This window comes from Lissotriton vulgaris, chromosome 5, assembly GCF_964263255.1.
Source record: "Lissotriton vulgaris chromosome 5, aLisVul1.2, whole genome shotgun sequence".
Classification (NCBI taxonomy): Eukaryota; Metazoa; Chordata; class Amphibia; order Caudata; family Salamandridae; genus Lissotriton; species Lissotriton vulgaris.
The window spans coordinates 721,879,402-722,167,759 of record NC_141693.1 but is presented as its reverse complement, the minus strand read 5'-3'; the positions used below and the strand labels follow the sequence as shown (position 1 = coordinate 722,167,759).

The 288,358-nt window shown below is 46.5% G+C and overlaps 1 protein-coding gene and 1 long non-coding RNA gene across 3 annotated transcripts; one reads left to right on the top strand and one right to left on the bottom strand.

Annotated features, from left to right (window-relative positions):
* The first annotated feature begins 131,839 nt into the window (after positions 1 to 131,839).
* On the top strand, positions 131,840 to 279,499 carry HNRNPH3 (heterogeneous nuclear ribonucleoprotein H3). 2 transcript variants are annotated; one of them, XM_086922157.1, is made up of 12 exons: positions 131,842 to 131,961; positions 133,373 to 133,459; positions 133,967 to 134,122; positions 140,426 to 140,572; positions 141,096 to 141,234; positions 141,705 to 141,886; positions 142,481 to 142,567; positions 146,824 to 146,939; positions 172,399 to 172,534; positions 209,258 to 209,344; positions 241,575 to 241,655; positions 279,239 to 279,499. In XM_086922157.1, exons 2-12 carry the CDS (start codon positions 133,381 to 133,383, stop codon positions 279,313 to 279,315), a joined length of 1,287 nt encoding a protein of 428 aa, XP_086778283.1. In that variant the 5' UTR covers positions 131,842 to 131,961; positions 133,373 to 133,380; the 3' UTR covers positions 279,316 to 279,499. The 2 variants fall into 2 exon arrangements, with proteins under 2 accessions (XP_086778284.1, XP_086778283.1); XM_086922158.1 differs by lacking the exons at positions 133,373 to 133,459; positions 133,967 to 134,122 and having other exon boundaries at positions 131,840 to 131,961.
* Positions 133,964 to 137,823, bottom strand: LOC147711439 (uncharacterized). The gene is made up of 2 exons (XR_015295924.1): positions 136,307 to 137,823; positions 133,964 to 135,584 (listed from the first exon to the last, which is right to left on the bottom strand). It is a non-coding gene; the product is annotated as an uncharacterized LOC147711439 (long non-coding RNA).
* Positions 279,500 to 288,358: the final 8,859 nt, after the last annotated feature.

Here is a 288,358-nt window from a genome sequence, read left to right as displayed (position 1 = left end):
TGTGGACCAAAAAAATACAACATTCTTTCAATTAAAAGTGGCAATAATGAATTAAAATGCACCAGCACTTTCCCCTATTTAGGGTTATTATTCTCCAATACTGGTTCATGGCAGCATCACACTGCCCACGCAAGAAATAAGATTGGTAAATCCATTAATTCAATCTTGTCCCTTCATCAACCAAGAACGGCTGATGTGAGTACGCCCCTGTTAAACATCTACCGCACCCAATGTCAGCCAACTGGGACATATGGAGCAGAAGTGTGGGGCTACTGTAACAGTCTGCCTTTGCAGCTGGAGGAAAATAGATTCTGCAGGAAGGTGTTGGGTGGCACTTCATGCGCGCCAACTTTCATTTGTCACCAAGAACTTATGTTGCCATATATAGCTGATTTCATTAGGTCAAGGCCCTCGCTTTTTTGGATAAAATTATGGACAAATCCAGCGGCTTCCCTGACCCGCAGTATAATCACAGATTGTCTACTACATGAACGATCCCATCTCATACCCTGGCTAAATGCAGTCAATACCAGCCTGTTGAGCGTGGGACTCGGCTCTATGTTTAGCTCCCCAAATACCATTGTCCCTGCTCATAAGAATATTGTTAAACGGGCACTGTTTGAAATATATAAAGAGGAACGTATGAGAACTGTGCTAATGAAACCTGCTATTATTAAATATCTTCCACTAATTGAGACAGGTAGCGATAATTTAAATAAACCTCACAAACCCTGTAGATATTTGTCAAAACCAATAGGAAGGTGGAACCGGAGCCTTCTATTTAGGTTCCGAGACGGTAGTATTGTAAATTTATTGAGTTTTCCACTTGGCTATAATAAGAATCTAGAAGAACTTGACTGTCCATGTTCTGCCGGAGGGAAACAAAGTTTATTGCATAACTTTATTTTCTGTGGCCATTATAAACTGTATATTCATCACTATTTAATGCCGATTTTTAAAAAATACAATTTGAGAGATTTTAAATTGGCATTTAAATTTTTGCAAATGTTACCAACTGATGATATTATATACACTATAAGCTGCTTCATTAAAGCCTGCGTGAAATCTAGGGCAAGTATGGAACATGCATAATGGTCTATGTACGCATAATGCACTTTAAATCTAAATTCAACCAGGATAGATGACTAATTATATGTACGGAATCAATAACTATTGGTATTGGCCAAACAGATACTCATGAATGCATTTTCTGACTGTATAACGTTTTGTATTTTTTGTAACATGCTGCTCATGCCCAAGTGGGTTGTTTTTAACGATTTTAACTTTTATATAATGTTTTTAATGTATTTTTAAATGTTTCATTCTGTATGTACTTTTATGGATTTATCATAATCCGAATAAAGATCATTTCAATTCAATTCAATTGATACCATGTACTTTAGGTACATACCAGATTGGTTACTGGGTTATCCTTGTGAGTCCCTATATATAGCACCTTAGGTACTAAGGGCATAGGTACCCCAGAGGCCTACCAGGGGCTAAAGCATGTAGTATGCCGCCCCTGGGAAGCCTTCCAAAATGGCACCACAGGTCAGCACTAGCAGCCTGGGTAAGGTGGTGTAAGCATCCCTTACTTAGATATATATACCTATATCTACCTTTACATATAGACACATAGTAACCTATAAGTCACTCCTATGGCAGGCCTTGACAATCCTGAACAGCAAAACAAACAAGAAGATGGACGAAATGTTGCAAAATGGCAAAACATTCACCCCCAGTCACAGATCTGGGTTTAATCCATTGTTATTTTTCTCACCAAGCCACCCCAGTTCAGACATGGCCATATGCAAATCAGTCTTGACCCTGTGCCTTATGGGAACAGTCCAGCCCGAACTGCCAAGCCATGTCTTCCCTGGACCGGAATCAAGCATCCTAGGACCGGTTTCTGGCTATCAGACGTCTTCAGCCAGGATAGCTTTACTCCAGTGGTGTAGTGAGCAAGGGACCCACGTCTGGGCATACCTTTGCCACATAGGGTGAACAGCAAAACAAACAAGATGATGGACGGAATGTTGCACAATGGCAAAACATTCACCCCCAGTCACAGATCTGGGTTTAATCCATCGTTATTTTGCTCACCAAGCCACCCCAGTTCAGACATGGCCATATGCAAATCAGTCTTGACCCTGTGCCTCATGGGTGCCTCATGGGAACAGTCCAGCCCGAACTGCCAAGCCATGTCTTCCCTGGACTGGAATCAAGCATCCTAGGACCGGTTATTGGCTATCAGCCGTCTTCAGCCAGGACAGCTTGACTCCAGTGGCGTAGTGAGCAATGGACCCACGTCTGGGCATACCCTTCCCACATAGGTTGAACAGCAAAACAAACAAGATGATGGTCGGAATGTTGCACAATGGCAAAACATTCACCCCCAGTCACAGATCTGAGTTTAATTCATCGTTATTTTGCTCACCAAGCCACCCCAGTTCAGACATGGCCATATGCAAATCAGTCTTGACCCTGTGCCTTATGGGAACAGTCCAGCCCGAACTGCTGAGCCATGTCTTCCCTGGACCGGAATCAAGCATCCTAGGACTGGTTTCTGGCTATCAGCCGTCTTCAGCAAGGATAGCTTGACTCCAGGGGCGTAGTGAGCAAGGGACCTACATCTGGGCATACTAAGCATGGGCGGAAAATCCGTTTCGCTCGCGGATTTTGCGGATTTTCGGGAAATTCGCAATCCGCGAGATTCGCGAATCTCCCGCAAAATCCGCAAATCCGCGAGCAGCGGATTTTGCTCGCACTGCTCGCACTGTTCGCGTGAGTTCGCGGCTTCCCAGTACAACTTAGCGCCCCGCGAATAGGTGCTAAATTGCAGAAATACGATCTTAGCAAAACTGAAACTACTTACCAGGTTCAAAAGTTCAGGCTCATCATTAGTAGCCATTTCCTGTAGTGCTTCCTGAGGGGCCCCTCCAGAGTTCAGTTGCCAGTTGCAACTATTATGTGACCCTGCTCTGAACCTCAGAATAGTTACACATATGCCACAAAGGTCCTGAATTACAGCTAAGGGAGACAAGCAGGAGCCAGGCTGGAAGTTAAAATCCATTAATCAGCCCCTAATTCATTATTGTCAGTTGGGGCAGGGCAGGTGTTGTAACTAATTTTGCAACAATGAAAGCACTTAGCAAGTGCAAAAGATCACTAATCAGGGCGCACTAAGGAAGCAGGTGCCAGCTAAAAAAATATTCTGTGACACATTAATCAGCCCCAAATTAATTCAGGTCACTTGAGGCAGGGAAGGTGTGCTTTGCTTTGCCGAAAATAATGTACACTGGACAACCAGAGGGTGTGGTGATGAAACAGAGGGTGGCATGGGTGGGCCAGAGGGTGGCATGAGTAGTCAGAGAGTGGCAGTGGTGACAGAGAGTGGCAGTGATGAAGAAGAGTGTCCCAAACAGGCTGGACACGTAGAAACAACAAGTTCGCAAAACTTGCGACCCGACAGGTAAGTTCGCAAATTGCGAAATTGTAAAAACCCTCGCGAACTGGCAGAAACACGGGCGAACACAAAAAAAAAAAAATCCGCAAATTCGCGGGAATTCGCAGATTTTGCGGATTGCGAGTTCGCAAATCCGCAAAATTCGCGAACGCGAGATTCGCAAAATTCGCCCATGCTTAGGGCATACCCTTCTTACATAGGATGCACAGCTAAACAAACAAGATGATGGACGGAATGTTGCACAATGGCAAAACATTCACCCCAGTCACAGATCTGGGTTTAATCCATCGTTATTTTGCTCACCAAGCCACCCCAGTTCAGACATGGCCATATGCAAATCAGTCTTGATTCTGTGCCTTATGGGAACAGTCGAGCCCGAACTGCCAAGCTATGTCTTCCCTGGACCGGAATCAAGCATCCTAGGACCGGTTTCTGGCTATCAGACGTCTTCAGCCAGGATAGCTTTACTCCAGTGGCGTAGTGAGCAAGGGACCCACGTCTGGGCATACCTTTGCCACATAGGGTGAACAGCAAAACAAACAAGATGATGGACGGAATGTTGCACAATGGCAAAACATTCACCCCCAGTCACAGATCTGGGTTTAATCCATCGTTATTTTGCTCACCAAGCCACCCCAGTTCAGACATGGCCATATCCAAATCAGTCTTGACCCTGTGCCTCATGGGTGCCTCATGGGAACAGTCCAGCCCGAACTGCCAAGACATGTCTTCCCTGGACTGGAATCAAGCATCCTAGGACCGGTTATTGGCTATCAGCCGTCTTCAGCCAGGACAGCTTGACTCCAGTGGCGTAGTGAGCAATGGACCCACGTCTGGGCATACCCTTCCCACATAGGGTGAACAGCAAAACAAACAAGATGATGGTCGGAATGTTGCACAATGGCAAAACATTCCCCCCCCGTCACAGATCTGAGTTTAATCCATCGTTATTTTGCTCACCAAGCCACCCCAGTTCAGACATGGCCATATGCAAATCAGTCTTGACCCTGTGCCTTATGGGAACAGTCGAGCCCGAACTGCCAAGCTATGTCTTCCCTGGACCGGAATCAAGCATCCTAGGACCGGTTTCTGGCTATCAGACGTCTTCAGCCAGGATAGCTTTACTCCAGTGGCGTAGTGAGCAAGGGACCCACGTCTGGGCATACCTTTGCCACATAGGGTGAACAGCAAAACAAACAAGATGATGGACGGAATGTTGCACAATGGCAAAACATTCACCCCCAGTCACAGATCTGGGTTTAATCCATCGTTATTTTGCTCACCAAGCCACCCCAGTTCAGACATGGCCATATCCAAATCAGTCTTGACCCTGTGCCTCATGGGTGCCTCATGGGAACAGTCCAGCCCGAACTGCCAAGACATGTCTTCCCTGGACTGGAATCAAGCATCCTAGGACCGGTTATTGGCTATCAGCCGTCTTCAGCCAGGACAGCTTGACTCCAGTGGCGTAGTGAGCAATGGACCCACGTCTGGGCATACCCTTCCCACATAGGGTGAACAGCAAAACAAACAAGATGATGGTCGGAATGTTGCACAATGGCAAAACATTCCCCCCCGTCACAGATCTGAGTTTAATCCATCGTTATTTTGCTCACCAAGCCACCCCAGTTCAGACATGGCCATATGCAAATCAGTCTTGACCCTGTGCCTTATGGGAACAGTCCAGCCCGAACTGCCGAGCCATGTCTTCCCTGGACCGGATTCAAGCATCCCAGGACTGGTTTCTGGCTATCAGCCGTCTTCAGCCAGGATAGCTTGACTCCAGTGGTGTAGTGAGCAAGGACCCACATCAGGGCAAACCCTTCCCACATAGGATGAACAGCAAAACAAACAAGATGATGGACGAAATGTTGCACAATGGCAAAATATTCACCCCCAGTCACAGATCTGGGTTTAATCCATCGTTATTTTGCTCACGAAGCCACCCCAGTTCAGACATGGCCATATGCAAATCAGTCATGACCCTGTGCCTCATGGGAACAGTCCAGCCCGAACTGCCAAGCCATATCTTCCCTGGACCGGAATCAAGCATCCTTGGACCGGTTTCTGGCCATCAGCCGTCTTCAGCAAGGATAGCTTGACTCGAGTGGGAACCCACGTCTGGGCATACCCTTCCCACATAGGGTGAACAGCAAAACAAACAAGATGACTGTTGTTTTTACATTTGTCACCCCGAGTGGGACGGGTATACTCAGACGTGAGTCTCGTGCTCTCCATGCCACTGGAATCAAGCTATCCTGGCTAATGAGGGCCGAAAGCCTGAAACCGATCCTAGGATTCTTGTTTCCAGTCCGGGGAGGACCTGGCTTGGCAGTTCGGACTGGACTGTTCCCATGAGACACAGGGTCAAGACTGATTTGCATATGGCTGAGTTCAAACTGGAATGTCATGGTGAGCAAAAAAACGATGGATTTAGGCCCAGATCTCTGTACTGGGGTGAATGTATGACATTGTCCTGCTTTCTGTCAATCAACTGTTGTTTTTGCATTAGACAATCCTGAAGGCAGAGTGCTTGGTTTTGTGTGAGAGGGAGCCCTAGCAAGAGCTGAGCCCCTCTGCAGCTTTCGGAAATACCTCCTTATAGCTGTTCTTTGATATAGCCATACCACATACTCTTAAGTGTATTATAATCCTTGCGAGTAATGCTAACTTTGGTTTGGCTTTATCAAAACATGTCGTGTAAGGTGTCAAACACGTTGGAATACTACCCCCTGCCAGTTCCGGCAGCGGGAGTAGCATTCCACCCTTCTAGAGGGAGAAGACATGTACACACTGGTATACCCGGTTAAAGTTTAAAAGAACCTCAGCATCACAAAATGGATGCTGCTACCACAGACATGAGTCTGACCTCCTGCTGCTGGATGAAACTCCAGCAGGGGAGGCCTGGACAATAGGTTTCCTGTCCAGGGAGGTGCCAGCACCTCGCCAGACAGGCTTTAGTGTATTGGGGCAAGGTGGGTTGCATTCAGTGAATGCTTTTCAAACACTGCCTGGGGCACATAAAGTTCTCCATGCATTTCCCAGATCAAATCGGTTGCTGGGGTGCTCAGCCCCAGCTCTGGCGCAAAACTGGACAAATGTGAAGGGGTGTAACCACCCCCTCTCCAGGCCCTCCCATAGGTGGGACCCTAGAGTTATTCCAACCCCTAAACTTGGTATAAGTATAGGAACCCAGTCACTAGGACTTTAGATTACCTTGGACGAAACTCTGATGCATAAATCTTGGACCTTCGACGCTCCATTTCGACTGGAAGACGGAAGAAATCTCCCTTAAGGTCAAGGAGTGACCTCTCTGTTCAAACAGGCACCAAGAAGCATCTTTGCCGGTCTGCATTTTCAAGGCTCCCGCCGGATCCTGATGAATCTGTGACACAGGACATTGACTTTCAGACATCACTGAGGCTGACACGAGTTCCCAGAAAAGCTAAAACCTGTAGCTGACACGAGAGACGTTAGACCAGAACTCCTGGACATCCTGCATTTTTGCAACTGCACCTACTTCCCGAAGTTTCCCAAAGTTGTGCTTTAGAGTATTTGAAGCCCCTGCCCCGAGCACCTTTTGCACTGAAGCTCAGAGGCCTACACTCCATGAGGTTCCGTGGGCCCACTTTGTGCATTTCCACTCAAGGATCCTTTGCGATCTCTAATCTGTTGGCTAGTGGGTCCCTATGAAGGACAATCCTTTGTTTCTTGGGCTTCCCTGGTTGCTCCAGATGTGCTCTGACTCCTCTCCAAAAGGTGAGTCCCTCAGACCTTGCTGGTCTGCACTGAAGCCAATCTTGTCATCTTGCATGGGTTGCAGTTGCCAAGGCTTGTCGGGCCCAATTCGGATACCGATGCTGCAGCACTCGACATCCTTCATGGCACAGCTCGAATCCAGCTCCTGGTTGTTGGCGACACCTCCTGGATGTTGTCGACACCTCCTGGATCTTGTGGTTGTAGAGTCAAGCTTCACTTCTTTCACCTGAAATTACCCGACATCGGTTGGCATCTTCTCCTCACCACCCTGATCACTGGCAAGTGACCCAGACTCTGTCCCCTCTGCTTCCAGGTTCTTCACAGCTCCGATCCACCCTTGGATCCACCCAGACACTTTTCCTCTGGTCGCTTGCAGCATTTCTTTGCAGCTCTCCATTGGAATCGACGACGAAACCCGACACCAAAATACACCTATGCACCCAGCTTCCCTGGGTGAGGTAACACAAGTACTCCGGTGCTCCAGTGGATCTTGACTCTCAAAGTGCCCAAGTCTAAAAGGATTCCATCGTAGTGCACCCCTAAGTGTCCTTAATATTTAAAATTGTAACTTGTTCGTTCTCAATTAGTAGTCAAAGGTGATTTGCGGTTGTGTTTAGACACTGCATGCGTCCCCCGTGGGACTCCTGCGTCCCTACCTTGGGTGGTTCCTGGTTGCCCCAGCGGTTCTACAGGCCCTAGGCCTAGCTTTTATCCCTCACGTGGTTCTAATACCACTAATTTAGTATATGGTTTGTGAGGCCCCTAGGGCAAAATGTATATTGTGCAACTTATCCTATGCTAATTAAGTTCCTTGTAATGTACTTGTACCTCTAGCCTCATAAAAAGACCAGAGGGGATGTGTGTAGAATAAATACATATATATTTGATATATACCTTGTGTGGTGTACTTTCATTTGATCAATGCCTTGTGTGGTGTACTTTCATTTGATCATTCAAGAGATTATATACTGGTAAAACAACTTGCCTAACTTACCTACAAGTCTTAGCCTGAAGGCTGCTCTCCACAGCTACCACTAGGATAGCTTTCTATAAGGTTGACTTTAAACCTACCATTAATAAGGGTCGTTTGGACTGGTGCAAGGTGCCCACTAGAATAGTGGACATCATATACCAGACCAACTTTTCACACTTTCTACACCACTGTTGCTTCTTTCAGCAATTCTCTTGCTTCTTTGAGAACTTCTCTTGCCTGTTCAGCACTTCTCTTGCCTCTTTCTGCACCACTGATTCTTCATTCTGCACTTTCCATGCTTCTTTCTGCACCTGTCTTTCTTCTTTCTGCACCCCTGTTGTCTCTTTATTTACCTCTATTGCCTCTTTCTGCATTTTTGTTGGCTTTTTCTGCACCTCTCTTTCCTCTTTCTGCACGCCTATTGCCTCTTTCTGCACCTCATTTGCTTCTTTCTGCACCCGTGTTGTCTCTTTCTGCACTTGTCTTCCCTCTTTATGTACCTTTCCTGCCTGTTTTTGCATCTCACTTGCCTCTTTCTAACCTTTTCTTGCTTCTTTCTACACCTCTGTTGCTTCTTTCAGAAATTCTCTTGCCTCTTTGTGCACTTCTGTTGGCTCTTTCTGCACCTCAACTGCTCCTTTCTACATTTCTCTTGCCTCTTTCTGCACCCCTGTTGCTTCATTATGCACTTTCCATGATTATTTCTGCACCCGTCTTGCTTCTTTCCGCACTCCAGTTGTCTCTTTATGTCCTTCTCTTGCATCTCACTTGCATCTTTTGGCACTTTTCTTGCTTCTTTCTACATATCTGTTGCTTCATTCTGCACATTCCATGCTTCTTTCTGTACCTATCTTGCTTCTTTCTGCACCCCTGTTGTCTCTTTATGTACCTATTTTGCCTGTTTCTGTACTTTTCTTGCCTTTTTCTGAACCTCCCTGTCTTCTTTCCGCACGTCTGTTGCCTCTTTCTGCACCTCATTTGCTTCTTTCTACACCCCAGTTGCTTCTTTCATAAATTCTTTTGCCTCTTTATGCACTTCTCTTGCCTGTTTCAATACTTCTCTTGCCTCTTTCTGCACACCTGTTGCTTTATTCTGCACTTTCCATGCTTCTTTCTGCACCTGTCTTTCTTCTTTCTGCACCCCTGGTGTCTCTTTATGTACCTCTATTGCCTCTTTCTGCACTTTTCTTCGCTTTTTCTGCACCTCTCTTACCTGTTTCAGCATGTCTGTTGAGTCTTTCTGCACCTCATGTCCTTCTTTCTACCCCCCTGTTGTCTCTTTCTGCACTCGTCTTCCCTCTTTCTATAACTTTCCTGCCTGTTTTTGTATCTCACTTGCATCTTTCTGCACTTTTCTTGCTTCTTTCTACACCTCTGTTGCATCATTCCGCACTTTCCATGCTTCTTTATGAACCTGTCTTGCTTCTTTCTGCACCCCTGTTGTCTCTTTATGTACCTATTTTGCCTATTTCTGCACTTTTCTTGTCTTTTTCTGTATCTTTCTTCCCTCTTTCTGCACGTCTGTTGCCTCTTTCTGCACCTCAATTGCCTTCTTTCTGCATCCCTGTTGTCTCTTTCTGCACACAGCGTAGTGAGATCACAGTCAAAGCTACGACCCTTGTGGTGTCACTAGGCAAGCTCTCAAAAAACTCTCAGGCTCAACCCTATCGCCTCTTCTAGAAGTAATTAGAGGGAAAATTGGCCCCACACTATCATACGGCATAGAGACATTTAGGGGAAAAATGAACACTGCTTTGAATAGGCACACAACTAAAATTTATAAAAAGGCTCTCCAGCTACCAAAGTCCGCATCCGCTGCACAGATAAGACTAGAGATGGGGCTATTAAACTATGATGCCTTCGACACCGGGACATACCTGAACCTCTGTCACAAACTGAGGCAGGCGGACCCTGTCACAATAGAATCCCTAGTCTGGTTAGAAATCTACCAGAAAAATTCAGGCGGAACGTTCGTCGCCTTTTCAAGGACGCAATCCAGCAAATGTCAGCGAGTGACCTATGGGCCCTCAACCCCAGTCAGACAGCTTTTAAAATGGGGATCAAAAAATGTGTGAGAATGAAATCTCTCATTATGGATAAAGCAAATTTTTCAAAACGCAGTCATGCTTGGGCTCTTTTAAATTCGTTCAGTCGGCTAGCCCCAGCGTCCTACTTGGCCTGTACATATTCATTGTACTTAAAACGTAGTCTTACCGCTATCAGAATGGGTGACTGGCGATTTCTGCAAGATCTACCCACATGGCGGCGCATGGCAGAGGATCTAACTTGCAGAGGATATGGCAAAATAGCTGAAACTCTGTTGCATGTGGTCTGTCTCTGCCCAGCCCTTAACTCTGAACGCAGGTCCAAACTCAAAGCTGGATGGAATAGGCTGGGGGTCCGGTCCTGTAGGCAAGCGATTATGGTGGGTTTGAACCCCGAAAATACTGTTTTAAATATAAAACTCACAAAATTCATTCAGCTAGCATACCGTAGTTTTAATCAAAATGGGTCCTGCTAATGCGCCCCCCCTACTACTTTTAATCTTTAATGCACTTTATAACAGATTTTAATTTTAAGGGGGGACAAAATGAAATTTTAATATAGAGGTTTAGGAATGCTGGTTGTCTTTTACACATATGGTACCATCGACAATGGGTATATTATGAAAGGGCTGATGAGAAAAGTTTCTTGCACAATATATGTTTTAAAGCTATCCTTTCTCTTATCACTACCACCCTGTGTTTTTATTTTCCTTTTAAATTGCTATGGAACAAGGAGGCCCAAGAGTGGATAACGTCTACTTTTATTACGGCTGGGTAATTGACTGTTACTTGTTTTCTCTTCGCTTTTTAACAGTTGCTACACAATGTGAACTTTGTAATTCTTTGAAAGATATATGTTTATATCTAAATAAAGATATTTTTGAAATTTGAAATCTTTCTGCACTTGTCTTCCCTCTTTCTGTACCTTTTCTGCCTGTTTTTGCATCTCATATGCCTCTTTCTGCACATTTCTTGCTTCTTTCTACACCCCTGTTGCTTCTTTCAGAAATTCTCTTGCCTCTTTTGTGCACTTGTCTTGCCTGTTTCTGCACCACTCTTGCCTCTTTTTCCACCTCTGTTGGTTCTTTCTGCACCTCACTTGCTCCTTTCTACACTTCTCTTGCCTCTTGCTTCTGCTGCTTCATACTACACTTCCCATGCTTCTTTCTCTACCTGTCTTTCTCCTTTCTGCACCTCTGTTGTTCCTTTAGGTAGCTCTCTTGCCTCTTTCTGTACTTTTTTTGCCTTTCTCTGCACCTCTCTTTCCTCTTTCTGGAAGTCTATTGCCTCTTTCTGCACCTCATTTGCTTCTTTCTGCACCACTGTTGTCTCTTTCTGGACTTGTCTTCCCTCTTTCTGTACCTTTCCTGCCTGTTTTTGCATCTTACCTGCCTCTTTCTAGCCTTTTTTTGCTTCTTTCTACACCTCTGTTGCTTCTTTCAGCAATTCTCTTGCCTCTTTTTGCACTTCTGTTGGCTCTTTCTGCACCTCAATTCCTCCTTTCTACACTTTTCTTGCCTCTTTCTGCACCTCTGTTGCTTCATTATGCACTTTCCATGATTCTTTCTGCACCTGTCATGCTTCTTTATTCACTCCAGTTGTCTCTTTATGTCCTTCTTTTGCCTCCTTTTTGTACTTTTCTTGCCTTTTTCTGCACCTTTCTACCCTCTTTCTGCACGTTTGTTGCCTCTTTCTATACCTCATTTGCTTCTATCTGCAACCCTGTTGTCTCTTTCTGCACTCGTCTTCCCTCTTTCTGTACCTTTCCTGTCTCTTTTTGCATCTCACATGCCTCTTTCTGCACTTTTCTTGCTTTTCACACTTTCTACACCACTGTTGCTTCTTCCAGCAATTCTCCTGCTTCTTTGAGCACTTCTGCCTGTTTCAGTACTTCTCTTGCCCCTTTCTGCACCCCTGTTGCTTCATTATGCACTTTCCATGATTCTTTCTGCACCTGTCTTGCTTCTTTCTGCACTCCAGTTGTCTCTTTATGTCCTTCTCTTGCATCTCACTTGCATCTTTTGGCACTTTTCTTGCTTCTTTCTACATCTCTGTTGCTTCATTCCGCACAATCAATGCTTCTTTCTGTACCTGTCTTGCCTCTTTCTGCACCCCTGTTGTCTCTTTATGTACCTATCTTACCTATTTCTGTTCTTTTCTTGCCTTTTTCTGTACCTCCCTGCCCTCTTTCCGCACGTCTGTTGCCTCTTTCTGCACCTCATTTGCTTCTTTCTACACCCCAGTTGCTTCTATCATAAATTCTCTTGCCTCTTTGTGCACTTCTCTTGCCTGTTTCAGCACTTCTCTTGCCTCTTTCTGCACACCTGTTGCTCCATTCTGGACTTTCCATGCTTCTTTCTGCACCTGTCTTTATTCTTTATGCAACCCTGTTGTCTCTTTATGTACCTCTATTGCCTCTTTTTGCACTTTTCTTAGCCTTTTCTGCACCTCTCTTACCTGTTTCAGCATGTCTGTTGAGTCTTTCTGCACCTCACGTCCTTCTTTCTACCCCTTTTGTCTCTTTCTGCACTCATCTTCCCTTTTTCTATACCTTTCCTGCCTGTTTTTGTATCTCACTTGCATCTTTCTGCACTTTTCTTGCTTCTTTCTACACCTCTGTTGCTTCTTTCAGCAATTCTTCTGCCTCTTTGTGCACTTCTCTTGCCTGTTTCTGTACCTCTCTTGCCTCTTTTTGCACCTCTGTTGGCTCTTTCTGCACCTCACTTGCTCCATTGTACACTTCTCTTGCCTTTTTCTACACCCCGTTGCTTCATTCTGTACTTTCAATGCTTCTTTCTGCACCTGTCTTGCTTCTTTCTGAACCCCGGTTCTCTATTTATGCATGTGTTTTCACTATTTCTGTACCTTTTCCTGCCATGTATCTAATGTGCTTCTTGTTTTGAACTTTTCTTGCTTCTTTCTACACCCCTGTTGCTTCTTTCAGAAATTCTTTTGCCTCTTTGTGCACTTCTCTTGCATGTTTCTGACCCTCTCTTGACTCTTTCTGCATCTCACTTGCTCCTTTCAACACTTTTCTAGCCTCTTTCTGTGCCCCTGTTGCTTCAATACGCACTTTCCATGCTTCTTTCTGCACCTTTCTTGCTTCTTTCTGTACCCCTGTTGTCTCTTTATGTACCTCTTTTGCCTCTTTCTGTACTTTTTTGTCTTTTTCTGCACCTCTCTTCCCTCCTTCTGCATGTCTGTTGCCTCTTCTGCAGCTCATTTGCTTCTTTTTTTACACCCCTGTTGTCTCTTTATGCACGCGTCTTCCCTCTTACTGTACCTTTCCTGCCTGTTTTTGCATCTCACGTGCCTCTTTTTTTAACTTTCTTGCTTCTTTCTACACCCCTGTTGCTTCTTTCAGCAATTCTTTTGCCTCTCTGTGCACTTCTCTTACCTGTTTCTGTACTTCTCTTGCCTCTTTGTGCACCCCTGTTGCTTCTTTCTTCATATTACATGCTTCTTTTTGCTCCTGTCTTTCTTCTTTCTGCACCCCTGTTGTCTCTTTATGTACCTCTTTTGCCTCTTTCTGCAGTTTTCCTACCTTTTTCTGCACCTCTCCACCCTCTTTTTGCACGTCTGTTGCCTCTTTATGCACCTCATTTACTTCTTTATGCACCCCTGTTGTCTCTTTCTGTACTCGGCTTCCCTCTTTCTGTACCTTTCCTGCCTGTTTGTGTATCTCACTTGCCTCTTTCGTCTCTTTTCTTGCTTCTTTCTACACCCCTGTTGCTTCTTTCAGCAATTCTCTTGCCTCTTTGCATACTTCTCTTGCCTGTTTCTGCACCTCTCTTGCCTCTTTTTGCACCTCTATTGGCCCTTTCTGCACCTCACTGTAGGAAGGTGGATATCTGACTATGGTTACCCCCAAACTTTTTGCCTGATGTTTTGCTGGTTTTTGACATAGTTGGCCTGGGATCCTGCTATTCAGGGCCCCAGGCTAATTGCTCTCTCCTTAAAATGGACTCCATGCACTCTAGGTGCATTATGAATTGGAACTGGTTCACCTTATTGGCCCCTGTAACAGTGTACCCTAGGTACCCAGGGCATAGGTGTTTCCAAGGCCTACCAGGGGCTGCAGCATGTATTGTGCCACCCCTGGCCTGGCCTCCATATTTGACACAACTGGCTGATCACTCAGCTGGGGCAAGCTGGCGTAATCACCTCTTGCTTAGGTGTAGTATATCTATACCTAACTTAAACTGGACACATATGTTCCTATCAGCCACTCCTATGGAAGGCCTCATCAATCCTGGAGGCAGAGTGCTTGGAAATATGTGAGATGGTGTTCTAGCACGAGCTGAGCCTGTCTGCAGCTGTCGGGAACAACTCCCTTAGCTGTTCCAGGATATTGCCAAACCATATACTCTAAAGTGCATTATAATCCTCGCGGTTATTTGCTAACTTTGGTTTGGCTTTATCAAAACATGTCGAGTAAGGTGTCATACGATTTGGAATACTATCCCCTCGACAGTTCTGTCGACTGGGATATCATTCCACCCTTCTAGAGGGACACGACATGTACATAGCCTTAACCCCGGTTAAAGTTAACCAGAGCCTCAGCATCACAAAATGGATGCTGCCACCACAGACACAAGTCTGACCTCCTGCTGCTGGGAGTCCTTCCGGCGAGGGAGGCTTGGACAAAGGGTTTCCTGCCTTGGGAGGTGCGAGCACCACCCCAGACAGTATTTTGTGTATTGGGTAGGACAGGGCTGAATAGAATCAGACATGCCCGGGGCACACAAGGTGTCCCCGTGCATAAGCCAGTCCAAACCGGTCCTGGGACTTTCCAGACCCATGCCTGGCGAGGAGCTGGACAAAGGAAAGGGGGTGTAACCGCCCCCCTTCCTGGTCCCACCCAGAGGAGGGACCTAGCAGGTGATCCACCCCTCAGATTGGGAATAAGAGTGGGAACAGTGCCATAGCACCTCAGATCATCCTGAAATCAACTTAAAACTAAGAAGACGCCGGACTTCGACATTCTGCTGCACAGAAGACTGAAGAGCATCTCCCTTGTGGCCTAGGAGTGGCCACCCTGTGAACACAAATATTTACAACAAGGGGTGGTGAGGGACAGAGTCTCTGAATTAAACAGAATACTCTCACCCAGTCAAGAGATCAGGGCTAGATCCAACACCGTTTTTTAGCTCACTGCACCATCCCAGTTTCAGAACCTGGCTGTATGCAAATTAGTCTGTTCCTGTCCCAGTGCATGATGGGAACAGGGCAAACCAAACTACAAAAGCCAATTCTTACACTGGGAAGGAAACAAGCTACCGGGGACCGGTTTCTGGCATTTCAGCCGTCTTCGGCCCGGCTTGCTGGATGGATCAAGCCCTGATCTTTGGACTGGGTAAGAGTGGTCTGCTCAATTCAGACACTCTGTTCATCACCACCCCCTTTTGTAAATCGATTTTGGCCACTATAGGTGTGGCAGGGTATACTCAGACATGAGTCCCTTTCTCACTGCTCCATCAGGATTCAAGCAAGCCGGGCCGAAGAGGCTGAAATGCCAGAAACCGGTCCCCGGTAGCTTGTCTCCTTTCTGGTAAAGAATTGGCTTGGTAGTTTAGTCTGCCCTGTTCCCATGATGCACTGGGCCAGGGACAGACTGATTTGCATATAGCCAGGTTCTGAGCTGGGATGGGGCAGTGAGAAAAATAACGGTGATGGATCAAGCCCTGATCTTTGGACTGGGTAAGAGTGGTCTGCTCAATTCAGACACTCTGTTCATCACCACCCCCTTTTGTAAATCGACCCTGTGAACACAGGCACCGTCCAGCAACTCGACGTCTGCTTTGCCGCCGCCTCCTGCCGGAGCCGGAGCCCAGAGCCTGACGAGACCCAGACTCCCAGACTTCTCACCGCCCGATCCACAGTCCTTGCAAAGAAGGGACCCGTGAAGGCATCGAGAGATGTGGGACCGGACAATTAGCCAAGGCCTGTTTGCTCCGATCAAGTTGCCGACACCGCCATCAGCTAGAGCCTTTGTGGGACAGCTCGTGATCGACTCCTGGACATCCTCGACCTCTTCGTGTCCACGTGGCTGCTGAGAGAAGCTACACCTCATCGCCTGTTTGCACCCAACATCGCCTGGTTCCAATCTGGTTCCACAGCAGTCACTGGCAAGTGACTTTAAACATTGTCCCCTCTGCTTTCAGGTCTTCACCACTTCAGATCCACCCTTGGATCCACCGGAACTCTTCACATCGAGCCGCCTGCAGCATCTTCAGCTCCAAGCACCATCGACCTGCATGACGAAACCCGACACTACTTCGCACCTGTGCACCCGCTTCTTGTGGGTGAGGTAACTCAGCAACGCCGGTGTTCCCACACTGGTACACACCTCTAGTGTGTGTGTCTGAAGTTTCATTCCTCTAGGTCACTCGGAAGGTTCCTTAATAACTAACTTTGTAACTTTTACGCACCATAGACAATGCATTGGTGAATGAGTGCACCCGAGCCCCGCGGGCCTTTCCCGACTTAGTCACTGCTAGTCCCGATCAGCTCCAGCGATTCCCAAGGCCCTAGGCCTACTTCCTTTTCGATTGGTATCACTTATACCACGTTCTTAATATATGGTTTGAGTGGCCACCCGCCCTCATCCATACTGTGCAACTTTTGTGTATTTTAAACTGTGTTTTGTTTTAACGCTTGTGCTTCTGTGCTCATAAAGAGTATAGGGGATATTTGTAGTTAATAAATATATATATTCACTGAAAAAACCATAGGTTATAGACCATATATAGTTAGGAATTAGCATTTACAAAACCATATTTTACTCACACAAAACCATTGACATTTCATATATAGTTAGTTGCCCTAACTATATATCGCGCACCCGCAATCCACTGCTGATGATGTCACATATTACATCATTCATGACATGGTCAGTGACATCACTGATGACATCACTGATGACATCTCAAATGACATCACTGATGACAACATTCAGTGACTGTATGTTTCTGTAAAGTTAAAATATGTCTTACATATTGAAGAATGAGTGGATGTATAAGTGTCTGGATGAAGGATTTAGTAGGTGCATGACTGACTGTATGAGTGAGTGATTAAATGTGTCTCAACGAGTGCATGGGTTAGTGACTAAACTGTCTTAATTTGTGCATCATTATGTCTGTTGTTCTGTAACCTGCTGCATGTGTTGATCAGTAGCTATATGAGTAACTATATGGGTTATTGATTGGTTGCCAAAGTATTTGTATGGGAGACTGAGTGTGTGTGTGGGTGGCTGGGAGGTGTATGACTCTGTGCATAGATGTGTGAGCAGTTGATTCACTAGATGTGTGGGTTCAAAAGTGCATGTGGAATCAGCTGTATGGGCGGTTGACTGTGTGCATGAGTGTATTGGTGAGTGAATGGATATCTCAGTGCTACATGTCAAAGTAAGTACATATGTAAAACACAGTACATGTGAGAGTTGACATATATAAATAACTGTGCATTAGAGCCAGTGAATGTGTGAGTAGCTGTATGGATCATTGTGAACTTTTATTAGGGATTATATAAGAGAGTAAATATGTGTTAGTATATGTTTGAATAAGTAAGGTGTGTATAACTGTATAGTTGAGGAAATGGAGGTGTGATTGATTCTTTGCATGACTGACTAGGTGTGTGAATAACTCCATGGATGAGTGACAGTCTGTGAGTGTCTGTTTACACTGAGTGTATCTAAGGTTATATTAGAGTCTGAAGAGGTTCATCGTATAATCACATGAATGATGTCATCAGTGATGTGATCAGTAATGTCAAATGAGATGTCATCAGTGATGTCATCAGTGATGTCATTTGAGATGTCATCAGTGATGTCATCAGTGATGTCACTGACCATGTCATGAATGATGTAATATGTGACATCATCAGCAGTGGATTGCGGGTGCGCGATATATAGTTAGGGCAACTAACTATATATGAAATTTCAATGGTTTTGTGTGAGTAAAATATGGTTTTGTAAATGCTAATTCCTAACTATATATGGTCTATAACCTATGGTTTTTTCAGTGAATTTCATTGGTTTTTTAAAAGCTAATATCTGTAGCTGTAAAATGTATTTTTCTTTAAATCCCAAAATATATTTTATATGTTTATGATGAATTTTTTTTTAATATTTTTTTTTGTTCGCTCCCGGTTCGCGAACCGGGAAGCTTTCCGTTAGCTCAATTTGATGCCGCGACCCGGTACACTAACCGGTAAACACAACTGCCGCATTAGAAATCAACATCGTGACGCGTCGCGGAAACGCGACATATCACGTTGTCGCGTAATGCGTCTTATGACGCGCCGCGTTAGCGCTCCCGGAAGTGCTCCGGACCTCGAACCGGAAGCGATCCGGGGCGCGGCGCGCAGCGCGTAACGTGAGCGGAACAGGCCATGTGACTTGTTTATAAAACTTTTCATTGGTTCATTTCACTTTTGGTTTCCTAATGACTAGGTCATGTGACCTAAAAATAACACTTTTCATTGGTTTAGAACTATTTTTTTTCCCAAATGATGAAAGCCCCCACCTTTTTTCTCACTCTGACTTTCAACTTTGAGAAAGGAAGACCTATTTTGCTCTGTGAAAAAAATGGCTTCAGTAGTAGCTTCAGCTGGTGCACCCCCACCACCACCACCACCATCTCCTCATAGGAAGAGAGGAACACCTCCACAGTTCCTTGGAAACCCAGAGGAGGAAGAGGATCCAGAAGAGGAAGAGGAAGAAGAGGCACCACAATTTGTGAAAGAGTTACCCCGGGTCTCTCATTACAAAAATAGTTTTATCTGGCAGTTTTTTTCTATTCCACCAGGACAGAAAAAAGTTAATGCACGTTATGCTACGTGCCTTATATGCCAAGATAAATTATCCAGGGGCACTGAAAAAAAGTACAGTTATGGAAACCACACGATGCACCGACATATGCAGAGGTGGCATCCACTAAATTATAGCCGGGCAGAGATGCGTGACCTGCAAGAGAACCCCCCAACTTCGGTGGCCAGGACATCTGCTGATATTTCTCTGACGGTTGCAGAGGCACACGAAACAGTGCCAAATATTCAAAAAAAATTTGTTCATATGAAGCTTACTTGTTTATATTGTGGCACTTTAATTTCATGCGCTAATATGAGTGTGAAATTAATTAATTTAGCATTTGAGAAACACCGATGCTCTAAACGCCCCAAGCAATAATTTTTTTTTTGCTCCTGTTGAGCCCTTTTCAATGCCTCTTTTTGTTCTTTCCCTTTAAAAAAAAAACAAAAAAAACATAAAACTGTTCAAAAAATACAAAAAAACAAATAATGTTCAAAAAAGAAAAAAAATATATAAAACAACAAAAACATAAAAAAAAAGTTCTTTTCAGAACTACCTCCCCTTTATACAAAAATTGCTAGAAAGTGTATCACTCTGGCAAGCTGTTTTTTTTTAGTTCCCTTTCCGGTTTGCTCGCCGGTACGCGAACCGGGAGCTAACCCCAAATTAAAAAAAAAAAAAAAAAGGAGTAAGTACAAGGGATCCAACAGAGAGTAATGTTAAAAGAAAGACAGCTATAGGGACTAAACCAGAAATTGTGTTTAATAGATTTATTTACCGAAGAAAAGAAGGAAGAGGATATAATTGTGGAAAACAAAACAGATAAGGAAGTGAAAGAATCAAGCATTGAAAATGCAATAGGTTTCACAATAGAAGAGTTTGTCCTTTTGGTTTTGCAAATGGATGAGTGGCGTCGTGTGGATGAGTGGCATTGCGTGGATAATTGGCGTTGTGTGGATCATTGGTGTTGCGTGGATGAGTGGCGTTGCGTGTATGAGTGGCATTGCGTGGATGAATTGCGTGTGTGAATGGCGTAGTGTGTGTGAGTGACGTTGTGTGTGTGAGTGGCGTTGTGTGTGTGAGTGGCGTTGCGTGTGTGAATGGCGTTGCGTGTGTGAGTGGCGTTGCGTGTGTGAGTGCCGTTACTGTGAGGGGGGGGGGAGAGGAGAAATGCACACGGCAGACAGGGGAGGGGACGGAGCGGGGACAGCAGAATGAGGATGTAAAGCAGCCGGGGCGTTTATAGTGAAGCTAAACTTCACTTCAAAGGTGTGGGAGGAGTACGCCTGAGGAAACAGACGGCGATTTGGTAATGTGCACACACATTTTAGGTCAATGCACTTGTGTATTGAACTAAAAGCCACGGGCACAGCTCCAAATTTGCACATTTAGTTAATCTTTGTTTAAAGCTCTATAGTCTGAAGCCCTATAGTAGGTGAATGTGATAGAAATGTAACGAAAAGAGTAGAAAACATTTACCTTATAATTCTTGTTAACTTTTTCAATTTTTTTTCATACTTTCAATCTGTGAAAGAGAGAACAAACATTTCAAAAATATTAAAACATGTATTTAAAAATTAGAAAAGACAAGGGAAAAGGTTCAAGAACAAACAGTTTTTCAACAACTTTGACATTTACAGAAGCCTCTGCTTCTCTACGTCCCCTACACAGTCCTAAAGATATATATTTTAAACTAACAGTATCTTGATGCTGATGAAGTGAGGCCTATTTTGGAACATGGTGCATCTTTTGCACTGCTGATGTCTCACAACAGTGATGCAATGGTAGCGCAAAAGAGATGTAAAGCCATCATAAAATTGTCTCTAACATTTTAAATGATTGTTTCAGGATGCAAATAAGATGTGTCCTTTCCAGAGGTTTGTTTGAGGTGAGGCCTATTCAGGTTTAAAAAAAAACAGTACCCAGAAGTGCAGCACTGTATGCATTAACTTTGACACTTACAGAAGCCTCAGTTTCTCCATATCTACCTCACATTTCTAAATGTATATCATAAATACAAAAAGTAGAGAATTAATTATACATGTTAAATGGTTTATTTTTGCTGTACTCAGAATGTATCAAATTTCACTAAAATCAGTGACTTGAAGGTATTCATCATGTAACAGCGGGGAAAAAAAAACACAATCAAAATGATTGTGTTTAAAAAACCCATACAACATAAGAAATCTGAATTCAAAACTCCTTAAAATTAACTTACTTTCCATGACGTCGAAGGATGTCCTATGAACAGCTTACACTCTGTTGTGCTAATAATATTTTCAGCCCGCCACTTTCTGAAAGAAAACCTCCATCGTTTTGAAAAATATGTTACATACGATTAAAGACTTCTCACATTCTACCACATGTTTCCACATGGGCAAATCATGTTAGAGCAATTTACAACTCTTGGAATTCTTGTAAGCAAATCCCGTCATTTTACTATTTTCGCAACTTTCAGAAAGAAAACATTTAAGATTACTTTCACAATCCTGGACTACTAATATCTTACCCTTCTTGCTCACTCATGGTCTACTTTTCCTATGACACTGATACTGCTTACTATGAAGCAGACTTACTTGCATCAGGTTTATATAGTTGGATTTTTAAAATGACATTATAATCAAAAGTTTTGACCAATAATCTAGACAGCATTGCAGACTTACATTCCCTCTACTCCATGAACCTCTTGAAATTCCTCAGAGCACATCCCGAGATTCTTTCCTTAAAATTTTGGTTTTAAAAACACCAGGTAAGAATTTTTATGGTCATACGGCAATTTTTTTTTGAAAGTTATAACAGAATCGTTGCAGAATGACCAGCCGTTTCTAGACTTTAAATAAGCTGTGTAATGTCCTGATGTTGTTGAAGGACCGTCATGATAGATAATTGCTGCAGTTACAAAAGTCCTTCCTGATATTGACAACTGCGAAGCAACAACATTTTTTATTAAAGTTGTCAATTTTGTTCCATCAGGCCTACATCGTTGGAACATTAAAATGACATACTGGCCATATCTTCGTATAAATAATGTTGACATCATTTCAGATTTACATTGGCTACACTCCATGTTGTGATCAGCTGCTTTTACTAGCTTATTAAAGGACACTGATTTACTGTCTGGCAAAGTTAAATATATAAATCTTTCAGAGTCTACACTAGTAGTACTTGATACCCTACAGTTCTCGCAGTCATGCTGCCATTGATAAGAAAGCCCAAACAGGTGATCTACATCTACACCCTCATCTTGCCATACATCAAGCATATACATTAAAAACTCCTGACAATCCTGCTGAATATTTTCAGAGAATTCTGTTTGACCTGAACATTCGTCTAACAGATAACGAACTTCAGACACACTTTCTACTTTTGTTCTATCAGTGCTACATTTCTCTAACACAGAATTCAACAAACAGCATAAACTTTGTTCCGAATTGATCACAATCTGTTCTTTTAAAGTCTCTAGTGAAAAGACAACATTAACAACTACATTAGCATAGCAGTTGACACCAGTACTGTTTTCAAATTGAAAACCGACAACATCTTCAACAGAATCCATTTTCTTTCTGCTTACAATTTTCGCTTCATCGACTTTTGGGCTTTTTGCTACAACCTCCCTACTATTACTGATATTTCTTCGTTTCCGGCCTACCACACGTTTCTCAAACAAAGGATATTGAGGCAAATGTGGCGCATACTCTCTTCTTAACCTATTGTATTCCTTAACACAATCTAGATCCGCACAAATGTTTGTGACATCACAGTCAATCAAGTACAATCCCGATAAAGTTCTAGCTCGTGACAATGCCACATATGCCATACCCTCCTTGAACACAGAACTGCCAATATTCACCAATGCACTATCTACACTTAAACCTTGCGATTTATGGATTTTCACCGCATATGCCAAGCATACAGGAAACTGCTTACGGCGAACATATAAGTCTTTAACAAGCAAAAACCTAGCAGAACAACGACCAATTAGCTGTACTTCCTCAATGCCATCAAATTTAATTTTTAAAAATTCAATTCCATCTCTACTTCTGTATTTCTCAAAATCAACAACATTACCCATTGATCCATTTACCAGACCTCTTTCAACATGTAAATTCCTTCTCAAAATGATTCGGCAATTTAAACACACATTCAAAGTCTTTTCAAAACCCGCAGTTTTAGATATAGTCTTCTCTAATGAATCCAATTTTGATTTCAAATTCTCAGACAAAATAATTGTTGATCCCATATGCTCTATTCTGTCAATAGCTTCCAGTTTCACAATCTCTTGCTTTTCTAAATGCAACATTTTGTTGTTGAAGATGGCACATTCTGCAAGAGTTGGCATCAAACATATTCCGGATTTCTTCTCAGTAATTTTCTGAAAAATATTCTCAGGCACAACGTCTTGTTCTGGATATAAATTTGACAGTAATCGTGCATGTAAAGCTTCTTTCCCATGCTCAGTCACTTTTCCAATTCTAACATCTTGTAGAATATTCTTGTAATCTTCATCCTTCGCCTGACGCATATTTTCATGCAGTTCAGCATAATTGAAGTTTAACCATATATTGACGTTGCCAATGCTCCCTAGGCACTTCCTGGTATCTTCATGCGTGAGCATTTTGAACACAGGTTGTCCTTTCACTGGTGTCAGCTGCAGAAGATCGCCAAAAACAATGATGTGTTTACCACCAAATAATACATCATACTCAGTTTTAAGAACTTCTTGCATTCTCAAATGCACAAAGGCAAGCATGACATTGGAAACCATGCTTACTTCGTCAATGATAAGAAGTTTCATTTTCCTCAAGACTCTTGAAACTTCACAACAAGCATCTCCAGATAACTTGTGGTATTGTAATTTGTTTTCATGCTCCACTGGCAGCATCAGTAGACGATGCAAAGTAATACCTTTAATGTTATGTGCTGCCAGTCCAGTTGGAGCGGTAACAACACAAGACAGCGATGACTCAGTCCTTTCCTGCAAATAACAAGAAATTGCTTTAATGAGGAAACTTTTTCCAGTTCCCGCTTCTCCACTCACGTACAGTCGGACAGGCTTCAACGACGTACACGAGCACTCTTTCTTCTCATGACTTAATCCATGATCAATTTGCTTGGTAACTTCGTCATATATTTTCCTCTGCTCAACATTGAGTTGTTTTTCCAAGTCTTCTAAGTTAACCGCATCCTCCTGAGCATGTGCCATGGCTCTTTCCACTTCATTCATAGCAGTGGCAGCTTCATTTTCGATAACAGGTCCTCCTAGTGGATCCTGACTCAATGAAACAGAACTCTGACTGTCCTGAGAACTGTCTCTGGCAATCTCGGCTGCAATCGTTGCTTCCTGCTCAATTTCCAAAGTCAACATTTCTTGATATTTGGGAAAAGCAGGACATTCTATGGTTTCCTTGGCGGCAGTGAAAGAGTCTTCGTAACAGAGGAAATCTCCAAGCAGTTCCTCTTCTGCACGCCAAGGCTTGAAAAGTTGCAAAAGGGCTAAATAGAAAAATTATTTTTTTTCTGGGATTCGCCACTCAATTTTTGATGGTTTACCAAGTGGCATTTTCTTTGCTTGACCAGACATCCCTCACTTCCAATTACAGCATACACTCCTTTCTCAATATCTTCTTTGATGTTCCTCTTGAATATGTAATTTTGTAGAACCACATACAAACAAACATTCTCAAGGTGACTGCTTCGATTTGGATAATATGTATCCAACATGTTGGTCTTCAAAATGTCGGTACTGTTTGGCTCCTTTTCCGCCAAATACTCAATTTCCCGCACAGGTTTCAGAACTCGATTACGCGTTGCAGCAAGACCAAGACTCGCCCAAACGATACTCCTGGATTTGGCATAAAGACTTGCTGAAGACAACCGGTCAGAACATTCGTAAGCTCCGATTTCTCGATGCGACAACATCTTCAGACTGAAACTGTACAACTTCTTGCTGAGGCTCTTTTCATGGGAAATGTTCTCCCACATATCCTTCAATTCTGTCTTTTCTTTTTTGGTGATGTAAGATGTCACATACCGAGCCACAGCCATACAGTTGTCAGCCACAAACTGTATATCCATGTTAGCATTCCACATGGACAAAATCACTGGGTTGTAGTCGTTGATGTACTTGGACTCTTCGTTCCTTTTCAAATTGTATGTATTTTTGGGTGATTTCCTCGTCACATTATGTCGCAGCGATGACATCAAACTGTTCACTCTTCCTTTAGAAATCACCGGTCGTGGAAAGTTGAAACGACATTTGGTGTAGAACTTGTCCTTGTTTCTGAATTTACGACGACAGTACTTTCCACAACGATGGCTTTGGAAACGTAGAACTTGTTCTCTTAGGCTTTTCTTCTCCGTTGCGTTTGGAACAGCACACGTAGAATACTGTTCTATGAAACTCATCACTAAGTCATCCGGATCTGTTCCAAATTTAGGTGCATCCTTGATCCACAGCAGCATATGTATATGAGGAGCACCTCTTGCTTGGTACTCCTTTCTCCAGAAGAAATCCAACACCTCTCCAAGAGGTGGATTCTTCTTATTCATGATGAAAGACATCATAGCTTCAAATCTATGATTGAAGTACCTGCATACATTCACTGGATCCAAAGAACACAGTTCTCCGGGTGTCTTGAATTCAATGTTTTCAATGTTTCCATTTGCCTCTCGTAGAAATTCAAGTAAGTCTTCCCAGCCATACTCGGCACAGCTCAGAGTGAGGAACCATGTCGGAGTTCCTAAGTTCCTCAGCATACATTTTAAATCACCATGACGACGGTACCAGTACTCATTAGTACCACGCTGACACCCCATGAGATTAATTAGGTGAGAATCCAAAATACTGTCTTGGACATTGACTTTATGCATAAAGTCACTTGCCGAGATGTTTCGCATCTGTATACCACTTTTCAAGATGTGGTTCACTGCATATGACAGTCCAGACAGATCGCTTTCAAACAGGAGATGAAACAAATAGGGAATGCATTGACGAAACCTAGGATCTTCTGCATACAATTGTAAAGTCCGGTATTCAGAAGCAGGAATTTGATGAGGTCGTTCATCATATCTTCCTCCTTGACTTGTTGGAAATAGCTGTGGGAAACACCGAGCTTCCAAACTTTCCTCCCAAACACTAATGGGACTCCCTTTGGCTTGTTTCATTTGAAACAACTCAATAGCATTCCCCACGACTTCCTTGGAATGCAAAGGATGAACACTATAATGTTCATATATTTCTTCACTTTTAGAGGCTTCTACTTTCTCAATTTGGCCAGCACACAAATCGCTATCCTCTTCATCACTTACTTCCTCTTCTGCAACATATACATTCTTATAGTACTTATTATTTTTTTTCAAATACAATGTTGCCTTTTTGACTTTCCTAACATCCACTAAATCTTGCCATATTTTCTTATTCTTTGTTGGAACCCCATTAACTAGGATAACCAGAGGTTCCTCTTCCACTTTTTCTACTCCAATTGTGTTAATGTTTTTTTCAAATCTAGAGGCAAATAAACAACTCTTCCCTTTAATCCTCTCTGTAAATCTGATGGAGGCAACTTCCCTGTCTTTGGCTCCATTCTTACAATAGCCTGAAAGGGATGGATACTTTGAATCAAAATAGATTCATAAGTATTTAAATCCTTCAATTCAGAAGGAATCTCAACCATTTCCAGATTATTATGAACCGCCCTAGCAGGCATCTGGTTTTGGTTTAATTTGTTACAACAATAAGTGCACACACGTTGATCCGATCCCAAATCAAAACAATTTTCTACCATCAAGTATGTTGCGAAATCCTTCCATTCACTATTATTTTCCCTTTCACTTTTTGCATATAAATCCACTAACTTAATCTGATTCTTATAATAAGTGCGTCGACAACACACACAAGTGAAATTAGGCCTCTCACTTGATTTCACCTGAAACGTGGCAATTTCCTTCTGAAAATTATCTGTACTGGAAACCTGTACATTATCTTCAACATTACCCTCTACTTCTGGGTCAATTTGAACATTCTCATTTTTACTTCCAAAGTAACAAAACTCAATTTCTTCACAAATATTCTTCACATCTATTTCAGAACCATGCAAAAGAGCAGCGCATAATTGTTTAAGCATAATTGCTGGACTCTTAGCATAATACAACATTCTCACTAATTTCCTCACTTTATTATGATGCACTGCTAGCATCCTGAAATGATGAAAAACACTCTGGCATACTCTCCTGGAAAGACAAGCCAGTGAATGACCATGCAAACCTGTCACTTCTCTCACTCTGCAAGGATCTAATTCTTGCAACAACTTCATTTTCTGCTTCAAACTTTTCTTATTAAATGTCCGTACAAAATCACAAAGCAAATTGATGGAATCCTGTTGCACACTGCAAATACTACTACACTTCCAAATGTACACAGGACCCTTAGGACGTCTTCCTAAAACCTCATTACCTAACACCTCTTCTGTCTCTGTTGTCACAAGTTTTTCTTTTTCAACTGGACAAGCATCTTTCACTTCATAAGCTCGACCACTGGTGTCAACTGCAAGCACCAAATCATTATCCTGGAAATAACTCTCCTCATTAAAAAATGCCTCACAACTTGAACTATGCATCCATTCTCTGGAAAAAACTTCACAAAAATTACTTCGATTAACTACTCTCTTCCATCTACTATTTGATTTGAAATCAGAAATTACCTTGTTTAGTTTCCTAATTCTATTGATTACCAAAATAAATAACTTTCGCTTAATTTCAAAAGCCTGATCAAAAAATTTCTCTACATTTTTCTTTTTCTTATAAAATGCCACTTTCTGTTGGCCTTTCTTAATATTTTTTAACAAATTAACTATTATCCTGTTGCGGATCATTCGTTTTCGAATGTCCCTAAACTGTTGTTTCCTTCTACTATCATGCACAGAGTTATCTCTTGCTCTAGCAGTAACATTTTTGATTGGTCTTTCCTTTCCGTTTAAATTGCTTCTCTTTTTCTGGACTGAAACATTTTCTGTAGAAATACTTTTTTTACTACAAATATTTCTTATGAATGATTTCGTGGTCTTACCCGGAGCTTTCTTGGTGACTTGACAAGTTTTTTTTTGTAGAGGACTGCTGCAGTAATAGATGAACCTGCTGTCTTTGACGTTTTGTAGCCTTTCTAATTCGATTCTTAGTTGGCATTTTCAAATTTTGAAATGATCTGCAGTTGAATCTGTGGTAAAATATAATAAAAAATGTTATTAACCACTATTACCAAACAGTAAATGAATAACAGTCATCAAAAACTTAACACCCTACTTATTATTTAACATAGCAAATCTTTTGCACCACCACTGCGTCACAAAAGTGACGCACAGTGGTACAAAACAGGCATACACCTATCATAAATCTGTCCCTAACATTTTAAATTATTGATTCAGGATGACAATAAGGTGTGGCCTATCCAGAGGTTTGTTTGAGGTGAGGCCTACTCACGATTGCAGATGAGATTTACGCTTGTTGAAGAATACAGAGGAGATAATACATGTGAAGGCCTACCAATGAAGTAAGTCATGTCCACTTCACTCTTGAACAAAGGCCAGATCTCTTTTGTGTCCGTGGACAGACCTAAACTTCATCTGCACAATATCATTCATAAACTTAGGAAACACTAGTGATGTAATTGAAAAATGTGGAGTTTCTTTTCCTCATTTCACAATCACATCACCTGTGTTTCCTCATTGACTTAAAATGTCCTTAAGACACATGAAAGCGTTTTTTGATTGCCTTTGCACCATTTTTGGGTCATTTTTAACATGGCTATGTAACTCCCAGAATCAAAATCTAAATTTGCCAAGCACAGGTGGGAGCATATTTACAAGAAACTTGCCCCATAGAGAAAGCTCTTCAATATAAATGGGAAAAATAACATCATAGACACTCAAATGCCTTATAAATATGCCCCAAACAACCTATGAAGCTCTAGCAGTACATATCTAGAAATGTAATTGATTTCAAAAAACGTTTTTAAACACAACATATAAATCAATTGTATACCTACATTCAAGAGGAAATGACTTAAAATGTCCTTAAGACACATGAAAGCGTTTTTTGATTGCCCTTGCACCATTTTTGGGTCATTTTTTACATGGCTATGTAACTCCAAGAATCAAAATCTAAATTTGCCAAGCACAGATGGGAGCATATTTACAAGAAACTTGCCCCATGGAGAAAGCTCTTCAATTTAAATGGGAAAAATAACATCATAGACACTCAAATGCCTTATAAATATGCCCCAAACAACCTATGAAGCTCTAGCAGTACATATCTAGAAATGTAATTGATTTCAAAAAACGTTTTTAAACACAACATATAAATCAATTGTATACCTACATTCAAGAGGAAATGACTTAAAATGTCCTTAAGACACATGAAAGCGTTTTTTGATTGCCCTTGCACCATTTTTGGGTCATTTTTTACATGGCTATGTAACTCCAAGAATCAAAATCTAAATTTGCCAAGCACAGATGGGAGCATATTTACCAAAAACTTGCCCCATGGAGAAAGCTCTTCAATTTAAATGGGAAAAATAACATCATAGACACTCAAATGCCTTATAAATATGGCCCAAACAACCTATGAAGCTCTAGCAGTACATATCCAGAAATGTAATTGATTTCAAAAAACGTTTTTAAACACAACATATCTGTTTCAGCTTACATGAGAGACCATGGAATGGGCTCCATGTACAACAATAACTTGCGTTACTGCATGCAAGATATCTACACAGAATGAGCAATTACAATTTCTCAAAGAAACAAAATCTATTTGTATATCACTTGAGACAAAGCAACATTTTAAAAACACAGCTTTCTTCGTAATTTTCTCCGTAAATCATACTATTCTCTATCTAAATTAAATAAATCTTTTCTCACCTTAGCAAATACTTTTTGAGTTTCAAAACAGTCTCAGAAATACACCAAATTGTCTTCAGCAGAACAAAGAGTATGCACTCCAGAGGCTGCAGCTATAGAAAGCACAGAAATGCTGATATTCATTACACATATCTCTCATGTTAGCCAATCAAAACTCTTCCCTCACTTTTTTCAAATCAAAACCCTTCCCCCCTCTGCCCTCTCTGCCTTTTTTGCATAGCAACCACCTCCTGAAAGACCTCTGATGTTTGCAAGTTCACACAACAATGTTTCAATTGAACTCTGAACTCTTAGTGCACCTGCGTATCCAGTGCAATCTTTCATTAAATGTTTTTTCCTTGACCATTCAAATTACATCTTTCAAAGAACACATCCATGCACCCTAACTTTCTGTTTTCAGAAATGGAAATCCACCAATCACTGCTAGTGAATCATTAGCACTGAAACTCCACAGTTTTATTTTCTTTACAAACTCCTACTGTTTCATCTGCCATTTCATTACCACACTTCATCTGACTGCAGCAGAAACTTCTCTCACCATGTTTACTGTCTGGATTGTTGGACATAGTTACATCTACTGGGCTCAAAGGTATGCTGAGAACAGAAATTTACCTAACCTCAATTTACAAGATGTGGAAATTAAGTGGTTTGACCACAGAGGATTAAAATGTCAGCAATTGATACCATTGGTGAAAACCTTTATGCATTTGCCAAAACCTGACCTGTTAATTGTGCACTGTGGAGGTAATGATTTGGGCACTTTGACTGGAGTAGGTCTGGAAATGCTTTTAAAGGACACCTTTGAGCAATTAATGGCACTTTTTCCTCAAACTGCCTTGGTATATTCCAATATATGCCAAAGACAGAAATGGAGGTGGTCCAACCAATTTTGTCCACAAATTGAGAAGTCGAGGAAGCATGTAAACAAATCTGTTTCAGCTTACATGAGAGACCATGGAATGGGCTCCATGTACAACAATAACTTGCGTTACTACATGCAAGATATCTACAGAGGAGATGGAGTTCACTTCTCAGATGAAGGCAACAGAATTTTCATTCTGAATTTAAGACTGTGCATTGGTACCTACTTATAAGTACCTAAATGTACCATAATCCCAAAAGCTCTTCTCAGAGCTACCCTACATCTGATCACTCACAATTATTATTTTTTTCTAACTTTTTCACTAATTTTCAACAAAGTACGCTCCCCGGGGCGCTATCCGGTACGCGAACCGAATGCTAACCTCGCGGAATTTCATAAAAAAAATGTTTTTTCGCACATATAAGCCTCCTCAGCCACCCTCAGAAAACCTAGGGGGTCAAGATAAGTCTACCGTGCCCCCTTCTACCCATTCTGAACATTATTTGCCCTCCATCTTGTATCTTAATTCGACCGAAAAACAAAATGGTGGACTCCCGTAACGCTGCTGGTTCGCGAACCGGGACGCTTCCTGGGAAGCGGTCCAATAAAAAAGGTGGGAAAGTAATTTACAGAAAAACGACTGGAGACACTCTCACTAAATATAGATTAGCTCATACTACATACCAATCCCTTTCATTTTCACAAATTTGATTGAAATTCCATTTAGCCATTTAGCCTGTAGACCTCTCTAAATACCGTGAGGTAAATTACTTCACAAAACACATCTGAAGTGTTGGAATTGACAACCAATGAAAATGTTACTTTCATTTTCTACTTTTATTACCTGACATTTGATTGGTTATATACCTGAATATATATAAAGGAAGAGAAGGAAACACAGCCATTTTGACTACTACTTCTTGTTGTACATTTCAATTGGATTTTTACTAATCACTTCAACTTCTTTGTAAAGGTAAGTTGTTATTTTAAAAACTGAAGTATATTGTGCACTATAAGTTAATATGGTAAACTTTTTCTGATAGTTATATACTATCCCTCTGTAGTAGTTATAGATTTAGATAGACTTCTCTGTTATAGTTATGGATGGAGTTAGGCTTCTCTTGTATAATTATGAATTTACTTACGTTAAATCACATACACTTTTTTATATTCCTACTTCCACTCTGATACTATACACTGCCCAAAGATAAATTCACTGATAAAAACTGCCTATCTAAAATTAATCCCAACAGTGCCCTATCTCTACTAATATATATTTTTTTTATCCAAATTTCAGGCAAAATGGAGGGCGAACACAAAGTTGAATTTCAAATTGTCCTGCAAGAGAGCAGCCAAGAAATAATTGATTCAAATTATATAGAATTTATGGATGAAACTTGGGACCAAGAACTACTGCAATGTGTGCAAGCAGTAGATGACCTCCTTCAAAATGAGGACATTTTACACCCTCAGAGATTACAAACTATGTTCAATGAAAATAATGACATTTCAGACAGTGAAATGTTAGAAAGTTTATTAAATTTTGAAACACAATCACAATAATAAATAATTGCTTAAAAAATAAAGAAATTAAAAAATAATCAACAAAACCAACAATCAATTAACATACAGTATTTGAAAAGTCTATCATTCTTTTTTCCTTATAGTACGCTCCCCAGAACGCTTCCCGGTTCGCGAACCGGGCGCTCCCCATGCCAAAAAAAAAAAATATATATTTTTTTTTTTGCCCTGCAGGGCCCTTTTAAAACCTCCACATAAAACCTAGGGGGTCAGGGAGGATCTACCTTATGGTAATTTCCCCCTTTGTTTTGGCCTCCTCTTGTCTCTCGATCCTACCGAGAGACAAGATGGCGGCCGCTCCGGACTGTTTAGAATGTTGACAGACACCGGAGAGCCAATCAGCTTCGCTTCGCGAAGTTCCGCTACGCGTCAAGTACGCGAACCGGAGCGCTGCCCAGAGCGCGCTTACAGATATATATCTTTTTTTGAACGGTAATTTCTCAAAATCCACTGGAGCACATATATTGAGACCTAGCAAAGGCACATCGGGCTAACAGTCCCTACAATTTTGCCAAGTTTCGTGCAAATCCATTTAGCCGTTCGAGCTAAAAGTGAGGCCAACCGCCCTATGGAAATTAACATTGGAAAAACGGGTTTTGGGACCCCCCTTTTTTCTCGGCCCCCCCTTGACGAACCCACCCCAAATTTTCAGGGGCTGCTCAGAAACAAAATGTTCAATTTTCCTGAAATTTCAGCCAATTCCGTCCACAAACGCCAAAGTTATTAGACATAGAATTTTCAAAAATCCCATAGGGAAAAAATCCTAACTATATATACCTACTGGCGACCGCCAGTAGGTAATATTTTCAATATATATCTGTGTTGTTTCCTTTGATTTGGTATTCAAGGGGGTTGTATATGGTAAAACAGCTTGCTTCACATGCCTTTCAGAGTTTAGCCTAAGACTGCTTTGTCCACGCTACCACTAGGATAGCTGGTCTATAAGGTTTACTTACAACCAATCATCATAAGGGTTGCTTGGCATGGTACAAGGTGATCACTAGAACTAGTGAGCATCATATACCAGGCCAACTTCTCACATTGGTGAGCAGCGGATTGGGATTTGAGCTTGCTGTTGTTTTACCATTACAATCTTTGAGTTTATCATTTGAAAGATCATACAGGTACCTGCTAGGTACATATAAAACAAGACTAGTATACTTACGTTCTACTGAACTTAGTTGTTGTATAGGATAGGGAGTAGCACACCCTGACTACAATTACTAGATAGGTTTAGTAGGTAAACACCAGTGTAGGTAGATTGCAACATATCCACCCACACTAGAGCAATGTCTGGAGCAGAGGGTTCCACTGGGAATGTCTCTGTTGAGAGTGACCCTCCAAGGGCACCATCCAAATTTGCTATATTCTCCTTTAAGGAACTAAGGCAGCTTTGTGCCTTAAGAGGTCTTAGGACAGGGCCTACCCCTACTACAGACCACCTTAGAGAGCTCTTAGACCAGTCTGAGACTCTAAAGACCTCTAAGGCAGACCCCACAGGGAATGCTGAAGGAGGCTCTCCCACTGAAGATGACAATACTGATACCTCTGTCCCCATAGTCCAGGTAGATGAGGGTGACCAAGTCACTGGAGATATTCAGCCTAATGAGGAGGAAGATGAATAGGAGACAGAAGGGGGGAGCAGTGACTCTGATGATGGTAGAAATAGTCAGGTGCCAGCCAGCCGGCTTACCCAGGCTAACTTAAGTGTCTTTGGGACTGAAGTAGGGATAACCATACCCAGACACCCAAGTGGACTTAACCAGGAGCATAGGAGGAGAAGGAATCACTCAGGTGAATCCAATACTTCCCAGGCTTCTAGAGGTTCTCATGGTCACTCCAGAAGGGGGATGACTAGCCCTCAGAGAAGGGAACATGAGGCCAAAATGAAAGAGGCTGAGCTTAGGATCCAGAAGCAAGAATTAGAAGTTGCCCTGGCCCAAGAGAAACTTGCTAGAGCAAGACAGCCTAGAGAGAGTGGATTAGGATCCACTGGTGGCAGCACTATCCCTAAGGATAAAGACAGGTCTTTTGATACAAGAAACCTGAGTAAGATTGTGCCCCCCTACAAAGCTAGGGAAGATATCCACAAATGGATGACTGCACTTGAGAGAGCCTGCAAAGTACAGCAGATCCCTCAGGAGCAGTGGGCAGCAATCTTGTGGCTCTCCTTTGAAAGTAAAGGCCGAGACAGACTCCTCACAGTTAGTGATGGGGATTCTAGAAACTACATGGTCCTGAAGAGTGCTCTGATTGATGGGTTAGGCTTAACCACTGAACAGTACAGGTTAATGTTCAGAGACACCCAGAAGACACATACTCAGGACTGGTCTGAATTTGTTGAATGTGCCACTAAGGCTCTGGAGGGCTGGTTGCTGGGAAGTTAGGTTACTGACTATACAGGATTGTATAATTTAATTATGAGAGAGCAAATCTTAAGTAATTGTCAAAATCAGCTTCTACATCAGCACCTGGTTGACTCTGATCTGGCCTCTCCACAAGAATTGGGTAAGAGGGCAGACAAATGGGTCAGGACCAGGATCAGGCCTAAGAACCAGGGTGGTGACCAAAAGAAAGAGACTACCAAGCCTCAAGAGAAAGGTGGGGATAAATCCAAAGAGAAGACTTCCCCAGGGCCCCAAAACTCCAATGAAAAGGGTGGGTCCCCCAACACTTCCTCTACAGAGAAAAAGCCTTACTGCCATGCCTGTAAACAGGTTGGACATTGGAAATCAGAGAGCTGTTGTCCAAGGAATGGTAACAAGGGAAATATACCTCCAGGTAAAGCTCCAACACCTCCTGTCACTGTTAGCAGTAGTATCCCAAGTGGTGGGAGCACCCCCAAGAATTTAGGTGGGTTTACTTTTGGAGCTCAGGTGGATTCTGGCCGTACCAGGTCCCCTACTTCAGATACTCTTGTCTATGAAACTGGCTTGGGGTTTGCCAATTTCACTGCTTGCCCAAACACTTTGAGCAAGTATAGACAGGAGCCCCTCATCAATGGCTTGAAAGTTGAGGCCTTCAGAGACACAGGGGCTAGCATCACCATGGTGGCTGAATGTCTAGTCCCCTCAAGGCAACTTTTAGCTGATGCCACATATCAGGTGACAAACATTGATGGAATAGAAACCAAACATCCCATGGCAGTAGTCAATCTTAGCTGGGGAGGTGTCACTGGCCCAAAGAGAGTGGCAGTGTCAGCAAACTTGCCTGTAGATTGCCTACTTGGTAATGATTTGGAAATCTCAGCCTGGGCTGAGGTTGAAACGCAAACCCATTCTAGAATGGTAAATCTCCATGGAAAGGTTAGTGGGGCAGTAATGGCTACAGCCTCAATCCAAGATGTCCTTCCTGAAAAGGTTGGGAGGGGTGAGCAAACCTCAGCCCCATCTTTAGCTAACTTCCCTACTGAAAAGATTAGCAGAGCTGTTATGATAACAGCTCATACCCAAACTGAGTCTCCTCCTGAAAAGGTTGGTGGGGCTGTGATGGCCACAGCCCAAACTCAAACTGATACATGGGTAGTGAAGCCTGAAATGATGGATCACTCCACCCAAACTGAGAGCATGGAGGGGGAAGAGAACTCTCCCCCTCACCAGACATTAGGAAAGGTTCATCCTCCTCAGAGAAGTGATCTTACCCCTGATGAAGGAACTGTCCCAGAGGTTGTTAGGCCTGGCCTGACAGAGCCTGGGATGGCAGTGGACCCTTCTCAGGTGGGACCCAGTCTGGAGCAGGTAACCTGCCCCTCTCTATCTTGCCTTACTCAGCCCAGGGCTGCAGAGGACAAGAAGGAAAGTGAGCCCAAAAGGGCCCCCTGTCAAATAAAGCACCCCCATCAACAGATTAGGGGCACCAAAACTAGTAGCCCTAGTGAGGTGAAAACTTTAAAAACTCCTGAGGGAGCCCCCTTAAAAGTCGTTAGGGTCCTCCCACAGATGGATTCTGTTGGGTACAGCCAAACCTGGGACCCCAAGGGCCCAAACCTGAACTGTCCCTCCAGTAAGCCAACCAGAGGGACCCAGCCTCCAGCTTTAGGTAGCCAGAGGTTGACCCTGAGAGCACAGTGCAACTCAGTCAAAGAAAGAAAGGCACACATGGTGGAGAGTGATTGGAGGAAGCTGAGTCCTACAGAGGAATCTCACTTCAGTACTCCATCCCAACACCAGCCTTTAACTTTGCAAACACACACCACGGGTAGAGATTCCCTATGGTGGAGACCCTCAGATACCCTTAGGGTGAGGGATTGCTTAGTGGACCATGAGACAGGGGGTAACCAAGCCAGAGCTGGTACTTCCTTATATGGCCAATTAGGCAATATAGGCTTAACTGGTCAAGGATAGCCTTATCTCCTTTCGTTTGGGGGGGGTTGTGTAGGAAGGTATCTGACTATGGTTACCCCCAAACTTTTTGCCTGGTGTTTAGCTGGTTTTTGACATAGTTGGCCTGGGATCCTGCTATTCAGGGCCCCAGGCTAATTGCTCTCTCCTTAAAATGGACTCCATGCACTCTAGGTGCATTACAAATTGAAACTGGTTCACCTTATTGGCCCATGTAACAGTGTACCCTAGGTACCCAGGGCATAGGTGTTTCCAAGGCCTACCAGGGGCTGCAGCATGTATTGTGCTACCCCTGGCCTGGCCTCCATATTTGACACAACTGGCTGATCACTCAGCTGGGGCAAGTTGGCGTAATCACCTCTTGCTTAGTTGTAGTATATCTATACCTAACCTAAACTAGACACATATGTTCCTATCAGCCACTCCTATGGAAGGCCTCATCAATCCTGGAGGCAGAGTGCTTGGAAATATGTGAGATGGTGTTCTAGCACGAGCTGAGCCTGTCTGCAGCTGTCGGGAACAACTCCCTTAGCTGTTCCGGGATATTGCCATACCATATACTCTAAAGTGCATTATAATCCTCGCGGTTATTTGCTAACTTTGGTTTGGCTTTATCAAAACATGTCGAGTAAGGTGTCATACGATTTGGAATACTATCCCCTCGACAGTTCTGTCGACGGGGATAGCATTCCACCCTTCTAGAGGGACACGACATGTACATAGCCTTAACCCCGGTTAAAGTTAACCAGAGCCTCAGCATCACAAAATGGATGCTGCCACCACAGACACAAGTCTGAACTCCTGCTGCTGGGAGTTCTTCCAGTGAGGGAGGCTTGGAAAAAGGGTTTCCTGCCTTGGGAGGTGCGAGCACCACCCCAGACAGGATTTTGTGTATTGGGTAGGACAGGGCTGAATAGAATCAGACGTGCCCGGGGCACACAAGGTGTCCCCGTGCATAAGCCAGTCCAAACCGGTCCTGGGACTTTCCAGACCCAGGCCTGGCGAGGAGCTGGACAAAGGAAAGGGGGTGTAACCGCCCCCCTTCCTGGTCCCACCCAGAGGAGGGACCTAGCAGGTGATCCACCCCTCAGATTGGGAATAAGAGTGGGAGTAGTGCCATAGCACCTCAGATCATCCTGAAATCAACTTAAAACTAAGAAGACGCCGGACTTCGACATTCTGCTGCACAGAAGACTGAAGAGCATCTCCCTTGTGGCCTAGGAGTGGCCACCCTGTGAACACAGGTACCATCCAGCAACTCGACATCTGCTTTGCCACCGCCTCCTGCTGCAGCCCGAGCCCAAAGCCTGACGAGACTCAGACTCTCAGACTTCTCACCGCCCGATCCACAGTCCTTGCAAAGAAGGGACCCGTGGAGGCATCGAGAGACGTGGGACCGGACATCTCGGAAGACCCCCGAAAAGCTGACTGCGCAGCACTCGAGGCACCCTCGATGCTGTGCTTTAGGGATTGAGAATCCCTACAACCAAGCAGCTCTTGCACCGAAGATCAGCCCTCCAGCATCTCCACGATCTGCGTGGGGCCCTTTTGCAACTCAACGCGCCATCCCGGCCACTTGCCACGTGGTCAGCGGCCATCTTGGCAACGAAACCAACAATCTACACTGCGGGTCTGGTTGCTCCAGACTTGCCCTCGCTCCTGTAAAAGGGAGCACCCGCTCTGACCTTGCTGGTCCGAGTGATAAGCCTTTTTCACTTCCTGCGTGGCTTGCATTAGCCAAGGCCTGTTTGTTCCGATCAAGTTGCTGACACCGCCATCAGCTAGAGCCTTTGTGGGACAGTTTGTGATCGACTCCTGGACGTCCTCGACCTCTTCGTGTCCACGTGGCTGCTGAGAGAAGCTACACCTCATCGCCTGTTTGCACCCCACATCGCCTGGTTCCAATCTGGTTCCACGGTAGTCACTGGCAAGTGACTTTGAACATTGTCCCCTCTGCTTTCAGGTCTTCACCACTTCAGATCCACCCTTGGATCCACCAGAACTCTTCACATCGAGCCGCCTGCAGCATCTTCAGCTCCAAGCACCATCGACCTGCTTGACGAAACCCGACACTACTTCGCACCTGTGCACCCGCTTCCTGTGGGTGAGGTAACTCAGCAACGCCGGTGTTCCAACACTGGTACACATCTCTAGTGTCTGTGTCTTAAGTTTCATTCCTCTAGGTCACTCGGAAGGTTCCTTAATAACTAACTTTGTAACTTTTACGCACCATAGACAATGCATTGGTGAATGCGTGCACTTTAAACACTGCACCCGAGTCTCGCGGGCCTTTCCCGACTTAGTCACTGCTAGTCCCGATCAGCTCCAGCGATTCCCAAGGCCCAAGGCCTACTTCCTTTTCGATTGGTATCACTTAAACCACTTTCTTGATATATGGTTTGAGTGGCCACCCGCCCTCATCCATACTGTGCAACTTTTGTGTATTTTAAACTGTGTTTTGTTTTAGTTTTGTTGAAGTATTGTGGTGCTGCCTAGACGTGCTGTTAACGTCTAACGTTTTGTTATAGCTGCTATCTATACACAAACAGATTGAGGTGAATGTTACCATTGAGAAGTGACGTAACTTCTAATACACTTTTGGTCATTAAAATTGCTTCTGATTCTCCTGTGATTTCAACAGACAGAAGAAGTAAAGAGATTGGTGAGTTAAGCGCTAAGGGGGACTTTGGGAAGGGCAACAACAGTAGAGGTACTAAAAGCCTGTTGTTTGTCTTTTCCTCCACTTGCAGTACTGTCAATCCCCAAGCCTACCGTGATAGCTTTGACCTGAGAAAGGTGAGGAACCAAAGAAGTCCTCTTATCATTCACCTCGTGGCCTCCTTCCAGATTCCCTCACACAGTGGTGAATTACCCAGTGTTGAGAGTCATATGGGGAGAGGCTTTGAGGACTATCGTCGTATCGTCTCTGCTGGCCCTGGAAGCAAGGTTAGTGGCGCATGCGTGTTCTTGCGCTGCTTGCAATCCCGACAGTTCACGACAGATTGACAAGCCCAAGAATACTATCCAGCCTAGACGATGGATACGAATGCGGTCCTTACCTCCTTACTGGAAAGTTTTTCAAACCTGCAACAAGAAGTCCAGACCTCTAGAGCAGAGAATCAAGCTCTGTATAAGGAAGTGGCGGATTTGCGTAAAGACATGTCTGATCTTGCACAAAGAGACCCGGTTGTTAAACCATTGTTGCGACCAGCCACTTTGCCCCCACCTGCTTCTTTCCCGTCAGGGGGTTCCTTTGTGGCTCCTTCCACCTCTACCGAGACTCCTCCTACCGTTCACATCATACAGAACCAGGGGATACCTCTAGCTCCACCTGAAAGGTTCTATGGAGACCCCAGAAAATTTGAAACATTCTTGAACCAATGTCGTCTTCATTTTTTATGTAAACCCATGGTTTTCCAGGATGAGGCGTCCAAAACAGCATTCATGATGTCTTATATGGGAGGGAATGCGTCCAGCTGGACGATTCCTTTACTAGAACGGGATGATCCTGTACTTCGGAATTTCTCTGACTTTTGTCTAGAGTTACGAAAGTTGTTTGACAGAAAGTCTCACATGATGTCTTTGGACCGGGAATTAATGACCTTGCGACAAGGGTCGCAAGACCTCTTGTCTTATATCACAACGTTTAATCGCCTTATAGTGGAGACGGATTGGCCTGTTCAAAAAAGGATATCTTTGTTTTATCAGGGACTGAGGAGTGAACTGAAGGACGTATTGGCACAAGTGGTGCAATTACCGTCCACCTGCGAGGAACTTATTGATCTAACGGTCCAACTTGATCACCGATTGTTGGAGCGAAAGGGAGATCGAAGTAGGGGTGACTACAGGTTCTCATACCCCCTGGTTAGAAACCGACAAGGGGGCGAAGAAAAGGCCAAGGTACCTGATAGTCCTGAACCGATGCAGATCGGGGGGATCCGTGGTCCACTTACCAAAGAAGAGAAGGACAGGCGAAGAAGACTCAAACTTTGCCTCTATTGCGGTAAAAGTGGACATTTCGTAAACGATTGCCGAGCTAGAAATTACGTTCCGGGAAAAACCCCTCTTCCCAGAGTACAGGCCACCTCGAGAATGGAAGAGCCGACGGAAAACTAAAGGTCTCGGATCAGTCAGAGACCTCTGATTCGAGACACCCATCTACCACGGTCTCCCCTTATGTAGCGAATACCCTTCATCCGGCGGTCGCCCATATGAATGTCAGTGTCTCCTTATGGATCACAACTAAGGAACCTTTACTAGTAGATGCCCTGTTGGATTCAGGGGCTACAGGGAATTATATCGATCGAGAATACGCCCTTCGAATGGGCATTCCCTGCGAAAAGAAACAAAAACCTGAAACCGTCAAAGCAGTGGACGGAACGGTCCTTTCTTCAGGACCTGTCATATCGCATACCCTTCCATTACGGATGGACTTTGGGAAGGAGCACAGTGAAAACATCCAGTTCGATCTCATTGATGCACCGCAATTTCGTCTGATTCTGGGAATGCCCTGGCTCACCTTACACGATCCTGTGGTGAGTTGGTCTTCTAGAACCGTCAGTATGACGTCTGATTATTGCAGGGAGCATTGTCAGTGTCAGGCTACCTGTAGCTACGCACCCAACCCATCGCCTGCTACGCACTTAGCAAACTCTTGTACGGTTGATCAGTTCTGTTGTGCCACGTCCTTGCCAGAAGAGTACCTAGAGTATAGTGCTCTGTTTGACAAACAAAAGGCCACCCAATTGCCTCCCCACCGGGCATACGACTGCCGTGTAGACCTTGTCCCTGGAGCAGACATTCCTTGCAGTCGAGTGTATGCCTTAACGGAGAAAGAGACACAATATCTGAAGACTTACATTGATGAAAACCTGGCTACTGGTTTTATAAGACATTCTACCTCCCCGGCATCATCACCCATGTTCTTCATTCCGAAGAAGGACTGTGATGAATTGAGACCTTGTATTGACTATAGAGCCATAAATAAAGTGACGATCAAGAATCGATACCCTCTCCCCCTGATACCAGTCTTAATGGACCAGTTGAAAGGTGCTCGATACTTCACCAAACTTGATCTCCGCGGAGCATATCATCTAGTGCGCGTGAAACAGGGGGATGAGTGGAAAACCGCGTTCAGAACCAAATTTGGCCTTTACGAGTATAGGGTGATGCCGTTCGGTCTCTGCAACGCCCCCGCTGCTTTCCAGTACTTTATGGATGAGGTTTTGAGGGGGTGTTTAGAATCCTTTTGCATAGTGTACATCGATGATATTTTGGTGTATTCCTTGTCTTATTCTGAACACATCTCACATGTAAAGACCGTATTGGACAGATTGCAACAGAATTCCCTGTATGCTAAATTGGAGAAATGCTTGTTTCATGTACAAGAGGTGGCTTTTTTGGGATACGTCATTAACGCCCAAGGGTTCAGGATGGACATGAATAAGGTTGAAGCCATTCTATCATGGAAGATGCCCCGAAACATAAAATCAGTGCAGAGCTTCCTTGGCTTTGCCAACTACTACCGGAGATTCGTGCAGGATTTCTCCAAGACCATACAACCTATCACGGTACTCTTGCGAAAGAACGCTCCATTCATCTGGGGAGAAGAAGCAGAAAGTTCCTTTCAGCTTCTTAAAAAGAAGTTCACACAAGCCCCTGTTCTACGGCATCCAGATCCCCAACTGCCGTTCATTCTGGAAACCGACGCTTCGCAGTATGCTCTTGGGGGAGTGCTGTCACAAAGACATCCTTCCACAGGACAGCTTCACCCTGTGGCGTATTACTCGAAGAAACTCACTCCATGTGAAGTGAATTACACCATTACGGACAAAGAACTTCTTGCCATCAAACGAGCATGTGAAGAGTGGAGACATTATCTTCTAGGGGCCTTGCATACAGTAGAAATCATTACGGATCATCGTAATCTATTGTTTCTAAAGACAGCAAAAGCATTGACCCCTCGCCAGTTAAGGTGGACTCTCTTCTTTTCCGACTTTGATTTTGTGATTAAGTTCAGACCCGGAACACGCAACGGGAAAGCAGATGCCCTATCGAGGCTTGAGGATGAGGAGGCAACTGCCCCCACTGATCCACCGACCATCCTTAAGGAGACACACATACGGGAGGAAACAGTAGCCTTAATCACCTCCAAGGATTTTCTGGAGGATTGCAAAGTTGCCCTGTCTGCTTTGGATGTTCCTTCCTGGATACAAGAAGATCCAGCGCATCGCTGTGAGAAAGATCAACTTGCATACCATTACCATGCATTGTACATACCCCAAAGCGTTTTACAACTACAGGTGTTGCAATGGGCTCATGACTCAGTATTAGGCGGACACATGGGCATACACAAAACCATTGCCACAGTGGAACGATCGTTTTGGTGGCCTAGTCTTAGAGCCGACGTGAAAGAATACGTTAAGAATTGCGCTGTTTGCGCCCAAGGGAAGTCTAGTCATGCTAAACCTTCAGGTCTGCTACAACCTTTGCCGATACCACCCAAACCCTGGCATACCGTGTCTATGGACTTTATTGTGGAGATGCCCCCTTGCGAAGGCCATACCGTTATATTGGTGGTGGTTGATCATCTCACGAAAATGGGACATTTTATATCCTTGCCCGGTCTACCCTCCTCATTTGAATTGGCTAAGGTGTTCCTGCAACATGTCGTGCGGTTGCATGGCTTGCCTAGTGTGTTGATCACGGATCGTGGAACACAATTCACTTCACATTTCTGGAAGGCTCTATGTACATTGCTCCAAATCAATGCACGCCTCTCCTCTAGTTACCATCCGCAAACGGATGGAAAAACGGAAAGGCTAAATCAAACACTTGAACAATACCTCAGTTGTTTTACCTTGCAAAGCACCGCTGACTGGACCACCCTTTTGTGGCTGGCGGAGTTCGCCTATAATAACGCTGAGCATTCCACCTTGGGATGCTCTCCATTCTTTTGCTTGAATGGTTTTCATCCTAACGTGCTTCCCTTTGAGTGGCCTGCCACCTCATTGGTGCCAACTGTTCAGGAACATCATGCCCATCTTCGGGCTATCTTGATTGATGCTAGACATTGCTTGGAAAATGCCCAAAAAGCCCAGAAGCGTTATGCAGATACCAATCGCTCCTTAGAGCCTGCGTATAAATTGGGGGACAAGGTGTGGCTATCTACACGGAACCTGCATTTGAAAGGAATCAGTAAACTAAAGCCGAAGTTTATCGGTCCCTATAGTATCAGTAAGGTGATAAATCCAGTGGCCATGAAGCTTTCTCTTCCTGTGTCATGGTCGATACATCCTGTGTTTCACGTGTCACTTCTTCGCCCGTGCCTTCCTGACGTCCGGGTGCCAGACCGCCCTCTACCTCTGGAGATCGAGGGACAGGATGAGTACGAGGTCGCATCTATCTTAGACTCTCGGATGGTGCGAGGTAGAATCCAATACCTGGTTGATTGGAAAGGGTTTGGCCCTGAGGACCGTACCTGGGAACCTGTTACCAATCTACATTGTCCTGACTTATTGGCGCAGTTTCATGACAAGTACCCTGGGAAGCCTGGTCGTCCGCCGGGACGGCGGTCCTCGAGAGGGGGTACTGTAGCGATCACACAAGCCGGCACGAGGAAGAACAAGTGTATTTTCATCACGCTTCCCAAATGGAAGAACTACTGGTACCAGAGGGCAATGCGGCGCCAAGAATCAGAGAAGTGGGCGGACGCTATATAGGTTCCTCCCATTTACCGGACCAGTGCTTGTCAATGTTTATCCAGAGATGCTCCGTTTCCTTTCCCGTGGATGCCTGTGTTTGTTAGCGCCGACGGAGAGAACTGCGAGGTTGGCGTTCATGTGGTTGCCAGCGCCGACGAAGAGCCAGCGCGGTCAGCATCCGAGGGTGTTCCAGCGCCGACGAAGAGCCAGCGTGGTCAGAGTCTGAAAGGTTACCAGCGCCGACGAAGAGCCAGCGTGGTCAGAGTCTTCACACGCGCCTCGTCGGAAAAGAGCCTGCCAGTTTCCTGTCAGCGCGGAGTCGGTGTACAAGCCATAGTCTACACACTGCAAGTATTTAGAGGAGCGCGGGATCGCCTCCTCATTTCTGTTGTTTGCAATTGTTATCCTTTTGAAATTCAGTTCTACCTGAACCTCTGTAGTACAACGTGCGTGGGGGATTGCCTGTTTTCCCTGATACCTCCCGACGCCCGAATTAAGAAGAAAGATTAAACATTTTGTTTCCTGCTATTCCACAAGAAGTATTGTGGTGCTGCCTAGACGTGCTGTTAACGTCTAACGTTTTGTTATAGCTGCTATTTATACACAAACAGATTGAGGTGAATGTTACCATTGAGAAGTGACGTAACTTCTAATACACTTTTGGTCATTAAAATTGCTTCTGATTCTCCTGTGATTTCAACAGACAGAAGAAGTAAAGAGATTGGTGAGTTAAGCGCTAAGGGGGACTTTGGGAAGGGCAACAACAGTAGAGGTACTAAAAGCCTGTTGTTTGTCTTTTCCTCCACTTGCAGTACTGTCAATCCCCAAGCCTACTGTGATAGCTTTGACCTGAGAAAGGTGAGGAACCAAAGAAGTCCTCTTATCATTCACCTCGTGGCCTCCTTCCAGATTCCCTCACACAGTGGTGAATTACCCAGTGTTGAGAGTCATATGGGGAGAGGCTTTGAGGACTATCGTCGTATCGTCTCTGCTGGCCCTGGAAGCAAGGTTAGTGGCGCATGCGTGTTCTTGCGCTGCTTGCAATCCCGACAGTTCACGACATAAGGATGACCTTACCAAGACACCCAAGTGGACTTAACCAGGAGCATAGGAGGAGGAGGAATCACTCAGGTGAATCCAATACCTCCCAGGCTTCTAGAGGTTCTCATGGTCACTCCAGAAGGGGGATGACTAGCCCTCAGAGAAGGGAACATGAGGCCAAAATGAGAGAGGCTGAGCTTAGGATCCAGAAGCAAGAATTAGAAGTTGCCCTGGCCCAAGAGAAACTTGCTAGAGCAAGACAGCCTAGAGAGAGTGGATTAGGATCCACTGGTGGCAGCACTATCCCTAAGGATAAAGACAGGTCTTTTGATACAAGAAACCTGAGTAAGATTGTGCCCCCCTACAAAGCTTGGGATGATATCCACAAATGGATGACTGCACTTGAGAGAGCCTGCAAAGTACAGCAGATCCCTCAGGAGCAGTGGGCAGCAACTTGTGGCTCTCCTTTGAAGGTAGAGGCCGAGACAGACTCATCACAGTTAGTGATGGGGATTCTAGAAACTACATGGTCCTGAAGAGAGCTCTGATTGATGGGTTAGGCTTAACCACTGAACAGTACAGGTTAATGTTCAGAGACACCCAGAAGACACAGACTAAGGACTGGTCTGAATTTGTTGAATGTGCCACTAAGGCTCTGGAGGGCTGGTTGCTGGGAAGTTAGGTTACTGACTATACAGGATTGTATAATTTAATTATGAGAGTGCAAATCTTAAGTAATTGTCAAAATCAGCTTCTACATCAGCACCTGGTTGACTCTGATCTGGCCTCTCCACAAGAATTGGGTAAGAGGGCAGACAAATGGGTCAGGACCAGGATCAGGCCTAAGAACCAGGGTGGTGACCAAAAGAAAGAGACTACCAAGCCTCAAGAGAAAGGTGAGGATAAATCCAAAGAGAAGACTTCCCCAGGGCCCCAAAACTCCAATGGAAAGGGTGGGTCCCCCAACACTTCCTCTACAGAGAAAAAGCGTTACTGCCATGCCTGTAAACAGGTTGGACATTGGAAATCAGACAGCTGTTGTCCAAGGAATGGTAACAAGGAAATTATACCTCCAGGTAAACCTCCAACACCTCCTGTCACTGTTAGCAGTGGTCCCCCAGGTGGTGGGAGCACCCCCAAGATTTTAGGTGGGTTTACTTTTGGAGCTCAGGTGGATTCTGGCCAAACCAGGTCCCCTACTTCAGATACTCTTGTCTATGAAAGTGGCATGGGGTTTGCCAATTTCACTGCTTGCCCAAACACTTTGAGCAAGTATAGACAGGAGCCCCTCATCAATGGCTTGAAAGTTGAGGCCTTCGGAGACACAGGGGCTAGCGTCACCATGGTGGCTGAATGTCTAGTCCCCTCAAGGCAACTTTTACCTGATGCCACATATCAGGTGACAAACATTGATGGAATAGAAACCAAACATCCCATGGCAGTAGTCAATCTTAGCTGGGGAGGTGTCACTGGCCCAAAGAGAGTGGCAGTGTCAGCAAACTTGCCTGTAGATTGCCTACTTGGTAATGATTTGGAAATCTCAGCCTGGGCTGAGGTTGAACAGCAAACCCATTCTAGAATGGTAAATCTCCATGGAAAGGTTAGTGGGGCAGTAATGGCTACAGCTTCAATCCAAGATGTCCTTCCTGAAAAGGTTGGGAGGGCTGAGCAAACCTCAGCCCCATCTTTAGCTAACTTCCCTCCTGAAAAGATTAGCAGAGCTGTTATGATAACAGCTCATACGCAAACTGAGTCTCCTCCTGAAAAGGTTGGTGGGGCTGTGATGGCCACAGCCGAAACTCAAACTGATACATGGGTAGTGAAGCCTGAAATGATGGATCACTCCACCCAAACTGAGAGCATGGAGGGGGAAGAGAACTCTCCCCCTCACCAGACATTAGGAAAGGTTCAGCCTCCTCAGGGAACTGATCTTACCCCTGATGAAGGAACTGTCCCAGAGGTTGTTAGGCCTGGCCTGACAGAGCCTCTGATGGCAGTGGACCCTTCTCAGGTGGGACCCAGTCTGGAGCAGGTAACCTGCCCCTCTCTACCTTGCCTTACTCAGCCCAGGGCTGCAGAAGACAAGAAGGGCAGTGAGCCCAAAAGGGCCCCCTGTCAAATAAAGCACCCCCATCAACAGATTAGGGGCACCAAAACTAGTAGCCCTAGTGAGGTGCAAACTTTAAAAACTCCTGAGGGAGCCCCCTTAAAAGTAGTTAGGGTCCTCCCACAGATGGATTCTGTTGGGCACAGCCAAACCTGGGACCCCAAGGGCCCAAACCTGAACTGTCCCTCCAGTAAGCCAACCAGAGGGACCCAGCCTCCAGCTTTAGGTAGCCAGAGGTTGACCCTGAGAGCACAGTGCAACTCAGTCAAAGAAAAAAAGGCACACACGGTGGAGAGTGATTGGAGGAAGCTGAGTCCTACAGAGGAATCTCACTTCAGTACTTCATCCCAACACCAGCCTTTAACTTTGCAAAGACACACCACAGGTAGAGATTCCCTATGGTGGAGACCCTCAGATACCCTTAGGGTGAGGGATTGCTTAGTGGACCATGAGACAGGGGGTAAGCAAGCCAGAGCTGGTACTTCCTTATATGGCCACTTCGGCAATATAGGCTTACCTGGTCAAGGATAGCCTTATCTCCTTTCGTTTGGGGGGGGGGGGGTTGTGTAGGAAGGTGGATCTATGGTTACCCCCAAACTTTTTGCCTGGTGTTTAGCTGGTTTTTTACATAGTTGGCCTGGGATCCTGCTATTCAGGGCCCCAGGCTAATTGCTCTCTCCTTAAAATGGACTCCATGCACTCTAGGTGCATTACGAATTGAAAATGGTTCACCTTATTGGCCCCTGTAACAGTGTACCCTAGGTACCCAGGGCATAGATGTTTCCAAGGCCTACCAGGGGCTGCAGCATGTATTGTGCTACCCCTGGCCTGGCCTCCATATTTGACACAACTGGCTGATCACTCAGCTGGGGCAAGTTGGCGTAATCACCTCTTGCTTAGTTGTAGGATATCTATACCTAACCTAAACTGGACACATATGTTCCTATCAGCCACTCCTATGGAAGGCCTCATCAATCCTGGAGGCAGAGTGCTTGGAAATATGTGCAATGGTGTTCTAGCACGAGCTGAGCATGTCTGCAGCTGTTGGGAACAACTTCCTTAGCTGTTCCGGGATATTGCCATACCATATACTCTAAAGTGCATTATAATCCTTGTGGTTATTTGCTAACTTTGGTTTGGCTTTATCAAAACATGTCGAGTAAGGTGTCATACAATTTGGAATACTATTCCCTCGACAGTAATCAGTCTTCTGATATGGCCCTTGCTGTGAGTTTGTCTGATTCATGCGAGGTGGATACGCTTGTTGCAAAAGGACTTTAGTTTTTAGATCTTTTGTTTTCTTGTCTGACTTTTCTTTCTCTTCTTTATCTCTATTTTCTTAGTACTGAGCAGTTGCAAGTATTTGCGCAGTCGTAGAGACAGCCCAAGCACTTTAAGAATCTTTTAATTTATTACTAAGCTCTGGTAACAAATTGTGCACAAATTTATCGACAAATAATCTCTGTCCACCCTCTGTGCTCATATCCTGACCACTGTGATCTACGAAAGTTTCTTCAAATCTAGTGAAGAAATCGGAGACGCTTTCATCTTTCTTTTGCTTGCATGCAGACAATTTGTCCCAATTAACACGCAATGCTGGCATTAAGGTTTTCATTAAATCTATTATCCTACCAGGTAAATTAGCAATTAGAGGTTCGGGCTTAGAACCACCAATTTGTTGACCATCTGCCGCTACGATGGCTGGCCAATCACCACCAAGAGCAACTGGATGATTCTCGTGACGAATTTGAGCCCAAATAGGTTGTGGCACAACATTGCCAAATAGCATATCAATGTCTGCTAAGTTCATTACACAAGCTTGAACCGTCTGGGTCAATTCTTTATAATACCCAGCTGGATTCTTACGCGGATCTGGCAAAGCTTGTTTTACTGCTAGAACTTCAGCTCGTTTCCACGCAATGTGTATCCACACTCTCTGGAACTGTGCTGGAGCGGCCGCAATTCCATTAACCGCATCGGCTTGAATGGCTTCGCGCCATATTGGTGGAACTTCCCTCATTGGATATTGACGACCTTGTTTCGTGCTGCGTTTCCCTAGGTCCCTTGGTGAGCTGAGAGAAGGATCAGACCTATAATCTAAAATCAGTTCCAACGCTTCTTTTATATCTTGACCCACTATCATACCTGAAGCAAATTTTTGCTGAACATGGATTAATTCATCTGGAACTGATTCAGAGTCATCCTCCTCTAAATCCTCACGCAAAAGGGAACACATTACGTCAAACACATATCGCTGTGTCGGTTCATTCCATTGCATAAACGTATCCAACACATCTCTCACAGTATACCTTCCAACTTTCGAAATCCACCTAAGGGCTGTAGAATCTAATATTCCACGTTCTTCAACACTAGGGAGCTGACTACGTCTCTGAGTAGAGTCAGAAGAAGGAGTCTTAATCAGAGATTTGTAAAAAGGAGATAGAATATTAGAGACAGATTCAGTTATTCTCCGGCGAACAGAAAGCGGAGTCATATAGCTTACAGAAGTAGTGAGTAAAGTAGTAGTGGGAACAGATGAAGCAGGAACAGTAGGAGTAACAGGTGAAGCAACCTGCGAGACAACAGGTATAAGCGGAGTAGGCAAAAGAGCAGGCAAAGGCAAAGGAGCGGGCTAAGGAGCAGGCAAATGAAAAGGAGCGGGCAAACCCGGAAGAGGGGGTGCCGCAGGAATTATGTTCAAGGGTACAGGAGCAGGTATTCCAGGCTGTCCAGCAGCCGGTAACAGAATATTTTGCACGGGCGGTGCCGTAGCGCCTTGTGCATACGGTGGAGGTGACCTCAACAAATAAGACAACAGGGGATCCTTTTCAGGGTCCTCTATTATCTTAACAGCACTTGATGGCAAAGCAGGGTAGCACTTGTCAATTGCCAAATTACGTTCTCTATTAGCTACCTCTATTGCTTTCTCAGCTTCATTGAGTTGCTGTTGTTCAGCAGCCTGTGCTAAAGTCAATTCTTGTTCTTTCTGTTCTTGTTTTAATCTTTTAATTTCTCTTTGTTTGGATTCTTTCCGCCAACAGCGAAACGAATCAAACATTGCCGGCCGGGCTTTTCTCTTAAACAAATGCATTTCCAAATTATCAAGAATTTCAGGTTCAAAACTACCATGCAGTGGCCAACTAAGGACACCGTCTTTCTTCGTATAACGACCCCACACCTCATTATAAGATATAGGACCCACACCATTTTTGCAGTATAATTCATAAATGGAAGTTCCAATCGGAGGAACCGGACACGAGTCCTCCAACCAGGAGTCCCTGTTGCAACCAAAACATGAAAACATACAATTTTTCCGACTTACCATTTTGACAAACCGGCACAAAAATCAACACGAACAAGGTACACAAAAAACAAATACAAACGGGGATGCGCAATCTAACTGAGAACTAAGAACTTAGGCCTACCAAAACTAATGTATCGATACCCAAACCAAACCAAAAGATTATCGTAACGAGAGCAACCAATGATAATCTACAAAACCAAGAACCAAAAAGGATAAATCCTTATGAAGTAACCAAAACCAACTAGCAACCACTGAATACTTAACTGAGGCACTGAAGACGTCACCAAGGAGAAACCCGTCAATGTTTCGCCGTACTAAGGTCTGCACCTCGGGTCCAAGACAGGGCGACAGTCAAGGCAGCGGACCTCTTCAGCCGTCCGAACGGGAACCCTCGTGGAAGAGAACGTCGGGCCACTTTTGCGATATGCAGGGATCGATGAAGTGGGGCGCCTCCCTCTGGAATCTTCACACGAAGCTTCTCGAACTCTTCAGGCTTTTGGACCGGTACCGAATGACGTCGCCCGACGTTGGGCGCCAATTGGAGTTCTGGACTTTTTGGTACTGTCCAGAGGTGTCAGGGACAACACCCGAAGACCCCTGAGTTCTACCTGTCTCGGTGCACAAATAATCAGAAACACGGGCTTCTCGATGGTGGCGTCAAAGACCAAAGGTTTATTACTGCAGGGATACAGAAGTCACAGAAACTACACACGGGCAGAATCTAGGAGCCTGTTCGAATTGTATTCAGTGGTTGCTCCTTAAATACACAATTTCTAGCTGTAGGCAAAATTCTTCACATGCTCGTACATTTCGTAACATCTGCATCAATAAACAATAAATATTTGGTGTAGGACAGGAACAGTCAAGAAAATTCTGATGGCAAACATTACAAATGAGGGGTTCCCACTTGTTCAATCATAATCCCATGTCATGTTCTTATTCAAAAGCCGGACCGCCTCATCGTAAATTTCGTTACCTCCCCCTAATAAAGGCCCAGAAGGAAAGGAGCAGAGCCAGGTGTAGGAGATAGAAAAACAGGATAAGAGATGTTTGTGGGTCGTAAATGGGCAAGGCTACCAGCTTCGGCCGCTTAATCATGATCAGGCCAACGAACACGAAAACCAGTATAGCAGGACTGGCCTTAGGCAGAGGATGCAGTTTTCGCCGAGTCATGCGGCCACAGCGTTTCTGTCCTAAGGTGTACGTGTCACTAGCAAGGTGAATCGCCGGTTAAGGCATACGTGTCCTTACGTGAAAAGTGCATTGATCAGAGGTCACTGTGTGTCCATTGACTATGTGAGGGCAAGAATACAAAATGGCCGCCATAATCTAAAATGGATGCCATGGGTGAATCAGAAATGTGGTTATAACAAGAGTGCTCTTGCTCGTAGCATAGCGAAAACACCAGGGTATACTAAATGGACCATTTGCGGTTCACTGGTATCAAAATTATGGATTTACGACGATGTCGAAAACACGGGTTCAAATCGTCACGGAACCTCATACCCTCCTCTGTTTTGTTCTCATCAGGAAATGCCTGGCCATGTTCGATACAATCTGTGGCCCAGAAAACAACACAGTACCCCAGAGGAAGATGGAAGGAGATAGGGAAAGACTTGAGTAATAGGGTTGGTTAGAAACCTTCCTGGGGTACTGAGCGAGACACTGGACTGAACACATTGAGAGCCTGGAACATTATGTTCGCCCTGTTCAGAAAGAAAGACGAAAGTTCCTGGAAAAGGGGCCCAGGTTTTGTTTTCTTCAAGAGTTGTGTGAAAATCCAACTCCAACGCGAGGATCTGTTTTGGTTTTCTTTGTGAAGAACGATAGGAGCCTGCCTGTGAGGCTCTAGATGGACACAGGAAAGAAGAACCCTCTGGCAGGTTGGGCTGCATTGCCCGAGTTTAATTTTGGACTTTTAGCTAGCATGTACCCTTTTGCCCGTTTTGTTCCCGAAGAGGAACGCCAACTTGCACCTCGTTATTACTCTACATATATGCCTATTTGTTCTAGTTGGATCATGCGTGTCAAAGTAGCCTCTGTGGTCACAATAGCGATTTTGTTGATAATGTTGATGAGTGTGTTTGTATATTTTGAATGTTGTCATCCTATCCATACTGTCCTGGGAACAACTACCACGCCTCCAGAACATCTATTTTATACTTTAGCCCCGCATAAAGAAAGGCACTGTCAGACTTATACTAAAAATGCATTTGTTGAAATGCTTCATCAAACGCATAGTGTTACGAATACAACAAACTGTTGGGTTTGCCTTCCGTAATGCACAAACATGATCTGTTTATCTCCCTGCCCTTATCATATTTAGGAAGTTGTGAAGCTTGGTTTAAGTTGTTATCTATGATGTACATGCATTATACTGTAGATACTAAACGATATTCAGAAAAAGACTACGAGATGATCCTAGCCTACATAGAAGTACATCAAGGGTTTGACCCGCAGGGAAACGAAGGGGAAGGGTCATTAGATCCAAATGCCTGTATGAATTTACATACCGAGCACAAAAATGTTACCTGGTTGAAAAATGAAATATTCGACTTTAAAGACTTTAATTTTACCCAGTATTTTCAGCAATTTCAGGAAAGAAATGTTACTGATGACAAAGCAATTCCAGTGCCCATATTAGACAGTACCTCCGCATTCTGTGTCCAGGGAGCAGGATATATTTCAGTAGGAGAGAGTCGATGTAATTATACCTATCGGTTGCGCACCTTCAGTAGTCCTCCATTGTTGACCCCCCCTAATGTATATTTCGTCTGTGGAGAAAATGCATATACATGGCTTCCTCGTGGTTGGGCTGGCCGTTGTTATTTGTCCTTTTTGTATCCTCCAGTATATATAGCCCCCTCTAATTATCATAAGGATCATCTATTAGACAAACAGAGCCTGCCACTTGTTAGAGATAAGAGAGAGATCGATACCACCGACATAGATCAGACAGATACTCCTGAGCAACATTTTATTGACATTGCAAAGGGGGTGTTTCCTATTTGGGGTGCCTTCATTACCAGTAAGGAAGTAAGGCGTCTGTCTAGATTAGTCGAAAGGGTGATCAATACCACTACAGGTATATTGACCAATCTAACCCTAGAACTTCAAGCGACGAGACTCGTCTCGCTTCAGAATTGAATGGTTTAAGATGTTATCCTGGCCGACCGAGGAGCAGCATGCCCCGTGATCGGCAGCTCCGGTTGTGTATATATCCCTGACTCCGGCCCCTCTGTTCACCTGGCCATTCAGAAATTGCACCGTTTGCCCCCGGAAGTACATGCAGATACTGGTAACTGGTCCTTGTCTGGTTGGTTTTGGGGTATGTTGTCCACCTGGGGATGGAAAATCTTGATGGTACTAGCTGGTATAGCGGTTATCATATTCACCTGCTGCCTCTGCATACATTGTGGGCCCGCTTGTTGCTTCTACTGTGCTGCTAAGCTTGCCCCTTCTGTGACTAGTCCTTCCCCTATATTAGTAGTATTAGCCATATCTATATATTGTATTAGCATGATGTATCTATTTACTCTTTGTGTTATATACACATAATGCCCCACCTATATCTGTTATAGCTAGTCATTAAGGGTATATGCTGTTTGTGGGTACTGTTTACATCGAGTAGGCAGAGAACTATACAGACGCCATCTTCTCTCTGCCTGTGTCAGACCCGAGCAATGATCACGTGTTACTCTCTTTGGTTGGCAGGCCCCAATGTAGTTGAGTTACTGAGAGCAGCTGAATGCACACTATTCTTTCTCCGTCTCTGGGTCTCAAGGTCGCATCTGGCTTTGGGTGCGATAAGCGCATTCCTGAAGGTGCCGTGCCTGCACTCCCGGGCACCGGGACGAAAGGGAGTTGCTCCTCCTGACCTTCCCAATAATAACCAAGCAGAGCTTTGAACTAATCATGTGTGCCATATATGGTCCTTCCTCGAGGCCCAAGGGCCAAGTAGTGTTTTTCCATATACGGTGACTTCATGTACTGTGTTGAAAGTATAAATGTGCTGTTTTGACTGTAAGCCAGCAGTCTTCTCCGCCCACCTGATGGTGAGGGTTGTAGAGGCTCCTCTATAGAGTATTTTGCATAATAAACTATTGAACTTTCTTCACTGCCAACTTACTGGTTATTTGGTAATTGGTATTTGTTAGACCTGACATCATTGGCTTGAGTCTCTCCTCCATTTTTTCTGTTTGCCTCTACTGTTTCACGATGTTTTGCTGGTATATGCTTTGGGCGCCGTGTCACTGCTGATCAGTGCCATAGCGCAAGTGCTCCCTATGTTAAAATGATGTATCTATTGTATCCATGTTTGGCTTATTTAGTTTACTGTCAGTCCCTAGTCTAGTGCACCAGGAGTGCCGGGGCTTGTAAATACAAATGCCGCTCGTGGGCTTGCAGCACGTGTTGTGCCACCCACAGGAGCGGCCTTGTAAAAGAATGTCTACGGGTCGGTCATTGCGAGACCCACGTGCAGTCCTGTACTGTCACGCCGGCTGCGCAGGTATCCCTACTTGCCAGCCCCTCCAACCTTCCCTTAACTTCATGTTAGTCACCCCTATGGTAGGCCCATGGGCAGGGTGCATTGTAAGTGTAAGGTAGGACACGCCTGACCAAGTTGGCATGTCCTGATAGTGAAGTGCCGCCATCTTCGTGCTTCACTATTGCGAGGTAGCCTGCTCTCCGTTAGATAGAATGGGCCGCCGGGATTGTTAACGCTATAATCCTAGCTGGCTCGGGGAGCATGGTGCAATGTCGAGTTTGGTATCCCTGAACTCGGGGTTTAATTACGCATCCGTTGGTGTGGATGGTTTTTGGACTCTGGGTTCGAAAATAGCACTTTTAGAAAGTGTCTATTTTCTTGCCTAACCATATCTGGTTTCTGCTGGTCTTGCGTGTGTGTGACAGGAGCTGGGTGGCTCCACAGGTCTGGATGAGTCAGTGTGGGATGAGTGGAACATTTACGTTGAGAGTAGGGGGAGAGTAGTTGTTGATAGCCTGCCTTGCCTGATACAATACTGGCTCCACCTCCCGCTAAGCGACTGATGGCTCTGTGCCTGCCATGGACGATCCTAGCCCCACCTCCTGCCAGGAGGGCGATAGCTCTGCTCCTGCCAGTATCAATGCTGGCTCCACCTCCTGCGGGGCGTCTGAGGACTCAGCCCGGCTCAATGAATAGGCCAGGTGCTACTGCCTAGCTCCACCCACCACAGACCCAGGATGTTGGGAAATCCCCGGCATAGACAAAGGGATCAAAGACGAAAAGGGGTATAAGAGAAGGACCCCTGACATAGGAAATCAGATCACTTCTGACAAGGAACCCTGTAACCAAGGACAACAGGCCTGCTGATCTAAAGGACTGCCTACCCCTTCTGCCAGTGTGCTGTTGTTGGGGGAATCCTGCAGTGCTTCTTTATTTTTGCCAAGGAACCAGGAGAGAGGAACTGTGTGTGTACTCTCACGCTTGCTAAGAAAATCTCCAAGGACTGGAAGAGTGCCAGTCTCCTGCTGAAGTCACAGGGCTAAAGGACTTCACCTGCTAAAAGTGCTATTTGCTGGAAGTGTGAATCCAGCCCCTCTGAAAGGACCAGCAATCACGACGATCGGACGCTGGGCCCGACCGACGCCAGCAGCAACGCCAGTGAGTGGGAGTACGGCTCTAACTCCAGAGGACCTCGTGTCTGCCCCGCTGCTGATCGCATCAACCGTGTGCCCTTCGACGCCGTGAGCGCTGCTCACTCTGTGCAACTGCATCATCGACAATGCCTGCTGAGGCCTGATCGACACAGAAGACGCGACGCCGGCTTGCTCGACGCCGCTGATCATCGTGTGCTTCATTTTCCTAAGGTACTGTGTTGTTGGGGGTCCGTGTGACTCCAGGCCCGACGTAGCGCTCCTCGCGGTCGACGCCGAACCTGTGGATTATCTCTGCCCCGGCGTTGTGTAGCTCCCGTGTGAGTTACCCTGTTGCTAAGAACTGTGTTTCCAAGAAGAAGATTTGCTTGATACTAAAAGACTTTTTTGTGCTACAGAAGAAACTACCTTTGAACTATCCTTTTTCCTTCCCGGACGTATTTATTCCGATTGTGTACAGTTTTGCCGTTATTTTGGTCTTGTGCTAAGCCTTATATAAAAATACTTATTTTTATAATACTACGGTGTCGTGTCCATTTGTAGCGTATTCACTGTATTACTGTATGTGGTCATAATTGCTTAACGCACAGCCTCTGAGATAAGCCTGTTCTGCTCTGCCAAGCTACCAAGGGGGTGAGCAGGGGTTATCGAAGGGTGTGATCCCCTTGCCCTGACTAGAAAAGGAGTGTCCCTATTTGTCAGAAGTGCATACCTCTGCCAACTAGAGACAGCCGGTTCTAACATTGGATGCAGCGGTGAGGATTTGGACCTTGCATTTATGACCCATGTACAGTGATTAGTGTGCGCTACGTAGTGAAAGCAGACCATAACGCAGTCACAATCTGATTCGGAAGGATCCTATTTTTGTTCTCCACTTTTCTGAAACTTGATTTTCTGAACACTGCCAGTTTTAACCATGAGTGACAACGGAGTCACTGCCCCTGCTATCGTTGTTGTAGAAGAGTTCGAGAGGAGTAAGCTTAAGAGATACAAGAAAGATGAGCTGAAACACTTTTGCAACCAGTTTGAAGTTCCTACCACCGGCCTCTCGAGAAAAGATGATTTTTATAAAGCATTGCAGGCCTGGTGGGAGTCCAGAAATCCCTCTGATGTGGTGGTGGTACCCACAGAGGAAGGGGATGAGGAGGTGCCAGTGAATGGACCTGTGCCCTCTCCCGGAAGCAGTGTTTCCTCCAAAGGTCTTTCCCCTGAAGAAAGAGAAGAAAGGGCGAAAGAGCGAGCTTACAACATGGAGATGGCAAGGCTAAAAATAAATGGGCAGTTGGAGTTAGAAAATGCAAGAGGTAGAAGGGAAGCTGATTCAGAGATCAAAAAGTTGGAGTTTGAACGAGAGAAGTTAGCTTTGGAGCGTGAAGCCAGGTTGAGGGAACTGGATATCCAAGCTAAAAAGTTAGAGTTGAATCCCTCTGGTGGCAGCATTCCATCCGAGCCTGCAGAAAGTAAGTTTTACTTCCCGAAAGATGTGATCAAAGATTACAATAAGAATGAAGATATTGGTCAATGGTTTAAAGCATATGAGTTAGCATTGTTGGCCCACCAGGTCCCTGAGAAGAATTGGGGAGCGGGGTTGTGGGGTCGCTTTGTGAATGAGGGAAGAGATACCCTGTTAGACATGCCTGTTGCGGATAGGATGTCGTATGCTCATATGAAAGATGCTTTAATGTTGCGATATGGTTTAACCCCCGAGCAGTACAGACAAGCTTTTAGAGAATGTAAGAAGTTGCCTGGTACGACGTGGGTTGAATATGTGTCTTATTTTTGCAGAGCCATGGATGGTTGGGTAAATGGCAGCAAAGTGGAAAGTTATGAAGCTCTTTATGATTTGTTTGCGTGGGAGCACTTGTCTAATAACTGTTTTCCAGAGCTGCGCCAGCACCTGATTGATAGCAAGATATCTAACCCTAGAAAACTTGCTGAGGAGGCGGACCGCTGGGTCAGTACCAGGGTCCACAAGGGTCCAGTGGGAGACTCAGCCAAAGGTGGGCAGGGTCCCCAGCAGAAGAGTGGGGGGGACAAGGGTAAACAGAAGGAGTCTCAGAAAGGGCCCCAAAGTAATCCCCAAGGTAACCAAGGGAAAGGTTCCCAGCCTCCCCCTGAGAAGAAGCCAGGGGCCCCGATGGGTAAACCTGTTCATAGGGGCCCCCTAACCTGCTACGGTTGTGGGCAGGTGGGACACCGGTTTTATGACCCCCAGTGTCCCAAAAAGGATTCGAATGCACCGCCGCGTGCACCCCCTCGTCAGTTGGCAAGTGTAGCCTTGGGAGGGGAGGAGATGGTTGTCCATGGTGGGAGGGGTCCCGCAGAAATGTCCCTGGTCTCGCTAGGAGACATGCAAATGGTCCCTCCACCCCCTCTGCCTAGTAACACTAGTAAATATAGGCAGTGGGTGACCATTAATGGCCATAGAGTGGAAGCTCTCAGAGACACCGGAGCGAGTGTGACAGCTGTCAAGTGTCACTTGGTGTCCAGAGAGCAGGTGGTTCCCCACGCATTCTACCCCGTGATAGCTGCCGATAACTCCCAGAAAGAGTGTGAGGTGGCTCAGGTTTCCTTTGAATGGGGGGGAGTTTCAGGTACTCTTCAGGTTGCTGTGAGGCCCGCCATGCCTGTCGACTGTCTCCTGGGCAATGATTTGGAAGACTCCCCTTGGGCTAAGGTGGAGCGAGGGGTGCACTTGAAAATATTGGGTGTGCCAGAGTGGGTGTGTGCAACCACTCGATCCATGACAGCGAGTAAGGGTGTTGATGGGGTCCCGGAGCCTGAAAGTACGGCCCAGGACCCAGCTGTGAAGAGAAGAGGCAGGAGGCGCGGGAAACCGCCCCCCGTTGTTCCCGTGGTCCAGGAGGAGGTAGACCCTGAGGGGGATGCCCTGGAGCCCACAGGGGAACAAATTGCCGAACTGGGAGATCTGCCCGAGCTGACCCACTGGCAGCAGGATGGTGGTCCCTCCAGGGAGGAATTCTGTGCGGAACAGAAGGTGTGCCCTTCTCTTGTGGGCATGAGGCAGCAGGCCTCAGCCCAATCCTCAGGTGATCAGTCAGGGTCACATTTTGTGTACTGGGAGAACGACCTCCTGTATAGCGAGCCTAAGGCTGCTGAGCCTGGATCAGCCCGTGTGCTGGTGGTACCCCAGCGCTTCAGAGCCTTCCTACTGGGTTTGGCTCATGACGTACCGTTAGCTGGACATCTGGGGCAGGACAAGACCTATGACAGGCTTGTCACCCATTTTTATTGGCCTCAGATGCGTAGGGATGTAGACATCCATTGCAAGACTTGTCGCACTTGCCAGGCAAGTGGGAAAAGCGGAAGGAAGCAGAAGGCTCCCCTCCAACCTTTTCCGGTGGTCAGCACCCCCTTTGACCGGGTGGGTATTGACATTGTTGGGCCCCTGGACCCCAAGACAGCCCTGAGCAACAGGTTCATCCTGGTCTTGGTGGACCATGCCACGAGGTACCCGGAGGCCATCCCTCTCCGAACAGTGACGGCCCCCGTGGTGGGACGAGCACTGATGGGTGTTTTCTCCCGGATGGGGTTCCCCAGAGAGGTGGTGTCCGACCGAGGCACCAACTTCATTTCGAACTATATGAAGTCTCTGTGGAAGGAGTGTGGGGTAACCTACAAGTTCACCACTCCTTACCACCCTCAAGGAAATGGGCTGGTTGAGAGATTCAACCGGACCCTGAAAGGCATGATTATGGGTCTTGAAGAACCAATGAGGTGGAAATGGGACGTCCTCTTGCCATGCCTGTTGTTTGCTTACCGTGAGGTGCCGCAGAAGGCTCTAGGGTTCAGCCCCTTTGAGCTCTTATACGGTCACCCGGTAAGAGGACCTTTGAGTCTGGTCAAGGAAGGCTGGGAGCAATCTCCCAGGAAACCTCCCCAGGATGTATACAGCTACATGCTGGCCTTTCGGAACCAGACTCGGCGCTTCAGAGAACTTGCTCAGGCAAATCTGGAGGCCAGCCAGGAGGAGATGAAGCGATGGTACGACCGGAATGCCACTCTGGTAGAGCTTCAGCCTGGTCAGGAAGTGTGGGTCATGTCCCCTGTGGAACCTTGTGCGCTCAAGGACAGGTGGACTGGACCGTTTAAGGTTGTGGAGAAGAAGAGCGATGTCACCTACTTGGTGGACTTGAAATCTCCCAGGAACCCCTTGCGGGTCCTGCATGTCAACCGTTTGAAGCCCCACTTAGAAAGGTCCGAAGTGGGCATGCTCCTAGCTACAGATGATGGAATGGAGGAGGAGAGTGAGCATCTTCCTGACCTCCTGTATGCTAAAGAGCAAGACGGGTCAGTGGATGGTGAGGTCCTCTCTGACACACTGACCCTTGAGCAGAGACAGGATTGTCACCAACTGTTGGGGCAATTCCCGGATCTGTTTTCCTTGGTTCCGGGTGTCACGCATTGGTGTGTTCATGACGTTGACACCGGAGACAGCCCTCCTGTGAAGCACAAGGCTTACAGGGTGACTGACAAGGTCCGAGCGTACATTAAGGAGGAGGTCTCCAAAATGTTCACGTTAGGGGTGATTGAGTCCTCTAGCAGTCCTTGGGCCAGCCCAGTGATCTTGGTCCCGAAGGCTGCAGCGCCTGGTGCTTCACCGGAACTCCGGTTCTGGTGGACTACCGAGGGCTCAATTCAGTCACGAAGACTGACGCGCACCCCATCCCCAGAGCTGATGAGCTCATCGATCGGTTGGGGGCTGCCCGGTACCTTAGTACGTTCGATTTAACGTCTGGGTACTGGCAGATCGCCTTGACTGATGGGGCAAAAGAGAGGTCAGCATTCTCCACACCAGATGGGCTATACCAGTTCCGGGTGATGCCCTTTGGAATGAAGAATGCCCCTGCCACCTTCCAGAGGTTGGTCAACCAGGTCTTGGCTGGACTGGAGGAATTCAGTGCCGCCTACCTGGACGACATCGCAGTGTTCAGCGCCAGCTGGGAGGAACACTTGCGCCACCTCCAGGAAGTGTTGTTGGCCCTGCGCGGAGCAGGCCTCACAATCAAAGCCAGTAAGTGCCAGATTGGGCAGGGTTCTGTGGTGTACTTGGGGCACCAAGTAGGGAGCGGCAAGGTGGCCCCCCTGCAACCCAAGATTGATACCATCCTGGCTTGGGCACCGCCCAAAACCCAAACGCAGGTGAGAGCCTTCTTAGGACTCACGGGTTATTACAGGAGGTTTGTCAAGGATTACGGCAACATTGTGCACCCCTTGACTTCGCTGACTTCCAGGAAGCAGCCACGCAACGTGATCTGGACTGATGCCTGTCAAACGGCCTTCGACACCCTGAAAACTGCAATGTGCACAGCACCTATACTCCAAGCACCCGATTTTTCGAAAGAATTCATTGTTCAGACGGACGCTTCAGAGCATGGCGTGGGGGCTGTTCTAGCTCAGGTGAATGAAGAGGGCCGAGACTTGCCGGTAGCCTTCATCAGTAGGAGGTTACTTCCCAGAGAAACGAGGTGGAGTGCGATAGAGAGAGAAGCATTTGCTGTGGTCTGGGCGCTGAAGAAGCTAAGACCCTACCTGTTTGGGACTCACTTCCGGGTTCAGACAGACCACAGGCCCCTCAGATGGTTGATGCAAATGAGGGGTGAGAATCCAAAACTGTTGAGGTGGTCCATTGCTCTACAGGGGATGGACTTTACGGTGGAACACCGCCTTGGTACAGATCACGCCAATGCTGATGGTCTGTCCAGATTTTTCCGCCTTAGTGATGAGGACTCCCTAGGTTAAGGGTAGTTCTCCCCACATTTCAGCTGGAGGGGACACGTGTTAGACCTGACATCATTGGCTTGAGTCTCTCCTCCATTTTTTCTGTTTGCCTCTGCTGTTTCACGATGTTTTGCTGGTATATGCTTTGGGCGCCGTGTCACTGCTGATCAGTGCCATAGCGCAAGTGCTCCCTATGTTAAAATGATGTATCTATTGTATCCATGTTTGGCTTATTTGGTTTACTGTCAGTCCCTAGTCTAGTGCACCAGGAGTGCCGGGGCTTGTAAATACAAATGCCGACTCGTGGGCTTGCAGCACGTGTTGTGCCACCCACAGGAGCGGCCTTGTAAAAGAATGTCTACGGGTCGGTCATTGCGAGACCCACGTGCAGTCCTGTACTGTCACGCCGGCTGCGCAGGTATCCCTACTTGCCAGCCCCTCCAACCTTCCCTTAACTTCATGTTAGTCACCCCTATGGTAGGCCCATGGGCAGGGTGCATTGTAAGTGTAAGGTAGGACACGCCTGACCAAGTTGGCATGTCCTGATAGTGAAGTGCCGCCATCTTCGTGCTTCACTATTGCGAGGTAGCCTGCTCTCCGTTAGATAGAATGGGCCGCCGGGATTGTTAACGCTATAATCCTAGCTGGCTCGGGGAGCATGGTGCAATGTCGAGTTTGGTATCCCTGAACTCGGGGTTTAATTACGCATCCGTTGGTGTGGATGGTTTTTGGACTCTGGGTTCGAAAATAGCACTTTTAGAAAGTGTCTATTTTCTTGCCTAACCATATCTGGTTTCTGCTGGTCTTGCGTGTGTGTGACAGGAGCTGGGTGGCTCCACAGGTCTGGATGAGTCAGTGTGGGATGAGTGGGACATTTACGTTGAGAGTAGGGGGAGAGTAGTTGTTGATAGCCTGCCTTGCCTGATACAATACTGGCTCCACCTCCCGCTAAGCGACTGATGGCTCTGTGCCTGCCATGGACGATCCTAGCCCCACCTCCTGCCAGGAGGGCGATAGCTCTGCTCCTGCCAGTATCAATGCTGGCTCCACCTCCTGCGGGGCGTCTGAGGACTCAGCCCGGCTCAATGAATAGGCCAGGTGCTACTGCCTAGCTCCACCCACCACAGACCCAGGATGTTGGGAAATCCCCGGCATAGACAAAGGGATCAAAGACGAAAAGGGGTATAAGAGAAGGACCCCTGACATAGGAAATCAGATCACTTCTGACAAGGAACCCTGTAACCAAGGACAAGAGGCCTGCTGATCTAAAGGACTGCCTACCCCTTCTGCCAGTGTGCTGTTGTTGGGGGAATCCTGCAGTGCTTCTTTATTTTTGCCAAGGAACCAGGAGAGAGGAACTGTGTGTGTACTCTCACGCTTGCTAAGAAAATCTCCAAGGACTGGAAGAGTGCCAGTCTCCTGCTGAAGTCACAGGGCTAAAGGACTTCACCTGCTAAAAGTGCTATTTGCTGGAAGTGTGAATCCAGCCCCTCTGAAAGGACCAGCAATCACGACGATCGGACGCTGGGCCCGACCGACGCCAGCAGCAACGCCAGTGAGTGGGAGTACGGCTCTAACTCCAGAGGACCTCGTGTCTGCCCCGCTGCTGATCGCATCAACCGTGTGCCCTTCGACGCCGTGAGCGCTGCTCACTCTGTGCAACTGCATCATCGACAACGCCTGCTGAGGCCTGATCGACACAGAAGACGCGACGCCGGCTTGCTCGACGCCGCTGATCATCGTGTGCTTCATTTTCCTAAGGTACTGTGTTGTTGGGGGTCCGTGTGACTCCAGGCCCGACGTAGCGCTCCTCGCGGTCGACGCCGACACTGTGGATTATCTCTGCCCCGGCGTTGTGTAGCTCCCGTGTGAGTTACCCTGTTGCTAAGAACTGTGTTTCCAAGAAGAAGATTTGCTTGATACTAAAAGACTTTTTTGTGCTACAGAAGAAACTACCTTTGAACTATCCTTTTTCCTTCCCGAACGTATTTATTCCGATTGTGTACAGTTTTGCCGTTATTTTGGTCTTGTGCTAAGCCTTATATAAAAATACTTATTTTTATAATACTACGGTGTCGTGTCCATTTGTAGCGTATTCACTGTATTACTGTATGTGGTCATAATTGCTTAACGCACAGCCTCTGAGATAAGCCTGTTCTGCTCTGCCAAGCTACCAAGGGGGTGAGCAGGGGTTATCGAAGGGTGTGATCCCCTTGCCCTGACTAGAAAAGGAGTGTCCCTATTTGTCAGAAGTGCATACCTCTGCCAACTAGAGACAGCCGGTTCTAACAGTATTGGGGCTATCGTTAGGTATAGCTCCTTGATTTATTTTTTTATAGTACTACAGTTCAGGCATACTAAACTTCATCTCTCTATCTTAAGCCTATGGGAAGATAGGCTGGAAACATATTACACAGCATCCCCATTCTGTCTTACAGGCAAGATGGCCTTTCAACAGTGAAAAACGAAATAGAGAGTATTTCACTGTCAGGACTTGGTATACACCTCAGTACATGTCCTACCTTTCACATACACTGCACCCGGTCCAGGGGGTACCCTGGACCTACCATAGGGGTGCCTGATGTGCATACAAAGGTAAGGGTAAGGCCTGGCAAGTGGGTGCACTTGTCAGGACAACATGGTAGTTTTACACACTGTGTGCAGACACAGCAGTGGCAGGCCTGAGTTCTCTCTTTAAGGCTAAGGATGTGGGTGTCACAATTAGGGCTGCAGGCCCACTAGTAGCATTTGCATTACCAGCCCTGGCACACATAGTGCACTTTACTAGGGACTTTTACTAGTAAGGCAAACATACCAACCATGGACAAACATTTATCATTACAATTTACACAGGGAGCACTTGCACTTTGACACTGATCAGCAGTGGCAAAGTGCCCAAAGCATCTAAGTTGGCAACACCAGGTCAGAAAAAAGGTCTAGGGGGAAGGCAAAAGGTTTAGGAAACTTTATCCAAAAAGGGACAAGTCCAACCATTCCCAAGCAGACAGGCAGCTGGAAGCTTTGGAGACACCACTACCTGCTACAGGACAGCATCTCCCTCTAATCTAATATCATCATAGCCATGGCATGGTTAGTGGTGCCACTGTGAGCGTAACCAGTGTATCTCTCGCCACAGTGACACTTGCACCTGTATCCCTATCTTAGTCCCATTCACTGAGGGGCACTGCATGTATTTCTTTAAATTAGGGGGCCAGACAGCCAAAGTGGGTAACCCTCCCATCCCTTCAGAGACAAAAACAGCCTCACTATGAACCTTGATTTTCTTTGGGCACCCTATTGATCCCATCTGGAGATTTGTCATACCAGTAGGTACTGGTGGGGGTCTAAGAGCTGTTTGTTGGAACAGGCAGCATCTCCAGCCATACTCCCTGGATTGCTCATTATTTTTATAAAGTGGGGTTCTTTTTCAAAGACCTACACTAACAGTTCTAGATACTCCCCCCCCCTAACTTTAGTGACTTTTATTTTTCTAAAAAAAATAAAAGCTACAGCAACTTAACATAGGGCCCTAACAAGACTTATAAGATTTTGAAAAATTAGTCAATTTAAAAAAAAATATTTGTACTGAAGACAATTTTGGGATTATTGTCATGTGATCAGATGTTGACTAAGTTAGTCCGATAAATGCAAGGCTTTACATCCCACTGCTGATCCACTAATGTAGGGAGCTGACTCTGTGTATACTATATCAAAATGAGGTATAGTGTGCACAGAGTCCATGGAGTCCCCAGAGGTAAAGAAGAGGCTATGTTAGGTAAGTACTTACAGCTCTCTTTGTGGTAATGTGGGTTCGTTTTTAGGCTTACCCTGAGGGTGTTGTATAACACACAAGGTGATGGACGGAATGTTGCACATTGGCAAAACATTCACCCCCATTCACAGATCTCGGTTTAATCCATCGTTATTTTGCTCACCACGCCACCCCAGTTCAGACATGGCCATATGCAAATCAGTCTTGACCCTGTGCCTCATGGAAACAGTCCAGCCCGAACTGCCAAGCCATGTCCTCCCTGGACCGGAATCAAGCATCCTAGGACCGGTTTCTGACTATCAGCCGCCATCAGCCAGGATAGCTTGACTCCAGTGGCGTAGTGAGCACGGTACCCACGTCTGGGCATACCCTTCCCACATAGGGCGAACAGCAAAACACACAAGGTGATGGACGGAATGTTGTACATTGGCAAAACATTCACCCCCAGTCACAGATCTGGGTTTAGTCCATCGTCATGTTGCTCACCACGCCACCACTGTTCAGACATGGCCATATGCAAATCAGTCTTGTCCCTGTGCCTCATGGGAACAGTCCAGCCTAAACTGCCAAGCCATGACCTCCCTGGACTGGAATCAAGCATCCTAGTACCGGTTTCTGACTATCAGCCGTCATCAGCCAGGATAGCTTGACTCCAGTGGCGTAGTGAGCACGGGACCCATGACTGGGCATACCCTTCCCACATAGGGTGAACAGCAAAACACACAAGGTGATGGACGGAATGTTGCACATTGGCAAAACATTCACCCCCATTCACAGATCTTGGTTTAATCCATTGTTATTTTGCTCACCACGCCACCCCAGTTCAGACATGGCCATATGCAAATCAGTCTTGACCCTGTGCCTCATGGAAACAGTCCAGCCCGAACTGCCAAGCCCTGTCCTCCCTGGACCGGAATTAAGCATCCTAGGACCGGTTTCTGGCTATCAGCCGTCATCGGCCAGGATAGCGTGACTCCAGTGGCGTAGTGAGCACGGGGCCCACGTCTGGGCATACCCTTCCCACATAGGGCGAACAGCAAAACACCCAAGGTGATGGACGGAATGTTGTACATTGGCAAAACATTCACCCCCAGTCACAGATCTGGGTTTAATCCATCGTCATGTTGTTCACCACGCCACCCCTGTTTAGACATGGCCATATGCAAATCAGTCTTGACCCTGTGCCTCATGGGAACAGTCCAGCCTAAACTGCCAAGCCGTGACCTCCCTGGACCGGAATCAAGCATCCTAGGACCGGTTTCTGACTATCAGCCGTCATCAGCCAGGATAGCTTGACTACAGTAGCTTAGTGAGCACAGGACCCACGTCTGGGCATACCCTTCCCACATATGGCGAACAGCAAAACACACAAGGTGATGGATGGAATGTTGCACACTGGTAAAACATTCACCCCCAGTCACAGATCTGGGTTTAATCCATTGTTGTTTTGCTCACCACTCCACCCCAGTTCAGACATGGCCATATGCAAATCAGTCTTGACCCTGTGCCTCATGGGAACAGTCCAACCCGAACTGCCAAGCCATGTCCTCCCTGGACCAGATTTAAGCATCCTAGGACCGGTTTCTGGCTATCAGCCGTCATCAGCCAGGATAGCTTGACTCCAGTATTTATTGTATTCACTCAATCAAGGACTGATACACACACTCAGAGACAGAATCCAGACCAATTAGGTAAGTATAGAAAAAGGTATACTTATGTTATATTTTAAAACCAAGTAGGACTTGGCAAATGTAAGTGAGATATACTTTCAAAATGCAAGACTGATCAAGGTAATGCAGTTGTGCTTGAAATTACAATTCCTACAGGTTGGTAAAAGCTTTGGAAACAATTTAACTTAAACAGTAATTACTTTTTGGTACTTTTTTTATTTGATTACTTTGAGTACTGGTGGTGTTACAGGGATTCTGCACAAACACCGAACTATGCGCAGGAATATTGAAACTTGGTGTATAGGGACTGAGTCATCCTACCACCTTAGTACCCACAAACCCAAGATCGGCTAGCTATAGTGCCTCACTTGCTCCCCTACTCTTCCCAGAGAAACAAATTATTAGATACCCCAGAACACAACACTCCCAGATCTCTCAGGAATCACGGTAACAAGAAGCACTGTTATGCTCACACTGTTGTACATGTCCACAATAAGATCTGACAGAGACACAAAACAGTTAAAAATATTTATTTTAACTAACGTGCCCTAACATACAGTATACGTGCCATAAGAAGCAGGAAAATGCATAGTACAAATGTAGTCAGCATAGCAGCTAGTCCATAAATCATGAATGGAGATGTCATCATAAAAAGACAATGTAGTAAAGACTATAGTGCCTAACCTCCGTCTTCTTGCTAAAAGGAAGTAATATTATATAATACAAGATCTCTGGGCATGTCAGCAGACCTCATACCTTGGCCTATAGATGGTAGATCTACATCATAGGTGTTGTCGCTCTTCTCCCTAGAAAGGTCCATCTCCAAGTGTGTGTCACCTATTCCTGTACCTCACTAAAAACAACAACTACGCTGTCCAAACAACAGCTGCATCGGTATGTTTTGTCTAAGAGCTAAGATCTGGCCAGAAAAAAATAACAAGGGCCATTGTTCGACCTTGAACATATTGTTCAGTCAAAATCCCAAGAACATGCAGAGAGCAAACACGTCAATGAGTTCCCATGTGAAAATAGGCATTGAAATATTTCAAAAATAAAAGCAGGTAGTGCTGTGGGCAAAAGCAGCAGGCAAGCTGTGACGTGCTCATGCTAGCTTAATGAAAAACGACAATGTCCCTATGGGACACGTGACACCTTCCCTTGGCCAAGGCTTTAGCCATATGCGAAAACAACAATTAGAGGTAAGCAGAGGCAAAGCATCTTAGTCCTAGTCCAATTGGGACCGACAAGCAGCACAAAAAATACATATATATGTTTTGGGGAAACAAAATTAATTTTGCCAATTGGGCACTCATAAATCTAGCCATTGTTAATTAGTCTTCGGTGAAAAAAAGTTGCGGGAAATTCAAAATGCAATGAACTTCAAAATGTTGTCTGTACCTCCCATTGCAAAAAGATGTGTCATCCAATTGAGTAGATCGAACGAGCTCCTCATATCCAGAGGCAGTTAGGCGCAGATGAGGGCAATCTGCGTCAACTTCGATGAAACTCTGAGGAATGAGGTGCTGCGCACGGGCACAGATACTCAAGTCTGCCATTGGTCCAAGCACAAGGTCGGACAAAAGGCGCCTACCCATGGCACATTCCTGATCATGGGCCTTCAAGAACCCAAAAACAGACCGTAATCCAGGGTAGCACGCATGGTGTTGGAGAGGCAGACATCCAGGGCCCATTGAAAAGGGCACCGGAGGCAGGGGAACACAGATTGCATGCAGGTGAAGTAGGCATAGCAGAAGGTCAGCCAATAGTCAATGGCAAAGGAAGTCACTGGCATAGAACCAAAAATCTGCCACATCGGATCACTATACAGTTGCAACTGGACCGGATTTGGCAGCTCCACAGATAGAGCAGCAATTTCAAAGCAATATTACAAGAACCAGCACCCTGCAAATCAACAGGAGCACAAGGGGAAGTCTTTGAACTCCCCTGTAAAGGAGTTGGGTAATGTTCCCACTGGGTATAATTAAAACAATGAATTGGTCTTATGTAAGAAATGATAGCCATAATGTTGATAACGGAATAAATCAGTATATTTTGACAGAATTCAAATACAAGTCTTCAGTGTCAAAGGCAGCATAATATTTCAAATCACAGAATATTGAATGAACAGCATGAACATCCCAGTCATTAGAGTGCATGTCCGACGAAACCACATCTCCTAAGGAAACACGGAAAACATATTGAATGTTCAAAATTTCAGACGGGCCATGGAGATCGTAAGAACAACCCAAACAATTCCATCAGCAACAGGAAACACTAAAATATTGACTAGTGCCTGGTCTCTTTTCATTGCATGTGATGATGTATGAGGGGCTAGAACTCTGTCAACAAAATTCACAGCAAAGCATTCAGGTAAATAATGGCCATTAATTAAGAAGAAAAACACAGTCACAAACCCAATCCACATGAAAAGGAACACCAATGTCATTACCATCCAGACGTATGTCTATGGGGGGACTAAGTAAATCTTCTTGAACCATGAGCTGAACAGACTGGTACGTGTAGAGGGCTCTCCCACAGAAGATGACTAGGAAGATGTGTTGATCGAAAGCTAGTACGGTCCATATAATAACCACTGGACCCCAGCTGAAACAATTGAGGATGAGCAGCATAGAATGTTTCAGGTATGACACACTCAGGAATGCAAACTATGACTTGAACTGGAGGAGAAGCATACTCAATATCTGCAGATGTGGATGTAGAAGGAAAAACAGGTAATAAATCAATTGAGGTTTCCATCTCCCCTTCGGTTTTCTGGGGATAAATGGAAGAAACAGAAGCCATCTGGTTCAGTAAAAGGTCTCAACATGGGATGCTTGGAGGCATACTATTCAGTATCAGTCATATGGTGTAGCTTGACATGTTCGTTTGAAATATAACTATTCTCCTTACGACCAGGCAAAGGAGGCAGGAGCACGGTACGGGTGCCTTTCAAACCAAGGACTCTGACGGGTGCATGGTAAGATGAACCAAATTATTTTTTGTTCTCCACCTTTTCTCAGAGCAGATCTCCAACTTTAGGAAGCCAGCCATAATCAGGAATCAGCACCGCCAGATCCTCAGAAGAGGGTAACCGGGCTCTTGATTGGGAATCTTGAGCTGTCTGTAGATCCAGTAACACAGCATAATTATTAGCTATGTCAAAGGTTTCGGCAGCCGACACAACGTCTAGGCTGTCAAGGTCTGGCACAAACATTTTAATGCCAAAGAGCACTTCGTTTGGGGTCTGCCCACTCAGACATCTTCGAGGGAGAGTATTTAGAGCACGTTGGACTCCATAAATATGAGCCAGACAACCCCTGCCAGTACCTAGACTCTTGCTGTCAAAGATTGCTTTAAGTCACGGTTTATCTGTTCCACAACTGAATTGCCCTCAGGCCGATATGGAGACGAAAATTGCACAAGCACCCCCAGAGACTTCATCTGATCCTGGTAAGCCTTGGTGACAAACGCCGGACCTAGGTCAGAATGGAAGGTGCTACAAGCAAATGTCCCTACAAAGACATGCAAATCTTGAATGACAGTTTGAGTGTTAGCACTACGTTGTGGCCAAACCCAAAGGAATCTAGTGCACGAATCCACTGCAACCAATATATGTTTAAATGCAGTGTCAGATGTCAAAGGACCGCAGTGATCAAGATAAATGCAGCCAAATGGCTGATTAGAAATATAAAGCTGAGTGTGAGGTGGATGTGCAACAGTAGAGGGCTTAATTTGTTGACAAATGTCACAAGAAAGAACATATTTACAAGTCTGTTGATATAAACAACGCCACCAGAAATGTTGCTGCAAAAGAGAAACTGTCAATGGCACTCCGGCTTGCGCAGAAGCTACACCTTCATGAGTGACAATGATCAAAGAAAGTTTGTGGTACTCGTTGGGAATCAGCCGATCACCAACGGACGGGATAGTTGCAAATGGGACTTGATCAGAAGACAAGTGGTATGAATAACGTGAAGGAAAATCTCAGGGAAACTCTGTTCCCTCCTTCATGGATGCAATAGCTGCTAGAATATCATCATCAATTTTAGTCATAGACCTGGTGACTGCTGCTACTGAACAAGTGGCTACTGCAGATTTGGCTGCCTCATCATCCAATGAATTACCAAAAGCATGTGCTCCCACAGGTTGATGGCCCAAAGTATGGATAACATGAGTGAGTGGCAAGCGCTCCTTAAGAGGGGCCTTTTTTTTGTGTGTGTGTTCCAAGACCTTTATTGCAGTTGTATTACAAAGGTTACACAGCTTAGTGCCCACAACCCTGAATAGGCTGGCAGCGTGTTATCACGTCCAATGAACAATGGATATCCAATACAACCTAAAGCATTTTGAGTACACAGCAAGTCGCCTACAACCACTTCGGGCCGACCGCGTTCACAATATCCTTTGGTCTCAGTGTTTTTTCTATTTTATTTAAATAACAATTTTATAACATAACTGGATCATTCCACTACCGCATTCCTCACCCAAACCATTAGAGTAGTGTGCTGGTGTAGTCAGTACCTCTGCATTGCGATGGTCATGTGATTTTCACTTAATACATCCAGTCATTGTGACTTCTAATCTTCTATTTGTGCGTTTAAATAATTCGTAAAGAATGTCCAATAATCCCTGGTTCTGGATCTAGGGGGGCGTGATTCCTCATACGTCCTGAGTGTGTCCTGGCAATATGCCATATCCGCCAGCCATTGCTTGACTAGGGGTGTGTTTGGGCTGTCCCAGCACATAGAAACTCTACGTTTGGCTAATAATAATGCTATAGCACAGAATTTGCGTTTCGCCGCTTTCACATTACCTAGTAATCCCAAGAGACAGCATTGGATTGTACATACAATTGGCACCCCTACCATGTCTATTATCCTGTGTGTTACCTCCAACCAGTAGTCTTGTATTTTTGCACAGTGCCAAGCCAGATGTATAAAATCCGCTTGGTCGTGTCCACATCGTTTGCATCTTCCCACATCTCTTAAACCATATCTATGTAATTGGGCTGGCGTGTAATATACCTGATGTAGATATTTGAAATGGATTATGCGCAGATTGCCATTTGGCGTTAATAATTTTGTGAGCGTGCAGGTTGTTTCCCATTCTTTTTCTGTTAGAGGGACTTCTAATACTTCATTCCACCTATCTTGTGCTTTGGACGCCCTACGGTCTAGTTCAGTCTGTGCCTGAGTATAGAGTCGTGATACTAGATGTGAGGTGTTTGGGGAGGTGATCAACAATTGCAGGGTATCCATTGTTGGTGGCTCGTCCGGGAAGGTCGGATAATGTTTTTTTAACGCTCCCTCAAGTCTATGGAACGTGAAGCGGAATAGCAGTGTCGGGTTTTGTATAAAGGCCAAATCCTGCTCTGTGATAATGGCACCGTCTTTATAGATGTCTCCCATGGTACATAGTCCCACATGTTTTAGTATGTTCATGCCCACCTCCTCACTTGTTACAGATAAATTCGGGTGGTGGTGAAGGGGTAGCGCCGGGGCATAGAGTGGTAGTTTGTGCATCATTTGGCCCAGACTTCTCCAAGCTGAGTACGTAGCATCTATCGTGTTTATGTCGGAATTATGAAGTGGGGGCCTGATATGTGTGATGACAGCATCTAATGGGACCGGCGCAGCGTCTCCCTCCTCCACCGCTACATACGTTAAATATGGAGTCTTGTGGTACCAGTGTGCGGCATATTGGCCCTGAGCGCATAAGTAATATAACCAGAAGTCTGGCACACCCCATCCTTCTTTGTTAATTGGCAATGTCAGTGTATCTAATTTTATGCGCTCCGTCTTGCCTGCCCATATCAATTTCAGCACCATTGCGGTTATACGTTTAAATACCTCTCTAGGAGGTTGGATTGGAATATTATTGAAAAGATAGAGGATCTTGGGGAGCACAACTATCTTCATGATGGCCATCCTGTCAGCTAGTGACAGCGGCAATTGTATCCATCTTTTGACTCTATCCTCAAGAGCATCTATTGTCCTGCCACAGTTAGTTCTAATCACCACCTCAGGGTCATGGTGAAACCATATTCCCAGATATCTAATGGGGTCTGTCTGCCATTCTAGCGGGTATTCAGTCGTGTGTTGTCGTGTGGATTCTGTTAGCGGGAATATAGATGACTTGTCCCAATTAATTTGTAGTCCCGAATGTCCCCCAAATTTGATGTATGCTCGTAAGAGTGGGTCTAAATTAACAGCTGGGTCTTTAACATACAATAGCATGTCATCTGCATACAATGAGATGTGTAAATGTCTGCTTGGAAATTGAAGAGCTAGGTGGTGATGTTTCTGTCTCACTATGCAGGCTAGAGGCTCTAGTGCCAGCGCGAATAGTAGGGGGGACAGAGGGCAACCTTGCCTCGTCCCTCTCTCTATGCTGATGGACTGACACATAACCATTGATCTTTATCCTAGCTGAAGGTATAGTGTATAGTAACTGTATCCACTGAATAAATACATGAGGGAAACCCATTCTGTGAAGGATCATAATTAAATAAGACCATTCGATAGAATTGAACGCTTTCGCAGCGTCCAGCATAATCGCTGCAGCTTTCGTGTTCGGCGTTAGGTAATGTGCTGTGGCAAAGAGAGTTCTTGTGTTATGTGTGGTATTTCTGGAGGGTATAAATCCCGATTGGTCCGGGAGCACTAGTGAGGGCATAAGTGGTTGCAGGCGTGTGGCAAGGACCTTTAAGAGGGGCCTCTTTAATCCAAAGCGATTTATGCTTAAATTGCGCTACCTTTAGAATCCCGAAAATCATTTTGTGACCAGAAGAATATGTTGTCATTGAAGGATTGCACACAGTAAAATGAATTGCATACTACAAGTGTAGGAACCTCGGGGTTAGCAAATTCGAGAGCTAAAACCAAAGCACATAGCTCTGCCAATTGAGCCATGCAGTCACACTTTGTGTGAACCAAGAAAGATTTAAAATCCTCCATCAACAATCTTCCCAGCTACGATTGCTCAGGCTGCTGAATAAGCATGCTTAGAACCAATGGCCGGCTGCACAGATCCATCAGTATAAATGATGCATTGGTACTGGTCAAGAGGAAGTAACGAGAAAGGAGGAGGAGGAACATGTTTATACTATAAAAACTCCTGCGTCAGTAAAGATGGATTGAAGTTAAAGTTGACATCAGCCGATGTCAAAGAACTAGCCCATTATATCAAACGAGGATGCAAGGCTTTGGAATTTGGACCATAGCCTTTGTAACTGTTTACAAGGCAGGTACAGGTGAGACCATGAAAATGCATTTACCCTGAGCAAGAGAGGGTTCTTTCGGAATCGCGATCTGGACAGCGGTCAAAAATTTTCCTGTAGGAGAGGAACTCATCTCAGCAGAAGTATACAAATGAGATTTATAAGCATAGGGAGAGTGTGCCCCCCCCCCATTGAACGTCAAGTATGTAAAGCCTAATGCACCTGATACAATCCTTATGACCAAATTCGTTGAGTTGTCACGTGTTAACAAGAAGTTGGTTGCAAGCATATCAGACTACAGAGACAGAAGAATCACGGTATGTTCTGGAAGCCAGCAGGAAGCTGAAAGAGAAGATTGTATCAGCTGGGGAATGTATGACCTCCTGAAATTAAAAAAAAACAGCAAAGATTGCATTTGCAAAGTGTAGCTGGAGGTTGCAATTGAGCACATTTCTCCAGAAAGTGGGGGAGCAACCCCCTATCTACATTGTTGAGCTAGTAACGAAAAAAAAGGACTGCCAAACAGGCTATATGTGACTTGGCAAAGTTGAATTTGTATACCAAGTCCGCAAAAGACATTATGATGCGGTCCACACGCACAAGATGTGGTATCAATTCATCATCCGTCAGATAAATATCATCGACGAATGAGAAAGCCTCAGGGTCATTCTCATGTAAAATAGACACTATGCGTGCCGCAAAAGCACCAGGACTATTTTATATCCCATAGGCAAGCGTGCATACCTTTTATGATTGCAAAGGGCGCTGAAGGCTGTCAAGTCACGGATATCAAGAGCCAAATTGTGTTTATAAAAACCATTGGAGATATCAAGAGTCGTTTTAAATTTCTTATGAACAATTGTATCGACTAACGCAGAGCTATGTGTGTTCTGTATTGCAAAGGTACAAACATGACTGTTCAAATTATGGTAATCTAAAACAATACGATGTGAACCATCCGGTTTCAATATTGGGAAATTGGGGTTGGGGTTGGGGCTGTGGCATTAATCGCAACGGAATTTCATGTACCGGCGAATCCTTATCTCAACCCACCTGATTACGATACACAGCAGGAGCAAGGGCTAATGCCCACTCTGACGATTAACCTTGTTTAGCCTCCTCCGAGACATAACGCGATAAACTCGGGAGAATAACCTCCTCCCCTTAAGAGGAATCCAGAACAAACGGGGGAGGCCAATCAACCTCCGCCAATAAAATATCATAGGAAGAAGTAAGGTTGACCCAAAAGACCACATTGATTGTGTGTTTAATATCACCTATAATTTGGAGGCCTATCTCATAAAGCCTATCTGGGGTGCAATTCTTGTGTCAGCTGTTTCCACTGAAATTAATGTGAGAAGTTGGCCTGCTATATGCTGTCCACTAATTAAAGTGGTCACCCTGTACCAGTTCAAATGACCCTTATTGATGATTAGGTCAAAGAGAACCTTTATGAAAGCTATCCTAGTGGTAGCTATGGAGATCAGCCTTCAGGCTAAGTCTTGAAGGAATGTAAAGCAGCTTGTTTTGCCAGATGACCTCCTGAATAACCAAATGAAAGGAGAACCACACAAGAGTTATATAAACTATATGTATTTATTACTAACCACTCTCTACTAGCCTCTATAAGAGATTAGAGCACAAGGCACACAATACTTAATCAATAGAATGAGAGTAAATAGCACAATACACAGTGGGCTCCAGGGAGAGACCGAACCATATACTAAAAAAATGGTATAACAACAACGAATTCACTAGACACTGTGCCTAGAGCATGTACAATCTCAGGGACCCCAAGGAACCACCCAAAGTAGTGACACAGGGGACCCACGGAGGACGGGTGCAGTGTGTGAACACAGTTGCGAGTTCGGTACAACTCCATGGGAAAGTCGGGGTTGGAAAATTACAGTTTAAGGACACTTCGGAGAGGACTTCAAGCAAACCCTTTGGAACATAGAAGGTTCTAAGGCCAGCACCCTTGTGAGTACCGAGGTACCCGTGTTACCTATCCAGAGGAGCCGGGTGCATAGGGGTCAATGGTGTCGGAAACCATTGTTGTTTTCAATGGAGTGACTCAAAGAAGTGCTGCTGCCGAGCAGATGAAAAGTGTTTGGTGGAATCCAAGCCTGGATCTGATGTGAGAAGAACCTGAAAGCAGAGGGGACAGATTTGGGGTCACTTCAGGGTGACCAGAGGCTCAGTAGACGAATACCCATCGATGTCAGGTGCTTCAGGTGAGAAGATTGGATGCTTGACTCTGCAGCCACGGGGACCAGGAGACGTTGACGATGACCAAAGTCCAGAGATGAGCTGTCCCACAAAGGATGTCGAGTGCTGAGGGGTCAGTGTCTGGATTGAACACCAATAAGCCTTGGCAAATGCAACCCACGCGGGCAGAGGAAACAGGTTATGGTGCGGACCAGCAAGGTCCTGGAGACTCTCCAAGTCAGGGCAAATCTGGAGCAACCAGGAAAGCCCAATATAAATCAAAGTTACCTTCACAGGGACCCACAGGCCAACGGACCAAGGATCGCGAAGGGACCTCAAGCTGAAGCACAAAGTACAGGTCCACGGAGCATTCGTAGAGTGGAGGCCGGATAACTTTGGTGAAAAAACTGCTCGGGGTTAAGACTACAAGTAACCCAAAGCACAGCCTCAGGGATCACCAAAAAGCATAGGCTGTTGCAAAAGTACAAAGTGCAGAGGGGATCGGGTTGCACGGTCCCCACAAGGGATACTGGTATCAGAATGGCTGAGCGGTGAGATCAACCTCAGATACCCTCGGGAACCCACCCCCGTGGTGCAGAAATCTTTGGAGTCCTCAGGAGCTCGGGAAATGCAAACCAATCAGATGCGTCAAGGTAACTCCTTTACTTCAAGGGAGATACTTCTGTCATCCAGGGAAATGTAGACCGTTGAAGTACTTGGTTTCTGCTTGCAGAGTTTAGTCCAGGTAAAATCTAAATCCTGTAGTCAGGTTGCCTACTTTATACCCAAGGAAGGGATTGGACAAACTCTGGGGACCCTCCTAGGGGAGGGGCAGGACAGAGGGGTGGTTAAACCCATGTCCTTTGTCCAGTTTCACACCAGAGCAGGAGAAAATGGCTCCTGCAACCGGTTTGAGGTGGACTATGCACAGGGACACCAAATGTGCCCCTAGTGCAGACTTTCAGGCACTCTCAGAGTGCACCCACCCAGCCCCAATACACTGAAGCCTGTCTGGGGGGTGGTCATACCTCCCTGTGACAGGAAACCTATTGTCAAGCCTTCCCCTGCTTGAGCGCAGCTTAGCAGCAGGAGGGTAGACTCGTGTCTGTGGCTGGTAGCATCCATCTTGTGCTGCCCAGGTCGAGAAAGCTGGTACCGGGTAGACCGTGCCCCACATTAGTGGTTCTACAAGGAAGGAATCATACCTCCCACACCAGTTACTGGTGTGGAAGTATGATTCCAAGGTGTTTGACACCAAACACACATGTTTCTAAGCAGCCGTTTTAAAGTTAGCATTTACCATGAGAGTCGGGTGGGAGGAGATGGTGAGGAAGGTACGATAGGTAAGGGTTTGAAGCTTGGCTGCCATCTTAAAGGCAGCTGGGCATGGCTCAAGTTCTACGGTTTTGTTAAACCCAGTTATGACATTTATCCTGGGAGAGCATCTGGGCCCCTTCAGCTGATTGGACATTTTCCCACAACGGTGAGAGTACCTAGGCATGCGATATTTCAGGGTCATGTTCAAGGAGTTCAGATTATCAAGTAGACTGTCGAGCACTTATTGGGAACCAGATTAGGTGCCAGAAGATCCCCAAAGCCCACAAAGGGATCGTATGTGGCTACCATTTCATTCCCCACTCACCGCCTCAGAAGAGTCCGATGTGGTTCTCGGAGGACACCGCAGGCAGCGCATCATCAGCTGATGTAGGGCTCCCGCCAGTCAGCTCCGCTCCATGTCTCAAAGCACTGCAGAGCCCAGCCACTGGTCTAATGACGCAGTGCCCCAGAGCCTAATGCAAACCAAATACCGGTTCCGTTGCTGGATGACTGGGCACAAAGCGGCCCCAGGCGCGACCAGGAATGGTGGGCGTCAGCATGACTAACCACATCCGGTTGCTCCGTTTGTCTCCACAATCATGCCGCTGGCCCAGCAAAAATGCACACACCGGCGAGAACTGCCGCCCAAGACCACAAGGGACAGTGCAGTCTCCAGACTTGGAAGCGCTGCACTCACTAGATGGCTATAAGAGGTCCCATCTATGGTGCAGCGCCGGGACCAGGGCAATCCGCAACAGGTCAGCTCGGGGCAGGTGCCATCTTGCTCACCGGTGCTCGGAACCGAGAACTATATTCCGGTTCTGGAAGCCGCCCTATGTTCGGGAGTGGAGTACTGGAAAGATCACCTCTGTAGCCTGGAGAGCGGGGTCAACACGGAGCTTCAGCTCCAAGCAGCCATGCCGGCCCGAGGTCACACCCATGGAGTGGAGCAATGTCATCCATGATGTTGGTGATTGTCGAATTGTAGGTGTCAGTGAATGACTGCACCTCGGCCAAGTCAGCTTCATTTGGCTCTTGGGTAGTTCGATCTATTTTTACCCAATCTGTTTCTTTTGGAGGTATCTTTCCATTTAAGACCTGAAAAAAATGGTGGTATGATCTTAGGATCATAACCAAAAAAAAGCTGGCAGCACAGAAAAAAGAAGCCAGTGGCACAGGGGGAGGAAGGAACCGGGCACCTGCACTAACAGACCTGGAGCAGCTGGTGGAGTCCACCCTGGAGCCAGAGAGTGTCCATGGGATAGGGGATGCTAACAACTCAGCCAGAGCTGCAAAAAAACAAGGTAAGCTGCATGGACATCACTCCTCACCCCCTTTCATGTCCCCTTTTGTAGGAAGATACCAGGAAGCAGGATGATATTGGTTCAGGGATTTAATGTCACAAGCATCCGGTCACAAGTCCGGTAGAAGTCGTAATGCCCGCATCATTCCAACCTCCCAACAAACCCACATTTCAAAAGATGCAGCATGTGCACCAACCAACACGAGATAGACACGAGTCATAATCTTGTGCTATCTCGTGCTATACAACACACCTCCCTTTCTGTAAACAAAAAAAAACAACAACAAAAAAAATAAGATACACATAGTACAACGATATAACATATATACAAAGAGATGATCTTGAAAATTCTATTTACAACAATCTTTGGTCCATACAATAGGTATCATTCATAGTAATACTAATTCATTACAAAATCCTTGTACTTTTCAGGAAGACGATGAATTCTGGTACACTTTTTTGAAGAAATGATGGGAAGCGTAGGTGTAACATTTCCATGTGCAAGATTTTCTTCATTGCTAGATTCAAAATCCAAAAATACATTACTGTCACCATCAGATCTAACAACTTCCTTACCCTTAAATATAGAAACCCTGTTCAAATTCCAAACGCTACCATCATCAATTCTAACAGCATGCTTAAAAACCTCAATAACTTTCTTAGGATGTGACCAAATTTGACCTCCTTTCAAAACACCTTTTTTCTTAATGCTCACTAGATCACCAACAGAAATCACATGTTTACTCACTGATCCTTGTTGCTTTTCCATTCTTTTCTTCATCTCATCCTTATATGCACTCACTCTATTACGAACCAAATCATAGTCAAACTTTGAAAATTCACAATGATCATTCAGTTTTTTTTTTAACCACCATGGAGTTAGTCGAGTACTGGGTTTCTGACCTCTTAAGAGTTCAAATGGGCTGACCAATGTGACAGAATTTGGTGATGTAAATACACTTATCAACATAACCATAGCGATTTCGCCGGCAAGAAGTGCAGAAGTAATTTGCTCGATGAGTCAAACTCCGAATTTTTTTTTATAAATAAAAAAAAATAAGGTTAAATAAATTTGAAATAAATGAAGAATCCTTCTCTCCAATCCAATTTAAAAAGTTATTTTCCCCTCGTTGCCAGTGTAGGAAGATACCAGGAAGCAGGATGATATTGGTTCAGGGATTTAATGTCACAAGCATCCGGTCACAAGTCCGGTAGAAGTCGCAATGCCCGCATCATTCCAACCTCCCAACAAACCCACATTTCAAAAGATGCAGCATGTGCACCAACCAACACGAGATAGACACGAGTCACAATCTCGTGCTATCTCGTGCTATACAACACCTTTCCCCACTTCAGTACAGGTTTTAGGATTTACCTGCAATGCATCATGGTAGACGTAGTCAGAGTAACATACATCACTACATTCATCACAGAAAACAGCAAGGCATGCCACACACTACATCCAGAAGCAGTTGAGGACTATGCAATTGTGTGACAAGAATGTGATGTAATAATGACACACAGGTGTACATCATCACTGACCCAATGTTCTTATCTCAAGACCTGGCTGTTCGAGCAGTAGCAGACCCCCCCCCCCCCCCTCCCCCCCAAGCGCCTTGAGACCCTCCGGGTGAGTAGCGCGCTATATAAATGCCTTGATTGATTGATTTATTGATATCTGTCCACAGGAGAGTCATTGCGCAGGACAGCGCAGGAAAGGGAAGAGAGGGTAAGGCAAACAGAGAGGAGTGATGACGCAGGCACAAGTGCAGGGCAAAGCACTGAGCCGCCACCCGCACCCACAGCACAGGCAGCAACAGCACCAGAGTGACCCAGCATAGCCTTTGTCGCCTCTGCTGTACGACGCACCACAGCAGGACCCACCAGCACTTTCCCCCACACCAACTACAGTTTCATCAGAACTGGTAAGGCCAAGGAGGCATGATGTGCCCCCTCTCAGAATCTTGGAGACGTCTGATGAGGATGATGGGGAGGGTGACACACAAACGGATCCACTGGAGGCAGACAACCCTGGGCAGCAGTCTGCATCTGAAGGTGTGCATACCGGTGCTAGACGCCGAAGGGTACGGGAGAGAAGCGAGGATGGAGAGGGGGTCTTCTGTGGGCTGGAGTCCACCATGGTCAAAGTGCAGCGCCTGCAAGCAAAGGGAATATTAGCATTGCAGAGACAGGTGCGCCACTTAAATACCAAGATGGGCAACATTGACCGGGGGATTGGCTCTATGGCAGAGAGCATGAAAGACATGGCAGAGGGAATGAGGGACATGTCGCAGTGCATGATGGCTCTCTGTGAGAAACTAGATTCTGACCACACTGAGAGGCGCCGGGATAGGAAGTGTATGTGGCAACACACCAAGGCCATGAACCGGCTTGCTACAGCCACCTCCCTGCTATGTCGGCGCTCTGTCGCCATGCAAGATGGCATTGTGCACAGCTGCACAGATTTGTCTAGGGGGATAGGGAGAGTAACCTCTGCCATGGAACTACTACTGACAAATCAGTCAGCCAACAATGGGGACACAGGTGTGGGGGACAAAGAAGACCCCACCAGCAGGAGCAGCTGTAGCACTCCCATACCAGACATTCGTAGAAGCAGCAGGCACCAATCTGCTGAGCCTGACTCCACTGCCACCGTTGGCACCCAGCCTCTGGCATCACGCTCTGTTGTGCGTGGGCACAAACAATAATGCTACCCACACTCCACAGGACATGTCAGGGTGAAGTAACCTGTGACCGCCCAGTGAGGTATTCAGACATTGAAGTAGCATGGTGTCCTATCAGTACATTGCCGTAGTGCACATTAAACTACGTTATTTACATACAAAGCCTGGCTGTGTCTCCTAACTTACTTAGAAATAGCTGCGTGTGATCTCTGCCCGTCTCAGTCTCCCATCTGTGGCTGGCGCTGCTCCTGCTGCATAGGGCTCTGGCTGTTCAGTTCCATCATCAATGTCCTCATGATATGTCATTTCCACTTCTGTGCCTTTCTTGGTGGCAAGGGTGTGCAGCATGGCACAGGTCGCAATGATCTTACAGCAGATGATAGGAGTGTACTGCCGTGCACCTCCACTCTTGTGGAGGCAGCGGAACCTGCTTTTTAGTAGTCCAAATGTGCATTCAACAACGCTGCATGTTGCTCTGTGTGCTACATTGTGACCCCTCTCGCTCCTGGTAGATGGATTAAGGTAGGGGGTGAGCACAAAGGACCGCACAGCATAAGAGCTATCGCCTAGGTGGAAGAGAGAGTGCCATTACTTACATACTCAAAATACATTCATCTGCTGTAACTATCAGGTTGTGTCACAGTTATTTACCTAGCAGGTATTCTTCCCCAAAATCTCCAGCAGCAAGGCGTGTTTAGATCCCACTGTCCTGAAATATGTGGGAGTCGTGGGTGCTCCCAGGGAATTTGGACACAATGTCTGTTATGATGTTGCCAGCGTTGCATATCACCTGCACATTGATTGAGTGTGTTGACTTCTGGTTCCTGTATATGTATTCTGTGGCTGCAGGTGGACAGATTGGGATGTGGGTGCCATCTATACAGCCTATGAAGTGAGGTAAGTGTGCCAGTTGATAGAACTCAGTTTTGGTCTTCACAAGTTCCGCATGTGTGTCAGGGAAGCTAATGTAATTATGCATTCTCTGCATCATGGCCTCCAGGAACTTCCTGAAGAAACGGGACACGCAGCTCTGGGACACCCCACCTACCGCAGCAATCACACTCTGGTAACTCCCAGATGTAAGCAGGTGTAGGCTACACAGCACCTGTACATGGGGTGGGATGGCGTGCGCCCTTGGTGTTGGGTGCTCCAGGAGTGAGTGCAGGTCCCTGATCAAGTCCAGGAGGGTTTGGGGTTCAAGCCTGTACCTTTACAATATCTTGGGCTCAGTGAGTTGGAAAAGCGTAATCCCCTGCCTGTAGACTTGCTCCTCCCTTCTCCAGACCCTCTTTCCTGCTGCCTGTAGCTGTAGCCGCCTTGCAATGACGTGGAATGCCGCCATTCTGGTCACACTGTTGCATTTTGGGGCCTTTTTATAGCCTGCACCTGGTTACCACCTGCTTTCACTCCATGGTAAATACTGACTCTTAAATACAGAATTTCGTGAAATTCTGTATTTTTGAGGTTTCCTACATCTCAATGGTCATTTTTTACCATTTCCTATTTACCGATTCGGTAAATAAGAATTCAGAAAATAAGAATTTTCGTAATTAAGAATTCGGTAAATAAGAATTCGGTAAATTCAGAGTCAGTAAAATACCGACTCGTAGTTACAGAATCAGTATATTTTTGACTCCTACATCTCAAGAAGCCAATTCCGGTCGATAATGGATGAAATTCAGTATTTTCGGCCGTTACCGACCGGTATTTGGCTACCTACATCTGTCCCTAAATATCCTGTAGACTCCATGGAACACGCACGTATCCACCACCAGGTATCACCCTCATGGGACACAATCTTTCTACTTTCCTTGTTTCTTTCATCAAATATACATTAGATGCTTCCTTAGCCTGTGCTTCTTCCTTTTTCTTTTGCCACCTTACATTCCATTTATCGAGGTCTCCCCATTTCTGCAAGATACACAACAACTCTTTCACTTGCAATTTTCTTCCTCACACATTAATATGTTCCAAATCGTTGTCAGTAGAATCCACTTAATAAGGCTTCTGTAATACCTGTGATCTCCCTATGTCTATTCCCATCTCAGAGGATAGTTCTGTCAATTTCTCATTAAACAATCTCGCATTTCTGGTTCTACTCCTGCATACAAACAATAATTCTTCTTCACCATAAGTGTTCAGGCTATCTATTCCCACATATCCTGCAATCAGTTCTTCCAATTCTACTTTCAATTTGTAAATATCTAATATTTTAAGAGGTGAACTCTGTTTTTCAATCCCTTGTGCCCATGGTGATACTGATGTGGCATTCCTGACCCCGAGGATGTTACTGTCCTTCCTTCCTTTGGGTTTCGCTCACATTGTCTCTTATCAGTAGATCCATTAATGAAATTACTAAATCACACTCACTGGCTTGTTCATCTGTTATTATAATTTCTTTTCTGGGATTATTCAAAAGAATTGTTGCTGTTTGTGGTTTAGGACAATTTACCTTGTCTCCATACAAGGGAACAACAGGACCTATAGTTACGGGTTTTGTCAATGCTTCAGGATTTACATTTAGCTGAGTTATTTTCTGTATTAGTTCACTCTATTTATATTCAATGCTTCTTTTTCTTTATCATATAGTACTCTATTAACTGTCTGTTCATGCATAACCTGTGGAATTAATGGTGGTCCTAACATTGGAACACTTGGGATAACTTTACTTAGGCTTTCTTGATACAGTGGTGGGTTTTTATTCAAAATGTCTTCTAATAATTCATCATCTGATTCTCCATACCTTGTTGCATTCAAGTGTTTCGATTTTTCTTTACACTTACTCCCTGTTTGTTCATCAGCCATTAATATGGGATACAATCCTTCTGATACCATTGCTCTTCTCCACTGTTTCATCTGTTTCGCACACGTCCCTTTCATACCTCTGGTATAAAATCCTGAAAATGTTCCTCTTTGACTCTTTTCTTTCTCAAATGACTTAGTCTCCCATTCCTCTAATGCCTCCTACTGGGTTAATCTAGGTCTTTGTTCTAATTCAGACTTTCGCATCCTCAAATTCTGTAAAATTCTTCCATTAAAGGTACCATGCTCTGGAAAAGCTAAACACCATCATCTTTTGTGTATTCCATCCAATTCTCCATCCATACACTTGTATGATAACCTCTCTCCATCATTATAAATGAAGCAGGTGTTTTAGGTGGCGGAATCGGAATTCCTTCTCTAGTCAAAACGGGTTTATCTTCCTTGAAGACATTTTTAATATTTTTTATAAATGACACCGTTCTCCATACATTTTAGATACTCGATGAATAAAACAATAATCCACAAAACCTCGAATTTTCCTGTCAAGGCGTCTCGCACCAAAAGACAAATGAGAATCGAGCATAGTCATTTTCAATAGCTAATGAAAATTCCGCTCTTATTCGGGTTTCCAATCAGGCTTCAGGTCACGCTTGTAACCTGCCCAATGCTAGCACGGCCTTTCGAGTGACGTCAGTCCTGCTCCTTTCTACTGACCCCTCCTTTACAATCTGCATTTGTCACACACCCGCAGTTTCCTCCAATACCAGCGCGGCTCACTGTGACGTCAGTGCAACTCAGGCAACCGACCCTCCCTTTGCAAGGTAATGCGTAAACTTATTTTCTTTAAAAATAAATCTGTTAACAACAACATATAAACATTCGCTATTCTGTCTGTTCCTCTAAATCAAAGGATAGTTTACTTCTTTTCACTGCAAGTAAAGCCTTCCGCTCATGCTTCTTTTAGTAAGACCTTCCGTTTACTTTTAAAACACTACGAGTAAAACTTTCCGTTTACCCTTCAATCAAGCTTGGAAGAACCTGCTACTTCTTCGGTGTTACCCTTACTAGGTGATATAAGACCAAACGTTCACCAGGGAACTCTCTGCTATCAATCACTCTCACTTTTATACGAAATAGTCCCTAGTTCAACACTGCCAGCCCTACCTAGCTTCTCAGTGTTATTCCAACAGACAAGTAACCTCACTGCAGTGTGGTTTCTATTGCCAACTGCTATTCACTTTTTCCCCGGGAAATTCTGGACAACATAAAACAAAACGTAACAAAACAATAATCAATAATCAATTCTTATCACCAAACTAGTCAATAATAGCCATAACTCTGCTACTAGACAACTGATCCAGCTGGTTAACAGTAACAGGTAAATTATCACCACATACTCACCTGGGCCCATAAATTCATTTCGCAACACACTGGCAATAACCGCTGGGGTCATGTTTTTGAAATTCTCTTGATTAGTTATCTCTATTCCTTAACTAATCTTTTAACTGATCAAAAAGTTTTTTTCCTCTGGTCGATGGACCATTAGTTGAACTAGTTGATGGTGAAATGACGTATGATTTCAATATACTTACAAATTGTAAATTATCACAGAGTAAGGATGGCTTTTAAAGTTTTATCTCAAATGAATTCATGTGAACACAGTACTCACATGCACTCATTTATACTTTGCAATGACACTGCATGAAAAGGAGAGGATAGAGAGGAAAGCACATAAGCGCATACACATATATAGTGAGCAGTTAAAATATCGATTTTTTAATATCGACATACTGTAATATCAAGTTTTTTATATCGTAGGGACAGAATATCGATGTCAAAAATAACGTTGAGCAGAATTTCGACCTGAAGGTAAGAAATATCATTTTTTTTATATTGAAGTAAGTAATATCGAAGTTAATAATATCTAAGTAAGTAATATCGTTAGCAAAAATGTCATTGTTAATAATATTGATATTTATATTAGTGGTATGTATTTTATATGTATGTTTAACATTTTTTGTAATGTAGTTTTATTATTTTAAAATATATGTAATAAATGTTTAGAAATTTGTAATTTTTTTAAAGTAAATTTTGTGTTTTAGTATCAGAGCGGGTTATGGTTTTATAGGGGAATTAGGTGGAAAGTAATTTATTTATAAATATTTAATGAATGTTTTTATTTGGTATTAATTATGAATGTATTGTTAATTAATTATTAATTGGTAATTAATTTTATTAATTGATTAATTCATAATCATATTCATTATAATTAATTTATTATTATTGTATTTATTGTGATTGTTAATAAATGTATTGTTAATTAATTATTAATTGGTAATTAATTTTTATTAATTGGTAAGTAAATTGATTATGTTAATTTTTATGTGTAGCGGGTTGTGGGTTTACAGGGGAATAGGGCGGGCAGTAACTTAATTATAAATTAATCAATATTTTTAAATGTATTGTTATTGATAATTAATTTATTCCTAATCAATTATTAATTGCTAATTACGTTTTTGTAGTTGAATATTTTATAATTATATTAATTATCATTAATGTATTATTATTTTGTATTTGTTTTTGTTGTTAATTAATTTATTGATAATTTATTAATAATTGGTAATTATTTTTTATTAATTGATTAATTGATAATTAAATTAATTATGTGTAGTGGGTTGTCTGTTTATGGGGCAATAGGGTGGGAAGTAATTTTATTTTATTTAAATAAATATTAATTTAATTGTATTGTTATTTATTATTAATTTCTTAGTTAATTTAATTTGTAATATGTTATTTATTTTTCAAGAATTATTTAATTAATAAGTATGTTAATTTAACCCCTACGCTATCCAAATTTTCAACACTGATATATTCACTGGAGTTGGAATATTCATTTTTACCCCTATGCTACCCACCACTTTCCCTACTGTTGCACTCCCTGGAGTGGGAATAGTAATTTGTACCCCTACGCTATCCAACACTTTCCCTACTGTTGCACTCTCTGGATTGGGAATTGTAATTTTTACCCCTACGCTATCCAACACTTTCCCTACTGTTGCACTCCCTGGAGTGGGAATAGTAATTTTAACCCCTACGCTATCCAACACTTTCCCTACTGTTGCACTCACTAGAGTGGGAATAGTAATTTTTACCCTTACGCTATCCAACACTTTCCCTACTGTTGCACTCACTGGAGTGGGAATAGTAATTTTTACTCCTACGCTAACCAACACTTTCCCTACTGTTGCACTCCCTGGAGTGGGAATAGTAATTTTAACCCCTACGCTATCCAAAACTTTCCCTACTGTTGCACTCACTGGAGTGGGAATAGTAATTTTTACCCCTACCCTATCCAACACTTTCCCTACTGATTCTCTGGAGTGGGAATAATAATTTTAACCCCTCTATCCAACACTTTCCCTACTGTTGCACTCACTGGAATGGGAATAGTAATTTTTACCTCTATGCTATCCAACACTTTCCCTACTGTTGCACTGTTTGGAGTTGGAATAGTAATTTTATTACCTCTGCTATGTAAGTTTAAAAAAAATATATTTTAGTTAATGTAGTATACAATTCATATGAAAAAGAGTAAAAAATATGTAAATGTTTTAAAATGTGTAATAGATATGTATTTAATTGTTGTTATATTATTGTTTTATGTGTATAATATATTTATAATTTATATGATATTTTAAAAATATGTAGGTTATTAAAGTAATTATTAAAAATTATTAGTACGTATATATATTATGTTTAATTTATTTTTACATTATATATATATTATTCATAATTTTTAAACATTTTAAAACATTTTCAACTATGTTTAATTTAATTATATATATTTTTATTTATTTTACATTATTTTTTTAACTAAAAAAACTATATTTTTAACGATATTTTTGACATCGATATTTTTGTACTTACCATAATATAGATAGGATGTGGGTATTCTTGATTTCGATATTCTTGCGTTCATATTCCTGTAGGTCGATTTTCTGTCCGTTGATATTCTGTCAGACATTCCACATATATAACTATATTTACCTAGAATGGTGTGAAAACCAGCTCCCAGGCCTATGAAATGGGAAGGGTCCCCCAGGAAAGATCTGGCGAACAAAGGCTTCAGGACAGGAGTTAGGACAGGACTCAGGACAGGACAAACAACCTCTCCATCACTGACACTTGCGTAGCACCCCTCTCTGACACTCTTCCTCCTCGAGATTCTTCTGCGATCTTCTAAATTAATTTGCTTACATAATTGGTTCAGCAATTCAAATCTTCTTCAGCATCACTCGGCACTACGACAGCATCCCAGTCTCAAGCTTCAGCATCTCCGTGTGCAGACTCTGTGCTCTTCGGACAGCATTCCGGCCTCCAGGCTAACTAACCAACTAATGTTACCTCAATTATACCTTTCTGTATACCACCCCTTAATTCTTTATTTAAACTTTATTTCCCACCCACATTCACAATGTAATTGTCACAAATTATAAAACATTCTGCAGGTTCCCATGCATTTCAGTGGTCTGTTGTTCCTTTTCTCAGGAAAGTATCCACTGGAAGCCTTGGACGAAGTTCAAGTTGACATGGCTTCTTCCAGGAAGGTTAAACTACGCATGTGCGGCAGAACGAGAGGGAATAGACTGTGGCTCACGATTCTAGGCCCATAATGAGCACTATTGAAAGAGTCAAAAAGACAAATATTAAAATCAAAAATAAATGGTTTCACTGCATACCACCTATCTCTACTCTAATCCCATTTACTTATTATAACTCCCCCCGCATTAGTATTACTAAAACAGCTGAGTTTAGTTTTCCAGCAAGCAGGTGGCAAGCATGTGAGTTTCAAGTGGCCATTTTGTTAGCTACTGCGCAAGTGCAGAAAGTTCCCTCCAAGCAAAAGATACTTCATACTACGCAGATGCAGTAGAATCATGCGCACTAAAGCATCTCAGTTAGCAGCCATTTTAGAATCACACTCGAGTTACTGGTTAATAAGACACATAGGTAAGCTTTGTTCTTACTAAGAAATGTTGTGTAATGCATGTTATTTCCACAATACAAGTTTAGTACGGGGTTAGAGGTTACACGAGAAGATTGCTTTTTTCCATGAGTCCTTGCTCCATCATATTATACCACCCCTAACAGGGTGGGGCTAGATCAGGTCGGCTCCTACTTTCTGATTTTAGTGAATGAATGAATGAGTAAAAAGAAGGACTTATAACGCCCACAGCTACTATTAGAGTGTCCTGGTGCTAGACCCGAGAGTCAGGCAGACCAATTTAGTATCTGAACATGTGGGTTTTCAGATGTTTACAAAAGGTTTTGATACCCTGAATGCTCCTCAAAGCTAATGGGAGAGCATTCCAGTGTCTAGCTGGTAATGCTGAGCAGTCCGAGCCAACCCCTTTATTCGTCAGGTAGGAGGGATATATAGTACAAGGGATGTTTGAGATCTTAGGGGTCTATTGGGACAGTAGAGGGTCAGTCTAACATGTATGTATTAGGGGCCAGTCCTGTAAAAGGCTGTGTGTGCTACTGTCAGTACTGTAAAGATAATTCTCTTCTTCATTTGCAGCAAATGTAGCTGGCTGTGGTAGTGGGATAATGAGGTGCATTTAGGCAGGTTAAACAGGAGGCATAGGGCCATGTTCTGTACATTTTTAAGTTTTTGTATCAGGTTATCCGGTATACCAAGGTACAAGACATATCAATAGTCAAGTCTCGACAGAATTCTGTCTCGAACCACGGATTCCTGGGCATCCCAGGGCAGGAATCTTAGAAATATTTTAGCATCCTGAGAATCATGAGAGTTTAATTATAGCCAGGATCTGGGGCTTACGGGATAGTTTAGTGTCTATAAGGATTCCCAGGTTCCTGCTGTTTCAGTAGGAGGGGGAGGTGATGTACAGTCAGTCTGTCAAGTGGTGGACCAGTCGGGCAGAAGATTGTTACCAAATCATGGGACTTCTGTTTTGTCGGGGTTGCATTGTAGGTAGGGCGTTAGCTCGCAGCCAACCCATCATAGCCGATACCCATGCAGCAAAGTTAATAGATATTTCAGGCTCATTACTGTCATAAGTAAGTTGCAATTGTGTGTTGTTCGCATGAGACGAGACAAATACCAAAGAAATATATGAGATGTGCTAACGGTGTCATATAAATATTAAAAAGTGTGGGGCCCAGGGCTGAGCCCCGAGGTACTGCATGGTTATGTTTTTTAGCATCAGAAGTTTATGGCTTAAGACAAACTGCCTGCTCCCTGGCTTCCAAGAGGGACCTCAACCAGGACCATGCCTGCCCCGCTACTCCGATTTTGAAGAGACGATGGAGCAGGGTTTCATGTGAGATCGTGTCAAATGCCGCTGAGAAGTCTAATAAAATTAGGGCAGCATTTTGACCTGTGTCCAGTGTGAATTTGATTAAAGCAGACTCTGTGCTGTGACGGGCTCTAAAACCAGATTGAGATGGATGTAGAAGATTGTTGCTATCAAATAATTGAGTCTTGTAGATAGGTGGGATCATCTCATGAGTAAATAACTGAGACCTGGAGTAGAGATAATGTTATGATAAAACTGTTGGCTTCTGGATTGGTGCTCTGTCTTACTAATATTTTTAGTTTTTCTATCAGTGCATCTGGGGTATTGTAGTCACTGGCTGTTTATACCAGTACTTTTATTTGGTTGTTACATGGCTGCTGTTTGAAATAATCCAAATAGGAGAATGAATATTCTTCGCCTCTAATCCTTAAAAGAATTGAAAATTCTAGTTCATGAATGCAATAATCATATCATTTATTTCTGTGGCCGCAACTGATTACTGAAATCAACATTGAGACATTTGCACTGTTCGCATAACTACAGTTTATTAGGTCTCAGCCTGACGTAAGCAGCACATGCGCTGCTCTGGTCTTACGAGCTTATTGGAATCCATATGATTTCAGAAGCCTCGTCCCAGCTCCACCTTCAGTTTTGATTTGTGCACGTCATTTGGCGTCACGAATTATGCCAAAGGCAGTGCAATGATTGCACAGATGGCATGTCAATCGCTGCTTGTTGCCACCCTGTCTCCTTTTAGCCACGCCCAGCGGGATTGGATCTCTTACCGCGGCATGACACAGAAGGTTTAGTATTAGCTTGCCGCACTTTATTTTGTTTGCTTGTTTTTTGTCCTCAAAGCGCGCGCACACCACTCGCTGTCTTAAGTACACGTCCGCTTTAATTTTCACAGTTGCAGGTTTTATTATTTTAATTTGGAGGCCGGGGGCCTTTTAACTAAAGGCCCGCTTTTATTTTAACATTGAGGGTTTCATTATTTAAATTTGGAGAACTACAATCCCGCTTTTATTTTAGCATCGCAGGTTGAATGGCGACAGCTTGTTTTGCTGGTGTTTGAAGTTGCGGAGGCAAATGGCACTGGAGTGTCTGTGACTGCTTCTGTCTGTACCATGCTTGTTCTGTGTGCCTGTGGGACATTTGCACCTCTAGTCTGTGTGTCTGGGAAGCATGCGCTGCTGCTGCTGCCTGCTATGCCTGCTTAGTGTGTTTGGGACGCTTGCACCACTTGGCATGTGCTCTTCTCTGTGTTTGTTGTGGGGTTTGTGATAATGGTGAAGGCCTTTACACTACAGACTATGGGGGAGGGTGGTGTGAGGTGTGTCCGTGTTGATCCCTTCACGTGCTCTCCGGCCTCCATGTCCTGCCCCTGGCCCCCGTCATCAGCTGGCAGATGCCCCCTAGGGCATGCGCCTCGAAGTGGTCATGTACTCGCAACCAAGGGTAATGTGACCTCTTGTACAAATGAAGGTGCTTTGTGGCCTGACAGCCATTCATGCTGTGAAACAGCAGAGCCTTATTACCCAGGCTGACCCTTCAGTTTTCCATTATTAAAATGGGGAGGGAGGGAGCCAGTCCCTGCATGGCCCAGGCCCCAGGGTCAGAGACTGCCCCTTGAGCTTCACCACCCCCCCCAGGTCACACGGCACAGCTCCGTGATGGGGTAGACTTTCGCTGCCACCTATTTCTGCCCCGGGCCCGTAGAAGGTCTGTAGAGAGCTGGAAGCGCTTCGAGGTGGTGCCAGGGGAAATGTGCGCTATACAAACAAGGGCGCTGCTGTAGCATGACGGGGTCAGTGGACAGGCTGCAGCATATTACACGTCATCTCTGTGTGCGGCTGGGGGGGGCAGGACAGAAGGAGCGCCCCCTGCTGCACCCTCCATCCCGAGGAGGGACACCGAACCTCTACATATGACTACATCTCAGCGCCTCTCATGTAGAAGGTCCTCCGAGGCAATATGGGTCCTAAAAACCAATACCTCTGAAATCTTTGTGGCATGTTTGGCCAAATTCTTAGGCTGGGCATGGGCAATAAGGGCCAGAAGGAACTCTCCTTAACTATGTATGACTATATTAATTCTGTAAATTGAAACTTGCAAATTTTAGCTTACTTTAGGTCCAGGTTTATTTCTGTCTTTGTAACTCCTCGAGGTTTAATAATTAGTTTTAGCTGTGATTTAAGTGTAACATAACAATATTGTCAATGTCTTCTTTCTCTATTTATTGTATAGTGGTTAATACGCTTTGTAATGTTTTTTAAACTCTGTCTTTTATGATTTTATCATCAAAATAAAGACATTAAAACCTGACTACATTTCCCTGAACGCACTGGTCGAGTACATTAAAGCATGGGGCGGCAACATAGTGTCAAGGTAAATTCACACTATCCACCTGGAGGGCAGAGGGCACAAAATGGCGAGTGCGCCCCTGCGCTGCACTACAACTTCCAGAATGCACTGGTTCGTTCGATGAAAGGCTGGGGCACTAGCTGCGCACAGAACTCCTGGAAGGCAGCCATTCTACCCCTACGGACATCTCCACCACTGCCTTGGGGATCCCTACAGACCCAAGTCCACCGCCTGTGAGTGTAACATGGAGAGGATTTGGTCTGACGTCCAGAGCTGCCGACCTTGGAGCTGGTGAAACCAAGTGTGAGAAGTTGGCCTGGTACATGATGCTCACTAGTTCTAGTGATCACCTTGTACCATGCCAAGCAACCCTTATGATGATTGGTTGTAAGTCAACCTTATAGACCAGCTATCCTAGAGGTAGCGAGGACAAAGCAGTCTTAGGCTAAACTCTGTAAGGCATGTGAAGCAAGCTGTTTTTTTTTTTTTTAATGGAGAAAGAGGAAATTCCACTTGCAGGTGGAGGTGTGCACATATATACCATGACCTGGATGGTCTTATATCAAACTTTTTGCGATTTCCATTAATAAGCTCATCATAACTTTGTCTTGATTTCAAACAAAATTTATTTGTTATGTTTTCTTTAGTTTTTCAAAGTGAATTGAGTTAATCCATTCTTTTGTGACGGTTTATAACTTTAACATTCAACATCTACCCAATGCATTTCGGGTCAGAGTCGACCCTTCCTCGGGGGTCTGTGTAGGAAAACAAGGAATATAATGAGCTATTCAGCTACTATTTAAACATTATCATAATTATACTGTCATCGTATAGGTGATTCATTATGTTGTGTCTAACCAGATATCCAAGTGAAAAAATACAAATACAAAGAATAATCAAACAATATCATTGCATTCTCGTCCCTTCTCAATGGTAAACATTGCCGGAAAAACTACTCGTGGACCGCTATCTGATTACATCAAAACGAATGAAAACGTGTTTTTCACAAAATAACTGTCTTTGTGGTTAACTAAATTCATATTCGTTACCCAAGTCTGAAACAAAAACTAAACCAAAAGCTTAACATACGAGAAATCAACAAACGTTTGTTGTAGACTTACAGCCAAATTATTCGAGTGGTACCAAAAGCAATTTTTAGAGGAAAGAATGGCAGACTTTAAAAACTGTAACGGAGATGACAGAGATCGCAAAAAGTTTGATATAAGACCATCCAGGTCATGGTATATATGTGCACACCTCCATCTGCAAGTGGAATTTCCCCTTTCTCCATTTTTAAATTTACAATAGAGTGTTCCTTGACAAAACACTTAAAAGGAGTGAGTTGCACAAAATCAATACAGTGAGAAAAAGTAAGAGAAGAAAATAAGATAAAGTAGAGTGCTAGACGGACAATAATAAAGAAGCAAGCTGTTTTACCATACACAATCCCCTTGAATACCAAATGAAAGGACACCACACAGATATATATTGAAAATATATATATATTTATTTACTACAAATATCCCCTATACTCTTTATGAGCACAGAAGCAAATGCGTTAAAACAAAACACAGTTTAAATATACAAAAGTTGCACAATATGGATGAGTCCTAGGGGCCACCTAAACCATATACTAAAATAGTGGTATAAGAGTCACTAATTGGAAAGGAAGTAGGCCTAGGACCTGGGGAATCGCTGGAGCTGTTCGGGACTAACAGTGTAGAAGTCGGGAAAGGCCCGCGGGACTCGGGTGCAGCGCTTAAAGCACACGCATGCACCAATGCAATGTCAATGGTGCGTAAAAGTTATAAAGTTACTGTTTAAGGAACCTTCCGAGTGACCTAGAAGGACAAAACTTTAGACCTAGACACTAGAGGTGTATACCAGTGTAGGAACACCGGCGTTGCTGAGTTATCTCACCCACAGGAAGCGGGTGCACAGGTGCGAAGTAGTGTCGGGTTTCGTCACGCAGGTCGATGGTGCCTGAAGATGAAGATGCTGCAGGCGGTTCGTCGAGGAGAGTTCCGGTGGATCCAAGGGTGGATCTGAAGTGGGGAAGACCTGAAAACAGAGGGGACAATGTTCAAAGTCACTAGCCAGTGACTACCAAGGAACCAGGATGGAACCAGGCGATGTCGGGTGCAAACAGGCGATGAGGTATAGCTTGTCTCCTCAGCCACGTGGACACGAAGAGGTCCAGGATGTCCAGGAGTTGATCACGAGCTGTCCCACAAAGGCTCTAGCTGATGGCGGTGTCGGCAACTTGATTGGAGCAAACAGGCCTTGGCTAATGCAAGCCACACAGGAAGTGAAGAAAGCTTATCACTCGGACCAGCAAGGTCAGAGCGGGTGCTCCTTTTTACAGGAGCGAGGGCAAGTCTAGAGCAACCAGACCCGCAGTGTAAATTGTAGGTTTCGTCGCCAAGATGGCCGCGAGCCACGTGGCAAGTGGCCGGGATGGCGCATCAAGTGGCAAAGTGCAGAAGGGCCCCACGCAGATCGTGGAGTTGCTGGGGGGCTGATCTTTAGTGCAAATGCTGCTCGGTTGTGGGGCTTCTCAAACCCCAAAGCACAGCATCGAGGGTGCCTCAGGTGCTGCGCAGTCAGCTTCTCAGGGGTCTTTTGAGATGTCCGGTCCCATGTCTCTCGGTGCCTCCATGGGTCCCTTCTTTGCAGGGACTGTGGATCGGGCTGTGAGATGTCTGGAAGTCTGGGTCTCGTTGGACTCTGGGCTCGGGCTTTGGCAGGAGGCGGCGGCAAAGCAGACGTCGAGTTGCTGGATGGTGCCTGTGTTCACAGGGTGGCCACTCCTTGGCCACAAGGGAGATGCTCTTCAGTCTTCTGTGCAGCAGAATGTCGAAGTCCAGGCGTCTTCTTAGTTTCAAGTTGATTTCAGGATAATCTGAGGTGCTATGGCACTGCTCCCACTCTTATTCCCAATCTGAGGGGTGGATCACCTGCTAGGTCCCTCCTCTGGGTGGGACCAGGAAGGGGGGCGGTTACACCCCCTTTCCTTTGTCCAGCTCCGCACCAGGACTGGGGCTGGAAAGCCCCAGCACCGGTTTGGACTGGCTTATGCACGAGGACACCTTGTGTGCCCCAGGCATGTCTGATTCTATTCAGCCCTGTCCTACCCAATACACAAAATCCTTTCTGGGGTGGTGCTCGCACCTCCCAAGGCAGGAAACCCTTTGTCCAAGCCTCCCTCACTGGAAGGACTCCCAGCAGCAGGAGGTCAGACTTGTGTCTGTGGTGGCAGCATCCATTTTGTGATGCTGAGGCTCGGGTTAACTTTAACTGGGGGTCAGGTTATGTACATGTCGTGTCCCTCTAGAAGGGTGGAATGCTATCCCCGTTGACAGAACTGTAGAGGGGATAGTATTCCAAAACGTATGACACCTTACTCGACATGTTTTGATAAAGCCAAACCAAAGTTAGCATATAACTGCGAGGATTATAATGCACTTAAGAGTATATGGTATGGCAATATCCCGGAACAGCTAAGGGAGTTGTTTCCGACAGCTGCAGACAGGCTCAGCTCATGCTAGAGCACCATCTCACATGAAACCAAGCACTCTGCCTCCAGGATTGCTGAGGCCTTCCATAGGAGTGGCTTATAGGTTAACATGTGTCCAGTTAGGGTTAGATATAGGGATACTATATCTAAGTAAGAGGTGATTACACCAACTTACCCCAGCTGAGTGATCAGCCAGTGTTGTCAAATATGGAGGCCAGGCCAGGGGTGGCACAATACCTGCTGCAGCCCCTGGTAGGCCTTGGATACACCTATGCCCTGGGTACCTGGAGCACACTGCTACAGGGGCCTATAAGGTGAACCAGTTCCAATTGTGTATGCACCTAAGGTACATGGAGTCCATTTTAAGGAGACAGCAATTAGCCTGTGGCCCTGAATAGCAGGATCCCAGGCCAACTATGTCAAAAACCAGCTAAACACCAGGCAAAAAGTTTGGGGGTAACCATAGTCAGATATCCACCTTCCTACACCAAGGTTCGAGCTTCATCCTGTGATTCTGTGCAAATCATTTAGGGCCAGATATAGGTCACCCAATACCGGTCGGTAACGGCCGAAAATACCGAATTTCGGCCGTTACCGACCGGTATTAGGCTTTTGAGAAGTAGGTGGCCATTTTATGGATTCAGTAATTTACCAAATCGGTATTTTAAGGAATCGGTAAATTACAGATTCCTTAAAATACGGATTCAGTAAATTACCGAATCCTTAATGTAAGGAGCACTCAAATGAGCGCTTTTCCCATTTCAGGATTCGTTATTTATCACCAACTACAAGTTGTTGGTAAATATCGAAAACCCTAAAAAAAGCAAATTTTTGCAAATTATAACAGTGCCATGTGGCAGACATACATGCCCTTAGGGCATGTATGTGTGTCACATGTGCACCCATGCACTATTCAGGGGTGCAACACGGTGTCAAAGTGACACCCTGCCACCCTTGAATGTGTTCCCCATTTTACAGAATCAGTATTTACCGATTCGGTAATTCTCATTCATTCCTATGGGCCTGGAGGCCCATAGGGATGAATGGGAAATACCGAATCGGTAAATACTGATTCGGTATTTACCGAATCTTACGGTTTCGGTAAAATCTACCGAATAATTACCTACATCCCATTTACCGATTCTAAAATACCGAATCGGTAAAATTCTGTATTTTAGAATCGGTAAATCTGGATTACCTACATCTGGCCCTTAATCTCCCTGAGCCTACCAAAAAAAATAAAAAATAATGAATGTGCCCTTGTGTAACGTAATCGGAGCTTATGTAAAGCGCTCCAATACCTTCGGGCCGAGTAGACGCTATATAAATTTGAAGAACACCAGCCAGTCTTCATTTTATCATCGCAGGTTTAATGGCGACAGCTTGTTTAGCTGGTGTTTGAAATTGCGAAGGCAAATGGTGCGGGAGTGTCTCTGTCTGCTTCTGTCTGTACCATGCCTGTCCTTTGTGCCTGTGGGACGTTTGCACCTCTCGTCTGTGTGTCTGGGAACCCTGCTCGCTGCCTGTACTGTGCCTGCCCAGTGTGTCTGGGACGCTTGCTTCACTTGGCATGTGCTCTGCTCTGTGTATTTGGATCACTGAAATATTATCGAGCCCATTAATATCGAGTTACAAAAATATCGATGACAAAATATCGAGGGACAAAATATCGAGTTTCTATCTTCATACAGGTAAGTACAAAAATATCGACTCTAAAATATCGACTGTAAATAAAATAGACTGTCAAAATATTGTTTTTTTATATGTCCTTAAATTAAGTTAAAACTAATATAATAATAAATATATTTAATATAAACTTAGTTAAAATGATTAAATAAATGTAAAATTAATAAATAATTAATGTAAATTACAAAAATATATAACAAAAATAATAAATATATATATATATAAATACATATTATTAACTAAACATATATAATATTTTTACCGTAGCATAGCAAAATGGTTAAAATTTATTGTAACAACTATAGTGAATTCAACAGTAGAAAAACGCCGGATAGCGTAGGGGTAAAAAATAATATTCCCACTCCAGTGGGTGCAACAGTAGGGAAAACGTTGGATAGCGTAGGGGTAAAAATTACTATTCCCACTCCAGTGGGTGCAACAGTAGGGAAAGCGCTGGATAGCGTAGAGGTAAAAATTACTATTCCCACTCCAAAGAGTGCAACAGTAGGGAAAACATTGGATAGCGGAGGGATTAAAATTACTATTCCCACTCCAGTGGGTGCAACAGTAGGGAAAGCATTGGATAGCGTAGGGGTAAAAATTACTATTCCCACTACAGTGGGTGCAACAGTAGGGAAAGCGTTGGATAGCGTAGGGGTAAAAATTACTATTCCCACTCCAGTGGGTGCAACAGTAGGGAAAGCGTTGGATAGTGTAGGGGTAAAAATGACTATTCCCACTCCAGTGGGTGCAACAGTAGGGAAAGCGCTGGATAGCGTAGAGGTAAAAATTACTATTCCCACTCCAAAGAGTGTAACAGTAGGGAAAGCTCTGGATAGCATAGGGGTAAAAATTACTATTCCCACTCCAAAGAGTGCAACAGTAGGGAAAACATTGGATAGCGTAAGGGTTAAAATTACTATTCCCACTCCAGTGGGTGCAACAGTAGGGAAAGCGTTGGATAGCGTAGGGGTAAAAATTACTATTCCCACTCCAGTGGGTGCAACAGTAGGGAAAGCGTCGGATAGCGTAGGGGTTAAAATTACTATTCCCACTCCAGTGGGTGCAACAGTAGGGAAAGCGCTGGATAGCGTAGTGGTTAAAATTACTATTAATTAATTAACAATTAACAATTTTAATTAATTTACATAATTAATTAATTATTATTAAATTACTTCCCACCCTATCCCCCTATAAACTCACAACCCACTACAGAAAATATTTTACTAAATATTAATTATTTATCAATTAAATATTTATAATTAATTACCAATTATATTTTAATTAATTGCCAATTAATAATTAATTAACAATTATTATTAATTTACATAATTAATTAATTATTATTAAATTACTTCCCACCCTATCCCCCTATAAACCCACAACCCGCTACAGAAAATAATTTACTAGATATTATTTATTTATCAATGAAATATTTATAATGAATTACCAATTATATTTTAATTAATTACCAATTAATAATTAATTAACAATTATTATTAATTTACATAATTAATTATATATAATAAAATTACTTCCCACCCTATTCCCCTATAAACCCACAACCCGCTACAGAAATTAATTTACTAAAAATTAATTATTTTAAGTAAGTAATAAGCTTTATTCGATAAAATCATATCATAAAAGCATTTCATACATTTTAAAACATTAAAACAGCAATCATCAGCATAAGAACATTTCATAGCAGCATATTAGATGTGAAGGCTCGGTCACTGGATTAACAGTTTCCTTGCAACCCTAAGACGCCAGGCCCAGCCCAAGAATTTTGCCATGCAGGTAGAAAAGAAGGGTCTAGCATCTGTACGTAAAATGCGCAGTGCTTCTAGATGAGAACGAGTTCCCAAACACCTGCAGAGGGGCTTCAACCACCTACGTCTCGGGGCTGCATAGACACTGCACTCAAACAACATGTGGGACACAGACTCTATCCTTAGGTCACAAAAAGGGCAGTAAGGTACAGTTTGGGCCGGCGGTCTCCAAGTGGACGTAAACTCACATAATGGAAGCACCCCCACCCTAAACTTGATGTACAGTGATCTGTCCCATGAGCTCTGGATAATATCCAAATAAGGTTCCCTTAACGGTAACTCTTTGATCGACAAGAACAGTAATACAGATTTGCAGTGGTTTGTACTGCGAACCCTCTCACTGTCTACCCATGCCCAATAGACCTTCTTGAGCTGTTGTTTCGGGGGTGCAGATTTGTTGGCCCAAGCCTCTCCTAATCCTAGTTTATGCAACAACTTTTTGACTTCTCTGAGCCAGATGATTTTATGCGAGCCCGGTAGTGACATAATGTCATTCAGGGCTTCTGCATAACTTCGAAGCTCCTGCACGTTCCAGATTCTGGACCATAACAGGAGTGGGCGTAGTTTCGCTTGATCGCAGATAGCCCGGGTGCCTGCACCTAGCAGCAGTGGGATGGTTGGTGTGCTGTGGGGCAAACCCATTAGATCTTTGTGGAAGTTATTCTCAAGGTGAGCCAGAGTGTCAACTTTATGAGTGCCCCACAGTTCGGCACCATAAAGTGCCGCGCTCACAACCCTTGCCCTATAGATGTCCAGGGGCGCCCCAATAGGTTTTAATGATGAGGCTCGCTTCTCCTTGAGCAAGGCACCTGCCACCCTTTTATGCGTCAAGAATACTTTATGGTGATGTGCCTTCCAGCTCATGGTGTCACTGATGCGTATTCCCAGGTAATCAAATTCTTTAACGCGATCAAGTGGAACAGAATCTAAGACCGGGGGAAAGACAGACTTTTTGGGCGGATTGAGAACCAAAAACTTGGTTTTCCCTATATTTATGGCCAAACCCCTTTCATCACAAAAGGCCTTAAAGCTGGAGAGCAACGATTGGATGCCCATTGGGGATTTTGAAATAAGGAGGGTATCGTCCGCGAACAGGAGCGTCGGAATTTTCCTTCCAGCCAGGGTGGGTGCGTCAGATGGTTGCTGAAGTAAGTGCTCCACCACTCCGTTGATATAAAGAGAAAACAGAGTGGGGGCAAGCACACACCCTTGCCGAACGCCCCTGTCCACGGGTATACGAGATGTTTTCTCTCCCTGTGTACCCCATCTAATTTGGGCAAAATTCCTGTCGTGAAATTTTACAAGGAGCGAGAGCAGGTAGGGGGGGAGGCCTAACCCATCGAGGACGTTCCATAAAAGTGCTCGTGGTACTAGGTCGAACGCAGTCCACAAGTCAATGAAGACCAAGTACAGACTGCCCCCTCCCAGCACCACCACTTTCCAATAGATCATCAGAAGGCGGAACGTCTGCTCGATTGTGCCTGTTCCTGTTCTGAAACCCGCTTGAAGATCTGACAGGATATTATTTTCATCGGCCCACTGAATAATTCTGCCCAATACCACCTTTCCTGCCACCTTTTGGGAAGAGTCCAGTAAGCTAATTGGCCGGTAGTTCGCTGGGTCGTCCCTAGAACCTTTTTTAAAAATAGGTACAACTTCAGTGCCCCTCCAGGAGTCTGGAAAAGCACCACCCAGTAATACCTCGTTCAAGAGGGAGGCAATTAATCTGCTCCAGGAAGATGGGTAATTCTTGATTAGGTCTCCTGGGATCCCATCAGGACCTGCTGCTTTATTTGGGACGATGCATTGGATTGCTCTTTCAACATCCAAGCTGGTAAATAGCTCGTCCTGGCACATGGGAGCAGAAATAGAATTCGGCAGTAAGACCATGGGTGGGTCCCCCGACTGGAATGCACCTGAAGGGGCAGAATATAATTTCAGAAAATGGTCAAACCATACGCCCCCTGGGATGTTACAAGTGAGCTGCTGGTCAATCGGCTTTTCCCTAGATCTTAATAGGTCCCAGAACCCCTTGGCGTCCTTCCTGGTGCTTGCCTCTACTAGATCTCCCCAAAAATTAGAATCATATTCCTGTTTGGCTTCAGATAATTATTAATCAATTATTATTTTTTACCAATTATATTTTAATTATTTACCAATTAATAATTAATTAACAATTATTATTAATTTACATAATTAATTAATTATAATTAAATTACTTCCCACCCTATCCCCCTATAAACTCACAACCCACTACAGAAAATAATTTACTAAATATTAATTATTTATCAATTAAATATTTATAATTAATTACCAATTATATTTTAATTAATTACCAATTATTAATTAATTAACAATTATTATTAATTTACATAATTAATTAATTAATATTAAATTACTTCCCACCCTATCCCCCTATAAACCCACAACCCGCTACAGAAAATAATTTACTAAATATTATTTATTTATCAATTAAATATTTATAATGAATTACCAATTATATTTTAATTAATTACCAATTAATAATTAATTAACAATTATTATTAATTTACATAATTAATTAATTATAATAAAATTACTTCCCACCCTATTCCCCTATAAACCCACAACCCGCTACAGAAATTAATTTACTAAAAATTAATTATTAATCAATTATTATTTTTTACCAATTATATTTTAATTATTTACCAATTAATAATTAATTAACAATTATTATTAATTTACATAATTAATTAATTATAATTAAATTACTTCCCACCCTATTCCCCTATAAACCCACAACCCGCTACACATTTATATTACACAATTATTAAAAAATATTAAAAACTACCTTATTTTCGATTTGTTTTTGTCTATATTCTATCTAGTCGATATTATGTCTAGTCTATATTTTTGATTCGATATTTTGGCTATTAATATCGATATTACTCGATATTTTTGTAGTCTATATTATGTCTGGTCGATATTTTGGCTAGTCTAGATTTTTTACTCGATATTTTGTCCAAACGATATTTTGGATTCGATATTATGTCTGTTTACCGTGTGTTTTTTGTGGGGTTGGTGATACAGGTGAAGGCCTTTACACTACAGACTATGGGGGGGGTTGTGTGAGGTGTGTCCTTGTCGATCCCTTCACGTGCCACGTGCCCTCCGGCCTCCATGTCCTGCCTATGGCCCCCGTCATCAGCTGGCAGAAGATTATACATACATACACACAAGCTCGCACACATGTACATATGCTTGTTTATGTAGGAGATGTTTAAATACACACACTCCATATATAGAATTTCATATTTGCAGTTCGTGATTATAATTCATTTACAAACAAGCACAGATTACAAAAACTCTGTGTGACAATGCACATGGTAGTAGGAGCTGTAAAAACGAGCTTAAAAAACCATAGCACAACCATAAATAAAACAAATAAAAAGCATGTATTTTTTTCAAAATGCATAACAAATACACTCAGAAGATACATTAGTGTAAATGGGGTCACTGATCCAGCTACGCTTTCCAACATACCCTCAAACCTGTCCCGCTTAACTCAGGAGCAATAATTCATTCTTTACTCATCGGTGGGGCCCATAGCACCGCGGGTCACACATTCACACACCACACCTTCCCTGAATCAGTGACAAAGGGGGTGAGCTTCTGGCTAGCGGGGTACCTTAAATTTACACTTTATGCATTATATACATTTCAAACTATCATCTAACCTGTTATGAGGAAAACTATACATCAAGATACTCCACCATTTGGTCGATGGACCAACTAGTAGAAGTCAGTTGATGACGATTAAGACCAGCTCAATCACAGTATTCCCATAACTTTATCATTAAATTTTGTCATGACTTTTATAAAATCAGAATAAAAACAGACTTGAGTTTATAATTTCAATAGTTTATCTAAGTTTCAATAAAGGAAAGAAAATATAGCATTTTCTATAGACAAGCACAAACTAAGCATTTATTTAGTATATGTTAAGAAAATCAAATTTAGAAAATTATATTACCAATCTATCATAGGCGAATGACAGACACATTCGATTGGTTCCCAAAGCTGTCTGACTCTCTATTCTCCTTAATGCCTCCCTCTGACATAAAATCTCTGCAATCAATCATCTTTTCTGCTCCATCAAAATTAAAGTCTAAAAATATTTCAAAGTCTTTAGCCCCATAAAATTGTTCAATCCGACAGCATGTCGTGGTGCAAAATAAAATCTGCTGAGCTAACTTTTTTCTCTCTTTCGCGCAAGCTCTTTTATACCTTTTTTCTCTAACTATCTAACTTAAATTGAAACTTTTAGGGTCCACAGTCATTTCTGATTGGTCCATTAAAAGGGTGGTGATGGTCACCTCATGTATTCTTTGTTCAAACCAGTTTTAAATTTGCAATGTCATTATTCAGTGCTATCTCAAGGCGTCATCTAGAATTTGTGCCCATTGTTCCTTCCTTGTATCATTTTTACATTCACTTTATTTCCTGCCTTTCTTTTTCCCATGGTTTTAGACACAGGTATCCTTTGGCACCCTTCATGCTCTTAGGCCAATCTGACTTTGACATCTCTCACTCGGAATACAGGCCATTAGTTCACATAAGACAAGCACAGCGCATGTGTGGGGGCCATCTTTTCCAGATAATTTTTCATAGTTTCAACAAACAGCCATTTTTCTTAAATCAGGCCACCCAGGCCTCAATGGGAACTAATACGAAAATAAACACAACAGAAATTAGATTTAGACATTTTTAGCCCTTCTGTTTATCTCCCTCCATTCTAATTTCCCAGTTAGTTGTTACCTAGCAAAAGCGTACATTCATGCGTTATTTTACTCACCATTTATATTTTCGTTTTGCCACAATGGACTTTTTCTATCCAAGCACAAATACACACGTTGTTGTATATGAATCTAGGACCCTAGTGTAATTTTCCCGATTCATGCCCATATATAGGCATAAATCACCCTATCCTTATATAGGCATAGAAATCATAACCATATTTAGACTTAGCCTATGCAGTCCAAATTCGGCATGGCTACTTCCGAATCCACAACGATTTCTTGGAAAAACCCGCCTTCAGCAGTCAGGGACTTCCCCTTGCTTGAATATTGATTTATCCAAGAACTCAAGGAGTTTTCAAAGAACTGAGTCTTTGATGACGTTATTATGTCCAACCTCAATCTCGGCACCTTTAAGGTATAAATATGCCCACACTTGCCCAGGCAAACACACAGTGGTTTGGAGCAGTTCGACTATCTACTTGCTCGACACAGCTCGCCGAAGCAAGTGCCGAAGGAAGCCGACCCTCCAGCAGACGCACTGAAAGATGCTGTCTTTTCTCCTGCCAAGAAATTCAGATCCAGTGTTTCCAAGCTATCCTTGTGGGTTGTTGGGAAATCGAGTCCTGAGAGAGAGATACAAGACCTCCTTCATTCTAAACCAAGGTACGGAGCTGATTAGACCCTTAGAGAATTCTTGGATAGATTCTTGGCAAAGAATACTAAAACTAAACTACACCTCACTTACTTCTTCCCTTGTACTAGACCTAGGTTAGGTACACCGGGGTAGGAATATTTTAGAAGCACCAGTTGAGTACTTTTAGTCTTTATTTATTAATGTATGTATTCTATGTATTTTATGGCTTAAAAACCATATCATGCTTTTACAGTATTATTTTATAATACTCTTCGTACTGTACGCATTGTACTTTGCAACCAGTATTATGATTGTAGCAGTTCATTTCTTATGCATGAGAAAGAAGACTGTTCAATATATACCCTTTTTATTGAAAACGCCCATCTCTCTATTTCTCTGCACCTCTGGTGAAACGAAGCATACACAATTGACTGAGTGAAATAACTATCTATTGTTTCCGCGACTCTAGAGATACATTTCTTATTCTTGGGAAACAAAGTTGTCATGTTTATGCCGTTATCAGAAAATAATCCCTTCTTGTGTATTCGAGAAAGTTTCTAGTGATCTCTGAGCAAGCTGGCACTCACAATTAATTCTAGTATATTCGATAGAGACCTAGTAGACCTCAGTCCGTCAAATCTATAGGATATACTATTCCACTGCGCAGAGCCTATTGGGAATATAGGAACTACACTACATGGCGCCCAACGTTTGGTAGGGCGATAATTTAACGCTAGATACTAGAGTAACTCAGTCGTGCTTTTCACACAGACCCCTTTTTTCCTGTAAAATACTCCAATAGACGCCTGGAGTGGGTAAAAGGAAAATATCCGCCAAAACTAAGTAGGACGGAAAATCCTATGTATTCGTTTTTGGTTTGTTCAACGTTGAAGGATACAGTGTTCCAAAAATATTGTGCACCTTATCTTTGTTTCCTTGAAACTTGCTCTGCAAACTTTTGGACAACAAAATGTCAGATAGTGACGAAGAATTAGCTAGAGCTGCTCAAGTAGTTTTAGACGACACAAGTCTCCAACAAAACGACGATGATGCTATAATCATCCCGGCAAATGTAAGAAAAACTATAACTTACAAACTCATAAATAATGGGGTATCCTCAAGAGGTGGTAAAGTAATCTTTGTTATAGAGGCACATGAATATCGGCAGACAGAGGTATTCTCTTCATGGATTCAGTTTCCTGCAGCAAATGCAGTAACACATGAGTTCCACTACTACAAAGTAGAGGAACCTCCAGTGGAATACATTCCTTACGAGGACATTCAAATTCCTTTAACTTACCAAGAGCATCAGCTCTGGTTTAAAGGCACCCTACAACATCAAAATCCCATTACCAGGCTCGGTCCACTAGGTAGACCAGGAGCAACATGGCCGGTACTAGCCAGCTATACACCACATCCTGACATTGAAGACATGACAGTTCCAGTTCAATTGGTTCAATATGTCATGAGGACCTTAACAGTCCAACCTACTGTATGGATTCCACACCACACCCCTCACCAGGGGAACACAAACAAAATTATACCACAGACTATACAATCAGTCATTGATAAATTGCCCGCAAAGAGGGAAAAAATTCCGTTCAGGTTAGCTCCAAAAATTACTCATATAGAGGCAGTATTCCCTGATAGTACACCTCATGAGAAACACAGAATTCTGACAATCTGTTTACCAATGGGAATAGCACCACATGTGGAGGACACTTGGGGTATAGTCTTTGCTTCAATCCACACAAAAACACATGGTGTTCTGTCTATGGCGGTAATACCAGACGTCCTAAGACAGATTTACAAGCCCCGTGCGCAATGTGGGCTTGTAAATATGCCTCTCTTTTTTGTATTTTGTATCTCAATTTATGCCATTAGTGAAATCCTTTACGCATCTCTCACAGCATTTCATATTCTTGTCTGCGTGCCAATTTTATCACTCTGCATGCATTTACTGCTTGTACCCATGTTAAACATTGTGCAAGGGGCTTGTAAATATGTGTAAACAGACAGATGGTGTAGGCAGAGATTGAGATGACACACACATACAAACAGAGAGATGGTAGAAGGAGAGAGTGAGATGAGGCATACAAAGAGGGAGATGGTGCAGGCAGAGAGTGATATGAGACACACAAAGAGAGATGTGAACTAGTGTTTATATTGTTTAGTTAATGTAATTGCTATGTGCTATGTTAGTAGTGGTCTATAATATGTCATATTTTTTTTTCAACAGATTGTAAATATCTGCAAAGACATAATAGATTATGCCTACCAAGAACCACAAACAAAGAGTTTATATGCAAACTTTATCAATCAAGAGGACTGAATTAGAAGATTCATCCAGAAGACAATCTTCAGTGAAAAGAAAAAATGCTCCTGGTAATGCACCTGTGCTTCCTGTTTTTTTGCAGGATAACTTGAATGGACTCTTGTGCAAAGGTTATTAGTTTCTGGCAACGAATGCATTGCATCATGAAATTCTTAAGTTCAGGTTGGATATTTGCACCCATTGATGCTTGCATTAGTGGTGCTGTTGCTTTAGAAGAAGTGCTGGGAGCAGAGCCCTGCTCCTCTGATGATCTTTTTATTACAGCTTTACTCCAATTGTTTGGGTGTATATTCCGGACATGGCATTCCATGCTATAAGTTCCAAAGCTGTACTGTTTCTGTGGATTCCCTCTTGAAAGTACTGTGTGACAGATTTTACATGTGACAAAAGGCGCATTTACCTTTTTCTCTCTTTCTGTTTTTTTTTTTAATTTCAGTACTATGGACTCTCTCTGTGTTCTAGGGGTTTCAGGAACAAACTCTTCTGAAGATGAAGTAGAAGAATGAACTTTTTACACAAAACAATTGTTGCATCTGTGGTTCCTGTTCTTCTGCAAAATTACAATGGACTGTTGTCCGAAGGCTACTAATTTATTGCAATGTATGCATTGCGCATCATTACATTTTTCAGTTCTGGCTGAATGTTCACCACCATTGAAGATGGCATTGGTGGTATTCCGGTTCTTGCTGTAGATGTACTAGGAGAAGAGTCCTGCTCCTGAGATCTTTGCATCACAGCTCTACTCCAATTGTTGGGGTGTATATTTTTCACATGGCGTTCCATGCTGTGGGTTCTGAATGAATATTTCTTATTAGGATTTCCTCTAGATAACACAGTGTCACAGATCTTGAAGATGACCAGTGGTGCATTTACTTTCTTCTGATGTTCTGGAAAGTTGAAAAAACTTTCAGCCTATGGACTCCTTCTTCTTACTTGGGTGAGGATCCTCTTCAACAAAGTCTTCATTAGAAGAATGGTCAGACTCTGGATGTTCAGCCATTTTGAAGTATTTTTCTGTAGCTAGGAGCAGTAGAAAAAAAGTGTGGCTTCTTTGAAAGCCAAAGACGAATGATGAACATGGGAGGGGTCTTTTAACAATTGGAGTAGGAAGTATTATAAACCAATTAAATCTTTTGTTTTAAGATCACATGGTTGGACGTAAGCTTACGGAGCGCTTACGGAGCGTTTACGGAGTGCTTACGTAAGCTTAAGTTGCGTTTACGTTTTATTTACGGAGTGCTTACGTCATCTTATGATGTGCTTACGTGGTATGCACCCTCGTGAGATTTATAATTGTTTAAATAAAGTTATATATGTTGTTTAAAAGTTTAAAATAAACATGTTCTTTATTATCCCAGTTAATATGTTCCTTTATATTGTACAATGAATATGTAGATAAAATGATTTAGCACCCTTGTGATATTTATAGTTGTTTAAATAAAGTTGTATAAGTTGTTTAAAAGTTTAAAATAAACATGTTCTTTATTATCCCAGGTAATGTGTGCCTTTATATTGTTCAATGAATAGGTAGATATAACGATTTAAAGTATATAAAACTTTCGGAGGTAAATAATGAGTTCCTGTGTACATTTATATCTGTGCATGTACATTTGTGCCATGTGGCACACATACATGCCCTAAAACCATGTATGTGTGTGACATGGCACACAAATCAGAATCAAGGGTGCTACAGGGTATCAAAGTGAGAACCTGTCTCCCTTGACAATTCAGTAATTTTATCGATTCGGTATTTACTGATTCGGTAATTGCCATTGATTCCTATTGGTCTCAAGATTTATAGGAATCAATGGCAATTACCAAATCGGTAAATACCGATTCGGTAAAATGACTGAATTATACAGAATCGGTAATTTCAAAAGAGAAATCACCTACATCCGAATTACCTATTCTTAAATATTGAAGTGGTATGATTTGGTATTTATGAGTAGGTAAATCGAGATGACGTACATCTGGCCTATTGAGTTGTAACATATTTTTTTTTTGTAAATATCTTTTTATTGCAGCAAATCATGTTGTACAAGCAAATCATATATACCATTCCAACCGATGTTCGTTATAAATACGATTCTCCTTTGCATGTGTCACACAGCCTATTAGCTCACAACCCGGAGGTCGAGCGGCGTAATAATGGAGACAGTCATGAGCTGGAGAAGACAGTATGGCTCAGTAACAACCAGGTGTCCGGAAGATAGTAGGGCTGCTTTTCGGTCCTCTCATCCCCCCAATTCTGAAAGTCCTTAACAAATCAGCTAATCCCTCCCCTCCACCCCCGACCAACAACCCCCCGCCCGCCCATCTCTCCCAACCCCCCTCTCTTAGTCCTACCCCCCCGGCCCTCTCCCCGCCCCCCACCCCCCCAGGCGTGCCAGAGTACCACCAGTGCGAGTTTGCAACCATCCCGGCTAATCCAGACCCGAAACAGACCATCCGGAGTAATCAACAGAAACTGCCAGTCAACACGTAGGAATTAGGGAAACAAGGGAGGGAGGCTAGGCCACCGTCTCCCCAGGCGGCTGCTCCGCCGGAGCAGGGCTATGCTCAGGGGTATCATCATCATCCAGGTCCAAAAGTGTGAGGTCTAAGACCAACTTCTCTCACGCCCTGGCCCCCTCCAGAGCTGTGTCGGTGCCTGCTCGAAGCGCAGCCTGCAAACGGAGCTCCCCCTCACACCGGGCCCATTTTTTAAGCTCAGCCTTCCATCTCTCTACAGTTGGGCCCCTACTCGCCTTCCATTGGGATGTTATGGCACGTTTTGCTAAAAGTAGCCCCAGGTCCAGAAACTTGCTAGTAATTTTGTTCTTTGATGTGTGTGGGAACCAATGTAGGATGCAGTGCGCCATGGTGAATTGCAAGTCCCTCTCTGTAACCTCCCTTAGGCTATCTACTACCTCCTGCCAAAAGGAACTTAACTCTGGACAGGACCAGAACATATGCTGGAAATCAGCCAAGTCTGCCGGGCATCGCGGGCAGGCCGCCGGATGAGTCGGGAAATAGTTATGCAGTTTGTCAGGGGTCAGATAGGCCCTATGCAGGACATAGAAGTGCACCAGCTGAAACCTAGCGTTGCGCGTCCCGTTCCGGGCCCGTGCCACTATGGTAGACCACGTCTCCTCAGGGATCTCCGTCATCAGGTCAGCCTCCCATTTCGCCTTCAGGGACAGCAGTGGGGTGACAGCCTCTGAGACCATGCGCCTATATAGGCACGTAACGGCCTTGACCGTCCCCGCCATCATCACTATGTATTGGCAGCCCAGAGACAGTGTCGGTTCCGTCATGCCCGCTTTCCAATGCTTGCGGATCGCCGTCGTCAGTGCCGCATGAAGGAGAAAGTCCTCCCCCGCCAATTCAAAGCGGTCCCACAAGAGGTCAAAAGGCAGCAGCACTCCATTCTCATAAAGGTCTCCCAAGGACGTCAGCCCCTGCAGTTCGCAGCGTTCCAGTCGGTGCCACGAGCCCCCATGCGGGAGCGCTCCGCACAGCCTGAGCGGTCCTCCTTCCGCTCTAGGACGGAGAAGTGTATTGTGTGCCACCCTGCGCCTGCCCGCTCCCCATAGAAAGCCAATCACCATCGACTTCAGTCGCCGGAAGTAGCTCACTGGGATCCAGATCGGGAGTGTCCTGAAAAAATAGAGCAGTCGCGGCAGGGTCACCATCTTAAGGAGCGCCACCCTTCCCATTAGTGATAATGGGAGCGTACCCCAGAAGTCGAAATTCGCCTTAGTGAGCCTGATCGCCGACCCGATATTACCCTCGAGGATGTCTGCCTTATCATGGAAGATCGAGGTGCCTAGGTAGCGAAGACTCCTCTCTTCCCACGTCACCCCGTCCGTGGACTGCGGACACATTCTACGTGGGCGGGCCGGAAACAGGTAGGACTTCGTCCAGTTCACCCGGAGGCCGGACACCCTGCTTAGTGACTGTAGGAGGGATTTAGCCCCCCTCAGAGAGGCAGCCGAGTCCGCCAAGAACATCAGCAGGTCATCAGCATATAGTGCAATGTGGTGTACTTGCCCGTAGACATCCAACCCCCGATACGCCCGTCCCAGCCGGGCCCGTGCCGCAAGGGGTTTGACCGCTATGGCAAACAACAGGGGGGAGAGAGGGCACCCCTGGCGGGTACCCCTACCCACCGCACACACCTCAGAGATGACCCCTCCCGTTCGGACCCTCGCCGTTGCGTTCCGGTATAGCAGTGTCGTCCAATCTACGAAGCCCTCGCCTAGCCCCATTGTGTGCATGACATGGAAAAGGTAAGGCCATTCCAGGCTGTCAAAGGCCTTCTCCATGTCAACTGCGAACACCACCGCCTCATCTCCGTCATAGGTGTCAGCCACCAAGACATGCAGGAGCCGTCGTATATTGAGCGCTGTGTTGCGGGTCGGGATAAAGCCGGATTGGTCCACGTAGATCAACACGGACATATGGGGGAGCAAGCGTGACGCCAAGATTTTACTCAAGATCTTATAGTCTAGATTGAGCATGGACAAGGACGATATGCTGCCCTGTCCCATGGCCGCTTGCCCGGTTTTAATAATGGGACGATAAGTGCTTCGCCAGTGGTCATCGGAAGGTTGCCCAGCCGTCTCGCCTCATTGTAGAGCCATGTCATTCGGGGCGCCAGGAGGTCGATGTAGGTGAGATAGAACTCCATAGGGAGCCCATCAGAGCCAGGTGTCTTGTTCCTCGCCATACTCTTGATGGCGACTCTCACCTCCCTCTCCTCAATTTTGCTCCCGGGCAGCTTCGCGTCTTCCTCCACCAGCTCCGGCAAATATAGTCCCTCCAGGAATCCCTGGAATTCGTCCACTGACGGTAGGACGCAGCTACGGTAAAGCTCCGTATAGTAGTCATAGAATATTTCATTAATCCCCAGCTGGTCAAATCACGCCACTCCCGAGTGATCTCTGAGTTCGAGGATGACTGAGCTCCGACGTGCCGGGTTGGCCAGCCAGGCCAATAGAGCTCCCGATTTATCACGCTCTGAGTGCGCGCGTGTGAGATAGGCTTTGTAGGCAAAGCACCGGAGACGCTCCACCGTCGCCGCCACCAGTTCCCGCGCCTCAAGTAGGGCCTCATGAGTGTCCGGCCGCTCAGGCCTCGCTCTCTCCAGCACCCGTAGTTTCCCGTCCTCCAGTGTAATGTCTTCCAGCAAGGTCTTCCGAACCCCCGACGCCGTCGCAATGCATTGTCCCCGCACTACCGAATTAAAGGCGTCCCATTCAATTGCGGCTGAACCCGCGGTGCCCGCGTTGACCTGAAAGTACGCCTCGATGTTCGAGGCTATTGTGGAACGGAAGAGCTGATCTTCCAGCGCCTCTGGGCGCAGCTTCCAGGCAGGGATTTGCGGGCGCTGCTGCGACCAGCGCAGGTGCACAAGTAGCGGGTTGTGATCGGAGACCGTGCGCCTGAGATACTCACCGTGGCACACCTCTGCGTGCACGTCTTGGGAGCACAGGAAGGCATCAATGCTGATGTGTAGGTCATGAAGGGCGGAAAAAAACGAGTAGTCCCTATCCGACGGATGGTTAGCTCTCCACGAGTCGACCAGATCCCATTGGCATTGCCAGGCAGAACGCGCAAGCGCCAGTTTGCTAGCCGGTGCATTCGGCAGAGGGGGGTGCGATCTGTCCAGTGCAGTGTCAGTCACGCTATTAAAGTCCCCTCCAAGGAGCAAGGGTTCCACTAAAAACGGGGCCAGCTTGTTGGACAGTAAGGAGAAAAAGGCAGGTTGGTCTATATTCGGGGCATACAGACAACCCAGTTTCAGGTCCCTCCCATCCAGTTTGCTTCGCACCACGACATACCTCCCCTCTGGGTCAATTAGTTGCTGAGTGCATTGGAACGGTACCCCCGCCCTTATCCAAATGGCCACCCCCCTAGCATATGCAGAATAACCAGTGTGGTAGACCTGTCCCCGCCATCTTCGTTGCAGCGCCTACGCCTCCTTAGCTAATATGTGTGTTTCCTGGAGGAAGGCGAAGTGAATGCCTCGTCTAACTAGATAGGAGTGGATCTTGTGACGCCTATGCATAGTGTGCATCCCTCTTACATTCCACGTGAGACATTTGTAGCCTAAGTCGGGTCCCATTGCAGATCCCATCGAGCTTCATCCACTCTCTCAGCGACCCCATACAATTGGGTGGTAAATAAGGAATTCTTGTGTACATGCTCATCTGTGCATGTACACCTGTGCCATGTGGCACACATACATGCCCTAAGGGCATGTATGTGTGTCAGATTGCACACAAGCCAAAAACAGGGGTGCTACAGGGTGTCAAAGTGACACCCTGTTCCCCCTGGCAGAATTCGATATTTACTGATTCGGTAATTACTGAATCGATATTTGCCATTTATTCCTATGGGCTTCAAGGTCCATAGGAATCAATGGCAAATACAGATTTGGTAATTATCGAATCGGTAATTACTGAATTTTACCGAATCGGTAATTAATTCGGTAAAAATACCTACATTCCCATTGCCAGTTCTTAAATACCGAATCGGTATGATTCGGTATTTAAGAAGTGGTAATCTGGGATTACCTATATTGGGCCCTCTGTATTTATGAGTAGGTAAATCGAGATTACGTACATCTGGCCCATTGATTTGTAACATATGTATATGCATATGTTACATTTCAGTGCTTTGGAAGTAGTACAGTATAATATAGGTAAACACCTTATAGGTTTATGCTGTACCGCATCCTTATAGTTTTGCAGTTTTATTTTCACTATGACAAAATTTTACATACAAACACAGAAATTTAGTTCTTTCTTTAACCAGTAGAGGTAGTTCTAAAAAGAACTGTTTTTTGGGGGGTTTTGTTTTGCTTGAAAAACGTAGAAAAATGAACTTTTCACACAAAATAATTGTTCAACAGGAACAAACTATGAAATTGAAAGAAAAAAATTATTTGCTGCATCTGTGGTTCCTGTTCTTCTGTAAAATTACTTCAATGGTTGTATGTCAGTAAAATTTACAGCTAACTATAACTGGTGTCAAACCTATGGTTTTTTCAGTGACTTTAATAGGTTTTTTAAATGCTAATTCCTAACTATAGCTGGTGTGAAACCTATGGTTTTTTCAGTGAATTTCATAGGTTTTTTAAATGCTAATTCCTAACTATAACTGGTGTGAAACCTATGGTATTTTCAGTGAATTTCATAGATTTTTTAAATGCTAATTCCTAACTATATATAGGGCCTCAAACCTATGTTTTTTTCAGTGAATTTCAAAGGTTTTTTAATAGCAAATTTCGATAGCTATGAAATGAAATATTTTTTATATTGAATCCTATATTGTATATTTATGTAATACACGTTTTTTATGTATATTGTTCATGTTTTTTTTTTGTGCCCTGGAGCACTCCCGGTGCGCGTCCCGGTGAGCGCACCGGTAAGCGCAGTCTTGCGGCGCGCCCCGGGGCGCGTACGGGTGCACGTCCCGTTAGCGCTATTGCTGCGAACGAAAACATCATCGTGACGTATCGCGTAGCCGCGTCCGCGTGATACGCACGGCGGAAGCGCACCCGGAAGCACCCGAGCGCATACGATCCCGCTACGTAACCATCCGACGCGCTTACGCGACGCGCCCCGGGGCACGTAGCGTAAGCGCGTCGTGTCGTGTGACCTAAAAATAACACTTTTTATTGGTTCAGGACAGTTTTGGTTTCCAAATGATGAAAGCCCAGGTCACGTGACCTGAAAATAACACTTTTTATTGGTTCAGGACAGTTCTTTTTTTCCTAATGATGAAAGCCCCCACCTTTTTTCCTCATTCTCACTTTGTACTTTGAGTGAGGAAGACCTGTTTCCAGAGCTATTACTAATTTGTACTCAGAAATGGCTTCAGTAGCAGCAGCAGCAGGAGCATCTCAGCCACCACCACCACCAAGAGGACCACCACAACACCACAGTGGTGGAGATGAAGAAGAGGAGGAGGAGGAGGAGAGGAGGATGTTCCTGCAAGAAGATAATACCCCATATAGGCCAAAGCAGCACATTATCTGGGAGTTTTTTTCAATCCAAAGGACCTCAAAAAAGTAAATGCGCCAAGGGTTACTTGCCTAATCTGTGGCACTGAACTTTCAAGGGGGAACCCTAACAAAAAGTACTCTTTTGGCAATAACACCATGATTTGCCACATGCAACGCCGGCACCCTAACAACTATGCTGCGGCAGAGGTGAGAGAACTGGCCAGAAACCCTCCCCAATCTTCACCCAGCACCTCCAAAAGTAAGCAACCCACTCCATCGGGTCCAGAGACAAGGGAGATTGTCCCAAACATACAACCCCAGTTTGGACAATACAAAATCAGTTGTATATTTTGTGGTAAAACAATTACCTATGGTGAGCAAAGCATAAAACTCATCAACCGTGCTGGTGACAACCACATTTGCCCCAAAAAACCTTAATTTTTTCCTGATTTTTTTTTGCTCCAGTTGAGCCATTTACAATTCCCTGTTTTTTGTTTCTCCCCCAAAAATAACAAAAAAAATATAAAATTGTTCATAAAAGCCAAAAAAAAAACAAAATGTTCAAAAAAACAATAAAAGAAATATAAAACAACAAAAAAAAGAAAAAAACCTGTTCTTTTTAGAACTACCTCCAATTTATAAAAAAATGCTACATTTTTTTTTAAATCTGTCATTCTTTTTTCCCTATGGTACGCTCTCCGGTTCGCTCCCCGGTGCGCGTACCGGGCGCTTTTTGTTTTGCCCCACGGGGCCCTTTTATGGCCCCCACATCAAACCTAGGGGGCCGGGGGGGGTCTACTCTGGTCTCAAAAGGGGTCATTTCCCCCTTTGTTTTTGCCACCTCTTGTGTCTCGATCCTACCGAGACACAAGATGGCAGCCGCTCCGGACTGTTTGGAATGTTTACAGACACCCGAGAGCCAATCAGCTTTCCACGCGCGAACTCGCGTAGCGCTCTGGTATGCGCCCCGGTGCGCATACCGGGGCGCGCTTATAGATATATATATTTTTTGGAACTTAAATTACTCAAAATCCACTGGAGCACATATCTTGAGACATAGCAAAGGCACATCGGGCTACCAGTCCCTACAATTTTGCCAAGTTTGGTGGAAATCCATTCAGCCGTTCGGGCTAAAAGTGAGTTCAACCGCCCTATGGAAATTAACATGGGAAAACACGTTTTGGGACCCCCCTTTTATCTCGGCCCACGCTTCACGAATCCCCCCCAAACTTTCAGGGAAGGAGCAGAGTGCCGCGACGCAAATTTGAGGAAAATTTCAGGCAGATTCCTCAACCGGCGCCAAAGTTATTCCCAATAGAATGTTGTGAATTCCCTATACAAAATAATCCTAACTACAACTACCTACTGGCGACCGCCAGTAGGTAATTAAATATATCTATTCACTGAAAAAACCATAGGTTTCAAGCCTTACATAGTTAGGTATTAGCATTTAAAAAAACCTTGCAAATTCACTAAAAAAACCATAGGTTTCAGGTCATATATAGTTAGGTATTAGCATTTAAAAAACCTTGCAAATTCACTGAAAAAAATATAGGTTTCAGGTCATATATAGTTAGGAATTAGCATTTAAAAAACCTTGCAAATTCACTGAAAAAACCATAGGTTTCAGGTCATATATAGTTAGGAATTAGCATTTAAAAAACCATTGAAAATGCTCCTATATAGTTAGTTGAACTAACTATATTTCGCGCACCCGCAATCCACTGCTGATGATGTCACATATTACATCATTCATGACATGGTCAGAGACATCACTGATGACATCACTGATGACATCTCAAATGACATCACTGATGACATCATCCAGTGACTGTGTGTTTCTGTAAAGTTTAAATATGTTTTACATATTGAAAAATGAGTGGATATATAAGTGTCTGGATGGAGGATTTAGTAGGTACATGACTGAATGTATGAGTGAGTGATTAAATGTGTCTTACTGAATGCATGGGTTAGTGACTAAACTGTCTGAATGTGTGCATCAGTAAGTCTGTTGTTGTGTAAGCTGCTGCATGTGTTGATCAGTAGCCATATGAGTGGCTATATGTGTTATTGATTGGTTGCCCGAGTATTTGTAAGGGAGACTGAGTGTGTGTGTGGGTAGCTGGCATACATAAATGACTATACATAAGAGCAACTGATTGTGCGAGTGGCTGTATGGATCATTGTGTACTTGTATCATTAATTGTATAACAAAGTAAGTATGTGTTTGTATATGTTTGAATAAGTAAGGTGTTGTGTGCATAACTGTATAGTTGAGGAAATGAAAGGGTGATTGTTTCTTTGCATGACTGACTAGATGTGTGAGTAACTCCATGGATGAGTGGCAGAGTGTGAGTGTCTGTATAGGAGTTTGAGTGCAGATGATAGTGTTGTATTGATGAGTGACTGTATGTATGAGTGATTCTATGGGTAAATGATTGGATGTGTGTATAGACCTAACAATGAGTGTGTGTGTATGTAGTAACTGGTATTGGTGTGTCAATGGTTTCAAGAATGGTAGTCTGTGTTTAACACTGGGTGTATCAAAGGTTATATTAGAGTGTGAAGAGGTGCATCGTATTATCACATGAATGATATCATCAGTGATGTGATCAGTGATATCAATTGAGATCATCAGTGATGTCATCAGTGATGTCATCTGAGATGTCATCAGTGATGTCATCAGTGATGTCACTGACCATGTCATGAATGATGTAATATGTGACATCATCAGCAGTGGATTGCGGGTGCGCAAAATATAGTTAGAACAACTAACTATATAGGAGCAATTTCAATGGTTTTTTAAATGCTAATTCCTAACTATATATGACCTGAAACCTATGTTTTTTTCAGTGAATATATATATATATATATATATATATATATATATATATATATATATATATATATATATATATATATATATATATATATATATGTTACCACTAAGTGCCGGTAGTACAGGGCTCTGACAACGCGGCGGTCCCTTCCAAAAAACCGACGTTTTTTGTAACATGTAGCAGCAAGCTTCCTGCAAACCTCCTGGGTTCAGAAAGGGTCGGGACACTCCGGGATGCTTCAAATCAGTTTATTAGCAACAAAGGTTACAAAAGCCGACGCGTTTCGCCGTAAGGCTTGGTCACGGTGAAGTTTACACTTGATAATCCCCTTTACATACACCCAGTGATAAAAATAAACATAGGACTCGCAAGTTTACACAACCTGAGAATCGTCGCCATCTTGTAGTGGCTATTACATCTCGATAGTTATACACCATTACTTTCCCAGTTACTGTGCAAAAGTGTCGCCCGAGTGGGCTGCAATTACTGTTCATGTTATAAACCGTTGTTGCTGTTGTACTCAAAGTCTCGCCCCAGTGGGCATTAATTATAAGTTATATATGAGTACTATTGAAATCTATTTTTCCAATAATTTGTTACAATTAATGCAAAATCTTGACAGACGGTTGCAATCGATTCATAGCCGTCACACATACTGCATAGTCCTAATAAGAAAATGAAAAAGAGAAAGTGCTCACATACATTGGCAAAAGAATTAAAAACAAGTAAATATATTTTACAATTAAAAACAGTATATTTTCATCAATTATCTGGTGTCAAACCTATGGTTTTTTCAGTGACTTTAATAGGTTTTTTAAATGCTAATTCCTAACTATAACTGGTGTGAAACCTATGGTTTTTTCAGTGAATTTCATAGGTTTTTTAAATGCTAATTCCTAACTATAACTGGTGTGAAACCTATGGTTTTTTCAGTGAATTTCATAGGTTTTTTAAATGCTAATTCCTAACTATATATAGGGCCTCAAACCTATGTTTTTTTCAGTGAATTTCAAAGGTTTTTTAATAGCAAATTTCGATAGCTATGAAATGAAATATTTTTTATATTGAATCCTATATTGTATATTTATGTAATACAAGTTTTTTTATGTATATTGTTCATGTTTTTTTTTTGTGCCCTGGAGCACTCCCGGTGCGCGTCCCGGTGAGCGCACCGGTAAGCGCAGTCTTGCGGCGCGCCCCTGGGCGCGTACGGGTGAACGTCCCGTTAGCGCTATTGCTGCGAACGAAAACATCATCGTGACGTATCGCGTAGCCGCGTCCGCGTGATACGCACGGCGTAAGCGCACCCGGAAGCACCCGAGCGCATACGATCCCGCTACGTAACCATCCGACGCGCTTACGCGACGCGCCCCGGGGCACGTAGCGTAAGCGCGTCGTGTGACCTAAAAATAACACTTTTTATTGGTTCAGGACAGTTTTGGTTTCCAAATGATGAAAGCCCAGGTCACGTGACCTGAAAATAACACTTTTTATTGGTTCAGGACAGTTCTTTTTTTCCTAATGATGAAAGCCCCCACCTTTTTTCCTCATTCTCACTTTGTACTTTGAGTGAGGAAGACCTGTTTCCAGAGCTATTACTAATTTGTACTCAGAAATGGCTTCAGTAGCAGCAGCAGCAGGAGCATCTCAGCCACCACCACCACCACCACCACCAAGAGGACCACCACAACACCACAGTGGTGGAGATGAAGAAGAGGAGGAGGAGGAGGAGAGGAGGATGTTCCTGCAAGAAGATAATACCCCATATAGGCCAAAGCAGCACATTATCTGGGAGTTTTTTTCAATCCAAAGGACCTCAAAAAAGTAAATGCGCCAAGGGTTACTTGCCTAATCTGTGGCACTGAACTTTCAAGGGGGAACCCTAACAAAAAGTACTCTTTTGGCAATAACACCATGATTCGCCACATGCAACGCCGGCACCCTAACAACTATGCTGCGGCAGAGGTGAGAGAACTGGCCAGAAACCCTCCCCAATCTTCACCCAGCACCTCCAAAAGTAAGCAACCCACTCCATCGGGTCCAGAGACAAGGGAGATGGTCCCAAACATACAACCCCAGTTTGGACAATACAAAATCAGTTGTATATTTTGTGGTAAAACAATTACCTATGGTGAGCAAAGCATAAAACTCATCAACCGTGCTGGTGACAACCACATTTGCCCCAAAAAACCTTAATTTTTTCCTGATTTTTTTTTGCTCCAGTTGAGCCGTTTACAATTCCCTGTTTTTTGTTTCTCCCCCCAAAAATAACAAAAAAATATATAAAATTGTTCATAAAAGCCAAAAAAAACCCAAAATGTTCAAAAAAACAATAAAAGAAATATAAAACAACAAAAAAAGAAAAAAACCTGTTCTTTTTAGAACTACCTCCAATTTATAAAAAAATGCTACATTTTTTTTTAAATCTGTCATTCTTTTTTCCCTATGGTACGCTCCCCGGTTCGCTCCCCGGTGCGCGTACCGGGCGCTTTTTGTTTTGCCCCACGGGGCCCTTTTATGGCCCCCACATCAAACCTAGGGGGTCGGGGGGGTCTACTCTGGTCTCAAAAGGGGTCATTTCCCCCTTTGTTTTTGCCACCTCTTGTGTCTCGATCCTACCGAGACACAAGATGGCAGCCGCTCCGGACTGTTTGGAATGTTTACAGACACCCGAGAGCCAATCAGCTTTCCACGCGCGAACTCGCGTAGCGCTCTGGTACGCGCCCCGGTGCGCATACCGGGGCGCGCTTATAGATATATATATTTTTTGGAACCTAAATTACTCAAAATCCACTGGAGCACATATCTTGAGACATAGCAAAGGCACATCGGGCTACCAGTCCCTACAATTTTGCCAAGTTTGGTGGAAATCCATTCAGCCGTTCGGGCTAAAAGTGAGTTCAACCGCCCTATGGAAATTAACATGGGAAAACACATTTTGGGACCCCCCTTTTATCTCGGCCCACGCTTCACGAATCCCCCCCAAACTTTCAGGGAAGGAGCAGAGTGCCGCGACGCAAATTTGAGGAAAATTTCAGGCAGATTCCTCAACCGGCGCCAAAGTTATTCCCAATAGAATGTTGTGAATTCCCTATACAAAATAATCCTAACTACAACTACCTACTGGCGACCGCCAGTAGGTAATTAAATATATCTATTCACTGAAAAAACCATAGGTTTCAAGCCTTACATAGTTAGGTATTAGCATTTAAAAAAACCTTGCAAATTCACTAAAAAAAACATAGGTTTCAGGTCATATATAGTTAGGTATTAGCATTTAAAAACCTTGCAAATTCACTGAAAAAAACATAGGTTTCAGGTCATATATAGTTAGGAATTAGCATTTAAAAAACCTTGCAAATTCACTGAAAAAAACATAGGTTTCAGGTCATATATAGTTAGGAATTAGCATTTAAAAAACCATTGAAAGTGCTCCTATATAGTTAGTTGAACTAACTATATTTCGCGCACCCGCAATCCACTGCTGATGATGTCACATATTACATCATTCATGACATGGTCAGAGACATCACTGATGACATCACTGATGACATCTCAAATGACATCACTGATGACATCATCCAGTGACTGTGTGTTTCTGTAAAGTTTAAATATGTTTTACATATTGAAAAATGAGTGGATATATAAGTGTCTGGATGAAGGATTTAGTAGGTACATGACTGAATGTATGAGTGAGTGATTAAATGTGTCTTACTGAATGCATGGGTTAGTGACTAAACTGTCTAATTGTGTGCATCAGTAAGTCTGTTGTTGTGTAAGCTGCTGCATGTGTTGATCAGTAGCCATATGAGTGGCTATATGTGTTATTGATTGGTTGCCCGAGTATTTGTAAGGGAGACTGAGTGTGTGTGTGGGTAGCTGGCATACATAAATGACTATACATAAGAGCAACTGATTGTGCGAGTGGCTGTATGGATCATTGTGTACTTGTATCATTAATTGTATAACAAAGTAAGTATGTGTTTGTATATGTTTGAATAAGTAAGGTGTTGTGTGCATAACTGTATAGTTGAGGAAATGAAAGGGTGATTGTTTCTTTGCATGACTGACTAGATGTGTGAGTAACTCCATGGATGAGTGGCAGAGTGTGAGTGTCTGTATAGGAGTTTGAGTGCAGATGATAGTGTTGTATTGATGAGTGACTGTATGTATGAGTGATTCTATGGGTAAATGATTGGATGTGTGTATAGACCTAACAATGAGTGTGTGCGTATGTAATAACTGGTATTGGTGTGTCAATGGTTTCAAGAATGGTAGTCTGTGTTTAACACTGGGTGTATCAAAGGTTATATTAGAGTGTGAAGAGGTGCATCGTATTATCACATGAATGATATCATCAGTGATGTGATCAGTGATATCAATTGAGATCATCAGTGATGTCATCAGTGATGTCATCTGAGATGTCATCAGTGATGTCATCAGTGATGTCACTGACCATGTCATGAATGATGTAATATGTGACATCATCAGCAGTGGATTGCGGGTGTGCAAAATATAGTTAGAACAACTAACTATATAGGAGCAATTTCAATGTTTTTTTAAATGCTAATTCCTAACTATATATGACCTGAAACCTATGTTTTTTTCAGTGAATATATATATATATATATATATATATATATATATATATATACATATATATGTTACCACTAAGTGCCGGTAGTACAGGGCTCTGACAACGCGGCGGTCCCTTCCAAAAAACCGACGTTTTTTGTAACATGTAGCAGCAAGCTTCCTGCAAACCTCCTGGGTTCAGAAAGGGTCGGGACACTCCGGGATGCTTCAAATCAGTTTATTAGCAACAAAGGTTACAAAAGCCGACGCGTTTCGCCATAAGGCTTGGTCACGGTGAAGTTTACACTTGATACTCCCCTTTACATACACCCAGTGATAAAAATAAACATAGGACTGGCAAGTTTACACAACCTGAGAATCGTCGCCATCTTGTAGTGGCTATTACATCTCGATAGTTATACACCATTACTTTCCCAGTTACTGTGCAAAAGTGTCGCCCGAGTGGGCTGCAATTACTGTTCATGTTATAAACCGTTGTTGCTGTTGTACTCAAAGTCTTGCCCCAGTGGGCATGAATTATAAGTTATATATGAGTACTATTGAAATCTATTTTTCCAATAATTTGTTACAATTAATGCAAAATCTTGACAGACGGTTGCAATCGATTCATAGCCGTCACACATACTGCATAGTCCTAATAAGAAAATGAAAAAGAGAAAGTGCTCACATACATTGGCAAAAGAATTAAAAACAAGTAAATATATTTTACAATTAAAAACAGTATATTTTCATCAATTATATAAAAGGAGTCTCATATAGTTAGCCACTGATTGTGATGTAATACAGTTATCACAGTTATCCAAGATAGACTGCCAATTCCTCACTGGAGTTCAGGCCTAACGGTATTAGAGTTTCGAAGTCTATGATAAATTTGGACTCTAACACTCTTAACTGATGTTCTCTGTCACCTCCCATTAATTGAGGTTTAATTGAGGTTTGATTGCATCCAAGACAACAAATGCCAGCAATTTATCATTTTGAAACATCTTGAAATGACGAGCTACCGGATATAACTCATTGTTGTTCCTTATTGCTCGTTTATGTTCCAAGACCCTCAGTTTTGCTTTTTTCTTTGTGCTACCAATATACAGTTTATTGCAAGGGCAGATTAAACAATATACACACAGTTCAGTATTGCAGTCATAGTTTCCTCTAATAACAAATTCTCTTTCATTGCTAGGTACCTTGATTTTAGAACAGTTGTTGCTATAAGTGCATGCTTTGCAATGCATACAACATGAAAACCCTGACACTACCTTGCCTCGCTCATTGTTAGACCTTGCTGTCTGGTTGCGACTCAATTCATCTTTTAGTGACAAGCCCCTTCTAAAGGTTATTTGTGGGGTTTCATGTAGGCATTTGTCCAAAATAGGATCCGTTTTTAATATATGGCAGTTTTCTTTTAGAATTTTGCGTACTTGAAAGGCTTGGCTGGAGTATGTTGTGACGAACCTGATTTGATTGTCATTCTTATCATCTTTAATTTTTGGATTTAAGAGCGCAGCTCTATCCAGCTCATCTACCTTGTTTACAGCTCTCCTGATTATCTTTTGTGCATATCCTCTCTGTTTGAATCTCTCACACTTAACAGTCTTTTCTTTTTCAAATTCTTCCTCTGTGCTACTGTTTCTCTTGGCATGAATCAATTCCCCGTAGGGGATGCTTTGGATAAGGCTGTAAGGATGTGAACTTGATGCAAACAATAAGCTGTTTCCAGCCGTCTCCTTTCTGTGGAGTCTGGTTTTTAGATGATTATCCTGCACCTGTACTTCTACATCAAGGAATATTATGGAATCTGTGCTGATTTGATAAGTTAGTTCAATATTCAAATCATTAGTATTTAGCGTTCGAATAAATTCAGTTGCGCTTTTGCGATCCCCACGCCAAATGACGAAAATATCGTCAATAAACCTTGACCATAGGACAATATGTTAGTTGAACTGTTCAAAGCAAATGGACACTTGCTCCTCCCACCACCCCATGAAGAGGTTGGCATAACTTGGGGCGAAGCAAGTGCCCATTGCTGTCCCTTATAACTGTACATACAGTTGCTCATCAAAGAAAAAATAGTTATTAGACAAACAGTAGGCTACCATATCTACCAACATTTCAGTTGAGCCCCTCTTCAGCTTTCGGAACCATCTCCTAATAGCTGTTCTATAATATAGCCATACCATATACTCTTAGGTGCATTATAATCTCGCGGTTAATGCTAACTTTGGTTTGGCTTTATCAAAACATGTCGTGTAAGGTGTTAAACACTTTGGAATACTACCCCCCTGCCAGTTCTGGCGGCGGGGTAGCATTCCACCCTTCTAGAGGGAGAAGACATGTAGTTACTGGTAAACCCGGTTAAAGTTAAACAGAGCCTCAGCTTCACAAAATGGCTGCTGCTGCCACAGACACAAGTCTGCCCTCCTGCTGCTGGATGAAACTCCAGCAGGGGAGGCCTGGACAATAGGTTTCCTGTCCAGGGAGGTGCTGGCACCTCCCCAGACAGGCTTTAGTGTATTGGAGCAGGGTGGGTTGCATTCAGTGAATGCTTTTCAGACACTACCTGCGGCACACAAGGTGCTCCATGCATTTCCCAGTTCAAACCGGTTGCTGGGGCACTCAGCCCCAGCTCTGGTGCGAAACTGAACAAAGGGGAAGGGGTGTAACCACCCCCCCTCTAGGTCCTCCCATAAGTGGGACCCTAGAGTTAGTCCAACCCCTAACCTTGCTATAAGAATAGGATCCCAGTCCCTAGGACTTTAGATTACCGTGGACGAAACTCTGATACATAAATCTTGAACCTTCGACATTCCATATCGACTGGAAGATGGAAGAAATCTCCCTTGTGGTCAAGGAGTGACCACCCTGTTCAAACAGGCACCAACTGCATCTTTGCCGGTCTGCATTTTCAAGGCTCCCGCCGCATCCCGAAGTATCTGCAACACAGGACACAGACTTCCAGACATCTCTGATACTGACCCAAGCTCCCAGTAAAGCTGAGACCCGTAGTGGACACGAGAGAAGTGGGACCAGAACTCCTGGACATCCTGCACTTTTGCAACTGCACCTACTTCCCGAGGTATCCTGAAGTTTTGCATTGGGGTACTTGAAGCCCCTGCCCTGAGCACCTTTTGCACCGAAGCTCAGTGGCCTACACTCCACGAGTGTCCCGTGGGCCCGCTTTGTCCATTTCCACTCGAGGCCCCTTTGCGGTTCCTAGTCCATTGGCTAGCGAGCCCCCGCAAAGGGCCATCTTTGATTTCTTGAGCTTTCCTGGTTGCTCCAGACGAGCTCCCACTCCTCTCCAAAGGAGAAGTCCCTCAGACCTTGCTGGTCTGAACCGAAGTCAATCTTGTCATCTTGCGTGGGTTGCGGCTGCCAAGGCTTGTTGGGTCCAATCCAGATTCCAACACCGCAGTCAGCTAGATCCTTTGTGGGACAGCTTGAATCCAGCTCCTGGTCATCGTCAACATCACCTGGTCCTCGTGGCTGAAGAGTCAAGCTTCACCTCTTTCACCTGAAATCACCCGACATCGGCTGACATCTTCTCCTCACCATCCTGGTCACTGGCTAGTGACCCAGACTCTGTCCCCTCTGCTTTCAGGTTCTTCACAACTCCGATCCACCTCGACACTTCTCCTCTGGTCGCCTGCAGCATTTCTTCGCAGCTCTCCATTGGAATCGACAACGAAACCCGACATCAAAAGACACCTATGCACCCAGCTTCCGTGGGTGAGGTAACTCGAGTACTCCGGGGCTCCCGTGGGTCTTGGCTTTCGAATTGTCTAAGTCTAAAAGGGTTCCATCGTAGTTCACCTAGCAGTGCCCTTAATCTTTAAAACTGTAACTTGTTTGTTCTCCATAGAGTCAATTGTGATCCGTGGCTGTGTTTAGACACTGCACGTGTCCCCCGTTGGCCTCCTGCATCCTAAGCTTTGGTGGTTCCAGGTAGCCCCAGCGGTTCTACAGGCCTTAGGCCTGCTTTCTAACTCTCATGTGGTTCTTATACCACTATTTTAGTATATGGTTCGTGAGGCCCCTAGGGCATAATGTATACTGTGCAACTTATCGTATGCTAATTAAGTTCCTTGTATTGTAGTTTTACCTCTGACCTCATAAAGAGACGGAAGTGGTTGTGTTTAGATTAAATACATATATAGTTGATATATACCTTGTGTGGTGTGCTTTCATTTGATCATTCAAGAGATTGTAATTGGTAAAACAACTTGCTTAACTCACCTCTAAGTCTTAGCCTGAAGGCTGCACTCCACCGCTACCACTAGGATATCTTTCTATAACCTTGACTTTACAACCTACCATTAATAAGGGTCGTTTGGACTGGTGCAAGGTGCCCACTAGAATAGTGGACACCATATACCAGGCCAACTTCTCACAACAAGGACCTGGGCCCTTGAAAATAAGAGGGGTAGCTGCGGGAGGCGCTCTGATCTTATATAGCGCCTCCGGGTGCGAGTGCAGCGTCAGGGCTCATTTGACATGACATACACACAGTTTTTTCGGATTTTTGATTTGATTCGATCGGACGTCGCAGCTGCGTTGCAGCTGACCCGCATCTGCGATTTAGTTCCAGAGGACTTGATTTTGGCCAGTGGATTTGCCGGAGATGAGGATTCCTGAAGATTCCTGCTTGGAGCCGCCCTCATCCTCCTAGACCTGTCAGCTGCCTTCGACATCGTCTGCCACCGCACCCTATCAGCGCGCCTCCATGAAGCCGGAATTCAAGGGAAGGCCCTGGCCTGGACCACATCCTTCTTCTCCCGCAGAACCCAGAGCGTCCGCCTCCCACCCTTCCGCTCAAAAACCACTGAGATCATCTGCCGCGTCCCACAAGGATCCTCCCTCAGCCTGACGCTGTTCAACATCTACATGGCACCTCTCGCCCACGTCGCACGACAGCACAACCTCAACATCATCTCCTACGCCGATGGCACCCAGCTGATCATATCCCTCACCGAAGACCCCCACACCGCCAAAGCCAACCTCCACAGAGGAATGAAGGCCGTCGCCGACTGGATGAAGGACAGCAGACTGAAGCTGAATTCAGACAATACGGAGGTCCTCATCCTCTGACCCACCCCATCAGCCTGGGATGACTCCTGGTGGCCCACATCGCTAGGCACAGCCCAGGAACCCACCAACCATGCACGCAACCTGGGTTTCATCCTCGACTCCACCCTCTCCATGACCAAGCAAGTCAACGCCATCTCCGCGGCCTGATTCAACACCCTCCGAATGCTCCGCAGGATCTTCAAATGGATCCCTCCTGACACGAAAAAAACGTCACCCAGGCCCTCATCACCAGCAGACTCGACTACGGGAACGCCCTCTACTCAGGAACAACAACCAAGCTCCTGAGACGACTACAATTAATCCAGAACGCCTCGGCACGACTGATCCTCAACGTCCCCCGACGCAGCCACATCACATCCTGCCTGGGAGGCCTACACTGGCTCCCCGTCAACAAGAGAATCACCTTCAAACTCCTCACCCACGCACACAAACCGCTGCACAACACCGGACCAACATACCTCAACAACCGACTCAGATTCCACACCCCCACCCGCAACCTCTGCCACCCTCGCCCTCGCCACAGTTCCTTGTATCCGGAAAACCACAGCCGGCGGCAGATCCTTCTCCTATCTCGCCGCCAAGACCTGGAACGCTCTCCCTACCAGCCTACGACAAACCCAGGACCTGCTGGCCTTCAGAAGACTTCTCAAGACCTGGCTCTTCGATCAGTGGCAGCCTCCCCTCTCCCCCCCCTCCCCCCCCCCCCCCCCCCCCCCCCCACCAGCGCATTGAGACCCTCACGGGTATGTAGCGCGCTTTACAAATGCATTGATTGATTATTTGATTGGTTTCCGGATGATTGGATTTCTGCCTCATCTGATTTCTTGGATGGCCGCCATGATGGGGGATTGAATCCTGCAAGCAGCGCCTAGAGAAGAACATGCCTGGTAGGCGCCATTTTCTATCCTTTGTGGTAGATTTGGCCTGCTTCATTGTTTGATTCATTTCTTTTTACTCCGATTTTCGGCTGGAGCTTTTCCGCTCTGCTTTGTTGCTTGTTTAACTTCCAATGCATGACTGGTTTTGTATACTGATTACTTGATTTTGTATTCAGACTGCAATTTGTCATTGCTGCGCTCTGCTTGTTGAGTAAATTCCTCTGCTTGCGCTTTGATACTCAGATTTCATTTTGTCTTGCTGCGCTCTGCTTGCTTAATTCATCTTCCCTTGATTTTGCACTCAGATTACAGTTTAATTTATCATTGCTGCGCTTTGCTTGATTTATCTTGCACTCCGATTTTCGGCTGGAGACTCTCGGTTCGGCCCGCTCTGCCCTCTCTCCCACTCCTTTAAGGTGCTGGGCCTGCGTCTCCCTGGCTTGACGGGGGCGCCAGGCTGCGTGTGGAAGAGGGAAAGGAGAAGGGCCTAAACCCCTTAACCCCCCATCCAGCTGCATCAATTGACCATGGAGGCAGACGCCATGGCTCAATCCAGCACCACCGCCGAAGGCGACATGGAATGGCAGATTAATGAAATGAAATGAATGAAACTTATATAGCGCACGACTTACCCTGGGGCATCTCAGCGCTTGCTTAGGGAACCCGTTCTGGTATTCCCCTGTGAGATAACCCTAGCAGGGTATCCACAAGGTGAAAGCCAGGCATCCCACCGCGAGGGGCCGTTGTGGAGATTAAGCAAGCTATTGCCCAGAGTCGCAGAGTGTGAACCCGTGAGTTGAGAAGGCACCGGAGCGAGAATTAACGAGTCCGTGGAATTTTGAGCCCAAGACGCGCCGAGGCGGGGAATTGAACCCTGGTCCCGGGCCGAACTCAAGCTCCAGGTCTGCCGCCTCTAACCCCTGAGCCACACTTCTCCATTAAGAAGAAGAGAGGACGCGAATCGGGCCCAAACTCACCAGAGAAAGCATCAAAGCTTGCCTGCGCACCCCCGCAAGCGGGGCAATTCCAACCTCAAACTGCTATCTGGCTCTCCAAAATACCCAGGACAGTGACGCCCACCCTCAGGACCACAAGGCATCTGAACCTGCGACCTCTTCTGGTCCCACCAAGCGACTACGGATCCCTCCCATCATCCTGAGGAATTTAGCCACCCACAAGGACCTCGTGGAGCTACTGGAAGAACACTGCACCTCCCCTTTCACCATCAAGCCCTGGCAGAACCACCGGAGGCGCTCTGTGCTTATAGCGCCTCAGGGCGCAAGTGCAACGTCAGGGCGGCGTCGAAGCTGCTGGGTGCTGCCGGGCGATGTAGTTCCCCTTCACGGCATGTGGAGTGAAGATTCAGCCGTTCCCCTCACGGCGCCTGCAGTGAAGAATCAGCCGTTCCTCTCAGGGCGTCTGATTATGTGCCAAGCACCCGTTCCCTTCACGGCATTCAGGTGTCCCATTAAGTAAAGCCATTTGCTTTGCTATACAATAGAATTAGCAAAGCAAATGGCTTTAACTTAATCAAAGGTGAGACCGATTGAATTTTCAATGCTTGTTCAGAACTCTTGTTGAACATGACGCATGTCTCTCATCAAACTAAAGACGTCCGTATTTACGACTTCCATTTTAATATGTATTTCTTGCCGATAGTGCACGGTAAAATGGCATTTGCACTTAAATGTCTGCTAGCTAGTTTTTATCCACAACACCCCCTTGGAAAGTCTCGCGAGGGCAGCTACTTTCTGACGTCATCACGCTGCGTATTTCATTAGAACGCCTACTACCAGGATTCTTGTATCGACGGGGAAGTAGCTGTTCGTTTCTTTCTCAGATCGTTTAAAGAAGTTTGTATTTCGGTATATTCTGCTCCGAGGTAAGATTGGTCGAGGTACATGTATTCTCGGGTGGGTTGTATTGTTTTCGTATGCGTTTCATCACGTTCTTTGCGCTCATGACTGACATCGTACCAGAAGTGATTTGGGAGCCGTTAGTCCCAGACCTTATTACTGCGACATTGTTCAGTGGTGTGCCCGTGCGCGCCATTTTGTCATTCGTTATTTCTCCGTCCTTGCTTTCAGACAGACTTTGCTTTAACGCAGATTATTTTCTTACTGTAGTGGTGTTTATCTCTCGTCAGTATATGGTGATGAAGTGTCTTGGAGGTTAATGTAGTGGCGGGGCTCTGCTTGTTAGTAGTGTTGGCGGGTCCCTCGTCTCTAGAACAAGCCTCGCGTTGTGCAAATTCTGTAACAGAAGAACCACTCACGTGCCAGTTTCTGGCGTATGTAATTTATCGTGTCCGTGTTTTTTGTTGTTGTCAAGGTAGTCATCTGACCAGAATAGTGAGATCCAGTTATACGCAGCTGTTTTGAGAGCACGGGCAATTGGGAAGCTGCCGCCTCAATTTTTATTTATTTTTGTCTTTAGTGATTTATATATGCCCTTTAATTCCACCGTATACATGTAATCTGTGGTGTAATGTAGTGTTTCATGCAAATGGGAACGTGTCGCCCGACACCTGCTTATTACAGAACGTATCCGATGTCTAATGATTTTCTTACTGATGAGATGCAGTTGACCCTCAATGCACCGTCATATTTAAATGGCGTTTTGGAAGGTTGATGCACCCTGATAAAGGAGCGGGTAGCTTCGGCGCGAGTTAATTCCAATGGTATACGGCGCTGTAATATGCCTGTGTGGGTTCCACTGCGTATTTTTTTTACTCGTTATGTTCGTTTGTTAAATATGGAAAGAAAATGTAGTATGTCGCATTACTGAATTGGTCTCAGCATAGGGTCGCCCGCCCCTTATGACGTGTAAATGTGGAGGTTCCTCCACCCTCTTACAAACCCGGAAGTTGATTTAATTTTCATGGACATTTGACTTTCAAAAACTGTTAATATGATGAGGATTTATTGGCCATTGACGGTGAATGAAACGGACAAGTTTTAATTAGTTGAAATTGTCCCAGTTTTCTCCCTTGCTCTGTCATGAATGGATATTTGGCGGGGGGGGGGGGTGTATGTAAACGGGTTTCTGTAGTTTTCATTGATATTTTTCGTTAGGGTAATGTGGTTTAAATCGTGTACATGTTTTTTTTTTGTATGCGGAAGTCTCAATTGTCTACTAGATGTTGCAGTCCGTGCCCGACATCTCTTTTGTGGGGGTTGTCTGCTTATTTCGTCAACTAATTAGCTTCTTAACTTAGGATACATTGAGCGCTAAAGTTTCAACATTAACCTATTTTATATTCACCATAAATTCGTTATCGTTGTGGACGACAGGTTTTACAATGGCAGATGAACATGTAGTAAAAATTCGAGGATTGCCATGGTCCTGCACGCAGGAGGAAGTGCTGGATTTTTTTTCAGGTGCGTATGTTTCAGGAGACCCATGGAAACAAGGTTATGACGAATTATATTTAATTTGGTAGAAATTCACGCTCGTTCAAAGTTGTCTTAATTACCTTTTACAATTGCAATTATTAACGCTAACAATCCTGTTTAATTCTTAAATTGGGGTGGGAGCCAGCATTTAGTCTTAGATGGTTTTTATTGATCCGTCGGTTTATGTAATCGGAAATTGCTTAATGCGTGACATTCCGACCATTGAATGCACGTAAAGTGGGTGTATTGAATTGCATGCGACATTTGATAGAGAACAGCTACTTGGCGCAAGTTTTTAATTTTGGGGGGCAATAGGTCGGTATGCATATCGCATACACATGACTGGCTTACATCGGGGTGGTATGGGAGTAGTTTAATGGCAAAAAATTGTAGATTTGTTCGGCCTATACACATTTGTTAGATGTGTGGATATTGGAATCTGCGTTCTTTATAGGAATCGGGTTAAAGATATTTATTTTTGTATGTTAACAGAATGCAGCATAACTGGTGGTCTCAGTGGAATTCATTTCACCATTTCCAAAGAGGGACGTCCTACTGGAGAGGCTTTTGTTGAGTTCGAGACGGCAGAAGACGTGAAAAAAGCACTGACAAAAGACCGTAAATACATGGGAAATAGATATGTAGAAGGTGGTTCTTCTTTTTTTTTTTTTTTTTATTTTTTTTATTGTAGTTTGGCCTCTCTACTGAACTTAATCAACATAAATTTGTATTCAATGTTTCCAGGCCCTGCGGATGGTTTTCTTATGGATTTTTTTTGTTGTCATCCTAGAACCACATTTGCTGGTACTTTTTTGATATTCGCGATCTTTACTTTTTTCGTATTGATGGTACGGTGAGATGCAATAAGTGAGTCTTTTTAGGTCTTTCCTAGATTTATAGTTGCAATAGGCCTCCCAAGTACTTTGTGGATGTGCCCCCGCTGCTTATAATTGGTTGACTTGGTCACTCGTTTGCCTGCATATTTCAACCCCACCGCTCCTCCTCTTGTCCTTTTTGTTGAATGACTTTTTTTTTTTTTTGCACAGCTGTTTCCATATTGCCGCCCCCTCCAAACGTGCATGTGCTCTCCTCGCCCCAAATCCACCAGCGGGTCTGTCGCTTTCCCTACTCAACAATGCCACCCCCCTCCCCAACACCCTAATCCTTATGTTTGATTAGCTTGACAGCTCCATGTGTCACGGTATGGTTTTGCACAAGTACAGAAAAATAAGTTGAGGATGCCGCGTGGGTCAGGAAATATAATGGCACAGACTTTCTAAAGAGCGCCCTTGCCACCCCTGTGCGAGTAGATTTTTTAACCATTTATTTTACAGAGTTTTATATAGCGCGAACTTGACCCGAATTGGGTATCTGAACGCTTTACATAGCACCAGTTGCATTACATGAGGACACGTTCATCATTAGGTCTTGCCTGGCATTGCAGTGCAAATCGATGATCGATCGTTGCAGCGCAAAGCGATGATCGATGGGCAAGAGATATTGTAAGAGCAGATTTCAGAAGGGGATTTGAAGCCCTTCCTTTCATTTCCATTGGCTGGCATCACCGTTTATGCTAAATGGTGGCATACCATTGGAAATGAGGTATTTTTGTTTCCGGACTGTCTAGTCTGCTTTGCGGCTGTCGCAAAGCAATTTCTTATTTTTATGGGGGCCCTCTGATTGCGCTCAGTCCTATGTTTATTTTTGCATGGCGCTTTCACTTAAAGTGAAAGCGTTGCAAATATAGACAGCTGTTGAGTGAAAACAGATTGAAGTTTCTGCAATGGCTTGAGAAGAATGTGTGTCCAAAGCCAGCTTGCTTGGCCCAGAGCACTCCACAGCTGCACACACGGGTAAATATTCAAGGTTTTAGTTTTGTTTATATAAAGATTGGGCCTGCCATAGCTGTCCTGTGTGTCGGCAGCACTGGCCGCTACACCAAGCCCTCTCTTATGCGTTACATTTGTACTGCGTGGATTCTGTTATGCATGTTACTGCTTACTGTCACTAATGCTAAAACATGGGCTGTCATGCATGAATCGACCTGGGCATGCTGTAGCTAAATGTATTCGGTGCAATACAATAGCTGAATTGCCGCTATTGTCAAATGCTCCTTGTGTCACAGATGGACTGTCACTGCTGTGCACATAGCGCTAGCATACCTCAACAGTTTCCGGTTTGGGGATTCATCCCTGTGCTGTTGCCCCGCCCCTTTGTTAAATGTCACCCCTCTGCTTAAAAAAACCCACTGCTGATGCGAATAACCTTAACAGCTTTCGGCCCATCACTAATCTACCCTTTTTTGCAAAGATCACAGAAAGATATGTAGCGAAACAACTCTCTTGTTATATCAAAGACTATGATCTTCTTGACAATTTTCAGTCCGGCTTCATCCAAAACCGCAGTACTGAAACAGCCCTGCTGCAAGTGATTAATGACGCACTGCAGATACTCGGGAGGGTCTTGTCTTCTAATTCTCCTTGCCCTTTCTGCTGCCTTTGACACTCTACTCAACACTCTTCAACAGAGAATGGGCATGGAGGGCACTGTGCTTAAATGGTTTGCTTCCTTCCTCTCTGATCGATCCCAAATGATCAAAATAGCGATCAGTCATCTCTGGCGGTAGGTCAAGGTGTTCCTCAAGGCTCTATACTTGCACCCACACCATTCAATCTCTATTTAGAACCACTGGGAAATCTCCTAAGTAAATTCGGGATCCACTATCATCTCTATGCAGACGACACTCAAATCTACCTCAAGGTTGCCTCCACTCACGATCTCTCCATCCTAAGCTCTACTCTAGACTCCATTCAAAACTGGATGTCAACTCACCAACTGATTCTGAATCCTTTCAAAACTTAATTCCTCCTCCCTTTCTCCTCCCTCGGTTCAATCATGGATGGACCAGATGAATCTACTGAACAATAAACCCATTGTTGTTGACAGCGCAAAATCCCTTGGTGTCATACTCGACACAACTCCATCTACTCTCCCACATTAATTCAATTGCAAAGTCTGCCCGAAACCAACTGCGCCTTCTTTGGGGGATTCGTCGCATCTTCCCGGAGCATGACCTTAAAACCCTGGTCCAATCGCTGGTTTTCTCCAGACTGGACTTCTGCAATTCTCTTCTTACTGGCCTCCCCAAATCCCACCTGTTCTCCATTCAGCAGCTTGTTTCATTTATGGGGCCAAAAGAAGCGACCACATCACACCCATGTTATCCACCCTCCGCTGGCTTCCCATTGAGGCAAGATCTATTTACAAGACTGCCTTTATCGCCCACAAAGCCTTGCACTCTTCCTCTCCTCAATACCTTTTGAATAAACAAACTCTCTGGAGGCTCTAGACCATCACACATTGCAGAAAATGTACTGCTTGAACCTCCCACTTTCAAGAAGGAACGGTCGATGGCCCAATCCTTTTCAGGCAACACGGTGAGAATCTGGAACTCACTTCTGCCTCCGTTCCGGACCACCACCTCCTCCCAGGCCTTCAAAACTGACCTCAAAGTTCTCCTCCTTCAGAGACCCGTCCAAATTTAATTCACACCCTCTCTATTATCTGAAGGAAGATCTTCCATTATAGAAAATTCTATTCTCCATGACTATGGAAGTGCCTTCCCAGTGTGTTCTTGTGGTGAGTCTGCCATTTATTGCAGTATTATACCTCTATTTGTACTCTGTACCTTTGTTTAACTTGCACACGTCACTTTTTCCTCCTGTAATGTACCTTTGCTACCTCATGTATTTTGTTTGCTCACAGTTGTCACTTTTGCCTCATGTAACTTAACATTTGCTTTTGTAATTTGTTCACTTGTAATTTTCTCATGTATCAGTAGTGTTCCTATTGTGAAGCGCTCTGACACCTTCGGGTAAAGTCCGCGCTATATAAAACCACATTAAATAAAATGGTCTGCTGCTATTGGCCTGTCACAGAGCAACCCCCCCCCCCCGCAGACCATCTTTGGGCTCATCTAGTCGTTGCTGGGGAGGGGCGGTCGGGAGCGCTGCCTGGCAGGCACGCTGCCTAAGCTCCTATTTCGGCATCTCGTGTTCACTGCATGCTTGCTGCCGCAGCCTGTCCCTGGAACTTTATTGCATTACTTGCTTGGCACAGAGCGAGTGCACGGGCCTTCCCCTCACACCCACTTCACCCGTGAAGCCGTGCACACATGGCAGCAGAAACCTAGAAATAACATCATTTGTCACCCTGCCGCAGGAACACCCCACCTGAGTAGATAAACAGACGGGCGCCTGCCTCCTTTGATCCAGTACTAGTAATTGCAGCGTGCAGCTTAATGTCTCATCCTATGCCAACACATTTGTAATAGGGCTACATAATGACCCTCGAGCACCTTGTAAACGTTAAAGTCCATAGGGCAGAAGTGTGTGTGTGTGTGTGTGTGTGTGTGTGTGTGTGATGTGCATCTATTTTTAGGCCGCACCACTGTTCTGTTGACCTCTCGGATGACATTTATGAAGTAAACACAGTTGAGGTTTGAAGTAAGGAAATAGTTCATCCCCCCCCCCCCCCCCCCCCTTAGCACACGTCCACTGTGACGTTGGACGCCCAGGGGCCATCTTGAGCACCCAAGAAAATAATAACCATTTTGTTAGGGAAAAAACCTCCTAACAAGCACTGTCAACGCCAATAGGTCTGGTCATATTGTAGAAGTGAAAGTGCTTGTTAATTGATTCTTAACCGTGAATGATTGTGTAGATGGCACTGAGCACATTTGAGAAGGAGTTATCAGTTGGATGGATGGCGAGTGCTCGATTAGTAAAGTGTGAGTGAATGCAAGGATGTATGTTTGAATAAGGTAAGTTCCTAGATGGCTAGAAACCAGGCTAACTAAACGAATGAGTGTATTTATATGTGGGTGAGTACCTTCATTATGCATAGGATTTCAAACTATGAGGCTTTGTGGCTGCTATACGGAGTCCCAGAATTAAGATTGGTAGACTGGATGGAGATCTATGCAACCGACATACTGAAAAAGACACATAGGAACTGTGCGGCTGAGTGTGTCTGGATCAAAGGACGTTCAACGTCATTGCCAAGACTAACCCAGTTCCCCAGATTCGAGGTCGACCGCTCTAGCTGTTAGGTCAACTCCTCTCCCCAATATCTACAGTTATTAGTATTGCACAGCATCAGTAAAATATTGGCAACCGCTAATGGGTCAAAGAAACCAGTCCGATGGGTTTTGCTAGTTTACTAAACTTTGAAATGCGTATCTGATAAATAACCATGCAGCTGATGTGTTAATACCAAATTTCACGGGCCTTGCTTACTCTGGCCTGTAATGAAATGAAAATGCTACATTTGGATGGCAAGCTGACATCTAAATGAACTGCAGTGCCTGTGTTAAGCTTTTTTTTCTCGTGGCCCTTGCTCGTGGGATCTTCCATTTCTACGATGTGACTAATGCATGCCTATCGGAGTCTTGGCTATTTCTCACCCCACTCAAAAAATAGTTGCTGTTATACCGTTTGGTCAAGACTAGCTGTAAGTATGCAGTTATTAGATTAATTGTGCAAGGAACTGCACACCAGTGTTTCGTAGTACCAGCTGCTGTTGGTTATCCTGCTGGACTAAGGCCACAGCTGTTTTACATGTTATCTTGGAACCAGAAGCTCAAATTATGGGATCAAGAACTTCGACTCCCTCATAAGCACGGGGACTAGACCCCTCGCTGTCATCTGTCAGTGGTGTGGTGAGAGGGTGGTACAGCCACCCTTTTTGGAATTTGAAGTGATTGAGAAGTTCCATGACTGGTTTTTGGGCAGTCTTGGGTCCTGCTATCCTTCAGATTTCCAGGTTGCTTTGATCTGATCACAGGTGCACTGCAACTCCTTATGCAGCCTGGAGGTAGACTGGCAGCAGGCTTGACAGCTTGTCAGGCAGCCTTCCAACGGTATATTGGTGTACCACCTTTCTGTATCTTTGGAGATTTAGGACTAACCAAATGCTAACTGATGTAGTTCTGGGTTTAATCTTTTCTCATTGTCAAATGCAAACTGGATTTGGTTCAAGTTTTGGAGTCCCGAAGTCTCCAGTCCCAATGTCTTGCTGCCTGCCGGTGGCTAAATTTGCCTGCCCTACAGGCCACGTTGACGACTTTGAGCTTGGTGTGATGTGCATTACTCTTCTGGACACTTTTTTTTTGGATATGGTAGGTTGGTCGCAACACATGGTTGGGATGGGTGAAGTTTTAACTCTGCAGGCAAAAACTGCACGAAGTCCACAGCAGACTCAATGTCGAGTGTGGATGTGCCTGCAAAGTACAAAGGAGACTACTTTTGGGAAATCTGCTCAGAGTACAAATTTGCCTTTCTTGGACTGAAAACCCCACCAACAGGCAACCTCCATGCTAATCTTAGACTTACAGAAGGGCCTACTGCCAGTTTTGCGAGATTGAACTTCATAGAATTGAGTTAGACTAGCACTACTACCTCAGTGGTACTGGTAAAAAGCACTGTACGTACCCCTGGCAGTCTTAGTGTTCTGGGATTAGCAGCCCTCATGTGAGGGCATTACAGGTCTGACGATATATTAAGTCCATTATAAGCTGCTTGTATTTTGCATGATTGTTGACTGCACTGGTAGGTGGGTAGGGATGGAATTCTTAATCATTAAAGTGAATTGTCAAGTATAACCCGAGCTTTATTAGGAACTCTTCTCCCCCCCCCCCCCCCCCCCCCCCCGGAGCATTTCCTTAAAATGCTAAAAATAAATTTGGGGTTAACGAAATATTCAGGTCTCCTTGCTCATCTAGCACACATTACTCTGCTTGTCTTGAAATGCTTTGTCTTGTAACAGTCTGCAAACAAGTCTTTGTTGGTCTTGAACACCTCCGATATATTTTTGTTTTTATTCTTTACTAATATGGACCTACTTGATGAAGGCTAGTAGGAGCAGTTTGCAATTAGTTGTTTTATGTTGTAGTGTTCAAGTCCAACCAGACTGAGATGGATTGGCTGTTAAAACCGCATCAAGGCTCAAACGAAATGGACACCTCTAGTGATGGAACTGTTCGACTTCGTGGACTTCCATTTGGTTGCAGCAAGGAGGAAATTGTGCAATTCTTTGCAGGTATCGTTAGTGTTTTGGGATTCCTAAATGCAGGTAGTTTGCTAGTTTTGTTTAATCCAGATTGCAGTGGACTAGTTGTACAGCTTCAAAGGAATAAAGCTTTCCCTGTTGCCATTTAACGTTTTTTATGTCACTCACTGCGATGGTTAAAATTCCAAGGGTGATGGGTGAGACCCCAATTGTACCGAGTTGTGGCTAATTTCCAGGTCTGCTCTTTTTTCTAATTATTAGAGCAGCTGGTAGGGAGGGTTGCTGAGCTTGTGACAGATATGTGGAGAGGAGTCTGCATAATATGACTAAGCACAATGGGACTTTGGGGGAGGAGGGGGGTTATTGGGGTGGTTGTGAATTGTAAATGTCCAAATGCATTGGTTTTAATTAGCTGTTTTTAACTTGCGTAAAGTCATTGTTTATTTAACCTGGGGGTCTGGATTAAAAATCTTTTTTGCTTTAAGTTTTGATGGGAATGTTGCAGCCTTTAACACTGTCCCCCCTGATGGGGTTATTTGTCCTTGGGTTAAAGGGTTGAGAATCGTGCCAAATGGGATAACATTGACGATGGACTACCAGGGGCGAAGCACAGGGGAGGCCTTCGTGCAGTTTGCTTCAAAGGAGATAGCAGAAAAAGCTCTGGGGAAACACAAGGAAAGAATAGGGCACAGGTGGGGATGGACAGATTGGGACGGTTATTTGTTTTGGGAATGTGGGTAATGTTAATGGTTTTTTTGGGGGTGGGGGACTAATTTATAATTAAAGTGGTTTTTTGTTTTTGTTTTTTGTTTTCGTTTTTTCTTCTGGGTATAAATAACTTGATTATAACTTTATAGGGTCTGCAATGATTGGGTGTATACTTTATATTACTCAACAGGAAGTGGTAATTGAATTATATTCCTCTGTATTCCCTACATTTAGTGTTGTAAATATCAGTGTAGATGCATATTGTAAGTACATACTCCTGTTGTGGTATTTGCTACAGTATTTACTAGTTTTTCTACACAGCGTGCAAGTAGAATCAATGTTTTATCTTTTGTCCCTTTGTAACTTGTAGTTCTAGAAATGCATAAACCACTTACCTGTACATTTAGTGACTTAGTGAACTAATGCTCAATCTGTGCCTTAAACCTTTACATAGATACATTGAGATCTTCAAAAGTAGTAGGAGCGAAATCAGAGGAGCCTATGATCCACCAAGGCGGATGATGGGGCAAAGGCCTGGACCCTATGACAGACCTATAGGAGGAAGAGGAGGTATCTATGGTGCAGGGCGTGGAAATGTTTATGACCGGATGCGTGGTGGCGGAGGATATGGTGGTGGTAAGTATGTAATGGATTGGTTTCACAAGTAACATGGTATTTCGGAAAAAAGTGTTATCTTCATGCATTAACACACTTGTGCTTCTGTACAAAAGCAGCACCCATTCCCATATTTTACGGTGAGGTAGATTTGCTGACAATTGGTTTTCTTAGTGCCCATGACATTTAGTTTTCTCCTTCACATATAAGTCTGTCTTAACAGTTTTGAAGCTGTGCCTCACTTTGACTCACTGAGACCCACTTGTGGTTCACTGAATTTGTCAGTGGAGCATAACTTATCTTGTTGCGGAAGTAAAAGCATGGACTATTACTCGATGGTTAGTCTAATGTCCAAGGTATTTGAAATTATCCATTTTGTGATTAGTAAAAATGAAGTATTCAGCATGATTCACGCCCCCCTCCCCCCTCATAATCAAACATTTGAGCTTGTATTCGTAGTTTGTTTGCCTCCAGTAATGCTTAAGTGAATTTTCTTTTGGGCCTACAAATGCTTTCGTTGTAGTTTCCTATGCTGTGATTGTATCTTCATTTTCTTTACATTTTTCAATTTGGCCATCAATGTTCACGTTCTTTAATTGCTTCTTTTATTTCAAGGTTATGGAGGCTTTGAAGAGTATGGTGGATTCAATAACTTTGGTTATGGAAATGATGGATTTGATGACCGAATGCGTGACGGCAGAGGTAGAACTTACTACTTTTTAAATGCATACATAATCTTGTGTTAATGTCCTCATGAAAAGTAGGTGTGTGATGCAAAAAAAATGCAAACGTGCATTTAAGGGAAGCGAATTTGGTGCTAAGAAAGTAACTCTAAGGTTGTCCCTATTTTGTTGCTCTGGGGGAGCCCCACATGCACATTTACCGTATATGTAGTCCAGTTATTTTTTGGAATTTCATGCCGTGGTTTGTAATTGCCGCTCTGTAAGAGCTAATTTACAGCTGAAGCACGCTTATTACAAGTCATCGTTTCCTTCTAGCAAGCCTCTGAGTTTGTAAAATCACGTACTCTTTTTCGAAATATCTTTGTCAGCAATGATATAATATTGCTGTCTGCGCTCCGGAACACTTAAGCTCACCATCTAACTTTAGTAAATGTTCTAACATAAAATGTAGATAACCAAATCATAGACCTGAAGTTATTTTTCCCACTTTGTGCTACACAAAGCAACACTGCAGCACAATCTTCAACTTTGCTGCTCATGAAAATGTAAAGCACATTTAAAAAATGAGATTTGGTGGTTCACCCAATGCTAGGATTAAAACCCCATCTCCCGACACTCTCCACATCCACCTCTTCAGGATAGCATGGTGAAGGAGTCCTCAACTACTAGTCTATAGCAGCTTTCCTGTTGCCGATCGAACCAGTCTTCCTTCGGAGCAGTTTGCACCCTGTGTTGGTGACTAAATGTAAAAGATGGAAAAGTAAGACCTGGAAAGCATTTGGTCTTCACGTTTTAAGGATTAGTCTCTAAATATGGATTTGATAATAGTTGGGGGTCTCTGCACGAACTCAACCCAGTTTGGAAGTGTCTGGCTGATTGCTAACCTACCTAAGCAACTCTGGTGACAAATGGGTAGTAGATATTGTGAGGAATGCTTATGCTAGTCATTGCATGACCCCTTCGTGGTCTGCTCCACCAAAAACTGCACCCAGATTTCGAATGAAACCACTTGGAATTATAACCGCTGTGCAAATGGAGAACCAGGTTAGACCTGGTCCTTTATTTCCATGAGTAAGAAGGGATTTATTCCAGGTACTGTTGAAAGTCTCTAAAGGACTGTTCTGATGACAATTGGGTTTATAATTAGTTAAAAGCTAGATCAAGAGTAAGATTCTACATGCCGGTCTAGAAAAGATATTCCCCTCAACACAGTGGTTAGATTGGTATATACAGTAGGCCCTCGGGCATTTAATTTGCGCTTGTTTAACTGGTGTACGGAAATATGCATACTAAGGTTTATGAATGGGGAGGGAGGCCACTACCAGCGCAGTTTCTTTCGTCCTGAAGTGAGACCTAATCGTAGAAAACTGGGTAATTGTACACAGTCTTGTATCCTACCGCTACCCCCAATGAAGGAAACTGGCTCTCTATATAGTACATTAAAACTAAATGCACTGGGTAGTCTAGGCAACCCTTGCTGGTTTACACAGCCTACAATATTCCCAAATGCTCTTTTTGTGGTAGTGTGGGCAAGCAGTTACAGCTCATGAGTGATGAGCATTTATTGTATACACAAAAACCAGACCATTGTATGTATTTAAACGCTAAGATCATCGTGATCGGGCCAGTGCTTCTTGTTATCACTTAAAGTATATAAAAATGCAATTTAGGAACCAATAGTTCAGCACTCAAGATAAGTTGATATATTGAGTAAAACTCGTTTGAAAATCAGCAAAAGTCTTTTGTGTCCCGTCCATAACTACAATGTTCACAAAGCATTGGCATGCAACAAATCAATATGTCTATTTTTCTTTCTTCAGTCCTTTATTAGTTTTCTTCTCATGAAATACATCAATGAATGAGCGAACTCAGTAGCCAACCATGGCGTCTGCTGTCAGTTTCCTACCTGAAGCAGACGCCATGGTTGTATCGTTGTAGAGGGACCAATGTTTTCGACCGTTTGTACCGAATTAATTAAACTTGGGTGTTTCAAATGTCAGCATATAGCAAGGAACTAGCGATTACTATGCATAATTTAAAGCCCTGAAGAAGTCTGTGGATGAAACTGCTAAGGAGTTTCATCTTTCATTCATTGAAGTTTTTTTCATGAGAAGAAAACTATTAAAGGACTGAAGAAAGAAAATATCAACGCATTCCAATGCATTGTCAACATTGTAGTGATGAACTGGATACAAGACACGTTTTTTTTAATTTAAAATCCATTTTGCTCTATATCTACTATTTTTGAGTGCTGAGCCATTGTTTTGGAAGTCTCTTCCATTTTGAATTGGAGGGGATTGTACTTCAAGGTTCCTTGCGCCATTGAAAACATTCATATTTCACCCTAAATTATTGTTGGCAAGTGCGATCCTCTTTTGCCGTAACCTCTGCCCCATGCATTTATATTAAAATACACTTGTATTTGTAGTTTAGAAGAAGTGTTATCTTATGGTATAAAACGTACTGCATATGGTCACTTGCCCATGACTGAGGACTGTTATGGAATTGGGGTTAGTGTGGAGGGCAAGGGCCAAAGCATCAACACAAACTCACCTTGTTAGGCTCTGGGCATCCAGGTGCGTTATGGCATAGGGTACCACCACAGAGATGGGTCCGCTTCCTATGAAGTTGACAAACAGGAGGATGTGAGGCAGAGTAGGCTCTGCAACAATGCAGCTTGTTTCCATCCTCTCCTCCTTAGCCTGACACTGGGAAGACTCCCTGGGGAGGGGGGGTGTTGCAGGACCCCCAACACACTTTTTGGCCCCTCTTTAGCTACTCCTTCAGCATGATGGCTAGTAAATCAGCGTGTCAAGGCTGAAGGCATCAACGCGTCTGCTTCCTTTGATATGCGACCCTGGCTTCTCATTCAGACCTGGAGGATGCCCCTCCTCCCCACAGGGAGTCTTCTAGGGGGTGTAGTGACCCCAAGGATAAGTAGCCCACAGGCTACTACACTTTACACCCCTTAATGCCTTTAAGTTCAGTATTTAGGTGGCTCATTGTCACCAGGAAATAAGATTTGTCTTCTTGATGAAGGAAAGAGCCCACCGTGCGAGAACCTCACTGCTACTTTGCGCAAAACCAGGTCTTGCTGTTGGACCTCTACAATTGCATGGACCAGTCTTGTCCAGAAAGCGGTGTCTCTTCCCAGAGCTGTGGAGGAGCGACCCACAACTTCATCTTGGAAGCAACATATCCTGTGGAGCAGAGAGCCTCTTCCATGCATCTGGAGGCACTGAAAGAAATCTGCCCGGTCTGCCATGTTGCTGGCCATTGGTCCCACTGAAGGAGCTGCAAGAAACTAGGTTTTCATGCTCAAGGAGGTCAGATCCGCTCACACCAATACCATGGGTACAATGAGGAGATGCAACAACCAAGGCTTGTTTGTGTAATCTGCACAATAGACCTACTGTTTTGGGACGTCTGGATCCACAAGGCCAGCACAGCCTGAGTCCAAGTGAGCCAGCAGGGACCAGCAACCCTCTAGAGCTGACCCTCCCTCCAGCTTGTCCCCAGCCCCTGCTCACAGCCTCCTGCAGTGCGACCCTGCCTAAGTGCCCCCGACCAATGATCTGAGTGCCAGAGACCCCTAAGACCTGTTAACGTTTTTAGCTTCAAAGCTACAAATACATGTGTATTTGTATACTTTAAAGTAATAACTCAAGGTACTTACCAGATTTTGATAATTTTGATAAATTGTCTTTTTTTTATCAAGTGTCTCACTTACTGATTCTGTACATTAAATGCTTAACAATATCCTCAGAAAAGTCTAAAATGCTTCCCACAAGAGCATTTGGCATTAGTATTAAAGCCTCTGTTAACCAGAAAAGTGTGTCTGGACTCTACACATTGTACTTGATTTTGGCTTGCTATATAGAGAGCCGGGTATCTACACTCACACCTTCTCCAAATGCATGGTTGCACTGTCTAAGGAAACAAATGTTGCAGGATTTTCACAACTTCTCTTCCAAACTGATCAGTTCTGTATGTCAGTCTGGCCTAGTCCATAGCAAAAGTGGGTGTAGGAGATACAACACTTTCCTTTAGGCTTTGTTTACAGAGGAGCGTTCTTCATCCTGCAAGTAGTAAATATTCCATTGCCTTACACTGTATCAAATATTGACTTAACTTGCATGCAGCAAGATTTTTGCTTTAAGACTTCAGTGAAGCACCTATGATGCAGAAGCTCGATAAAGTGACCCTTAAATTTTGCTACATTTGATCGAAAGTATTGTAGTAGCGGCCACTGGATTTTATTATGTTTTTTATTAGGTATGGCAGGACCTGGATTTGGTGGCGCAGGAGATGCAAGTTCTGGATTTCATAGTGGGCACTTTGTGCATATGAGGGGATTACCTTTCCGAGCTACAGAAAATGATATAGCCAATGTAAGTATATTTTTCTTTTAAACTTCTCTTGTTAAGGGTTTCGATTGTCACCTTTCGACTGGCTCTAAGCACAGGTTCTTCCTCCCTCAAATCTGACCCAGGTGCTGATTTCAGTATGCTTTTGTAATTTTGTCAATTGATCTAGTCCTGCCCTCTTGCTCGTCAGTCACAGCATGGAGTGGCAACTAATTTCTCCTGTGGTGTTGGCTTGTATACAGTCCTATTTTGTCTGTGATGTGTCTCATATATGCACTTGAACACGTTCATGGCATGCAAGGCTTTAGAGGGAATTGCGTCCCAGACGTGCAAAATCCACTGTCCATAAAATGTGATTATCAGTTTGCACTATTTTTTTATTTAGTATTTACTCGGCTGTCCTGGCGAGTCTACTTGAGCTGAAAGGAACAGATGTTCTCTTCATTCAGAAAGTGAATGAGCAATGAAGACTCCTTTAAATCTTTGTCTTGATACATTTGTTGCCGGTCAAATGTCAGTCTGTCTTTTTACTAATTGTTTCTGTTCCTGGAAAATGATATTGACCTTTCTTTCTCTTATTATAGTAAATGCATTTTATCAAGTGAGTTCTCTGACAAAAGTTGTGAAACAAAAGGTTAAATGCCATTTTTAGTTCTCGCCTACGCAGCGTGCAAGCACTGTGAGAAGTTGGCCTGGTATTAGATGTCCACTATTCTAGTGGGCACCTTGCACCAGTCCAAACAACCCTTATGGTGATGGTTGTAAAGTCAACCTTATAGACCAGCTATCCTAGTGGTAGCATGGACAAAGCAGTCTTAGGCTAAAACTTCAGAGAGCATGTGAAGCCAGCTGTTTTACCAATAATAGTCCCTTGAACATCAAATGAAAGGACACCACACAAGGTATATCTCAAATATATATGCATTTATTACTAACACAACCCCTCTGCACTCTTTATGAGGTCAGAGTTCGAGATACAGCACAAGTTACTCAATAAGCATACTATAAGTTGCACAAATATAATTCTGCCCTAGGGGCCTCACGAACCATATACTAAGTAAGTGGTGTAAGAACCACTTCAAGAAAGGTGAGTAGGCCTAGGGCCTAGGAAATCGCTGGGACTACACTGAGTAACCAAAGGTTAGGAAGCAGGAGTCCCGCAGGATGCATGTGCAGTGTCTAAATACACACGCGGGTTCTCATAGACTTTCAATGGGAAAGTAAAGTTTACAAAGTAGTTGCTTTCGAACACTTCCGGATGGACTACTGGAAACCCCAGTTAAACTAGGACACTTGGATAGTTTATTACCCACGGGAGCACCGGAGTACTCGAGTTACCACACCCAGGGAAGCCGGGTGCGTAGGTGTTCTTGCGTGTCTGGTTTCGTCGATGAATCTTATGGGGAGCTGCAAGAAAGTGCTGCAAGCGACTAGGAGGAAAGTGTCCGGATGGATCCAAGGGTGGATCTGAGCAGTGGAGAACCTGAAAGCAGAGGGGACAGTCTGGGCCGCTAGCCAGTGACCAGGAAGGAACCAGGCGATGTCGAGATGCAATGAGGTGAAGCTTGTCTCCGCAGCCACAAGGTCCAGGAGGCGTCGACGATGACCAGGAGCTGGAGTCGAGCTGTCCCATGACTGATCTAGCTGTTGGTGGTGTCGGTATCCGGACTGGACCCAACAAACCGTGGCAAATGCAATCCACGCAGGATTAGAAGATTGGCTTCTGTTCAAACCAGCAAGATCCGGGGTGCTTCTCCTTTGCAGCGAAGCAGGAGCAATCCCGGAGCAACCAGGCAAGCAGTGTTTCAAACTGTCTTCAGAGGGACCACTAGCCAACTGGCTAGCAACCGCAAAGACGCGTTGAGCTGAAATGCAGGCGCAGGCCCCTCGCGGCACTCGTGGAGGGCTGTACTTCGGTGCAAATGCTGCTCTGGCTTCTCAAATCCCAATGCACAACTTCGAGGGTGCCTCAGAAGCTGCACAGGTAGCAGAATGCAGGTAGTCCAGGATGTCCGGTCCAATGTCTCTCGTGTCCGCCACGGGTCTCCGCTTTGCTATGGATGTGGGTCAGAGTCGGAGAAGTCTGGAAGTCCAGATTCTGCGTCGCTAAGTCTTCTGGTTCCGGCAGGAGCGTCGACAAAGCAAACTGGCAAGTTACTGATGGTGCCTGTTTGCACAGGGTGGTCACTCCGTGACCACAAGGGAGATGTCTTCAGTCTTCCAGTCGAAATGGAACGTCGATGGTCCAAGAGTTCATTTCAGAGTTTCTTTCCAGGATAAACTAATGTCTCTAGGCACAGCTCCTAGCTTTATACCAAACTAAGGGGCTGGATTACCTGCTAGGTCCCTCCTATGGGTGGAACCTGAGAAGGGGGTGGTTACACCCCTTTCTCTTTGTCCAGTTTCGCGCCAGAGCTGGGGCTGGAGTGCCCCAGCAACTGTTTTGAACCGGGCTATGCATGAAGCACCTTGTGTGCCCCAGGCAGTGTCTGGAAACAGCAGTTTCCATTGAACTCACGCTGCCCCAATCCACTACAGGCTGTCTGGGGGAGGTGCCAGCACCTCCCTTGACAGGAAACCTATTGTCCAGGCCTCCCCTGCCGGAGATTCGCCCAGCAGCAGGTCAGACTTGCGTCTGCGGCAGCAGCATCCATTTTGTGATGCTGAGGTTCTGTTTAACTTTAACCGGGTAGAGCAGTAACTACATGTCTTCTCCCTCTAGAAGGGTGGTATGCTACCCCCACAGCCACGACTTGCGGTGGGGGGGGGGGGGGTAGTATTCCAAAGCGTATGACACCTTACACGACATGTTTTGATAAAGCCAAACCAAAGTTAACATTAACCGCAAGGATTATAATGCACTTCATAGTATATGCTATGGCTATATCATAGAACAGCTATAAGGACATGGTTCCGAAAGCTGACCGGCTCAACTCATGCTAGAGAAACATCTCGCATAAAACCAAGCACTCTGCCTTCAGGATTGTCAAGGCCTGCCATAGGAGTGACTAATAGGTATATATGTGTCTATAATATAAGTGTAGATATATGAATACTATATCTAAGCAAGGGGTGATTACACCACCTTGCCCCAGCTGAGTGATCAGCCAGTTGTGTCCGATTGGATGGCCAGCCATGGGTGGCATAATGCATGCTGCAGCCTCTGGTAGGCCTTGGATGCACCTATGCCTTGGGTACCTATGGTACACTATACAGGGGTCACAAAGGTGACCCAATTAGGTATGTACCTAAAGTACATGGTATGAATTTGGGGAGAGAACAGCTAGGCTGTGGGTCTGATTAGCAGGCCCACAGCCACACTAAAGTCGAAAAACCAGTGAATCACAGCAAAAAGTTGGGTGACCATAGGAAGCAGACCCTACTGTCCTACAAGCACTGCTTAGAGGGACCTCCTGGAATCGCTCAGCACTTTTGTGAAAACTTGTGCATGTTTTGCACTGCTCTCTATGGGCACTCGTGCACGTTTTGGCTTTTCCCTTGCAGGAGCGAGCGACGGCACACTTTTGCTACAGCTGGTACATGCGCAGCTCCCTGTATGTTGAGGGGGTCGAGGTAAACAACCAGCCGTGCGGCTCAAAGGGGAAGTGAACTCCACGATCCCTTGCTCTTCTCGGGAAGGGACTGAAGTGATTGAAAGGATGCCTGAGAGAGACAGTCTGACATATGAGTGCATTAAGGATGCTTTGATTAGGCTGTTTGGGTTGAAACCAGCCCAGTACTTGCAGAGGTTCCGTGAGAAGAAGGCAGAGGGGGTTCCTTTTGAGAATTGGGTCCATGACATAGTGAGAGACTGGAATGAGTGGGTGAAAGGGATGGAAGCAAATGATTACCAGTCCCTAAATCAAGTGATGATTGCAGAGCGCCTCCAGGAGGAGTGCTCTATCCCACTCAGACAGTATCTGTCTGACCTTCCTGAGGGGGATCCTGAGAAACTTGCAGTGATGGCAGATAAGTGGCTTGCCAACAGTGAACAGGGGGCAGGGACAACCCCTTTCAAAGCCCAAGGTGAACTCCCAGCAGGCTGGCCCTAAACCAGAGGGATAGGGCCAGAACAGTTCCCAAGGCTCTCAGGCAGGACCAGAGTCTAAGGGGAATGGGACCTTGAGTTGGCACCAGGAGGGGAAAGGAGGTAAGGGTCCTTTCACTCCCATGGTGATCAAATGCCATAAGTGCCACCCAGAGGGACAATTAAAGTCAGACTGCCCAGTAAAGGACGTGGTGCCAGTGGCACTCGTGATAGCAAGTGTGCTTTCAGTGGGGGCAGAAATGAAGGGAGGCCCAAGTGAGTTTAACTTAGTCACCAGGGACATCTGGGAACTCGACCCAGAAGCCCTTAAGTATATTCACCCTAACTCAACTTGGTAGGAGTGTGGCAAGTATCAATGGAAGGAGGGTTCCTGTCATGAGGGATACTGGTGCCCACAGGTCTATGGTTTAACGCAAATATCTCAAACCTGAAGAGAGCATTCTTGGTTCCAAGGGGTATGGACTTGTAGCTAGTGGTGTTGAGTACCCTCTTGCTAGAGTGCGGGTAGGTGTGAATGGCAAGAAGGCAGTTGTCAATGTCTGGGTGCGAGAGAAGCAGGGTGCTGGGTACTTTCTGGGGAATTATTTTGTTGATCCCGGGTTAGTACCAGGCCCTGAGGCCTATATGGCCTGGATTTCATCAGCTGTGCTCACTAGGGCACAGACTGAAACTGCTTTCTAGTGCAGTGGGGACCACTCTAGTGGAAGAGTCTATAGAGGGAAACAGGGCAGATTCTGAGAAGGCACACGTTCACTAAGCACTAATGTGTGGCTATACAAAGAACAAGGAAGCACAAGTAGGACAGAAGGTGCTTCAACATATATTCAACAACCAACGCTCATCTTCCACCCAGCTGCCACAAACATAACAAACCGCTACAAACATAACAAACCGCTACAAAGTCTATGCACAGCATAGTGAATCCAGAAAAATTCACGCTGCAAAACGAATAGTTTCTTACCTGTCTATGTAGTTTTTCAGCTTGAAGATATTTCTGGATTCACTAGCGAACCCACCCACCTCCGCCAGAAAGACGGGGCTGGAGAAGAAGGTGGAAATACGACAATACAGAAACACACCTTGAAGGGAAAATCACTTACTTGGAAAGGAAATAGAGAACATTGCCAAAGGATTCGCAAACAGAACACAAAACAAGAAAGGAATCCGAAGATGGCGCCCAAAGGTGGGAATTTTTAGTTGAATGCAATTAGTTACTTTGTAGATTACTTTTCTAACCACAGGACTGGATCCTAGATTCAGTCCTGGGACATTTCCTACAAACAGTTAAGTAAAAGCGTTTTGGTTATAGTAGTGAGTTTTAACAAATATTGTATTTTAAAAGTTGACACTTAAAAACTTTTTCACATTGAATCACCAATGTTATCCTATGGAAGGAAATTCAATTTGCAGGTACGTACGCATACATTTGTAATCCACTTGTGGGCTCCTAGGTTCAGCACTGTGACATCTATCTAAAACGGGCAAGTAATTGCGTTTTTATCGCTCGCACAGTTTTTAACCCCTTCGGTGCTCATGACGGAACAGTTCCCTCATGAGCGTCGGTTGGCCTGTGCTCATGACGGAACCGTTCCGTCATGAGTCCATAGGTTCTCTTAGAACCTTCAGCACCGCAGCCGAATTTGCGCAGCACTGAAGGGGTTAAAGAATGTTTGGAAGTTTCAAAAATAGACAAACTTTTTCAGCAAAAAGCAGGCAATGATATCCTATGGAAGGAAATTCAAGTTATTGGTAAGTACGGTTAGAATTACTTTTCAGGGTCCGTACTGGGCTAAAAGATGCAGCACTGAGGTCTCCTGTTAAGGGGGATTAAAATCTCAATTCGTTGTTCAGCTGGTTTTAGATGAATATTTTAAAGTTCCAAAACTCCATAATTAGAAGAATTTCCAAGTGAAACCAGTCAATGTTAGCCTAAGTAAGAAAAGTTAAGTTATCGGTTTTCAGGTAAGCACTCTGCTGGCAGAGTTACGGTTCTGGGCATAGACTCTGGCGTCTCCCAGGGTCAGGTAGGTACAGTTGGTACTCCCTCAGCGGCACAGGGGCAGCCGGGTGCAGAGGCAGTTGGGCCCAATGTTATCCAATGAGAGGCAGGGGGCCGTCGGTTGGTGGCTGCTGGCAAGCAGACCACATGGCTGTGGGAGCTGGGCTCCTGGTCACTCTCTCAGGGCAAATGGGGGAGTAGATTAGGACAAAGGTTGCACTGCCAGGGGCACTCGGGCGGCTGGGTGCAGGGTGCTTTTGAGCTATCGGGTGCTCAATGTTATTCAATGGAGATCTTGGAAAGTGAACAAAGGCTGCAGGCTCAGGGACAGTGGATCTTCTGGAGTGACCAACACTTCGAGGGCTAAGTTGGGATCTTGGAGGGTAGGTAGGCACCCCAGAGTTGGGCACAGGGGCCGCTGGATGCCAGGGTGTCTTTTGGCGTCAGAAATCTTACCCTCTGCTGGTCGTGGTTGAAGGGGCCCCTGGTTCTGAGGCTGCAGGCTTTGTCTGGGTTGTCGAGGAGGGTCCTTGGGCATTCTATCAGGTCCGAATCGCCAGGGGGACGTCCTCGGGGTCTTAGTCCACCCAGGCACAGACTGGGCTCGCCTGGTGCAGAGTGGGCTGGATTCGCGGTTCCTTACTGGCAGCAGGGGTATTGCTGTTTGAGCAGAACCTCTGCTCGTGGGAGTCCCAGTCGCTAAGAGGGTCAAGGCAGACAGGTCCTCTGGGGTTCTCGAGGTTGCTGTCCGCAGGAGACGCCGGGATTTAGCAGAAGCAGGTTCAGGGATACACAGGCCTGTAGGTCTGGGGCAAGTCAGTTGGTGTCGTCCTTGTTAGCAGCTGCACGGCAGGTGGTCTTGGTCTTTTTTCTTGCTTCGAAATCTGGATCTGAGGGAGAAAGTTTCAGGGTGCCCCTAAATTCTAAATTTAGGGGTGTTACAGGTAGGGGAAGGGCAGGGACCAATGGGTCCCTGTCCAGGGGGGAGTACACCCCTATCCTGCTCCTCTCCTGTGATGGGCGGAGCCCAGAGTTGTTCTTCACCTCACACACCTGAGGGGTTGAGTTGGCACAGGCTGGCACACCCCCTTTCCTCACTTAGGGTTTCCTGCTAGTCTTCCCGCCAGAGTGGGGGGTCAGAACAGGTGATGGCCAGTTGCTGAGTACAGCAAGTGGCCTGGAGAACCTCACAAAGGCATGCCTTTGAAGCTTCCACCTGCCCATCCTGGGGGTGGAGACCTAGCACCTCGCCCAGGATGTGCATTGTTGCAGGCACAGGAGAGTGGGGGCTCTCCGCCCAGGGGTCCAGCAACATGTCTGCTGTGTGGCAGCCTAGGCAGCTTCTCAGACAAGATGTGGATTGTAGGTTCGGTTTCAGGGAGTTCTCTAAGATGCCCTCTGTCGTGCATTTTACAATAATTCCTGCACTGGTATCGGTCTGGATTTAATGTTCTGAGAAGTTTTATACCAAACTTGTCAGTCTTCAGTGTAGCATTATGGTGCTGTGGAGTTCGTAATGACCAGCTCCCAGCACAATATACTCTTAATGGCAGCACTGCACTTGAAATGTCTAAGAATGGACACTGTAGGGGTACATGGCTCATGCACTTATGCACTCGCACTGGCACAGGGCACCCAGCTAGAGGGCATGGGTTGTAGGCATGGCACACAGGGATGTGTGCCATGTCGATTGATCACTTTGTTCTGCACCAAAACGCGCAGCCTGGAAGGGCAGTGTGTGTAAACGTACAGGCCCTCTAAGGGTGGCACAACCAGGGGAACAATCCGAGGGGAATGCCCTATGGATAAGCTGGTCAAACATTTGCCTACGCCTTGCCAGACAGTTATGGTTAAATGTAAATGTAAATTGATACTTGTAAAGCGCACTACTCACCGCAAGGGTCTCAAGGCGCTTGTATGAATACCGCTGTGAAACCCATCCTGGCTTTCCCTGTGAGGTGCTACGAGAGGCAAGAAGACCTACCACATGAAGGTGCTATGTGGCAAAATGGAAAAAAATGAACACGATGGTGCATCAAGCTAAAGCTACAGAAGATGACCAAGGAATCAACTATGCTAAAATATTTAACACACTTGCTAAAAGCAAACCTAAGTTCTACCTCGCTGTGAGAAGTTGGCCTGATATATGATGTTTCCAATTCTGGAACCACCTTGTATCAGTCCAAACAATCCCTTATGGTGTCTGGTTGTATGTCAACCTTATAGACAAGCTATCCTAATGGTAGCATGGACTAAGCAGCCTTAAAGGCTTAACTCAAGAGGTCGTGTTAAGCAAGCTGTTTTACCAATCACAATCCTGTAATATCAAATGAAAGGACACTACACAAGTATATATTATAAAAATATATGTATTTATTACTAGAATAATCCTCTGTACTCTTTGAGTGCAGAGGCACAAGCGTTTAAACAAAAGCACAGTTAAACATATGAAAGTTGCACAATTAAGGATGAGGGCGGGTGGCCACTCAAACCATATATTAAGAAAGTGGTATAAGATACCAATCGAACAGTGGTTAGGCCTAGGGCCTAGGGAATCGCTGGGAGCAGTCGGGACTAGCAATGCTGAAGTTGGGAAAAGCCCGCGGGATTCGGGTGCAGCGCTTGAAGCACAGGCATGCACCAATGCAAAGTCAATGGTGCGTAAAAGTGCTTAAGTTACTGTTTAAGAATACTTCTGCTCAACCTAGAAGGACAAAACACACTAGAGGTGTGTACCAGTGTGGGAACACTGGCGTTGCTGAGTTACCTCACCCACAGGAAGCGGGTGCACAGGTGCGAAGTAGTGTCGGGTTTTGTCACGCAGGTTGCTGGTGCTTGGAGCTGAAGATGCTGCAGGCGTCGAGACGAGAAGTGTCCGGTGTGATCCAAGGGTGGATCGAAGTTAAAGATAATCTGAAAGCAGAGGGGACAGTCTGGGTCCCTTTGCAGTGACCAGAAGGAACCAGGCAATGTCGGGCGCTTTCAGGTCGCTTCTCTCCGCTGCCACGTGGACTCTGGGGCACTGAGGATGTCCGGGAGTGGATCACGAGCTGTCCCACGCAGGCTCTCGCTGTCGGCGATGTCGGCTTCCGGATTGGAGCCAACAACACTTGGCAAGGGCAACCCACGCAGGATTCGAAGATGGCGTTGCACTCTGACCAGGAGGGTCAGAGCGGGGGCTCCTTTTCAGAGGAGCGGGTGCAAGTCTGGAGCAACCAGAATCACAAGTTAGATTTCGTAGTTCGTCGGCACTGGGGCCACAAGCCAACGGGCAAGTGATCGGGCCAACGCGTTGAGCCAAAAGAAGAAGAAGGGCCCCACGCAGCACCCTGTGTAGAGGGGTGAGCTTCGGTGCAAAAGAGGCTCAGGGCTGGGGCTTCTCAAACCCCGATGTACAGCTTCGAGGGTCACTCGTGGGCTGCACAGTCAGCGTCTCGTGGCTTCAGGTCGCCTCCACGGGTCTCAGCTCTGCAGGGACTGTGGATCGGGCTGTTAGAAGGCAGGCTCGCTTGGTCTTGTCGAACTCTGTTGCTCGAGTTCAGTCAGGAACTGCAACAAAGCAAACGTCTAGGTGCTGGATGGTGCCTATTTGCACAGGTTGGTCACTCCTTGACCACAATGGAGATTCTTCAGTCTTCTATGTAGGATGTCGAAGGGTCCAGAGTTTCTTTTCATAAGTTTCAGTCAGGATAATCGGAGTGCTTTGGCACTGCTCCCATTCTTATACCAATCTAGGGGGCTGGATTACCTGCTAGGTCCCCTCCTATGGGTGGGACCCAGGAAGGGGGTGACCCCTTTCCCTTTGTCCAGGTCGTGCTGGGACTGGGGCTGGTGTGCCCCAGAACCGGTTTGACCAGATTATGCAAGGGGAAGTCTTGTGCTCCCCAGGCAGTGTCTGGTTTCTTTCAAACCTCCCTGCTACAATCCACTATCTCCTGTCTGGGGTGGTGTGACACCTCCCTGTGACAGGAAACCCTTTGTCCAGGCCTCCTTGGCTGAGTTTCGGTCAGCAGCAGGAGGTCAGACCCGTGTCTGTGGCAGAAGCATCCATTTTGTGGTGCTGAGGCTCCTTTTTAAAATCAACTGCGTTTTAGCAAAGTAACATGTTGCCTCCCTCAAGAGGGGTGGAATGCTATCCCTGTCGACAGGACTGTAGAGGGGATAGTATTCCAAATAGTATGACACCTTACACATGTTTTGATAAAGCCAAACCAAAGTAAACATATAACTGCGAGGATTATAATGCACTTAATAGTATATGGTATGGCATTATCCCGGAACAGCTTAGGGAATTGGTCCCGACAGCTGCAGACAGGCTCGGCTCATGCTAGAGCACCATCTCACATAAAACCAAGCACTCTTCCTCCAGGATTGTTAAGGCCTGCCATAGGAGTGACTGATAGGAATCTGTGTCCATTTTAGGGTTAGATATAGGTATACTATATCTAAGCAAGGGGTGATTACACCACCTTGCCCCAGCTGAGTGATCAGTCAGTTTTGTCAATTTTGGATAGCCAGCCAGGGGTGGCAAAAGATATGCTGCAGCCCCTGGTAGGCCTTGGATGTACCTATGCCCTGGGCACCTATAGTGCACTGGACAGGGGCTGATAAGGTGACCCAAGCCAATTTAGTTATGCACCTAGGGTACATGGAATCCATTTTACAGAGAGAGCAGATAGCCTGGGGCCCTGATTAGCAGGGAACCAGGCCAACTAAGTCGAAAACCAGCTAAACACAAGGCAAAAAATCTGGGGTAACCATAGTCGGGTAGCCACCTTCCTACACTCGCTGAGAGTACACCTAGCAGCGATAGTAGCCCACACAAGAGGAGAGACTGGAAAGAGCTTCTTTTCATCACAAGTAGTAAAAAGATTCCTAGAAGGGGCAAAAAGGATTGCACCTTCAAAGAGGATGCCGCCACCGGCATGGAACCTGAATTTAGTCCAAACAGATCTTATGAAACAGCCTTTTGAACCCATCCTTAAGGCCTCACTGTAGGAGAGTAGGGTCTGCAATCCTATGATCACCCAGATTTTTTGCTTTTGTTTCACTGGTTTACGACTTTCTCTGGCTGTGGGCCTGCTAATCAGACCCACAGCCTAGCTGTTGTCTCACTAAATTACAACGTGTACCTTAGGTGCATTTACCAATTGGTACTGGGCCACCTTATCAGACCCTGTAACTCGGGGCATAGGTGTACCCAGGGCCTACCCGGGGCTGCAGCATGTATTATGCCACCCCTGGCTGGCCATCTAAATCTGACACAACTGGCTGCACGACAGCTGGGGCAAGGTGGTGTAATCACCCTTTGCTGTAGATATAGTATACCTATATCTAACCCTAAAATGGACACTGATTCCTATCAGTCACTCCTATGGCAGGCCTTGACAATCCTGAAGGCAGAGTGCTTGGAATCGTGTGAGATGGTGCTCTGGCATGAGCTGAGCCCGTTTGCAGCTTGCGGAACCAAGTCCTAATAGCTGTTCCATGATAACGCATACCATATACTCTTAAGTGCATTATAATCCTCGCAGTTAAATGTTATCTATGGTATCGCTTTATCAAAACATGTCGAGTAAGGTGTCATACGAATTGGAATACTAACCCCTCGCCAATTCTGGCGACGGGGTTAGCATTCCACCCTTCTAGAGGGTCACGACATGTATGTAACTGTGAACCCTGGTTAAAGTTAACTCAAGCCTCAGCATCACAAAATGGATGCTGCCACCACAGACACGAGTCTGACCCCCCTGCAGCTGGGAGTCCTTCCAGCGAGGGGAGCTTGGACAAAGGGTTTCCTGTCAGGGGCGGTGCTAGCACCATCCCAGACAGGGTTTTGTGTGTCCTGGATAGGCAGGGCTTTACAGGAAGGTGACTGCAAGTGGCACCCCGGTGCTCACTACGCATCTGCCGGCTAGAACCAGTTCCAGGGGCACACCAGCCCCTGGCCTGGGGAAAGTCCGGCATGGTGGAGGGGTGTAACCACCCCCCTTCCTGGTCCCACCCCTAGGGCAGGACCTAGTCGCGTACCCACCCCTTTCTTTAGGATAAAGGCAGGAGCGGGGACCCTTCCAAATTAGATCATCTTTGAATCAAGAAACTACTTTCTACGAAAGGAACTCTCGACTTCTTCTCAAGATTTCTCCCTTGTGGCTAAGGAGTAGTCACCCTGCATCCGCAGGCACCATCTAAGAACTCTGCGGTTTGCTGCACGTCCTTCCTCCGGAATCCGACTGCCCAGCTCGACGAGACCCGGCTTCCCTGGCACCTCTGACCTCTACCTACCTCTACAGCTAAGCTGAGAACCGTAGGTGCGACGAGACCTCGAGGGACCGGCCATCATCCGAACTGCACGACTTCTATCCAGCACTACCGCCGAGGGATCCTCTGAGTGCTTTGGGGTCTGAGAAGCCCCGACCCTGAGCAGCTCCTGCACCGAAGTCCAGCCCCCCAGCATCCACGAGATCTGCGTGGGGCCCTTCTGCTTTGTGGCTGCTCACCGCGTTGTCTGGCTACTAGCCCGCTGGCTTGTGGCCTTCCCGACGACGACCGACGACATCACCACGGCTGGTCTGGTTGCTCCAGAATTGCCCTTGCTCCCTTCCAAAAGAGGAGCACCCCGGACCCTCCTGGTCCACTCCAGCGCCATTTAAGGTCCACCGCGTGGGCTTGAATTTGCCAAGACTAGTTGCCCCAATCCTGGGTCCAGCGACGTCGACAGCATCAACCATCGTGGGACCGCTCTCACCTCCATCCTGGTCGCCGACAACGCCTCCTGGTCCGTGAGACTGCAGAGCCCAGCGTCGCCCACTCACCTGGTCGAGGTGACTTTGCCCGGTGCCATCCTGGTGCCCACACAATCACTGGCTAGCAATTAAGAACTTGGTCCCCTCTGCTTTCAGGTGTCATCCATATTCGATCCAGGCTTGGATCACTTCGGACTTAAACACTGGTCGCCTGCCAGCAACTTCTTTCTTCAGGCTCCATAGACTGCAACGAGGATTCCCGACGTCTTTTCAGACCTATGCAGCTGCAGCCCCTGGGCTAGGTAACTTCGGCATTTCGGTGCCCCTATCCAAGGGTCCAGATCCTTTTTCGTTTTCAGCCTAACTAGTCTGATTCGTCCGATATCCTTAACTTTGCTTTTACTAGCCTCCATAGACTTTGTCCCGCATCCCGCGTGAGAGTGCACACTCTGCACCCGAGTCCCCTAGGCTTCCTACTAGTAATCTGAAGGTTCAGTAACGTAGTCCTAGCGATTCCAAAGCCTATTAGTATAGTACTTACCTGCTAGTAATTTTGCATTCCACTTTCATAGTATATGGTTTTTCGTGCCCCTCGGGCATTTTGTGTAAATTGTGCAACTTAAAGTATTTTCGTAAGAGTTTTGTTGTGTGCTTAGTACCCTGTCCTCATAAAGAGTACAGGGCTGTTGTGATTTAAATAAATACACTGTTTATTTTCATAACACTTGTGTGGTGTCCTTTCACTTGGTGTTCAAGGGGTATATGTGATGGTATAACAGCTGGCTTAACACGCCCTCTAGAGTTTAGCCCGAAGACTGCTCGTATCCATGCTACTAGGATAGCTGGTCTATAAGGTTGACTTACAACCAATCACCATAAGGGTTATTTGGACTGATACAAAGTGCTCACTAGAATAGTGAACATTATATATCAGGCCAACTTCTCACATTGGTGAGCAGCGGTTGGGATTTGAGCTTGCTGTTGTTTTACCACACGTATCCTAAGAATATCTTTGTGAAAGATCACATAAGGTAAGGTACATATAACTTAACTTAGAATACTCTGAGTTCTACTGAACCAGCTGTTGTAGTTTAACAAGGCTTAGCACACCTTGACTACAACTCTTAGCAAGGGATCAGTAGGCAAACAAATAGTGTAGATAGGTGCATCACTTACACCACACTAGAAGCATGTCTAACCACGGAGAGTCTGCAGAGACCCCTCTTGTGGTTGTGGACCCTCCACAGGTCACTTCCAGATATGCTGCTCTTAGCTTCCAGAAGATGAGACAAATCTGTACATCCAGGAAGCTAAAAAAGGGTGCAAACCCTACCATTCCTTTTCTGATTGGTCTCTTAGAGACTTATGATGCTAGGAGGGCTGGTAACACAGATCCTTCTCATCCAGATGAGAATATGCCCCCCTTACAGGGTCCCTTTGATAACCATGACCATCCCCTCCAGGAGGCAGATGATGCTGAGGATGAGTTGTCAGGGGAGGAGGCAGACAAAGGTCAGGTAGAAGTCAGTAGACTCACTAGGACCAACTTAAGTAAGCATGAGAATGGATTTGGGGGACCCCCAGGGCCACTCTCAGGCAGACTTCACATTGGGAATGGACGAGATAGATCTCTGTCAAGAGGCTCTAACAGATCCATTCGAACCAATGGCTCTCAGGTCTCTTCTCACAGAGGGATGTCCTCCCCTAAGAGAAGGGAACATGAAGCTAAGATGAGGGAAGCCAATCTGAGGATTGAAAGGGAAGAACTTGCCCTGGCCAAAGAGAGGCTTGCCTTTGCTAGAGAGCAAAAGTTAAGTGGGTTAGATCTCACTGGTGGCAGCATTCTCCCAAGAGAGAAAGACAGGAGTTTAGACACTAGACACCTGAGTAAGATAGTGCCCCCCTTTAAACAAGGGGATGATATCCACAAATGGATGACTGCTTTGGAGTGGGCCTGCACTGTACAGTGTGTCCAGAGTCAGTGGGCAGCTATCTTGTGGCTCTCCTTTGAAGGTAAAGGTAGAGACAAGCTCCTCACTACTAGAGCTGAGGATGCTAATAATTACCAAGTCCTGAAGAATACACTGATTGATGGGTTTGGCCTAACCACTGAGCAGTACAGGTTGCTGTTCAGGGATACCCAGAAAACTTAGTCTCAGGATTGGTCTGACTTTGTTGATTGTGCCACTAAGGCTTTGGAGGGCTGGTTGCTGGGCAGTAAGGTTACTGATTACACAGGATTGTATAATCTGATCATGAGGGAACAGATTTTAAACAATTGTCAGAACCAGTTGTTGCATCAGCACATTGTTGACTCAGATCTGACCTCTCCCCAAGAATTGGGAAAGAAGGCAGACAGATGGGTCAGAACCAGGGTTAAGCAGAACCAGGGCCAGAACCAGGGTGGTCAGAAGAAAGCAGACCAGAAGGGTAAAGATACTAAAGGTGAACAAAATGACCAGAAGTCTTCAACAGGTCCCCAACAACCCAAAGAGGGTGGGGGTCAGGCTTCCCAGAAAAAGAAAAATCAAGAAGGCCAGTCTAAAAGGTGGTGCCAATACTGTAAAAGTAAAACTCGCTGGTTTAGTGAGTGCACCAAGAAAGGAGGGCAAACTCCTGCCACTGCAGCCCCTAAGGCAACTGCACCCCCTAGTACAGTCAGCAGTGGTAGTGCACCTCTCAAGGGATTAGTTGGGTTAACCTTGGGTTCTGAGGGGTATGACAACTTAGTTGGCACACTCACTCAGGCTGTCCTTGTCTGTACAGGGGATATGGATATATCCCCTGATGTCAGTCCCAATACTTTGGGCAAGTACAGACAGACACCTTTGATAAATGGCAAAATGGCTCAGGCCTATAGGGACACTTGTGCCAGTGTCACCATGGTGACACCTAACTTTGTGGACCCTGGACAGATCATGCCAGGTACAGATTTCCTGGTGACCAATGCCAGCAACATCACTACCAGTCATAGTATGGCGATTGTTGCTTTCTCCTGGGGAGGGGTAAATGGCCAAAAGGAAGTTGTAGTTAGTTCAGACCTCCCAGTGGATTGTTTGTTGGGCAATGATTTGGAGTCATCACAATGGTCAGAAGTGGAGCAGGGGACTCACATGGAGATGTTAGGCTTGCCAGCACATGTGCTTGCTGTGACTAGGTCACAGGCCAGAAGATGCCCCACTGAACAGGTGCTGGATCCTGGAACAATGGACCAGACCCATCCAAGAAGAAGAGCAGGAGGGTTAAGGCATTGCCTTCCCCCTTGCCCCAGGTTGAGGATCAAGTCTCAGAGGAGGCTGACCTACAGGAGCTGAGGGAAACGGAGCCTAAAGAATTTGAACTTGATCAAGTTGAATTTCTGGGCTCAGGGGGACCCTCCAGAGCAGACCTGGGGAAGGAACAGTTAGCCTGCCCTTCTCTTGAACCCCTCAGACAGCAGGCTGCTGCTGAGGCTGCAGGGAACGCCACAGGTACCCACAAGGTATACTGGGAAGATGGACTCCTGTTCTCTGAGTCAAGAGACCCCAAGCCTGGTGCAACCAGGAGGCTGGTCATCCCCTTGTCTGAGAGGTTTCCTTCTCACTTTGGCCCATGAGATTCCCCTTGCAGGTCACTTAGGCCAGAACAAGACTTGGGACAGAATTGTCTCGCACTTTCACTGGCCTCACATGAATGAGGATACCAAGGAGTTTTGTCGCTCCTGTGTCACTTGCCAAGCCAGTGGTAAGTCAGGTGGCACTTCAAAGGCCCCCCTTATACCAATGCCTGTGGTGGGGGTGCCCTTTGAAAGGGTGGGGATTGACATTGTTGGACCAATGGAACCCCAGACAGCATCAGGGCACAAGTTTATACTGGTGGTGGTGGTGGACCATGCCACCAGGTATCCTGAAGCTATTCCCCTTAGGACCACTACAGCACCTGTTGTGGCAAGAGCCCTAGTTGGAGTATTCTCCAGATTGGGCTTCCCTAAGGAGGTTGTCTCTCTGACAGAGGTGCAAACTTCATGTCAAGCTACTTAACTGCTATGTGGAAGGAATGTGGTGTCAACTACAAGTTCACTACACCCTATCATCCACAATGCAATGGGCTTGTTGAAAGGTTCAACAGGACCCTAAAAGGGATGATTCATGGACTACCTGAAAAGCTCAGGCGTAGATGGGATGTCCCGATACCCTGCCTTTTATTTGCTTATAGAGAAGTCCCAAAGAAGGGGGTTGGCTACAGCCCTTTTGAACTTTTGTATGGACATCCTGTAAGAGGACCTCTGTGTTTGGTGAAGGAAGGATGGGAGAGACCTCTCAAAAAGCCTGCAACCAGCATAGTGGACGATGTACTTGGTCTCCGCTCCAGGATGGCTGAGTACATGGAAAAGGCATCTGAAAACCTTAAGGCCAGCCAAGAACTCCAAAAAGCTTCGCATGACCAAAAGGCTGTCCTGACTGTGTATCAGCCTGGACAGGTGTGGGTGTTGGAGCCAGTGGCCCCAGCAGCACTCAAAGACAAATGGTCTGGGCCCCACACAATCCTTGAGCAAAAGGGAGAGGTCACCTACCTGGTGGACCGTGGAACTCCCAGGAGCCCCCACAGGGTGCTCCATGTAAACAGGCTCAAAGCATATGTTGACAGGAAGGCCATGAGCAAGCTCATGTCCATAGATGAGGGACAGGAGGAAGAGAGTTACCCTCTCCCAGACCTGCTCACTCAGAATCCTGATGATGGGTCAGTGGATGGTGTTGTCTTTTGTGGCAGCCTCTCTGAACATCACCAAAAGGACTGCAAACAAGTTCTTCAATCCTTTAGACATATGTTCTCTCTGACACCCAGTCAAACCAATTGGTGTACCCATGAGGTTGACACTGGTGACAGCTTGCCAGTTAAGAGTAAAATCTACAGGCAGCCTGATCATGTTAGAGACTGCATCAAGAGTGAAGTGCAGAAAATGTTGGAGTTGGGAGTCATTGAACCCTCAGATAGCCCTTGGGCTAGCCCAGTAGTTCTAGTGCCAAAGCCTCACACCCAGGGTGGTAAGAAAGAGATGAGGTTTTGCGTAGACTACAGAGGTCTCAATGCAGTCACTAAGACTGATGCCCACCCAATACCAAGGGCAGATGAACTTGTAGATAGATTGGCTTCTGCCAACTACTTAAGTACATTTGACCTGACAGCTGGGTATTGGCAAATCAGGTTAGCTGAGGATGCCAAGCCCAAGACAGCATTTTCTACCCCTGGTGGGCATTATCAATTTGTGGTAATGCCCTTTGGTTTGAAAAATGCACCTGCCACCTTCCAAAGGTTGGTGAATCATGTTCTCACTGGGCTGGATGACTTCTGTGCAGCATATCTTGATGATATAGCTGTCTTTAGCTCCACCTGGGAGGATCACCTGGTCCACCTGAGGAAAGTGTTAGAGGCACTGCAAGCCAGATAGGGCAGACACAGGTTGTATACTTGGGCCACCTTGTAGGTGGAGGCCAAGTTCAGCCACTGGAGAGCAAGATACAGTCAATCAGGGACTGGGCTCCTCCAACCACACACTCAGGTTCGAGCTTTCTTGGGCCTGACTGGTTACTATAGAAAGTTTGTCAGAAATTATGGATCAATTGTGACTCCACTTAATGAACTGACAAGTAAGAAAATGCCAAAGAAAGTTCATGTGGACAGCAAGCTGTCAAAAAGCATTTGATGACCTAAAACAGGCCATGTGCACAGCACCTATCCTCAAGAGTCCAGACTACTCCAAACCATTCATTGTCCAAACAGATGCTTCTGAGTTGGGTGTGGGAGCTGTTCTATCTCAACTGAATTTTGATGGTAATGACCAGCCCATTGCTTTTATAAGCAGAAGGCTGACCCCCAGAGAGAGAAATTGGTCAGCTATTGAGAGGGAGGCCTTTGCTGTGGTTTGGGCCCTGAAGAAACTGAGGCCATACTTGTTTGGCACTCATTTCAAGATTCAGACCGACCATAAGCCCCTCTTGTGGCTAAATCAGATGAAGGGTGAAAACCCCAAACTGCTTAGGTGGTCCATTTCCCTACAGGGGATGGATTTTACAGTGGAGCATAGACCTGGCACTGATCATGGCAATGCAGATGGGCTCTCCAGGTATTTCCACTTAGAGCAAGAAGACTCACCTGGTCAAGGTTAGTTTATTGTCCCAAAGTTTGGGGGGGGTGTCATGTAGGAGAGTAGGGTCTGCAATCCTATGATCCAGATTTTTTGCTTTTGTTTCACTGGTTGACTTTCTCTGGCTGTGGGCCTGCTAATCAGACCCACAGCCTAGCTGTTCTCTCACTAAATTACAACGTGTACCTTAGGTGCATTTACCAATTGGTACTGGGCCACCTTATCAGACCCTGTAACTCAGGGCATAGGTGTACCCAGGGCCTACCAGGGGCTGCAGCATGTATTATGCCACCCCTGGCTGGCCATCTAAATCTGACACAACTGGCTGCACGACAGCTGGGGCAAGGTGGTGTAATCACCCTTTGCTGTAGATATAGTATACCTATATCTAACCCTAAAATGGACACTGATTCCTATCAGTCACTCCTATGGCAGGCCTTGACAATCCTGAAGGCAGAGTGCTTGGAATCGTGTGAGATGGTGCTCTGGCATGAGCTGAGCTTGTTTGCAGCTTGTGGAACCAAGTCCTAATAGCTGTTCCATGATAACGCATACCATATACTCTTAAGTGCATTATAATCCTCGCGGTTAAATGCTATCTTTGGTATCGCTTTATCAAAACATGTTGAGTAAGGTGTCATACGAATTGGAATACTAACCCCTCGCCAATTCTGGCGCCGGGGTTAGCATTCCACCCTTCTAGAGGGACACGACATGTATGTAACTGTGAACCCCGGTTAAAGTTAACTCAAGCCTCCGCATCACAAAATGGATGTTGCCACCACAGACACGAGTCTGACCCCCTGCAGCTGGGAGTCCTTCCAGCGAGGGGAGCTTGGACAAAGGGTTTCCTGTCAGGGGCGGTGCTAGCACCATCCTAGACAGGGTTTTTTGTATCCTGGGTAGGCAGGGCTTTACAGGAAGGTGACTGCAAGTGGCACCCCGGTGCTCACTACGCATCTGCCGGCTAGAACCAGTTCCAGGGGCACACCAGCCCCTGGCCTGGGGAAAGTCCGGCATGGGAGAGGGGTGTAACCACCCCCCTACCTGGTCCCACCCCTAGGGCAGGACCTAGTTGCGTACCCACCCCTTTCTTTAGGATAAAGGCAGGAGCAGGGACCCTTCCAAATTAGATCATCTTTGAATCAAGAAACTACTTTCTACGAAAGGAACTCTCGACTTCTCAAGATTTCTCCCTTGTGGCTAAGGAGTAGTCACCCTGCATCCGCAGGCACCATCTAAGAACTCTGCGGTTTGCTGCACGTCCTTACTCCGGAATCCGACTGCCCAGCTCGACGAGGCCCGGCTTCCCTGGCACCTCTGACCTCTACCTACCTCTACAGCTAAGCTGAGAACCGTAGGTGCGACGAGACCTTGAGGGGCCGGCCATCATCAGAACTGCACGACTTCTATCCAGCACGACCGCCGAGGGATCCTCTGGTGAGTGCTTTGGGGTCCGAGAAGCTCCGACCCTGAGCAGCTCCTGCACCGAAGTCCAGCCCCCCAGCATCCACGAGATCTGCGTGGGGCCCTTCTGCTTTGTGGCTGCTCACCGCGTTGTCTGGCTACTAGCCCGCTGGCTTGTGGCCTTCCCGACGACGACCGACATCACCACGGCTGGTCTGGTTGCTCCAGACTGGCCCTTGCTCCTTTCCAAAAGAGGAGCACCCCGGACCCTCCTGGTCCACTCCAGCGCCATTTTAGGTCCACCGCGTGGGCTTGAATTTGCCAAGACTTGTTGCCCCAATCCTGGGTCCAGCGACGTCAACAGCATCAACCATCGTGGGACAGCTCTCACCTCCATCCTGGTCGCCGACAACGCCTCCTGGTCCGTGAGACTGCAGAGCCCAGCGTCGCCCACTCACCTGGTCGAGGTGACTACGCCCGGTGCCATCCTGGTGCCCACACAATCACTGGCTAGTGATTAAGAACTTGGTCCCCTCTGCTTTCAGGTGTCATCCATCTTCGATCCAGGCTTGGATCACTTCGGACTTCAACACTGGTCGCCTGCCAGCAACTTCTTTCTTCAGGCTCCATAGACTGCAACGAGGATTCCCGACGTCTTTTCAGGGTATACACCTGTTACAACGCAACTTTTACAACTACCTACCATTACAACGCATTGCGCTGGGGGGCGCTCTAGGATAGGGAATATGTTTAATTTACTATCCAACACCTTCCCTGGTGTCCACGGGGACTGTAGTTGGAATAGTAAATTATACTTACCACTACCCAGCACCTCTAAGCGCTATGCGTTGTAATGGTTGCGTTGTAATGGTAGGTAGTTGTAATGGTATGCGTTGTAACGTCATACATCCTCCTTTTCAGACCTATGCAGCTGCAGCCCCTGGGCTAGGTAACTTCGGCATTTCGGTGCCCCAGCATAGCCTCACTATCCAAGGGTCCAGATCCTTTTTCGTTTTCAGCCTAACTAGTCTGATTCGTCCGATATCCTTAACTTTGCTTTTACTAGCCTCCATAGACTTTGTCCCGCATCCCGCGTGAGAGTGCACACTCTGCACCCGAGTCCCTTAGGCCTCCTAGTAATCTGAAGGTTCAGTAACGTAGTCCTAGCGATTCCAAAGCCTATTAGTATAGTACTTACCTGCTAGTAATTTTGCATTCCACTTTCATAGTATATGGTTTTTCGTGCCCCTCGGGCATTTTGTGTAAATTGTGCAACTTAAAGTATTTTCGTAAGAGTTTTGTTGTGTGCTTAGTACCCTGTCCTCATAAAGAGTACAGGGCTGTTGTGATTTAAATAAATACACTGTTTATTTTCATAACACTTGTGTGGTGTCCTTTCACTTGGTGTTCAAGGGGTATATGTGATGGTATAACAGCTGGCTTAACACGCCCTCTAGAGTTTAGCCCGAAGACAGCTTGTATCCATGCTACTAGGATAGCTGGTCTATAAGGTTGACTTACAACCAATCACCATAAGGGTTGTTTGGACTGATACAAAGTGCTCACTAGAATAGTGAACATTATATATCAGGCCAACTTCTCACATTCACTACAAATGCTCACAATGGAGACAGCCTTCTTAGTGGCAACCACATCACTACGCAGGGTAAGTGAACTGCAAGCACTAACGCTACAAGAACCTTGCATCCAAATACACAATGACAAGAGTAGTGATGAGAACGGACCCACACTTTATGCCGAAGGTGGTGTCAATGTTTCACATGAACCAGACAATACAGATACCAAGCTTCTTTCAGAAACCATCCACAAGCGCAGAGAGGGCACTGCACACTCTGGACGCTAGAAGGGCAGTAAGTAATGCATTACATGGAAAGAGCTAAAGAGCACAGGAAAACAAAGCAGTTCTATGTGTCCTTCGCAAGCAGTTTCCTGGGTAGACCAGTAACGAAGGGAACCATCGCACAAACTATACAATTCTGCCACAAACCGGCAGGCCAAGCACAGGAAAATAAAGCAGTTATTTGTCCTTCGCAAGCAGTTTCCTGGGTAGGCCAGTAACAAAGGGCACCATTGTACGATGGATCGCACAAACAATACAATTCTGCCACAAACAGGCAGGTCAAGAACTAACCGAGGGGGCACAAGCCCACTCTACCTGGATAAAGGGAGCAACAATCGCCTTCCTGGCTAACACACCCATTCAGGACATATGCCTGGCGGTTACATGGGCTTCAGTGCACACGTTCACTAAGCACTACTGTGTGGATATACAAATGAACAAGGAAGCACAAGTGGGACAAAGTGCTTCAACATGTATTCAACCACCAACGCTCACCTTCCACCCAGCTGCCACAAACCTAACAAACCGCTACAAAGTCTATGCACAGCATAGTGAATCCAGAAAGATTCACACTGCAAAACGATTCGTTTTTTACTTGTCGGTGTAGTTTTGCAGCTTGAAGATCTTTCTGGATTCCCTAGCGAACCCACCCGCCTCCGCCAGAAGGATGAGGCAGGAGAAGGTGGAAATACAAGGACAGTATACAAACAGACACCTTAAAAGACAAGCAAAAAATAATTTACTTTGAGTAAGAACTAGAAAACATTGCCAAAGGATTCACGAACAGAACACAAACGAGAAAAAAAAATCCGAAGATGGTGCCCAAAGGTGGGAGCTTCCGCAGGAAGTGTGCCAACGTCACATGAAGTACACCAGAAGGTGGGACGTCGACGTCCACCTGGGCTAAAAAAAAAACTAAGATTCCGGACCCAACCAATAAAACAGATGCTTAACACTGTCCACTGAAGCCTTACTGCTCGACCACACTACCACAAATGGAGAGTGAGGTGCTATCTAACTTTACCTCTACCTACCTTTGGGGTTCTCTGTGCACACTATACCTCACTTTTCATATAGTATATAGAGAGCCAGCTTCCTACAATCAACCAACTGCATTTGAACCTGCCTTCTACTGTAAATCACTGCATACTATTTTGCACTGTATTTCACTTACCTTTACCAGGCTTGTTCATAGAAATATTGTTTTATGCAAATTGCTTTGATTTGAGTGTGACATTATTTCTTGCCTGAGTGTGTATATCAAATGCTTAACCCTACCCTCTGAAAGCCTTACTGCTCTCCCACACTAGCACAAATGGAGAGTAAGGTGCAATCTACTTTTACCTCTGCCTACCTTATTTTGGTATAGAATATACAGAGCCAGCTTCCTACATGTATCCCTTGCATCAGGGCCTCTAGATAGACATCAATGACAATAAACACTAGGCTGAAGACTGCTGTTGACCATGGTAACTGTTTGAACCTTGCTGGTTCCTTTGACTGGTAAATTCTTTATCTCTGCAAATCTCAGGTGAATCTAGTTTGTTTTAGTGTCCCTACACACATTAAAAAAAATGCATCGTATTTTTATTAATTGGTGTCGAATTCCTGGAGTTGGTTCTTAAATTGCTCAAGTGCTGTTTAAATGCTTCACCTTTGTTCAAGCCTGACTGTTCAAAGCCTCATTTAAGTAAGGGTTTGACAAACTAAGCCTGACTGACCCTAATCGAGTGGGTAGCGTATTGCACGGTGAGGTCTGGAAACTACACCATATAATACATCCCATTTTCTCACAATTACTGACTCTGTTGGCATCCTTGGAATTACTCCAGGATTGAAGCTTTCTCCGGTACATAAAAGCCGAAGATCCCTCAAGGTTTTATTTGAGGAGGTACGACATACCTTACAATCCTTCGCCTGATCCTCTGGATAGAGGCAGTATATGCAGTCTTTATGAGGTCATCTGTGTAGTCTGTTTTTTTTTTTCTATCCTCGTCAGCCATGGTAGAAACATAAGGAACTTCAAATAAGAGGAGACTTCCTAGCGCAACGTGTGGTAGAAAATCTGAGGAGCAAGAGGTTCTCTCAGGAGGGTTCCAGAGGGTGAGGAGCTCTGATTGGTTCAGAGAAAAGTTTGGTTCTTTTTACATAACAAGTGTTATGGGTTGCAAAAGAAAAATGGGCCTAGGCCTCTTTCAGTTTTCTATACTGCTTAGCGTTGCTTTTTCATGTACCGGAGACTCCCGTCTCGACGACTGGGAAGGATTCAGGCATGTGAATCTATGAAAGCGTCCAATACTGGAGAACTACAGTTACAGGTAAGTAACTTGTTTTCTTCTGTCTTCAAAGCAACTGTGGCTGGAGCACTGTGATGCATGATGGTGTTGAGAATCCCAGCAATATTGTGGGTTTTCCTGGTATTTAATGACCAAGCATGAGAATTGCCTAAGAGCTTGGTGAAATGACTATGCTCTTTGGGGATAAAACTGTCATTTTTGTGGCAATAAGCTGGACTTTGTTAATCTCTATTTATCCAAAAAGGAGAGTATGTATGTCCTGTTAATGTCTGTAGTCCACGGGTCGCCAACCTTTTGAGTAACCGCTACTAAATGTTCAATGGAAATCATCCTGAGCTACTAATGCTATTAGTGTTTTTACATATCAAAAAATTTAATTAGTTACCACCCTATGAGAGGTTACCAGCTATGATCACCACAGTTCAGGCTTTTAAATACCTCTACATGGGTAATACATAACCACACCTGCAATGTCCCAGGCACCAAGGTAATATTAGCAACGTAATATTAGTAATAAGTCTCCCAATGGCGCATGCTGTATTTAAATATCATGTAAACACTACTTAAATTTGATACACATATATTAATTCAACCAAGTAAAAGCTGCTAATTTCAGTAGGCTGGCTGCACACAGCTGCTCAATGTGACACTCCTTAGTGATTGCAATAGTTTTTAAAAGTTTTTTTTGTTTCTTGTAAAGGAAATAATTTTGTACCTCCTGTGCTGGGTTGATGAGTGACTACTCCTCATGACACCGAAGTGTTTCTGAACACGGTAGCAGTGTCCCTTTTGCTCTAGTTGTGGTTTTGGAAAAGTTAGGCAGCATGCAGATGTAGTTACGGGGCTACTGTGGTAAAGTAAATGTAATATTCTGTGCTATTGCAGGCAAGTAATATCAATTTTAAATTCTATTTTAAAGGGGTAGTCCGCGTTTTTGTGTGCCTGCAAAATGGGTTGTTAAACTTAAGACTAAAGTAAAACCTTTGCATGTTTTTCCACAGTTTTTCTCCCCACTAAATCCTATAAGAATTCACATTGATATTGGAGCTGATGGAAGGGCAAGTGGCGAAGCTGATGTGGAGTTTGCAACACATGAAGATGCTGTAGCTGCTATGTCTAAGGATAAGAGCAATATGCGTATGTTGCACATTGTTTCATTAAGGTTTCTGTGAAATTGGTGATGGAAACTAGGATATGTTTGGAGTGAACTGATACAAAAAATACTGTCTTTTTCTTGGCATGCAAGCAATGTACACATTTTCCAACATTTTCTGGCTAAGTTTAAATGGTGGAAAGGATTCATGAAATTCCAGTATCTTGAGCGCAAAAAAACACATGTACCAAGAACCAAACACTCACATGAAAATGCTATGTTAGTTCCCACAAGACCCAATGGGTGCTGCTTGTGTTCTGCATATTTTTTACAAGATTTTCCTGTGGCAGTGGTACGCAGTGCAGTCACTCATGTTTTGGATTGATATTTATTTTCAAACTGTACGGCAAATTTACTTCTCTTCCAGAGTGTCCATCTCTGAATTGTCCTACCCAGGGGTTTTTTTTGTTAGTAGTGTAAACCTAGGCAAAAGGCAGCAGAGTGCTGTACATGGTGCATAAAGCCAACAAGGGATCTAGGTAGCTGGTTTGTCGGTGGTTACAGCATTGTGGTGTAGTAGTCTTTAGAGCTGTCTTAATCTTTCTATATTCAAGCAGCATTGGGCAGTCTTGATGAATACAGAGTGTAGGAAGCCAACTGTATATAGTATACCACTTGCAATATTAAGAAATAGACCCCCAATATTGTAGGGGCGTATCTGCTCTTGTAGATCTGCCCAGAGCAGGGATATAGTGCACCCTGTCTTGTTATTTAGTGCTAGCTGGCATGGCACACAGGCAGTGTGCCATGTCGACTTTGTCATTTTGTTTGCGCCATGCATGCTGCAGTAGCAGTTACTAGGGACTTACAGGGACCCTCCCTTTGAGAGAGGTGAAAGGGGAAATTCCTGTTAGACTATTGGGTGTGGAGCGATATGCCCAAATAGTTTCCATTAAGACAGAGTTGACTGATGTCCCCATAACTTCTACTCTCTGAAGGCATTCTTTGACCATACGGTTGATCCGCTCTACAAGCCCATTTGCACGGGGACAATACAGTGCTGTCTTGTGAATGCCAGAACTAGTGTTTTCTGAAGTGAGTTGTACCCCATTGTCAGTGACCAAAGTGTCTTGTATACCCTCATCACAAAAAACCCTTCCAAGAATTGTGTGACTACTTTCGTGTCAATCTGATGTTCACATTTATACACCACCCAACGAGTGTGGTAGTCCAATACTAAAATGAATAGTTAATTTAAACTTCATGTTCAGAGGACCAATTATGTCAAGGGCCAATTCGGTCCAAGGCCTGTTCGGAACCACCACTGGGGACAGTAGTGGTTTGCGAGTTTGAATCTGGTCACTGCGACTAAAATCTAAACTGTTCTTCACAACATTCTCCGTCATATCATCCATGCCTGGCCACCAGTAGTGCAAGCAAATTTTGTTCTTGGTGAGGCCCACATGAGCCAGTTCTACTATTCTCTTAGGTTCTCAGGAGGAACCACCTTCTCTCCAAGGCAAACCATACCGTCTTAAATATTCAACTCAAGCCTTATGTCCCAGTACTTACACAGATTTGCCGGAACAACACTTTTGGTAGCAGGCCAACCATTTCTGATTAACTCTTTGAGCCCATTTCAGTATCAACTTGCACAGCCTTGTCCCATTCTTCCTTGTTCAAACATGTAGTATGACACCACAATCATCTGAAACAGTATTGCATTCACCCATTGGTGGTGAACGGCATAAGAAATCGGCAACAATGTTTTGTGAACCTGGCCCGTATTTAACACTGAAATTGTATCCTTCAAGCCCCAGAATCCATCTGGCTATTCTGGGGGTGGTGCTATTATATTCTTTTATTGTAAACGCAAACATTAGAGGTTTGTGGTCAGTCTTTACAGTAAATGGAATACCCCACAGGAAAAAAACGAAAATGTTTGATTGCCCAATAGCAGGCAAGTGCCTCTCTTTCCACTTCGGAGGTATTACATTCCGCGCCCTTAAGGGCACAGGAGGCAAATGCGACTATCTGTTCTTTACCGTCATCAACCTAGGTGAGGCTAGCTCCTAGGCCTGTCACTGGCATCAGTGCGAAGAATAGTGGGTTTCGTGGGTTCTAATCTTCCCAGAGATTGGGCTGAAATGATGCATCCTTTTACAGCCTTAAAGGCATCATAACAGTTGTCAGACCATACAAAGGGAGTTCTGAATTTGAGTAAACCCCACAGGGGTTCAACTATGGAAGCATACTTTCTCACAGATTTGGCGTAGAATTCGGACAGACCCTAAAATGACTTGAGCTCTTGAACGCAGGTGGGGGCAGCTGTCTCGAATGGCCTTTACCAGGTCTAATTTGGGTCTGATACCATCCCCAGAAATGGTGTGCCCAAGGTATTCAACGGATCACACTCCAATGCAACATTTTTCCTTTTTGAAAGAGGCCAGCTTTTCCCAAATTGGATAGCTTTCTGAGAGTGGAATTATGTTCCTCCTGGTCCTTCCCGAATATGAGTATATCATCCTGGAAACAGAGGGTTCTGGGAAGATCTTTTAGAACGTGCTGCATTATCCTCAGGAATTGGAATGCTCCCCGGGGAGTAACAAAAGAGGTTTAGTGACGCGAGTTTGGGTGCAGCTCTACCTGGTGGTAGGCAGAGGACAAATCCAGGACGCTGAAACAACTGGCACCTTTGAGGGTGAGCACCTTGTGTATGCGGGGCAGGGGGTGCCTATCCACCAAGATGTTCTCATTAAGATCCCCGAGGTCCACACACAGCCTGATTTCTTTACTAGAAGCTTTGGTGGTGAGAACAATAACCCAAGTTCAGTGCAAAGGGGGGGGGGGACTAGCATAGTGTGTGGTATGGGTCTGACTTTGTGTGCTACCAGCTTGGTGTTAGATTTTACCTTTATGGAATGTTAGTAGTCATTAAAAACCCAAATCATCAGAAACGTGGATAATTTCTTGCATACTTCCATCTTTGGCTGAAGAAAAAAGTTTGCGTCTTCGGATGTTGATAGCGACATGTCCTCTGGCACTCGAGGCCCAGGTCTCCTGAGGGTCAGCCTTTAATGTGATGTGGATTTGTATAGCGCACTACCACTCCAAGGAGCATCTTGGCGCTTTTAACTCACACAGCTGAGAGCTGGTTACAGCTACCCTGTCCCCCTCCTCGACCCTCCTCCCTAAGAAACGCCGGTTCACATTCGTACTCTGCATACTGAGTCCGCCAGGCTATAGATCATGTTTTTAAGAGATTGCCTAAATTTCAGTTCAGAGGTGATCGCGCGAAGCTGGTGGGGTAATTTATTCCATGCCCTAGCTCCTATTACAGCCAGGGATTTTCCTCCCTTAGTGGCCAGTCTGAATTTAGGGACAATCATAAGGTTGGCTGTAGCGGATCTAAGTTCGCGGGAGGGGTAGTATCGCCTGATATTTTTGTGAAGGTACAATGGGCCTTGCCTATGGGAAGCCCTATAGGCGATTGTCAAGACCTTAAACAGAATACGCTTTTGAATTGGGAGCCAGTGAAGAGCATCCAGTGCAGCAGAGGCCGAGGATTTTCTCGCCTCATGGGAACAGTCCAGCCCGAACTGCCAAGCCATGCCTTCCCTGGACCGGAAACAAGCTTCCTTGGACCGGTTTCTGGCATTACAGCCAGGCTTGCTTGAATCCAGTGGCAAAGTGAGCAAGGGACTCACGTCTGAGCATACCCTGCCAACTTATGGCGAACAAAGCGGTACAAAAGAGGGTGGTGATAGATGGAGCATCTGAACCAATCAAACACGTGTGTGTGTGTGTGTGTGTGTGTAGAGATATATATGAGAGACACATACATGTATAAAAAGGTGGGTACATGTCAATATGTATATAATTATAATGAATTCCCCTTTTGAAAATCGACAAGTGTCCCTGCGCGCTCAGCCCCTTAGGCAATATATATTAGACTTATTAAGCAATGAGACAATCGCAAGGCAGAAGGGGAAAAAAATAATCTGGGGGCCTGCACACACACGATGGGTGTTGTAGCCTCACCAGAGGGGTCAGGTTTCGCAACCTCCCACAGCAAAAAAAAAATATATATATATATATATATATAGATATCACTTTCCGAACTCCAACCACTAGATGGCACAATATGCACAGTATTGTAAATCTAGAAGTCTTACGCTGGAAAAATGTTATTACAGGCAAGTAAGATTTAGGCTCCACTATGGACTCAAACAAAGGAAGAGCATTTCCTTCGGAGGAGAGACTTTCTTCGATGCAGCAGAAATGCTAAGCTCTTCTCCAGACAGCTCATCCAACGGTCCGGCAAGTGGCATCTCTGCTAGTATCAATGGCTTCTTGCATATTTCTTATTCCCAATGCCAGACTGAGAATGAGACCTTTGCAGCAAGATCTAGAGGACCACTTTGGACCAAGCATCAGGCCACTGGAAAGATCGGATTGTGCTTTCTCAAGCAGCAAAGTCATCCATTATGTGGTGGACTCGACCGAAGAATCTTAGTGGAGTCCCCTTCCATCATCCAGTGCCGGCACAGTCCTTGATAACGGATGCATCTCTGCAAGTATGGGGGGCACACATGGGGTGCCTACAAATGCAGGGCCGTTGGTCCATCAAGGAACAGTCCTATCATATAAATGTTAAAACTGCTAGCAGTTCATCTAGCTCTCAAAGCTTTTCAGCCCTTGATCACACCCAACTCTATTCTGGTCCAAACAGACAACCCGACCACCATGTATTACATCAACAAACAGGGTGGTACTTGCTTGTGAGAAGTTGGCCTGATATGCAGTGCTCACTATTCTAGTGATCACTATGTATCAGTCTAAACAACCCTTATTGATGATTGATTGTAAGTCAACCGTAGACCAGCTATCCTAGTAGCATGGACAAGAGCAGTCTTTAGGCTAGACTCTAGAGGGCGTGTTAAGCCAGCTGTTATACCATCACATATACCCCTTGAACACCAAGTGAAAGGACACCACACAAGTTATGAAAATAAAAGTATATTTATTTAGAACACGACAGCCCTGGACTCTTTATGAGGACAGGGCGCTAAGCACAATACAAAGCTCTTAGGAAAATACGCGCTAAGCACAATACAAAGCTCTTAGGAAAATACGCAAAGTCGCACAATTTACACAAATGCCCGGGGGCACGAAAAACCATATACTCTAAATGTGGAATGCGAAATTACTAGCAGGTAAGTACTACTCTAATAGGCTTTAGGATCGCTCGGACTTGACTACTGAACCTTCAGATTACTAGCAGGAGGCCTAGGGAGATCGGGTGCAAAGTGTGCACTCTCATGCGGGACAAAGTCTATGGAGGCTAGATTTCGTAAAGTTAGTGTTATCGGACGAATCAGACTAGGTAGAGCTGAAACGAAAAAGGATCTGGACGTTTGGATAGCAAAGCTATGCTGGAGCACCGAAATGCTGAGGTTACCTAGCCCAGGGGCTGCGGATGCATAGGTCTGGAAAGACGTCGGGAATCCTCGTTGCAGTCTATGGAGCCTGAAAGAAGTTGCTGGCAGGCGACCAGTGTTGAAGTTCGAAGTGATCCAAGCCTGGATCGAAGATGGAAGACACCTGTAAGCAGAGGGGACCAAGTTCTGAATCACTAGCCAGTGATTAAGTGGGCACCAAGATGGCACCGGACGAAGTCACCTCGACCAGGTGAGTGGGCGACGCTGGGCTCTGCAGTCTCACGGACCAGGAGGCGTTGTCGGCGACCAGGATGGAGGTGCGAGCTGTCCCACGATGGTATCTGCTGTCGACGTCGCTGGACCCAGGATTGGGGCAACAAGTCTTGGCAAATGCAAGCCCACGCGGTGGACTTAAAATGGCGTCTGGAGTGGACCAGGAGGATCCGGGGTGCTCCTCTGTTGGAGGGGAGCAAGGGCCAGCCTGGAGCAACCAGACCAGCGGTGTTGTCGTCGTGGAGCGTCGTCAAGAGGGCCACAAGCCAGCAGGCAAGTAGCCGGACAACGCGGTGAGCAGCAAAGAGCCGAAGGGTCCCACGCAGATCTGGTGGATGCTGGGGGGCTGGACTTCGGTGCTGGAGCTGCTCAGGGTCAGGGCTTCTCGAACCCCAAAGCACTCACTCGAGGATCCCTCGGCGGTCGTGCTGGATAACCGTCGTGCAGTTCTGAAGGTGGCCGGTCCCTCGGTCTCGTCACACCCACGGATCTCAGCTGGGCTGATGATGTAGGTAGAGGTCAGAGGTGCCAGGGAAGCCGGGTCTCGTCATGCTGGTCGGTCGGATTCCGGAGGAAGGACGTGCAGCAAACCGCAGTGTTCTTAGATGGTGCCTGCGGGTGCAGGGTGACTACTCCTTAGTCACAAGGGAGAAATCTTGAGAAGAAGTCTTGAGTTCCTTTCGTAGAAAGTAGTTTCAGGATTCAAAGATGATCTAATCTGGAAGGGGGCCCGCTCCTATCTTTATACTAGGAAAAGGGGCTGGCGCGCGACTAGGTCCTGCCCATGGGTGGGACCAGGAAGGGGGGTGGTTACACCCCTCTCCCATGCCGGACTTTCCCCAGCTCAGTGGCTGGTGTGCCCCTGGAACTGGTTCTAGCCGGCAGATGCATAGTGAGCACCGGGGTGCCACTTGCAGTCACCTTCCTGTAAAGCCCTGCCTACCCAGGACACACAAAACCCTGTCTGGGATGGTGCTAGCACCGCCCCTGACAGGAAACCCTTTGTCCAAGCCTCCCTCGCTGGAAGGACTCCCAGCAGCAGGAGGTCAGACTTGTGTCTGTGGTGGCAGCATCCATTTTGTGATGCTGAGGCTCGAGTTAACTTTAACCGGGGTTCACAGTTACATACATGTCGTGTCCCTCTAGAAGGGTGGAATGCTAACCCCGTTGCCAGAATTGGCGAGGGGTTAGTATTCCAATTCGTATGACACCTTACTCGACCTGTTTTGATAAAGCGATACCAGAGTTGGCATATAACCGCGAGGATTATAATGCACTTAAGAGTATATGGTATGCGTTATCATGGAACAGCTATTAGGACTTGGTTCCGCAAGCTGCAAACTGGCTCAGCTCATGCCAGAGCACCATCTCACATGATTCCAAGCACTCTGCCTTCAGGATTGTTAAGGCCTGCCATAGGAGTGACTGATAGGAATCTATGTGTCCATTTTAGGGTTAGATATAGGTATACTATATCTACAGCAAAGGGCGAGTACACCACTTTGCCCCAGCTGTCGTGCAGCCAGTTGTGTCCGATTTAGATGGCCAGCCAGGGGTGGCATAATACATGCTGCAGCCCCTGGTAGGCCCTGGGTACACCTATGCCCTGAGTTACAGGGTCTGATTAGGTGGCCCAGTACCAATTGGATATGTACCTAGGGTACATGGAATCCATTTTACAGAGAGAGCAGTAGGCCTGGGGCCCTGAATAGCAGGGTCCCAGGTCAACTAAGTCGAAAAACCAGCAAAACACCAGGCAAAAAGTTGGAGGTAACCATAGTCAGGTATCCACCTTCCTTCATTGCCTTCGTCTGCTGTCCCTGGAGGCTCAAGCGATCAGGCACTGGCTTCTAACCAGAGGCCTTTCCATCACAGCCGTGCATCTTCCAGGGGAGCAAAACGTGTGAGCGGACTTACTCAGTCGACACTTCGAAGATCAACCAGACTGGGTGCTAAACGACGAGGTGGTGGCTGATATTTTCCATCAATGGGGTCAGCCCTCAATAGATTTGTTTGCAGACGACCAAAACAAAAACTGCCACGCCTTCGCATCCAGGTTCCACCGTCCAGGGACGAGGGGGAATGCGCGTTTGATGGATTGGTCTGGAACATTTGCAGACGCTTTTCCTCCCCTGCCTCTAATCCCGAAGGTGGTGTCCAAGCTCATCTGATCCAACATCACGATCTTGATTGCTCCAGACTGGCCAATTCAGTGGTGGTACCCAACCCAGACCTATTGCAGTTGTCGGTACTCCCCCTTCCTTACCTTTACTTGGCCAAGGCCAGTTTAAAGTATTAATCGATCAGGGTGCATTTGGCGGCCATTACGGCCTACAGAAGGTCTCCCCACTAGCCTTCATTTTCTCAACTGCAGGTGGTTAAGGATTTTCTACATGTGTTGAAGGTGTATCCCCCTGTACGGCCTCCTTTTCCTAGAGTTGAATCTAGTCCCTAGATTGTTGGGTCCTCCTTTTGAACCCATTCATAAAGCCACGTTACAGCACTTGGCATGGAAGACCGCTTACCTAGTGGCAATTAAATCAGCGCGCGAGATTCAAGCGCTGTGTGCGAAAGAGCCATATACTGTTTTTCACTGCTACAGGATAGTATTAAGGACTCACCCTGTCTTTTTTGCCAAAAGTTGTCTGATTTTCATGTTAATCAGACTATCTCACTACGGTCCTTTTTTCCTAATCTCTCTACTCCTGCGGAAAGGTCACTTCATTCCTTAGACCTTAGGAGGGTGCTCAAGTTCTATTTGGAGGGCACAAAGGGCATAAGGAAAACAGATCAATTGTTTATAAATTATGGTGCCATGAGAACGGGTTTCCCATCTTTCAAAAGGTCCATTTCAAGATGGATTGTATCCTGTATTAAATTGGCCTACCAGTTGGCAAATAGACCCCTAATTGGTGTCACCCAAAGCGCATTCCACTAAGGGGAAAGCTGCCACAGTAGCTTCTTCCCTGGGTTGGGTACACACCCTATTCTGCCACTCTTCAGTGGCAGGGGGGCAGGAGTCTGTCCCTGGTTGGCTGGGTCCCCCATCCTCAAGATGGCGGGGGCTCGAGGTTTTGTGTTGACAAAGGTAATCTGAAAAGTAATTAACTGCATTTTACTTAAAAAGCCCATTCAATTGAATGTGCCATATTTGCAATGTGTTGCAAACTGCATTCTTAAGACTAACCAAAACTAGTACAAGTTACACAGCTATTTTGAACTATGTTCATACAAGTAATTTACCACTGAAAGGTATTTCTATTCTTACCTGCACCAGGATTGCTTGGTTCTAGAAATAAAACAGTATATTTTTGTTTTATACAAAACAATTGGCCTAGAGTTCAGGTCTTGTGTGTGAGACCATTTGCTGACTGAGTGTGTACATCAAATACTTTACACTGTCCTCTGATAATGCCTTACTGCTCGACCAAGCTACCACTCTAGAGTAAGGTTCTATCTAACTTTAGCCTCTGCCAAACCACAGGAGACCCTTGGACTCTACTCACTGTACCTCATTTTGGTGCAGTATAAGCCAGTTTCTTACACAAGTCACATCCTTACGCAAGACTCTAAATGCGTAGGTTACTAGAATGTCTAGCACAACAGTGGAACCAAGCTCATCTTGCAGATCAAAGGGCGGCCATTCTTGGACCCGGTTTCACAAATAGTACTAACAGCGGATGCATCGCTCTCCAACTGGGGAGCTCATCTCTTGAACCACACCATTCAAGGTTTGTAGACCCCTCAGCAAAAACTCCTCCACATCCATCACCTGGAGTTACTAGCCATATTTCTTGCCCTAAAGTCTTTTCAGACACATCTCCTAGGCAAGACTGCCCTCGTCCAGACGGACCACATGACAGCAATGTACTATATACAAAAACGGGGGGGGGGCACTGCTGCTATCACGCCTAGCACAGAGCATTTTGAGATGGGCCATTCCTCAAAAGATATACCTCTTATCAGAGCATCTAACTGGGATACACAATCAAATTGCAGATCTGCTCGGTCGTCAACAGCAGATTCACGAATGGGAACTTCATCCGCAAGTTCTTCCTTTTTTTTTTTTCTTCAAAACTGGGGCCCCCCAGACATAGATCTGTTTGCCACACATTTAAACACAAAATGCCCGAACTTCGCCTCCAGGTATCCACACCACAGGTTCTCTTCCAGGGGATCCTCATCAATAGTCATAAGCATTAGAATATTCCCGCCCATGCGCGGGACCCCGGAAACACTATATTATATGTGCCCCACATAATATAAAAACATGCAATAGCAGCCAAATCACATCAGAGCTGAAATATGCTGTGAAGAATTTCCACCATACATGAATAAGCATTAGAAACATGAGAAACACCAAAGATTGTTTAGAAACTGTTTTAATGCTCAGAAAGCAGTAGAAATTCTCATAAGTCACTGGAAGCATAGGAAGCTCCCAGGCTGCATTGCAAACACACAGTCTATAAAGACTGAAAAGCTAACCTGCAGCTGAATAGCAATAAACTGACACCGTGCCTTTAAGGCACTCATGACCCCCTGTATCCCATCATGCCCCAGGGGTGACAGTTAGGTCAGTTGTTCTTTCCGGCTCCTTCAGAGAAGGACCCTGGTTACACAGCTCCACTATTTTTCTGGTTTTTGACAAAAATACTTCACTTTTGACAACTTTTACTCTTACTTTGACATTTAACATCTAGTCAAGTAAGATACTGTTTTTTTCAGTCAGTTTAGTGAACATTTTCTTCTGAGAATGCCTTCACTCTTTGACAAATGTCCTTGTGGCAACAAGAAGGCAAAATCAGACAACCACGACGTCTGCATCCTGTGTCTGCCTGAAGATCATGATCCAGGCACCTGTCCTCATTGTGAGCACCTGTCAGGAAGAACTCTCAAAGACCGGGAGAGAATTCCCATTTATGGCCTGGCTCACAGGTCTTCAAGAGGAAGATCACCGGTGAAGAAGGGCTCCAAGAAGGTTCATACATCTTCAAAAAAGAAGTCTTCATACCCTTCAACTTCAGCGTCGGGCTCGGCGCTGAGAAAAGAACCACCGGTGGAGTTTTCCTCTTCAAAACTACAGTCGACGGCGGGCTCGCCGTCTAAGAGAAGACCAGGTACGTCGAAAGATCAAGCTCCGTCGTTGAAATCCCCTCCGCCGGCGTCAACCGGGTGACGATCGGCGCCAAGGAAGGAGACTCCGCCGCAGTCAACCGGGCGACGGTCGGCGTCGAGATCCATTACCCCTCCGCCGTCGTCAACCAGGCGACGACCGGCGTCTAGGTGTGACACCTCTGCCGACGTCCAAGAAGCGGCGTTCGGCGTCGAGGACGCAGTCTCCGTCGTGCCTCGTCGGCGCTCTGCGTCGAGGGTGCCCAATACCCCTCCGCCGTCGTCGCACAGGCACTCTACATCAAGACAGAACTCAGTCGACGGCCGGTCATCGCCGTTTGACGTCGAGGCAGGGAGCTCCGTCGACGACTGGGCACCGTCGTTCGACGAGAGAGAAGCCTCCGTCGACGACTGGACATCGTCGTTCGACGTCGAGAGAGCTCAGTCGACGGCCGGGTATTGCCGTTCGACGTAGAGACAGAGCTCCGTCGACGGCCGGTCATTGCCGTTCGACGTCGAGACAGAGCTCCGTCGACGGCTACTCATCGCCGCTCGACGTCGAGAGACCACAGACCCTCTCATGAACATTCGAGGTCGAGATTGTTTGACCCTCCGACTCCTCGAAGGCGTTCGACGGTGAGGGAAGGGCGCTCTACGTCGAGGCATTCAGATGCGGTCATGGTGACTGAGTCTGCTTCCCGTCATTCATCCTCACGGTCCTCTGGCTCCTCAACTGAACCTTCAAGGTCCAGAAGTCCTGTACACAGATCTTCTGAGCGTCGGCCAGATCCTTCAGCTGACCAACAGATTATCACCTAGATGGTATAGGTCTTTGGACCATTGGAGAGATGCTGGACCCACCAAGCGTATGCAGGAATATGCCAGTCCTCATCACAGGTCTCCTCTTCAGAGTCTGGTGGAGGAGATGGACAAGCGAAGCCCTCCCAGGCGCAAATCACCTGTGAGACCATCAACCATGTCTCCCAGAAGATCCAAATCACCTGTGAGACCATCAACCAGGTCTCCCAGAAGATACCGATCTCCCAGAAGATCTCGGTCGGAAGGTCAGATCAGGTCTCGCTCTCCTAGACGGGAGGAGCGTTCAAAAAGATCGCGGGAGCGGAGACACAGTGCTCACCGTAGACGTCCTCCAACTACGTCGTCTACTTCTTCTACCAGGTCGTCCAAGAGGGACTACTCCCCTACGTTGACTAACAGTCCTACGTCCAGGTCCTCCCCAGTGGATGACATTGGCACGTATCTGGATGTACTACAAAGAGGAGCACTGAAACTGAACATTGAAATGTCTGTCCCTCAAGTAACGACAGTCATTTTTGAGACTTTACACAAGAAAGCCATCTCCCGGCCTCTGCTACCTTTAGTCCCGGGGATTATGGATCCTGTCAAGGAGGTTTTCCTAACCCCAGCGGCGATCAGAGCGGTACCAGCCCACAATCAGAAGTACAAACTGGCATCTTCTGACCCGGGGTTTTTATAAAATCTGATCCTCCAGCAGACTCTGTAATTGTGGCAGCGGCAAGGAAGACGCACGCTGTTGCTGGTTCCTCTTCAGTCCCACCAGATAAGGACAACAAAGCTCAAGACTCCTGGGGTCGAAAGGTTTGCAACTCAGCTGCTTCCACTCTAAGGTTTCTAGTGCGGCTGCGCTTCTGGGTCGATACGATAGAGCCTTATGGGACTCTATGGAAAGATTCAAAGCCAAACTGCCAAAAGAAGACCAGCAGAACTTTGAAGAGACTGTTACAGAGCGGTGTCTGGTGGCGAATCAGATAAGCACGGCTGCGGATGGTGCAGTGCTTTCGGCTCATTCCTATTCACATGGGGTTTGTGCCAGAAGATCAGCCTGGTTGCGCCTTACAGGTCTGAAGCCGGATGCTCAGCATAGCATCCTTAATCTCCCCTTTTCGGGTTCCGCACTCTTCGGAGAGCATGCGGACGAAGAGATGACCTGAAAGAAAACGGAACTGGATACGGTGAAGGCGGTGGGCTTGGAGAAAAAAAAAAAATTCAAGCGCCACTTCAAGACCAACAGTGGGAGAGGGGCTCAACAGAGGGTTCAAACCCCTCAGTGGTCCCAAAATAAGAACCAGGGGAAACCCCAGTTTCGAGGCAAGCCCAGCAGAGGTTGAGGAGGTCACCAGCAATCCTCCAACTCCACAAGAGGAGGAAAGGCCTGAACAGTGGCTTCCTCTGGCGCCGTTACCCACTCCAGTGGGAGGAAGTGCTTCACAACACCTGGCAGAGTGGGTCAGCATCACAAAAGATCAGTGGGTGCTGAATATACTGCGCAATGGATACAAGTTACGTTTCCGTGCTCCTCCGAAGAGCATACCTCCAAAGAGCTCTTGCCCTCACCAGCTAAGCTTGCTCCGAAGAGAGGTGAAAGCCCTACTGCAAAAAAGAGCGATAGAGGAGGTTCCTCCCGCTCTAAGAGGAAAGGGAGTTTACTCCAGATACTTCCTTGTCCCCAATAAAGATCAGGAGGACCAGTTCAGACCAATACTCTACCTACGACTATTAAAGTCATAGTCAAAGAAAAGTTCCGCATGTTGGCGCTTCACCAAATATGTCCACATCTTCAAGCCGGAGATTGGATGTGTTCGGTGGATCTGCAAGATGCGTACTTTCACATCCCAATTGCTCAGCAACATCGCGTCGTAGGAACAAACACTACAAGGTGTTACCCTTCGGTCTCAAGTCCGCACCACGAGTCTTCACCAAATGCATGGCAGTGGTGGCGGCTTTTCTTCACAAAAAGGGTCTCTTCATTTACCCATACCTGGACGACTGGCTCCTAAAAGGTCCATCTCCGGTACAAGTAACGCACGATCTGCAACTGTGCCTGCACCAGCTACACAGGCTCGGCCTCCATGTGAACCTGGAGAAGTCAGTCCAGCGGCCTACACAGTCCATCCACTACCTAGGCTCTGTTCTGGACACAATCTTGGGAAAAGCGTTTCCTTCGGAGGAGAGACTTTTTTTCCATGAGCCAGAAATGTGGGATTCTGCTAGAGTCTCGGCTTCCAACAGCCCGACAAGTAGCATCCCTGCTGGGTTCCATGGCGTCCTGCATTTTTCTCATCCCAAACGCCAGGCTGGAATGCGTCCTCTACAACAGGCTCTGGAGGATCAGTGGGACCAAGCGACAGGGTGCTGGGAAGATCGTATCGCTCTTTCCCAGGTGACGAAAGAGGCCATCAAATGGTGGACTCTGAGAAAGAATGTGCTGGTGGGGGTACCGTTTCATCAACCCGTTCTTTCCCAGTCTATATTTACGGATGCCTCCCTGCAAGGCTGGGGAGCACACATGGGTCCGCTTCAAATTCAAGGCCAGTGGTCTGCGCAGGAGCAGACATACCACATCAACATGCTGGAACTCAGAGCGGTATTCCTGGCTCTCAAAGCTTTCTTACCAGCGATCGAATCCAACTCAGTCCTAGTTCAGACGGACAATACGACCACCATGTTCTATCTGAACAAACAAGGAGGCAGAAGATCTTGCCCACTCTCTCGAGAGGCTCAGACAATCTGGCATTGGCTTCTCTCTCGAGACCTCACAGTAGTGGCAGTGCTCCTTCTGGGCGAGTTGAACGTAAAAGCAGACGCACTCAGCAGGCACTTCGAAGATCAGACAGACTGGGTGCTAAACGACGAAGTAGTAGAAGAGCTTTTTCGTTGCTGGGGTCGTCCATCCATAGACTTGTTTGCAGACGACAAACACCAAATGCCACGCCTTCGCGTCCAGGTTCCACCGGCCAGGAACGCAGAGGAATGCTCTACTGATGGATTGGTCAGGGACTTTCGTATATGCGTTTCCTCCCCTAGCGCTGATTCCGAGAGTAGTTTCCAAGCTCCGCAGGTCGAACATGGAAATGATCCTGATTGCTCCGGATTGGCCTTGGCAGTGGTGGTACCCGGATCTTCTACATCTGTGTGTGTCCACACAAACGGCTCCCTTGCAGGCCGGACCTGTTAAGCAAGATGAACGGGAGGATCATGCATCCCAACCTAACAGCATGGCTCCTGAGGTCCTGCAATATGGACATTTGAACTTGCCTACCGAATGCATGAACATTTTAAAGGAGGCTAAGACCTTCCACGAGAGCGTCCTATGCGTTCAAGTGGAAAAGGTTTTACTTGTGGTGTAGGGATCATCACTTAGATCCGACTAAGGGGCAGGACGACGTCATCTTACCATACCTCCTTTCCCTGGCAACTGCTGGTTTAAAGTACACTTCTATTAGAGTGCATTTGTCAGCTATTGTAGCATACAGAAAATCACCTGATCAGATGTCTTTCTTTCAGGTTCCTTTTTTTTTTTTTTTTTTAATTTTATTGAGCATATTCAAAATATACATAGTTGAACATATGTTGTAGTATACATATTATAATAGATAGAAAAGAAATAAATTTTTCGTCATATAGGAACGCACATAGGATGAAAACACAAATTGAATGTAAATATTAATATGGGTTTCATTCTTAGGATGTGGCAAGTATGATAGTGACTAAACAAGGAACAGCTACAAGGAGAAGAAATAAAAATAAGAACAAGTATTATACAATATGTATTCGTTTTTTCATTTCATAATTCTATATGGTAGTAACATCACTATCCCGCTACTATAACTAATTTTAGCCTCAGACCCTTTGCAGTTCATACCAATTAGCCACTGGGGACCAAATCAATTCCCCTTTAGCTCTAGATTTTTTCCCTCTAGTCTCATATATGGCTTTTTCTTGTTTATATGTTGCTAAAAGTCTATTAATCCATCCCTGAAATGTGGGGACCTCAGTATCCTTCCAGCGAGCTGCTAAAATAATTCTGTATATGACCGTAGATATATAGGTTGTGTAAATTTCTGGATTACTAAGCTCTAGGGAGCTATCAAAACCTAATATGAACAATGCTGATGAAGTTTGGATCTCATGGCCAAAGATCTCGATCCAATATTTAACTATACTTTCCTTTAGTTGTTTCAACTTGGGGCAGTCGTAGAACATATGTACTAGGTCTGCGGGGCCAAGTGCACATCTAGGGCATTTGTCGTGGCTGATCTTACCCCATGAGAATAATTTAAAAGGTGTGTAATATACATTGCATATCGTTTTATAGATTTGTGCTTTTAAGTTACTTGCTAATAAAACTTTAGAGGATAGTTGTAGCACCATATCTATGTCAACGTTGGGATTGTTTAATTTATCAGCCCAGCTTTTTTCTATTTTTTCTAAATCATCCTGATGGTTATTTAAAAGGGTCCCGTAGATATCGCTGATTCTAACTGATAATTTTGACATCAGGTCTAGGAGTGGTATAGACTGTAACTCCATATTTGTAAGACCTTGTCTTAATGTTGTGGAAATTTGGATAAATTTTAAATAATCCGCTTGGTGGATTTGATATTTAAGGCGTAACTCGTTAAACGTTATTCTTCCATCTGAATTTAGAAAATCGCCAATAGTGATGATGCCTGACTTTTCCCATCGTTTAGTGATGTTATCGTTGAGATATTGGGGGATTATCGAGCTGTGCCATAAAGGTGTATATTTTGTGCATTTAGGTATTGATAGTATTTTAGTGACGCTAGTCCAAGTTTTAAAAGCATCTGTAACTATTTTAAATTTAATTTTTTTGTAGTATGAAGGCTCGATTTGCCTTAGCAATAATCCTCGAGCTGTATTTCCAAGTGTCAATTCATAGATAGAAGGGATACTATGCATTAGTGTATTTTGATCTGGACCTCTTGGTGTAATTAAGAAGGACATTTGTTGTAAGATAGCCGCCCACATATAATAAGTTAAATTTGGTACTGCAAGTCCACCGCGGGCTATCGGTAGCGCTAACTTGGATATGGCCCTTCTTGTCTTCCCATAGTTCCAAATAAATGATATTATTGCTTGGTCTATCTTCTTCATATAAGTATTGTCGATTAGAAAAGGAATTGCACGAAATAAGTATAATAGTTTTGGAAATATTGTCATTTTTATGTAATTGCTTCTGCCAATTATGGATAAGTGAAGGTTATTAACTCTAAGAACTTTTTTTATTCTTGTAACTAAGGGATCATAATTTAGCGTGATAATGTTGTTAGTATTAGGTGTGATGTTAACTCCTAGGTATTTCGCGTTTTCAACTCTAAATTGGCTTGTATATGATGTGTTATCGGTACAAACTACCATCGAGAGCGTCCTATGCGTTCAAGTGGAAAAGGTTTTACTTGTGGTGTAGGGATCATCACTTAGATCCGACTAAGGGGCAGGACGACGTCATCTTACCATACCTCCTTTCCCTGGCAACTGCTGGTTTAAAGTACACTTCTATTAGAGTGCATTTGTCAGCTATTGTAGCATACAGAAAATCACCTGATCAGATGTCTTTCTTTCAGGTTCCAGTGGTTAAGGACTTCCTCCAGGGGTTGAAGAAAGTGTATCCCCCTGTGCGAAATCCTTCTCCTCCTTGGGAATTAAACCTAGTGCTATCCAGGTTAATGTCACCTCCTTTCGTGCCCATCCACAAGGCCTCCTTGCAACATCTCTCTTGGAAGGCAGCCTTTTTGGTGGCGATTTACTCTGCGCGCAGAGTAAGTGAGATACAAGCGCTCTGTGCGAAGGAACCATATACTGTTTTCCACCACAACAGAGTAGTCCTAAGGGCTCATCCATCTTTCTTGCCTAAGGTCATCTCTGATTTTCATATAAATCAGTCTATTTCCCTTCCTTCCTTTTTTCCAAATCCTACGACCCCAGCCGAGCGGTCACTTCACTCCTTAGATCTTAAGAGTGCTAAAGTTTTATTTGGAAAAGACTAAAGGGATTAGGAAAACGAACCAACTGTTTGTGAACTATGGCTCAATGAGAACAGGTTTTCCAGCGGCCAAGAGGTCCATCTCCAGATGGATTGTCTCTTGCATTAAATTGGCCTATCAGCTTGCAGGCAAGCCTTTGCTGATGTCACCAAAAGCGCATTCCACTAGAGGGAAAGCCGCTACAGTAGCTTTCTTGCATGACATTCCAATGTCAGAAATATGCAAGGCTGCAACCTGGAAATCGGTTCATACCTTTACGAGGCATTACTGCCTCGAATCTGATTCCAGGGCCGATACTCAAGTAGGGCAAGCCTCCTTGAGGAATCTGTTTAGGTAGTCTATAGTCTACTCAGACTTGTTGATGAGATTACTGTCTTATCATTCCTTTGCCCGCAGGGATGAGGAGAGGCTCGCTATTCTATTCTAATGCTTATGACTATTGATGAGGATCCCCTGGAAGAGAAGGATTAGTTACTTACCTGTAATCCTAGTTCTCTTACAGGGGTATCCTCCATCAAAGTCATAAGCAACCCTCCCGCCTCCCCGGGCAAAGGATACTCTTTAATAAGGAGGTATTGTTAACCTATTTGTTATTGGGTTTGTTTTTCAGTCTCCGAAAAGAACTGACCTAACTGTCACCCCTGGGGCATGATAGGATACAGGGGGTCATGAGTGCCTTAAAGGCACGGTGTCAGTTTATTGCTATTCAGCTGCAGGTTAGCTTTTCAGTCTTTTTAGACTGTGTGTTTGCAATGCAGCCTGGGAGCTTCTTATGCTTCCAGTGACTTGTGAGAATTTCTACTGCTTTCTGAGCATTAAAACAGTTTCTAAACAATCTTTGGTGTTGTTTCTCATGTTTCTAATGCTTATTATTCATGTATGGTAGAAATTCTTCACAGCATATTTCAGCTCTGATGTTGTTTGGCTGCTATTGCATGTTTTTATATATATATATATATATATATATATATATATATATATATGTGGGGCACATATAATGTAGTGTTTCCGGGGTCCCGCGCATGGGCGGGAATATTCTAATGCTTATGACTTTGATGAGGATACCCCTGGAAGAGAACTAGGATTACAGGTAAGTAACTAATCCTTATGTAAAATGGCTGATCTGGTCAGGCTAATTTGCGTATGCTTTTCCGCCTCTTCCACTCATTCTGTTACTGATGCGCAAATTTGAGCAAGTCTTTCACAATGATCCTGGTTGCTCCAACATGGGCTCGACAACCATGGTTCACAACACTGCTAAAACTCTCAGTAGTTCCACACCAAAACTGCACCTCTATACAAAGCTTCTCACACAGAACCATGGAAAGATGACATCCAGAACCAGATCAAGTGAACCTAGCAATCTGGCTCCTGAAGTCTTAGAGTTCGGTTACCTCAATCTTTCCCAAGACTTAATGAACTTCATTAAAGAAGCTAGACGTCCTACCACTACAGCTAAATGGAAAAGATGTTATATACTGCAATACCAAAATCAATCCACTAAATGCTTCAACTCAAAACATTCGATTATCTCCTGCATCTACAAATACATATCTATACAATTAAATCTTGCTGCTAAAGCAGCTTACTTAAAAAACAGACAACACTTAGCATTGTTTAGGATACCTCCCATCAAAGCATTCATGGAAGGCCATATAATTCCTCCCAGAATTCCACCCGCTCGTATGGAATTTAAACGTCCTTACTAGGCTCATGGGTCCCCCATTTGAACCTTTACATAAATGTGAATTGTAATTCCTCACATGGAAACTCTCTTTCCTTGTGGCCATCACATCTCTCAGAAGAGTAAGTGACCACCTCCAGGCATTAACCATACAAGAACCATTTTTGCAAATACATCACAACAAAGTGGTTCTCAAGACAAATCCTAAATTCTTACCTGAAGTAGTTTCAGCTTTCCACCTTAACCAGTCTGAGCTCCCAATATTTTTCCCTCAACCAGACTCAGTAGCTGAACGGGCTCTTCAAACGCTTGCGGTCAAAGAGTTATTCTTTACTACATTGAAAGGACAAAGTTTCAGGAAAACGAAACTTTTCGTAGCTTTCTCACCACCACATAAGGGCAATCCTATATCAAAAGCTGGAATTGCCAGGTGGATCGATAAATGCATTCAAATATGCTACCAAACAGAAAAACACTACTGTTCCCCCCCCCCCCCCCCCCCCCCCTCTCCCCCAAGCGCATTCCACAAGCAAAATGGGGACATCCATGGCATTCTTAGGAAACATCGCCATGGATGAAATTTGCAAAGCCGCAACATGGTCTACACTGCACACTTTCACAAATCACTACTGTTTAGATGTGCAGGCAAAACAAGCTAGTGTGGGCCAGGCTGTACTAAGAACACTTTTTCAGATTACTGCAACGTATACAGGTAGCCACTGCTAACGGGATCTGCGCAAAATCAGTCGTGGCAAGTTCCACTCGGTATGCTGAATCGGACCAGCCGCCCGCAAACCAAACCAGTCTTGGATCACGATAAGCCTCGTGGCCAAGTAGTAGAGGTGGAGATTAGTCCCTTCAATGCCTCCATCGAAGGGGGGGGGGGAAGATTATGACAGTGTGCCAGGGATAGACTAGGCCTTCGGCCTTCCCAGAGAAACCGGATAAGGACGCCGTCCAGTTCCTGCCACCAACTCCCCAGGAGGTGGATGGTGATGTTCTGCAAAATGTAAAGAAAGCTGGGGAGAATAATCATTTTAAAGAGCGCACTTCTGCCCAGGGGATTAAGGGGAAGGGCCTGCCATCTCTTGAGGTCGGACTTCATGCGGGTGACCAAAGGCGCGACATTCAAAGCCAAGTTCTTGAATGTTAGGCCTGAATCATTCTCCATGGGGTTGGTTTTCATATGTAGGCCATGTAAATGTTAACTAGATTTAACTGCCCATTTATCAAGTACTGCTCTCTGGTTGTTAAATCTAGTAAGTGGTGCTGGTGGATTGACACTAGCAAGTATTGTATTCACACATGGTCCTCATGAGTACAGTAGAAATTACTCATTTGCGCTATGAAATAGATTCTTGGCCTTGCAGAATTGAGTTTCAGCTAATCAACAGCAGTATGGATTCAAATAGTTCGAGGCATGTGGGCTGCTGAATTCATATCTGAGAATATCTGTGCATAGATCGCCGCCTAGTATTGGGTCCAGATGATTGCACATTGTTGTCCTGGAAGAGTCTTCGGAGTATCACGAGATAGGTGGCTCCTCCCCTGGACTACAGTGCGCATGGGCATCGACTCCATCCTCAGATTGTTTTTTTTTCCGCCATTGGGTTCGGATGTCTTTAATTCCCTCTTGTCGGAATCGATAGAAAACTTTTCTTAAGACCAAAAGGTCTTTAGTCTATACGTCGGTATTGTCTTGCATTCGGCTTTACTTCTTCTAGCTCGGCTCCGAGCCGGATTCTGTACTTACGCGTGCTCTCGGCGCGGAAGGCCTAGTCGACGCTCCTGACCTATTGACCATCCATCATGGAACGAAGTCCATTCAAGAGATGTCCGGTCAGTAACTCGAAGTACCCCCACATCGACGTCCACCCGGTGTGCAACAAGTGTCTGTCGCCGGACCACGATGAGGCCAAGTGTATGGCCTGTTCATGATTCAGGTCCAAGAAGACACTTAAGCTCCGACGAGCTGCGCGCCTGGAGGCCCAGCAATCTGCTCCGGCGCCTACTGACATTTTCGATGCAGGGGATGTCGAGGAAGAATATATCCAGGACGTTTCGGAATCAAACCCCGCGTCGGACGTCGAAGAAGACTACGAGGCTGATGCTGAGGTGTTCGAAAGCAGAGGAGGTAGAAGACGACGACGGTGCCCTCGTGGCCATGGAGGATAGCTTCGACGAGGAGCTTCCTCAAACTGACTCTGGGGCCGTGCCTGTTTATAAGGCCCAGGTCGAGGGATCGCCTTCGGGCCTTACCCAAGACCTTGAGATGGGTTCCACGGCCCCGCCTTCGGGCCTGGTCACGGACATTGTTACCGAGCCACTCCCTGGCAAAACGAAACCGAAAGTTAAACCTACGGTCTCGACGCCAGATACTGCGCAGGCATTGAAACCGAAAGTGTGCATCGCTTTGGTCGGATCGACTACTTCGGAGGCTTCGGCGCCGAAGATGGCTGGCGAGCCAAAAAGTCAAGTCAAGGGCGTCGAGACGTCTGCCACGCCGTAGACTAAAGTAAAGGTTGTCGATACTGGCGGGTCGGCGCCGAGGACGGTCGACGCCGGCAAGGGCCTTGTCGACCCGAAGAAGGCTGTCGACGGACCAAAGAACTCTCGGTGACCAGAAAAAGCGACTCGATGATCCAAAGGTCCTCTCTGCCCCGCGTCCGCACGACAAGGCCAAGGCCGCTGCGCCTCGTGAGTCGACGCCGAAAGTGGCCTCGAAGGACTCCGCTGAACCGGAACCAAGAAGGTGACGGACTCCCTGCAGCGCATCAGGGAAGGCACCGCAGCGGTCGAACCGAAGGACCCTCCGCCTGCGGAGAAACCAGTGAAGGCGTCCACGCCGATCCTCTTTACGTTGCCGCCGAAGACTTTCGCTCCTAAGGCAGTGGCCGGCATGCCTGAAAAGGTCTCCTCGGCGCCGAAGGTGTCGTAGGTGGTCCACGGCCCGCGTCCTCGGCAACCTACGGAGGATGAGCGTCAGGAACACTTCATCGACGCCGAAAAGGGCAGGCTTTCCCTCCTGAATCGGAAAATCACCCCAGAACCCCAACTGGAGTCTTACAAAATCCCTCTCAAAAAGCACTCTGCTTGTTCTCCGGTCTTGGTGGAACCCCTTTCACCACAGACTCATGATGTGTCGCCCACTTACTCCGATGTGGACGCTGGTGATGGTGATGAGGAGGATGAATACAGTTATCCAGTCTATACAGACCCTGAGGATACAAATGAGCCCTGGGCAGCTGGGGGTGACCCCGGGGATCCTCATTCAGGACAAGACCCTCAACTCTTTTCTGCAAAGACTTCACCTACTGAAGACTCTGCTGCTTTCAATGCCCTCATTGAACGGGCTGCTAACAATCACAATGTACAGCTGCATGCTGACCCTGTGGATGTGGATTTCCTCTTTGACACTTTTTCAGTATCAGAAAAGACTGTAAAAACTCTGCCTATGCTAAAAGGTGTTCTGAAGCATGCTGCTGAGATCTTCAAAAAACCTACCAGGGCGAGGGTGATCAACCCTAGAATTGACAAGAAACACAAGTTGGCGCCTACTGATCCTACCTACATTAAAGGACAGTTGCCTCTGGACTCCCTTGTCCTCTCGAATGCCTGGAAGAGGGCCAATTCTCAGACTACGGGTGATGCTCTTCCCCCAGACAAAGAATCCAAGGTCTTTGAGGCTTCGGGGAAGAGGGTAGCAGCACAGGCGGCCAACATATGGCGCATCTCGAACACGCAGGCGCTTCTGGCGCACTAGGATACACTAGAGACCCTTTTGCAACACCTGCCTGATCAATACAAAGAGGGGGCTGAGATGCTGATTCAAGAGGGGAAGCTAATCTCCAACACTTCCATTAAGTGCGCTCTGGACGCAGCCGATACCGCTGCCAGAGCTATAAACACCAGTGTTATGCTTCGGAGACATGCATGGCTGAGAATCTCTGGATTTAAGCCAGACATCCAAATCACCATCCTGAACCAAACGGTTAACCCAGATCACCTGTTTGGACCAGAGGTTGACACCACCCTAGAAAAAATGAAAAAGGACACTGACACTGCAAAATCCATGTGTGCCTTACAGTCCCAGCAGTTTCGGGGTGGGTCCTTTCGTCGCTCCAGCACTAGAGGCGTCTCAAAGGGTCAGCTCTCCCAGTCCACGCAATACTACAAGGGCAACACCCAGACTTCTTACGCCAACAAGAGTCGCGGTGGATATCGTGGCAACAGCGCAAAGGGCAGAGGACGTGGCAACAACAGCTCCAGGTCCTCTACCACCAACAAACAGTGACTCCTTGTCACTGCCCCCCGACCACACAACACCGGTCGGGGGGAGACTCCAGCAGTTCCTGCCCGTCTGGAAGTCCATCACCACGGACAGGTGGGTCAGAAAACTTATCCAATACGGTTATTGTCTGGAGTTAACATCCACTCCACCCAACATGACCCCAAGGCACCGTCCTATGTCGGACGAGCACTTGCACTTATTGCAGCAGGAGGTCTCCGTCATGCTGCAAAAAGGGGCAATAGAGCTCGTGCCTAAGCAAGAAAGAGGCATAGGGGTCTACTCCCTGTACTTCTTAATACCAAAGAAGGACTGATCCCTCAGGCCCATCCTGGGCCTCAGGCCACTCAACTACTACATCCTGTCGGAGCACTTCCATATGCTGACCCTGCAGCAAGTGCTCCCGTTGCTCAGGCAGGGGGATTTTCTCGCAACTTTAGACCTAAAGGATGCGTACTTTCACATTCCACTGAACCCTTCACATAGGAAATACCTCGGGTTCACCATCCAAAACCAGCACTACCAGTTCAAGGTTTTGCCTTTCGGTGTCACAACGGCACCCAGGGTGTTCACAAAGTGCCTGGCGACAGTGGCGGCGCATCTCAGGAGACGGAACATCCACGTCTACCCCTATCTGGACGACTGGCTCATCCAAGCGCAGTCAGCCCAGCAGTGTGCCGCCCATATGTCCCACACCATTCACCTCCTGCACGATCTGGGATTCTCACTGAATTACCCAAAATCCCACCTCCAGCCCGCCCACGTACGGCAGTATCTGGGTGTGACAATAAACACTCTGGCGGCCACAGCACAGCCAAATTCAGTGAGTCAACAGCATTCAATCGCTGATACAAAAATTCAGACCTCAACACTCTCTTCCAGCAAGAGTGTTCATGCAGTTGATAGGCATGATTGCCTCCTGCATTTCCATAGTCCCGCACGTGAGGCTACATATGCGTCCGCTTCAGGAGTGCTTAGCACGTCAGTGGACTCAGGCTCACGGGCAGTTGAAAGACCTAGTGTTGGTGGGCGGTCGGGCATACAACTCTCTGCTTTGGTGGAATCCACGAAACCTTTGCAAGGGCCGACCGTTCCAAGAGCCTGTGCCACAGATCATCCTGACGACGGACGCTTCTCTCCAGGGATGGGGAGCTCATGTACTCCATTACACTGTGCAGGGACTATGGACGCAACAGCAGAGGAAGATGCACATCAATGTTCTGGAACTGATGGCGATCTTCATGGCACTAAAAGCCTTCAAAGTACATCTGTGCAACAAGGTCGTGTTGATCCGGACGGACAACATGACAGCAATGTACTACATTCAGAAGCAGGGAGGAACACACTCTCCGCAGCTGTCTCTCTGGCTCAGAGCATGTGGAAGTGGGCCATTCAGAGGAACATCTTCCTCATGGTGGAACACCTCCCGGGCAAGGACAATCAGATGGCGGACCTGCTCAGCAGGAACGCCACCAAATGCACGAGTGGGAGATACATCCATCAGTACTCCAACCGTACTTCCAAAGGTGGGGTCATCCAGAGATCGACCTCTTCGCCACAAGGGAGAACGCAAAATGCCAAAGCTTCGCCGCCAGGTTCCCACACCCACAGTCGCAGGGCAATGCGATCTGGATGAACTGGTCAGGCAAATTTGCGTACGCTTTACCCCCAGCACCCTTGATACCACTGGTTGCACGCAAGCTCAGGCAGCACTCGATGACTCTCATCCTGGTTGCTCCAACGTGGGCTCGCCAACCATGCATGGTACACCACGTTTCTGGAACTATCCGTGGTACCGCATCAGAGGCTACGTCTCACACCCAGCCTTCTGACGCAGAGCCATGGCGACATTCAGCATCCAGATCCGCAACAGCTCAACCTGGCGATCTGGCTCCTGAAGTCCTAGAGTTTGGCTACCTGCACTTGCCTTCCGACTGTATGGACATCATTCGGGAGGCGAGTAAGCCCACCACTAGAGCATGCTATGCGGCAAAATGGAAGCGGTTTGTCATTTATTGTGCAGACCACAACATTAACCCGCTAGACGCTTCTATTCAGAATATCTGTTACCTTTTCCATCTGTACAAGTGTAATCTGCCCTATGCTTCCATTCGCATACATTTATTTGCAATGGCTGCTTATCTCCAGAATAGGCAGCACCTCTCCCTCTTCAGGGTGCCTGCCATTAAGGCTTTTCTGGAAGGACTCAAGCGAGTCATTCCGCCGCGGACTCCACCAGCTCCGGAGTGGAACCTCAATGTGGTCCTCACCCGGCTGATGGGTCCTCCCTTTGAGCCACTGCACTCCTGTGAAATTCAGTTCTCTTCCAGGGGATCCTCATCAATAGTCATAAGCATTAGAATATTCCCGCCCATGCGCGGGACCCCGGAAACAATATATTATATGTGCCCCACATATACATATACATATATATATATATATAAATATATATATATAAAAATAAGCAATTGCAGCCAAATAAAACAGAAGAGCTGGAATATGCTGTGAAGAATTTCCACCATACATGTGTATTAGCATTAGAAACATGAGAAACAACACCAATGCTTGTTTAGAAACTGTTTTAATGCTTAGAAAGCAGTAGAAATTCTTATAACACACTGTAAGCATATACAGCTCCCAGGCTGCATTGCAAATACCCAGTCTAAAAAGACTGAAAAGCTAACCCTGTAGCTGCATGTACCAAAACTGACGCTGTGCCTTTAAGGCACCTCTGCCCCTAGCTTCCCATCATGCCTCAGGGGTTACAGTTAGGTCAGTTGTTCTTTCCGGCTCCTTCAGGAAGGACCCTGGATACACAGCTCCACATTTTTCTGCCTTTTTCAGTCAGAAAATCTTCAAAAGAACAATTTTTTGATTTACTTTGACTTTTAACATCAGGGTCAAGTAAATACCTGCTTAGCAGTCGATTTTTTGTGAGGTTTTCCTGTCAGGATGCCCTCATTATTTGATGATTGCCCTTGTGGCCACAAGAAGGCAAAAACGGACTCTCATGAGGTCTGTATTTTATGCTTGCCAGAAGATCATGATCCAAAAGACTGTTCTCATTGTCAAAACCTGTCTGACAGAACTTTAAAGGACAGAGAGAGGAACAGGCTCTATGGTCTGGCCCAGAGATCCATGAGGGGAAGATCTACAGAGAGGAAGAGTTCAAAGAGACCCAGAACTCCCTCCAAAGGCAAGTCAGAGCGTCCATCAACCTCAGCGCCGGGCTCGGCGCTGAAAAAACGACATCTGATGGACAATTCGAAAGAAAAAGCTCCGTCGACGTCGGGACCGGCGTCGACGAGGAAATCGTCGTCGAAAAGAAAATCACCGACGACTAAGAAAGCTCCGCCGCCGTCAACCAGGCGACGGTCGGCGTCGAGAGACAGAACACACTCGCCGTCGTCTCAACGTCGACAGGCTTCGAAGAGTGACGCCTCCGCCGACGTCTCCACGGAGGCGCTCGGCGTCGAGGAGCAAGAGCCCCCTCGGACGATCGTCGTCGAGGAAGGGATCATCGTCGAAGGCGTGTCGGCGCTCGACGTCGAGGATGTCCGATCCTCCGCCGTCGCCACATGCCAGGTCGACATCAAGGGCTTCGTCGACGACAGGACGTCGAATGCCATCTCCGTCGCCGACAGACCAACGTCGGTCGACGTCGAGACCTCCGTCGACGGCAGGGCAACGCCGTTCGACGTCGAGACCTCCGTCGACGGCAGGGCAACGCCGTTCGACGTCGAGACCTCCGTCGACGGCAGGGCAACACCGTTCGACGTCGAGACCTCCGTCGAAGGCAGGACGACGCCGTTCGACGTCGAGGGAGAAGACTCCGTCATCGGCTCGACATCACAGGTCGACGTCGAGAGAGCACAGGTCGTCAGCGACGCCGAAGATTATCACTCCGTCGACGCCGCAGAGGCGTTCAACGTCAAGGGAAAGACTTTTAAGACGTCTGCCAACACCAGTGAGACAAATCTCTTTCAGTGCCTTCGACTATTTTGGTGACTCAATCAGCTTCTCACCACTCCTCCTCAAGTGCCTCTAGCTCATCGAGGTCCTTGTAGGAAGGTACATCCTGACTATGGTTGCCCCCAACTTTTTGCCCTGTGTTTTAGCTGGTTTTGGACATAGTCGACCTGGGACCCTGCCAATCAGGACCCCAGGCCTACTGCTCTCTCTTTAAAATGGATTCCATGTACCCTAGGTACATTTCCAATTGGTACTGGGCCACCCTATCAGACCCTGTAACTCAGGGCATGGGTGTACCCAGGGCTGCCAGGGGCTGCAGCATGTATTATGCCACCCCTGGCTGGCCTCCTAAATCTGACACAACTGGCTGCATGACAGCTGGGGCAAAGTCGTGTAATCACCCTTTGCTGTAGGTGTAGTATACCTATACCTAACTCTAAAATGGACACACAGATTCCTATCAGTCACTCCTATGGCAGGCCTTGACAATCCTGAAGGCAGAGTGCTTGGAATCATGTGAGATGGTGCTCTGGCATGAGCTGAGCCTGTCTGCAGCTTGCGGAATCAAGTCCTAATAGCTGTTCCATGATATCGCATACCATATACTCTTAAGTGCATTATAATCCTCGCGGTTAAATGCTATCTTTGGTATTGCTTTATCAAAACATGTCGAGTAAGGTGTCATACGAATTGGAATACTAACCCCTCGCCAATTCTGGCGACGGGGTTAGCATTCCACCCTTCTAGAGGGACACGACATGTATGTAACTGTGAACCCCGGTTAAAGTTAACTGAAGCCTCAGCTCCACAAAATGGATGCTGCCACCACAGACACGAGTCTGACCCCCTGCAGCTGGGAGTCCTCCCAGTGAGGGGAGCCTGGACAAAGGGTTTCCTGTCAGGGGCGGTGCTAGCACCGTCCCAGACATGGTTTTGTGTATCCTGGGTAGGCAGGGCTTTTCAGGAAGGTGACTGCTGAGTGGCACCCCGGTGCTCACTACGCATAGGCCAGTCTGAACCAGTTCCAGGGGCACACCAGCCCCTGGCCTGGGGAAGTCCGGCATGGCTGAGGGGTGTAACCACCCCCCACCTAGTCCCACCCATAGGCAGGACCTAGTCACCGGGTCAGCCCCCTTTTTTAGTATAAAGATGGGAGCGGGCCCCCTGTTCAAATTAGATCATCTTTGGAATCAAGATACCACTTTCTTCGAAAGGACTTCACGATTTCTTCTTCAAGATTCTCCCTTGTGGCTAAGGAGTAGTCACCCTGCATCAAGCGGGCACCATCCTAAAGAACACTGCGGTCTGCTGCAAGTCCTTCTTCACGAATCCGACGACCCAGCTCGACGAGACCCGGCTTCCCTGGCACCTCTGACCTCTACTCACCTCTACAGCCAAGCTGAGAACCGTGAGTGCGACGAGACCTCAAGGGACCGACGATCGCCAAGACTGCACGACATCTTTACTGCAAGCCCACCGTGTCCTCCACTGGTGAGTGCTTTGGGGTCCGAGAAGCCCCGACCCTGCGCAGCTCCAGCACCCAAGATCAGCCCCCCTGCATCTCCACGATCGGCGTGGGGCCCTTCTGCTGTTTGCTGTGCACCGCGTTGTTTGGCTACTAGCCGGCTGGCTTGTGGCCTTCTAAACGACGCCCAACGACTTCACGACTGCTGGTCTGGTTGCTCCAGGCTGGCCCTTGCTTCCTTGTTCAAGAGAGGCACCCCGGACCCTCCTGGTCCACTCCAGACGCCATTTTAGGTCCACCGCGTGGGCTTGAATTTGCCAAGGCTTTGTTGCCCAATCCTGGGTCCAGCGACGCCGACAGCTTCCATCTTCGTGGGACAGCTCGATCCTCCATCCTGGTCGCCGACAACTCCTCCTGGTCCGTGAGATCTTCGAGTCAAGCGTCACCCACTCACCTAGTCGAGGTGGCCACCATCCGGTGCCCTCCTGGTGCCCACTGACTACTGGCTAGTAGTCTCGAACTTGGTCCCCTCTGCTTTCAGGTGTCATCTATCTTCGAGATCCAGGCTTGGATCCAACTGAACTTTCTTCACTGGTCACCGGCCAGCATCTTTTCTTCCGGCTCCTGGTCCGTCTACGAGGATTCCCGACGTCTTTTCAGACCTATGCAGCTGCAGCCCCTGGGCTAGGTAACTTCGGCATTTCGGTGCCCCAGCATAGCCTCACTATCCAAGGGTCAGAATCTACTTTCGTTTTCTCCCTACCAGGTCGGGTTCGCCCGAGAACACTAACTTTCTAATTCCTAGCTACCATAGACTTTTGTCCCGCATCTCGCGTGAGAGTGCACACACTGCACCCGAGTCCCCTAGGCCTCCTAGAAGTAATCTAACGATTCCCTAGTCAAGTCCTAGCGATTCCAAAAGCTATTAGTACTGTACTTACCTGCTAGGAATTTCGCATTCCACTTTCAGAGTATATGGTTTTCCGTGCCCCTCGGGCATTTGTATATACTGTGCTAACTTAAGTATTTTTGTAAGAGTTTTGGTTTGTGCTTAGTACCCTGTCCTCATAAAGAGTACAGGGCTGTTGTGATCTTTAAATAAATAACTGTTTATTTTCATAACACTTGTGTGGTGTCCTTTCACTTGGTATTCAAGGGGTATATGTGTGGTAAACAGCTGGCTTAACACGCCCTCTCGAGTCTTTAGCCTTAGACTGCTCGTATCCACGCTACTAGGATAGCTGGTCTATAAGGTTGACTTACAACCAATCATCAATAAGGGTTGCTGGACTGATACATAGTGTTCACTAGAATAGTGAGCACTGCATATCAGGCCACCTTCTCACAGTCCTCTTCCAGGAGTAGAAGTCCGTTGCCTCAGCGAAAGATGACACTCTCGCCAAGATGGTATGCTCCGTTGAGCAACTGGAAGGATTCTGGAGCGACGGAGAGGCTACAAAGATATGTAAGCCCACTCCACAGGTCACCTCTTCAGAGACTGATAGAAGAGACAGACAGACAGAGTCCGATCAGGCACCGATCACGCTCTCGGGAGAGAAGAGCGGAAAGGTCGCATACCCCCAGGGTCTCCCGATCGCCACGGAGAGAGCATCCCAGGTCTCGAACACCGAGAAGGAGGTCGAGATCTCCACGAAGGGAGCATCGGAGAGAATCACGTTCTCCTCGAAGGGAAGACCGGCCGAGAAGATCGCCAGTGAGGAAGGAAAAATCTCACCACAGGAGAAGGAGAACACCATCATCCTCCTCCTCATCTTCTTCGAGATCTTCTAAAGGGGATTACTCCCCAACGCTGGCGGACAGCCCTCGCTCCAGAGCTTCCCCGCTTGACGACGTCAACACATATCTGGACGTTCTACAAAGGGGTGCTCAAAAACTTCAAATAGAAATGGCTGTTCCAGAAGTTTCCACTACTGTGATTTTTGAGACCCTTCGTCACAAATCATATTCACGGCCTTTGCTCCCATTGGTTCCAGGGATAATGGACCCAATCAAGGAGGTTTTTCTCACGCCAGCAGCGATCAGGGCGGTACCGGCACGTATCCAGAAAAAGTATAGGCCGGCCGACTCGGATCCAATCTTTGTTAAAGGGGAGCCTGCAGCGGACTCAGTTATCGTAGCCTCTGCTAGGAAGAATCACGCAGTCGCTCCTTCTTCTTCAGTTCCTCCTGACAAGGACAGCAAGACCCAAGATTCTTGGGGACGCAGAGTGTGCAGCACAGCAGCTTCATCCCTGAAAGTCTCTAGTGCCTCAGCACTTCTCGGCAGGTACGATAGAGCTCTGTGGGACTCCATGGAACGATTCAAAGAGAAATTGCCCAAGGAGGACCAGAAGGACTTTGAGGAAACAGTGACGGAGGGCTGTTTGGTGGCGAACCAAATGATTAGTTCTTCTGCAGACAACGCCCTTCTAGCAGGACATGCCTACTCACATGGGGTATGTGCGAGGAGATCTTCTTGGTTGCGGTTAACTGGTCTCAAACCAGATGCCCAGCAACGCATCCTCAATCTGCCCTTCTCAGGATCTTCACTCTTTGGGGAACATGCCGATCAGGAAATGACCCGCATGAAAACCGAATTGGACACAGTGAAGGCGGTTGGTCTGGAGAAGAAGAAAGAGCCGTTCAAGCGACGCTTCAAGACCAACAAGAACCGGGGAGGCCAACAGAGGGTTCAAACCCCTCAATGGTCTCAGAACAAGCCACAAGGGAAGACACAATACAGAGGAGGAAAATCAGGCAGAGGCAGAGGCGGACATCATCAGTCCTCTACCACGCCTAGAGGAGGCAAAGCCTGAGCAGTGGCTTCCTCTGGCGCCGTTACCCACTCCAGTGGGAGGAAGTGCTTCGCAACACCTGGCAGAGTGGGTCAGCATCACAAAAGATCAGTGGGTGCTGAATATACTGCGCAATGGATATGCGCTACGTTTCCGGAAGAGACCACAACCGATTCCTCCAAAAAAGACTCGCTCGTACCATCTAAACCTCCTCAAGAGGGAGGTGAGCGTCCTCTTAAAGAAAAACGCAATCGAAGAGGTACCCCCACCCCAAAGGGGGAGAGGAGTGTACTCGAGATACTTTCTAGTCCCCAAAAGAGACCAAGAGGACAAGTTCAGACCGATTTTGGATCTTCGAACCCTCAACAAGGTGGTGGTCAAAGAGAAGTTTCGCATGCTGGCACTTCATCAGATATGTCCTCATCTAAAAATTGGAGATTGGATGTGTTCAGTGGATTTACAGGACGCGTACTTCCACATTCCTATAACACCAGGGAATCGGAAGTACTTAAGGTTTCTGGTAGGGAACAAGCATTACCAGTACAAAGTACTTCCGTTCGGACTAAAATCCGCACCAAGGGTGTTCACCAAGTGCATGGCAGTGGTAGCGGCATGTCTACACAAGAAAGGTCTTTTTGTGTACCCATATCTAGACGACTGGCTCCTGAAGAGTCCGTCCCCTCGTCAAGCCACCAAAGACTGTCATCTGTGTCTTCAACAACTACACAGGCTTGGGCTCCACGTGAACACAGAAAAGTCAGTCCTGCATCCCACGCAAACTATCCACTATCTGGGAGCAGTTCTAGACACAAATTTAGGAAGAGCGTTTCCTTCGCAGGAGAGACTATCTTCCATGGGGCAGAAATGCAGAAAGTTACTTCAGTTTCCTCGTCCAAAGGTGCGAGAAGTAGCTTCTCTACTGGGCTCCATGGCGTCCTGCATCTTCCTAATTCCAAACGCCAGGTTGAGGATGCGACCTCTACAAGAGTCTGTGGAAGATCAGTGGGACCAAGCGACTGGAGATTGGGAGGATGATTCGATCCTCCCAATCTCAAGCAGCACTGACCTCAATACAGTGGTGGACTCGCCCTCGGAATGTCTTGCAGGGAGTCCCTTTTCAGCAACCTCTTCCTTCGCTGTCTGTGGTAACGGACGCATCTCTGGAAGGTTGGGGTGCTCACATGGGTCATCTTCAGATCCAGGGTCGCTGGTCGACCAACCTTCAGACATACCACATCAACATGCTGGAACTTCGAGCAGTTCATCTGGCGCTCAAAGCGTTCCTTCCAGCAATCACAACGGACAAAATCCTGGTTCAGACGGACAACACTACAACTATGTTCTATCTGAACAAGCAGGGAGGAACTCAGTCTCGCCCTCTGTCTCAGGAGGCCCAGACAATCTGGCACTGGCTTCTGGCTCGGGGACTGTCGGTGGTGGCAGTACACCTTCCAGGCGAGCTAAACACAAAAGCGGACGCACTCAGCAGGCACTTCGAAGATCAGCCAGACTGGGTGCTAAACGACGAAGTAGTCGAAGAACTCTTCCGTTGCTGGGGCCGTCCAGACATAGATTTATTCGCGGACGACGAAAACGCCAAATGCCACGCCTTCGCATCCAGGTTCCACCGGCCAGGGACACAAGGGAACGCTCTCCTGCTGGAGTGGACAGGAATGTTCGCCTATGCGTTTCCTCCTCTGGCACTGATTCCGAAGGTGGTGGCCAAGCTCATCAGATCGAGCATGGACATGATCCTAGTTGCTCCGGATTGGCCGCGACAATGGTGGTATCCAGACCTATTACATCTGTCGCTGTGTCCACACAGACGTCTGCCGTGCAGGCCATACCTGTTGAGCAAAATGAACGGGAGGATCCTGCATCCCAACCTCCCGTCGCTGAACCTGACTGCATGGCTCCTGAGGTCTTGCAATACGGACACTTAAATCTGCCTCCAGAATGTATGAGTATTTTAAGAGAGGCAAAGAGACCTTCCACAAGGGCGTCTTGTGCGTTCAAGTGGAAAAGATTTTTCATTTGGTGTAAGGACCATGGCTTTGATCCCACCAAAGGACAAGAAGAGGTAGTCCTCCCATACCTCCTTTACTTAGCGACATCAGGGTTGAAATGCGCTTCTATTAGGGTTCACCTATCTGCCATAGTAGCGTACAGAAAATCACCTACACAAACATCGTTTTTTCAGGTCCCAGTGGTTAAGGATTTCCTTCAGGGATTGAAGAAGGTATATCCCCCTGTGAGAAATCCTTCTCCTCCCTGGGAGTTGAACCTGGTTCTCTCCAGGCTGATGTCTACACCGTTTGAGCCTATACACAAGGCCTCCTTGCAGCATCTCACTTGGAAGGCGGCCTTCTTGGTGGCAATAACCTCTGCTCGCAGGGTTAGCGAGATTCAAGCACTCTGCACCAAGGAACCTTACACTGTGTTTCACCACAACAGAGTGGTAATGAGGGCTCATCCATCTTTCCTTCCAAAAGTGGTATCGGATTTTCATATAAACCAAGCGATTACCCTTCCTTCGTTCTTTCCTAACCCATCGACCCCAGCTGAGAGGTCGTTGCACTCGTTAGATCTTAAACGGGTGCTAAAGTTTTACCTAGAAAGAACGAAGGGCACCAGAAAGACAGACCAACTCTTTGTCAATTATGGTTCAATGAGGACCGGGTTTGCAGCAGCCAAAAGGTCCATCTCCAGATGGATTGTTTCATGTATCAAACTAGCATACCAGCTGGCTGGCAAACCTTTGTTACAATCACCCAAAGCTCATTCCACTAGAGGGAAGGCAGCCACGATAGCATTTTTACATGACATTCCCATGTCAGAAATTTGCAAGGCTGCGACATGGAAATCAGTCCATACCTTTACAAGGCATTATTGCCTAGAGTCTGATTCCAGAGCGGATTCCCAAGTAGGGCAAGCCTCCTTGAGAAACCTATTTGGGTAGAATAAGGCCTACTTTTGGGCCTACGAATGTGAATGTTACCTGTTGGTTCCTTTGCCCGCAGGGATGAGGTGAGGCTCGCTACTCTATTCTAATGCTTATGACTATTGATGAGGATCCCCTGGAAGAGAAGGATTAGTTACTTACCTGTAATCCTAGTTCTCTTCCAGGGGTATCCTCATCAAAGTCATAAGCAACCCTCCCGCCTCCCCGGGCAAAGGGCTTTGTTTATTAAGTAGGAGATGTTTTAACCTGTTACTACCATGGTTTTGTTTTCAGTCTCCGAAAAGAACAACTGACCTAACTGTAACCCCTGAGGCATGATGGGAAGCTAGGGGCAGAGGTGCCTTAAAGGCACAGCGTCAGTTTTGGTACATGCAGCTACAGGGTTAGCTTTTCAGTCTTTTTAGACTGGGTATTTGCAATGCAGCCTGGGAGCTGTATATGCTTACAGTGTGTTATAAGAATTTCTACTGCTTTCTAAGCATTAAAACAGTTTCTAAACAAGCATTGGTGTTGTTTCTCATGTTTCTAATGCTAATACACATGTATGGTGGAAATTCTTCACAGCATATTCCAGCTCTTCTGTTTTATTTGGCTGCAATTGCTTATTTTTATATATATATATATTTATATATATATGTATATGTATATGTGGGGCACATATAATATATTGTTTCCGGGGTCCCGCGCATGGGCGGGAATATTCTAATGCTTATGACTTTGATGAGGATACCCCTGGAAGAGAACTAGGATTACAGGTAAGTAACTAATCCTTCTTAACGTGGAAAGTGGCTTTCCTCATAGCGATTACATCGCTACGGAGAGTTAGTGAATTACAAGCCCTAACTATCCAAGAGCCATTTATTCAAATTCATTCTAACAGGGTGGTGCTTCGCACTAACCCTAAATTTCTACCCAAAGTTGTGTCTCAATTCCATATCAGCCAGACTATTGAATTGCCAGTTTTCTTCCAGAATCCTGAGTCATTGGCGGAGAGAATGCTCCACACCCTTGACGTCAAAAGGGCCCTGATGTATTACATCGATAGGACCAATGATTTAGGAAGACTAAGCAACTCTTTGTCGCCTTTGCACCGCACCACAAAGGTAACCCTATTTCCAAGGCTGGTATTGCTAGGTGGATCTGCTATCTGAAAGCAAAACGTACTCTCACCATTCCACCAAGGGCCCACTCCACCAGAAAGCTGGGGGCCTCTATGGCATTCCTTGGAAACATTCCTTTGGAAGACATATGTAGAGCAGCCACATGGTCTACCACACACACATTTACCAAGCATTACTGTGTTGATGTGCACTCCAAACAGCAGGCAGCTGTAGGGCAGGCTGTTCTCAAAACACTTTTCCAAACTGCTGCAGCTGGCACGGGCAGCCGCCGCTAATGGAGGGACTGCTATGTATTCTATGCACAGATATGAATTCAGCAGCCCACATGCCTCGAACCGAATATGCTACTTACCAGTATGCATCTGTTCTAGGTATGTAGGGTTGCTGACATTCAGATCGCCCGCCCTCCTCCCCGGCGCCTGTAGCAGCTGCAGAATTCACATATACTTCTAGCATGGTCATCATTCACTAAGTTTCACTCCATCTTGGCGACAATGGCTAAAAACAATCTGAGGATGGAGTAGATGCCCATGCGCACTGTAGTCCAGGGGAGGAGCCACCTATCTCGTGATACTTCGAAGACTCTTCCAGGACAACAATGTCCAATCATCCGGACCCAACACTAGGCGGCGATCTATGCACAGATATGAATGTCAGCAGCCCTACATGCCAAGAACAGATGCATACTGGTAAGTAGCACATTCGTTAAGTGAACATAAAGTTGCCTAGAGAATTCAAAACATGCAAATCCATAAACGTATTTTTATTGGTTTAATGCTCAGTATATATTTTGTGCCAATTGTGTAGTGACATGTATTTTTCCTTTAGAACATCGTTATATTGAACTTTTTCTGAATTCAACTGCTGGTGGAGGTGCTGGAATGGGAGCAATTGGTTATGGCCGAGATGGAATGGGTAAGTAGTAGAAATGTAAGTCCACTCTGGCATCTACCCACAAATCTCTTTATTGTTGATGAATGATTTAGTATTTAATTGGGCACCTTCATTTGGCACAAAGCATATTCCCTGCTACTTGCAGAGTCTCAAATATCTGTTTAGCAAGAACTGTTTAACACAAGTTCATCACTGTGTGAATACTCCAAAGTGAGACTTGATCTAGAGACTTTTTTATGTGCAGTACCTTTCTGCATTATTGTGGGGCTCTGCTTTGGACCCGTCCTAGATGTGATGTTACAGCCACCATATCTGTCTCAACCTGCTGACTTCATTCTCGTAGGGGATTTCCATGATAGTCATAAGCGCTCATAGCCTGTAACCACCATGCCCCCCAGCCCCCCAATATGTGGGGACCCTGAGCACTTTAGCCATATACCTTAAGTATTGAAGTTTGCCTTTCTTCGGGAAGGCCTTGAAAAATCACTTAGTCATAATGCAGCCAAGTACGAGGCTACAGTGGCCAGAATTCTTCTTGGAGTAGCAAAAGAACAGGTTGCAATGAAATGCGTGCCTAGTGTGAGAGAGTGCCCTTTTTCTGCCGATTGCCCCCACTTTTTGCTGAATTGCTGATGTGCTTTGAGTGTGCCCTGGGCTCCTGCTAAGAAGGTACCCAGGGCCTATGTTCTTTCCCTAAAACAGCATTGAAGCCTAAACCCAGTTGGCTTCTCTGGCCTCGGGTCCGCCCCTGGTAAATTGTACCCAGGGCACTGTGACCAGAGAGAGCCTCCAAGCGCTGCAGCATTTTTTGTGCCACTCTTAGAGGTCCTGTACCATTACTCTTACATTGCCTCTGCAGGCTGCGTGTTTTGGTGCAGAACCGAGTGAAAAGTCGCCATGGCACATCTGTGTGCCGTGCCTACAACCCACTACCCTGGTATAGGTCAGTCACCCCTCTAGCTGTGTGCACTATACCAGTGGTGAGGGTACAGGTGCATGACCCGTGTACCCCTACTATGTCCATTCTTGGACATTGTAAGTGCAGTGCTGCCATTAAGAGTGTGGTGCTGGGAGTTTGTCATTACAAACTCCATAGCACAATAATGGCTACACTGAAAACTGAGAAGAGAAGTGTGGTATCATACGTCTCAGCACATTAAACCCATACTGATGCCAGTGTTGGATTTAATGAAAAATGAACACAAAGATGCACTTAGAGATGCCCCCTGAAAACTAACCTACTACTAGTATCCAGGCTGAGTGGCTGCTTTCAGCTGCCAACACCAGACATGTCTCTGGACCCCTGGGTCGAGAGCCTGCTGCTGTCTGGGGCCTGAAACAATGCACGTCCTGGGAAAAGGTGCCAGGGCTCCTCCCCCAAGATAGACTGGGTTCACGAAGGGGAAGCTTCAAAAGCCTGCCTCCTTTGTGAGCTTCCCCTGGCCACTTGCTGCTCTCGGCAACTGGTCCCCTCTGGTTCTGACCCCCACTTTGGGCGGAAAAGCTGTGTATAAGAACTGACGTCAGTGCGCGAGGGCGGCGTCTGTGTACTCCGGCTATGTCATCCCGACGCAGACGACTGAAGCGGAGCCGCAGACACCTACCGACGCGCAGGGGTACTGCTACGCAAATTTTTCCGGATCCAGACTGACGCCTGGGGATATTCTAAGGTAAGGAATCTAATACGAACTACTGTTTCTTACAGATATATCGTTACCGAAGGTAAGTAACTTGTGCGTCACTTCATTCGCCCTTCGCGCCATCGTCAACCCGACGACGACCGGCGTCTAGTAACAAGCCCTTCGCCGTCGTCCTCACAACTACGATCAGCGTTGAAGGCCAGAAGCCCTCCGCCGTCAACACGGCGACGATCGGCATCGAGGAACAGAAGCCCTCTGCCGTCAGCTTGACGAGGATAGTCTTCGAAGGCCAGAAGCCCTCCGCCGTCAACACTACGACGATCGGCATTGAGGAACAGACGCCCTCCACCGTCAACAGCACGACTACGATCGGCGTCGAGGCATAGAGATACTTTGACGTCGTCAGCAAGACAATCTACGTCTAGGAATAGAGAATAGACGTAGAGACCAGATCTAGCACTGGCCGAAAATAGACTTCGAAGGAGATCACGTTCGGCGTCGATGGAGGCTCTGTCCGAGCAGGTCATAAGCTTTACGTCGAGACCCGCATCAGTGAGTTCTGGTGGAAGATCTGTAGTTTTAGTGACAGTCAGCGTCACGGCACTCGTTCCACTCCCACGCCGATGAGGAGATGGCTAGGATGAAAGCAGTTAGACCCACTCAAGGCTGTGGGATTGGAAAAGAAAAGAGTTAAAGCGAAGATGGAGACCCAACCAGCGCAAGGGCTACCAACAGAGGGTTCAAATCCCTCCGTGGTCCCAAAACAAGAACCAAGGCAAGTCTCAGTTCCAAGGCTGAAAGTCAAACAGAGGTAGAGAAGGTCATCAGCACCAGTCCTCCAATATGGCCAGATCAGCAGGGAAGCAATGAACACAAACTTCCTCTGGCACCATTGCCCACTCCAGTTGGAGGAAGTGTTTCACATCATCTAAGAGAGTGGTGCATAACAAAAGATCGGTTGGTGCTCCTTATACTGCGCAATGAGTACGCACTACGTTTTCGCGTGCCTCCAAATGACATTCCTCCAAAACTATCTCGCCCTCACCAGCTGAAGTTGCTTCGTCAGGAAGTGGTAATCCTTCTGCGAAAAAAGGCCATAGAAGAGGTACCTCCTGCTCAGCGAGGGAAGGAAGGGAGTATATTCCAGGTACTTTCTTGTGCCAAAAAGATCAAGAACACAAATTCAGACCCAAATTGGACCTTCGATCGCTGAACAAAGTCATCTTGAAGGAGAAGTTTCACATGTTGGTGCTTCATCAAATATGTCCACATCTACAAGTAGTAGATTGGAGGTGTTCGATGGATCTCCAAGATGCGTACTTCCATATACCAATCATTCCACGTCATAACAAGTACATACGTTTCGTGGTAGGCAGCAAACATTACCAGTTCAAGGTCTTGTCCTTTGGACTGAAATCTGCCCCACGAGTCTTTACCAAGTGCAAGGGTCTGTTTGTTTACCCTTACTTAGACGATTGACTGAAGAAATGGCCATCCCCTCAAAGTAAGGAGCGACTTTCAAGTTTGTTTAATCTGCTCCACCGGTTAGGCCTGCACGTGAACATGGAAAAATCGGTTCACAGGCACACTCAGACGATCCATTATCTGGGCTCCACTCTGGATTCAAACATAGAAAGAGCGTTTCCTTTGGAGGAGAGACTTTTCAATGCAGCAGAAATGCGATGCTCTTCTCCATACAGCTCAGCGAACGATCTAGCATGTGGCGTCTCAACTAGGGTCGATGGCTTCTTGCGTTTTTCTCATTCCAAACGCCAGGTTGAGGATGAGGCCTTTGCAGCAAGATCTGGAGGAGCAGTGGGATCAAGCATCAGGTCACTGGGAAGACCGGATTGTGCTTTCTCATGCAGCAAAGTTGTCCATTCTATGGTGGACTCGACGGAAGAACCTCTTGGTGGGAGTCCCCTTCCATTAACCAGTTCCGGCGCGGTCACTGATCACGGATGCATCCCTGCAAGGATGGGGGAGCGCACATGGATTGTCTACAGATGCAGGGCCGGTGGTCCAACAAGGAGCAGTCCTATCATATAAACATGCTAGAGCTGCGAGCAGTCCACCTAGCTCTAAAAGCTTTTTAGCCCTCCATCAAATCCAACTCCATTCTGATTCAAACAGACAACACAACTTCCATGTGCTAGAAATGGGATCCCTGGCTGGCCAGGGCTTGCGCCAAAGTCAGTTGGAGACCACCATTCCCAAGTCGGGGCAAGGGAGTTACACGCCAAGATAACCCCTGCTCACCCTCTAGGTAACGTGACACGAGCAGCAAGGCTAAACTTGGAGGCTATGTAGGTTAAGTGTTTGCGCGCGCTCCCAGCAACAACACCCAAGGCCCACCACAAAGGAAACTCCACACAAGGTTATGTATAAAAATAGCCTTTGTATTATATCAAAACACATTAGATAAAAACACACACTTTACAATGTAACACCAAGTGCGGGCAGAATTTACAGAGGATGTGTACAAGACAGGGCCACCTGGACCCCTGTCAGGAATAGACACTTTTAGAACTTAGCACTGGGTAGAATTAGCACTTAAAACATAGAATAGAAATCACTGTCGCACAAAATAGAAAATAGAGCACACAACCAGTAATCACTGGTAACAGGTAAGTACCACCTACGCAACCCTAACCACCTTAGGAAAAGGTCACGCAGGGAACCAGGACCTCACTAGCACCACCTGTACTAGCAAGAACAACCACCTAAGTATCACAATACCTGTAGGGGTATAAGCACATTACACATGATGCATCACAACATTCAGAGGTGTAGGGGAGGAAAACACATGATGCATAAGCAGACTCATTCGCAAATTCCAGCCACAACAGCTCAAGTCTTTATGCAGCTCATAGGCATGATGGCCTCCTGCATATTCATTGTCCCCATGCCAGACTACAAATGCGTCTATTACAGGAATGCCTAGCACGGCAATGGAACCAGGCTCAGGGACAACTGAAAGACCTAGTGTTGGTAGACAGTCTCACTCACAACTCTCTGCAGTGGTGGAACCCACAAAACCTTTCCAAGGGGCGACTGTTCCAAGAGCCGGTTCCATAACTAGTAGTAACAGCGGACGCATCACTGACAGGCTGGGGAGCCCATCTCCTTCAATACACAGTACAGGGGCTCTGGACAAACAAGCAGAAAAGGCTGCATATCAACCAACTAGAGTTGCTAGCGATATTCCTAGCCCTGAAAGCATTTCAGAAATACTTTTACAGCAAGACGGTGTTGATCCGGACGGACAACATGACCGCAATGTACTATATCCAGAAACGGGGAGGAACGCACTCTCCACAGCTGTCCCATCTGGCACAGAGCATCTGGAAGTGGGCGATTCCCAAAAACATTTTTCTCCTAGCAGAACACCTTCCAGGGAAGGACAACCAAGTTGCCGACCTGCTCAGCAGGCACAGCCAGCAATTACACGAATGGGAGATTCACCCCCAGGTCATTCAACCATTCTTCAAGGAGTGGGGTCACCCAGAAATAGACCTGTTCGCCACAAAAGAAAACTCAAAATGCCAATACTTTGCCGCCAGGTTCCCACATCCATTGTCACAGGGCAATGCGATATGGATGAACTGGTCAGGCAGATTTGCGTACGCTTTTCCCCCAGCACCACTGATCCCGCTGGTAGCACGCAAACTGCGGCAACACTCCCTCACACTAATCCTAGTTGCTCCCACATGGGCGAGAAAACCTTGGTACACGACGTTCCTAGAACTCCCCGTAGTTCCCCATCAAAGACTGCACCTTACACCTCATCTTCTAACTCCGAACCGTGGAGAAATCAGACACCCAGATCCCAACCAAATGAACCTAGCGATCTGGCTCCTGAGGTCTTAGAGTTGCCACCAGATTGCATGAATATCATTAAGGAGGCAAGAAGACTAACCACACGAGGGTGCTATGCAGCTAAATGGAAAAGATTTGTTATTTATTGCAACAATAACCAAATCAATCCATTAGACGCATCAATACAGAACATTGTTACCTGCTGCACCTACAAAGATGTAACTTAGCATACGCTTCAATACGGCTACACCTTGCTGCCATTGCAGCATACCTTCAAAACAGAAAACACCTTTCACTGTTTCGAATACCAGCAATCCAAGCTTTCATGGAGGGTCTAAAAAGGGTGATTCCTCCTAGGCACCCCCTTCCCCAGTCTGGAATCTCAATATAGTGCTTACCAGACTCGTGGGCCCTTCTTTCAAACCTTTACATTCTTGCGAAATAAAATTCCTAACGTGGAAAGTTGCTTTTCTAGTGGCCATCACCTCGCTCAGAAGAGTGAGTGAATTACAAGCGCTTACAATTCAAGAACCTTTCATGCAGGTACACGCCAACAGGGTGGTTCTTAAAACAAACCCTAAATTCATGCCTAAGGTGTATCCAATTTCCATATCAACCAATCAATAGAACTGCCAGTGTTCTTTCAAAATCCAGTCGGTAGCTGAGAGCCCTGCACACACTAGACTTAAAGAGAGCTCTACTTTACTATGTGGACAGAACTAAATCCTTTCGGAAAACAAAGCAAATGTTCGTTGCATTTGCACCACAGCACAAGGGGAATCCAATTTCAAAATCTGGAATAGCCAGATGGATAGTTAAATGCATTCAGATATGCTATCAAAAGGCAAAACGCACTTTAACCATCCCCCCAAGATCACACTCCACTAGGAAAATGGGGGCATCCATGGCTTTCCTAGGAAATATTCCTCTTGAAGACATCTGTAAGGCAGCCACATGGTCCACCATACACACTTTCACAAAACATTACTGTGTAGATGTACAAACAAAACAGCAAGCTGCTGTAGGCCAGGCTGTCCTCCAAACTCTTTTTCAAACTGCTGCAGCTGGCACAGGTAGCCGCCGCTAGAGGAGATACTGCTATCCCCTTTTATTTCTCCGCTATCCTTCTCACTACAAGTAACAGACTAATATCCACCACTGAAATTACCTCATATTTCACCATATTAATTCACCACTAATCCTTTAGAGGCTTCCGGAATAGCGTGCGTCAACAAGCGATACATAAATACAAACCTTGGTCCCCCTCTATCCTTCTGCTATCATTCCATTTCCAAATAACTGACTAACCTATACACCACTTAAAATGTACTTGCATGTTTCACTATACTTGTACAACACTAATCCTCTATGGGTCCCGGAGTAGCGCGCTACCCAACAAAAAAGTGCTTTGACGCCTCGTCAGGGGTAGTAAGCGCTATATAAATGCAATTACAATACAACAAGTGCAATCATCCGGACCCAACACTAGTCGGCGATCTGAGCACAAGATATGAATGTCAGCAGCCCTACATGCCAAGAACAGATGCATACTGGTAAGTAGCATATTCCTCCTTAGTCGCTGAGTCTTCGGGTTCCGACAGGAGCGTCGACAAAGCAAACCGACAAGTTACTGTTGGTGCCCGTTTGCACAGGGTGGTCACTCCTTGACCACAAGGGAGATGTCTTCAGTCTTCCAGTCGATGTGGAACGTCGAAGGCCCACTAGTTTCGTTTCAGAGTTTCTTTCCAGGATAATCTAATGTCTCTAGATACAGATCCTATCTTTATACTAAACTAAAGGGCTGGATTACCTGCTAGGTCCCTCCTATGGGTGGAACCTGAGAAGGGGGTGGTTAAACCCCTTTCTCTTAATCCAGTTTCAGGGCAGAGCTGGTGCTGGAGTGCCCCAGCAACCGGTTTGAACCGGGCTATGCATGGAGCACCTTGTGTTCCCCAGGCAGTGTCTGGAAAAGCATCTTTCCATTGAACCCACCCTGCCCCAATCCACTACAGGCTGTCTGGGGAGGTGCCAGCCCCTCCCTTGACTGGAAACCTATTGTCCAGGCCTCCCCTGCCGCAGTTTCGTCCAGCAGCAGGAGGTCAGACTTGTGTCTGTGGCAGCAGCATCCATTTTGTGATGCTGAGGCTCTGTTTAACTTTAACCGGGTAAAGCAGTAACTACATGTCTTCTCCCTCTAGAAGGGTGGAATGCTACCCCCGCCGCCAGGACTGGCGGGGGGGGGGTAGTATTTCAATGTGTTTGACACCTTAAACAACATGTTGTGATAAAGCCAAGCATTAACCGCAAGAATTATAATGCACTTAAGAATATATGGTATGGCTATATCATAGAACAGCTATAAGGACATGGTTCCGAAAGCTGCAGACAGGCTCAGCTCATGCTAGAGCACCATCTCACATAAAACCAAGCACTCTGCCTTCAGGATTGTCAAGGCCTGCCATAGGAGTGACTTATAGGTAGGTATATATATTTGTCTATATATAAGGGTAGATATAGGAATACTATATCTACGCAAGGGGTGATTACACCACCTTGTCCAAGCTGAGTGTTCAGCCTGTGGTGTCGGTTTGGATGGCCAGCCAGGGGTTGCATAATTCATGCTGCAGCCCCTGGTGTAGGCCTTGGATGCACCTATGCCCTGGGTACCTATGGTACACTATACAGGGGCTCACAAAGGTGACCCAATACCCAATTAGGTATGTACCTGAAGTACATGGTATGAATTTAGAGAACAGCTGGGCTGTGGGTCTGATTAGCAGGCCCACAGCCACACTAAAGTCGAAAAACAACCAGAGTGTTGCAGCAAAAAAGTGGGGGTGACCATAGGAAGCAGACCCTACTCTCCAACACACAGTGCCTGTTTATATTTATGTTGCTACGGGTTAGCTTTTCAGCTGTTCTATGCTATGTTTCTACAATGCAGCCTGTGAGCTGTCAATGCTTTTAGTCCTATCTGAGGGGTTGTGCTAAGCAATAATAATAATAATAATAATAAAACAGTTTTCAAACATACTTTGCTGTTTTGTTTTTCCCTGTTTTAAGGTATTATTTATAATATACAAGGGAGTCCTTACAGCATTACTCAGCTGAGTGTATGGAAGGCTGCATTTACGTTTTATTGTGTGTGTGTATATATAATATACTTTCACATGATTGTGTTTCCGGGGTCCCACGCATGGGCAGGAATATTCTAGTGCTTATGACTGATGAGCATACACCTGGAAGAGAACTAGGATTACAGGTAAGTAACTAATCAATCTTCCAGTCTGACTGCAGGGGATAGTCGTAGGTAAGGCATCTGCAGCCTGGTAGTCTCTATCATATAGGCCATTGCCAAAGGTAAGTAACTTGCTTCTCACTGCCTGTCTGTGAATAGATCATTAACACTGAATTTCTCATCCTCTAATAAATACTTTTCTCCAGTATTGGTGTCTTTCATAGATTCACATGCCTGAATCTTTCCCCGTCGTCTGAGTGGGAGTCCTACGGTATATATAAAAAAGCAATAATATGCCTATAATAAACCAAAAACCTTGGTAATAACCAACCAGGAAGTACAGTAGCCCTAAGCTACAGTATAAAACAACCTCACACTCATGACTATCCTAGTCATTATGTATAGACCAAACTGCAGCCAATCAGGTGACGGCACCCACCAGAATGTTCTCCCCAGAGGCTCAAGCTCTCAGATTTTATACTGCACGTCGTGTGAAGGGAGTCTCCCTGAGCTCTGCTCAGTTCTTCACAACTTGATTGGTTTTTTCCTTCTCAATGAGGTCATCTTCTAAAGCCCTCTTTAGACTTTGTGAATCGTGTGGAAGCTTAGGCTTTTTAAGGAAGATCCCCACAAGAAATGTTTTTATTGTCTATATCCAGATCATGAGGTAACGGAGTGTAAGATCTGCAGACCCTTTCCTCAGAAGACCCTCTGAGACAGAGAAGGTAGTCTTCTCCTGTGGCTGCAGAAGATCAAGAACCTGGATAACCCTCTTTCTGAGGTAGGAAGTATAGCTTCGGGATCTACTATGTCCTCTAGAAAGAGGAGAGCTGAGGTTGAGATTACTTCTCTTAGGGCAAAGGTGTTGAGAACAGCCCAATCCACTAAGGGTTGTGGTATGCCTTCGGCTTCTACTTCAAAAAAGGCATCTCCACCTTTTAAATCTGGTCCTGGAACGCTCCTGAGAGTCTGGAAAATCTTCATCTTCCAAGGGACTATCTCAAAAAGATTAACCTCTGAAAATGACTGTCGACGACGGCCTCTCCGTCAACTAGTATCACCGGCGACTCATCTTCTACGTCGACTATTACCTACTCATCGCCAAAGATGGTAATGTCTTCAATCTCTTCTCCGTCGACCCTGGGCTACATAGCAGTTAGGCCCATTTCGTCGACGACGGCAATATCAGCGATCGCCGACGCACCATCATCTGCGAAGATTCTTAAGGTCCCATCGACAAGCGCATAGTCGAAGCATACCTCAACAACGCACATTTCGTCGACTAAGGTCAGCCAGTCGACGAAGACCGCCTTACAGTCGACGGTCCCATCATCGACGAAGAGTACATAGTCATCGACTAAGCCCACCATCGACTAGGAATACCTCGTCGTCGACTGCCACATCGTCGACGAAGACCACCTAGTCGTCAAGAACATCGTCGACAAAGATTGCCTCGGTGACAAAGACATCGTCGAAAACATCGTTGACTATGAAAGTCCCTTCAAAGAAGGTTACTGTCCCGTCGACTGCCGCTATGGTTACACCTTCTCAGTAAATGGCACCGTCGACGGTTCATACACAAGGAAGTGGCCTGGTCCAAAAACTGTTAGTGTGCCGTAACTGAACTAGAACCCTAAAACCATTAGTAACTCTAGAAGTGATAACCCTGGTCTGGTAAAGAAATTCCCATCAGCCCACCCATTTGGTGGAGTGTCGTCATGTGGGAGATGTCATCAATCCGGATCTCAGACAATGCACCTAGTAATGGTGCGGAGATGGATTATCTTGATGTAAAACCAAACCACTGGGCTTCACTGGTGATGCTAATGGGGTGCAGTGCAGGTGAAACAAATAAGTGAAAAAGTGAGAATAAAATTGACTCTAAGAACCAAAATTAGGTTTAATCAGTATGGTGCTAAGGTCAACATTAAAAATGCCAAGATAGTTTGAAATGATAACTATATGTAGGCAAAGTGAGTGGAGGTTGACATGTTTCAGCTAAACTGACTATTGGTCTAAGCTTTCTTCAGTACCATTGGGAAACTGCGACTGCAAATTAAAACAAATACTTGGTGACTGTGCACGCTATATACACTGGATAAATCCTACCAGTTCATCTGAGCCCAGATGTATACTGGAGGGAATCCAGAATCTGCAATATCTCCCAGCATTGTGTGGGAGTACGCCTCACCTCACCCGGCACCCACTCGGGAGGAACGAGGCCCCGCTCTGTCCGTCGGTACCTCTACAACAGCGTCCGTTGACGCCTCCACTCATTATGTAAGGAGTTAATAGTCTGGTCTGCTGCGTCGTTGGCAGTTTCATTGCCATCACCGTCTAGGACAGCTTCCTTATTGGAAAGACCGGGTTCTCCTTTAACATTTTTTTCCCTGCTGAAGTTACCAGAACAATTGTTAGACTGAGGAGGATGAAGAGGATGAGTTTTCGTGCAGCCAGAAGTCCATCGGAGCTGCTTATAAAGTACCAAGATGAGGACCAAGAGGAAGAACAACAGTTTCTTGAACCTAAAGGTCGGGCTCCTACCTCTGGACATACGGCACAAATGCCGTTAGATCTCCTCAACAATTTACAATACATGCTAAACTACTACCACCGGTTTCCACCATCCGAAATCACGCCTTTGTACGCCTATGCTTCAAGCTTCTGATGTAAATAATTAATTTACTCTCTTAATTTCTATGCAGATAAGTACTTAATCAATAATAACTCAATCGAAATGAAGGAAAACAGAGTCCGTGGTGTAAGAGTTTCTAAGGGTTTTATTCCTCATAAAGGAATCAGGATATCATGTTCTGACCACCACACAGGATGTCAGAAGGGATAGATGAGCGCGCCGTCGTTTATTGACAATACATAGCTTATATACTTGATTTACATCATAAGGTTCAATGTAAGAGGCGTAACAGCTGAGAGAAGACAAGATAACAGTATACACGTGGTGCTAGTACATCATCAAGAGGCGTAAACTAGGCGTGAACTAGGGTGTGTGCTAGAAACGTCACTGATAGGTGACGCAAGTGGGTGGCACCAAGGGGTGGTGCTAACAGAATGTTGCAATGTCAGCAGAAATCGGAAGCTTGGATGCGCGCGCAGCTGCATGACGTGTGATAGACGGGGTGCAGGGGACTTGACATTTACACTGGCGGAAAGAGACAGAAGTCTGGCATGTCAGATCAACTTGTGCTTCTATCATATCTGATATCTGATGTTTAGGAACTAAGCTATCTGGGCAGAAAGGTCTCTAGAGCAGAAGCTATTCTATACTTGCTGTGAGTGCGTGTATAAGCGCCTGAGTGTCTGTATGAGAAGCGTGGGGGCATGGGGCCTTCCATGGAAGCATGGCAACAGAGGCTATGAATTACTTGCATAAAGACAGGTCGGCCCTTTAGCCCTGTAGCTGGGGAGGGATGTTTACTGAAGCTAGCAGGCTGGAATGTATCTTCGGAAAGGAAAACAGATAACTCGAAGGTTATAGTCAATCTTGGCAGGCAGCAGGCTGAGCTGAGCACGGAGGGCCGCGCTAGAAGTAAGTCAGAGTTCACGGGTACGGGGGCTGCTTGGGCAGAGGCCCTCGCAGTCAGAAGCCAGAAAAGAGGCTCGGTGGCAGAGATTCAGGGCCTACTTTCAGCCAGGCTGAAAAACGTAGGAGTACACTTCAAAAAGACGTTGGCATAGCATACTTAGGAACGGACCATCAAACCCATTCATGGTGGGTCTGAAAGAGGACAAGTTAACGTTGGACGCAAATGTATTTGCGTCTTCATAGCTGGTACAGGAGGGAAGTTACATGCACTTTTAACTCGTACATGGAGTCGGTGGGGTACTCGCTAGGGAACACAACATGACCATAAAATTTATATTACCTCATTCCCTCCTTGTTCCCTACGGACCCTTCATGATATATCGATCCTCATAAATCGATCAGTTTGTTCTTGTAACATTATATGTTCGTCTTTCTTTCTTTGACTGTTTGAGAGGCAACTGGAATGCTCAATGCAGGATGTGGCACACAGTCCACATATCGCTGGCCCACACTGCAGGCACAGGCAACAACTGAATACTATAACAAGGCCAATGCCTAGGAACGATAAGATCTTCCATCCCCAAGCTGTTAACGTAGTCCAGAACCAACCGGACCAAGTCCAGGTGCCTGGATTCTGATGTATCTGATTTGCAATTTTATGTAAACGGGTGATAGCTTGATAGACAGATGGTGCGTTTTGTGGAATGAAAACACAGCAACTTGACCCGATGACCTTACAAGCTCCACCTCTATCTGCCAAGATGACGTCAATCACAAGACGATTTTGAAGGACAACAGTCCGTATAGCAGACTGCTCCTCTGTTAAGTTACCTAGAGCGGAGGCAGTTTCGTTCACTACTGCTTCGAGTGTTCTCGTTAATCTGCGTATTAATTTACTGTTTTGGACAGGTCCTAGGAAGAAAAAGAATCCTTTATTGAAATCAGTGTACTGTTCCCATGCCGTTTCTGTGTAGTCGACAAGGGGAATATCTCTTTTGGGTCTATTCGGTGCTAGATTCGTATTTCTATGGTAATCAGGAGGAGCTAGGAAAACAGGTGGCAGAAGGAATGCAATGTAACAGGTACCATCCCAATCTGGGGGCAAACGTATGTATGCGGTATGACCACAAACAAAGTAGGAATGACTGGTAGCTTTAAAAGACGATTTACCATGGTCACTGAACTCGACCACAGTAGTGCATTTACTATGACCTACGTGTACTGAACCTTTCTTGCTAACACATAATTCACCTGTGACTGGTAGTACTAACATATGGGGCAGAACTGGAGCAGTTTCAGATTCAACAGTGAGGATCATAAGGCTAATTGTGTAATTACCTAATCCATATACTTCATTTTCTAGATCAGTTCCTATTCGAGTGGGAAGTCCTTCTTGATCAGGATAACAGACGTTGAGCAGGACTAAGTTCAAGTTTCCCCAAACCCAGCCCCCATCGAAAACAGCAATATCAGGATCTAAAGAATTAATTATTTTAAACCATGCTCCACAGGAGCCATTGTGAGTGAATGGGTACGGAAAGAGAGGCAGAGCTCCCTTGTAATTCTGGTAGGGAGGGAGTCGACCACATATCCAACAGTCTGTAGCATTACTTGTCTGATGGGAATGGTGTAACATACTAATGAATGTATTGTTGCGCAGCGCAAGTCTGTAAGAGAGTTCATGTGCGGGAAGTTCACTAAAAGTGTGTTCAGCAGAGACATTGTAAGCAGATTGTTCACGCCTGAAAATAGGCCAGTACATAGGAAGCAGAATGCTGGCAATAATAATTAGAATACTCAGAATGAACATGATTATTAGTGTCACTATGCAGTGACTACGAAGTGATTTGCAATATGTTCTTCTCTTTTCCTCTCTCTCTCTAACTCGATCTAGGGGATACATGTCAGAAACTATTTAACCGATTCACCTAGGGGAGGACTTAAACAATTAAACTGTCTGACTTGCTAGATCGAAGCTTCATACGGTAAAGTTCTTGAGGAGTCTTTTCTCTTTTAGGCACAGTAACGTCTTGTGCTTCAACACAGTCTTTGGTGGGGGTGGACGAGTCAGAGTCCTGTTTCAGTCCGTTTTTTAGTTCATTGCATAGTTTGATGTGACTCGTGTGGACCCACCCCTTTCTCCCCTCGATTTTCACGGCGGTCCTGGTGGTAAGCAGAACGGTCTTTGGAGACTTCCAGCGGGGCTCCAGCGGACTTTTCCGGTCGAAATTCCGGACGACTACCAGGTCCCCTGGACGGACCTCATGCGCCTTTACATCGGTGTTGTCAGGGAAGGCTGCGGCAACCTGTGAACGACATGATTGGAGTGCAGACATCAAGGAGGCAAGGTAATCTGTCAACATGTTACAATCAATATCAGTGATCTTTTTCGGAACGGGCGTCCCCCACATATTCGGCGGTCCGCCAAAGACCACTTCGTACGGGGATAGCCCTGATCTCGAGTGGGCGACCATTCTCATGTAGAATAGTGCCACGGGCAGGGCGACTATCCAGTCGACCCCTTTTTCCTGACAGATCTTGGCAAGACGGATTTTTAGTGTCTGATTATGCCTTTCTACAAGGCCAGCTGCTTCGGGATGTCGGACACAGTGGAACCTCCACTGATATCCTAGCAAGAGGGAAACTTGTCTCATCAGCTCGGACGAGAACGGCTGTCCGTTATCTGAATACACGACACGGGGCAAACCGTACCGTGGGAAGAATTCACGAACCAACTGTCTGGCAGTGGTCGGAGCAGTGTAGTCTGGGACTGGGTATGCTTCGGTCCAGCGGGACAGAGCACAAACAATTACAAGGACATACTTAAATCCTCTACAGCTATTCATCTGGATATAATCCATCTGGAGGACTTCAAAAGGGTGATCGGGAGGATGAAATCCACCTTGCTCAACAGGGACGCTTTTACCTGGATTGAACTGACAACAGATCATGCAAGTACGCACTTTCTGTTTTGCTGCTGCTCGTAAGTGTTTGTTGTACCAGAGATTCTGTAAACTGTCTAACATGGCTTTCTCTCCAAGATGGGCAGGACTATGTGCTGTATTTATCATGACTTGAACCATTGAGTCGGGGAGAAACCATATAGATTTTCCCTTCGTCACCCAACCTCGATCTGTCTGAATCCCTCCTAGTTCAGTCCATTTCTTTATCTCCTCTGGAGTAGCATGTGTCTGGATATCAATTACATCTAGGGCGGGATCTCTAACTGCCATACACTGGGTCTGGACTATTGTCTTTGTCACATCAGTAGTCTGGGTGTGAGTCAGTGCTGTATGTTTTGCTGTCTGGTCTGCCAGGTCGTTACCCTGGGAAACAGAATCTGTGACTTTAGTATGTGCCTTACACTTCATGACTGATATGCCCGAGGGCAAATGTATTGCTTCTAACAGTGCTTGAATGAGGGGGCCATGTTGTATCTTGGCCCCATGAGAAGTCAGAAAACCTCGTTCTTGCCAGAGGACTCCGAAGTCGTGTACAACTCCGAAGGCATAGCGGGAATCTGTGTATATGTTAACATTTCTGTTCTTGGCTAGAATACAAGCTCGGGTCAGAGCGATGAGCTCTGCCGCTTGAGCAGACAGTGTGTCAATACGATGTGTTTCTTTAATTTCAGTTTCAGTGGTCACGGCGTACGCGGCCACTAATTCTCCTGTACTTGTTCTCATGCATGAACCGTCCACATAAAGTGTCAGGTCTGGATTTGTCAATGGGACATCTGTTAAGTCTCGTCTAGGCTTAGTTACTGCATTAATTATTTCTATACAATCATGCGGAGCTGGATCTGTCATAACTGTAGGTAACAGTGTTGCGGGGTTCAGGATGCTGCAACGTCTGATTTCTATGTGTGGCTGGAATAGTGTTAATTCATAACCTGTCAGTCGTGCTATAGTTAAGTGTTGAGTCTGGGTTCTGTTTAACAAAACCTCTACAGAATGTGGTACTTGAACTGTTAACTGATGACCTAAAACAATTGAATCACTTTGTCTTATTGCTAACGCTGTTGCTGCTACTGACTTTAAGCACGCAGGGAGTGCTTGAGCTACTGAATCCAATGTACTAGAAAAATAAGCACAAGGCTTATGTGAACCTGCTTGGTCTTGAGTGAGGACAGACAACGCTGTGCCATCACGTTCTGTAACAAAAAGTGTAAACGGTTTGCTGTAACATGGTGTCGCTAAAACTGGTGCTTGGCATAAAACTTTCTTTAATTCTTCAAAAGCTTGTGTGTGTTCCTGAGTCCAAGGGAGGACAGTCGAAGTCGCTGCCTCCTGTGTCGTTAACTGGATGAGTGGTTTAGCTAGAAATGCATACTGGGGAATCCATTGTCTGCAGTACGAGGTGAGGCCTATGAAGGCCCGCACTTCCTTTTGTGTCTTGGGTTGCGGCATGTTCACAATTAACTGAATGCGATCGGGAGTGAGCTGTCTCCCCACTTTGGACAGCAAGTGACCCAAGTACACAACTTGCTGAACACAGAATTGTAGCTTCGAAGGAGACACCTTGTGTCCCTTGTCGGCCAGGAAATGTAAAACTGTCAGTGATGCTTTTTCACATTCGGGCTCACTTCGTGCGGTGATCAGCAGATCATCGACGTATTGTAGTAAAGCGGTGTTAACTGGCATTTGAATACAATCTAGTTGTCTTTTCAGTGCTTGACTATAGATGCTGGGGCTTTCTGTAAATCCTTGAGGTGCGCGCGAAAATTTGAAACTGCGTCCATTTAAACAGAATCCGAAGAGATATTGGCTCTCTGGATCAATAGGCACGCTGAAGAAGGCGTTCTTGAGATCAATTACAGTAAAGAACGTTGCTTCTGAATCAATAGCAGTCAAGAGAGATGATATATCGGGGACCACAGGATACTGTGGGATAATGCATTTATTCAATTCTCGAAGATCAATCACCAGCCGATATACTGGCGGTGCATTGGGATCAGTACGTTTAAGAATCGGAATGATGGGTGAGTTACAGATATTGGAGTCGGTCTCGACGACCACTCCTTGGGCAATGAGCTCTTCAATGATTTTCAGTAAAGCCGCTACAGCATCGGGTGGTAACTTGTATTGTCTGATTCTGGGTAATACAACACCTGCCTTGAGGGTAACGCGGTATGGTGTAATGTGCATACATCCTACATCAGTTGGGCCTTTTGCCCACAAGTAATCAGGTACATTTTTCAATCTGACGTCAAACTCACGAAGGACGTAATGACCCTTGAAATCCCGCAGAAAGAGTCTAACCCCCTCCGGGGAGCAGCATATTATAGCTCCTAGAGCCTTCAGTGTTTTAATTCCTAACAGATTTTCCGGACATGATTTTGTTAGTAACAGGTCTGTAACGCGTGATAATGGACCCACAGCCAGGGGAACTGGTTCTGATACTTCATTTACAATAGGTTGTCCTGAAAAACCAAGGGAAACATTTTGTGAGCCTGAGAGGGGTGCCCCTGGAACTTCGTCATGACTTATTGTAGTGCGACTTGCCCCTGTGTCAATTAAAAACTTTCTATCTTTCCCCAATACTTGACTGTGTACATAAGGACCTTCTTGATCTACAGGAATCTCGATAAGAGGCAAGCCACCTTCCCTCTCTAGGCTGTTTCATGTATATCGGGAATATTCGGGGTAAGCAGACTGGGCATACTGGTACATCTGTTGTGAGACTTGCTGAGTTGCAGCAATGGGCTGTGGCTGTGGTACTGCTACGGTCTGTGCTGTCTGTGCAGATGCATGCATGGGCTGTGTATTCTGTGTAGACTGATGCTGGTTATGGTCTTGTCTAGGTGGATGCGGTCTCTCTTTAGTTTTACCTGTCGCTATGTTATGTTTCAGAACTGCACATTCGTGTACGTAGTGACCTGGCTGCTTGCAATAATTGCATGTCCCTTTAACAGGAGCTGCAGCGTGACTTGTCTGGGTCGTACCTTTCCTGTGACTGTCGGATGGGACCGTCTGGGCTACTAACATTTTCATTTTCGTGTCTTTCATGCGCTTCTGTTCCTGATCTTGTTCTTCCCTAATTCTATTCTGGTGATATTGTAACATTTGTAACATCTGGGATGGCGTATTTGCTTGCCATGTACTCTCGACTTTATACACTCTATTTTTAACTAACGGTAGGGAATTCTCGACTAACTTTGATACAAAAAGATGTGGGTACGACTCGCTACTTGGCTGGAGGCCACTATTGATAATAAAACATTTCTCGAATCTTGAATAAAAGTCGCTAGTATCTTCATCATGTTTCTGTTTACAGGACGAGATTGCATCCCAATCCTCCTTTCTAGTTGTCAATAATCTGGGCAGGACCTGTACTATTAAACCTGGTAATGCTTTAGTTTTGTCCCCAAGGCCTAACCCTGGAACCCGTTTCTTTTCTTCATCCTCTATTTCTGCCCAGGCAATCTTTGCGTCTCCCACCTCCCAGTCCTTTTCCTTTAATTTCTCGAATATACCCGTAGGCAATAATACTTTCAACATTTTCATGATATCATCATATGTGTAGTCCCCCATCAGTAACATGTCTTTGAGCTCTCTATGAAAACCTGCAGGGTCTTTATCATGGCATGGTACTAATTTCTTCATTTCTAACAGTTCTAATTTAGTTAGAGGCGTGTGTACATACACGCGTTTCAAAATTTTATCCTCACCCATAACAGGGTGCACTTCTCGCAAGGGGTTCTGACTTTCAATACCACCCCCGCACTGCATATGGTACATTTTCCTTTCTGGAGGTGGGGCGGGAACATATTCAGGACTTACAAAGGTGTCATATCTGCGTCGTTGTTCTAGAATTATTTGAACTAATTTAGTGCTTAAGCCTCTCCATCTATCCATCAGTAGTGCTTCTAGTGTCTCATGTAAGGGACCTGGATCGGAATAATGTTTTCTGTACTTAATGAGAAGGTGCTGAATCATATATACCCCTGCTAATTTCTGTTCGTCGGGGGAGAGGTTCAGAAATGTCTGTGCTACGGTGTCATCATTATATATGTCTGCATTTTCGGCCCATGATACCGCTGATCGGGCTAATTCTTGTTCATCCATAGAATTGAGTACATGGTACCCAACTCGATCTCGAAGCCGTTTATCAGTTTCCTGGAACTGATGTTCAGCAGAATTCGGATTCGTTAAGGCAGAGAAGAAAACTCTCTTGCTTTCTGGACAGATACCCTTCCTAAGATAAGTTCCCTTACCTACATATGCTATAGTGCTTGTAGTCGGTTCTAGTTCTTCAGATTCTTCTTCCTCCTCGGAGGGAGCCTTTTCTTTCTCTTTCTCGTGTACTGCTATCACTGCTTTCTTAATCTTTTTATACATGGCCTCTATGCAATTTTGTCTGTCATGTTTTCCATCAGCTATATTTTGACCCCACTTGTTCAATGCATCTAATTCACTCTGATCTGTTCCGGGCCTGTCTCGTTCTCTTATTAGACAATTTATGAGAAATCGTAGTATCAGTGCTTGCATGTTAACTTTCTGTTTCTCCAGGGCATCCTTAATACTGTCGGGGTCCTTTCCCGTTTGAACGAACTCATATATTCTATCTAGGTGCTCCTTCATTCCTGCATAACATAACAAACTATCAGTAGCAGATCTTAACCGTAAAGACGCTAATACCATTAAGTCGTCCTGTCCAGGTTCTGGATCATATCTACAAACTGACATATTTTCTTTTAGTGCATCAAGACGGGATGAATTAGAAGAACGGGGGGATCTGTGCGTAAGAGGACTCTGCATACCTCTGAGATTTAATCTGTGAGTCGGTGGCGGGGTCTGGAGACCCGCGGTCGCACCTCCTGAAGCGGAAACTTGGGCATTATCTCTGTGTGTAGTCAGTATCTGAATTTGTCTTTTAGTAGGATCTGATTGAAGTGGTTTCGGCAGATCAGTTTTAGGTGAGGGAAGTGGCGGAGCTGGCGGAACGGAACTAGTCTTTTTCGGTGTCGGCTGAGAGTGATCTTGGGGGGCAGTACCACCCCCGGCCCTGTCAGTAGGCAGGGCACGAACAGGCAGATTGGTGTAAGCTGGCGCTACATCTTCGAGATATGAATTTAGGAATATGTCTTTAGTAGTCTTATGCATTACTTTAGTTGGAACTAATGGTGACGGCAAATTTTTCGGTATTTCTGAAATGGCGTCAGGGGTACCATCGGCCAAAAGATACATGTTGTTCACTTTGCCATTTAGGATACGATCTATTTGTTCTACTTTTACTCGAATTCCCTCAGTAACTAATTCGTTTTCTTGGGCCTTTTCTGATTCTTTAAGCCTGTCTTCTCTACGGAGTGCTCTATCAGCACGCTTACGTGATTCCTTACGCCAAAATTCTATGGCGTCTTTCTGAGATTGTCTAGCTTTCTTTTTCCGTAATATTTCTTCTACCTTTATGATGCACTCGGCATCCCATGTTCCGTTAACTGGCCATCGGTATCTTTCCTCTAGATGCTTGGTATAATCTGTCCATAACTCTAGATACAAGATGGCGTCTATGCCATGCTTATTATACATGAAATTACCTGGAGTGTCCCTAGGGGGGATTGGAATCTCTTCCTCTAACATCCCTTTCCTAGTTCCTATCTGCTTTAATTTGTTAAAAAACGGCATTGTGCCTACTTGATACTGGAATGGTTGATCCTTGATACTTAATGTCAACTGTAACTATTTAAACAAAAAAAACACAATAATGCACAAAAACAATCACATTCATACCACGACATTAATCACATGAAACATTTAAAGACATAGCTAACTTCCCCCTACTCTGAATGTACCGCTCAACGATACAGATACACTGCTGTAACAGTGCAGAAATTCGGAATACTTTATATACTGCTAAACAGTACAGATACACTGCCTAAAAACAGTGCAGACCGGACTTGCGTACCCAAACCCGTCTAGATACGACCCAGCAATGGTACTCACCGGGAAGCACGGAAAACAGAAGGCCTCGGAAAACTCGACTGGACTCGACTCGGAACTTCGGAAAACTTCGGAAAACTTCGGAAAACTTCGGAAAACTTCGGAAAACTTCGGAAAACTTCGGAAAACTGGTGGGCCTCTTCACACCTCGGACCTTGCTTCCTTCGGCTGGGCTCTGGTCGGGATCCTCCGCACTCCTCACCGCCTCGTCTGGGCACTGATCGCAGTCTTCGTCACCTCCGTGTGTCAGAGGGGGATGCAGGAAATCCTGCCAGTACACGTGTGGTCCGTCTAACTGATGGCAGGGGACACGGATTGCAACGCACCTTCCGGCGCGTGAGGTGGGGGAGGGGTCCCTGTTCGGGCGCCAAAATGATGTAAATAATTAATTTACTCTCTTAATTTCTATGCAGATAAGTACTTAATCAATAATAACTCAATCGAAATGAAGGAAAACAGAGTCCGTGGTGTAAGAGTTTCTAAGGGTTTTATTCCTCATAAAGGAATCAGGATATCATGTTCTGACCACCACACAGGATGTCAGAAGGGATAGATGAGCGCGCCGTCGTTTATTGACAATACATAGCTTATATACTTGATTTACATCATAAGGTTCAATGTAAGAGGCGTAACAGCTGAGAGAAGACAAGATAACAGTATACACGTGGTGCTAGTACATCATCAAGAGGCGTAAACTAGGCGTGAACTAGGGTGTGTGCTAGAAACGTCACTGATAGGTGACGCAAGTGGGTGGCACCAAGGGGTGGTGCTAACAGAATGTTGCAATGTCAGCAGAAATCGGAAGCTTGGATGCGCGCGCAGCTGCATGACGTGTGATAGACGGGGTGCAGGGGACTTGACATTTACACTGGCGGAAAGAGACAGAAGTCTGGCATGTCAGATCAACTTGTGCTTCTATCATATCTGATATCTGATGTTTAGGAACTAAGCTATCTGGGCAGAAAGGTCTCTAGAGCAGAAGCTATTCTATACTTGCTGTGAGTGCGTGTATAAGCGCCTGAGTGTCTGTATGAGAAGCGTGGGGGCATGGGGCCTTCCATGGAAGCATGGCAACAGAGGCTATGAATTACTTGCATAAAGACAGGTCGGCCCTTTAGCCCTGTAGCTGGGGAGGGATGTTTACTGAAGCTAGCAGGCTGGAATGTATCTTCGGAAAGGAAAACAGATAACTCGAAGGTTATAGTCAATCTTGGCAGGCAGCAGGCTGAGCTGAGCACGGAGGGCCGCGCTAGAAGTAAGTCAGAGTTCACGGGTACGGGGGCTGCTTGGGCAGAGGCCCTCGCAGTCAGAAGCCAGAAAAGAGGCTCGGTGGCAGAGATTCAGGGCCTACTTTCAGCCAGGCTGAAAAACGTAGGAGTACACTTCAAAAAGACGTTGGCATAGCATACTTAGGAACGGACCATCAAACCCATTCATGGTGGGTCTGAAAGAGGACAAGTTAACGTTGGACGCAAATGTATTTGCGTCTTCATAGCTGGTACAGGAGGGAAGTTACATGCACTTTTAACTCGTACATGGAGTCGGTGGGGTACTCGCTAGGGAACACAACATGACCATAAAATTTATATTACCTCACTTCTACGGCAGGTTTTAGACCTTCAAGGCAATCTTCTCTGGTACCAGCTTCAGAGAAACAACCTACAGTTCCTCCTTCTCCTATACCATCTCACCACACACAGGGGTATGTAACTTCCGATGACGACAGAAGGAGAGGTGGATGACAAATCAGTATTGTCGGAGTGGGATTATTAACACAAAGTCCTTCTACAGACCCACCTGCTCTCCGCCTGTTGATATCTGAGGATTCCACCTTCTAATGGAAAGAGCGACAAAAAGATCCTTAATCACAATGGAAACTAAACAGGATGACCGTTTCCTGTATGATTTTAAAGATCAACCACAGAAACAGGTGAAGACTATTCTAATTGACTTTATTTGGAAAGAGGGCCTAAAGATAATGTCCGCACCGAATTCTCTTCCGGCAGTGTTGCCTCAGGTAGATAAAGTATAAGGCACCTCTCACTTCTCCAGCGTGCCTTATAGGAAAGTCGAAGACTGAGTCAGTTGTCGCCTAGGCGACACCGACGCACCAGAAATCCATCTTCGCAAATAACTGCTCCACCGGATAGGGATGGCAGACTGGTGGATTCCATCAGGAAAAAGGTTTCCACTATAGCTGCAACTACTGTGCGTGCTGCCAACTCCCTAGCGATTTTAAGGCGATACGACAGGCAGATATGGTCAGACATATCGCCATACATCGAAAAGCTTCCGGAACCCGAAAGATCTGAGGCAAAGATATTGCATGAAGGAGAATTTACTTCTGCAGAGATCATTGGTGCTGCAGTTGATGTAGCAGCTACCGGTTTCAGGCAACTGGCAGGGGCTGCAGTGCTGAGAAGGCAAGGTTGGCTGAAATCAACATCCTTCCACCAAGAAGTTCAGTCAAAGATCATAGACATGCCTTATGATGGGGAGTTTCTCTTTAGGCAACATGTGGATGAAGCATTACAGACCATAAAGAAAGACAGACAGCAAGATCGCTGGGAAGTCTACAATTTCGTAAGTCGTCCTTTCGTAGCGCAAGAGGACGTGGACATTTTACCAACAGAGGGAGTTACACTCAACAACGTAATATCAAACCTCTCAAAATAATCCAAGATACCAACCGTACAAGCAACAAACGTACGGTCAGCGAGGAAACAATTATTCACTAGCAAGAAGGAAGTCTTCTTATCGAGGAAGGGACTCCTCCAACAATAAAAGACGGACAGCCTGCCACCATCTCTACCCATCCCAAAACTGAAAATTGGAGGAAAAATATCCAGTTTCCTATTGAATTGGTTAAAGATTACTACAGACAAGTGGGTCCTGTATGTAGTGGCCAGGGGCAACGCATTGGAATTCGTCAAATCCCCTCCAAATTCACCTCCAAAGGGTCCACCACCAGCTCATCTAAAGGAGCTGTTCTCCCAAATGCACCTAATGATTCGGAAAGGAGCAATCCAAATTCACCTCCAAAGGGTCCACCACCAGCTAATCTAAAGGAGCTGTTCTCCCAAATGCACTTAAAGGAGCGATCTAAAAAGTTCCCCAACTTCAAAGAGGAAGAGTGTTTTATTCTAGGTTTTTCCTCATACGCAAGAAGTCAGGAGAATGACGCCCTATCCTCGACCTAAAAAATACATCAAACTATCCTTTCGGATGTTAACACTTCAAGAAATTCTCCAGTTTCTCTCTGAAGGGGATTACATGGCAACACTCTACCATCAGGATGCTTATTTCCATGTGCCCATCCTTCCCAGGCACAGAAAGTTCCTAAGATTCAGAGTGGCTGGCAGGGACTTTCAATTCAAGGTCCTTCCTCTTGGACTCCGCTCAGCTCCCCGAGTTTTCACAAAAATATTCGCTCCATTGGCAGCACATCTTCGTTTGGCAGGTATTCAAATTTTTCCATATTTGGATTACTGCCTTATCAAAGCCAGTTCTCTTGGAACAGCGAAAGCACATGTTCAAAGGTGCCTGTCACTTTTTCAGTCTTTGGGTCTGTCAACTTCGAGAAATCCCATCTGATTCCGGCTCGAAGAAAATCTTTCCTGGGAGCCACATTAGACACTCAGCTAACTCGGGCTTTCGTTTCATAAGAAAGGCAACTCAAGAACTACAAGATGGCTACACTTCTACTGCAAAAAGAGTGCGTTTCCGTTCGGCTGTTCAAGTCTTTCCTAGGGATGAACTCCTCGTGCATCCCTCTGATTCCCAACTGCCGTCTCAGAATGAGACCCTTACAAGAGGAACTCCATTTCCAATGAGTTCAAATTTCAGGATCATTCGAAGACCTGATCAGCGTAACTCCACGAATGAAAGAGGCATTCCAATGGTGGATGAACAGAGACAATCTAAGGAAGGGATGTTCATTCCTAACAGATGTGCCAATGTTTACCATCACCACAGATGCATCCCTGGAAGGATGGGGCGCACACCTTCAGGGAATGACAGTAAATGGAAGATTGAGTGTGCAACAGAAGTAGTGGCACATAAATCTGTTAGAGCTACGAGCCATTTTTCTAGCCTTAAAGTCCTTCCGAGCAGTCATCGAAGAATCCACAGTTATAATTCGAACAGACAATACAACAAGTCTGCATTACTTGAACAAACAGGGAGGTACAAGGTCGGCCCTACTATCTCCGCAGGAGATTTGGGATTTGGCCCTGGATCACATCAATCTGTCAGCAGTTCACGTTCAAGGGGTTTCCAACATGTTGGCAGACTCCCTCAGTCGGTCTGCAATATCCAATCATGAGTGGGAGATCCATCAACCGACTCTAGATCGGGTATTTCGGGAGTGGGGTCACCCGACCTGGATTTGTTTGCAACGAATCAGAACCGCAAATGCCCTCACTTTGCAAGTTGGATTCCCCACAAGAAATCATGCGGGGATGAGCTTTCGATGAACTGGTCTCAGATATATGCTTACGCTTTTCCTCCAATTCCGTTGGTTCCCAGAGTCATCAGAAAGATGAAGAGGCAACCATGCCACCTGTAAGAAATGGGGTTTTGCAGCGTGAATCTTTCTGGATTCACTATGCTGTGCATATTCCGCGGTCTTGTGGTTGGGTCCGGATTCGTAGTCTTTTCTGTTTTTTTTTTTTTTTTTTTTTTTTTTGTAGCCCTTGTGGGCGTCGGCGTCACACCTCCTCGGGTGCATTTCTGGTGACGTCGGCATGCTTCCTGCAGAAGCTCCCCCTCTTGGGCGCCATCTTCAGATTCTTTTTTCCGCGGTCGGGTCTGGATCGTTCCAGTTGGGCTCCAGACATTTTTGGAGAAAGTACTGAAAAGAGTGGAAGTTAGAGGAGATATTGGAAGAAGAAGGCTAAAGAAGACTTCACAGAACATTGACGAAGAGGAAAGAAGGTGAAAACCTCGAACTTCGACGATCGTCGACGTCCACGCGGTCAGAGAGGCCTGAACGCACGAGGATGGACAACACGCCGTTCAAGTTCTGCCCGAACTGCAGACACAAGTACGCGCAGAAAGACCAGCACCCGGTTTGCAACCTTTGCCTACCGGTAGAACACAGAAGCGAGGACTGCAACGCCTGCGCCGTCTTCGCCCAGAAGACCCTTCGTGTGAGGAAGAGACAGAGGGTAGCACACGCCGCCCTCGGCGGAAAATCCCCGAAGCCATCGCTGTACGAGCTGGGGATTTCCTCAGAGGACAACGCTGCCGCCGAAGACGACAGCTACACGGTTGTAGAGACCGATTACAAGAAGACACCTGATAAGGTAGGAGACTCGATGTCCCACAAGAACACGAGAGACTCTGAGTCTCAAAGTACGAGGCCAAGAGCCCGAAGGCGCCGACGCAGCGACATCTGCCGTCCGCGACCACAAGCAGGCCCAGCGGATCCTCGGAGAAGGAGTCCCTGGCGCCGAAAGCTGTTGACCAGCAGAAAGCGTCGAAGATCGTCGCCGAAAGGGACCGATCGACGTCGAGGGAGAAAAACCCTAAAGCCTCTGCACCGTCCAAGGACCCGGAAGCCAGTTCGACGTCCAAGCCGTCGACGCCGAAAATCTCGCCGCCGAACCAGGCGACGAAGAGAGGGGCCGAACGTTCCGAAGCCGAACACGTGGCCGAGGTGGAAAGGAAAAGACGTCGGCTAGAAGCCGAGATGGCAAGCCTCTTGCAGCGGAGAAAGGAGGTCGCCGCCGAGATGAGTGCCTTCACGATTCCACTCAAGACCAAGCACACCGTGCTAGATCTGGTCGAGGAGGAAGAGGAACAGGTCGACCATGTGCCGAGCGACGAGATGGTCGACGAGCGGGAAGCTGAAGAAAATCCCTACGAGGATTACAGCTACGAGGACGAAGAGGGCAGTAGGGTGGACGCCGAGTCGGTCACCAAATCTCCAAGGGGGTAGCATGGAACCAAGCGGGCAGGCCAAACTTCGGACGACATGTGAAGCATTCACGCAGTACCCACAGACGACACACCAGGCAAACCACAGAAGAGGCAGGACACCAGTTTGAGTTGGAAAAAATAAATAGTTTAGTAGTGTTTCCAACCTGCAAGGCAAAAATGCAAAACAGTGGTATCACAACAGGACGCCAATTGGCGCCAGAGCCAAGTACATCAAGGGGGATTATTTACATGGGAAGTAAGGGCTGAGTCTGTAAGTCCATGGCTGAAATAAAGAAGGTGATTAAATTGGTCATTAAACCTGGGGTCACAATGGCGGGGCCAACACAGGCTCTCATCCTTAGCAGTTTAACTCCAACCCAACCCCTGTAAAGGAAAACTTCTTGGCATCACAGTAAATCCCAACAGACCGGAACACCTGTAATAAATCAGCAATGGGATATAACCAGATGCCTGGAATGACACTTCAGGCCAGCACCGGGGCAGAACACCTGCAGTAAAAGGGCACATTAACATTAGATATCGGTCTCATCACCTTTGGCCAGGGAGATGACCATCTCATCAGGGTAGTAGGCACCTTGTATGCAATTGAAACTTAGGCATGCACATTACGCTGTGACATTAGGCATTTAACCATAAGCATTTCAACACTGGCGCATTATTCCTGAGCGATACCCTGGCATCTAACACATTGTGCACCTCACCAGTGCGTACATTCGGCTCCCTCAGGCAGGTATATAACATCCGCAGGGGCCCACAACCTTAGTTTATCTAACAGCCTGGAATCAGCGTAGGATCACCTAGCGGGCGTGTAACATCAACATACATTGGCATCAGTAACTATAGTGACTGGTCACGACGAATCAAACATTTCCTATTACCTGGTCACTGTGCAGGACTAAACATGTCACTAGGGCCACCCTAAATACCTCTTCAGGCGACTAACACTTCCCTAGAGGGGCAGTCGGCCTCAGCAGCATAACACATGGGGATGCCCACCACTAACAGGGGCATTAACACTAGGCCATAAGAACACTGGTCGCGAAACAATCGGCCTGAACATAAACCCGGCATTGGCATAAATCCTGGCCCTAACTCTTGGGGCTTTAATAATTCCTTGGGGGACCCAGGGGCACAGTATTGACCTCCAGCCTACACCAGTTCACTCTTCAGGCTGTTGTCCAGTTCAGGGTAAGTTTACCTTCCAAGGGGGTATTGGTGGCGGACACCGACCCTGTGCCCCGTTGCCCACTCCACCCCCTCACACAGTCTGAATAGGGACCCACTCACCGGGCTACTCCTGGCACTCCTTTTCTTCAAGGCTGGCGCAGGGAACACGCGGGGCACTCTCTCCCTCTCCAGGAGCCAGATCTTCCCTGCTGAGGGGCCAGGCACCAATAATGTGCCTCGAGGGCCCCCCCCCTTCCACCTTCTCCTGTGGGCTCTGACCCTCTGCGGCGGCTCTCCGGGACTCTTTGATCAGCCGCAGGGCTCCTTTCCGCGGAGGGGGCAGGCACCGGCAATGTGCCTCGAGGTCCCCCCTTTCCGCGGCGACACCCGGGCCCCTACTCCTCACGGGGACCCGGGGAGTTCAACACGGCCTCTGGGCGGCACAATCGGGACTCCCTCGTCCTCACGGGAGCCCCGCAAGCACTCTGCTCCTCCGGCCGCTTCGTAGGGGGAGGCGGGGCTGGCACCGATAGAGTGCCGCGGCCCGCCTATCTCACAGCCCCTCACTCGGGGGGCAAAAAACCAGCGGGCTGGCCTCCCGCTCTGGTTGCTTGCAATCGGGGCTCCCCCTTGACCACGGGGGCCCCACACCGACAATTCACCTGGGTCCCCCTCCCTCACGGGGACCCAGGGCTTCGGGGCTTCCTGTTCCCGGGCTGCTGGCCGGCAGCCAATCCCTGCGCGGCCTCTCAGGCACGGCCGCGCGGGCCAATCTGTGTGCGCCGGGCCCATGACGCGGCCGGGCCCATGACGCGGCCGGGCCCATGACGCGGCCGGGCCCATGACGCGGCCGGGCCCATGACGTGGCTGGGCCCCCTGTCACATGATGCGGGTGACGGCGGCCTCAGGGCCTAACGCTACCCTATCTTCACTTCGGGGGCCCTCTCCTGGCACCGGGGGCCGCCGCAACGGTGCCCACAGCAGTGTGGGGGTCCCCACAACAGCACCGGGCCGCGGCGGTGATTTCGGCCTATTTACAACCGGCGCAAGGTAGCGGCAACACTCTTAGGCGGCAGTAAGGGGTAGGCTCCCTTTTAATTATTTATATGGCAAACAGCGCGCCAAAACGAGGGTAGGCTCATCCAGCTCGATTCCCCTCACAGTGCCCCCAGGCCACACGGCGCGATTCTCCTCAGCAGATGGCGCTATTCACAGCGCACTGCTCCTCCCTCTGTCCACAACCTCCGCTCCATTCTCAGGCCACGCAGAGGGGGCAGGAATTTAGCACTTCTCCAGCACTTCCACAGGGGGCCACAGCTTCCTTGGGGGCATCAACCTCCCCAAAACAGCGCTATCGCAGCACAGCCCCTGGCAGCACACCTCACAGGGGGCGAACAGTTCCACAGTCAGCCTCGGGGGCACCCTCCTCACCTCCTGGGCGCTTCTTCACGCAGTGCTGGCGTGGTACCCGGTCCAAACAGCGTCAGCGACCTGGGTAGGGGCCCTCCCTTGTCAGGGGCCCGTGGGGACAGCAGAGGGGGGAGGGGGGGTTTAGGGGTGCAGGGCCCAGCTCACAGGCCCATGTGGCGGTAGCACCTCGCAGCAGGTCCCCTCTCTTCCTTGTCCCAGCTCTGACTGACTCTCTGGTGGCACACCCCCCATACTTATACCTTCCTCCCAGGCAGTGCCAGACCCTTCTAGGATGTTGGCAAAGCTGGCCTAAACTGGCTCAAGGGGAGGGGGTGAGAACCCTTGGTGCCAGGCTTTCCCTCCAAAAGCTAGGGGTGGCTAACACAGTACATTTCAGTCAGGTGCATTTTACAATGGGGAGGGGGGGGGGGGATTTACAAGTGCTCACACCATTACATGACTTCACATATTAACAAGGTGTCTCACACCACTCATGGCCTATACAGGTTTAATCCCATGGGGGAGACATTTTCAGATTAGGGGGGCAAAAGCGAAAAATTTCAGGGGAAAGGCACAGTCCAACACCACCTGATCCTCATTGCGCCCACATGGCCTCAACAGTATTGGTTCATCTAACTTCTCTCTGAGTGCAATCCCATTCAGTTGCCACCAATACCGATCTACTGCCCATACAAGGGGGTCAAATTTGCCATCCGGACCCAGCCTCCTTGAAATTAGCAGCATGGCTCCTCAACACACTGAATTTGCCCATTTAGACATCCCGGCGGATTGTCAGGAGGTTCTAGCCAACGGTAGGGCGCCGGACATATTTAAAACTTACAAGCTCAAATGGAAAGGGTTTTGTGCCTGGTGTCAGTCGGCTAATCTTCATCCAATTCAAGCTACACCAGAACAGATCTTACTGTTCCTTCATTTGGCCAGATTGGGTCTTTCTCACTCCACTCTAAAAGGTATTTTTGGCTGCCATTTCCAGGTTCAGTCAGGACTGAACTACTGCCTTGTATTCATCAAGAATAATTCAGCAATTTTTCAAAGGTTTATTTCGGATGTTTCCTCCTGTTCGACGTCCACCTCCAGCCTGGTACTTAAATGTGGTGCTCGCTCAGCTCATGCGTCACCCCTTTGAGCCTATTCACAAAGTGGATCTCCGGTTCCTTTCATGGAAAGTTTCCTTACTCTTAGCACTGTCAGCTAGAAGGGTCAGTGACATTCAAGCGTTCACGACTAAATCTTCTTTTTTACAATTTACGTCAAATTCAGTAGTACTGCGTACCAATCCGACCTACATGCCTAACGTTCCAGCTGACTCCTCTTAATGAGCCGGTGATTTTAAAGACATTCTTTCCAAATCCACAAACAACGGCGGAAAGAGCCTTACATGCACTGGACATCAGAAGATGTCTCAAATTCTACATCCAACGAACTGCTGCATGGAGAAAAACAGATCAATTATTTGTAGCATACGGATGACTACGTCAAGGATATGCTGTATCCAAACGGACTATAGTCCGATGGGTGTCTTCAGCAATTAGCCTGTGTCACCAGCAGGCTGGAAGACCTCTAACTCTCAGCCAAAAGCGCTTTCTACAAGAGCGGTCTTCTCTTCTACCGCTCTCTTCGCTGGTGTGCCTCCATCAGATTGGCAGAGCAGCAACTTGGTCCAGCAGGCATACCTTCACCAAACATTACTGTTTGGAGACTGCAAGTGATGCAGATGCTTTGGTGGGAAGAGCAGTTTTTCGCAATTTTTTCAGATAAGGTGAGCCTCTGTTCTCCCTCCTCTATGATCTTTTTTAGACTCTTATTCTGACATGTTATTCTCTTTTGCAAAGCATGCATGTATACTGTGATACAGGGAGCGTCTAATGAGCATGATGTGTTTGTACTGCTATCTACTCTCATTCAGGCATGTGAATCTATGAAAGACACCCAATACTGGAGAATAACAGTAGTTACTTACCTGTAATCTGTGGTTCTCCAGTATTGTTGTCTTTCATAGATTCACATGCACCCGCCCACCTCCCCTCTGAGGCTCTTTCAGGCGATTATGTTGGTTTCACTCCTGTGCGAGAATCTGAGAGCCTGAGCCGTTGGGGAGAACATTCTGGTGGGTGCTGTCGCCTGATTGGCTGCAGTTTGGTCTGTACATAATGACTAGGATAGTCATGAGTGTGAGGTTGTTTTATACTGTAGCTTAGGGCTACTGTACTTCCTGGTTGGTTATTACCATGGTTTTTGGTTTATTATAGGCATATTATTGCTTTTTTATATACCGTGGGACTCCCACTCCGACGGGTAATAATTCAGGCATGTGAATCTATGAAAGACACCAATACTGGAGAACCACAGATTACAGGTAAGTAATTGTTCTTCTAAGCCATGAACACTAGCTTCTCGTCATGATTGCCGAAATTAAATGAAAGTGTCACTTTGCATCCGTGACATTCTATTTCTTAATCTGGAGTTGCTGTTTACATTAATGTAACTCAATGTTTTTGTTAATGAAGAATTTATCTTTTCTTTTTAGATAATCAAGCAGGTTACGGCAGAATGGGAATGGCTGGCAATTTTGGAATGTATGGAAATCCTGATGGCTTGGGTGGCTATGGTGAGCGTTTACAAAATTTTATTTGGAGTAGTTATTTGACCTGAGGTCTAGGTTTACAGTGCTACTGTCTACATACTTATTAACAAATATTTAAAATTAGTATTTCTTGTAGCGCTGTCTGAATTTGCGCGTAGAGCGGTGGTAAAGCTCTTTCGGAGCAGCTTTTTAAAATACTTGTTTACCTTGCTGTTTTTACTGATTGCTGTCCTTCCTTGTCTTGACACATTGGTAAGTTCCCGCAAGTTAGTGCGGGCTGCCATTTCGGTTAGCGTGCTAGTTTTTTTTGCTACCTGACACGATCAATGGACAATGCTGCATGGCCGTGCCTAAGGCAAGCCCATCTGAGTTAGTCAGCAGTCTGAATGCACCAGAACACCTACTCATAACTTGAACTGGTCCTACTCAAGAGACTTTAATGAACATCTTACTCTGAGGTAAGCAAAAAGAAATGCACATCAATGTATTTCCTGGGGGACACCAATATATGGTGCTACCCAACTTGTAATTTTGCTACTTGAATTAATCCTAATGGTGCACTAAAACATCATGCTAGGCTCACAAGTTCTCAACCCATTCACAATTGTGAACCATTGGACTCTTACATGTGTGTTACTAAACACTAGGTCACTCCCCAAACAAATACAAACTAGAAGTCTTTATGTATTAGCAAAACCCTGACTTAATCTTTCTCACTGAAACCTGGACTAATGGCTCTTCTGATCCTGATCTTAATAATGACATTCCAGAAGGGTTTGAGTTCTACAGAGTGGGAGGGGGGGGATTGCTATTGTCCATCGTGCTAACATTAAAGCCACATTTGCAGTCATCCCTCAGCGGAGGAAGCTATTCGGCTTACACTCAAATTGGACAATAATGGAGCTTTGATTGGGTCTTAATTTACCTCACAATCTGGGTAGACTGGGTACAAGCTAAATTGTATCAAAGGTGAAGGTTGTTGTGTGCCACGGAGGTATCACCTGGTCGAACAGTAGGTGTGATTCACAAGTAGAAGAAAAGCGTCCCCTTTGTCTAGGGAACGACCCTCTGGGCACAGCTTACAAGATCATCAGATCTCTTAATATTTCAACGTGTCGTTTAAATCATGAGTTTTCAAACTGTGTTTGTGAAGTTCATCCAGTTTAAATTTTAATGCTTCTTTAACATGAATCTTGATGTTTAATATCACATCCAAGATATTTCTGCATTCACAAATGTTTTACATCCATTGACACTTGAAGTAGCATGTTCCCAATGCATTTCGTGCCCATGACAGGCACTTCGTCAGGGGAATCTGTTAATGTACAAAGGAGTTCGAGGCATGTGGGCTGCTGAATTCATATCTGTGCATAGATCGCCGCCTAGTGTTGGGTCCGGATGATTGCACATTGTTGTCCTGGAAGAGTCTTCGAAGTATCACGAGATAGGTGGCTCCTCCCCTGGACTACAGTGCGCATGGGCATCGCCTCCATCCCCATATTGTTTTTTTCTGCCATTGGGTTCGGATGTGTTTCGGTTCCCTCTGTCGGAACCGATAGTTGTTCAACTTTCTACTCGAGACCAAAAGGTCTTTAGGCTGAGCGTCGGTATAGTTGCGTTCGGTTTCTTGTCTGACTCTCAGCTCCGAACTCTTGCTACCCTTCCGCGTGCTTTCGGCGCGGACGGGCCTACACTACACTTCTGCTATGGAGCGGACACCGTTTAAGAAATGCCCGGTGTGTAACTCCAAATATTCACACCTCGACGTGCACCCCGTGTGCAATACCTGCTTGTCACCGGACCATGACGAAGACAGCTGCATGGCGTGTTCGAAATTCCGGTGCAAGAAAACTCTGAAGATTCGTCGGGCCAGTCGGCTCCAGGCTAAGTTCTCGGCTACCGCGGCGCCCCCACCAGACGACATATTCCAAGAATCTGTCGGAGACGAGGACGACGTACAAGGTTCGGAATCTGGTCCCGCGTCCGAAGGGGATGCCTACGACGCGGGTGATAAGGACTTTGACGAAGTCGCCGACTAGGTAGGGGACGACTATCGGGATATTGCCACCGTAGGGGATAGCTCGGAGGAGGAGCATCCCCAACCAGACTTAGGGGTCAATCCCCTTTATACGGCCCAGGTCGAGGGATCGCCTTCGGGCCTTACCCAAGATCTACTTATAAGTCCTACGTCCCCGCCTCCGGGCCCGGTCACGGACATTTCTGAGGCACCACTCCCGTTGAAGAAAACGAAAGTGAAGCCATCTGGCCACGCACCCTCTGATGCGAAAACGAAAGTGAAAGTTGCGCTGGGGCAGAAGGTTCTGGAGGCGTCAACTTCCAAAAAAGTCAAGATGGCCGACTTGAAGAGCCACGCCAAGATGGCCGACCCGAAGCCCTCTGGGTCGGCGGCGAAGTCGACCGACGCGGCAGCGTCGGCGCCGAAAGGGGTCGGGGACCCAAAGACGGCTCCGAAGAAGCGTCATGCCGACGACGCGCACAGGGCTCGGCCGGCGCCGGCCCTTGCGAACATGGCGCATGAGGTGTCGGCCCCGAAAAAGGTGCCTGTCATCGATCCGACTCTCGACGTGGGAGGATCGCTCGAGCCGGTCAAGCCTTCTCCTGCCATCACAAAGAAGGTAGCGGAATCCCTGCAGCGGATACGGAAGGACAGTGACACTGTAGCGCCTAAGCTCACGCCGAAGCCGGCGAAGGCGCAAACGCCTATCCGTTTTACCCTGCCGCCAAAGTCGACGCCGAAGGCTTTCGCGCCGAAACCTGGAGGCCCCTCGAAGGAGGTTTTGACGCCGAAGGCTGCCTTAGTGGTGTCAAAGCTTCGGCTCCAGCCGCTTGCTGATGAGGAACGTCGAGAGGTTATCATCGACGCAAATACTGGGAAACTGTCTCTCCTCAAGAGGAAAATCACCACTGAGCCGGTGTTGGAACATTTTCGGATCCCTCTCAAAAATAAGAGGGACTCTGTGGACTCTTCGGCCCTGATGGAACCTATGTCTCCACAAGCCCTAGGACACTCGCCGACGCATTCCGCCGCAGGCGATGCGGACGAGGAGGACGCCGAGTACGTCTATCCGGCGTACTCGGATCCGGAGGAGGAACACGTACCGTGGTCGGCCGGAGGCGACCCGGAGGACCCGCAGTCGGGCCAGGACACGCAACTTTTTGCGGCCAAGACGTCACCGACAGAGGACGCTGCGGCTAACCACGATGTCGAGCTGCACTCGGACCCCGTGGATGTGGACTTTTTATTTGACACTTTCTCAGTGGCTGAAAAGTCGGTCAAAACTCTGCCAATGCTTAAGGGGGTGCTCAAACACGCAACGGAGGTCTTCAAGGAGCCCACCCGAGCGCGTGTCGTCAACCCTCGCATTGACAAGAAATATAAGGCAGCGCCCTCGGATCCAACATACATCAAGGGACACTTGCCACTGGACTCGCTGGTTGTATCCAACGCTAGGAAGAGGGCGAACTCGCAGACCACTGGTGACGCTCCTCCCCCAGACAAGGAGTCCAAGATCTTCGAGGCCTCAGGGAAACGAATCGCTGCACAGGCAGCGAATATTTGGAGAATCTCTAACACACAGGCCCTACTTGCACGCTATGATAGGGCTCATTATGACACCTTAGAATCACTACTGCAACACTTGCCTGACCAGTACAAGGAGGCAGGGGAAATGCTGATTCAGGAAGGAAAGCTCATCACGAATGCATCCATAAAATGTGCGCTGGATGTGGCAGATACAGCCTCCAGGGCGATCAACACCAGTGTGTTGCTTAGACGGCATGCTTGGCTGAGAATTTCGGGGTTCAAACCCGATATTCAAACAACAATACTGAATCAAACAGTTAATCCTGACCACTTGTTTGGCCCTGAGGTGGATGCGACGCTGGAAAAGATGAAAAAAGATACGGAAACTGCCAAATCTATGGGGGCCCTCCAAAATCAGCAGTTTCGGAGTGGTTCCTTTCGCCGCTCAAATTCCAGAGGCACCTCAAGGGGTCAGGCATCGCAGTCCACACAGTATTACAAGAGTAACACCCAAACCTCGTACAACAAGGGTAGAGGTGGCTACAGAGGCAATAATGTCAAGGGCAGGGGACGTGGAAACAACAGCTCCAGGTCCACCACCGCCAACAAGCAGTGACGTCTTGTCACTGCCCCCCGACCATACAACACCGGTCGGGGGGAGACTCCAGCAGTTCCTGCCAGCGTGGAAATCCATCACCACGGACAGGTGGGTCAAGTCTCTTATCCAGTACGGTTACTGTCTGGAACTCACTTCCATTCCACCAAACATACCCCCAAGGAGCCGTCCTATGTCCGGCGAGCACTTGACCTTGTTGCAGCAGGAAGTTCTAGTCATGCTGCAAAAAGGGGCGATAGAGCTCGTTCCATTGCAGGAAAGGGGAACAGGGGTTTACTCCCTGTATTTTCTAATCCCCAAAAAGGACGGATCCCTCAGGCCCATCCTGGACCTCAGGCCCCTCAACTGGTACATTCTCTCGGAGCATTTCCATATGCTCACGTTACAGCAAGTGCTCCCTCTGCTTCAGCAGGGGGACATCCTGGCTACGCTGGATCTGAAAGATGCATATTTTCATATCCCCCTGCATCCTTCCCACAGGAAGTATCTCAGATTCACGATTCAAGACCAGCATTACCAGTTCAGGGTTCTGCCGTTCGGGGTCACCACGGCGCCAAGGGTATTTACAAAGTGCCTAGCGACTGTGGCGGCGCATCTCCGTCGCCAGAACGTCCACGTCTACCCCTACTTGGACGACTGGCTCATTCAAGCAAAGACAGAACAGCAGTGCGTAGACCACGTGTCACGCACCATTCATCTCCTGCACGATCTGGGATTCTCTCTGAACTACCCAAAGTCCCATCTCCAGCCCGCCCACGTGCGACAGTATCTGGGCGCGACAATCAATACTCTGGCAGCCACTGCGCAGCCAAATTCAGTGAGAATCGCCAGTATCCAGACGCTGATCCAACGATTCAGACCTCAGCACTCGCTTCCCGCGAGGGTGTTCATGCAGTTGATAGGCATGATGGCCTCCTGCATCTCCATTGTCCCGCACGCGAGACTACATATGCGTCCGCTTCAGGAGTGCCTTGCACGTCAGTGGACTCAGGCTCATGGGCAACTGACAGACCTAGTGTTGGTGAGCGGTCGGGCATACAACTCTCTGCATTGGTGGAATCCACAAAACCTTTGCAAGGGCCGACCATTCCAAGAGCCTGTGCCGCAGATTATCCTGACGGACGCTTCTCTCCAGGGATGGGGAGCGCATGTACTCCACTACACAGTGCAGGGACTATGGACGCTACAGCAAAGGAAGATGCACATCAATGTGTTGGAACTGATGGCAATCTTCATGGCCTTAAAGGCGTTCAAAGTACATCTGTGCAACAAGGTCGTGTTGATCCGGACGGACAACATGACAGCCATGTACTACATTCAGAAGCAGGGGGGCACACTCTCCACAGCTGTCTCATCTGGCTCAGAGCATGTGGAAGTGGGCCATTCAGAGGAACATCTTCCTCATGGCGGAGCATCTCCCGGGCAAGGACAACCAGATGGCGGACCTGCTCAGCAGGCACAGCCACCAAATGCACGAGTGGGAGATACATCCATCAGTACTCCAACCGTACTTCCAAAAGTGGGGTCATCCAGAGATAGACCTGTTCGCCACAAAGGAGAACGCAAAATGCCAAAGCTTCGCCGCCAGGTTCCCACACCCGCAATCACAGGGCAATGCGATGTGGATGAACTGGTCAGGCAGATTTGCGTACGCTTTTCCCCCAGCACCTCTGATACCGCTGGTGGCACGCAAGCTCAGGCAGCACTCGATGACTCTCATCCTGGTTGCTCCAACGTGGGCTCGCCAACCATGGTACACCACGTTTCTGGAACTCTCCGTGGTACCGCATCAAAGGCTTCATCTCACTCCCAGCCTTCTGACGCAGAGCCATGGCGACATTCAGCACCCAGATCCGCAAGAGCTCAACCTGGCGATCTGGCTCCTGAAGTCCTAGAGTTTGGCTACCTCAATCTACCTCCCGATTGCATGGACATCATTCGGGAGGCAAGGAAGCCCACTACTAGAGCTTGTTATGCGCCTAAATGGAAGAGGTTTGTCATCTACTGTGTTAACCACGATATTGACCCGCTAGATGCCTCCATTCAAAACATCATTTGTTACCTGTTCCACCTGTATCAATGCAATTTGGCGTACTCTTCCATCCGCATTCATCTGTCTGCTATGGCAGCATACCTCCAGAATAGGCAACACCTGTCACTCTTTAAAGTCCCTGCTATCAAGGCCTTTCTGGAAGGACTCAAAAGAGTCATTCCACCAAGGACCCCACCAGCTCCGGAATGGAACCTCAATGTGGTTCTTACAAGGCTGATGGGTCCTCCCTTCGAGCCACTGCACTCTTGTGAGCTTCAGTTTCTGACTTGGAAGGTGGCGTTCTTAGTAGCAATTACATCGCTACGGAGGGTTAGCGAGTTGCAGGCGCTCACCATCCAAGAACCTTTCTTCCAAGTACATGCTAACAGGGTTGTGCTCCACACTAACCCTAAATTCTTACCCAAGGTTGTATCTCAATTCCACATGAACCAGACAATTGAGTTGCCGGTGTTTTTCCAAAACCCAGAGACACTGGCGGAGCGGATGCTCCACACCCTTGACGTTAAGAGAGCCTTGATGTACTATGTGGACAGGACAAAAGATTTTCGCAAAACCAAGCAGCTTTTTGTTGCTTTTGCCACACACCACAAGGGAAACGCTATCTCCAAAGCTGGGATCGCTAGGTGGATCGTGAAATGCATCCAGATCTGTTATGCTAAAGCTAAGCGCACTCTCACTATCCCACCGAGGGCCCATTCCACCAGGAAGTTGGGGGGCCTCTATGGCTTTCCTAGGTAACATTCCCTTGGAAGATATCTGTAGAGCAGCCACATGGTCTACCACACATACTTTCACTAAACACTACTGTGTAGACGTGCATTCCAAACAGCAGGCAGCTGTTGGGCAGGCTGTTCTCAAAACACTTTTTCAGACTGCTGCAGCTGGCACGGGCGGCCGCCGCTAATGGAGGGACTGCTATGTATTCTATGCACAGATATGAATTCAGCAGCCCACATGCCTCGAACTGCAAATGCTACTTACCAGTATGCATCTGTTCTTGGCATGTAGGGCTGCTGACATTCATATCGCCCACCCTCCTCCCCGGCGCCTGTAGCAGCTGCAGTATTTATATATATATATATATATATATATATATATATATATATATATATATATATATATATATATATATATATATATATATATATATATATATATATATATATATATATATATATATATATATATATATATATATATATATATATATATATATATATATATATATATATATATATATATATATATATATATATATATATATATATATATATATATATACAAAGCACGAAGACTGAAATCTGGAGACCCAGAAAACGACACGAGTCCCAAAGTCAAGGCAAGTTCTTTTTATTTTCTTAAGGCAGAGGCAGCATACGAGACTGACGCGTTTCGGGCAGTTGCCCTTGTTCACATATATATATAAATCATATAGCATGGTCATCACTCACGTACTTCACTCCATCTCGGCCAATGGCTAAAAACAATCTGGGGATGGAGGCGATGCCCATGCGCACTGTAGTCCAGGGGAGGAGCCACCTATCTCGTGATACTTCGAAGACTCTTCCAGGACAACATTGTGCAATCATCCGGACCCAACACTAGGCGGCGATCTATGCACAGATATGAATGTCAGCAGCCCTACATGCCAAGAACAGATGCATACTGGTAAGTAGCATTTGCATTCACAATGAGGGTCCATTAAATCACCGGGGTAGTGAGCATTTAACTTCGTTCCGTTTGAAAGGGTAATTGACGCACGTTCACGCGCTTTAGATCGCATTAACATGTAATATGGGCTCAATCGCTTATCGAGCACAGCGGGTCACTTGGTCACGTTGTTTACGGTAGTTGTATCACCATTTCAGGAACTATGCACTTCAATAATCACAACACGCCACATTGCATGGAATGTCTCATGAATTTCTCATTAGAAGAATAACACCCGGTAAAACTTGTTATGCTTCACTCGTTTCTGGCATTGAAAACGAAGAGATACACGGGATGTTTTTTACTTTATAGATTCAACCATTATCATTTTCACTATCATGACGATAATGATATGGAATCACTCGTTTAAGACTGTAATGTTGTATAATAGTTAGGTGATTTAATGGACCCTCATTGTGATTCCTTGAAGGTGTTCTGAGCGCAGATTAACACTATAGTAGGGAAGGAGTTACCAAGGGAGAAGAAAGCATTGGTACTGCTGCAGGAGAGACACCTGTACCACCGGGATCAAGCTCTGACAGTGAGGAAGATTCTAGGAATGATGGCTTCATGCATTCCAGGTAACCTGCCCCTCTCTACCTTGCCTTAGTCAGCCCAGGGCTGCAGAGGACAAGGACAGTGAGACCCAGAGGGCCCCCTGTCAAATAAAGCACCCCCATCAACAGATTAGGGGCACCGAAACTAGTAGCCTCCAACATTCACTTGCACATGACACCGTTCCAGGAATGGCTTCAAAAGCAATGGTCACAAGCAACAGGGAGTTGGGAATATCTAGTGGTTGTCACCCACAGTTAATCAGGAGATGGCATGGTGGAACAAAACCAACATAGAACAAGGAAGACTCTTCAAACAACCATCTCCAACAGTGACCATAACAGACTCTTCCCAAATAAGATGGGGAGCGCACATGAAACACCTCAAAGTAAGGGGGTTCTGGACACCGCAGGATGCGGTAAACCTCAATTACATAGAACTAAAGAGTGTTCCTAGCTTTAAAAGCTTTTCCGAAAGAGCTCTACGGAAAGAAAGTGTTAATAGACAACACCACCACCATGTTTTACATAAACGAACAAGGAGGGACAGTCTTTAGCACTTTCACTAGCTCAATAGTTGTGTAGATGGGCAATGCCAAAGAGCATAGACATAATAGCAATACACCTGACCGGAAAGGACAGTGTAAAAGCGGACAAACTGAGCAGAATGTCGGAGGGACGGTCGGAAACAGAAGCGAGGAGGCCTTATAGGATGAATATTGTAGGATTTTTTTTTTTAGGGTATTTAATATCCCGCAGTAAGTCGGGATTTAGCTTAAATAAAGATGAAAAATAGTCTCTAAAAAAAAAATAGTCCCGTTGATAGAGCATAGAAGTTCCAATGGAGTTGTCTGTCAAGGGTTCTCTTTTAGCGGGGTCGTCAGATGGTCCAGGAACCTCTTGATATCCCCTTTGGTATGGTTTTCCCCGGAGTACCGCAATCATTCAAAAAAAGAAAATGGCGGTCACTGTCCACATCCTGGGTACATATTTTAGCTAGTCAGTCACCACACCACGTGCAAGGTTGTATTCTCATGTGGGAGGTCAGGAAAAACACATGGGAGGGCTTTAACCAGGTGTACCGTAAGGTCAAGAATATGAGCAGTTGTGATCCTAGCAAAGGCGAGCCTCTAAAACATTTAGCACAAGTATGACTCTTATCCAGGCGGGGAGGTGTAGGATGGCTCACGGATTAGTGTGGGTAAGGAGAGAGTCAAGGGGTTACAGTATCTTTCCCAAATTGCCCCACCCTGCTCCCTCGCTGTCCCTGCGGCTCCCGTTACGCTGTTTGCCACAACTCTCCTGAGTTGTGGCGGCTGGTGCGTGTCCTCCAGGCTCCACCACTCCTCGGTCCAGGTATCGGGACCTTCCGGGTCTTCGTCTGGATTCTCCCCGGCGGTCTCTCTGTGAATATCGGCGTCCTCGGTTCAGTCGGTGTCTGCCCCGGTCTCCGCAGGCTTCCTTTCAGCTAGTGCCCTGATTGCCTGAGCTTCCAGCTTTTTCTACTGCTCTCGACCTGTTCGGATGGCTTCCCATTGGTCAGGCTGCTTGGTCCTGCTTCCGGGAGGAACGACTTCCGGGAGGAACGACTTCCGGGTCAAGTACGGCGTACTGTGGGGAGGGGAAAAGACTCTTCGTTATCAAGCAGTCTGTGTCATCGCCCCCGTCCTAAAGACGGTAAGGAGTCCAGTTGGACATAGTAAATCTGAAAGAAACACGTTAGTGTTAGATTCCTTACCTTAGAATATCCCCAGGCGTCAGTCTGGATCCGGAAACTTTTGCGTAGCTGTACCCCTGCGCGTCGGTAGGCGTCGTCTGCAGGCGTCCCCTGCGGCTCCGTCGTCGGCGTCGTGCGCCGTGATGACGTCGCTGGAGTATATAGACGCCGCCTCCGCGCGCTGACGTCAGTTCTTCTTTTTTCCGCGCCAGTGGACGCAGATCTGAAGAGCAGTACTCCGGTCTTTGACCAAGTTTTTCGATTGTTTTTTCTCTTATTGTGCCTGATAGGATGCCTGGGTTCAAGAATTGCGATGACTGTGAGCGCACGATGTCGGTCACGGACCATCCCCGCCTCTGTCTCCGGTGTCTGGGCCCCGACCACGACGTGGACTCCTGTGTCGACTGCCGGGCCCTCACCAACAAGGCTAGGCGGCAGCGGTCCCGCAAGCTACTGGAGCTCCGGGTGTCGGCCCCACGTCGGGACCGGGAGCGGTCCTGGTCCGGCCGGAGGTCGAGAGAGCGTTCGAGGGAGCGGTCGCGGAGCCGCGCCGAGCGTTCCGGAAGTCGACACCACTCGTCAGGTAGGAAGCACAAGAAGTCGGGGCGTCGTCATCGTACCCCCGACTCCCCCCGACGCTCGCGCGATGCGGCCGGGGGCTCGGGTGACCCCAACCCCGCGGCTCCGCGAGAGTCGCCGGCGCGGCCTGCCTCATACCCTCCGGTCCCTGGGCATGGCGCGACGCCTGAGGAGATCGAGGCGTTCCTCATGGCCATGAGGGCGCTCGCTTCTCCGACGGGGCCTACGGCGCCTTCGGGCCCAGTGCTACCGTCTGGGGGCCCTGGCGGTTCAGGTGTCCCTGCCTCGGCGCCGTCGGGTGCTCCGGCCCCGGCGCCGCACGGGCCTTCGGGATCGGCGCCGGCTGGTCTTCCGGCCTCCCCGGCGCCGTTGCCATCGGGGTTACCCCCGACGCCGCCCCCGCGCGGCGCCGGTTCTCCAGTGCCGGCTCCGGCCGGCGGTGGGGTTCCGGCGCCGGCTCCGGGCGGCGCCGTCCCCCTTACCTTCTCCGACGCCGGACGCGGCGCCGGACGGGCGTCGATCGACGCCGGTCCCGGCGCCGATGGGGCCCATGAACCCCGAGGAGCCGGTCTTCATCGTTGACTCCGAATACGGAGAGGATGAGGAGTACGGTGAAGGTTGGGAGGGGTCCGAGGACCCTCTGTCACGCGAGTGCCAGTATGACCCGGACTGGACAGGTGACTTGGGGGATGCCAGTGGTTTGGACGACTCTCCTAACCCTGGTTTGATCTCTCCTCCTTCCGTGGCATCGGTGGAGGGAGCTGCCTATTCTGTGGTGCTGATGAGGGCTGCCAAGGCCTTACACCTTGAGCTCCCCGTCGCGGCCGTGAGGCCTAACATCCTCACCGAGGTCTTCAAACCGCAGTCATGCCCACAGGAGCCACTTCTGCCGTTTAATGAAGCCTTGTCAGACGTTCTGTTGGGCACGTGGTCCAGGCCCGCTTCAGGTGCGCCTGTTGATCGGAACGTGGCCAGGCGCCACCGTCCTTGTCCGGACGACCCCAAGTACCTGTCTACCCACCCCACTCCTGAGAGTCTGGTGATCCAGGCCTCGACCTCCCAGTCCGCATTCCCGTCGGCCCCGCCCGACCGGGAATCCAAGAGGTATGACCAGTTTGGCAAAAAGGTCTTCTCGTCCATTAGTTTGGGCCTGCGGTCTTGCAACACTGCTTGCCTCTTGGGCCGCTACACCCACTCTGTGTGGGATACGGTCGCGGAACTGCTGCCAGAATGCCCCATGGAGGTGCGGGCAAAACTCGGTCAAGCTGTGGCTGAGGGCCGGTGTAGGAGAGTAGGGTCTGCAATCCTATGATCACCCAGATTTTTTTGCTTTTGTTTCACTGGTTTACGACTTTCTCTGGCTGTGGGCCTGCCAATCAGACCCACAGCCTGGCTGTTCTCTTTCTAAATTACCTCATGTACCCTAGGTGCATCTACCAATTGGTACTGGGCCACCTTATCAGACCCTGTAACTCAGGGCATAGGTGTACCCAGGGCTGCCAGGGGCTGCAGCACGTATTGTGCCACCCCTGGCTGGCCTCCTAAATTTGACACAACTGGCTGCATGACAGCTGGGGCAAAGTCGTGTAATCACCCTTTGCTGTAGGTGTAGTATACCTATACCTAACCCTAAAATGGACACACAGATTCCTATCAGTCACTCCTATGGCAGGCCTTGACAATCCTGAAGGCAGAGTGCTTGGAATCGTGTGAGATGGTGCTCTGGCATGAGCTGAGCCTGTCTGCAGCTTGCGGAATCAAGTCCTAATAGCTGTTCCATGATATCGCATACCATATACTCTTAAGTGCATTATAATCCTCGCGGTTAAATGCTATCTTTGGTATTGCTTTATCAAAACATGTCGAGTAAGGTGTCATACGAATTGGAATACTAACCCCTCGCCAATTCTGGCGACGGGGTTAGCATTCCACCCTTCTAGAGGGACACGACATGTATGTAACTGTGAACCCCGGTTAAAGTTAACTGAAGCCTCAGCTCCACAAAATGGATGCTGCCACCACAGACACGAGTCTGACCCCCTGCAGCTGGGAGTCCTTCCAGCGAGGGGAGCCTGGACAAAGGGTTTCCTGTCAGGGGCGGTGCTAGCACCGTCCCAGACATGGTTTTGTGTATCCTGGGTAGGCAGGGCTTTACAGGAAGGTGACTGCTGAGTGGCACCCCGGTGCTCACTACGCATAGGCCGGTCTGAACCAGTTCCAGGGGCACACCAGCCCCTGGCCTGGGGAAGTCCGGCATGGCTGAGGGGTGTAACCACCCCCCACCTAGTCCCACCCATAGGCAGGACCTAGTCACCGGGTCAGCCCCCTTTTTTAGTATAAAGATGGGAGCGGGCCCCCTGTTAAAATTAGATCATCTTTGGAATCAAGATACCACTTTCTTCGAAAGGACTTCACGATTTCTTCTTCAAGATTCTCCCTTGTGGCTAAGGAGTAGTCACCCTGCATCCGCAGGCACCATCCTAAAGAACACTGCGGTCTGCTGCAAGTCCTTCATCACGAATCCGACGACCCAGCTCGACGAGACCCGGCTTCCCTGGCCCCTCTGACCTCTACTCACCTCTACAGCCCAGCTGAGAACCGTGAGTGCGACGAGACCTCAAGGGACCGACGATCGCCAAGACTGCACGACATCTTTACTGCAAGCCCACCGTGTCCTCCACTGGTGAGTGCTTTGGGGTCCGAGAAGCCCCGACCCTGCGCAGCTCCAGCACCCAAGATCAGCCCCCCTGCATCTCCACGATCTGCGTGGGGCCCTTCTGCTGTTTGCTGTGCACCGCGTTGTTTGGCTACTAGCCGGCTGGCTTGTGGCCCTCTGAACGACGCCCAACGACTTCACGACTGCTGGTCTGGTTGCTCCAGGCTGGCCTTTGCTTCCTTCTTCAAGAGAGGCACCCCGGACCCTCCTGGTCCACTCCAGACGCCATTTTAGGTCCACCGCGTGGGCTTGAATTTGCCAAGGCTTTGTTGCCCAATCCTGGGGTCCAGCGACGCCGACAGCTTCTATCTTCGTGGGACAGCTCGATCCTCCATCCTGGTCGCCGACAACGCCTCCTGGTCCGTGAGATCTTCGAGTCAAGCGTCACCCACTCACCTAGTCGAGGTGGCTACCATCCGGTGCCCTCCTGGTGCCCACTGACTACTGGCTAGTAGTCTCGAACTTGGTCCCCTCTGCTTTCAGGTGTCATCTATCTTCAAGATCCAGGCTTGGATCCGACTGAACTTTCTTCACTGGTCACCGGCCAGCATCTTTTCTTCCGGCTCCTGGTCCGTCTACGAGGATTCCCGACGTCTTTTCAGACCTATGCAGCTGCAGCCCCTGGGCTAGGTAACTTCGGCATTTCGGTGCCCCAGCATAGCCTCACTATCCAAGGGTCAGAATCTACTTTCGTTTTCTCCCTACCAGGTCGGGTTCGCCCGAGAACACTAACTTTCTAATTCCTAGCTACCATAGACTTTTGTCCCGCATCTCGCGTGAGCGTGCACACACTGCACCCGAGTCCCCTAGGCCTCCTAGACATAATCTAACGATTCCCTAGTCAAGTCCTAGCGATTCCAAAAGCTATTAGTACTGTACTTACCTGCTAGGAATTTCGCATTCCACTTTCAGAGTATATGGTTTTCCGTGCCCCTCGGGCATTTGTATATACTGTGCTAACTTAAGTATTTTTGTAAGAGTTTTGGTTTGTGCTTAGTACCCTGTCCTCATAAAGAGTACAGGGCTGTTGTGATCTTTAAATAAATAACTGTTTATTTTCATAACACTTGTGTGGTGTCCTTTCACTTGGTATTCAAGGGGTATATGTGTGGTAAACAGCTGGCTTAACGCGCCCTCTCGAGTCTTTAGCCTTAGACTGCTCGTATCCACGCTACTAGGATAGCTGGTCTATAAGGTTGACTTACAACCAATCATCAATAAGGGTTGCTGGACTGATACATAGTGTTCACTAGAATAGTGAGCACTGCATATCAGGCCACCTTCTCACATTGGTGAGCAGCGGTTGGGATTTGAGCTTGCTGTTGTTTTACCACACGTATCCTAAGAATATCTTGTTGAAAGATCACATAAGTACTGTTAGGTACACATAACTAAAGCTTAGAATACTCTGAGTTCTACTGAACCAGCTGTTGTAGCTCCTCAAGGCTTAGCACACCTTGGCTGCAACTCTTAGCAAGGGATCAGTAGGTAAACACATAGTGTAGGTAGGTGCATCACTTACACCACACTAGAAACAGTATGTCGGACAAAGGAGGAAACACTGAGGTTCCCCTTGTGTCAGTTGACCCTCCACAGGTCATCCCTTCAAGATATACTGCGCTTAGCTTCCATGAGTTACGACAAGTGTGTACCTCTAGGAAGATTAAGCAGGGGTCTAACCCCACAACTGCCTTTCTGATTGGTCTCTTAGAGACTCATGATGCAAGGAGGGCTGGTAACCCAGACCCTTCTAATTCAGATGGCAACATGCCCTCCTTACAGGGTCCCTTTGATGCCCAGGACCATCCTCTTCAGGAAGCAGATGATGCTGATGATGAGGATGATGATTTGGTATCAGGGGATGAGGCAGAAAAGGAACAGGTAGAAGTCAGCAGACTAACCAGGTCCAACTTAAGCAGACATGAGATGGGCACTAGGGGACCCTTGGGGCCACTCTCAGGTCAGCTTAACATTGGGAATGGACGAGATAGATCTCTATCAAGAGGCTCTATCAGATCCCTTCATACCAATGGCTCTCAACGTTCCTCTCAAAGGGGAATGACATCTCCCCAGAGGAGAATGTATGAAGCTAAGGAAAAGGCAGCCAATCTGAGGATTGAAAGGGAAGAACTTGCCCTGGCCAAAGAGAGGCTTGCCTTTGCTAGAGAGCAACAATTGAGTGGGACAGTCCCCACTGGTGGCAGCATTGTACCTAGCAATAGGGAAAGGAGTTTTGATACAAAACACCTTGGTAAGATAGTGCCCCCCTTTAAACAAGGGGATGACATCCACAAATGGATTACTGCTTTGGAGAGGGCCTGCACTGTGCAAGGTGTTCCCCCAAGTCAGTGGGCAGCTATCTTGTGGCTCTCCTTTGAGGGTAAAGGAAGAGACAAGCTCCTCACCACAAGGGTGGAGGATGCTAATGATTACCAAGTCTTGAAAAATGCACTGGTTGATGGGTTTGGCCTAACCACTGAGCAGTACAGGGTGCTGTTCAGGGATACCCAGAAAACTCAGTCTCAAGATTGGGCTGACTTTGTAGATTGTGCCACTAAGGCTTTTGAGGGCTGGTTGCTGGGCAGTAAGGTTACTGATTATAAAGGATTGTACAATTTGATGATGAGAGAGCAAATTTTAAACAATTGTCAGAACCAGTTGTTGCATCAGCATCTTGTTGACTCAGATCTGACCTCTCCCCAAGAATTGGGAAAGAAGGCAGACAGATGGGTTAGAACAAGAGTTAAACAGAACCAGGGCCAGAATCAAGGTGGTCAGAAGAAAGCAGACCAGAAGGGTAAGGATTCGAAAGGGGAACAAAATGACCAGAAGTCTTCGACAGGTCCCCAACAACCCAAAGAGGGTGGGGGTCAGGCTCCCCAAAAGAAGAAAGAAGGCCAATCTAAAAGGTGGTGCCAATACTGCAAAAGTAAAACTCACTGGTTTAGTGAGTGCACCAAGAAAGGAGGAGGGCAGACTCCTGCCACTGCAGCCCCTAAGGCACCTGTGCCCCCTAGTACAGCCAGCAGTGGTAGTGCACCTCCCAAGGGTTTAGTAGGGTTAACCCTGGGTTCTGAGGGGAGTGACAACTTAGTGGGCACCCTCACTCAGGCTGTCCTTGTCAGTACAGGGGATATGGATATGTCCCCTGACATAAGTCCCAATACTTTGGGCAAATACAGACAGACACCTTTTATTAATGGAAAAATGGCTCAGGCCTATAGGGACACTTGTGCCAGTGTCACAATGGTGACACCTAGCTTTGTGGACCCTGGACAGATCATGCCAGGTACAGAATTCCTGGTGACCAATGCAAGCAATGTCACTACCAATCATAATATGGCAATTGTAGCTTTCTCCTGGGGAGGGGTAACTGGCCAAAAGAAGGTTGTAGTTAGTTCAGACCTCCCAGTGGATTGTTTGTTGGGCAATGATTTGGAGTCATCACAATGGTCAGAAGTGGAGCAGAGGACTCATCTGGAAATGTTAGGTTTGCCAGCACATGTGTTTGCTGTGACTAGGTCACAGGCCAGAAGATGCCCCACTGAACAGGTGCTGGATCCTGGAACAATGGACCAGACACCTTCCAAGAAAAAGAGCAGTAGGGTTAAGGCTGTGCCTTCCCCCTTGCCCCAGGTTGTGGATCAAGTCTCAGAGGAGGCTGACCTGCAGGAATTGAGGGAAACTGAGCCTAGAGAGTTTGAACTTGATCAAGTTGAATTCTTGGGTTCAGGGGGACCCTCAAGGGAAGACCTGGGGAAGGACCAGTTAGGCTGCCCTTCTCTTGAACCCCTCAGACAGCAGGCTGCTGCTGAGGCTGCTGGGAACGCCACAGGTACCCACAAGGTATACTGGGAAGATGGACTCCTGTACACTGAGTCAAGAGACCCCAAGCCTGGCATGACCAGGAGGCTGGTTGTACCCTTGTCTCAGAGAGGTTTCCTACTTACCTTGGCCCATGAGATTCCCTTAGCAGGACACTTAGGCCAGACAAAGACTTGGGACAGGCTTGTCTCACACTTTCACTGGCCTCACATGAATGAGGATACCAAGGAGTTTTGTCGCTCCTGTGTCACTTGCCAAGCCAGTGGTAAGTCAGGTGGCACAACAAAGGCCCCCCTTATACCAATGCCTGTGGTGGGGGTGCCCTTTGAAAGAGTGGGGATTGACATTGTTGGTCCAATGGAACCCCAGACAGCATCAGGGCACAAGTTTATACTGGTGGTAGTGGATCATGCCACCAGGTATCCTGAAGCTATTCCACTTAGGACCACCACAGCCCCTGTGGTGGCAAGGGCCCTAGTTGGAGTGTTCTCCAGAGTGGGCTTCCCTAAGGAGGTTGTCTCTGACAGAGGTGCAAACTTCATGTCAAGCTATTTAACTGCTATGTGGAAGGAGTGTGGTGTCAATTACAAATTCACTACACCCTATCACCCACAATGCAATGGGCTTGTTGAAAGGTTCAACAGGACCCTAAAAGGGATGATTCATGGACTACCTGAAACACTCAGGCGTAGATGGGATGTCCTGATGCCCTGCCTTCTGTTTGCTTACAGAGAGGTCCCACAAAAGGGGGTTGGCTACAGCCCTTTTGAACTTTTGTATGGGCATCCTGTGAGAGGCCCCTTGTGTCTGGTGAAGGAAGGATGGGAGAGACCTCTCAAAAAGCCTGCAACCAACATAATGGACTATGTACTTGGTCTCCGCTCCAGGATGGCTGAGTATATGGAGAAGGCATCAGAAAACCTTAAGGCCAGTCAAGAACTTCAAAAAGCTTGGCATGACCAAAAGGCTGTCCTGACTGTTTATCAGCCTGGACAGAAGGTGTGGGTGCTGGAGCCAGTGGCCCCAGCAGCACTCAAAGACAAATGGTCTGGGCCCCACACAATCCTTGAGCAAAAGGGAGAGGTCACCTACCTGGTGGACCTTGGAACTCCCAGGAGTCCCCATAGGGTACTCCATGTCAACAGGCTCAAAGCATATGTCGACAGGAAGGACATGAGCTTGCTCATGGCCATAGATGAGGGACAGGAGGAAGAGAGTGACCCTCTCCCAGACCTGCTCACTCAGAATCCTGATGATGGGTCAGTAGATGGTGTTGTCTTTTGTGGCAGCCTCTCTGAACATCAGCAGAAAGACTGTAAACAGGTTCTTCAGTCTTTCAGACGTATGTTCTCTCTGACACCCAGTCAGACCAATTGGTGCACCCATGAGGTTGACACTGGTGACAGCCTGCCAGTCAAGAGTAAAATCTACAGGCAGCCTGATCATGTTAGAGACTGCATAAAAACTGAAGTGCAGAAAATGTTGGAATCGGGAGTCATTGAACCCTCAGATAGCCCTTGGGCTAGTCCAGTAGTTCTAGTGCCAAAGCCTCACACCCAAGATGGTAAGAGAGAGATGAGGTTTTGCGTAGACTACAGGGGTCTCAATGCAGTCACTAAGACTGATGCCCATCCAATACCAAGGGCAGATGAACTTATAGATAGATTGGCTTCTGCCAACTACTTAAGTACATTTGACTTAACAGCTGGGTATTGGCAAATCAGGTTAGCTGAGGATGCCAAGCCCAAAACAGCATTTTCAACCCCTGGTGGGCATTATCAATTTGTGGTAATGCCCTTTGGTCTGAAAAATGCACCTGCCACCTTCCAAAGGTTGGTGAATCAAGTCCTTACTGGGCTGGATGACTTCTGTGCAGCATATCTAGATGATATTGCTGTCTTTAGCTCCACCTGGGAGGATCACCTGGTCCACCTGAGGAAAGTGTTAGAGGCTCTGCAAGCAGCAGGCCTCACTATCAAGGCCACCAAGTGCCAGATAGGGCAGACACAGGTTGTATACCTGGGCCACCTTGTAGGTGGAGGCCAGGTTCAGCCACTGGAGAGCAAAATACAGTCAATCAGGGACTGGGCTCCTCCAACCACCCAGACTCAGGTTCGAGCTTTCTTGGGCCTGACTGGATACTACAGAAAATTTGTCAGGAACTATGGTTCCATTGTGACACCATTAAATGAACTGACAAGTAAAAAAATGCCAAAAAAGGTTCAGTGGACAGCAGGCTGTCAAAAAGCATTCGATGACCTAAAGCAGGCCATGTGCACAGCACCTATCCTTAAGAGTCCAGACTACTCCAAACCATTCATTGTCCAAACAGATGCTTCTGAGTTGGGTGTGGGAGCTGTTCTTTCTCAACTGAATTTTGATGGTCAGGATCAGCCCATTGCTTTTATAAGCAGAAGGCTGACCCCCAGAGAGAAGAATTGGTCAGCTATTGAGAGGGAGGCCTTTGCTGTGGTTTGGGCCCTGAAGAAGCTGAGGCCATACTTGTTTGGCACTCACTTCAAGATTCAGACCGACCATAAGCCCCTCTTGTGGCTAAATCAGATGAAGGGTGAAAACCCCAAACTGCTTAGGTGGTCCATTTCCCTACAGGGGATGGACTTTACAGTGGAACATAGACCTGGTACTGATCATGGCAATGCCGATGGGCTCTCCAGATATTTCCACTTAGAACAAGAAGACTCACCTGGTCAAGGTTAGCTTATTGTCCCAAAGTTTGGGGGGGGGTCATGTAGGAGAGTAGGGTCTGCAATCCTATGATCACCCAGATTTTTTTGCTTTTGTTTCACTGGTTTACGACTTTCTCTGGCTGTGGGCCTGCCAATCAGACCCACAGCCTGGCTGTTCTCTTTCTAAATTACCTCATGTACCCTAGGTGCATCTACCAATTGGTACTGGGCCACCTTATCAGACCCTGTAACTCAGGGCATAGGTGTACCCAGGGCTGCCAGGGGCTGCAGCACGTATTGTGCCACCCCTGGCTGGCCTCCTAAATTTGACACAACTGGCTGCATGACAGCTGGGGCAAAGTCGTGTAATCACCCTTTGCTGTAGGTGTAGTATACCTATACCTAACCCTAAAATGGACACACAGATTCCTATCAGTCACTCCTATGGCAGGCCTTGACAATCCTGAAGGCAGAGTGCTTGGAATCGTGTGAGATGGTGCTCTGGCATGAGCTGAGCCTGTCTGCAGCTTGCGGAATCAAGTCCTAATAGCTGTTCCATGATATCGCATACCATATACTCTTAAGTGCATTATAATCCTCGCGGTTAAATGCTATCTTTGGTATTGCTTTATCAAAACATGTCGAGTAAGGTGTCATACGAATTGGAATACTAACCCCTCGCCAATTCTGGCGACGGGGTTAGCATTCCACCCTTCTAGAGGGACACGACATGTATGTAACTGTGAACCCCGGTTAAAGTTAACTGAAGCCTCAGCTCCACAAAATGGATGCTGCCACCACAGACACGAGTCTGACCCCCTGCAGCTGGGAGTCCTTCCAGCGAGGGGAGCCTGGACAAAGGGTTTCCTGTCAGGGGCGGTGCTAGCACCGTCCCAGACATGGTTTTGTGTATCCTGGGTAGGCAGGGCTTTACAGGAAGGTGACTGCTGAGTGGCACCCCGGTGCTCACTACGCATAGGCCGGTCTGAACCAGTTCCAGGGGCACACCAGCCCCTGGCCTGGGGAAGTCCGGCATGGCTGAGGGGTGTAACCACCCCCCACCTAGTCCCACCCATAGGCAGGACCTAGTCACCGGGTCAGCCCCCTTTTTTAGTATAAAGATGGGAGCGGGCCCCCTGTTAAAATTAGATCATCTTTGGAATCAAGATACCACTTTCTTCGAAAGGACTTCACGATTTCTTCTTCAAGATTCTCCCTTGTGGCTAAGGAGTAGTCACCCTGCATCCGCAGGCACCATCCTAAAGAACACTGCGGTCTGCTGCAAGTCCTTCATCACGAATCCGACGACCCAGCTCGACGAGACCCGGCTTCCCTGGCCCCTCTGACCTCTACTCACCTCTACAGCCCAGCTGAGAACCGTGAGTGCGACGAGACCTCAAGGGACCGACGATCGCCAAGACTGCACGACATCTTTACTGCAAGCCCACCGTGTCCTCCACTGGTGAGTGCTTTGGGGTCCGAGAAGCCCCGACCCTGCGCAGCTCCAGCACCCAAGATCAGCCCCCCTGCATCTCCACGATCTGCGTGGGGCCCTTCTGCTGTTTGCTGTGCACCGCGTTGTTTGGCTACTAGCCGGCTGGCTTGTGGCCCTCTGAACGACGCCCAACGACTTCACGACTGCTGGTCTGGTTGCTCCAGGCTGGCCTTTGCTTCCTTCTTCAAGAGAGGCACCCCGGACCCTCCTGGTCCACTCCAGACGCCATTTTAGGTCCACCGCGTGGGCTTGAATTTGCCAAGGCTTTGTTGCCCAATCCTGGGGTCCAGCGACGCCGACAGCTTCTATCTTCGTGGGACAGCTCGATCCTCCATCCTGGTCGCCGACAACGCCTCCTGGTCCGTGAGATCTTCGAGTCAAGCGTCACCCACTCACCTAGTCGAGGTGGCTACCATCCGGTGCCCTCCTGGTGCCCACTGACTACTGGCTAGTAGTCTCGAACTTGGTCCCCTCTGCTTTCAGGTGTCATCTATCTTCAAGATCCAGGCTTGGATCCGACTGAACTTTCTTCACTGGTCACCGGCCAGCATCTTTTCTTCCGGCTCCTGGTCCGTCTACGAGGATTCCCGACGTCTTTTCAGACCTATGCAGCTGCAGCCCCTGGGCTAGGTAACTTCGGCATTTCGGTGCCCCAGCATAGCCTCACTATCCAAGGGTCAGAATCTACTTTCGTTTTCTCCCTACCAGGTCGGGTTCGCCCGAGAACACTAACTTTCTAATTCCTAGCTACCATAGACTTTTGTCCCGCATCTCGCGTGAGCGTGCACACACTGCACCCGAGTCCCCTAGGCCTCCTAGACATAATCTAACGATTCCCTAGTCAAGTCCTAGCGATTCCAAAAGCTATTAGTACTGTACTTACCTGCTAGGAATTTCGCATTCCACTTTCAGAGTATATGGTTTTCCGTGCCCCTCGGGCATTTGTATATACTGTGCTAACTTAAGTATTTTTGTAAGAGTTTTGGTTTGTGCTTAGTACCCTGTCCTCATAAAGAGTACAGGGCTGTTGTGATCTTTAAATAAATAACTGTTTATTTTCATAACACTTGTGTGGTGTCCTTTCACTTGGTATTCAAGGGGTATATGTGTGGTAAACAGCTGGCTTAACGCGCCCTCTCGAGTCTTTAGCCTTAGACTGCTCGTATCCACGCTACTAGGATAGCTGGTCTATAAGGTTGACTTACAACCAATCATCAATAAGGGTTGCTGGACTGATACATAGTGTTCACTAGAATAGTGAGCACTGCATATCAGGCCACCTTCTCACAGCCGGGATGCAGCGAAATATTCAATACGGTGTGGTCTTGATACGACCGACTCGCTGGGCAGAGCTATGTCGACGACGGTGGCGATTCGTCGCCACGCCTGGCTGAGATCCGCCAATTTTTCGGCTGATGTCCAGAATACATTGATGGACATGCCGTTTGATGGCTGTCACCTGTTCGGTGACAAGGCGGACCACGCGCTGGAACGCTTCAAGGACTCCAGGGTCACGGCCAAGTCCTTGGGTCTCTCGACCCAGCGTCAGCAAACGGGTTCGTTTCGTCCCTTTCGTGGCCAAGGAAGGGGCGCCCCCACACGTGCTGCCAGCCACGCGCCGCAACAATCCTTCCAACGCGGTGGCGGCCGTGGTAACCGCCGTGGTGGCGGTCGGGGACAACGGCGGGGTCAGACCACACCTTCCCCCGCAGCATCTACCCCAAAATCCTCCTAGTCCGTGCTTTCGGCCCCATGTGACGCCAGTGGGTGGCAGGGTTCGCCATCACCACGCTCACTGGCGCGCGATCACTTCGGACAGGTGGGTGCTGCAAATCGTCCGAAGGGGTTACTCCCTCCCCTTCGAGACCTCTCCTCCAGCCATGCCACCGCAGAACCACAGTGTGTCGGGGGACCACTTGACACTTCTGCAGGAGGAAGTTACGGCCCTCTTGGCCAAGGGGGCCATCGAGCGCGTTCCTGGGCCAGAAGTAGAGCGTGGTTGCTATTCCCACTACTTTCTGGTGCCCAAGAAGGACAAGGGGGGCCTACGTCCTATCTTGGATCTAAGGAACGTCAACGGCTTCCTCAGGAAGGAGAAGTTCAAGATGTTGACGTTAGCTCAGGTCTCGGCTGCTCTAGATCCACAAGACTGGATGGTAGCGTTGGACTTGCAGGACGCCTATTTTCACATCCCCGTCCTGCCGGCCCACCGGCGTTACCTGCGGTTCACGGTAGGCCTGGAGCACTTTCAGTTTATCGTGCTCCCCTTCGGCCTTACCAGCGCCCCACGGGTGTTCACAAAGGTGATGGCGGTGGTCGCAGCCCATCTGCGCAGGTTGGGGGTTTCAGTCTTCCCCTACCTAGACGATTGGTTGTTGAAGGCGGGCTCGCCCCAAACAGTCGTCCACCACCTTCAGATGACGGCAGACCTCTTGCACGACCTGGGGTTCTCCATCAACGTGCCGAAATCACACCTGTGTCCCTCTCAAAAGCTCCTTTTCATCAGAGCGGTTCTAGACTCGGCGCAGTTTCGGGTTTATCCTCCGGAACGGCGGGTTCGGGATATTCAGGCTTTGATTCCCATCTTTCAGCCCATATCCCGGGTTTCGGTCAGGTTGACGCTGCGGCTGCTGGGACTGATGGCTTCCTGCATCCTTCTGGTGCATCACGCCAGGTGGCGGATGCGGGCTCTGCAGTGGGACCTGAAGTTTCAGTGGGCCCAGCATCAGGGCAACTTGTCTGACCACGTCTTGATCTCGGAGGGCACTGCGAGACAACTGCAGTGGTGGCTTACGGACCGCGATTGGGTCAGGGGCACGTCCCTCTCCCTTCCCCAACCGGAGCACGTTGTTGTGACGGACGCGTCCCTCCAGGGCTGGGGTGGCCACTTGGGAGAGGCAGAGATCAGAGGCATCTGGTCTCCGGCGGAGTCCCGGCTCCATATCAATCTGTTGGAGCTGCGGGCGATTCGTCTGGCACTGAAGGCATTCCTCCCCTTTGTCAACGGGAGTGTAGTGCAGGTGTTCACCGACAACACCACCGCCATGTGGTACTGCAACAAACAGGGCGGAGTGGGGTCGTGGACCCTTTGCCAGGAGGCTCTGCGCCTCTGGCAATGGCTGGAACGTCAGGGCGTGACTCTGACGGTTCAACACCTGGCAGGTTCTCTGAACGCCAGGGCGGACGAACTCAGCCGTCGGTGCTCGATGGATCACGAATGGCGTCTGAACTCGGACGTGGCGCAAGGCATCTTTCTGCAATGGGGAGAGCCTTGGTTAGATCTATTCGCCACAGAAGAGCACGCGCAATGTCATCAGTTCTGCGCGTTGGAGTTTCCAAGACGGCACTCGCACGGCGACGCCTTTCGGCGCGAGTGGAGTTGCGGTCTGTTATATGCCTTTCCGCCTATACCACTTCTGCCCAGAGTGCTGAAGAAGATCAGGCGCGACCGGGCCCAAGTTATCCTTGTGGCTCCGGACTGGGCTCGAAGGTACTGGTATCCCGAGCTACTCAGCATGTCAGTCGGTCCCCCGATCCGTCTGCCCCTTCAGGAGGACCTTCTGTCGCAGCAGCAGGGGACGGTCCTCCACCCGAACCTGTCCAGTCTCCACCTCCATGCTTGGAGATTGAGCGGCGGCAGTTGAGGCCATTTGACTTGCCTCCTGAAGTCTGTGATGTTATTCTGGCAGCCAGGCGTCCCTCCACTAAGTCGGTATACGCCTGTCGGTGGAACAGATTTGTGGCATGGTGCACAGCAAAGGCTGTGGACCCTCTTTCTGCCCCTCTTTCGGAGGTTCTTCTGTTTCTTCTTTCTCTTGCCCAGCAGGGCTCTGCTCTGGGCACTATCAAGGGCTACCTTTCTGCCCTTTCAGCCTTTTTGAGGCTTCCTGATCAGCCTTCTTTGTTCAAATCCCCGATTGTAACTCGATTCTTGAAAGGCATCACTCACATGTTTCCACCTGTTCCGTTTGTGATGCCTCAGTGGGATTTGAACCTGGTTCTAACTTTCCTGATGTGTGCTCCCTTTGAGCCCCTTCATTCTTGCCCTCTCCGTCTCCTGACTTTAAAGACGGCTTTCCTGGTTGCCATCACCTCTGCCAGGAGGGTGAGTGAGCTCCAGGCTCTTTCTGTCCAACCTCCTTTCCTGTCCATTCATCCTGACAAGGTGGTTCTGAGGACTAGACCTTCTTTCCTGCCCAAGGTTGTTTCGGCCTTTCACATCGGGCAGTCCATCACCCTCCCTTCCTTCTTCCCGCCTCCGCATCCTTCAAAGGATGAAGAGCGGCTCCATCGTCTGGACCCAAAACGTGCACTTTCATTTTACATGGATCGCACACGCCAGTTCCGGGTGGATGACCAACTGTTTGTTGGCTACGTGGGTGCGAAGAAGGGATGGGCGGTTTGTAAACGAACCATCTCTCGATGGGTCGTCCTCTGCATCAAAGCGTGCTACTCTTTGGCTCGGAAGGAGCCTCCTGTTGGGCTGAGGGCTCATTCCACTCGGGCCACGGCGGCTACTACTGCCCTGGGCCGGGGAGTCCCCTTGCAGGACATTTGCCAAGCGGCTACGTGGGCCTCGCTGCACACCTTTGCGAGGCACTACTGCCTGGACAGTCAAGTCCGGAGGGATGGCTTCTTTGGCCGTTCTGTCCTCCAGGACTTTCTGGTGTAGTTTTGTATTGGTTCGCAGACCCACCACCGGGGTTGGTATTGCTGGGGTATGTATTCTAAGGTAAGGAATCTAACACTATCGTGTTTCTTTCAGATGAACAAGTTACTTACCTTCGGTAACGATATATCTGTAAGAAACATTAGTTAGTGTTAGATTCCTTACCGAACCCACCCATCCTCCCCGTTCTGCGAACTGATACCTAGGGTTGAAGTCATCCCTTTCAGGGCCCTAGTTTTTACATGGCACCAGTGTTGGTTCTCTCATGGCTCTGCGTCTCCTGGCGCGGAAAAGCTGTGTGCAAAGAACTGACGTCAGCGCGCGGAGGCGGCGTCTATATACTCCAGCGACGCCATCACGGCGCACGACGCCGACGACGGACGCGGAGCCGCAGGGGACGCCTGCAGACGACGCCTACCGACGCGCAGGGGTACTGCTACGCAAAAGTTTCCGGATCCAGACTGACGCCTGGGGATATTCTAAGGTAAGGAATCTAACACTAACTAATGTTTCTTACAGATATATCGTTACCGAAGGTAAGTAACTTGTTCTTTTGGTACGCTCACCCCCATGCTCCTGGTCTTCCTCACAGACCAACATCATCCCCCGAGTGGGAATTGAATCTATCTGAACACAATTTTCAAGAAATGGGGAACACCGCTAATAAACCTATTTGCATCTCCCCCTCAATGCAAAATGCCAACGCTTCGCATCCAGGCAACCTTGCAAACAGTCCCTAGGTAATGCTGTATGGATAGACCGGTCAGGGATATTTGCTTACGGGTTTCCCCCAATACAACTTCTCCACATGGTGATCAACAAATGCAACATCAGCCAAATTACAATGATTGCCCCAGTATTGGAACTTTAATAGATTCCCATGCTTTGTATCATTCCCCATCGTCGGAATGGGAGCCTCGGTAGTACAATAACCATAGAAACAAAAGAGAAACACAGGCCTAAGCCCTATCTCATTTTGTATCCTATCACTCTCTTTGTGTAAAAGAGACCAAACTTCTGCTAGGACCAATCAGAGCAGCCTCACCCTCTAGAACCTTCCTGAGAGAGCTCAGAGCCTCAGATTTTTCTACCGCACGTTGTGCTAGGGAGTCTCCACTGAGCTCTGCTCAGTTTTTCTTCTACAACTTATTGGATTTAGTGGATAATTTGGATTATTTCTACTTTTCAAGATGTCTGACAAGAAGGCCCTGTTCAGGTCCTGTGCCTCTTGTGGTAAAAAAACGACTTTTTGTTGAGGATAAGTATGACCATTGTATTTACTGCTTATATCCAGACCACAAGGCCACCGACTGCAAGATCTGTCGAACATTCTCTACCAAGACTCTCCGGGACAGAGAGGGTCGACTTTTGACCTTGCTTCAAAAGATGAAGACTCGGAAGGAGCTGGTTTCTTCAGATGAGGAGGATTCACCATCTATGGCATCCTCTCATAAGTCCAGGAAGAATGGTAGGTCTCCCCCCTGGTGCTTCTTCTTCAATAGAGCCCCCTCTTAAGGCCCCTGACAAGATCTCTGATAGGTCTGAGAGGGCTGGTCCCCTTCAATCTCCTCACGGAAGTGAAAAGGAGAGGCAGGGGCAGGCTTCTGGACTGGCGACTACTGCTAAGGACAAAAAGGTTTCCATTACTTCCTCTCCGTCCAAAAGAGAAAACCAGTGACAAACACTCTTCTGTCACTTCTGGTACTGGTCCGGAGAAAAAACAGCGTTCGTAGACGACGAAAACATCAGGTACGTCTACGACGGTTGCTTCTGCTAAAGTTCCCGCTGTTTTCTTTGGCTCGGTCGACTGGCTCGTCGGCGGTAGCTTTCTCCACGTCAACGTCTTCTTCTTCTTTCAAGATACCAGGTTCGTCGACTATTTCGGTTTCCACGTCGACGACAATGAGCTCCGGCAAGGTGCTGTCGACGGGCTCGTCGACTAAGACCACGTCGACGACCACGACTACTTCTACGTCTACAATGATGGTTGTGACAAGTTCGTCTACGAAGCCGTCGACGACGGCTGCTCTGTCGACGACGACCCTGTCGACGACCAAGACTCCGTCAACGAAGGGGAATATTCCGCCGACGACTGCTGCTCTGTCAACGAAGACGGTTTCACCGTCGACGACTGCGGCTCCATCGACTACGACGAAACTACATTTTCCTCTGAAAAAGATGATCACACCAGAAATGACATCTCCACGACGAGTGTTGTCGCATCCACCAAATATGCTCCTAGAGGAGGAGTCAGAAGAGGAAGAAGAGGAGTTTAGTCATTATGGGGATGCCTACAGTCCCTCAGACTTGAATGTGAAAATGCAGGACACTGACACAGAGGACTATTTCGAGCATGCACGTGAACAACCGGTGCACTATGCTTCAGAGGAGCAACGTCCTTCTGGTTTAGGACAGGACATGGTGGCCATGCCTGTCTCTCTACTATCTGATCTTCAACTAATGTTACAGGATTACAGAAACAGGTTTCCATTGGCGCCTTCTTCGCAGTCTACACAGCCTACTCCTCAGGGATTGCCACAAGCAGTTGCTAGTCAGCCTCCTTCGCAGGTGGTGTCCCACCTCCCAGTTCCGGTTCCTCTGGTCCGACCACGAATGCCGGATCCGGACCCAACCGATCCTGTCAATCTGGATACCTCTTCAGACGAGGAGGCGGTTCAAGTAGATCCCTTATCTGATCCATTACAGGACCCAGATCTGGATCGGGGTGACAGTGGCCTACAAGACCCAGACGCCACTGGTTGTGATGCATCTATATCCCCTCCTGTGTACATAGGGGGGTTCCATCACCTGATGGAGAGAGCGGCGAAAAGGTTTGGACTTCCGATTACAAGAGAGGAGTCTGAATGCTTCCTCTACGATTTTAAAGAGCAATACAGGAGATCCGTCCAGTCAATTCCGATCATCGAACATGTGTGGGAGGAAGGCATAAAGATCATGCAGAATCCAGCCACGGTGATTCCAGTCCTCCCCAGACTGGAAAAGAAGTACAAAGCTCCGGAAGGCAGTCCAGCTTGTCTTCTTGGTCAACCGAAGCCTGATTCAGTCATCTCTCAGGCCGCCCAAAGCAAGTCGAAGAATCCAACGACGCCTTTGCCTATGCCTCCAGACAAAGATGGTAGACGTCTGGATAATGTGGGGAAGAGGCTTTCCACCATGGCCAGCTTGCTGGTTAGAGCTGCCAATTCTCTCGCCATTCTGGGCAGATACGATCGCCAGATGTGGTGTGACATGGCACCGTATGTGGAACAATTGCCAGACGTAGCAAGAGAGGAAGCCAAGAGGGTGCTGACGGAAGGGGAAAAATCATCTTCAGAGGTCATCGACTGTGCGATGGACATCGCCTCCACGGCTTTTCGGGCCTTAGCAAGTTCAGCGGTGCTACGTCGCCAGGGCTGGTTGAGAGCCACCTGGTTTCGTCAGGAGTTCCAAAATAGGATCCTGGACCTCCCATTTGATGGCGAAATGCTTTTCGGCAAACATGTGGATGATGCCCTTCAAAACATAAAGAAGGATACCGACACGGCAAAGTCGCTGGGATCTCTAAACTATCGCAAGCTCCCATTTAAGGGCGTTCGAGGCAGGGGTTTCTCCTCGTATAGAGGCAACGCCCAGCAGCAATATTCGTCACAACCGTCCCAATCTTACAAGACCCAGTACTCTAATCAGCGGCAGGGACAGTCGGCATCTTACTCTCGCCAGACACCGCGAGGACGTCAGAACCGTCAAGGACGTGACGGCGGCAAACGACAATAGCGGCCTCCTGGCTCTTCCTTCTGTTCCTTCCCTCCCAGTAACATCAGTGGGGGGCAGGATTTCTTTTTGTCTGAGCAGCTGGAGTTGTATAACATCGGACCAGTGGGTCCTGAATATTGTACAGAGTGGCCATACGTTGGAATTTCAAGATCAACCTCCAACACGAGCTCCGGGGGCCATCCGCACGAAACATCTGGGTCTACTCCATCTAGAAGCCCATCAATTGTTCCTCAAAGAGGCAATAGAACCGGTTCCTCTTTCTCAAAGGGGCAGAGGTTTTTATTCCAGGTTCTTCCTGGTGCGGAAGACAACAGACTTGGTGCCCCATTCTAGACCTACGAGAGCTCAACACTTACCTCACCAAACTCTTTCAGGATGGTCACTCTCCAGGAAATCCTTCCTCTTTTAAACCCAGGCGACTACTTGGCTTCCCTGGATTTGGAAGATGCGTATTTCCACATTCCGATACACCCAGCTCACAGACAATATCTGCGGTTCACAGTGGGCAAGAGCCATTTCCAATTCAAGGTGCTTCCGTTTGGCCTGCGGTCTGCACCTCGGGTGTTCACCAAAGTGTTAGCACCTGTGGCAGCTTTTCGAAGGACTCATTCCCTAGAGGTGTTCCCTTACTTGGACGACTGGCTAGTCAAGGCTCCATCTTTCGAGGAAACCTCTCAGGCTGTTTCGACTTGCATTCAGTTATTCAGACACCTAGGCCTTCAATTAAACAAAAGCAAGTCCGTTCTGCTTCCCTCCAAGACCGCACGGTTTCTGGGGGCGATTTTTGGACACCACACAGTGCACGGCTCGTCCTTCAGAGGACCGTCAACGGAAGTTGATGATCTCAGCTCGCCGCCTGCTCCAGAAGACATGCTTGTCAGTCCGTCAATACAAGTCCCTTCTAGGGTCGATGTCATCCTGCATACCATTAATACCTCATTGCAGGCTGCGAATGCGCCCTTTGCAAGAAGAACTAGACAAGCAATGGCGCCAGGCAGACGGATCTTTCAACGACAAGGTGTTGGTAACTTCGGCAATGAGAGGCATGCGAATGGTGGCTGGTACAAGACAATATCGCACAAGGTCTGTCGTTCAGAATCTCGCCTTCCCCCCCTCATCATATCGGATGCTTCTTTGGAAGGCTGGGGAGCAGTGCTTTGCGAACTTCAAATCAGCGGACACTGGAGCGTGGTTCAGCGCCAGTGCCATATCAATTTGTTGGAGCTGAAGGCCATTCGGTTAGCCTTACAGGCTTTCCTTCCCAAGATTCACAACCGTTCAGTGCTGGTCCGGACAGACAACACGACGGCCATGCACTATGTCAACAAGCAAGGGGGAACGAGATCAGACTGTCCACAGAAGCTCAAACTCTGGGATTATGCCATCCTTCACAACATCAGTCTGAGAGCCGAACACCTGGCAGGCTCACTCAATGTCGAGGCAGACGCCCTGAGTCGACAGACGGAGGGGACGCACGAATGGGAATTGAATCAGTCCATTCTGGAGAGTGTTCTCGGTTTGGGGAACACCTACCATCGACCTGTTTGCCTCCCCAGTGAACGCCAAATGCCGGTTTTACGCAAGCAGGGTTCACCATCAGGTGTCCCTGGGGAATGCCCTTTCGATGGCCTGGTACAGCACATTCTTTTACGCTTTTCCTCCAATTCCCCTCATTCCTCGAGTACTCAAGAAGATGAAGGCGGAACCGTGCAAAATGATTCTCATTGCACCAGTGTGGCCCCGACAATTTTGGTACACGGAGCTCCTGCGGCTCTCCCAGGCTCCTCCGATCCGCTTACAGTCCATTCCGTCCCTGTTGTCCAGAAGTCAGGGGCAGGTTTACCATCCGGATCCAAAATCGCTCCACTTGACAGCGTGGCTCCTGAACAGAGTTCCGTCATCTAACTCTTTCCCAAGAATGCCGAGAGGTTTTGTCACAGGCTCGAGCACAGAGCACAAATAAGATTTACAAGGCAAAATGGAGAAGGTTCTACCTCTGGTGTCAAAGACAAGGACTCCATCCTTATAAATCTCTGCCTCACGAACTCTTGCCATATATTCTATCATTGGCTAAATCGGGGTTGGCACACTCGTCTGTGAAAGTCCATCTTGCGGCCATTTCAAGATTTCGGCGTACTTCAGGCCCGTCCTTATGGTCCTCTCGGATTGTTAAACAGTTCTTGAAGGGTCTGTTCAGGATGTTCCCTCCAGTTTGACGACCTCCTCCAGTTTGGCAGCTCAATCTTGTCCTGGCTCAACTCATGAAACCTCCATTTGAGCTGGTGCACAAAGCGGATTTAAAGTTACTCTCTTGGAAACTTGCTCTCCTTCTAGCTCTTACTTCTGCGAGAAGAGTTAGTGAACTTCAAGCCCTCTCCATAGTCCATCCATTCCTTCAATTCAAAAAGGATGTTCTTATTCTTCGCACCAATCCGAAGTTCATTCCGAAAGTACCATCTGAGTTTCACTTGAACGAACCCTTGATTTTAAAGTCTTTCTTTCCACGTCCTTCTACACCTGCGGAACGCACTCTACATTCTTTGGACGTTCAAAGATGTTTAAAATTCTACCTGGAACGTACAAGACCCTTTCGAAAATCTTCCCAGTTGTTTGTATCCTACAGCGCACCACGGATGGGATTTCCTTTAGCAAAGAGTGGCATTTCCCGCTGGATCTCCAGTGCCATTCAATTTTGCTGGTAAGCCTTTGAACAATAAGGTTTGTGCCCATTCTACAAGGTCTGTGGCATCTGTGGCTCTTTTCTCTGGAGTCGCCATTAAGGATATTTGCAGGGCAGCAACGTGGAGCAGTACTCTCACCTTCACAAAACATTACTGCCTAGAATCTGCAGGACGAGACGACGCGGCTGTTGGTCAGGCAGTTATGCTGAATCTCTTCCATTGAGAGGTGAGCTTTCCCTACGAACCCTCCATCCTGGTGAGCACATTTTGTTTCTTGTTTACTTTGCTGTAAGTGTATATACTTTATGCTTATGTGAGGCCATGTATCTACAAAATGTGTCTTGGTTATTACTGCTAGCTACTCTGATACAAAGCATGGGAATCTATGAAAGTTCCAATACTGGGGCAAGAAAACAAGTTACTTACCTGTAACTTTGGTTCCCCAGTATTGGTAACTTTCATAGATTCCCATGCGCCCACCCTCCTCCCCTGGGAAAGCTCAGCCTTTTTCACATGAGATAGTGGCGGTTTGCACAACGGCTACGAAAGTCTGAGGCTCTGAGCTCTCTCAGGAAGGTTCTAGAGGGTGAGGCTGCTCTGATTGGTCCTAGCAGAAGTTTGGTCTCTTTTACACAGAGAGTGATAGGATACAAAATGAGATGGGGCTTAGGCCTGTGTTTCTCTTTTGTTTCTATGGTTATTGTACTACCGAGGCTCCCATTCCGACGACGGGGAATGATACAAAGCATGGGAATCTATGAAAGTTACCAATACTGGGGAACTAAAGTTACAGTCAAGTAACTTGTTTTCTTCTCATTGCACCACAATGGGCCAGACAGACTTGGTTCTCAGAGAGAATGGAGATAACTCAATGAACAGTACAAAACTTCCAAAAAGGCAAGAACTGTTAACAATGCAAAACTGAAAGGTACTGCTCCCAGAACCCAAGAGCCTAAGCCTGGCGGCATGGCTCCTGACTTGAAATTTGCACACCTCAAACTACCAGAAAGCACAATGGCAGTGTTCAGAGAAACTAGAAAACCAACAAGAAAATGTTACACAGCAAAATGGAGAAGATACTCTCAATGGTGCCTTAAAAACATCTTAGATCACATGTGAAACAGTTCTAAAATACTTAATTTATTTACTGTAGAGTAAACTAAGCTACACAACTTTAAATTTACACTTAGCAGCAATAGTGGCATATACAAGAGGCGAAACAGAAGTTTTTTTCATGTCTCACGTAAGTCAAAAGGTTCCTAGAAGGAGCAAAAAGAATAGCACTTCTAAAAATGGTGCCAGCTCCTGCATGGAACCTAAATCTAGTGCTCACCCAGCTGATAAAAGCACCATCAGAACCACTAGACCAAGCAACGCCACAAATGCTCACACTAAAGACAGTGTTTTTGGTTGCAATTACATCTCTATGTAGATTTTGTGAATTGAGAGCGCTAACACTACAGGAACCCTGCTTCCAAATACACGACAGGATTGTCATGAGGTCATATCCACACTTTATGCCAGACATGGTATCAAAATTCCACATAAACCAAACTATTCCAATACCTCGTTTCTTTCAAAGACACAAGCAGAAAGAGCATTGCACACTCTTGGCGCTAGAAGAGCGGTCCTGTACTACATTGAAAAAATCAAAGAATACAGGAAAACAAAGCAATTCTTTGCATCTTTTGCTAAGTTTTCTGAGACGACCAGTAAACAAGAACACCATCGCCAGACTGATTGCACAAGCCATACAGTTATGCCAAAAACTAGTAGGACCAACATTGCAAAAAGCCCCACAGGCTCACTCAACAAGATAAAAAGGAGCAACAGTCTAATTTCTAGCAAATACTCCAATTCAAGGCATTTGCCTAGCAGCAACATTATCTTCAGTTCACACGTTTACAAAACATTACTGTGTGGACATTCAAATGAATAAAGGAGCACTAGTAAGTCGAAAGGACTTGCAACATCTATTCACAAACCAGGGCTCATCTTCCACACAGCCACCGCAAGACTAGCAAACCTCTACAAAGTCTATGCACTGCATGTGAATCCAGAAAAGATTCACGCTGGAAAAGGTATAGTTTTGTACCTGTCTTATGTAGTTTTGCAGCATGAATTTTTCTGGATTCACTAGCAAACCTACCCTCCACCAGAAAGATGAGGCAGGAGGAATGAAAAAAAAGAACCAAAGATAACTAACAAAGGTGGGAGCTTCTGTAGGAAGCACGTCTATCACAGGAGGACACCAAATGGTGGTATGTTGATGCCCACCAACAACAACAAAAGGGAAAAAATACAATTCTGGACCCAACCACTAGATGGTGGAATAATGTACAGCATGCGAATACAGAAAATTCTCCAAGCTGCAAAACACCAGCAGGTAACTAAATGTTCTCTTCTGGCAGAACACCTTCTAAGGGTTAACAGTCAAATTGCCGACCTCGGCAGGCAATTGCAGCAAATTCACGAGTTCGAACTACGTCCCCAAATTCTCCTTCCATACCTTGAACAATGGGGATTCCCACAAATGGACTTGTTTGCCACAGTCCACAACATAAAATGCCTACACTTCGCCTCCAGGTTCCCACACCCATTCTCCAAAGGCAATGCCCAATGGATAAACTAGTGAGGAACACTTGCCCACGCTTTTTCCACCTCTTCCATTTCTGGTTCGGAAGCTCAGGCAAACATCCCTAACACTGATTCTAGTAGCTTCCACATGGGCCCGTCAACCATGGTACACCGCCCTGTTCGAGCTGTCAATTGATCCACATCAAAAGCTGCATCTTTTAGGTTTAGCCGCTCTTTTAGGTTTCGGGCCCCAAAACTCTGGAACTCTATTCCTCTAGGTGTACGTTCCATCACAAACCACCTACAATTTCGAAAACAAGTAAAAACTTGGCTGTTTTCTTCTATTTAGGGTTCCGCGGTGTATAGATATCCTGCCGCATTCCTCCAGCTGTTATGTGATTGGACCTGTCTGCAAGCGCTGGGACGCCTCGTTGCTGGGGTAGCCATGCGCTATATAAGAGATACGTAACATAACATCTCCCCTCCAGGCCCCTCACTCCGTCATGGAGAAATCAGGCATCCAATTCCCAAAAAACGAAACCTAGGGATCTGGCTCCTGAAGTTAGAATTTGGTTATTTAAATCTACCCCCAGACTGTATGACTATTATAAAAAGCAAGGAAACCCACTACTAGTGTTATGCAGCAAAGTGGAAAATATTTGTTTTCTATTGTATTAACAATCAATCCTCTAGATGCTTCTGTACAAAACATCTGTTTCCTCTTGCACTTGCAGCAAACTGGACTGGTACATACATTACTCATTTGCACCTTGCAGCACTAGCTGCATATTTGGAAAACAGACAACATGTATTCTTATTTAAAGTTTTTGTGGTCAAAGCTTTCATGGAAGGCTTAAAAATACCACCAAGAATTCCCCCTGCACCAGTGTGGAATCTTAACATTGTCCTTAGAACTTTTTGAACACTGACATAATTGTCCTTTACAGCTTCCCATGGATAGTTGCTTTCCTCATTGCTATCACTTCATTAAGAAGAGTTGGTGAGTTGCAGGCATTAAACTCCATAAAGACAGGGTAGTTCTTCGCACCAATCCAAAATTCATTCTAAAAGTTGTTTCTGCTTTTCATATTAACCAATCAGTTGAGTTGCCTGTGTTTTTACCTCAACCTGATTCAATAGCAAAACAAGCTCTTCTCTCGCTTGATGTTAGAGCCTTATTGTACTACATTGAAAGGACAAAAGATTTTCACAAAACAACTGTTGCATTTGCTCCACCTCTCAAAGGCAACCCCATCTGTAAATCTGGCATCTCAAGATGGATTGTTAAATGCATTCAAACATGCTATGCTAAAGATAAAAACTTTATCCATACTTGAGAGAGAGCACCACTCGCAAAATAGAAGCTAGTATGGCCTTCATGCGGAACATTCCTCTAGCTGACATATGTAAGGCAGCTACATGTTCTACGCCGCACACATTTACCAAACACTTTTGTGCAAATGTGTTAGCAAGACCACAAGCTAATGTAGGCCCGCAATATATAAAACACTGGTTCAAACTGCAACATCTACAGGTTAGCCACAGCTTTGGGAGTATACTGTTTTGTAGTTTATGTGTATTAACAGCGAGCATGTCTTGAACGGATTGTTACTTACCCAGTGAGCATCTGTTGTCATGTAGAGCTGTAGTTTCACATGCACCCACCCACCTCCCCGGGCACCTATAGTTGTTTCATTTCTTAATTATACATTCATACACTTGGACATTTCTATTGTACACTTCATTCTCAATATCTTCTGGCGGAAAAATCGTGACAATTTAGTTGATGCCCATGCTCACTATCACCAAAAGGAGGAGTCATGTTACCTCATGACTGAAAAGACTTCTTCAAATAAAAACAACTTGCAAACATCCGGACTCAACACTAGATGGCAGGAGTATGCAAAGCATGTGACTCTACAGCACTGCAGACCAAGAACAGATGGTTACAGGGTAAGTAACTTAATCCGTATTATTGCTTGAAAAATCCATCTCCGGAACTTTTTTGCTCTAGTGTCCAAATTCTTATAAAAAGTCTATTTTTAGAAATTGGTGTTAGATTTCTTGTGTTGTCGCTTTCTTCCAGTTTTGGTGTTTAAAAGTTTTACACTTGTTCCTTTGTGCAAGCCTTGCTGCTCAGAGCCACAGCTACCCATGGTTGAGCTGAGGGTTTTACAGACTAAACCTACTGGACCTGAAGGAGTTGTGTATTACATGGTGAGGTTGCAAAACCACACCATAATGCACCTCATTTGCTCAGAATGCATTTCCTAATGAGATTTCTCATGTGCAAGATCACACGTTTGTGATGTTAGGTCTAACTTTTTCACACCGGTTTTACAGGTACATACCCTATTTGCTTGAGCGCTCCCCTTGGATTAAGACTTTTTATTTGTCTTCCTCAATGCAGGGCGCGGTGGTGGAAGTGGAGGCTACTATGGCCAGCAGGGTGGCATGGCAGGAAGTGGATGGCGTGGAATCTACTAGAGTGATTAAAATTGTACCCTGGCAGAAACAACTTTTCTTACTAAGCTTTTTTGTATTGCTGACTGTAATGATTAATCTGTTTTGAAAAATGTTCAGCAGCAGGCTGGGTTTGAGAACCTGTCTTTCTGTAGATTTTTAACTGTTTTATTCCATGTGTTGACTTTAAATAAATTTTTTTATCTAAGTTATTGGGTGTGTATTTTAAATAACTGAAAAGTGGTCAGAACTACAGATTTGTTTCCATACTGACTATCAGTAATTATTGATGTTCCTTCAAGCTTGTTCTTGCAAGTTTATTGATCAGTGCCCTTTTGCCCTTGAATTAAAGGTCTCATGCCATGTTTGCACCATGCAAGTTTTCCCCCAAAAGATTGTGGAAAGTCGGTTATTGCTTTTTGACTTGGGTGGCTGAATTTGCCAGGGTATGCTGTGATACCTAGCATAACCCATGATCAGGTGGAAAGAGGAAGATAAACTTAATTAGGAGTGACCCTTTTCTTGGTTTAGTAGTGTTGTGTAGTTTTCTATATGGGCTCCATTTTCCACTGCAGTCCACAAGCCACCTACAAATTAGTACTCCAGTTTAGTAACTATGGGTTCGAGTCGTGGGCTGCTGAATTCATATCTGTGCATAGATCGCCGCCTAGTGTTGGGTCCGGATGATTGCACCTTGTTGTCCTGAAAGAGTCTTCGAAGTATCACGAGATAGGTGGCTCCTCCCTTGGACTACAGTGCGCATGGGCATCCTCTCCATCATCAGATTGTTTTTTTCCGCCATTGGGTTTGGATGTTTTTCCTACACAAAGTTCGGAATCGAAACAAAACTTTTTAAAGGCCATAAGGCTTTCGGACTCAACGGTAATGTTTTCGCTCTGTGCCTAGTACCTCGGTTAAACTTCCTACTTCTCTCCGGTCGTCGACGCAGGCCGTTGGGCCTTTCGACGCCACGTGGGCCTTTTGTCGATGGAATGAAGTCAATTTAAATTCTGCCCACAGTGCCATTCCAAGTACCCGCATACTGGCAGACATCCAGTATGCAACAAGTGCTTGTCACCGGACCATAAAGAAGATTGCCTGGCGTGTGCCCAGTTCCGTTCCAAAAAGACAATCCGGAATAGACGGGCCGCTAGGCAAGAGAAGCAGAGACCAGCACCAGAACTGGAAAACATTTTCGACGACGACCAAGAGCTCGTCGACGTAGAAGACTTGGATCTAGAGATCGTGGCAGTCGAGGACGATTCAGAAGACTAACAGATCCCGCAGGGGCGAACCGTGAGTACAATGCCCCTGAAACCCACTCTACCGAGAACGAAGGCTCCGGTCGAGGCATCGCCAACAGGCCTTAGCCAAGATCAAGACACTGATTCAATAGCCCCGCATTAAAGCTCTGCTACGAATACCAAGAAAGCCTTTTGACACACCAGGCCCAAGTCACGTTCTCAAAAAACCGAAGGCTGTCGGACCGAAGGTCATCGTACCGAAAGTCGCAGACCCAAAGGCCGCCGAGCCGAAGCTCGACTTACCGCGTAAGCCTTCACAACCAAAGGCCGTGGACCCGAAAAGAGGTGTCGACTCGAACGTCGCACCAAAAAAAGCGGTCGAACCGAAAGTTGACGAACCGAAAGCAGTCCAACCGAAGGTTGCGCCGAAGCAAATCGACCCGGGCGCAAGTGCTCCGAAGAACCCAGTCGAACCGAAGAAACCAATCTATTCGACAAAGAACCAAAAAAGGTCGAGCCTCTGAAAAAAAACGGTCCGACCTAAAAGTCTGGTCGATCCGAAAACAAACCTTGACCCGAAAAAGGCTGGAAAGATACCTAAGCCTATCAAACTGACAAACTGTTGATCCGAAATCAAATGTCGATTTCAAAAAAGACAAAAACCAAAGACTCGACTTCAAAACCAAGTACAGTGGAAGAAGAACTCTTTCACCCTGATCCTACTGAGGAACAAACCAAACTGTACATAGAACCTGAGACTGGCAAAGTAACAGTTTACCGCAAAAAGAGACCAGTGGACACTGAACCTTCACCAATTCCTCTAAAGAAAAAGAAAGACTCTGCCACTTCTCCACTTAGGCATAGTAGGAGAGACAGATTCGAAAGGTCTACCACGCCTTATGCCCCTTACACTCCTACACAGTCAGAGTATAATGTAGATTATGAAGAGGATCCTGAGCAGGATTATAACTATCCACAGGATCCAGAGACACAAGATAACACATGGGACAATCAACAAGACCCATATGATACACATTCCATCCCTGACAGCTTCTCCTACCCAGTTAAACCATCACCCACAGATGATACAGTGGCATTTAACCTACTATTGGATAGGGCCGCACTATACCACAATGTTGATATGCATAGTGACCCAATAGAGGAGGATTTCCTTTTTGATACGTTTGCATTTTTGGAAAAAACAGAACACTCCCTATGTTAAAGGGTGTACTAAAACACGCCACTGATATCTTTAAGGATACAACTAGAGCACGTGTTATCAACCCTAGGGTTGAGAAAAAATATAGACTTGCCCCTACAGACCCTACATACATTAGAGGTCAACTACCACTTGATTCACTAGTTGTAGCTAATACACGAAAGAGGGCTAACTCTCAAACAACTGGAGAAGCACCACCTCCCGATAAAGAGTCAAAAATTCTTGAAGCCTCTGGGGAAAAAAGAGTTGCTGCACTGGCAGCCAATCCATGGAGAATAGCTAACACACAGGCTCTACTAGCTCGATACGATAGGGCACACTACGATAGACTAGAGAGCATACTGCAACATTTACCTGAGCCATTCAAAGAACAAGCTGATGCTCTTATTCAGGAGGGGAAGCTCATCACAAATGCTTCCATTAAATGTGCATTAGACGCAGCAGGTTCGAGGCATGTGGGCTGCTGAATTCATATCTGCATAGATCGCCTAGTGTTGGGTCCGGATGATTGCACATTGTTGTCCTGGAAGAGTCTTCGAAGTATCACGAGATAGGTGGCTCCTCCCCTGGACTACAGTGCGCATGGGCATCGACTCCATCCTCAGATAGTTTTTTTCCGCCATTGGGTTCGGATGTCTTTAATTCCCTCTTGTCGGAATCAATAGAAAAACTTTCTTGAGACCAAAAGGTCTTTAGTCTATACGTCGGTATTGTCTTGCGTTCGGCTTACTACTTCTAGCTCGGCTCCGAGCCGGATTCTGTACTTCCGCGTGCTCTCGGCGCGGAAGGCCTAGTCGACGCCCCTAACCTATCGACCATCCATCATGGAACGAAGTCCATTCAAGAGATGTCCGGTCTGTAACTCGAAGTACCCCCACATCGACGTCCACCCGGTGTGCAACAAGTGTCTGTCGCCGGACCATGATGAGGACAAGTGTATGGCTTGTTCACGCTTCAGGTCCAAGAAGACACTTAAGCTTCGACGAGCTGTGCGCCTGGAGGCCAAGCAATCTGCTCCGGCGCCTGTGGACATCTTCGATGCTGGGGAGGTCGAGGATGAATCTATCCAGGACGTTTCTGAATCCAACCCCGCGTTGGACGTCGAAGAGGACTACGACGCTGGTGCTGAGGTGTTCGAAAGCGAAGAAGTCGTCGAGGAGGTAGGAGACAACGATGGTGCCCTCAGGGCCATGGAGGATAGCTAGGATGAGGAGCTTCCTCAAACTGACTCTGGGGCCGTGACGATTTATAAGGCCCAGGTCGAGGGATAGCCTTCGGGCCTTACCCAAGATCTCGATATGGGTGGCCCGGGCCACGGACATTATTACTGAGCCACTTCCTGGCAAAACGAAACCGAAAGTGAAACCTAAGGTCTCGACGCCAAATACTGCGCAGGTGCCTGCATCGAAACCGAAAGTGCGCATCGCTTTGGTCGGATCGACTACTTCGGAGCCGAAGGTGGCTGTCGAGCTGAAAAGTCAAGTCAAGGGCGTCAAGACGAAGTCTGCCGCGCCGAAGGCTAAAGTAAAGGTCTATACCGGCACGTCGGCGCCAAAAACAGTCGACCCGAAGAAGGCTGTCGGCGAACCGAAAACTCTCGGTGAGCCAAAGAAGAGACTTGATGACCCGAAGGTCCTCACTACCCCGCGTCCGCACGACAAGGCCAAGGGCGCTGCGCCCCGTGAGTCGACTCCGAAAGTGGCCTCGAAGGATTCCGTTGAACCGGCGCGCCTCATCCGCCGCGTTCACCAAGAAGGTGATGGACTCCCTGCAGCGCATCTGTGAGGGCACCGCGTCGGTCGAACCGACGGACCCTCCGCCTGCGAAACATGTGGAGAAACCACTTAAGGCGTCCACGCAGATCCACTTTACGTTGCTGCCTAAGACTGCGCCGAAGGCTTTCGCCCCTAAGGCAGTGGCCGGCGTGCCCGAAAAGGTCTCCTGGGCGCCGAAGGCGTCGTCGGTTGTTCACGGCCCGCGTCCTCGACGACCTTCGGGGGATGAGCGTCAGGAACACTTCATCGATGCCGAAACGGGCAGACTTTCCCTCCTGAAGCTGAAAAGAACCCCAGCTGGAGTCACCACAGACTCATGATGTGTCGCCCACTTACTCAAATGTGGACGCTGGTGAGGGAGAGGATGAGGATGAATACAGTTTTCCAGTCTATACAGACCCTGAGGATACAAATGAGCCCTGGGCAGCTGGTGGTGACCCTGGGGATCCTCATTCAGGACAAGACCCTCAATTTTTTCTGCAGACTTCACCTACAGAAGACTCTGCTGCTTTCAAGGCCCTCATTGAACGGCTGCTAACAATCACAATGTCCAACTGCATGCTGACCCTGTGGATGTGGATTTCCTCTTTGACACTTTTTCAGTATCAGAAAAGACTGTAAAAACTCTGCCTATGCTACAAGGTGTTTTAAAGCATGCTGCTGAGGTCTTTAAAGAACCTACCAGGGCAAGGGTGATAAACCCTAGGATTGACAAAAAATACAAGTCGGCGCCTACTGATCCTACATACATTAAAGGACAGTTGCCTCTGGACTCCCTTGTCGTCTCGAATGCCCGGAAGAGGGCCAATTCTCAGACTATGGGGGATGCTCCTCCCCCAGACAAAGAATCCAAGGTCTTTGAGGCTTCAGGGAAGAGGGTGGCAGCGCAGGCAGCCAACATCTGGCGCATTTCTAACACACAGGCGCTTCTAGCGCGCTATGACAGGGCGCACTACGATACACTAGAGACCCTGTTGCAACACCTACCTGATCAATACAAAGAAGGGGCTGAGATGCTAATTCAAGAAGGGAAGCTAATCTCTAACGCTTCCATTAAGTGCGCTCTGGACGCAGCTGATACCGCTGCCAGAGCTATAAACACCAGTGTTATGCTTCGGAGACATGCCTGGCTGAGAATCTATGGATTTTAGCCAGAAATCCAAACCACCATCCTGAACCAAACTGTTAACCCAGATCACCTGTTTGGCCCAGAGGTTGACACCACCCTAGAAAAAAATAAAAAAGGACACTGACACTGCAAAATCCATGGGTGCCTTACAGTCCCAGCAGTTTCGGGGTGGGTCCTTTCGTCGCTCCAGCACTAGAGGCGTCTCAAGGGGTCAGCTCTCCCAGGCCACGCAATACTACAAGGGCAACACTCAGACTACTTACGCCAACAAGAGTCGAGGTGGATGTCGTGGCAACAGCGCCAAGGGCAGAGGACGTGGCAACAACAGCTCCAGGTCCTCTACCACCAGCAAATAGTGACTCCTTGTCACTGCCCCCCGACCACACCACACCGGTCGGGGGGAGACTCCAGCAGTTCCTGCCGGTCTGGAAGTCCATCACCACGGACAGGTGGGTCAGAAAACTTATCCAGTACGGTTATTGTCTGGAGTTAACATCCACTCCACCCAACATGACCCCAAGGCACCGTCCTATGTCGGACGAGCACTTGCACTTATTGCAGCAGGAGGTTACCGTCATGCTGCAAAAAAGGAGCAATAGAGCTCGTGCCAGTGCAGGAAAGAGGCACAGGGGTCTACTCCCTGTACTACTTAATACCAAAGAATGACCGGTCCCTCAGGCCCATCCTGGACCTCAGGCCACTCAACTACTACATCCTGTCGGAGCACTTCCATATGCTGACCCTGCAGCAAGTGCTCCCGTTGCTCAGGCAGGGGGATTTTCTCGCAACTTTAGACCTAAAGGATGCGTACTTTCACATTCCACTGCACCCTTCACACAGGAAATACCTCAGGTTCACCATCCAAAACCAGCACTACCAGTTCAAGGTTTTGCCTTTCGGTGTCACCATGGCACCCAGGGTGTTCACAAAGTGCCTGGCGACAGTGGCGGCGCATCTCAGGAGACGGAACATCCACGTCTACCCCTATCTGGACGACTGGCTCATCCAGGCGAAGTCGGCCCAGCAGTGTGCCGCCCACATGTCCCACACCATTCACCTCCTGCACGATCTGGGATTCTCACTGAATTACCCAAAATCCCACCTCCAGCCCGCCCACGTACGGCAGTATCTGGGTGCGACCATAAACACTCTGGCGGCCACAGCACAGCCAAATTCAGTGAGGGTCAGCAGCATTCAATCGCTGATACAAAAATTCAGACCTCAACACTTGCTTCCAGCAAGAGTGTTCATGCAGTTGATAGGCATGATTGCCTCCTGCATTTCCATAGTCCCGCACGTGAGGCTACATATGCGTCCGCTTCAGGAGTGCTTAGCACGTCAGTGGACTCAGGCTCACGGGCAGTTGAAAAACCTAGTGTTGGTGAGCGGTCGGGCATACAACTCTCTGCTTTGGTGTAATCCACGAAACCTTTGCAAGGGCCGACCGTTCCAAGAGCCTGTGCCACAGATCATCCTGACGACGGACGCTTCTCTCCAGGGATGGGGAGCTCATGTACTCCATTACACTGTGCAGGGATATGGACGCAACAGCAGAGGAAGATGCACATCAATGTTCTGGAACTGATGGCGATCTTCATGGCACTAAAAGCCTTCAAAGTACATCTGTGCAACAAGGTCGTGTTGATCCGGACGGACAACATGACGGCAATGTACTACATTCAGAAGCAGGGAGGAACACACTCTCCGCAGCTGTCTCATCTAGCTCAGAGCATGTGGAAGTGGGCCATTCAGAGGAACATCTTCCTCATGGCGGAACACCTCCTGGGCAAGGACAATCAGATGGCGGACCTGCTCAGCAGGCACAGCCACCAAATGCACGAGTGGGAGATACATCCATCAGTACTCCAACCGTACTTCCGAAGGTGGGGTCATCCAGAGATCGACCTCTTTGCCACAAGGGAGAACTCAAAATGCCAAAGCTTCGCTGCCAGGTTCCCACACCCACAGTCGCAGGGTAATGCGATCTGGATGAATTGGTCAGGCAAATTTGCGTACGCTGTACCCCCAGCACCATTGATACCGCTGGTGGCTCGCAAGCTCAGGCAGCACTCGATGACTCTCATCCTGGTTGCTCCAACGTGGGCTCGCCAATCATGGTACACCACGTTTCTGGAACTGTCTGTGGTACCGCATCAGAGGCTACGTCTCACACCCAGCCTTCTGACGCAGAGCCATGGCGGCATTCAGCATCCGGATCCGCAACAGCTCAACCTGGCGATCTGGCTCCTGAAGTCCTAGAGTTTGGCTACCTGCACTTGCCTTCCGACTGTATGGACATCATTCGGGAGGCGAGGAAGCCCACCACCAGAGCATGCTATGCGGCAAAATGGAAGCGGTTTGTCATTTATTGTGCAGACCACAACATTAAGCCGCTAGATGCTGCTATTCAGAATATCATCTGTTACCTTTTCCATCTGTTCAAATGTAATCTGGCCTATGCTTCCATTCGCATACATCTATCTGCGATGGCCGCTTATCTCCAAAATAGGCAGCACCTCTCCCTCTTCAGGGTGCCTGCCATTAAGGCTTTTCTGGAAGGACTCAAACGAGTCATTCCTCCACGGACTCAACCAGCTCCGGAGTGCAACCTCAATTTGGTCCTCACCTGGCTGATGGGTCCTCCCTTTGAACCACTGCATTCATGCAAGATTCAGTTCTACAGTGGAAAGTGGCTTTCCTCATAGTGATTACATCGCTACGGAGAGTTAGCGAATTACAAGCCCTAACTATCCAAGAGCCATTTATTCAAATTCATTCTAACATGGTGGTGCTTCGCACTAACCCTAAATTTCTACCCAAAGTTGTCTCAATTCCATATCAGCCAGACTATTGAATTGCCAGTTTTCTTCCAGAATCCTGAGTCATTGGTGGAGAGAATGCTCCACACCCTTGACGTCAAAAGGGCCCTGATGTATTACATCGATAGGACCAATGATTTTAGGAAGACTAAGCAACTCTTTGTCGCCTTTGCACCACACCACAAAGGTAACCCTATTTCCAAGGCTGGTATTGCTAGGTGGATCGTTAATGTATCCAGATCTGCTATCTGAAAGCAAAACGTACTCACCATGCCACCAAGGGCCCACTCCACCAGAAAATTGGGGGCCTCTATGGCATTCCTTGGAAACATTCCTTTGGAAGACATATGTAGAGCAGCCACATGGTGTACCACACACACATTTACCAAGCATTACTGTGTTGATGTGCACTCCAAACAGCAGGCAGCGGTATGGCAGGCTGTTCTCAAAACACTTTCCCAAACTGCTGCAGCTGGCACGGGCGGCCGCCGCTAATGGAGGGACTGCTATGTATTCTATGCACAGATATGAATTCAGCAGCCCACATGCCTCGAACCGAATATGCTACTTACCAGTATGCATCTGTTCTTGGCATGTAGGGCTGCTGACATTCATATCGCCCGCCCTCCTCCCCGGCGCCTGTAGCAGCTGCAGAATTCACATATACTTATAGCATGGACATCATTCACTGAGTTTCACTCCATCTTGGCCACAATGGCTAAAAACAATCTGAGGATGGAGTCGATGCCCATGCGCACTGTAGTCCAGGGGAGGAGCCACCTATCTAGTGATACTTTGAAGACTCTTCCAGGACAACAATGTGCATCATCCGGACCCAACACTAGGCGGCGATCTATGCACAGATATGAATGTCAGCAGCC

Excerpts from the sequence above, each read along its gene's own strand:
- HNRNPH3 (XM_086922157.1), top strand. The coding sequence starts at position 133,381 with ATGGCAGATGAACATGTAGTAAAAATTCGAGGATTGCCATGGTCCTGC. Across the intron at positions 146,940-172,398 it reads CAGAAAATGATATAGCCAAT|TTTTTCTCCCCACTAAATCC; the intron begins GTAAGTATATTT and ends GTTTTTCCACAG. Across the intron at positions 209,345-241,574 it reads TTATGGCCGAGATGGAATGG|ATAATCAAGCAGGTTACGGC; the intron begins GTAAGTAGTAGA and ends TTTTCTTTTTAG.